Here is a 288,358-nt window from a genome sequence, read left to right on the forward strand (position 1 = left end):
TGGCAAGATGAAGCACTATGGGCACAAAGCCCCCTCCAGAACCAGTGGAGAAAGGCATCCACTTGAGAGACTGTGGTTTGGCACTCCCCCGGATAAAGCAGTGGGCAAACCACCCACTGGAGAGACTTGAGATACTGTTGCTTTGCACTCCCCAGGATAAAACAGTGGGCAAACCACCAACTGGAGAGACTTGAGAGACTGTGGCTTTGCACTCCCCAGGATAAAGCAGTGGGCAAACCACCCATGGAGAGACTTGAGAGACTGTGGCTTTGCACTCCCCAGGATACATCAATGGGCATGGAGCCCCCTCGTGGATCTGGCGTCGTGCACTCATCCGGCTGAGGTACCCCCCTTCCCTTCCCCCTGAGGTGCCTGTTTTATTTTGATCTGATGCCCCTGCAGTGTTCTCTCTGTTTTGGTTGGGTATCTTGTGTGGGCCTCACCCATGCATTTTGGGCCCAGTGGTCCACGGACTATGTATGTGCAGTACATGGACTTGAATTATTGGAGTATATATTTGTTAATAGTGTATATATATTTTATGAGTACTGGATTTTTATTGATTACAATTGTTCAACTCATTTGCTTTTGTCCTTGCATTCTTCCGGGGGGGGTTGGGAGGTGTAAATGTAATGTATCAACATGTACTTGTGTGTGTGTTGTAGTGGGTGAGGGTGGGGGTGGGTTTTGTGTGTTGCGTGTGTGTGTGTCACTCTCTTTTCCATCCCCCTCCCTGTGCAGTACTCACCATGGTCTTTGCCGCCGGCGTTCGTGCTCCTGGTAGAGGAGCAGGAAGACAATGGCAGGTAGAATATGGAGTTCCGGCTCCATGGCGTCCTGGTTCCTCGTGGGGTGTGTAGAGGTGAGCGCTTCCCTTTCCAAGTCCTGTTTCCGCCGTGTTTTTGTTCGCGGTGAATCCGCCCCGGAAAAGGTGGCAGATTGGCCTCTCATGATACTGTGGGCGGTACATTGTCGTCCGCCTGTCTGTTGGCAGTGACCGCCATGCTGTTTGTTTGTACTGCCGTGGGGGTCGGAGTGTTAAAGTGGCTGTCTATGTTGGCGGTTTCTGCCACGGTCATGATTCAAATTTTTTTACCGCCAACCTGTTGCCGGTTTTACCGCCACTTTAACACCGACCGCCAGGGTTGTAATGAGGGCCATAGTAAATATCCAAATAAAAAAACACAAGTTCTGAAGCGCTCTAAAATTCAGCAACAAGTGCAATATCTAAAGCTAAGATGTGCAAAAGTGCAAGAACATCGAATAGATATCCAGCTCCCTACCCTCAAGTACATAAATATCATAGTGTACAGTCTGTATAATCAAGTGGCTATAGCAGACAGAATGAATTCACATTTACGCCAAACATTTGGCAAATAACGGCTAACAGCAAAACCAATTGTGAGTGAATTATCACTTTTCAGTGTCCTGTGGACGACAAGGTAGTGACTCACCCCAAGATTCAAACATACAGGGTGAATCCATTTACGTTGGCAACCAAGATATTCCGGACAAAAAACAAACATAATATACAGTCTCAGGGGCCACCACACAGGCTAGACACAAACTGGAAACTGAGGCCTTCTTCCATCAGCTAGTAAAATATTTCAGTGGTAAACAACCGAATCAGAAGACACATATAGACTCTTAGCTAATGGTAGTGTAATACTGTCCAGAAAAGACTTGAAGGATGAGGTGGTCTTGAAATGAAAAAAAAAAATTGATTAGTTAAGTGCCCATTGATCCCACAGGCAAGAAGTTTTTCACTGACATAAACCCAGTAATGATATTTTAAGCCACTAGCATCGCCTTTGCCAATGGTAATGGCTTTGTCCCATGATCTATGTAGGCCAAGCTTTTGGAACTAGTTGTGATCAAATTTAAGCCATGGAACCTGCATGACATCGGTCATGTTTGCTACTTCCTTAGGAGAATCCCTGCATTCCCGTAGTTTTGGTGTGGCCCAAAGACAAATCCAATACCTCAAGGTTTTTAACTCTATCAGATTTAAAATTCAGTTAATGCTTAAATAAAAAATAGCAGAATTAAACGGGTACTAATCGGGCATGCAAGGAGCGATTCCACATTCTCTTTAGTGGCCAGTTGCTGAGTATCAACAAACCCCCAAACCTTTGCACAAAAAAACTCAGCACTCTTACTTTTCACACAGTATACGTCTAAAGCTGGAAACAACGAACAAGAAAAAAAATCCTTGGGTAGCAGAAGAATGGCTCTGGATCTATGCTGGGTAAGGAGTGAACATTTGTTGGGTTGAGAATCCCACCTAAGTTTGTCTGATATTCTAACACCTAAGTAGTCAAAGCAGCTGACTCTTTCTACATATTCATTACCGAATCTCACTACATAGTTTTAGAAGCCCCAGGTCCTAACATCTTGTATTTGGTTTTTGTTGCATTCAATTCAAGACCTCTAGATTTGCAAAACCCCACAAAATTATTAAGACCTGCAATACCATGTGTGTCTTGGAAATTAGAAGGGAATCTTCTGCAAAAAGAAGAATGGTATCTTTTTATTACCTAGAACAGGTGAATCATTCTAACAGTCCAAAAGTGTCTGCATAGAGTTGTTAACAGACAGGGTAATCAAGGTGGGAGCAGGGATGCACTCCTGGTGTACTCCATGCATGACTGAGATGCAATCCTTCAATCCCCCCTTGCTGCCCCAATGGACCTCAGCATACTTCTTTGTGTGAAACTTGTGGCCAGATGCATCCATTTCCCGGTTTGCATTTCTTGAGTAGTGGATTTTAAGAAATTGCTATTTAAGAAATGCAAAATGGGATGTATCAAAATAGCGAGTCAGTAATAGCGATTTCTTAAAATTCACAAACGCAATTTGCGAGTTGCAAATACCGAATCGCAAAAAAATAGCAAATCGGTACTTGAAAATTGCGAAAACGGCAAACCGGAACAGGCTGATGACATCACAACCAGGAAATGAGTCTGCCCATGCTGTTTCCAGGAGCCATATCAACAGGAGCAGGCAGAGAGACACAGTCCAGCACCCGGGAGGCAGCCATGTGAGCTAGCAAGGATCAAACAGCAACATAGCCACTAATGGGAATGTGAAGGAGAAAGTAGACAGGAAGCGCAAGCTCAAATTCAGTGAGCAGGAATTGGAGGTGCTCACGAAGGGTTGGTCAGGAGCCACAACAAACTTTCTGGGAAGAACTCACTCCAGGTACCTGAAAGTGAGAAGAAGAAACTGTGGTCAGACATCCAGACCAGAATATGCACAGTGGGTGTTGCGCAGCGCTCTGTTGAGGAGCTATGCAACCGATGGTACGACTTACGTTCCCATGCCAAAGAGAGGGAAGCCAGCAGGCTAAAGGAGTCAAGGAGCACCGGAGGAAGACCACCCACACAGACACCGTCTACACCAATGGAAGATATGGTGGAGTCCACACTGCTTCCTGAAGCTGTCAGTAGAGTCAAAGACATTGACACCTCAGGGACACCCAGCACCAGCAATGGTAAGGGCAGTAATGATGTGATGAGTATCCCCATATGTGCATGTACTAAGGCCCCCTAGAAAATAGCTATTAGCTCGATGCAGTGTGACAAGACGTCCATGGCACATTTTACATACAACGCAACAATGCCTTATGGGAGTGGTAGTTCACACCCCTAAAGTGCAAATACCACATAAATACCAAGATAGTGTTCAGCCACATAGAGAAACAACACAAACAACACCTAGTGATACAATGTTAGTTTACATTTAATACTGTTATGCAACATTTTGTGAAATATTCAGAAATGTCATGCTGGCCATTGTCGTTGTTTGTCCCAGGCCTTGCCGCAGCAGAAGGTGGAAATGTGGGGGATAGCGAAACACAGCCATAGTCTGACTCAAATACCAGTGAGTCCTTCATTTTTGCACCAACCAGACGCAGGGCAAGAGTGTTACCTCTCCCAGACTATAACCTGGAGTCAGATGAAATGCTGGATGAAGTACCCACACCATCCCCAGACGCTAGATTCACAGGAGAACAGCAGTCCCTGCCCCAGCGTCAGTCTACTCCCCTCAGGAAGCGTCACGATGCAGGCAGACAGTGCACTGATGAAGGAGAGGGCCCATCACTCTTTGGCGGCCTTGAAGCTTCCATGCTGAAAGTGCAGCACCTGCAATGCAAACACATGACGTCAATGCACAGACAGTTGGTGTCTCACAATGACAACATGGGAGTACTGCACAAGCAGTTGGAGTCTCTGAATGAAAACATGTGCACGCTGCATGATGGACAGCAAACAGCAGCAGAAAACACAAAGGAGATGACAAAGTCCATTAGGGAAATCTGTACTGTGATACAGCAGGAGCGTGTCAGCCACCGTAGGCGCCATCACCAATTTTTGGGCAGGTTGGATGAGTTCTGCAGATCGGTCAATTGGCTCGCTACCTCAACTCCCTTGACATCACGACGTCTTGTGGGCATACAGGTGGAGATGGCACATTGCAGTCGGGCCGTTGCACAGGGATAGTGAGGAGTTCTCTAGCCTCAGCAGTCTCACAGCCCCTGTGATGGATCCTAGGCGTCGCAGTACCAGACACAGTACTGTCTTTGAACCCACTACAAGAGGTGCCAGTGACGCCACTGAGCACTCAAGTGGAGTGCGTGGACATAGGAAGTGATGGTAAGGAGAACAGGGGACTAGCTTAACATTTAGCAATACAGTTATACTATGATGCTAATAGTGAGACAATGCTACTTGCACCTGTTTATTATAGTGAATAGCTATGTCCTATTCACACATATGTTACCTGAAGTCAAGGTAATAAAGATGCTACCTACAGCAATACATATAATAGACGTAGTATTGTCCTTACTTACATCAGAAATGGTTGCGCGTGATGTCAGCACGTCTTTGTCTGCCCTCTGCTGCACTGCTCCTGTCTACTGGGTGAAGCTGTGGCAAGGGATCTCCATCCTCATCTGAGTCCTGCTCGGTGGGTTCCACAGGTATGACCCTTGTTGTTGCAATGTTGTGCAACATAGCACATGCAGCCACGATTTTGCAGGTTGTTTCAGGGCCGTATTGTAGTACACCACCACTCTTGTGGATGCATCTGAAGCGCCTCTTCAGCAGTCCGAAGGTCCTCTCCACAACACTGCAGGTTGTCCTGTGAGCAGCATGTACCTCCTCTCAGCTTGCGTAGCAGGACTCAAGGAGGGCGTCAGTATGAAGGACCACACGGCATAAGCAGTGTCTCCTGGAATGAAAAGAGTGTAAAATGAGTACTTGTTATATGCTAGTAGTCTTGTGTAAATTCCACTGTGGCGAAAGATGTAGGAGTCACGTGTGCTACCGGAATATCTGGCCACGAGATCAGTTATAATGCTGGAGGCATTGTTAATTACTTGTATGTTCATGGAATGTGAATGTTTACGGTTCCGATAAATATACTCTGTGGCCGATGGTGGACATGTGTCCCATCAATGGTGCCTATGACATGTGGGAATCTGGCAATCTGGTAGAAATCAAATTTTGTCTGTAGTAATTCCTCTGGGTGTTGAAGAATCTTATGTACTGTTGAACTTTGCTCAGCATGGCATTGAGAAATGCATTGAAAAACCATGAGAGGGCACTCTGTGAGACCCCTCTGGTTGCTGCTATAACCCCTTGATAGCTCCCTGAGGCTAATAGGTGCAGGGAGCATAATACATGCACATGGGTGGGTCTACTATTGGTCCTGTGTGTGGTGTGCTGCAATATGGGTTGTAGATCAGCTATCAGGTCAAGTATCATGGCTGAGCTTAACCTGTACTTGTCATATATTTCCTCCTCTGTCTGGTCAAAAAGGGTTATATGCGCACTCTAAAAATGTGCTCCTGTCTCCTCCTCCCTCTCTTCAAACCTGCCAGGATCCTCATCCTCCTCGCCATGACGTAGAGTATGGCCATTGTGGAAAAGGGGCTGCGTCATTCTTGGCCTTTTTATATAGGTTGCACCTGGTTACCACCTGATTTCAATTTGTGGTAAATTGCATGTGAAAAAGGCCATTTTGCGAATATTCGCTATTTGTGATTTTTTGATGCATAGCATTGTGAGACGGAATTTGCGTGTTGCAATCTGTGTATCACAAATAGCGACATGAATTTGCGGATCGCTATCTGCGAATCACAAATCTAGGTCGCAATTTGCGTTACGCAGATAGCGATTCGCTGAATCATGTTGCTATTTGAGATACACAGATGCAACACGCAAATTCATGTTGCAGTCGCAAGGTTTCAATATTTTAGTGATTCCTTATATTTGCACTGGGAATGCCTTTCATACATCGTGAAAGGCATTTTTGCATTTGCAAACGGCCAAATTTTGCAATTTGCACCGTTTGCGAATGCAAAAAAGTTTGATACACCTGGCCCTTAGTTATTAAGTTGACCAAGTTCCCAGGAGCACCCACTGTGAGCAAAACTCTTCACAGATTCCCTCTGGGAACAATGTCAAATGACGCCCTAAGGTTTACAAAAGGCACATAAAACTTTTGTTTCAATAGCAGTGCATATTTCCAAAAAAGGAGAGCCAGTATAAAAACCTGGTCTGAAGTACTGGCTTTTGGTCAAAAACCAGCTTGGGGTGGGGACAGGGCTTTTCTTTCCGCAACCCATGATAATAGTTTTTGGAGATCTTGCCTGTCAAAGTTTTCTTGAAGATCGTCAATGAGGCTCATAGGCCTATAGTTAGAAGGCATAAAGGGATAACCTTTTTTATAAACAGGGATTGACTCAGCTCACCTCCAGGAATCAGGAATATCCCTCCCTGCTGAAATAGCACTGGAGACAAGGTTAACATAACATATCCAGATTGGGTGTTCTAATTTAAACAGGTCACCTAGTATTTTGTCGGGCCTGGCACTTTATAACTCGCACCCCCACCATGCACAGTTATCTGATCAATAATTGTACTGCAGCTGATACAGTGACATTATCAATGTTAAAGATTTCATGAGTGCTATAGTTTGTGGGGTAATTAGCAGGGCATGGCGAGGGCACAAGTTATAGTTACTTTAAGGCACACGTTATAGTTACTCGAGATAACTCTAAGTATAACTGGTGACTTTTTATGGTTTGATACGTTTAGAATGTGCACCTAACTATAACATCCCTGTAACCTTTGTTTTTTTAAGTGAATTTCAGTTTTTTTTTATTCTACTTCCTAACTATAAAGTCCCTATAAGCTTTGTTTTTATCAGTGAAATTCTATGTTTTTTTAACGTATAATAATTTTGATTACTATACATTAACACAACCACCGTCACGCACGGCCAAAGGTCGTGTAGCTTGGGTTGGCCTCAGGCCCTGGTCTGCAGCCAAGTCCTGCAGCCAACCCCCATAACCACCCAATTTTCAACCATGCACAGCCAAACAGTCTGTCTTTCTTCGTGTGAGAATAGGTGTGAGAAGGTGTCTCTGGGTGTTAGAGTGTCTGTCTCAGTGTGAAAGTGGGTGCATGAGGGTCTGAGTGGTTCTGTGAGTGGGTGCATGACGGTCTGAGTAGGTCTGTGAGAAGGTGTATAAGTGTCTGAGTGGGTCTGTGAGTGGGAGCATGAGGGTCTGAGTGGGTCTGCAAGTGGGTATGTAAATGTCTCAGTGGCTGCATCAGTGTTTAAGTGGGTCTGTGAATGACTGCATCAGTATCTCAGTGGGTCTGTGAGTGGGTGCTTAAGGGTCTTAGTGGGTTCATGAGTGGGTGCATGACTGCCTGAGTAGGTTTGAAAATGGGTGTGGGAGCCTATGAGTGGGTCTGAGCGGGTGCATTAGTGTCTGAGTGCGTGTGTGCATGGGTGCATGAGTCTCTGAGTACATGTATGAGAGAATGAATTAGTGTATGAATGAGTCTGTGAATTTGTAAAAATTCTTTTTGCTTAATCATGATTAATCTTGATTATTCACGAATATCGCACATGTGAAGAAAAATGATTTCAAACCCATAATTTAACTCTAAAATATCCCTATATCACACTCCGGGGGTCAGGGTACCTGCACCCTGAACTCTTATGCTACTTTTCATTTTGTTTTTCAGTCCCAGGGACCGTGTACCGGGACCTTAAAAAGGCAGCCACAACTGTCTGTTTAGGTTGTTGCCAGCCATCTACAGCATTTTTATTAATGCTTGCATTTGCGAAAATTTGCGAATATTCACAAATTATTTGCGATCTCAGATATACAAATTTGGATTTTCTTTAATTGCTCATAATTTACTGAGTAGATTTACACCAAATATGCAAAAGCATAATCTGTGTACCAAAACCTACCTTTGTGCCAAATTTTGAGTCATTCTGTCCAGCCGCTCGGGCTGTAGTCGAGTCCAAAGGCCCCATGGGAATTAACATGGGAAACGCAACTTCATTGACCAGCCTTTTTCTGGGCCCCCACTTTAGGGATAACTCCGAAACTTTGCATGTACAGCAGGAATCACCGGCACACTTTAAAAAAAAAACTTTTGTAAGAATTCGTCAAATGGTGCCAAAGATATAGGCAAGTCCAAAAATGCTTTTTCTATGGAAACATGATCTTAACTGGCTACCGCAAGCAGGTAACATATATATATATATATATATATATATTTATATATATATATATATATATATATATATCCAACCCAAATGGTCTAAAATAGCGAGGCACTCAACTGCTGGCGCACGTGGAGGGTTTTAGACCATAACCCTTATTAATCATCACACAAAAAAGGCACTGCACTCCTGGGGGCTCCATGAAAGCTTCATTTATTCAGACAGATTTTCAGACCCCATGACGCGTTTCGACAACCATGTCTTTCTCAAGTGGTATCGTCTGTTCCTTCCTGCCATCACACTATTTATATTGCATTCTGGGATTAATAGTCACATGTCTCTCACCAGTAAGATATTCAAACGTGATTGCTGTTAACACGATTCCTTAATTCAATAATTTGATTATAGTCATTGATAGTTCAATCCAATATTATTCGTACATCATGTTAAAAGGAATACCTGCATCAATTACATTCAGCATATTTTTTCAAACAGGTTTTTCTGTAATTTCCTTTTTACCAGTTCTTTCTCTCTGTGGCAAACTGTCTTAAATTTGAAATGCTTGTCACAGCACCCAGACCCCAAGCAACTGAGGTGTTCCTCAGCGGCAGGGCCACATCGGCATCCATATCAATTTAAAGACACCCTCATCGTTGTTCCTCGATGAGACTGTTGCTCAGAGTTGTGTTAAGCGTTGGTGAAAGTTCCTAATGATAAATACGTCTTCCAGTGCTTTGTGCACACGCCGGAGATCAGTATCTCCCCGCCCACTCAAAGTCTGTTCCAAATTGGATGCGGATGCCGGGTGCCATCCCCATTAATATAAATCCAACCCAAATGGTCTAAAATAGCGAGGCACTCAACTGCTGGTGCACGTGGAGGGTTTTAGACTATAACCCTTATTAATCATCACACAAAAAAGGTACTGCACTCCTGGGGTCTCCATGACAGCTTCATTTATTCAGACAGATTTTCAGACACCACGACGCATTTCGACACCCATGTCTTTCTCAAGTGGTATTGTCTGTTCCTTCCTGCCATTACAAAATTTATGTGGCATTCTGGGATCAATAGTCACAAGTCTCTCACCTGTAAGATATTCAAACGTGATTGCTGTTAACACGATTCCTTAATTCAATAATTTGATTATAGTCATTGAAAAACCTGTTTGAAAAAATATGCTGAATGTAATTGATGCACGTATTCCTTTTAAGATGATGTACGAATAATATTGGATTGAACTATCAATGACTATAATCAAATTATTGAATTAAGGAATCGTGTTAACAGCAATCACGCTTGAATATCTTACATGTGACTATTAATCTCAGAATGCAATATAAATAGTGTGATGGTAGGAAGGAACAGACGATACCACTTGAGAAAGACATGGTTGTCGAAATGCGTAGTGGGGTCTAAAAATCTGTTTGAATAAATGAAGCTGTCATGCTGTCATGGAGCCCCCAGGAGTGCAGTCCCTTTTTTGTGTGATGGTATATATATATATATCTTTGTATACACATACGCCAGAGTGGTGGTAGGGTGGCAAGTGATAGGGATGTTTATGGATTTTTGTTCCTTTGTACCTGTTTTCCAAAGGTCAATCAATCAATCAGGCATTGCTTATATAGCACAGCTATTCACCCAGAAGGGTTTCAAGGTACTGGGGGAGGGGGCTTTGTGTAGCTACCATCAGTGATGTGGTTGTCCAAAAAGTCATGTCTTCAGCTCCTTCGGTAATTTGAGAAAGGAGGTAGTTTGTCTGAGGTGAAGCGGGAGGGTGTTCCAGGCCGTGGCTGCTCTGTGGGAGAAAGAAGGTCCCCCTGTTCTTGATTTCCTGATGTGGGGCACTTCGGCGAGAGAGAGCTGGGCTGATCGAAGGGTCCTGTGGGGTACGTGGAAGTTTAGTCAGCTGTTCAAGTAGGTGGTCCGGTGTCATGGAGGGCTTTGTGGGTGTCAATGAGGATCTTGAAGGTGATTCTCTTTTCTATTGGAAGCCAGTGTAGTGTTTGCTGGTGCTGAGAGATGTGAGCGTGTCGTAGCAGGTTGAGGACCAGTCTGGCGGCGGCATTCTTGATGTTCTGTAGTCTGCGGGTGAGGTTCTTGTTGATCCCGGCGTAGAGCGCGTTGCCGTAGTCCAGTCTGCTGGTGATAAGGCTGTGTGTGATGGTCTTTCTGTGTTCCAGTGGGATCCATTTGAAGGTTTGCCGTAAGAGGCAGAGGGTGTGGAAGCAGGTGGATGTGACTGAGCTGATTTGGTGATCCATGTTGAGTTTGGCGTCCAGGTTGATCCAGAGGTTTCGGGCTCAGTTCGTAGGGGTGGGTGGGTTTCTGAGGGTGGGTGGCCTCCATGAGTCGTTCCATGCATCATGTTGTGGGCCCACGGTGAGAACTTTTGTCTTGTTTTGCAGTAAACTTTGCAAACCTTCAGCCCCTGTTATAGTCTTGGAGTTCTGAAAGTTTTGTGTCATTTTGTGCAGGATGTGCACAGAAACAAGGGTGTCCCAAAAAGGGCTTAGAATCCAAAGCATCTTCCCATTGACTTCTTTTATTCTGCATAGTGCAAAAACCTCCAGCTGAATTTTTGTACAATTTGGCAATATTGCATATAGTAGGTGGTGTAGATGATTCTTTCAGGTAGTGCCAGCAAAGAAAATAAGTAAATCTTCAGTTAGAAGGTATTTCTTTAGCTATATCTGTGACTGGGGTAGCAGCGCGGTCCACCCTTCGTTCATAGCATTGACAAGGGATAATCCAATTGGCTAAAGAGGACTTTTGGAAAACCTTATTGCAGCCATGTTGTTTTACACAGCACTTTCACTGAAATGGTATCTTAAAAATGCTTTAAGATTGTAATTGTAATGTGACTGAGCTTCCTCAGTTAAAAGCTAGGAGATTAATTGTTTTTTTTTTTTTTTTAAATTTACGGAGTGTGGTGAATCCGTATTAGTTTTTATTGGGACTCAGGAGATTAGCTTAGCCCTTTGGCTTGCAGGCATGTGCCCCCATGACCAAGAGACTTTTAACCTACTTACCTTGCTTTGTTTTGGTTCATTTATTTTATTATTTCCTTTAAGATGGCTGCCATTGTTTACAGTTATAGAAATATTTTGATTTGCATCATCATTGCCACTCTGTAAAAGTGTCAGTACGTAGGTATTCACATCATGTCCCTTTTTCACTTAGGTGTGACCGGAACATAATGTACACTTGTTGGGGATTGTTTAAATAATTGCTGCCACAATTCTGCCTCCTTATCAATTGTTTGGGAACATACCTGTATCAGAGTTCCTACAAGATCTGTATGAATACATCTCACACGGACAAGGTCATTAGAGGGAATCCTTCCAGATGCCATCTACACTGGACGTCACCTTGGTGCTGAAATCAGCCTTTGTGTCACCAAGGAGTCTGACCTAGAGGCCTCATTCCAAGGTAACGAGGGTTGGGGTGCTTCTCATGGACATGGTCCTGGCAGATCAGGTTTAGCATACCTAGCTCTTATTCGTTTGGAGATTAAGGGGGTAATTACGATCCCCGGTGGTTCAGCCCGCCATGCCGGCGGCGGCTGAAAAGCCCACCACCAGCATGGCAGGCTTTACCACCATATAATGAACAGCGTGAGGGCCACCTACCTACTGTCAGGCTGCCTCTGACAAGCAGCCTGACGGTGGACAGCATCATTATCCGACAGGGCAGCGCTGCTGCCCCTCAGATAATGATCCCATTTCCTCCTGCCATTCCCTAGTGGGTTTCCCTGCCAGGGAAAGGCTGGCAGAAGGGGTGCTCCGGGGCCTCCCTGGGGGTCCCTACACTGCCCAAGCACTTGGCATGGGCGGTGCAGGGGCCCCTGTGCAGTGCCCCATTGTGCAGGTCACTTCCCGATTTATGGGCAGCGATCTGCAATGTCCCTGCGAGGCATTCTGCTGGGCCGATGGGAGGAAACACGCCGGCCCAGCAGAATGTTTATTATGCGGCCGGAGGGGTCCCTGGGGGGCTGGCGGTCAGTAGAATGACCGCCGGCCTGAACACGACATGAAAACCGCCATGTTCATAATGAGGGTCTAGGTTCTCGATGCTAGGGATTTTACAAGTATTGTTTATTGCAAGTTGGTGGGGGTCTTTGTATTCACAACTCTCATCTTCACAATTATGCTTCTTTTATTGTCGGTTATCCTAATCTTTGCAGTTCATGCTTTTACTGTAGATTGTAGACTTTTCAGTAAACCAATTGAAAACTTTCCTGCATCTCCTTCATTGATATGCCAGATATCACCTTTTATTGTTTGGGCTTTCAGTGAGGTACTGATAGTGAGCTGGGAGGGTTGGGCCAACAGTGCGACTTGTTGTAGCAGTACTTAGTCATCTACAAACAAAAGTGGTGTCTCCCCTAAACAAGCAGTCTCACCTAGGAGCGAGAATCCAACTACTTCATGCCCCCACCAATGATGGGGTTTTGGCACTGATTTATGGATATCCTGAGTATCTCTGTCTCACACATAACAGGTACCCTAAGTAACATTATACGGAGGCGTCTGTACCCTTAGGGTATTAAGGTACCCTTAGGGACAATCCTCCTCTTCTGAAAAGTGTGCACTTCACTAGGCTGTAGGTTGTTCAAGCTTGAACTCTTAAAAGGACTTCTCCCCATTTGGTGTTCCTTCCCTGTATCCATTATTGAACACGGCTAACGCAACAGTTATCTCAGAATATATCAGACATGCATTAAAAACAACACTTAGAAGCTCATGGCTTAACAAATGAGGATGCTGATGTCATATTCACAGTGGCAGCCCATGATGCTTACCAAACAGAAACATTCCATACCTAAGTCACCTTTCCAGAGGAAGATGATGGGAAACATAAATTACATACATATAAAATAGCAAACATACTGCAGCGGAAGCAAGCTTACTAGAATCTAGAGATACCACTTTCCTATCAAGAAAACAAAATTGGTTAAATGGCGCCCTACCTCATGAAATACAACCCATGAGATTAGGTCCTTTAAGTAACAATGGGGCAATGTGGCCCATGTTTGCCACATACACACCACATCCTGGTGCACCGGCTATGCAAATAGCTGACATACACACACTTTATAATGAGTTAGTACTACTATACAGATGATTAGTACAATTTGCTATATAGACTCTGAATACCGCCCCAGCACGGGCTGCACCGGCTGGTCATCAATTGACAGTTACTGGGGTTAACACACAAACAGTAAATTCTATTGTGGGCAAAGCGCCCACAGAATCTGAGGAGATTCCGTCCTGGATAGCACAAAAAAACTAACCAGCTAGAATTCTCACAATGTGCTTGCCATTCAGAATGGTTCCCTCAATGGATGACTGCACCCCATGGAGTACAGTCTTTGCTGAAATTTACAATACCACGCATGGTACCCGGGCACTAGACAATTTACCAGAAATGTTAAAACAAATTCAAAATGTGCACTGGGCTGCTACAGCCCTAGATTTAGGGATGAAATTTATGCATAATTTCAACATATTCTCCTCAATAATACTCAGTTACATTACAGGGGAAGCAGTAGCTTTGGCTATACGCCAGAGTCTCTGGGAGATTCCACACTTGGAAGAGGAACGTTAACTACCGAAAATTATTTCCAACACCTATATTAGTATGGGAGTCGAACCAAAAAATCCTGAAATTGAGAGTAACACCCCTAAGGATGGTATTAAACAAGCACAAGATGGTTCTAAAAATGCAGGGATAAACAGAAACAAAAAAAAAGACAAAGGAGGTCAGAGAGCAGACTCTCTGCATCAGGAGATCTTGGAAAGGAGATATAATCTCAGAAATAGAGAAACTTTAAAGGCTCCTGACAGATATACTGATTCACGTCCCTCTTGTTTCTTTCAAGACACACCGGATAGATGTAGTGATAGAGATGGGCTGGTCAGAGCAACGTCCTTACTATGTGAACTGAAGAAAGACTTACAGCGGTCTTTAGACAATAAAGAAGACAAATACCCACAAGAAAAGCCACATTTTAAAAAGAAAAAGGTGTCAGCAATTTAAATTAAACATGCCAGCAAACTTGAGTACATTGTTGAAGAACAAGACGTGGGCAGTGACCCTGCTGGACAACGCAGCAGAAGTCACAAGATGTTGCCAGAGTCTCAAAGTTAAAACGGATACGACAGCAACTGGCAACTTTCTTACAATTGAGACTGAGGACAGGTGTGTTTTCCCACCCAACAGGATCTATGATTTAAATATCCAGATTGAGGGAGACATAGAGCGCCTATATATTAGCATATATTAGTGTAATATTTTGGTAAGAACTTAGGGCCAGATGTAGCAAAAATGCAATTTGCGACTTGCAAATTGCGAGTCCCTGCGACTCGCAATTTGCAAGTCGCAAATTGCTATGCAGTACGGTGTCTCAGACACCGACTGCAACTCGCAATGGGGTCGCAATGACCCACCTCATGAATATTCATGAGGTGGGTCGCAAATTGCGGCCCCATTGCGAGTATAGGCACTCGCTAACATGGAGGCCTGCTGACGTCAGCAGGCCTCCATGTTAGCGACCTGCTGTTCAATAAAGCAGGTTTTTTTTTTTTTAAGTGTAGCCCGTTTTCCCTAAGGGAAAACGAGCTGCACTACAAAAAAACCCGAAACCTTTAGTTTCGGATTTTTCAGGGCAGGGAGTGGTCCCTTGGACCACTCCCTGCCCTGAAAAAATAATATGGGGTCCAGTCACAAAGGGGAAGGGGTCCCATGGGGACCCCTTCCCGTTTGCGAGTGGGTTACCATCCACTTCAAGTGGATGGTAACTGCGACTCCATTTGCGACCGCGTACGCGGTCGCAAATGGAGTTGCATACCACTCCGACTCGCAAATGGGAAGGGAACACTCCTTCCTATTTGCGAGTTGCAAATGCATATTGCGAGTCGGTAACGACTCGCAATATGCATTTGTGAATTGCAAACCCACGTTTGCGAGTCGCAAACGGCGATTTTCGCCGTTTGCGACTCGCAAAAGGGTTGCTACATCTGGCCCTTAATTATGATATCCTATTGGCAGAAAGAGACTGGCCATATAAACAAGTCTGCAAGCTCCCACATGGGGAAGATGTCATTTTGCCTTCTTTCTCAGATCTTGTTCCGTAAGCAGTAAAAGTAGCCTACTCTGTTGGCTGGACTTTGGAGCAGGCACCTGTGCTATACCGCAACCACATAGGGTAGGATAGAGATTCCCCTTACCATGTAATACCTATTATGGCTACACCCCAGTCTCAGCCCAATACTCCGTTAAACATGAGGCTAAAGCTCCATTGAGATAGATCCTCACTCAGCTTCAGTGCCAGTGAGTGATAAGAGCCCTGTGTCTCTACAATGAATAACCCATTATTTCCCGTTGCAAAACCAAACCATTCATATACAATAGTCTTAGATTACAGACACTTAAACAACTAATCACACACATATGGAATACAAAATGCACACAGCACTGCACTAATTAACAACATAGTGCGTAATAAAACACAAAACCACATTGGATATTTCCAATGTTTTTTTCTGCCAATTCTTAGCACATGAAAGTCGGGACCTGAGTGCATTCTCATTTGGCTCACAGAAACATTTTTGTATTTGTCCTAGGGCTATAAGAACAGCCCAGGGTTGTTCTCAGCCCGTGTAACATCAATATTGCATGATCTTGACCCTGAGGCGGTGTCCTATGTGGATGACATCTATCTCACAGATGACAACCTCAACATTCATCTTGCCAGGGTCGATCGGATCATTATAGGATTCGCAGCCCTTGTCCATATATTTAATTTTAAGAAAACTAAAATAGCCTTTCACAGAGTATTGTTCCTGGGGTACACACTATCAAATGAGGGCAAGAACCTGGACCCACACTTTTTAGAAAAATTTGCTCAACTCCAACCACCAAACACTATCAAGAAACTGCAGTCTTTACTTGATTTCTTTAACTCTAGCAGATCTTACAGTCCAGATTATGCACAATGCATCAAACCAACTCTATGATGTGATTCCCCTCGATTTCTCAAGCAGACTCTGAATGGTTGAACACACATGTATCCTTAGAGGATTGCAGCAAGACTTGCTAGAAGCAAAACACTTACACACATGTGATAAAAAACAAACTTTTTCATCAGAATAATTGCTGGTACCATTGGGTACACTTGAATTTCTCCAGTATGAACAGGAGTACACCTCACCTCTTAACACTTTGCCACTTGACAGATACCACACTTTCATTTACACTAAGGTTCAGCACAATCAGCTGTAGGTACAAAACATCAATACTCAGCCGCTTGCGCATCTCTGAGTGGAGTAATGAAGGGTGGAGTATTCCACCCTCAGAATACCTACACGCAGACCATGGGGGACTGCACTGCTCAGTTGGCTGAGCTTAAAGCTCTTATCTTGCCACTAGAACATACGGATCCAAAACACCTCACATTGATTGCGTGTGATTTGTATTATTGTGTCCAGTCCTACAATGATTATCTTAATCACTGGTGGTTGAACAGGTTCAGAGACTCAAAGGGGAACACCATATAACACAGACCTCTGTGTGGGAGGGTGAGTAATCGTAAGGATAAGCTACCAGATGCTCATATAGTACATACATTGGGCCATCAACGTTTAGGAGTACACGTTATTGGAAATACTTTGGCTGATGAAGCAGCCAAATTTGCAGTAGCTATGGCTTCTGTTGCTGGAGTGACTCATTCTCACACGAAATTGGATAATGAAATTCAGGCTGCCATGAAAGGTGAGCGCAAGCCTCTTCCGAAAACATACCCTACTAAATATTCCTACCAGATTAGTGCTTTGAATGTTGCCTTTGCGACAATTCCTGGGGTTAGAGATCGTGTAATCCCCAACCAAGATCAGAGATTAGATCTTATCAAGGCAGCTCATGAGAGTGTCACATCTGCTCATGCTGGTGTCTAGGCCCCAATATCACTCTTACAGAAATGTTTCTGGTGGCCATGTCTATACAAACATACCAAGCAATATTTCCTTTGCTTTGACATTTGCCAGCAAATCAAGGGCCCAAACATCAAATGCCCAACACAGACATACCCCTCAGGGTCCAATAGGCCACTACAATGTGTGTACACCTGGACCATTTTGGTCTCTTACAACCTGATAGTGCATACAAATACATCTTAGTCACTGTTGATTCTTGTTCTAGATTTGTGTGGGTATGGCCACAGTGGTCGGCTGACACTCCAACTGTTATAAAAGACTTGCTGATCTTTGTCAGTACATATGCGGTTGCAGCATTCCACTTGGCCCAGGGCCCTGCTTTTGCCTCTAAGGCATTCAAGGACACCATGAGCACAATGGGTGTTGAACTCCATTACTCTTCTCCATATTACCCTGAGAGTAGTTTTGTTGTGGAGAGGAGGAATTGTGACCAAAGGCAGTCCTTAACAGTTATAGAGTATTAGGTTAAGGTCATAGTTGGCTACATCACCTATATGGGATCCAAAGAGCACTGAATAATTTGCCAAGACAATCCTTGGGAGAATGCACTCCTCATGAGATACCTATGTATGTACCTGATCTAGATGGTCGTGGTATGGTGGCAGCAGACACACCTATTGACATAAAAGAACGTCTGCCTGTCTTACAGAAGCTTCAACAATTTTTGTGATGATAATTCATCCACCAGTGCTGCCACATTAGGAATAAGGGATTTGCCAACAACTTCTACAGGCTGGATTCCTAAAGTAGGGGGTCTGGCTCATGAGAAGATTGCTCTGAAGAAGAAATTCGGCCCATCTTACAGAGCACCAGTCCCAGACCTGGGAATACAAGGCACCAGAACTGTCATTCTACCACCACTTTCAGGTTTCAAAGGGAACAGATATGTCTCCATCGACAGCATAAAAGTGCACCATGTGGGTGACAGTAGTCCTAGAGGTCCCATCGGGAATCCTCGGTTCCCCCTCACTACCTAGCAGGACATACCTCTTCAAAGAAGAAACAACAACACTTGTGAATATTCCAGCATGTACAACAATGCTACAAAAGCCTCCTGAAGCACGGGGAGGGCGCAGACTAAGCTTCTGCTGATTCCTGTTACCACTTCATCTACAAGAACTGTCCAATATGTAGCTGTCTTCCACTCCAAAGCAAAACAAACTGATGACACTGTCTAATATGAACCTCAATGCAAAGTTGATCCACCTACCAGTAATGCACCGGCTCCTGTGTTTGCAGAGACAGCTTCTGGTTACTTTATCGATCTTGATGACTTCATCTACATCTACAACTGAAACTGTTTCAAAGGCATGTAAGCTGTACATAAGGCTTATAAAATAACTATTTGGTTTATCCATGGTATTACCTATAGATATTTCTGACATTGCTTCCCTTTCTGTTATGGATTGGTTTTGTGACTGTTTTCTTGTTCTTGACTAATGGAAATTATCTTCCTGAATGTTCTTCTGTTGAGCCAGAGGATGAAGTTCTAACACCATATCTTTCCTCACATAAGGTCCAAAGAGACTTGTCTCTTGTAAACATTTCAGCAGTACCAATTGCAGATGGGAATGTTTGGGATAAAGTTCCTTTTAATATATACGGGCCTACTGAGGTCATTCAAATTCCTTATGCGTTCAAAATTTCAATGACTGATGTAATTACACCTGGTATTCTTTCTGATGACTGGGATGTTAAAACAGTATACTCTATGTTTGCTGAGCTACATGATTACACTGTATTTGAAAGTGATGATGTATATATGAAAACAGCGAATTATGGGGAAATGTTCTGTTATAATCATTGGGGATATTACTATCTGCACAGAGGAACCTGACATAGATCAGAATTTAATAACACACAGTGGGAACATTGTTCAACTCCAACTGTGGGGAGGCCCAAAACATATATAGACAAATTTGCATATTTTTCTGGGCATGACACTACCAATGCAGAGTCATATTATTTCAAATTATCACCTTCCAAAATGCGAAAGATTTAGCTAACTGACCCCAAATTAATCGATTCAGATTCCTTTTTTCCCACATTGCTGTTGAAGGTTATGAATACTGGAAGGGCACTATAGATGTGAAAAGTGAATGAGAAACACAAGATTGGCAAATTCAGGGTAGGGAAGCTTTGTTTAGAGCATGCCATATACCTGTTCAAATTATATTTTAAATGACACAGAACAACAAATATCTTGCCTCGGGTTAGAAAAAATTCAGGAAATGAATGCACCCAGTATCCCCACACCAGCCACATTCATCAATTGGCAAACTTTCTAAATGTCACAGAGGAAGAACTGAATGCTTGGCTTCAGGGTAGTACTTATAATTCCACACTTTCAAGTCCATTGGGTGGTTATTGTGGCCAATAGACAGACAAAGGTGTCAGGCACGTTTTGTGAATTCCTCAGGGGGTTTCAAGATTAGCTGGCTGGACCATCGCTATGTATCGGGCCACACATACAGTGTGTGTATACTGTGCCAAAAATGGTTATGCATCAACACCTTAGCAGTAGTTAAGGAATATCTTAGTCTCCTACCAGAGGAAATAGACTTGCAAGATTTCTTGCTAGGTCCAAGAAAACCACACTCTAAATAATTCCTATATGCCATATAAAATGAGATCTGGAAGCTATCACAAATGGAAGCTGATGCACGTCTGAGGCAGATAGATGAGGAAAATATGGAAACATCTTTAGCTGTTGTCGATAATGGCATGAATACTCTGTCCAACAGAATATACACACTTAGGCCCTCATTATGACATTGGTGGTAAGTACCGCTTATCGCCATGGCCCACACATAGCAATCCGTCACTATACAGACACACACACAAGTCCGCCAGATCAAAGGTCAGTGATAAACTGGCGGTACCAAAACCCACACCATTATGCCAACAGAACTACTCCCACAACATGATGACCCACGAATCACCCCGGCGGACTTTCAACGCGGTAAACCATTGGCGGTACATACCGCCACGCTCAAAATACACACACGCATACAAAACAACACCACATTGGATAATTTGAATAACACACACCTGACATACATACACACATCACACCCACACACCCACACCACTATAACACAGACGTATACATTACCCAAAACCCTTTACGACTCAAAACAATTGACAACTGAGAGAGAGAGACACCAAGAGCACCCACGGAACCAGAGCCACAGAACACCATCACCCATTCAACATCCACGCATATTACATCACACACCCTAAACCATCACCCCACACACCCTCATGCACACCACACACACTACACCCATGGCACCACAAAGACACCCCAGGTTCCCAGAGGAGGAGCTAAGGGTCATGGTGGAGGAAATTGTCAGGGTAGAGCCACTGCTATTTGGATCACAGGTGCAGCAGACATCCAGGACACGTCAATCAGCAGTGTGTCCACCACTACAGGGACCGCAGGCAACCCCACAAACACAGGATGATCAGGGACCTTGGGTCAGTGGCAGTGGGCACACAGTTCAGGGGACAAAAGCACAGGACAACAGGGAAGCTGGGAGGACTGCTGTGCGACAGGGAGGACAGGCCGAGGGAACCGATTCTCCAGGAGGCACTCACCAACATCCTGGGAGCATACCACCATTCCCAGGATACAATGGGCCAGATACTGGACAAGTTGCAGGAGACCCAGTCGCTGCAGGAGGGACAACACCTGGGGATCAGGGAGGACCTGAAGAACATCCATACCACCCTGGTCACCATTGCAGGGGTGCTGGCTGACATGGCCAACACCATGAGGGAGGCAGTGGCACACCACCGGGCTCCTGACACTAGCCAAACCAATGAACGGCCCTCCCCCTCTGCTGCCGCTAGTGGACAGGAGGCCCCACCACAGGAACAACAGGCCACCAGCACGCTTCCGCCTGCAGACCTGCCCCGCAAACGGTCCCTGCGATCCAGACAGAAGTCAGAGAACATTGCCAAGACTCACGCCAGGAAATAGGACTCTCCTGATTGTTACCCTTCTGTCCCACTCTGTCACCCTGTCTACCTTGAACTGCCATTGCTCCCCTTCCTACGCCCCCTTGGACAATGCACCTGTGATACAAATAGACTGGACTCTATCCTGGACTTTCCTCCATCATCACCCCGGTCCATTGCACATCCCCTTCTACCTCTTAGCACTTAGATAAACACCCTTTGAAAATATACAAGTATGTCAAATGATTTAGCGACGTATTTGTTTAACAAGGTTTAAACACTGCAACACAACTGAACAGTAATGTATTCATAGGAATGACCTGTAGTTGGCTGCAGTCATCACAGCGGGTGCCAGAGTGGGGCACAGATATCTGAAAATAGAGATGCCAAAGGGTACAGTAAGTGGCCATAGAAGTGGGAGAATCGACCTACCATGTACAATGTCAAATACAAAACTGTCAATGCAAAGTGAAGTTACAGTGTCTTACCTGTGTGTCACTGGAAGTACTGTCATGTAATAGCTGTTCTGTTGTCCTCATCCTCATCTTCACTGTCCACAGGGTCCACTACTGCCCCACACCCCTCTCCAGCCTCCTCCTCCTTCAGAAGAGGCACCTGGGCCCATATTTATACTTTTTGGCCAAAACTGCGCCGGCGCAGTTTTGCGTCAAAAATATTACCGCCGGCTAATGCCATTTTGGTGAGCCGTGCAGGCGTCATATTTATACTTTGACACACGGCGGTGCAAACCACAGGTGGGAGTCATTATTTTTGACGCACACCGCAGCGTCAAGTCATAAAGCAAAATGACGCTAACGCGGCAGAAATGACTGTGGGTCGATTTACGACCCCGCGAACCGGATATGCGCCGTTTTTTTACGCAATAGCGCAAAAAAAAACGCGAACACTGCCATTTCACCAGAGGAGAGCCAAAATGGATCCCAGATGCCACTACAGACCCCAGGAAGATGACAGCACACCAGGAACCATCCAGGAGGACCCACACAAGAATCAGGACACTTGTAAGAAGAAAAGAAAGTGTCGCTTTAGTGCAGACGGAACACCAGCACCAACTGTTTGTCACCTCAAAGTTGCCAATCAGTAGGAGAGAGGCTATATGGCAACAAATTGTCGACAAGATTAACAGTGTGGCTGAAGTACGCAGAACTGTGATCGAGTGCAAGAAACGCTGGCATGACTGCAAGCGCAGGACCAAGGAAAAAATGGCCAGGAACAGGAAGGCAGCAATGCAGACTGGAGGTGGGAGTCCAGCACACCAGGAGGCCCTGGACCACATGGAGGAGATGGTCGCAGCCGTCATCCCTGAGGAGATCGTCACAGGGATTCAAGGACAGGACAGGGCAGACTACCAGGAGACAACGCACATGCAGGGTAAGTCGCATGGAGAATTAAAATGCAATAATGTCATCTACAACCGGGGGGGATACCGAACACAAAATGCATGGAAGTCATCTTATACATGGAGTGGCATGGGTAAAGCGGCACGGCAGGGGGCATGGCCCGTTCTGAGAAGACCTGGGGCACACCATTACACAACACCAACAACAGTCACATCATCATGCCAACGATGGAGCAAAGGGAAAGCCACGCCAGGAGGGAAGGCCACAACGTCAAACTGACATCCCTGCACACGTCAGCCACCATACCCCCTACATCAACTAGGGCCCTCTTAACAACCTCTAGCCATACCGACAACTGGAATGTAACTTCGACAACAGTTGCCACTACCACCTCCGCTCTGTGTGCAGCTCAAGTAGCCAATGGCACTAACCTCCCCATGGATCATATACACCTAAATTAGGGGGTGAGGATGACAACTTCAACAATACCCAGAAACAAGACAAAGGCCCCAGTACTCTCAAATGTCAATGCCCATAGTTGTCTCAAACATCAGCCAATGAAAACAGCACTAAGGACACACCCATGCTGCATATGTCAGGGTCCATCCTGTGCCTGGGTAACAATGCAACATCCCAAATGTCATACTGCTCAGACAACAACATTGAGAGGGGGACACATGTAAATGGTCACTGAAATACACCTGCACAGTCAGAGGAGGAAATAGGACACTGATACGATTATCAGGGCAATCCAATGTAACACACATTCCCCAACATCAGCAGTACACATTACCAATGGCAACATCCATATTAGATCTTAACATTGCCATGCATAGGATATGCCACATGTCAAATACATTTAAGTGGATGTGAAAGATCAGAGATTGGGGCAGGTCCAGATTGTTAACTGTTCTGCAAGGGCCATCAGAACACCCACAGTCAGTGAAAGGTCTCACCATGAGAATGGATGTAGACGGAGGCTTGAGTAGGACAAGAAGGTGGCAATTCTCTATTTGGCCTAAACCAACACCTAGAAGAGATGATGCTGACAAGTCTAATAACTCAATAACATACATGTGACATGCAGGTGGGCCATAGGCTTGGAAGAATGCCCATCTGAAGGACTGGAGCAATTAACACGAAACAAGATCACAAAGTGAATTCATCAAAAGGCAGGCACGTCACATCAAAATTGCCACAACACAGACACACTAATTGTACCCCGTTTCATTGCAGAGGAAGATGAATCTCCTGCTGATATGCCTGTCCCAGATTTCCCTGATGACATGGATGACGAGCCGATAAACATTCCCCAGGAGACTATCCAAAAGGTCCTTGAAACCCTCCAGACCCCACCTTCAGTCACAAGGAGGAGCACAGAACAAGCAGCCATCGCAGAGGATCCACCCACCACCCCAATTGTAAGACCTGCCAGCTCCAATACAGCTGAGGACTCAGACGACACTGGCACCAGCTTTGAGAGAACTGTAGTTGGAGTACAGTGGGAGCTGGCCAAGGAGGTGCGGGTGGGGTTGCAAAATATGGCAGCCAGCCTTGAGGGGATGCGTTTGTGCATGATGTCATCTGCAGATCAGGCAGCAGCTATACAAGCCCTAACATCTAGCTTGCAGGAACTGCGGAAAACCCAGAAGGAAATCAGCCTAGCTGTAATATAGTTGACCCAACACCTACAACAGCAATCCTGTCAACGCGTGCACAAAGGCAACATAGAACCCCTCAGGGTCGACCTGGCTGCCTACCATTGTGATGTGGCTGCAATTCTCAAGAACCAGCAGATCTTCCTTGCTGCAGTACTGCCCTTAAGACCTTCACAGGGAGCAGCGACCGGGATGTCTGGCTCCACGTCTTCTAACACTGAGGTGTGTGTTGCCCCTTCACAACCAACAACAACAAGGACAGAGGAGGCAACACACACATCAGAAGAAGAAGACATGGAACAGATCACATTCACAAGGAAAATGACCCGGAAGCACTAGTCCCTGCCACATGGCCAACATTTACCAAGGTCCTGCGCTTTGTAACTTGCCAGTCTTGCAACAACTGTACTCAAGCATTGTTCTACAAACCACTGTATATCTTGTCACCCAGCTCAGTGATTGTCTCTCTCCTACTCATTGGCAAATTATGTCCGTCTGCACTGTCTGAAACAGCAACCCCAGCATGTCAAAAGCATTTTGGTAACCCCTTGTGTTGGACCACAATGTAAGATGTCACTATAATGGACTCACAATCATGGACAATGTACACTACAGCACTTTTCAATAAATAGCACTTACACAACAAATCTGTCTCAGGGTAATGTGACATATCAACTGGGCAGTAGATAACTGAAATGTGCCTACTGTCAAATTACGTAGCTTGTCAATACAACTGTCCTGATAATATGTAGTCAGAGAAATCTGCACAGTGCCCATGATTGCATCATACTCTGCCCATCCTGAGGGACAAATCGGATGAAGTGAGAAACCATACACCATCATGCTGTGTTGGACAGAAGAATGCTTCCTCAGGGGATAACTAAGTCATCAAATAGTGGCCGCAAAATGTTGTCAACATGCAAATATAACACAAATAACATGGCACACTAATCTAAGCAAACACTACAAAAACTGCATAAATGAAGGTGTCTGAGTTTACATACAAATAGGTAATCATGCTGAACTTTGTCACAATTGATGTATGAGAGTCATGAAGACAAGAATACAAGAGTGCCAATGAGAACTCATCTTATAAGGGTGTCCTTGATCATCACACTGCAGTCAGACCTAAAACTGTTTCTCCAATACCAAGTCTGGAAGCACTGTTTTTGACTTTCAAAAGACACTTATCAACAGAAACACATTGTCATCCATATTAACTGTGATTGGTGGTTGCATCGAAGGGTCGACACTTTGCAAGGTAGCTCTGGGGTAGCTGCCAATCGTACAGCTCAGTTGGGATTTGTTTGTAGCATAGGACACAAATGTAATAGTACAAAATGTATGTACACTGAATCCAAACCCATGATCAAGTACCATTCAACACATACTATTAACAGTTAACCAAATATTTATTAGATGCTAATCACAATAGAGGAAACTGAGGGAAAAATCTTACCTACCTTAATCTACCCTGACTACTCATTACCCACAACTATCCCTAACTAACCTAAGCTACACTTACTTATCACATGCAACAAAACGTTCTAAACATCTACCCTCCACCCCCCTTATGAGACAGGACACATGGAGGACAACACATACTAACCTAAACATATACTATACTATCCTAAACAAATATATATTTTTTTGTATCTTTTTATAATTTTTTTTGTTTTTTTGGTATTTTCTTTTTTTAAACACACAAGAACCCCAACATAGCGCCCCACCCACCCACACACTTAATAAGTAAAAATAGAAAGAATCCGGACCCCCCCACCCCCCAACCACTAACACTAGCTAAACTAACAGCCTATACTAACCTAACACTAAGCCCTCTAAGCCCACTAACTATAAGAACAAGGAAAGAGGAGTGAGGGGAGAGAATCATGTCCATTTAAAAAACAGTCTAGAGGTTGGCCCTGCGGAGGGTCCTCTTGATTGACTTAACACGCCGGTTAATGTGGCGCACATCCCGGCTCAGGTGGCTTAACTTGCGCAGCACACGGTCCATCTTCCGTTCCATGTTGTGGAAGGCTGCAGGGTCAACAGATGGAGCTGTGGCAGTCTGGGTACCGGTGGAGGAGGTCTGTGTGTGTGTGGAGCCAGGGCCAGTGGGCTGTCCTGCACCTGTAGCAATGCTGGGGCCTGGAAGTCCAGCAGATGTAGGCAGAACAGTCCCAGCTGTAGGTGGGGCCACCTGGCTTGAAGTGGTGGTTGTGCTGGTGGTGGCTGTGGTGGGCAAAGTAGGGCCACCCTGTGGGAAGGCTTTCCATGCCCCGGAGGCCCGCTCATGGCGATATCTCCGGGCCATCCTCCTGAACCCCGACTCCACCAGCAGGATGTGCTGGTACATCATGGCCCGGTGCTGGAAGTCACGGACCTGGTCTGGAGTCATGTTTGCAGCTGTGAAGACAAATGCAGATATTGTACATTAGTAACTGCATTGTGTGAAATGGCACAAGAAGTTAATCAGACAATACATCTACTGTACTTGTAACAGCTCATATCACAATACAGATCATTGAATGTCCCTGAGGAAGTACATGGCAGGCCAGCCTACAAAGATCACATCACAAATAGCTCATCCATAATCTACAAGATGGGTAACAACTGGCTTTGACTTGCATTCTGAGTCCTGCCAGTTATCAGCTAAGAATCATGCTGCATATCCTCCGCCAAGACCTGGGCTACAAATGTCAGTGTACGGAAAGGAAAACTAAAGCCACATGATCTGCAAGTTGTAACTGGACTTGCCAGTATAGTCCCAAGTGCCAAACCTGAGTGTGTATACTAGGTTTCAACCAAACAGTCACTTATTCACATGTATGTGTAACATACTGGTAGCATCAGTACTAGGTACCCCATTCACAAACCCATGCCCGTGTTTGAGGGTGGGATGGTGGATAAACAACTATCAATTTCCAACAACATGTACAACGAGGAGTGTATAGAAAACTCCACACGTGTTTGCTCTACACACACACCACAGGTAAGGTCTATCAACAGTTAGGAGCCAGCAAACCTTAGACCAATCATTGGGCCACACATGTCAGGAAATGCAGAACTTGGTACACAACATATACTTCCACTACGGCCTGACTTACATCAGACACATTGTTGCAAGAACACCCATGATCATGAATTGCATGCACACCTAGGCCATTGCACTTAAGTTCCACATACTTGTAGCACTACATGTGGAAGTACATGCTGCTAGGAGGTTCTACCTAATGTTTCAGAATTACGTTGGTAAATAGGGAAGCAGATGTCTATTGGAAAGCTATTTGCTGTAGCAAGCTTGGAGAATGTGGGTCTGACAGGCTGACTAAATCGGAGCTGACTTCCAGTGCGACTCTTGTTGATACAAGTGTCATCAACATGACTAACCCCTGTACTCACAGTGGGGCCTACAGGAATGGCCTACAAGCCCTACATAATACCATTGGATACGCATTGGCCAAATCAAAACATGTGAGAAACTGAATTCCCACTCATGGAACAAGAGAAATGATTGCCCAACGCATCACACCTTGCTACGCGTTCAACACACACAAGTCCATAACCAGCAAACACAACACATAACAGACATATCAACACTTACTGGAGTGGTCGGAGTCCTCAAATGTCGCCACCTCTCCCACAGTGTAGGGTGCCGGTCCACCTGTAAGGTATGGAAGGAAGAAATGTGCTCAAAATCTGTGCACAGCCCAACAATTTCAGAAACATATACAATGTGTAGGCTGAATAAGGAAATGGCAGACATTCAGGCATGATGGTACTGCATCTGATATATCACGGCCAACTTGTACATAGCATGGGTCTCCTGTGACAGTTACACACATATCTGCACACATACATTGGCCCTAACTATCATGTGGTTGCAAACATGCCCCGTAATTTGTGACCAGAAAAAAGTATGGAGTGTAATCGTCTCATCATGTGCATCCAAGAGAGACATCCAAAGCCTGGTTACTTGAGGACTGCATTACCAGTCAAACATGCCTTGTGGCCATGACACATTAATGACACATAGGTACAATGTACAGAGAGAGGGGCAGGGACTTTTGTAATGCCCCCTGTTGTTGCATTTGATTCAATTGATGTGGCCCAGCTATGGTGATTTGCACCAACCATGGAGATGTGAAGCCATGTGCATACACTTGGACTGCCATCCATATTTGGAATGTGGCACAACTAACTCCAACAAACATTCTAAGATGTTAGCTGAGGGCACCTTACACCTTTTCACGATGTTTTCAAATCCAGATCTGACATGTATCCACAAAGATCAAGGAACACAATAATCCCAAACATTCATTGTACTTCCGTGAACGCTTTCCTTCCACACTCACCAAACTCGCATGAGACATATGTCTGAGCCACTTTGCTATTATCAATTGACGTGAAGGCAAAACTCATTTTCAGCATCATGTAGTGATTTTAAAGTCAGTCTAGCTATTGCCTCAACAAAGTTAGCCAATATGTTGGTACATCTTTATTTCTCTGTCAATAGTACCCTATGTAGACATGATTGGCTCCTATTTTGTTTGGTTTTCTAACAAAAAGGCGGCACCAATTTACTTCATGGAAAAGTATCCTGTAAGTTTGCTGAGCACGTGCTACCTGACAGCTAGCAATTGTGATCCTTGCCATAGTGCATGAATTATCCCTTTATGTTTCCCCAGCATTACACACAGTCAGCAAGTTAGCTGGCAGACATTGTACAAATCCTCTTATGTCACTACAGAGCATTTAATCGTGCACATTTACATGATTAGTACTCACCAACAGTGCCACCAATCATGATTCCCAGGTGGTCCAAGATATCCTGCTCCCTGGTGATTAGGTCAGCCCACCGGTGCTTCAGCTGGTGGTCACTCCTCTGGCTGGCATACACACGCTGCAGGTGATGCAGCACCTTTCCCCACCGGATTCTGCGCGCCTCTGTTGGATACCACTGTATCACCCTGCCCCATGCCTGGATCAGGAGTGGCAAGAAATGGCACACAAGCCAGATGAACCCCCCAACTCCTCTTCACCCATCCTGCCAAGACGTGGCCTACCAGACATACTTGAAAAGTGAAAGGGAATAGGGGTAAAAGAAATAGAAAGGGGAAAAGGGGGAAAGTAGGGGTACAAATACAGATGAAAAGTAAACTTAACCACTAAAAGAGCCCAACTATCCCCAAACTAACACTACCCACAACAGACTCCCACAAACAGCAAAAACACAAGATAAATGGACAAATGTAGACAAAACACAGTAGTACAGTATACAGCAACAATATTTATTTCACAAATGGACTTTACAGATAGTACACAGGACAAAAATGCACAAAATCTCAGGACACCACTCTCTACACAGCCACACAGTCTAGAAGGATCATAGACTGCAAAGTGAAAGTGAAAGTACACCCACTGTACATGATCTGTAAACAGGATATCCTATTACATCACTTCCTGTATGAAAAGTCCCGCCTTTTTCGCATTATGCGTCATTTTTTGTGTACCAAAACTGTATTTGCGTCATTTTTTTTGACGCACAGGAGTAAAAATTAGCCCGCATCCACATAATAGTACATGGCCTGTACAAATATCTGGATGCGGGCTAATTTTGACTACTGTGCGTCAAAAGAAATGGTGCAAATACTGTTTTAGTAGACAAAAAATGACGCATAACGCTAGGAACGTCAAAATTTCAGTGCATTAACTGGTTTTGGGCAATTTTTCTTGTTTTTTTGTTATGTTACATTTGGGACACATCAGAGATAGGCTGATTGAAGACACTATGGTGTTGATGGTATATGTTCACGTGTGTGACATCATACTGCAGCGGACCATGATCCGCTACTCCCTTCACAGTATTTTTACGGTTGGCTGACGAAATAGTTGGTCATAAGTGTGGCCTACATATATGTGTTGCACAAATTGTGCATGTTTGGCATAAGGAGAGGATAGCAATGTGATGCACATATGTACAATACCTAAATGCCTTTGGCTCAAAGTGTGTGCTTTGGCAACTAATGTAATTGTTGACCAAGTGTATGTGTATCACATGAAGCATATTTGTACATATGCTTGCATGAATGTGACGTCCATGTGTCCAATCCTTAGATGCAAGTCATTGTGGAAATGAGAGAGGGCATGTGTTAGTCATACATGTAGCAACATCCGTAAAGTGGACTTCCAAGATTTAGGGTCACGTAGACACCACATGTGACATAGCATGCTCCAGATAGATGGCAGACGCTTGTTCATGTCAATGGTCCTCATTTTCTACATCCTATGTCCTAGAATATTGGTAACAGCTTCCTAGGCACTAGTTGGTGAATCCCACAGTGAGTCATACACATGCATTGAGGAAGTGGGTACCATGTTGTTTGCACAGACAGACAAGGGTGAATCTCAAATGTATGATGACACCACAGATGAGGCCATAGAAGTGAGCCCCAACTATCAAGTGGCTGTGGTGGACCAGCATACAAGACAACACCTGTGTCCACATATTTCCAGTGATCAATTGCACATAGGTGTCTTGTTCATGTGTGTGGTCCAATGATGATCCTGTATATTGTTTGGGGTGTAATTTGTCACAGTTCGGTCCAGGACTCATCATGAGTCAGTGGCAGCTATTCCTGTATCTACTGAGTATCCTTGGTTGATCAATGTGAGTAAAGTGGATGTGGACATGTGAACCTACATTGGGAGGGTCCCACCCTGTCACTAAAGACATGTAATGAGACAGTCAACAGGGCAACCTTGGTGTGCTGAGTGAGATAATGTCTCAGGTGTCATGTCCTAGCATGTGTCATTACAACATTTGTACACAGGTTAGCCTCTGCAATTCCCACTGCATCTGGGAACATCATAGCCTCTGTGCTGATTATTCTCGCAGCTATTCACCACACATGGCCCATCACTATGTTGTAAGCACTGTGATTCTGTGTGTGAACTGTCATGGTCCTGACATGTGTGTATTTTTCATGGACATTATCAGAGGTTGCTGGTTGTGCTGAAAGCCCCGTACCCAATCCCTGCCTACAGCCCTGGGACACTGTCACACTTTGTCATTCATGCATAAATGCGACCCAGACAAGGGATGGGCCATGAATTTTGCTTTTCCCAGAGGATTTAACTCAAATGGTACAGTTAAAAGGCAGATGATGTTATACAATGTATTTGTGTATGCATTGAAGAAGCCCATGCCCAATACCCCCTGATGATTGAGAGGTTTGCTAACGCAAGTGTGGTACTTATGTAGACACAGGGATACTTTAGTGTGACGCACAGACAGATGCCAGTCAGGCTGACAGAATGCAGGGTGATTCAGGATCCAGCAAATTTGACAAGTTACATAATCAGTGGTCTGACTTAGACTGTTTGGAGGACAAACTAGAGAGTTGACATGTCAAACTGTGTATGTCCTGTGTTTTTGAAGGTGACAAATGAACCCAAGGGCTGTGTTACACAGCTTAATTAGTATCAATGCTTAACGGTGTAATTGACTAAATGGCAACTCCTATGCTGTTCCAGGCATCAGTAGGGGCAGTGCTTTTTGAAATGGGTGGTGTGCATGGAGGTGGTCACAGGTGTGGGCTGCATCTGTTTCTCACCAGTCCTGAAGGTGAGATTTGCATTCTAAGGGCAAACAGACATTTTCACATGGGAAGCAATCTACAGGTGCTAACAGGGCTTTGAAACTAGAAGACAGTGTATAAATTAACCTGACGTCCATGCAGTCAGATGTTCTATGACAATGGCATACCATAGGAAAGGGTGTAGCACACTGGATTGCTAATGTTGGTCTGTGTGTGTAGAGGAGGGAATATCAGGGTATACATCTTAGTATTCCAGGGACCTCTTCTGACAGGTGGGTTGTGACCAGGTGCATGGGTGTGTCAGGAGTTAGGAAATGGGCTGACATGTACATGGATTGTCATGTGTGCAATGCTGCTCATATGTGTGGCACTTGCGCAGTCTATGTTCTGCTTGTATGGAACTCTGGTCACAGATAGTCCTTGCAAATATTGGATGCAGTTGGACTTACTGCTGTCAAGGGTCTGGCCAGACATTCCTGTTACTGATGCAAAAGCACATTGAATGTTCCTTTTGATGCAAATGTTGTGCAATATTGCAAATGTTAGGATGATCCTACAGACCATCTCGGGCGAATATAGGAGGCTACCACCAGTGATGTCGAGGCACCGGAACCTTGACTTGAGGATGCCAAAGGTCGTCTCGACAATGCTGCGTGTCCTCCTATGTGCGTCGTTGTAGGCACGCTCTGCAGCAGTACTCGGGTTGCCAAATGGTGTCATAATCCATGGCTGGATGCCATACCCCTGATCAGCTGCAAGAGAAAATTATTGGGATCATGTTGATGGCCCTATTGAAATGGTCTTTCAAGGCAGTAGTTGTCTTGTGTTGTGTGTGACTCTTTTGTGTTATAATGTAGCATCCTAGGCTTGTAGGATGTACCCTCTGCATTGTGTTGTTTCCTTGGCTGAACGAGTGTTTGTCTGCTAACCGGTTGTCAGCAGTATGTTTTGGGATTTGCAGTACAGTGTGCCCTCACTAGCATTGTGACTTGTGATACAGGTGTCCGTGTGTCTTCACTGGGGGTGAAATGATAGTTCCATACACATGTTAAAATTGACAGTGGTGGTAACACGTTCATATCAATGTATCTTGGACATCCCATATCTTTAGACTTATGCAATGGATTAATGTAAAGGTCATTGGGACACTTACATTTTGCAAGGTGACATTTGTGCAACCCACTCCACACATTGTGATCTTTGACGTCTTAACATTAGGCTGTACAGTAATTTCCGATGTGTGACAGGTTTAATGGTGACCTAAGAAACATGGCTAGCGATGTCACGACCTCAGTGTGTTCCTGTCCACATGTTGCTGTTGTGGTGTATGTGTTGTGTGTCCTAGAGGGTTGCTGTGCTGTGTGTATATAAGTAGGTTTTTGTACTTACCAACAAGTAGTCCATTGCCATACCGTCCATCCTGGAAGTGTTCATTGATGGTGCAGTGACGGAAGATGAATGAGTCATGTACACTCCCAGGATATTTAGCCACGATGTTGGTGATCAATCCCTGGTGATCGACTATGACCTGCACTTTGATGGAATGTGTGTGCTTCCTGTTGCAGTAGAGGTGTTCAGTTGCAGCAGGAGGCACAAGGCGTACATGTGTGCAGTCGATTGCACCAAGGACGTGTGGGAAGCCACTGATGAGGTAGAACCCCTGTTTTGTTTCCTGCTGCTTCTGCAGTGTGTTAGGGAAGCAGATGTGGCGGGGTGTCAGCCCAATGATGGCATCCAGTACTTTGGGTAAAAAGGCAGAGAATGATGGTTGTGATATTCCGGCAACCAGGGCACCAGTTGTTTGAAAAGTGCCACTTGCCAGCATATGAAGTACGGCAAGCAGCTCGGTTTCTGTTGGGATGGTGCGGGGTGTCAGCAAAGTGGGGACCAACTGCGGTTCAATGTTGTGCAGCAGGTGCTGAATGGCCTGCCAGTTCAACCGGTACCTCTGGATGATGTTGTGTTTCCTGTGGCCCTGAAGGGTGGTTCTGGGGTGGAATATCCTCTCTTGCCTTCTGCGCTGCCTTTGGGGTCCATGCTGGTGTTGTTGTAGCTGCTGTTGTTGCTGCTGGGCTCTGCATCTGCGTGCACACTGGATTAGAATCACCTCCATGGCTCCCTGTTGCTGCTCTGCTGTTTGTTCTGTGTGTTCTGATTAAATACAGGTGTGTTTGCCCCATGTTAACACCTGCCCTTACCCAGGCGTAAAATTTGGACGCAAATCAGGCTGTGCGTCATTTTCCGGGTCCGCCTCCCGGCCATGCGTCATTTTTGCTCGAAAGCATAAATACGACGCATGGCCATTTAAGCCATTTTTTGGACAGGAATGCCTACCTTGCATATGATTAACGCAAGGCAGGTTGCCGCATCCAAAAAATGACACACACAGCAGAATTTTGTCGTCCGCGGGCTCAGGCGTCAAAGTTTAAATACAGGGCAACGTTTGCGCTGAATGTGCGTCAAAAGTTTTGACGCATATTCGGCGCAGATGGAGTATAAATATGCCCCCTGGTGTCTCAAGGCAAGGTTATGCAACATGCAGCATGCCATGATTATCTGACACACCTTCTTGGGTGAGTAGCGCTGGGATCCACCTGTTAGATGCAAGCACCAAAACATGGCTTTCAAGAGGCCAAATGTCCTCTCAATTATTCTCCTTGTTCGCCCCTGTGCCTCATTGTAACATTCCTCTGCCCTTGTCCTGGGATTCCTCACAGGGGTCAGTAGCCATTAGAGTTTGGGGTAACCAGACTCACCAGCAATTATCGAGGGACACCTGTTAGACACACACTGACCCTTAGGGCCCACACCATACCCATACACCAACATCCACTGGGTGGGAACCAGGGATCACCTATTAGCCACACCCAGTGCCTCTGGAGTTGAGCCATCACATATGAGATGCTGCTATTCCTCAGGATATAGGCATTATGCACAGATCCAGGATACCTAGCATTGACATGGACGATGTACTGGTCCGCCAGGCACACTATCTGCACATTCATCGAGTGAAAGCTCTTTGGATTTCTGAACACCTGTTCATTTCTCTGGGGGGGGGGGGAGGGACAAATGCAATATGTGTACCATCAATTGCCCCAATAGTGTTGGGGATATGTCCCATAGCATAGAAGTCAGCTTTCACTGTGGCCAAATCCACCACCTAGGGAAAACGATGTAGCTGCGCATGTGTTTAATCAGGGCAGACAACACTCTGGTGAGCACTATGGAGAACATTGGCTGTGACATTCCCGCTGCCAAGCCCACTGTCACTTGGAAGGAGTCAGTTGGCAAGAAATAGAGCACAGATAGGACTTGCACAAGAGGGGGGATTCCCGGTGAGGTGACGGATAGCAGATATCAAGTCAGGCTCCAGTTGGGCACACAGCTCTGTGATTGTGGCCCTGTCAAGTCTAAAGGAGAGGATAATGTGCCTGTCCTCCATTGTTGACAAGTCCACCAGCGGTCTGTAGACAGGGGGAATGTCTCCATCTCCTATTTATCTGCAGCGGTTGTAATCTAGGGGGTAAAACGGGGAGCAGCTGGTCAGTATTCCACCTTTCCAAACACTACACTGCATTGCATGTTGTGACTATAATAGTATGTCGTTGGATAGGCCCAAATGGTGCCTATGTGTACTGTGACACATTTACATGCCATGGCCTACACCCCCCCTTAAATGGCGTCTGCCTGTCCTGTTTGGAGGGACAGGAGGAAACGAGGTAATTCCGCTGACGTTGTGTGCCGTTGTGGGAGGCGGTCGTGCAACACTTCATTGGTTGTCTATGGGCCCTATGGGTTACAGTGGCCAATGGTGATGTACGCCGGCGGTGACGGTATGCACTGCTGCAGACGTGACTGCCATTTTCTATCTGTTCACTCACTTGCTACCTGACCTTCAACAGGAGAGGACCTACACTTCAAGTGCTGCTGTGACCTGTGTCTGGAACCGACCATGGCTCGTGTCACTGGGGAAAGGGCCCCTGCCTTCACCGCTGTGGAGTTAGAGAGACCTACTCCAGTACAAAATGCTTTATGGTCCTCCAGACCAACAGATGAGTACACTGTGAGCACGATGCATGGGGCATGAATTATGGAGTGGTGTGTGTGAAGGCCTCATGTAGGGAGGGTTGGTGGAAGGGTTCTGGGCAGCGTGATGTATGTATGGTGGCCAATGTCTGTGCGTAAGAGGATGTGAGGGCCATGGTGGGCCATGAGTGTAACAGGCCGGACGGTATGACTGACACCTTTTTTAATGTATCTTTTTCTGCAGGTCAGCACCCATCAGAAAAAAGGTATATGGCGTGCCATCACCAAGGATGTGCGGACCCTGGGGGTCTACGACAGGTGGAGCACCCACTGTCACAAACGGTGGGAGGACCTGAGACGCTGCGCAAGGAAGATGGCAGAGGCCCAGCTGGGGATGGCCTCCCAATGAGGACGGGGCCGTTGAACCCTGACCCCCTGATGGCCTGCATACTGGCTTGGCCTATCCGGAGCTGGATGGGCGCTTGAGGGCATCACAGCAGCCATAAGGAGGTGAGTACAGTTTCCAAATATACTCCTTGCGTGTGGTGGGGTGGTATCTGGGTGGGGTATGTTTGGCCTGTGGGTGTCCCTAGGCCAGGCCAGACATTGCTGTGTAGGTTCCATGTTTGGCAGGGGCTGATGAACACCACTTCCAAAGAAGCTAGTTGGCATCCACTACTGGGCAGGGGTCTGTGGGTCTCAGGTATGCTGCTATTGGCGTTAGGCATTCCTGTCCATGGGCTGGTGACCAGCATTGTGACTGGTAGTGCATTGCCTAGTGTGTAGGGCTGTTCCCTGTGTGTGTGTGTGTGTGTGTCGGGTAGGCCAACGGTGGTATTGTTGCTGCCATTGACCAAGTGTATCCTTTGACTCTTCTCCCCCCTTTTTGTTTTGTCTCCCTGCTCTTATGTGCATTAGCATCATCTGGCGAGGAGCAGAGGCATCGGCGACGGAGGGAGCTGCATCCCACAGGGCCCATGAGGCCGAATCCACCGACGGTGAGGGCACCAGTGGGACGGAGGGCGAGGGGAGCACCGCGGCAGAGACAGGAGGGGACAGTTTGGACAGTGAACCCTCCTTCAATGGAAGCTCCCTGATGGTGTCGGACACCTCTGTGCCCATCTCAACTACAGGTACAGCTGCCATCCCCGTACCAGCACCGCCCTCCCACAGCCCCTCAATTAGTTTTCTGTGCCCGCACACCCAGGAGGGTGGGCATCTCCTTTGCCCCAGGCACCTCAGGCCCTGCCACAGTTAGCCCTGCTGCCCTGAGTGAGGAGGCCATTGACCTCCTGCAATCCATCTCTGTTGGGTAGTCAACCATAGTGAATGCCATCCAGGGGCTGGCAGGCCATTTGCAGCAAACAACTGCATTCCTGAAAGGCATTTACTCTGGCATGGCGGCCCAACAGAGATCAATCCAGGCTCTGGCCTCCTCCCTGATGGCAGCAATTGTTCCTGTCTCTAGCCTCCCCCCTCCAACTTCCTCTGCCCAGTCCCACTCCCCTCAACCTATCCCTAGTACACATTCAGACCAGCATGAACCCAAGACAACACAAAGAAGTGGCTCAGACAAACACAAGCACCACACATTATCCCACAGGCATTCACAAAAAACACCATTCAGATGCAGACATATCAACACCCACTGCCTCCACTGTGTCCCCCTCTTCCTCCTCATCCACCACTCTCCCAGTAGCGTCTCCACTCACACCTGCATGCACTACATCTTCATCCACTACCCCCATCACCATCATGCCTATCACTACACACCCCTCACTGGCAGTCACCACTCCACATCCATGCACACATCCCCTGTGTCCTCTCCCACTCTATCTGTGCCCCCGCTCCTAAGGTACACAAACGCAAGCACTCAGACACCCAACAGCCATCCACCTCACAACAGCATCCAGCCCATGCACCTGCATCCAAACACAGCAGACAGACACCTCCAACAAGCACTCCCAAACCTTCACCCTCTTCCCACCCCATTGTCCCTAAGAAGCTTTTCCTCTCCGCCGTTGACCTCTTCCCCACCCCTGAGGTGCATGTGGGTGTGTGTTTGCGTGTATGCAGGGGTAGGGGGTTTTGGTATAGGAGGTGGGAGGTGGTGCTGGTATGGAAGGTGGTGGGGGAGGGGGTTCTGGTATGAAAGTGTGGTGGGGGTGTTGGGATTGCAGGGGGCGGGGGGTCATTTACTGGTGACAGGAAAGAAATTCCCTGTCACCGGTAGCCTTTCTGACAGTCTTCATTGGACTGTCGGGTCGGAGATGCTAATCTCCGGCCCGGCTGTCCAACTGCCCTGGTGGTACAGGTGGGAATGTTGCAGGTTGGCAGAGGCCAGCCCCCCACACTCATAATGTGGCAGTCTTCACCACTGGCCCATCGACCGCATACATGGCCCTGGCGGTCTTTGGACCGCCAGGGTCATAATGAGGGCCATAGTGCCTTCTGCAATAGATATAATTCAGAAAGACATATCCCTCTAACAACATGGGCAAAGTCAGCTGCGTTCCATCATGCAGTTGGTTTGAACATTACAGATTCTGAAAAATGGCCGAGTCCCATGGAACTACATTAACAGTAGTGACTTGTTAGCTGCTTTTTATTTGCCCAGGGAGCAGCAGATAATTGTTAAAATGGAAGCGAGTTACATTCTGCTCAACATAGAAAAGTTAGAAAACCTGACTTTCACAGTAACAGAAAGTCCTTCAACAATATGGCTAATACATGGCATTATAAAGTGCCAATTTCCACCTTTTGTTTCACAAAATGTTTGAAACATTTTGCTGTGGCCCGATGCGAGCGGCTAGGAGAGAGATATATTAAAGAAGAGTGGGATTTGCCTTTCGAGTTCAAATGTCGGATTGGTGAAACAGAGGTCTTTCTGAGCAGGAGTGAATGTGAGACTACTGTTAGTCATTCAATGATCTGCAAATAGATGTCACTTCACGGTTTTTGCAATGCTGGGGTCGCAAATTTGGCATGCTTTCTGAAACATCCCTTTGATTTGTCCAGCACTTCATATTCTTTCTAATGAAAGTCATGTGGTCCTGAGCGATCAGAGCTGCTGTGGAATGAGACCAGGAATTGCCTACATAATTTCAGTCTCCCAAATTGTAACTTGTTGTGGACATGTTTTATTTCCCCCAACACAAGAGTAGCAGAAATGTGGCCTCACACTAATGTAAATTATGATTAGCTGAGCAGACTAAGGCCCTCATTATGACATCGGCTGTAAATTCCGAATACTGCTGCGGTGACGGCCACTAACATTCCATCGCTTAGGCGAATATCCGTCCATCAGTCTATGACATACACACACAAAACTGATAGAAACCAGCCACAACCACAAATCCGCCAGACCCAACGAACAAGATAAACTGTCAGAACTAGCACCCACACCGTTATGCCAGAAAAACAACGCCCTCCAAATAAAGTCCCACAAATCACCACAGCGGACATTCAACGGTGGTAAACCATTGGCGGTGCACATTGCTGCGGCTAAAATGGCTGCCCAAAAACAAACCAAGACAACATTGGGCAGAACAAAAAACCCACACCTGACACGAATACACACACCCCACACATCCACCAACAGCACTATAAAACACCCTCCACATCACCCACAAACCTTTGCAAAGTGAGAAGACCGCTACACCTTGCCACTCCAATCCCAGAGGCAACTGCACACACACACCACACCTACCCATTAATACGTCAAGCACAACACACACCACACACCCCACCACATTACTCAACACCCTCTGAACAACACAATCACCACACAACAGCCATGTGCCCACAAAGGCACCCCTGTTTCACTGATGAAGAGTTGCGGGTGATGGTGGGGGAAATAGTCAGGGTAGAGCCACAGGTGTTTGGAGCACAGGTACAGTAGATCTCCATTGCCAGGAAGATGGAGCTATGGCGGAGGTTCGTGGACAGGGTGAACGCCGTGAGACAACATCCACCCACAAGGGACCACATTCGGAAGAAGTAGAACGACCTACGAGGGAAGGTACCAGCTCACCATCAGGAGGACCGGCGGTGGACCCCCAACTCCACCCCCACAGCTGACAGCATAGGAGTAGCAAGTCTTGGCAATACTGCATTCTGAGGGCCTCACTAGAGTAGCAGGAGGACTGGACACTGGTGAGTCATCATTACCAACCTACCACCACCCCATACCTGCATACCATCCCACTCCCTCACCCTGACTCCCTTCACCCCACTCCATCCAACACAGTACACCATCCCAATTACCACACCTAAATGTCAACCCCTGCATGCCATACACACTGCAAGCACATCCCTCCCAGCTCAGCAGGCACACCCACCAGCAATGCATGGACAGCATGGAGAACTACCAGTCCTTCAATCCATCACCATATACTACCAGAGGTGAGAGAACAACACCAATATCATTGGGAAAGGTAGAAATGCGCATGTGACAGACATTTACCCTAACAAATCACTCACATCCCCACAGGTGCCCCAGCCAATGTGGTGCCACTGCAACCCAGTTCCCCATCAGAAGATCACCACAGTGATGACAGCAACTCTGGAGGTGCAGATCTAGGTGAACTCTCTGGCCCTTCTGGGACCACTGGTCAATCGGCTACTACATCCCACAGCCAGTCCACCACAGGGCCCCCCTCAGACTCAAACACCACAGCAGCCAGCCAATGCCACCAAACCTCTGCCCCCAGGACACATCAATCAGTAGTGTGCCCACCTGTAAAGGGTCCTGAGTCCACACCACACAGGCAAGACAATGAAGGCCCTGGTGTCAGTAGGAGTGGGCGCACCGTTCAGGGGACACAGGTCAGAGTGCCAGGGACAGTCGGAGGACAGCTGTTTGCCAGGGGAATGCCCTGGGAGCATACCAACAATACTAGGACAGGATGGGTCAGGTGTTAAACATCATGCAGAAGTGCCAGGAGATCATGCAACATTTGCAGTCCTTGAATACCACCATGGCCTCCATTGCAGGGGTGCTGAGTGACATGGTGAACATCATGCAGGAGTGCACAGCACACCAGAGGGCCCCTACCACTAGCCAGTGTACTGACCAGCCCTCCACGTCTGCTGCAGCTAATGGACAGGTGGCCCTGCCACAGGACTCACAGGCCACCAACACCCCTCCCCATGTGGGTAAACCACCCAGCAAACATTCCCTCTGATCGAGAAAGACACCAGAGACAGTTGCCAAGACCACCACCAAGAAATGAGCCACTCAAGAATGCCCCCCTTGTGTTCCACTGAGTCACCTTGTTCACTTTAGACTGCCATTGCACCTCTTCCTATGGCCCCTTGGACACTGGACCTGTGCCACAAATAGAATGACCCACTACACTGGACTGTTCCCAACCATCACCTCACTCAATTGCACTTCCCATTGTTTTTATTATTGAAATAAACACCCTTGAACACAACTTAAGCAATAGTGCTTTATCAGATAGAAATGTGCAATGTATTGAACTGATCTGCATTATCCTGTGCAAATGTCCTTTAATGTGTCAATCCATCCATCAAATGTGTCTCAGCAGTCTGTAGTTATGACATCAGTACACTGCTGTAACCATAACAACATCTGCCATAAAGGAAGGCATAGGTGATAGTCAATTGTGATGCAAAGGTAGTGACTAGCACAACACTACAGCCACACAGCACTTTACTAAAATGGAGACATGTAGAGATCAACAGTCTTACCTGAGTGTTATTAGAAGTAGTGCTGAATGATATGTTTCCTGTTGTCCACATCCTCCTCCTCTTCCTCCTTACTGTCCTCAGTGTCTACTGCTCCACAGGTGCATTGTCTCCCCCTCCTCCTGCAGATAGGGCACATGGCATCTGAGGGCCAAATTGTGCAGCATGCAGCAGACCACCATAATCTAGCAGACTTTCTCAGGGGAGTAGCACAGGGATCCACCTGTCAAATGGAGGTACCTGAACCTGGCTTTTAGGAGACTGAAAGTGCATTCTACAATCCTTTTGGTACGCCCATAAATCATAAATAAATCATTAACATTTATAAAGCGCGCTACTCACCCGTGCGGGTCTCAAGGCGCTAAGGGAAAGAGGGGGTTACTGCTGCTCGAAAAGCCAGGTCTTTAGGAGTCTTTGGAAAGCGAGTGGTCCTGGGTGGTCCTGAGGCTGGTGGGGAGGGAGTTCCAGGCCCTGGCCGCCAGGAAGGAGAAAGATCTCCCACCCGCCGTGGAGCGGCGGATGCGAGGGACGGAAGCGAGAGCGAGGTCAGAGGAACGGAGGAGGCAGGTGGGGACGTAGAAGTTGAGGCGTCGGTTGAGGTATTCCGGTCCCTTGTCGTGGAGGGCTTTGTGTGCGTGGGTGAGAAGTCGAAAGGTGATCCTTTTGCTGACTGGGAGCCAATGCAGGTGTCTCAGGTGTGCGGAGATGTGGCTGTTGCGGGGTACGTCGAGGATGAGGCGGGCCGAGGCGTTTTGAATGCGTTGCAGGCGATTTTGGAGTTTGGCTGTGGTCCCAGCGTAGAGGGTGTTGCCGTAGTCCAGGCGGCTCGTGATGAGGACGTGGGTCGCGGTTTTTCTAGTGTCGGCGGGGATCCAGCGGAAGATCTTGCGGAGCATGCGGAGGGTGAGGAAGCAGGCGGAGGACACGGCGTTGACTTGCTTGGTCATGGTGAGAAGAGGGTCCAAGATGAAGCCGAGGTTTCAGGCGTGGTCTGCGGGGGCCGGTGCGGTGCCGAGGGCCGTGGGCCACCAGGAGTCGTACCAGGCGGACGGGGTGTTGCCGAGGATGAGGACTTCCGTTTTTTCAGAGTTCAGCTTTAGGCGGCTGAGCCTCATCCAATCTGCGACGTCCTTCATACCCTCTTGTAGGTTGGTCTTGGCGCTGGCGGGGTCCTTAGTGAGGGAAAGTATAAGTTGGGTGTCGTCGGCGTAGGAGGTGATGATGATGTCGTGCTTGCGTACGATGTTGGCGAGGGGGCTCATGTAGACATTGAAGAGTGTCGGGCTGAGTGATGAGCCTTGGGGTACGCCACAGATGATCTTGGTGGGTACTGAGCGAAACGGAGGGAGGTAAACTCTTTGGGAACGGTTTGAGAGGAAGGAGGCGATCCAGTCCAGGGCCTGGCCTTGGATCCCGGTGGAGCGGAGGCGGGTGATTAGGGTGCGGTGACAGACGGTGTCGAAGGCAGCCGAAAGGTCGAGGAGAATGAGGGCGACTGTTTCACCGTTGTCCATCAGGTTTCTGATGTCATCTGTGACTGAGATGAGGGCGGTTTCCGTGCTGTGGTTGGTTCGGAATCCGGTTTGTGAAGGGTCGAGCAGGTTGTTGTTTTCCAGGAAGGTGGTCAGCTGTTTGTTGACGGTTGAGCATCATTGCGCCGATTTACAGCTCCTGTTCTCGGATTCCTAACAGGGATCAGGAGCCAGGAAAGGCTTGGGTAGCCGGACTCACCTGGAAGAAGTGAGGGACACACATTAGCCATGCACAATGGCATGGCGTATGACTCCAGTAGGCATACACAGACATACATTGGGTGGGGACTCAAGCTCACCTATAAGCCACACTCTGTACCTCTGTAGTTGTGCCATCACCTGTGGGACACTGCTATTCCTCAAGACATAGGCATCATGCAGAGATACAGAATACTTGGCAGTGACTTGGGAAATGTACTGGTCAGCAAGGCATACCATTTGGACATTGAGAGAGTGGCAACTCTTCCTATTCGTGTACACCTGTTCATTTGCCCTTGTAGGGACTAAGGCAATATGGGTCCCGTCATTGGCCCCAATCACACATGGTATGTGCCCCATTGCGTAGAATCCAGCCTTCACAGTTCCCCTCTTGGGGAATGAAATGTAGCTGCACATGTGTTTGAGCATGACAGCCAATACCCTTCCAAGCACAATCAAGAACATTGGCTGTGACATTCCTGCAGCCAAGCCTACAGTCACCTGCAAAGAACCAATTGCCAGGAAATGGAGCACTGACAATTCCTGCACAACATGGGGAATTACTGTGGTCCAACGGATAGCAAGTAGCAGAGCCGGCTCCAATTGTGCACACAGCTCTGTGATTGTGGCCCTGTCAAGAGGATAGGTGAGTATGATGTGCTGGTCCTCCAGTGTAGCCAAGTCCACAAGGTATCTGTACATGGGTGCTTGCCTCCTTCTCCTATTCCTCCGCAGTGGTTCGGTATCTAAGTGAGCCAAAAGTAAAACGAGTGTTATTACAGGACCTATGGACATACAACATCATAGTACACAGAGCATGTATGTATGTAGGACACTAGAATTATCTAGGTGTGTTCACTCAACACCAATGAAGCACATATAAATTCCAATCATGAGTACTAGCAGTGGGAAATGGCTACCACCTGTCCTGTATGCAGGGACAGGTGGAAGTGACCTCACTCCGCCGGTGTTTGGTGTCATGGCAGGTGGCGGTCTGCACTGCTGTGTAATTCTTCATAGGCTAACATGGGGCTCTATCGAGCACAGGAACCAAAGATGATCAATGCCAGAGGTGACGTTGTTCACTGCCGTGGACGTGATCGCCATTTTCTTTCTACCTCTTCACTTGATTCCTGACTTTCTACTGAATGACATCTCCACTGTGTGTGTTGCTGTGACCTGTGTCTGGAACCTGCCATGGCCCATTCTACATGGGAAAGGGCCCTACCCTGCACGTCGAAGAAGTTAGAGAAGCTTATGGATGTGGTCCTACCCCTAAATGGGCAGTTGCATGCGACATGGCTGCATGTAGATGTATGTGTGTGCTAGCAGTTTGTCATTTGGGGGGTATGGCTACAGGCAATGTGAATGCAGATGTATGGGTCCTGTGTGTGCTTGTGGGGCAAATGCAGCATGTGAGCCATTTGTCTGACAGGCTGAATTGTCTGGTTCATGGTGTCCCTCTGTCTGTGTTTTCTCTGCAGGTCAGCGCTCATCGGAAGAAGGGGTTGTGGCATGTTATCACCAAGGACTTGCGGACCCTGGGGGTCCATAGCCTGCAGAGCACCCACTGCAGGAACATGAGATGCTGGGCCCGGAAGACCTGGAGGCCCAGCTGGGGATGGCTTTCCAACGAGCGAGGGGTGCTTGTCAGAGCATTAACCCCTAATGACTCGCATACTGGCGGTGGCCAATCCTGAGTTGGATGTGCGCTTCAGGGCAGCGCAGCAGCCATATGGGGGTGAGTACAGTGTGTGTGCCATTCACTTTTCTGTTGCCGGCCATGGGATTTGGGTGCAAGGTTCTAGTCAGTGCATACCCTAATATGCCGGTTTGGCCACTTCTGCGTGGTCCTGCTTAGACACGTAGGGTGGCATCCATTTTTGTTATTGCTAGGTAGATAGCATGCCATGTCAGACAGGGCTGAGTTGGTCCCAATAGGTGTGCAGATGGTGTTTGGGTTCCTTCCTGCTGTTGTACTTAGGCAATGGTTTGTCACTGTGATCCATTCAGTGTACCTTAAGTCCCAGGGAGTGAATGTGATGTGTATGCCATCTGTGCTGTTGGTGCTGTGATTGACCCTGTGCTCCCTTTGTTTCTCCCCCCTCTCTTTTGTCACCCTGTCCATGTGTGCATTAGCATCATCTGGCGAAGGAGCAGGGTCACCAGTGAGTGAGGGAGCTGCAGCCTACAGGATCCTGGAGGCAGAGTTCACTGACGCCGAGGGGACCAATGGGTTGGAGGGCGAGGGGACCACCACGGGGAGACTAGTGCTGATACAACTGACTCTGATTCCTCCTCCAATGGTAGCTCCCTGGTGGTGGCAGACCCCTCTGGGATCAGCCCAGCTACAAGATCTTCTGCCACTCCCCTTACCAGGACTGCCCTACCAATAGCCCCCCACCCACTTTCCCGTGCCCATTCACCCAGGAGGGTGGTTGTCTCCTTCGGCCCAGGCACCTTAGGCTCTGCCCCTTTCAGCCCTGCTGCCCTCAGTGAGAAGCCTATTGACCTCCTGAGATCCATCTCTGGAGGGCATTCATGGTGGCTTGGTGGCCCTACATAGATCGTCTCAGGCTCTAGCCTCCTCTCCGATGGCAGCCAGTGTCCCTGTTTCTCCCACCCTCCCTCCAACTACCGCTTCCCAGTCCCTGTCTCCTCTCCCCTAACCCATTCAATGCACATATTTTGATAGCATGCACCCAAAACAAGAGACAGGACTCGCACTGACAAACACAGGCAGCACACGTCACTCCACAAGCACACACACAGCCACCACACAGATGCACACACAACAATAGCCACTGCCCCACTGTCTCCCCATCCTCTTCCTCCATCCAAGTCACATCAGCACTCACACCTGCATGCAGTGCATGAACAGTCCCAGATCCTGCCATCTGTACAGCCTTGCCCACAGTCACAACAGCAGACCAGCAGACATGCACCCCATACACCACATGCACAATCACCACTACCACCATCACTACCCCATGCAACACACCCACCTCACTTACAGACACCACCTCAACCTACATCCACACATCCTGTTTGTCCTCCCCCACCCTATCTGCACCCCTCCAAAGACACATAAATGCTCCCACTCAGACAGCCATCCACCTCACACACGCACACTGTCCATGCACTTGCACCCAAATCCAGCACACCTCCTCCTCCAACAACCACTCCCTTTCCCTCCACTCCAATTCCTACTCCCACACCCCTCCTCATTGGTCTTAAGAAGCTTTTCCTTTCCTGTCTTGACCTCTTCCCTCCACCACCCCCTGCCCTGCCCGTAAGAGAAAAGTCCCACTTCCCCAGCCCAGTACCTCTAGCTCCAAGTCAATTCCTGCTCCTCCCCCTAAGAGTACTCCTGCCACCAAGGGGCACTCCGGCCCCCATCCTAAGGCCACTCTTCTGCCCCAAAACAAAAGGGCAAGGATCACCCCCTCCCAAACCCAAGCCCAAGTACCTATTCCCAAGAAGAAACCCCCTTTTCCCCCTGAGGTACGTGCCTACCAGCTCGATGATGCCCCTGCCTCGTGGAGTGCCAATGTTGTCAGGAGTCAAGTTGGCCCTTGGGCGTTGCTCTGTGGCCATTTGCGTAGTTTGGACTGGCCAATGGCCCTGCCTGTATATATGTTATTAATTATTTGTAGTAATTTACGCTTGTTATCCAACATTATTACAATGGTTGGACCAGAGGTATGTGTCCTAGCTTTCTTTGCTCCTGGATTCTGTTTCTGTTGATTTACTCTGCTGATAGTTCTGGGTGTGTTGTGTGTGTGTATTGTGTGTGTTGTGCATGTGTGTCTCTTTCTTCCCTCCATCCCTTGTGAGCTAGCTGGCTGTATTCACCGTTGTTGTCTTTGCTGGTGTTGGCGCTCAAGGACTGCCACTGTGTGGTACACTGTACGCTACACAATTGTACACCACTCCAGTTTTTATAGACACTTACAAATCACTTACCTTTGTGTTTACTCTTTAATTGCATTCACATACTGCACGCACATGTAAGTAAAAAGTTACTAATACCACACAGCTGTTTATTTAAATGACTTAGAAAATAGTTCTAACAACTTTTTTTTCCTCTTCTTGTTTTGTTTTTTTACTTTTTTTTGGAACTGTAGGTCAAAGTTATCAGCAAAAATCAGAACTCAAAATGCACCCAACGTGAGTTTCAATGCATGTCCTGCAAAAAAAAAAAAAAGCCTTGGGTTTCTGTGAAGACAAAGGTGAGCAACAACCAGCTTGGGTGAATATTAAGATCGCTCTCCCCTGTAACAATCACTGTGTGTCACGAAAGACAATAAGTAGCTGTTCTAGCATATGGTTAAACAACATTCCATTCCTGCCTAAGATGTTTCATGGTAACCTGAGAGCCAGCTAGTGGACTAGTCGGTAGAGTACAGGAGGAAGGCTGGGGTGCTAGTTGCCTGTGAATGCCCAAAGTCGACACAACAGGACCAGATGTTGTGCTGCCAGAAGTACCAGATGTACCTTGGCCTAGTTCCAGCAATTACTGGTTAGTCTTCTTTCAGCATGTGCCTAGTGGGTGACATGCATGGCACAGTGGTGCTTGTGCATTCCCATGGTGATGAGGGAATACTGTGACGAAATGCCCTGATAAATCACGTTCTTGAACAGGCAGCAAGTTGCATGGCGCCATTCACTTTCTTCTCCCCAGGTGGAAGAGAGAGGAACTGCCACACAGCAGACTACTTTAACTAGTGGCATCACTCTAATCCTGCTCCTCCTGAGAAATCTCCTTTTCATACCCCTCCAAAAGGATCTGTAACAGCTGCAGCAGGTTGAAGTCTTTCAGCCAATTCTGAACAAACTCCTGAAAACCAACAATAAAAGATGCAGCAGCACTGAAAGACTTCTCTATAACTGTGCACCAGAAGACAACCAAGTAAAAAAAAGAACCATGCTTCTTTTTAGCTGGCAAGATCTTATTTCAGCCATTAGATTCAATATTACACCCACGGAGCACTGTGGAGGACTTCCATTGTCCTTGGTTTGATCTATTCCTATATTAGGCACTAGACCCAGTCACACAAGTGGGGCAGTGTTTTATCAGTACAGGTGTGGCAAAGCTGGGAGGTGGGAATTTTGTGGATTCCCTCAGATTCCAGAAGTTTCAATCACAGAAATGCACACGTTTGCTAAGTTTGCCTAGTTGACAGCTGAGCTAAGGCCCAAAATTCAAAGCTTCGCACTTTGCAAACAATGGGTCCGTTTTGAGTGAAAAATGTGACATATCCATGTTGTGTTTTGGGTTGTTTACTGTTACGGGCACTAGGACTACCCACACAAGTGAGGCACTGTTTTTATCAGAAGACATAGGGAAAAGCTGAGTGCAAGGACGATTGTGGCTCCCTGCAAATTCAAGAACTTTTGTTACAGAAATGTGAGGAAAAAGTGTTCTTTTAATAAATATTTGAGGTTTGCAAGGGATTCTTTGTAAAACAACCTGGTGAGTGCCACACAAGTCACCCCATCCTGGTTTCCCCTAGGTATCTAGTTTTCAAAAATGTACAGGTTTGCTAGGTTTCCCTAGGTGTTGGATGAGCTAGGGCCCAGAATCACAGCTATCCATTTTGCAAAAAGCAGATCAGTTTTCAGTTGAAACGTGTAATGCATTCATGTTGCGTTTTGGGCTAATTCCTGTCTCAGGCACTAAACCTACCCACTCAGGTAAGGTACCATTTTTGTCAGAAGACTTAGGGGAAAACTGGGTGGAAGGAAGTCTGTGACGTTCCCAGATTCTCAAAGTTTCCATCACAGACTTGTGAGAAAAATGTGTTTTTAAGTAAAAGTTTGAGGGTTGCAGGGGATTCTGGGTAAACCAACCTGGTGACAGCCATGCAAGTCAATCCATCTTGGATTTCTCCAGTTGTTGTGATCATAACACATATGGGGGGGGAGATAGATGATACCAGCTTGTGGCTGTACCACTTTTGCTGTGATCCAGTCTCTTCAGGAATGGCTGCGAAAGCCATTGATTTGGACCTATATTAGGGGTTCCTCCTTATGGAATAGGTGGTCTCACACACATAATAGTGTCATGCTTCATCATTTGGCTGGCAACCCTCCCTCCCAGGTAGGACAGCGCCACCTCGAAGACAACCTCATGGTTAAATGAACCCAGAGGGAGTTCTTAGATAATATTTTTCTGGATAATACAGGGATCCAGTCACTTAAGTAAAATTACCTAACAGATCAGCAGTGTGAAAACACCTTTAATAGTGGTGTCTGCCGGTAAAATAAAAAAAGAGATGGATGTTTTTCTTCATTTAATGACTCATTCCATTGCTATAATCCTAACGGCCGTTAGGAATACAGATTACAAACTTTCACAACAAGAAATGGTACCTTGTACCTGGGCCCTTGGTAGGGGTGCTGAATGTGCACAGATGGCCAATACCTAAAACTGAGGACTTCAAAAAATTTGGGCCAAAAAGTGATCTGAGTACCAGCAGAAGACAAGGACCATCATGCTCGCTTATCTGCCCAGTTGACGCAGTGGAATTGTCTTTGGCTATAGCCCTCTGCCTTCTCCCGCTGAGATTTTTGACTTCCATTTTAATGAACTAATCCAAACAAAGAAACCTTCACTGTGGCTTTGACTGAATGCCTTCCAATGCTCCCTTCTCTGATAACTCCTGCAGCCTTGTCCCACTCAATTTTACCTTCTCAGACAGTTTTTATCAAAATCTCTCCTAGGTCTAAAGGGAAGAGCTTATCAGGCCCAATCCAGTTTTTGTATCCTATCCGTGCTCCATGGCGGTTGGTCTTAACTTTTGAATTTTACCTGCTCTCATGGGACCAGATGTCCGCACTTTGTGCTTTGATCTTCTAGGCACTAGTTTTCACGTAAAACTTTAAGAATTCATAACTCTGGTTTTAATGATTGGATTCTTGTTATTTTGGGGTCAAATAATGCATGGAACTTTATTCTGTTTTTCTAAATTGGTTTGGGATTTATTCTTGTATTGTGCTTTTACTTTACTACTGTTTATGTGGTGTATAACACTTTACACATTGCCTCTATGTGACGCCTGACAGCTTTCTGTGTCAAGCTAATCAGGGTTAAGCACAGGTTAATTTAGTGACTTCTTATTTGTGGTGCATCCTTCAAAGGATTGTGGCTTAAACAAGACCCACACCCTAGTCAACCAACAATCCAATTTCTCAAAATTACTATCTAAAATGCAATAGTTTTACAGCTAATGGTCTGTTCATACACAATAATATTTCATAATTACAATCAAAGGCAGCATATTCAAGTCCATGTGGGCTTTTTACCTGTATCTGTCAGACAATTCGTTCCCACGTTAACATGTAATTCACCCTAGTATATTATATTCATCATTTCATCATATATGTTTCAAGTTTCCATTTTGTGTTGACTGCTTGCTTTTTAGAAGTGAACTCCCAGTTGTAAGGTCATGTAAAATTATATCACATTGTAGAGGTCATATGCAATAATATCACATTGTTGAAATCAAAGAGAAAGCATTCATGCCCAAATGGGCTTTTGTCTCTATCCATCACACAGTAGTTTTCACTGTGAACACAGTGGTCGCTGTGTCACCCGGAAAGTTCACAACAAGAATGTAGAAGTTAAGGAGTTAACATGAAATTGCTGTGAAGGCATTTTTTTGATAAAGAAGAATCTATAGCAGACAGCAGAATGGAAAGAGTGTGATGGACACTCCAAACCTAAGGATTAAGCAGAAGCATTATCTGGATGTGAACAGAATACTGTCAACCCCCCACATCTGGCCAACCACCATGCATGCATTTAACTACATGCTTTTCATGGCCTTCAGTAGTATGCAAATTGGGTTGGCCTGCAGCAAGGCACTGCAGCCAATGCCCTGCATGCATCCATCCCACGTTTTGAGTGGGTATGTGAGTGGCTGTATGCATGTGTGAGACTGGATGTGTGTGGTTGTGTGGGTGTATAAGTGGGTGCGTGAATGAGTGGCTGTGTAAGTGCATGAGTGAGTGGCTGTGTGGGTCTGTGAGTAGGTGTGTGAATGGTTGTGTGGGTGTGTGATTAGGTATATGGGTGACTCTGTGGGTCTGGGACTGGGTTTGATAGTGGCTTTGGGGGTATGTGAGTAGGTGTGTGAGGGGAGTATGAGTGGCTGTCTGGGTCTGTCAGCAGATGTGCGAGTGGTTTTGTGGGTCTGTGGGTGGGTGTGTGAGTGCTGTATGGGTGTTTGAGTGGTTGTGCCAGTGCGTACGTTGTTGTGTGAGTGGGTGTGTGAGTGTGTTTGTGGGTCTGTGACTAGGTGTGCTAGTGGTTTTGTAGACCTATGAGCTAGTGTGTGAGTATGTGAATGGGTGTGTGAGTAGGTGTAGTATATTTTTAAGTGGTTTCTGGATCTGCAGATCGATCATGGATTCACATGGGCAGTCACATTGAGCACCACAGAGGATCGGCGGATCCTTATGTGCTCCCAAAAACACTTTTTCTAGGCGATTTCATGCCCATGAGGGGTCCCTGCCTGACCCCTCCATCTGTCCAATGGAGTCAGGATACCTGTACCCTGACCCCTTAAATCCTATTTACTCTTTATTGCTCCTCCCACCTGGAATCATGTCCTGCTTGACAAAATGGAAGCAGCAACTTTTCTCCCAGGTGGAGGCCAACTAGTCACGGTATTGCTGTTGGCATGTGGATCTGTTGATCCACATCGCTAGATAAACATAAATCTTTTTTCTTTTTTATCACCAAAACTACTTAACAAATTTACATTGAACGGCGATCATTCTGGACCAAGATCTACATTTCTGCCAAATCTGGTGTAATTCCGTTCTGCGTTTCAGCATGTAGTTGTGTCTGAAACCCCTCTGGAAAATGTAATGGGGAAAGCACATTGTGGTACCCTGCCTTTGTCTCAAACCCCGCTTGATGAATCACCCCAAAAGTTTCCACACAGCAGCTGAATTGACTAGCACACTAATTTAGAAAATTTTGTGAAGATTCATCAAATGCCACCAACGTTATTAGCAAAACAAAATACACCTTTCCTACAGAAACTAGGTCCGAACTATAACTACTGACTGTCGACCACCAGTAATATATATATATATATTAATATATATATATATATATATATATATATATATATATATAAATATATGTGTGTATATATATATATATAAATATATATAGATATATAGAAATACATACACACAGATATATATAATATAATTATATATAACTATATATATATATATATATATATATATATATATATATATATATATATAATTATATATAATTAATTTCCTTCTATTGTTTTCTATACGAGTGTGTTGCAGTACGAGTAACTGGCTATGTGTGGTGCGTGTCTTCAAGGCTGGGCTCAATTTGAGCTACCATTTGGGCTGCAGTAACTTTAGAAACGTATTTTGTGAATTGCAGTTGTCTTACTCTTTTGTGACTATGGCCCTCATTATGACTTTGACGGTCTCAAAGCGAAACCGCCAAAGCCAGTGCTGTCAGTCTTCTGCCCACCATAATATGGTTTTTGCTGGATTTCTGCCACATTTAGGGCGGAAACCCGGCAGGAGCCATGCTGGCAGTCGAGGTACCTGTGCGGTGCTACCACCTGCACTGCTTGCCAGTAGGACGCCTCTAGATGTGTTTGGACCATACAGACGGCCTGGCAGTGTCTTGCTGGCGGACGCTGCTGCCGGTAGTCGCGACCCTTCCCATTCCCTGCCGGATGACCTCCTCGCGTGTGTGTATGAATGTGGGTGTGCATCTGTGTATGCTTCAGTGAGTATTGTGGTGTATGCGTGGTTGTATGCATGTAAGTTAATGTGTGTATGAATGTTATAGTGAGTGGTTGTGAATGGGTTTATGGGTTGTGCATGTAGGTGTGTGTTTGCATGATTGCAGGGGATGGGGGTGCTGTGACTCTAGGGGTTGGAGGGTTGGGGGGGCGCTGTGACTCTGGGAGGTAGGGGGTGCTGTGACTCTAGGGGGTTCGGCGGTAAGACGGTTGCAGGGGGTGGGGGAGCCTTGTACCAGTGACAGGGAAGGAATTCCCTGTCACCGGTAGTCATACCGCCTTGGTTTTCGTGGCGGTGCTGTCGCAGCGGAAACCATGGCAGTAGGCCAGTTCATTATACTGCTGGCGGTCATGTGTGAACCGCCAAGTCGGAGATACACATCTCCGGCCCGGCGGTTCATTCCGCCATGGCAGTATGATTGGAGATGTGGCGGTATACACCACCACCCTGTTGCCGGTGATACCGCCACATTCACCCTGGCAGTCAAAAGACCACCAGGGTCAAAATGAGGGCCTATGTGTTTTCTTTTAACATGTCTCTCCTAAGCATCATCCTTCAATATTTTTATGAATTGCGTTTTGTAGTATGTGAATGGTACTACTTTAGTAATGTTATGTTCTATAAAATATAAAATGCAGTTTGTGAACTGAGGCTCTGTTTTCTTATCTGACCCACTTCCTGTCAGAATCAGTGCAAAACTACGCAGTGCTTCAAGGAGATCTGTTACCCATGAAGATGGTGTTCACTCAATGGAGATATTTATTGGTGGGCTCAAGAGAACCAAAAACTATGTGCAGCTGGGTTGGCTGCCTGCTGTGGGTTGATTGCAGCACCTTGCCAGGCCTTCAGCCAGCCTCAGCTGCATGTGCTCAAAGACCATGCACAGCAGAGAATGGAATACTTTCCTGGAATTAAGAGGTAGTATATCAACAAAAAACAGAAAATCACAGACTAAACTACAGTTAAACTGAAATTATGGCTAGGTGTGGTTAGAGCACCTTAAGGTATGTTCACAAAAAATCCACAGTTAGACTACAGGTATAGATATGATTTAAAACTGACAGCCACTGAAATTCAAAAGATTAAGGGCCTGATTTAGATCTTGGTGGTCGCAGCGCCAAGCCGCATAGGGGGCAGATCCAAAAAGACTATCAAGTTGATGGCCTTCTGCCCGCTGCATTTAGATATATGGCGGCTGAGCCAAAGACCGTCATGACTGAGTCCACTCTGTCACACAAGCTGCATCCCAGAGCGGATGCGGGGGACTCCAATTCTGACAAGCAGGCCGTCAAATGCCGTCTTGACTGCAGGATCCTGCAGAACCTATATAGATCACACAGTTGTGCTGGTGGTGTTCCAGCTGTTTGCCCCATATTGTGGGAGTCCATCACAGGACCCTTTCATTATAGTACTATGGCTGTGGCCATTGGTTGGATGCTAGCAGACCACACCTATTGTAAATTGGACAATTGTGATCCCATGCAAAACACACTATATAATATGCTCCACTCCAAACCATGATCCTTTGTCAAAACACTGCAGCAGGCTATTTGGATGCAAGAATTTACACACATGAGCCAGGCAGTTGGAAATGGCCCTGTTTGCAGGGTTATCCCCAAACCTTTTGCCTCTGATCTCCTATTCTTGAGTGTGTGCTGCATTTTGTTTTAGTTGGCTTTAGGGCTCTGGGCACTTTAGGACAGCTGGCCAGTGCTAAAGTACAAGGGCTCTCTTTGTAAATTGTATTGGTAATTGATGTATCCATGACTGGTATATTTAATTTACTAGTAAGTCCGTAGTACAAGGTGCCATTGGTGTCCAGAGCTTGTAAATCAAATGCTACTAGTGGCCTTGCAGGACTGATTGTGCCACCCACACGAGAAGCCCTGTAACCATGTCTCAGACCTGCCCTTACAGTGTTTGTGTGGGCAGTTTCAATCTGCCATTTCGACCTGGCAAGTGCACCCACTTGCCAGCTCCAAACCTTCCCTTTTACTACATGTAAGCCATCCCTAAGGTAGGTCCAAGGTAGCCCCATGGGCAGGGGGTAGTATATTTAACATGTAGGACATGTACTAGTGTGTTTTACATGCCCTGATAGTGAAATACTGATAAATTAGTTTTTCTTTATTGCAAGGAATATCTCTCCCATGGGGTTTCATGGGAATTGCCTTGAAATATCTTTAAAGTGTAATTTCCCATTGGGAGCAGATAGAGACTTGGAGTTAGGGGTCTCTGAATTCACAATCTAAAAATTCATTTTTTGGTGAAGCTGTTTCATAAATTGTAAGTTTGAAAATGGCACTTTTAGAAAGTGGGCATTGTCTTGCTTAACCATTCTGTGCCTCTACCTGGCTATGGAATACATGTCTGGGTCAGGATGGTAGTTGGGGGTGGTTTGTGAATTCAGTCTAGGCAGTCACATAGAGGGAGCTGAGGTGTCCCCTGGATATCCTGATGGGTCTTTCTGAGTTAGAGAGGTGGGAGGAGCTGACACTTGCACCTGAACAGGGCAGTGCCTGTCCTTACATAAAGCAGTCTCCAACCCCCTGGTGTGTGTCTGTGGCAAGGACAGGAACGTCAGGGTCTTGTGCACTACAAATACTTTTCTCTGAAGTTTACCTACTTTAAATGCAGAAATGGGTATAAGTACTTGACCTCTGACCCCACAAAGTTAGAATCCTTCTGGGCTCAGGGCATTCTGCCAGGAAGAAGAGGTAGATGCTGTAGGAGTGACTGCCTCTCTAGCTGTTGCTTTGCTGTGCTGACCTGCTACCTTTATCCTGGGAGTGAAAGGACTGGACTTTGCTTTCTACATCTTGCATCCAAAAGTTCTCCAAGGGCTTGGACTTAGCTTGCCTTCTGTTAAGAAGTCTCAGGGACATCAAAGACATCAACTGCCAGAACCTGGTTTCTCTTGCTAAGAGGCTTGCCTTACCAAATGGTGCCAAATTCAGTTCCTGGCTCCTGGAATGAGTTCTGGTGTAACAAAGAAGAAACAAACGCATTGTCTCCAGAGCAATTTTCAAAGTGGTGCCACTGCCCGTCCCCATGCTGCTTGCACCAGAGCTATGGTCCCTACTGAGTGCAACAATCGTGACCAATGCTGCAGGCCAGCTGCTGCTGCAGTGTCTCAGAAGTCCCGTCACAGTGTGAGTCCCGAGTGCTGTGTCACTGCCATCCATGACACCTGACTCCGCTGCAGCACCTGTGGCCCGGTGGTGTGATCGAGACACCGCAAGGTTTTCGTCTCACATCTTGACCCTGGTGGATTCATCGACCCCACCTTGTTGAAAGGAACCCACTCCTCGACCCTGTCTCCGCATTACCTCCCTTGCAATCGTAAGGAGCCAACGCCTCACCTCTCTGTTAACAGTAAGGAACCGACGCCAGACCAGCTCCAGCAATGCTTCACCTCCCCTCCCCAACTCCATGCAATGTCTTTATTCCCTTAATTTCCAAGGTACTGCACCTAGGGTCAATGCAACTCTGGGATAGGACCACACTCCCTCGAGAGTGACGTCAGGCTGCTGGGAATGACTCTGTCAAGATGTCGTGATAGCCCCAGTTGGAGCTATTGTGTTTCTAAGCACTATACAAAGATTTAATCTTTGAAAATGTGTATCTTTGCTTGTGTATGGTGGATTTCTGTCTGTCATTTCAGTCTTAGTTTACTCAGATAAATATTGGCTACTTATTCTAAACTGGTGTGTACTCATGTGGTGTTTTCACTGTGATAATGTGTGTGTGTCTGTACAAACACTTTACACATTGCCTCTGAGATAAGTCTGACTGCTTGTGCCAAGCTACCAAGGAGGTGAGCAAGGGTTATTTAAGCTGTGTGTCTCCATCACCCTGCCTGCCATCTAGAGACCCCATTTCTAACAGAGTTTTTTTCTCTGTGTTTCTCTGCCCCTGTGTCTTTTGTAAATATTTTTTGTGGTTAATCCTTTATTGTTTGGGTCACTAGGTTTTTCACAACTCTTCACTATGGCAGGGAGGAGAAATGTATGTTTCAAAAGGCAGAATTGTCTGTCAGGTGAATGAAATCATTAGAGTTGAGCCATAAATGTTTGGAGCACAAGTACAAAATACAGCCACAGCCCAGAAGAGGGAAATGTGGTCCAGAATAGTCGGCAGAGTGAATTCTGTATCTAACAATCTATGCACACAGGAGAAGATTAGGAACAGGTGAAATAGCCTGCTGGGGAGAGTCTGCTCCCTGGCTTCAAGTATCATCTGGAGTCACTGGTGGTGGTTCTCTTAGCCACCTTATACCTCTTTCCTTTGGAGAGAAGGTCTTGCAGATCCTACATCTTGTACGTTTGACTAGAACTCCTAAAGGAGTGGAGTCTCAAATCATAAATGGAGTCCTGCACTTAAGTGTGACATTTAGAATGCTTCAACACCCTTAGCAAAACGGATATATTTAAACTTGACTCCACAAAATATCATCTTATATACCAATTACAAGCCTCATGGTGGTATCTCCCTTTTTAACAATGTGCAATATGTTTAATCAGATTACGTGGTGTTCCCCATGGATCACCCCTTGTGTTTGCTCAGGCCCTTGCTTTCTATCAATGTGTGTTGTTGTTCTACCAAAACCAGGTCCAAAACTCCATCCATTTGCAGATAACGGTATAGTGTTAATTTTAGAAATCGGATCTCAAGTTGGCAGAGATATACACCCTTGTCCATGTAGGGATTTTCTTCTCTTTGGTGACGTTTTTGTGGCCCTGAGACTTCAGAACAGGAGGCAAGCTCAATCCAAGCCCTTGTAGATTACTTGTGCGGAAGGCAGAGTCCTCCCAGCAGAGTGAGGGGCCAGCAGGCAGCAGGACAACAAGCAGGGCAGCAGTCCTTCCAGCAAAGCAGTCCAGATTAGTCCTTTGGGCAGCCAGGCTCTTCCTCTGGCAGAGTCCATTTGTAGATCAGGAAGTGTCTGATTTGGTGGGGTCAGAGACCCAGTAGATATACACCCAAAAGTGCCTTTGAAGTGGGAGAAACTTTAAAGACTGGTTTTGAAGTACACAAGTTAGTTGCCCTTCAACCCAGCCCTGTCTGTCAGGAGCCCTGTGGGGGTTATGCGTCCTTTGTGTGAGTTGAGTGTCCTGTGTTTATGGCTGTCTGGGTGGAATGCACAAGGGGAGCTGTCAATCAGTACAGACCAGACGTGGATTGGAGACAGGCTGTAAAGCACAATTGGCAGTAAGTACAGAGAAATGCCTACTTTCTAAAAGTGGCATTTCTGAAATAGTAATGTAATATTCAACTTAATCACTAAGTAGGATTTCTTCCTACCATTCCAACCGCACCAAATATGACAAGTCTATCCCTCTCAGAGCAGGGAAAATCATAAAAGGGAATTTCAAATGCTGGCCTATGATATGAACAGACTTGGCAGTGGTGAAAAATGACTGTGGGAGATTTACACTACCAGGACATGTAAAACGTATATGTACATGTCCTCCCTTTTAGTTACATAGCACCCTGCCCTATGGGGAACCAAGGACCTACCTGATGGGTTACATATGTAAGAAAAGCGGAATGTAAGGCTTAGCAAGTACTTTTAAATGCCACATCGAAGTGACAGTGTAACTGCACACACAGGTCTGGCAGACATGGTTAAGGGGCTGCCTATGAGGGTGGTACAATCAGTGCTGCAGGACTACTAGTAGCATTTAATTTACAGACATCTTGGCACATCTAGTGCATTTTACTATGAACTTATAAGTAAATTAAATATGTCAATTGGGTATGAGCCAAAGTTACCATGTTTTTGTGAGAGAGCACATGCACTTTAGCACTGGCTAGCAATGGTAAAGTGCACAGAGTCCTAAAGCCAACAAAAACAAGGTCAGAAAAAGAAGAGGAGAAGGGCACAAAATCTTTTCAGGTGACCCTTCAGAAAAGGCTATTATCCAACATTTTATAAGTGGTATGTTTACCTATTCACAGCATACCCATATGTGCCTACATGTTGCAAATGTGTGTTCATCTCCACTATAGTCATTTAAATAGATATGTGTAACTCACTTTTCAAACACGTTTTGTCTATGGTGTCAACAGATTACTACAGCTACCATGGTTCCCTGTTTCTGTATCCCCAAAACAGTACTGCAATGTAATGTTGCTCCACCTTCCTTTACTTCCATATGTTCACAAGTCTCAACAACTTGTTCATCTGACAGTCACTATGTCATGCTACAGATTAAATTGCCACTTCTTGTGTATCGCAAGCATGTTGACATCTCCTCATAGCTGCATTGAAGCAATGGAAACGCTTACATAGTTCATAGTTTTTGAGTCCAGAATTTCTAACAATGTGTTATGGCATGATGACTAGAAGTAGTGGCCTACACAATGCACTTTGCAGTGTCCATATGTTGGCCAATGATAGTTTTAATTTTAAGCTGAACCACATTGATTCCAATGTATTGTAGCCTGCTAGACTTTGGAGTGGTCCAGTATTCCAATCTACTCACCACTGTGCTGGGTTGAATGTCTGCTATATGTAACATACAATTCAGAAATAACACTTTTGCATTCCAGGACATCTCTACGGCGTCAGCATTGGAGTTGGCATCTGTGTAAATCAGGCTGCATGCGTAACATAATGAAAATCCTACGAAGGCCTAATCAGTCTATCACTTGTTTTCTACTTTTTTAGGTTGGCCCATTTGTAGAGAAAGACACATAGAATCACAAACTAAATATCAATAACATATTCTCTGCATCCTTCACAGGTTGAATCCCCAGGGCCAGTGCACCGCCAGCTGCCAGGGACACGCCTTCAGTGAGGACTCCACTCCTTCAAATCTGGATGATAGGGAGCAGCCTGGTCCATCTGGTCTGTCTGGCCAGACAGCTCCAGTGAGTCACACTCGGCCCACACCTATGCCTCTCACCTGAGCTGCAACAGCACCTCAGCATGACGGCACCTCCACTTCCTTTGTACCAAGGAGATACACACCAGTCCTGGCTACTTTTGAGACACCACCAACCCCAACTCTAGTAATTCCAGGACCCAGTGGGATGGGGCCCACTTCCTCAAGGGCACGGGGTAGCGGGGGTCTGAGTCACGGGTAGAAATCTGAGAGCCAGCAAAGTGAGGCCTCTGGTGTCTTTGTCAGCCAGACCACCATTGACCAAGTCTTGAGAACAAAACAACAGTATTACAACATGATGGACCAGGTCATAACTGAACTCAGGGAGATCAAGGATTTGCATAGTGAGCCCATCTCTGACATATGCAATCACAATGAAAATATGAGCTGCCTGACTGGGCTGTTGTTCGACATATACCACCATGCAAGCAGGGCTTTTCCCATTCTATCTGCCCCTGTCAGTGGTCCCTCTACACCTGGGCCACGTACACCACTGTCTGCCACAGACAGGGAGGCCCTGGCACATGAGGAGCCTGCCCCTCCCACCCCAATCACTATACCTATGCCTCCCTCCACCCGGTGGGGAAGGTTATCTGGACCATCAGGAGAGGATGGCAGGACCACCACCACCACTTCCAAGAGATACAGATCCTATTTTCCTCCAGTGTGTGCCTACCATTCACTCTGTGTACTATTTCAGGGGCACATCTACCTTGTTCTGAGGACAGGTGTATTTTGTACATTTGCCTCCAAACTGTTTTTGTCTCTACTACCAAACAATCATCCACCATGACAGTCTTTTTTTGTTCATTTCCTCATTTTTTTATCCAACTTTGAGTTTGTTTCATTTGAATAAATGATATGGACACAAGCTACAATACTTATGTTGGAATTATAATGGCATTTCTTCTGTCATGTCCATCCTTCACCATCATGTTGTCAGATATTTTTAACATTTATTTGCTAGGCAAAATTAGAAATGATAAAGAGGTAATGTGTTACCTATTTCATTAAAAAAAAAAAACAATCCATACTGTATTGTGAACATAGTTAACAAGTCCTTGAAGAAATCTGAGCTGATTTTCACAAACAATGCATAACTCCAATAGTATGTGCCCTTCAGGTGTGGACGATCCACGACCTTGACACTGGAAGAAACAGAATATTGCATGGGATCAACTTAAATTGGCAAACTATCATTGATGCATGACCTCAGTTGGAGCCACATCCTGCCCTAACAATAGGAATCCTACATCAATAACACCAATCGTCAACAGCAAGGCTGTAACAAAATGTGAGGCCAAATGCCCATTGCAGGACACTGTAGCAGTGTCCAGTGCAATTACACAAGCAATATTCAGTGTAGGAGGCATCAACAGCTACCTCCACAGAATGGAAATTGAAGATTTAGCCAATGAGAAGGAAGAACAGTATGCCAGGGTTTGGCATACACATGTGGTTTGAGGAAGTTGAGTGGCACATGTTGCCTTGATGGCACCATCACACAGAAAACAGGTTTGATACAATTTCCTGAACTTCCATTCTATCTGAGTACAAGTTGTCTCTGCACAGATCTGTCTATTCCAAGTGGGTGTTTATCCCAGGATCAACAAATGTTCACTTTGTACATTCCAACAGCAGCATATCACTGCAAATGTCACAACTTTGAAATGTCCATATGAAGATGAGATGGTGAAGGAAACTGAAACAGAATAACAAGGGACAACTAATAATTTCACATATTAAAGGTCACTCAAATGACAGGTTGGAAGTGCACACATACTTAGCACAAAAAAAGTTAATCTATGGCAACAAACACAGTAGTCAGTGTAGGGAAACACTGATCCACTAACATCTTTGCCTTGGACTTTTTTTAACTGACCATTCCTATCAAATTAACATTTCAGACTGATATCTTCCATATGTCACAGGTTGTACTGACATTGGGGATTACAATACGTAAAGGCCCAACATTCAGGTGGAGAAGTAGTCAGTGGCATCTTGAGGTAAGTCAACTCCTTCTTCTTCACCGCTGTCATCATCATTGGGCATTTCATCACCATCCTCTGCCGGTGGCTCTTCATGGTCTCCTTCCTCTGTGATTATATGGATGTTCCATCTCAGGGCAATGTGTGTGGCAGGCAACTAGGATTTAGCACAACTTTTCGGGTAAGTAGAGGAAGGCTCCACGGGTCTTGTTAACGCACCAAAACCTGGCCTTCCGGGGCCAGAACGCCTGCTCCACTGGCTCCTGTGTTCTTCCATGGGCCTCATGGAAGCAGACTTCCTCTGGCGTGTTGGGTTCCTCAGAGGTGTCAATAAACATGGTAAGTTAGGATATGCTGAGTCTCCTAAATAAGAGCAACACATCAACAGAATAAAACAAATCAAGCCATTGTCCCTTCCTAAATTAGGATCCAGGCAAAAGATCCTCATGTCACATTGTACTTACCAACAAACCAGGCCCTCCCTGGTTCAAGTTGTGACATCTGCAGAGGTATGGGGGTATGGTGCTGTTCCGTAGTACAAATGAATCATGTTTTGACCCAGGAAAGCGAACACACACACTTGAGAGGTATAAATCCAGTAAGCAGACAACTTGCATGTTGAAGAAATAGAAGTTCTTCTGATTGCGATAGACCTGTTCACTTGCGTGTCGGGGCACCAAGACAAAATGTGTGGCATCTAGTGCTCCAATCACATGTGGTAGTCCACCGAAAGCATAAAATTATCCCTTCACAGCGGCCAAATCCTGTTGACATGGGAATTGGATGAAGCCATTGATATGCCTTATTAAGAAAACAAGGACTTCTTGTAGCACAGCACTGAAAGTTGGTTGGGACATGCCACAGTGTATTGAAAAATTGCGAGTGGACACAAAATTAAGTACTGCCATGAGTTTTATTATTGGTTTTATTGCTGTTGTATTCTTATTCTGAGGCAAGAGATCAGGCTCCAACTGCTGAGACAAATCCATTAAAGCTTGCCTATTTAGCCATTTTTTTATGACATCCCTTTTATCCATGGTGACAAGGTCTGGAAAGGGGCAGAACACTTGAGGCCGTCGTCTCCTACCCATGCCTGGTTACTTAGGTCGTCATGTATGTAAAAGAAAATATCAGCTTCAACGGTAATACCATACTTTTAACTTCAGCACACATCTCAAGTCTTAGTAAGATTAGGAATGTCATTGTGTATTATGTGTACACACACAAGCTTGGAACTTCAAAACTCATTGTTTCATTTTGTATAAATGTTTTCAATTATGTACAATTAATACATTAGAAATTTATTATCTGCACGTATGTTTTTTAAAAACATTTTTTTAAATACTGTCAATTGAGGTATTACTTCCACCACGGCACTATGTCAAACACAGTTACGGTTTGTATTTTATTGTGTCATATCTCACCATGAAGAGTGTTGTTCATTTCTGACATTTAGAAATACCCAGCCTCCATTTGGAGTGCTGGTGATGCATTAACGGCTGAAAAATGCACAGCTTCCCACCTTAAAATGATGAATGTCTGAACTTGCCATCAGGACATTGGCTACCCGAGGGCGATCGGTGAAAGTTGACGGCATAGAAGGTGGTACCTTTCATGATGCTCCTTTCCATAGGCTAACGTGTGTTATGGCTATGCATGAAAACCAATGGCTGTGTCTGTCCCCATCAAGAATCGTGTCTTCCATGTACTCATTTGCAGCATATTGGAAAAAAGCACACTTACCTCCTAACACTGCAGCCAACAAGGTCTTTTCATTTTTTTGCTTTTGGTACTGACTTGCAGGAGCCAGGATGATGGGCAATGCAGGTGACAGGGCCCCTGCCTTCAGTACAGTGGAGCTGGCGCTCCTTGCCAGGGATGTCCTGTCACTGTCCAGCCAGCTCTATTGGGCCCCTGAGGAACAGGTACGTGTCTGATTGGGAAATGTTTGACGAACTTACTTGTTTTTAATTTTTTGTCCTCAGCCTAATTTATCCCTTTTTGTTCATAGGTAAAATGCTCTGATTGGAGTGGAATTAACTGAACGATTTTACTGGGGACAGAATGTTATTGGCCACTGACAGAAATGTGTGTGCGTGGAAATGTAAAGTCACCTGAAATGAGAAGCTGTAATATCTGTCTATGTAACCCACAATTCCAGTTTCATCAGACAAACTGCAGGCCCCTTACTACTAGTGACCAGTAGACAGTGTACAACATACAGCCATTATCAAAATGATAGTTATGTTATGTAGCAGAACATGTTTTAAAGTAGTGGAGTTTTAATGCCTGCACTTAGCAGGTGTTATGAAATGCCAATTAAAATGGCACAAAGGAATCTCATGGATTCCTTTGTGCCATTTATTTATGCCCCCCTCCCTAGCTCCAAAACGCTCCCCCTTGCATAAATTATGCCTGGCGCAGACATAATGTGGTGCAAAGGGTTACAAAGTGGCGCAATGCAAGCATTGCGTCACTTAGCAAATATGGCACAGCATTTTTGCCCTTCCAACGCCACATTAGTGTAAAAAAATGACACTAATGTGGAGTTGGAGTGGTGCTACACCACAATAAATCTGGGCCTAAATGTTCTAAGAAAAGATGGAGTTACTGTTCGGTGAATGCATGTGAATGATGCTACAAAACTATGTCACAGCACTACAGACAAAGCAAATCACTCAAAACTTTTCTTCTTGTTCTTTTCTACCATCCGTACAGGTCAATGCTTAACAAAAGTTGGAAATTTGGAAGGCCGTTGCTAAGAAGCTGTGGGCCGTGGGGGGAGCACAAGCGGCGCAGCCTGCATTTTCAGAAGACGCTCAACGCGCAAGTCTGCAGGATGCCAGCTTGGGCAGTCCTCCTAACCTAAGTGTATGCGCCACACCTTGCCTGCATCCTAGCAGTGGCCTATTCAGACCTTGATGGGCAGCTGAGGGCCCAGCAGCAGCATCAAGGGGGTAAGTTTTTGTCTGAAGATATTTTTGTTGTGTAGCCTTTTTAATTTCCAGCAATGTTGTATGGCATCAACATGACGGTTGACTCACATCCAACGCACATAAGGATTTCTAGCGGTGTAAGTTAATCAGACAGTATCTGATGCTGCATCTAGTATTTTGCTTTGTGCTGAAGGTTGCCACTAGATTCCTCATCACATGCCAAGTCGTGTTTTGGGCAAACACATGGCTGCATGCAAACAAAGGATCACCTGCGTTTTCTCTATGTAAAGAAGGACGGTTTGAACAAATATGCCCCATTTATTAATTGGGTCAGGTCGAATGCTCCCTCGCCAAATTGAGAAGGTCATGTTGGGCCTGTTACTGGTGACATGGCAAACTGCAGTTGATGTATCAGACTTGACATTCGTAAGTTGGTGCTATGACACAATGATAATGGGCATCTGCTCCAAAAGGACTGGAAACGTGTACAGTGGCATAATTCCTAATGTGAATACCTATTTGAAACCTGTTTGTACAGCCAATTTCTAGTCCATTCATGCAGACAGTAGCAGGATGGCATGATACCTTAGTCCTTCACAAATGTGCATGTAAGGCAGTGTGTGTGACACAAAGTGAAATTGTATGCCAATCTCTATTGTTGGTAAAGGACAGGAATGTATCCACATTGGTGAGAGAGTTACACGTCCCCCAAAAAACATTTTGGTGTCCTTAAATCTGTCCACATGAGAAATCAATGATGTTGAGAAATGTGATACTTGAAGGGACATTTACAGATGGCAGGTTCCATAACATAGATGCTGTGGGATCCCATCTTGAGAAGTCAACTTCAAGCCCAACACATGGCTCTTTTGGAAATGTGAATATATATTAGCTTTGTACTGCAGTGGGTTAGAAATGTCTCATGGCCTATGTTTTTACTCATGCTGTAAAAACCCTTTGTCATGGACAAGTATATACGAGACACAGGCATACATGATATATGAGTTGGCATAGGGAATTTCTAGACATTGAGCAAATGTTATGTGATCAAAGTTCATGTCCAATTGTATTTTCACAGATACCCTCAAACTGTTGTATCTGTCTTTTCAGCATCATCTGGGCAAGGCGAAGGTGACATTGGCAGGGAGGAAACTGCCCACTGTGTCTCTGGTGTGGACACCACAGACACCGAGGGAGACAGTAGCACGAAGGGTGAGGGGACTGGCACGGAACCCACCAGTGATTTAACCTCTTTTTTGGAGGCCTCCAATGAAGACCATTTCCTAGTGGTGGTGGACCCTGGATCACCTGTTATACCTGTGTCATCGTCCACCATCTATGTTTCTTTCTCCACCCTCTCTCTTCCTCCCTCCAGTTGCCATAGCTGCCCCTCTAAAGGGTTGGCGTCACCTATGCAGCAGGCACCCGCCTCCCCCGCCCCAGTGTCCCAGGCTGCGCTCAATCAGGAGGCTGTTGATCTTTTCAGCATGTTAGCTGTAGGCCAGATCGGACTACTGAATGTCACCCAGGGGCTGGCTGGCCAGAATACCCAGATGTTGGCCTACCTTGATGGCATTCATGGTGCCCTGTCTGGCTTACAGTGGTTATTCAAAGGTCTGGCCTTCTCTTTGAGTGCAGCCTCCCACCCACTGCATTCTCATTCCCCTACTCCCAACCCTTTCCAATCCCAAATCTCTCCACCCAACCCTATCCCAAGTATACGCAAACATTTGCACACATCCACTACAATGACCACAAAAAGCACATCCTCACACCAACATAGCAAAAAACACAGACACACATGTAGACACCACGCACCCTACCACCACACCCACCACAAGCATACCCAAAGTCAGCACATCCACCCCAATACAAACACACCCACCATCACCACACCTGCAGATAACACACCCACTACAACACAGACATCCACACTCATCACCAGCACACCCACCACTATACTAACACCCACACATACCACCTACACAGCCACAGTCAGCACACCCATGACTACATCATCACCCACACATACCAGCAGCACACCCACAGTCAGCACTCCTGCCACTACACCAATACCCACATACACCAGCAGCACACCCTCAGACACCACAACAGCTCACACACCCTCCACAACAAACTCATCCACACACACACATACTGAACGCAAATGCCCAAGCTCACCTACCCAACAGACAATCTGTAAAATACCACAACTCAAAAGAAATCCAGAACCACCCCTGCCAAATGTATTTCCAGCCCTACTGCCCCCCAAGCCACCTCTTCCACCTCCCAAACTGCCCCTTCCATTATCCAAACCACCCCTTCTACATCCCACTCCACCCCTCCCAAACATAAATCCACCCCTCCCAAATATCTTTCCACTACTTCTAAATCCCTATCCCTACCAAACCCACCTATCCCAAGCCAGAATCCACCACTCCCTAACCCATGGAACCCCTATGACATCATTGAGATGCCTGCTCTCTACCCCATAGATGCTCCTTCCAGAGGAGGTTCATTTCGGAAGTGACATTAGGAGGCAAGTTGTCTGAATGCATCCTCACTGTGAACTACGGACCTCCTGCCTTGTCTTTCTTCTGTACAGATTTTTAAGTTGTTAATGAGAGACTGTGCGGACACATTCCTCTCAGTAATTGCTGTGACTCTTTGCATAGGTGTCCATTGTCATGAAGGCAGTTCGTACCTGATTGGTGGGTGCTCCCTATATCTTGAGGTCTGTTCTGATACATTTTCTAAATGCATTATACACATGAGAACTGTGCATCATTATGGAGTTGTTTGCCAAAAATATTCACCCAGGCACGAGTCCAGTGCTACTGTGAAGCAATAATTCTGAGGCTAACAGGAATGACTGTGACTTACCTTTTTGTTCTGGTAGCGACAGGGTTGATTTCCATCTTGGACCTAGCCCCAAAGCAATGGCAGGACTGGTGTGATCAGGTTCATGGAGATAGGAAATAGAAAATGTATAAAACGCAAGAGTTTCCTTCCCAGTCTGCCAACTCAGGCATGGAGGTTTAGCCACCACAGTTGCATCAGTGGGAATGCATATTGTGATTTGCTCAACAGGAAAAGGGGCTGTCGTCCTGCCACCAGCCGCTTTAGCCTATGGTACCATCTACGCAGTTAGAGATTCTTGGCGGCGAAGGTGGACTGTCGGCAGTCTTTCGCCTGTGCTCCTGCTAACAACGTAATAGGGCGAGTGGACCATCATGGCAGCGGACAGCTTTTCAGATGGAAAAATTACTGTGGGACCATTACCACCAAGATCTAAATCAGGCCTTAAAGCTGGTAGCTGGAGAGTCAATCAGACCCAGGACGCGCAACCTTCAGGCCCACAGGCATCTAAATTAAACAAATTAAACAAAATCAGCACCATTAGTCCAAGCAAAGCAATACTGTCCAATGCTTCAATTGTTACCTTATTAAAGTCTTGATTGTGCCACTATTCAAAGTTCATACAAACAGCTGCTCAAGACTTGCATTTGCAACATGTGGCAATTCAGAATTCACAATAAGTAACGATTTAATCGTAGACCCAGTGCATTTCGGGATAATCCTTCATGAGGGATAACAGTAATGCAAAGTTTGAAAGGAACTATCAGAACATGTCAGGGAGGAATTATCGTACTTAGTAATTGACAATGAGTGGCTAACGTAAAGCAATATGTGCACTACATGCAAAAACCAAGCTATAAGAGTACAATTAGCAAACTATCAATGGTGATCTTAATATTATAGGGTGGGGGCAGTGAACCCTATATGTCACCTAAATTGGCTGTATATGCGGTGAACTGAAAGAGTAAACAACATTAACAAGCAAGAAAATCAGACCTATGATTAATTAGGAGTCGACAAAGTGAAAAAATGTGACAACATATACGTCACACTGATGTCTCATGGTGACACCATACTCCAACGCTCATGTTCCTGAGATTCAGAAAACAAATAAGCACCATGTTCACATTATCTATTGGTAAACGCTAGCTGCGTTGATCAGGCAGAAATAATTGCACAGCCAAACCATGCACGTACCAGGGCTGCACACCAAAAATAATTATTATTGTGAAGTTAGTTTATAATCCAACATTTTGTATAAATGTTGAAAAAATGGAGTACATTCTATCATTCATATCATTCACATCATTTGTATAACCACAGAAATCCCCAGACAGGGTTGGCTTTGCAAACCATAACTCACTAAAAGGCGGTGCAGACTATAAGTTGTGCACAAAATTCAATGCTTAGGACCTCACAATATTAATAAGAAGAAGCAACAACACGGAAAGGCACATTGTAATTGTCATGAAATATTCAAAACATACTCAAACTAATAAATTATACTATGGCCCTCATTATAACATTGGTGGTATTGACCGCCTACTGCCGTGGCGACGGCCGCCAAAACACCCCCGCCGCGGCTACCTACCGTCGGCCATATTATGACCGTAGCCGGAATTCCGCCAGAAGGATGGCGGAATTCCGGCTGAGGCAATGCCGGCGGATGGCAGTAAGGTGGTGCTGCTGCCAGCAGCAGCACCACGCCAGTAGACCACCACAGACCGTACCATGACAAATGATACGGCCTGGTGGTGTTCTACTGGTGGACCCCTCACAAAAGGTAAGTTGGGTGCTCTGACAGGGGAGGGGGTGGGGGTGTTGTGTGTGTGGGTGGGTGTGGGTACATGTTTGTGTGTGCATGAATGCAGGTGTGTGGCGTGTGGAATGCAGGTGTGCATGCATGGTTGTGAATGCGCGTGTATGTTGTGTTGTGTGAATGTGTGGGTGTATGTATATATGTCAGTGTGTGTGGATGTGTGTGTGAATGGATGTATGCATACATGGGTGAATGTGGGTTTGAGTGTGTTTATGCATGTGTATGGTGATGCATGAATGTGCGTGTATGTCGTGGAGGGTCTAGAGTGGAAGGGGAAAGGTGGAGGAGGACTCTGGGGAAGAGGGTGGGGGAGACCCCTATCAGTGACAGGGAAGGAATTACCTAGCACTGATAGTGCCTACCGCCATGGTTTTCTTGGCAGTAAGGAATCCACTAAAACCATGGCAGTAGGTGGGGTCCTAATCCCACGGGTGGGACAGTGACGGCCGTCTGGCTGAAGACTGAAGTCTCCAGCCCAGTGGCTGTTACTGCCCTGGTGGACGGAGTGGTACATTGGCGGTTTGGCTTGAGCCACACCGCCAATGTCATATTTTGGGGAAGAGTACCGCCAGCCTGTTGGCAGTACTCTTCTCCCAAATACCGCTGTTCGCCAGGGTCATAATGAGGGCCTATATTCCTAGTTGCCTCGCTAATAGTGTTAATGATAATGTCAAATGCACTCTGACCTCCACGCTCATTTAAGACATTTTTAATTGTGTCTTTTACATCAAGAACTAGGTCATGATTTGTTGTGCGAGCTATGGATGGCAGAGCTAACCAATGGCAAACATCCAATGATTTTGTGGTTTTATTTCTTTAATTAACACTTGAGAGAATGTGTATTTGACATCAGACATATTAACACAACCTTCGATGACAATGAAAATCATGTATTTTATTACATATTATTTAAGTGATATCAGCATCAAACAATTATTTTTTTCCAACAGTGTAAAGTATATTAGAATTTGACTGTAAAAACATTTGTTAATTGTACAGTTAGGCATCTAGGTCTAAGATAAAACAAGATTGTTTTGCTTTGTTTGTTGATGCTATTGTCAACAGGGTGAATCAGTTACGGGCCCTGAAGGGCATTTGAATGTTCAGCATTCATAAATAGGCTGTTGATGATATACTGACATTTTGGAAGATACTCCTGCAATGTTCGGTGGGCCCTAGCTGGATTTAAAACATTCTAGTTTTGTTTTCTACTACAGAGAGACTTAATTTATGAATTTATAAATTAACAATAACTATGCTCAGAGATGTTTGAAGCTTCTCCTGAAATCTTCAGCTAACAATGTCCGTCATTACAATTAGAATGTTTCATTTTTGCATTAGCACTCACAAAAAAAGACCTTAATTAACCTACAGACAAATACAAAGCACTATGGAGGCTGTCATAATGATGTAATTTCCATAAAGTGTAGACAATAATTTAGGAGAGAGAAATGTGGGCTTTTAGACCACTGCATTCGATGCAGTAAAAGCATGCAAGCATGTAAAGCTAGGGGCCCATTTACAAGCCCCTAGCTCCTCCTTGCTCCACATTAGCATAATTTTTTAGTGCTAATGTGGTGTTAGGAAGGCATTTTTGCTGCGCTAGATTTACAAAGTGGATCAATGCATTCATTGCGCCACTTTGCACCCCCTTGAGCCACATTATGGATGCAAGGGAGGGGTGTTCCTGCGTTAGGAGGCCCGCAAAAATGGCACAGTGAAATCTACAATATTTCACTGCACCATTTTTGGTGTAATTTGTCATGCCTGATCAGAGCAGGAGTTAAAATGACGCACCTATAATAACCTCTGGGTATCCTGGCACTTTGCTCCACTAGCGTCAAAAGTTTTGATGTTAGTGGAGCAAAGTGCCACCATAGCATCCAAAAAATTAACACTAGTGGCCTATTGTGCGCCATGGTGCGCTGCATTATAAATACACTCACCCATGGTGTCATTAGGTCTGGCAGGGGTGATGAAAGAAAACTGGTGCAACAATGCTGATGCACCAGTTTCTTGTAAATCTGGTCCATAGTGAGTGTGTGTGTGGAGTAGCGGGGTGCGTGTGGGGGTGTTTGAGTGTGTTTGTGTGTGTGTGTGCCTGTGTGTATATGGGTGGGTGAGTTCATTTTGAGGCAGCTAATAACTGTGGGACAGTTTGAGAAGTTATGTGGAAGTTTTAAGGGGGAAAAATGTTTCACGGAGGAGGCAAAAAGAAATTAGCTCTCTTGTAAATCAAAAACTATAAACGATTCACACAGACTTGGCATGGAAATGGAATATCATATAAAAAGTGTTACTTTTATGATACGTTATAACTTTGTTCAGTAGTTTTTGAGATATTTGTATTTGCAAAAAAAACTGTTGGACTGGCCTTGAAAAGAAACCATTTATGGATTTCCTAGGCTAAGCTGTTGATGTATTTGAAAGGGGTTTTCTGAGAACACATACATGTATATACAAATCAGGACAAATGATATGACAAACATGTGACATGCTAACCCTTTAGAATGTGTATGAGCAAGGTTTAGAGCTAGAGAACTCATACTTCGAATGATGACAATAGTTAACAGAGTGTGTTATACTGCCTTATTATTTTAGCAGCAGGTTGACATTAGCCGTGCTAACAAATGTAACAGAAACACAGTGGTGAGGAATATTCCATTCTGCAGCTCTGAGATCTACATGTAGTGATTAGCATTACAAAGCCGTCCAGATTCCCACAGAACAACTCTGAAAGAAAATAGAAAGCAAGACTGGATCCATTTACTTGCCTTGTGAATGTGTCTCTGACTAATACATTGTTCATTCTGTACAGTGAACATATGAAAGACTGCACAGCACATCCCCCTCCCCTCTCCATAGAGAATAATTAGGAAGAGAGACAATTCACTTTGTATAGTATGTGCTTTAAAACAATATCATAACAAAGCACATTAATACTATTATGGCTATGTCAGAAGGGGAAGGATTGTAATTTTGGGCTGATTAAAAGCAGTTAGCAAAAACAGTGTAAGCATCACATTAAGGAACATCATGTGTGAGTAGAAAGCTGGGATACTTTTACTCATCATTCAAAACGTGACAGTTGCCTTGCCCCCTTGGAAGTGACGTTACATCCATTATTGGGACTTCCGGTGACTCCTGGGAGCCCGCCCCCAAACTGACATAGATGTAGGTGAGTCACTGTGTTGTGACATGGAGTGATGACTTGTTATTTACTGATACTGTCCCTCATGTCTAGGTCTAAGTGTTGTGTAAAATGGCAGCCGTGCAGGTGTGCACCTTATTTCTGCACATAAGAGGACAAGTATGGGCATGTTCATGCCATCAGGGTGATTGGGCTGCAGTGTACCTCCTCAGAGGGGGAGGAGGTGAAACTACAGAGCCCCCACCCACCCTTCTTGAGCTTTGCATAACCTAGAGGGAATGTACGATGGTGACCTTTTTAAAAAACAAAATCTTCAAGCCAACAGGCACAGAAAGGGTCAAGCAGGGTGTATAAGGACATAGACCATGACCTTTAAAAACACAAGTCATAGTTACCTAAGGAGGGTAGCTGCTGCCCACCACGCCTATTATCTTATCAGGCCTAGTTGTTACCGCTTACATCAAGCAATGAACTTTTAACCTATGTTTTTGCAAGTCAGAGTGACCATACATGCTTAGCAGGTGTCAGCGTAGAAAGTAGTAGCTACCCCAGGTGACATGTTATGAAAATGTAACCATAAAACATATATTTCCGAGCACACCCCTCCACAATGCCTATGCATAATTAGCTTATTGTAGCAAGTATAAAAGCCCCCCAAAGGTATCATAACACAAGCATCACACAATAATCTTTTTGTAAGCAGCGTATTGAAGTTTAGCGGAGACCAGGGCTACCCCTGACCATCCAGGAGAAAAATATGAAGGGCAGAGCGCAAACTGGTAATACAGACCAGCTTCTACTTAAGGTAAATAACTATGACCTGTTTGTATATTTTTGTAATGTAATTTTCAACCTGCTGTTGTCTCTAGCCCTCTTCTCTAGAACACACAGAGCATAATATGTGCCATGTACTTAGAATAATATTAACTACGGCCTTGTTTTCCTTTTTAATGTATTTATTGGTACTATGCTCTATATATGTGGTATGCATAATTTGTTTTAATTATGATAAAATGGGCTCAGGGTGCTCATCGCAAAACCTTGCACCCCCCGGCACTCCAACTATGTGCTTACCGGTGTGGAATTGGGGAGTCTGTTTTTCTGAGTGCTTTGGGACACCTCCCAGAGCCTGCATCCCAAGGACTAGGGCCCTCATTACAACATTGGTGGTAAATCCCACTTACCGCCGTGCAGAAGACCGCCAACACACCGCGGCGGCTGCGGAATACCGCTACAGCTATTACGCCCCACAGCCCGGAATCCGCCAAAAACCAGACACCCACACAAGTCCGCCACGCCAAAGGTCAGTGATAAACTGCCGATAACAAAACCTCCACCGTCACGCCAACAGGAATATGCCCACATTATCACGGCCCACGAATCCACGCGGTGGTCCTTCAACTGCGGTATTCCATTGGGGGCACACACCGCCACGCTCAAAATACACACACACTTACAAAACACAACCACATTGGACAATTCCAAATACACACACCTGATACACATACACACACCACTCCCACACACTCAATACAATATAAAACACACACCCACATCACCCACAAACCCCTAAGACAAAAATTCAGAAAGAAGCCCAGAGAGAGAGACAGCACCATCAACAACACTGGCATCCACAGGCACACAACACCATCACTCACATAACATCCACGCACCTCAGATAACACACACAAACACATCCCCTCACACATCACAACACACACCACCTCACACATCACCACACCACACCATGGCACTGCAAAGACACCCCAGGTTCTCGGAGGAGGAGCTCAGGGTCATGGTGGAGGAAATCGCCCGCGTAGAGCCACAGCTATTCGGATCACATGTGCAGCACACCTCCATAGCTAGGAAGATGGAGCTATGGCGCAGAATTGTAGACAGGGTAAACGCAGTGGGACAGCATCCAAGAACTAGGGATGACATCAGGAAGCGGTGGAACGACCTACGGAGGAAGGTGCGTTCCTTGGTCTCAAGACACCAGATTGCAGTACAGAGGACTGGCAGCAGACCCCCACCTCCTCCCCCATAACTAACAACATGGGAGGAGCAGGTCTTGGCTATACTGCATCCTGAGGGCCTTGCAGGAGTAGCAGGAGGAATGGACCCTGGTAAGTCAAATCTTAACTATAACATCCCCCACCCTACCTGCATGCTATCACATACCCCACCCTCATCCCCATCACTCCAACACCTCACAAATGTCCCACTATTACAACCCACACATCCCAACACCAAGCCCTGCATGCAACACCAAAGCATAGACACCCATCACCAAAGCTTGTCCACTACAGATACCCACACAGACCCCAAACCAATTATCACACAAGGTCCTACACAAGAATGCAAGCACTGGAGTACAGGGTCACCCACCCATTGCACACAATGGCACACACATGCACATACACCCCTGCAGGACCCCTACCCAACGTCACCGGACAGGAGGTTCCAGACATGTCCACTCCTCCCACAGAAGAGGCCCACAGTGATGACAGCAGCTCTGTCCAACTGGATCAAGATGACCAGCCTGGCCCATCTGGGACCTCGGGACAGTCGGTTCCCCTGACAAAGGCACAAGCCACCACAGAGCCTCCCCCCTCAGGAAACACCAGCACAGCACCCACCCAGCGGGCCCATCCCTCTGTCCCCAGGACACGTCAAGCAGCAGTGTGTCCACCACTACAGGGCACCCAGGCAAACCCACCACCCCAAGAAAATCAGGGACCTAGGGGCAGTGGCAGTGGGCACACGGTTCAGGGGTCAGAGGCACAGGAAAACAGGGAAACTGGGAGGACTGCTGTGTGACAGGGGGAGGACAGGCCCAGGGAACCCACTCTCCACGAGGCCCTCTCCAACATCATGGGAGCGTACCATCATTCCCAGGAGACTATTTCAACGGTACTGGCCAAGTTTCAGGAGACCCAGCGGATTCAGGAGGAACAGTATCTGGGGATCAGGGAGGAACTCAAGTCCATCAACATCACCCTGGTCAACATTGTAGGGATGCTGAAGGACCTTGTGAACACCAGGAGGGACACTGTGGCACAACAAGGGGCCCCTGACACTAGCCTGGATGATGAACAGCCCACCACCTCCGCCAGCGCTAGTGGACAGGAGGCACTGCCACAGGACCATGACACCAGCACCCCACCCCCTGCAGAAGGAGAACCACCCGGCAAACGGTCCCTGAGATCCAGGACAAAGACAGAGAACAATGCCAGGACCCCCACCAGGAAATGAGACCCCCCTGAATGTTATCCTTCTGTCCCACTTCGTCACCCTGTCCATCCATCAACTGCCCTAGCTCCACTTCCTATTCCCCTTTGGACAATGCACTTGTGAGACAAATAGACTGGACTCTGCCATGGACAATCCTCCACCATCACCCCTGACCATTTTACAACCCCCTCCACTATTTTGCACTGAAATAAAACACCCTTGAATCACAAAACAAGCTGGAGTCAGTCTTTGCTTTCACAAATGTGTATTTGCAATAACTATGGAATATAGCAATATTGATTGTATTGTCAACATACCGATGTAACACAGCTCTAGTCCATGAGGTAATATAGCAGAGGTCACACAGTGGGACCCACATCTGTGAAATGGAAAAGCAAACTGACTAGTCAAGGTCCATACACTGGGTGAATGTCATAGACATATGATAGGTCTAACAATTGTATGAGAGGTGTGAGGCAGTGACATCTTCTTACCTGTGTCTCATTGGAAGTATTGCTGGATAACGTTGTTTCTGTTGTCGATATCCTCTTCTTCTGCCTCCTCTTCTTCACTGTCCACAAGCTCCACAGCTGCCACAAGACCTCCTTCTGGACCATCCTCCTGCAGAAAAGGAGTCAAGGCACCTGTCGTTGCAAATCCAGGTTGTGCAGCTTACAGCAGGCCACGATGATCTGGCACACCTTTTTTGGTGAGTAGTAGAGAGAACCACCTGTCAAATGGAGGCACCGGAACCTGGCCTTCAGGAGGCCGAAGATCCTTTCGATCACTCTCCTAGTTCGCCCATGTGCCTCATTGTAGCATTCCTCTGCTCTTGTCCTGGGATTTCTCACTGTGGATCAGTAGCCATGACAGGTTGGGGTAACCAGAGTCACCTGCAAATGTCGAGGGACAACTGTTAGACACACACTAACCTGTAGGGACAACCCCAGACAACTTTTCACAGGGTATAGGGTCCTTGTCCTCACCTATTAGCCACACACGGAGCCTCTAGAGTTGCCCCATCGCATAAGGGATGCTGCTACTCCTCAGAATGTAAGCGTCATGCACAGAGCCAGGAAACTTGGCATTCCCATGGGAGATGTACTGGTCGGCCAAACACACCATCTGCACATTCATTGAATGGTAGCTCTTCCAGTTTCTGTACACCTGTTCACTCCTGCGGTTGAGTACCAAGGCCACATGTGTCCCATCAATGGCACCTATGATGTTGGGGATAGAAGTCACCTTTCACTGTAGGCAAATCCTCCACCTGAGGGAAAACAATGTAGCTGCGCATGTGTTTAAGCAGGGCAGACAACACTCTGGACAACACGTTTGAGAACATAGGCTGGGACATCCCTGATGCAATGGCCACTGTTGTTTGAAAAGACCCACTTGCCAGGAAATGGAGTACTGACTGGAACTGCACTAGAGGGGGGATTCCTGTGGGATGGCAGATTGCTGACATCAGGTCTGGCTCCAACTGGGCACCCAGTTCATGGATTGTTGCACGATAAAGTCTGTAGGTGACTATTATGTGTCTCTCTTCCATTGTCAACAGGTCCACCAGCGGTCTGTACACTGGAGGATGAAGCCATCTCACCACCTGCCCCAGTGGATGTGCCCTATGGAGGAGAACAGCGAGCAGAGAGTCAGCCAACACAGAGGTATAACTAAATGTCATTAGCAAACATTTGTAAATACGCAATGTGCCTCTTACTGTGTGTATGCAAGGTCTAGATAGGTGTGACGCAGTTAATATTAATGCCATGTGGCCGCCTGAAATGGCGGCTGTCTGACCTGTAAGGTGGGACAAGGGGATATGAGGTAACTGTGCTGGCGTTCTACACCGTTGTGGTAGGCGGTCAAAGACCGCAGCGCAATCCTGCATTGGTTAATATCAGACCCTATGGTTCCCAGGAGCCAATGATGATGTACGCTGGTGGTGACGGTACGCACCGCCATGGACGTGACCGCCATTTTCTGTCTGTTCACTCACTTGATACCTGACCATCGACAGGAGAGGACCTACACTGCAAGTGCTGCTGTGACCTCAGTCTGGAAGAGATGATGGCTCATGTATCTGGGGAAAGGGCTCCTGCCTTCACTTCGGAGGAGTTGGAGAAGTTAGTGGATGCGGTCCTCCCCCAGTACACGCTACTCTACTGTCCTCCAGACTAACAGGTGAGTACACTGTGAGCATGCTGCATGGGCAATGCCTGTTTGGAGTGGTGTGGATGGACGATACATGGGGGGGGACTGAGGCCTGTATGTGGGCCAATGACTGTGGCGGTCCAGACGGTTAAAGTTTTTCCTTTTCCCCTGTACCATTCCTCTAGGTCAGCGCCCACTAGAAGAAGGATATTTGGCGTGCCATCACCAAGGACATCCGGACCCTGGGGGTCCACCACAGACAGAGCACCCACTGCCGGAAAAGATGGGAGGACATTCGCCGCTGGAGCAAGAAGATGGCGGAGGCCCAGCTGGGGATGGCCTCCCAACGTGGGAGGGGTGCCCGTTGCACCATGACCCCCCTGATGTTCCGGATCCTAGCGGTGGCGTATCTGGATTTGGATGGGTGCTTGAGGGCATCACAGCAGCCACAAGGGGGTGAGTACCATCACATCCATCTGACTCTGCGCGCATTACGAGATGCTGGGTGGGGGAGGTGGGCAGTGGGTTACCCTAGGCCAGGGTGAGCTTTGTAGGCAAGGACCCTTTGTGAGGCAGGCTATGTGGCATCCCAACCCCACCAGTGGTAAGAGCCATCTACACCTAGTCAGGCTCCTGTGACTTCCATGTGTGCAGCAATCAGGCATAGGCCTTGTACCTCATGCACATGTGATTAATCTAGGAACTCTAAGTGCATGGCATAGTGCAGAGGGCTGCTGTGTCTGAAGTGTCCGCCAACGGTAGTGGTATTGTATGCACTGAACATGTATTTCTTCTGTCTTTCCCCCACCCTTTTTGTGGTCTCCCTGTTCTTGTGTGGAATAGCATCATCTGGCGGAGGAGCAATGGCACTGGAGCAGGAGGGAGCTGCATCCCACTTGGCCCTGGAGGGTGAGACAATGGAGTCTGAAGCCACCAGTGGGACGGAGAGCGAGGGGAGGTCCACGGCGGGGACAGGAGGTGACATAAGCAACAGCGACTCCTTCTCTGATGGAAGCTCCCTTGCGGTGGCGGACCCCTCTGTGCCCCCTGCATCAAGAGGTACAGCCTCCACCCCTCCTACCAGCACCGCCCTCCCAGCAGCCCCTCAGCATGTGTCCCGTGGCGGCTCACCCAGGAGGGTGGGCATCTCCTTCACCCCAAGCACCTCAGGCCCTGCCCCAGTCAGCCCTGCTGCCCTCAGTGAGGAGGCTATTGACATCCTGAGATCCCTCACTGTTGGGCAATCTACCATTCTGAATGCCACCCAGGGTGTTGGGAGGCATTTGCAACAAACAAATGCATACCTGGAGGGCATTCATTCTGGGCAGGCAGCCCAACAGAGAGCATTTCAGGCTCTGGCCTCAGCACTGATGGCAGCCGTTGTCTCTGTGTCCAGCCTCCCCCCTCCAACTTCCTCCACCCAGACACAGTCCCCTGTACCTCAGCCTATCCCAAGCACACCATCAGACCAGCATGCACACATCTCATCACACAAGGGTGGTTCAGGCAAAAATAAGCACCACACATCCCACAGGCACTCACACAAGCATCATTGCCATGCAGACATTCCAACATCCACTGCCTCCACTGTGTCCCCCTCCTCCACGTCGCCGTCCTCCCTCCCTGTCTTGTCTCCACTCACACCTGCATGCACTATATCTTCTGCCACTACCTCCATCACCAGCACGACCATCACCACACACCACTCACGTGCACTCACCACCCCCACTACCATTCACACATCCCCTGTGTCCTCTACCAGTGTGTCTGTGAGCCCTCCTCCCAAAGTACACAAACGCAGGCACACACCCACCCAACAGCCATCCACCTCACAACACCCTCTAGCCCATGCACCTTCACCCAAATTCAGCAATCGTACACCTCCTACAACCACTACCTCTTCCTCCACTCCCAAACCCACTCTATCTACCCATCCGAGTGTGTGTAAAAAACAATTCCTGGCTAACATTGACCTCTTCCCTACACCTCCCCCCCATCCGTCCCCTAGGGCCAGGCTTTCCAGGTCCCAACCCAGCACCTCAGCCACCACATCACTGGGCACAGTGGTCCCAGCATCAGCGGGCTTTTGGAGTGCGTCAAGCATCTGGGCAACCAGTGTGCCACGGAGCGAGGGCAAGGACATTCCACCACCTGCAAAAGTTGCCCACAACCAGGAGGGAGAAGGCGAAAACACCTGCCACCAAGGACTCAGGGAAAACAAAAGGGGATAATGGCAAAACAGCTGCGCCACCATCCAAGGTGGAGAAGGGCCAGAAAATCAAGGGCAGGTCAGGAGAGGGCATGGTGGCACCGACAATGGGACCAGTGTCACACCTTCTGTCCATGTCGATGCCAACCGGTACGGTGGAGAAGACCGCCACCTGCACTGCCACATGCACTGCCACCAGCACCGCAGTCAGTGAGCCCTCCACCAGCACTGCAGTCACTGAGCCCGCCACCAGCACTGCTGCCACAGAGCCCGCCACCAGCACCGCCGCCACAGAGCCCGCAACCAGCACCGCCACCAGCACCGTCACCAGCACCGCCACCACAGACTCCACCACCAGCACTGCCACCACAGAGTCTGCCGCCAGCACCGCTGCCACAGAGTCCGCCGCCAGCACCAATGCCACAGAGGCCACCACCAGCACCACCGCTACTGACACCGCCGCAAGCACCGCTATTGGCCCGTGACATCCTGAGCCAGTGCCACCACCGCAAACATGGCTGCCATCCCCAGTGGTCAGTCGACCGAGCCTGGTGGTCAGTTCCAGGAGCCTGGGCAGCTTCCATGATGCAACACCTTCAGTGGAGAAAGGCATCCACTACCTCAGTTCTTGGCAGGATGAAGCACTCTGGGCACAAAGCCCCCTCCAGATCCAGTGGAGAAAGGCATCCACTACTTTAGTCCTTGGCAGGATGAAGCACTCTGGGAACAAAGCCCTCTCCAGAACCAGTGGAGTATCACATCCATTACCTTAGTCCTTGGCAGGATGAAGCACTCTGGGCACAATGCCCCCTCCAGAACCAGTGGAGAAAGGCATCCACTAACTCAGTCCTTGGCAGGATGAAGCACTCTGGGCACAAAGCCCCCTCCAGAACCAGTGGAGTATCACATCCACTACCTCAGTCCTTGGCAGGATGAAGCACTCTGGGCACAAAGCCCCCTCCAGAACAAGTGATGAAAGTCATCCACTTGAGGGACGGTGGCTTTGCACTCCCCAGGATAAAGCAGTGGGCAAACCAGCCACTGGAGAGACTTGCGAGACTGTGGCTTTGCACTTCCCAGGATGCAGCAGTGGGCAAACCACCCACTGGAGAGACTTGAGAGACTGTGGCTTTGCACTCCCCAGGATAAAGCAGTGGGCAAACCACCCACTAGAGAGACTTGAGAGACTGTGGCTTTGCACTCCCCATGATAAAGCAGTGGGCATGGGGCCCCCTCGTGGAGCAGTGGCGTTGTGCACTCATCCGACTGAGATGCCCCCCTTGCTTCCCCATGAGGTGCCTGTTTCATTTTGATCTGATGCCCCTGCAGTGTTCTCTCAGTTTGAAGTCTGGTATTGAGTGTGGGCCTCGCCCATGCATTTTGGGCCCAGTGGTCCATGGACAATTATTGGTGCCCTATCCGGACTTGTGTAGTTGGTGTACATAATTGTATATACTGTATTTCGAGTTTTGACTACTGTTTTTTTCATGATTACAATCGTTCAACTCATTTCCTTTTGTCCTTGCGTTCTTGAAAGGGGGGTGGGAGGGTGTAAATGTAATGTTGCAGCATGTATTTGTGTGTATGTTGTTGTGGGTGAGGGTGAGGGTGGGGGTGTTGCATGTTGCGTGTGTGTGTCACTCTCTTTTCCCTTCCCCCTCCCCTGTGTTGTAGGTGCAGTACTCACCGTGGTCGTCAACGCCGTCTTTGTTGCTCCTGCTAGAGGAGCAGGAATACCATTGCAGGGAGTATTTGGAGTTCTGGCTCCATGCCGTCCTGATTCCTCATGGGGTGTGGAGAGGTGAGTGTATTCCCTTCCAAGTCCTGTTTCTGCCGTGTTTTTGTTCGCGTTGGTTCCGCCCCGGAAAAGGTGGCGGATTGGCCTCTCATAATAGTGTGGGCAGTACATTGACTTCCACCTGTATGCTGGCGGTGTGCGCCGCTCTGTTTGTTTGTACCGCCATGGTGATCGGAGTGTTAAAGTAGCTGTCTATGTTGCCGGTTTCCGCCACGGTCGTGATTCCATTTTTTTTCCGCCGGCCTGTTGGCGGTATTTACTGCTGCTTTAACACAGACCACCAGGGTTGTAATGAGGGCCTAGGTCCTGGTTTAGTAGGTGCTAGTGGGGTGGCCACACAGTGTGCAACCCTGGATAGAGGTGCTACTGAGGAAGCTTGCAATTTAAAAGTACATGATGAAAACTTCCTTGTGCATGCAGCCTTTAAGAAACAATAAAATTGTCAAGATGTCTGTTGTAATTAATGTTCCTACTAGACAGCGGAAGTTTTGACTCTCCATAAAGTAGCACAGAGGTTTAATATGCCTGATACAAAGAACAAAACAATATTTTATCTGGCTAGCTGCTTGGACAGGTAAAGACTGCCTTTGCATGTGTTTTAAAGAAATTGAATGCTTGTGAAAGGATGGGCTATGGAGATGTGGGGGGGACATTTTGTTTTATCAGTAGGGTGGTGGGTACCCCAAACACACTTTAGCACAGGACCATAGGCTGATAGCTGAGCGCTTGTGGCTCAGCGGCCTCCGTTATTAGCTTAACATTGCCTGCTCTCAGGGACTTCAGGATCATAGCCTGCGGCCCCTGAGAGCCAGCCTGTTAAGTTAATGGCTGGGGGTCACCGAGCACATGTGGCTTGATGACCGCTGTTATTCTGTCTGGCTCTCAGGGGACCGCATGGTGTGAACCTGCGGCCTCTAAGAGCAAACCCTCTAAGTTAATGGCGGGGGTTGCAGAGCGCATGTGGCTCGGGGGCCTTTGTTATTAGCCAAACATTGCCTGCTTTCAGAGGCCATGTGGCAAGAGCCAGCAGGCCCCTGAGAGCAGGTCTGTTAAGTTAATGGTGGGGTTCGCTGAGCCGCATTATTAGTCTAACATTGCTGACTCTCAAAGGAAGCAGGCTCATGCCACGTGGCCTCTGAGAGCAGGACTGCTAAGTTAATGGTGGAGGTCACCGAGCATGTGTGGCTGGGCGACCTCCATTATTAACCTAACAGGCCTGCTTTTGGAGACCGCAGCCTCACGCCACGCGGACTCTGAAAGCAAGCCTGCTAAGTTAAAAGTGGGGGTCGCCGAGCACATGTGGCTCGGTGATCTCCATTATGACCCTGTTAGAAATGGGGTTTTTGGTTGGCAGTCAGGTTACCCCCTGTCCAAGCAAAAGCCCTCACTCTAGTCAGGGTAAGTCACACACAATCCAAGATTATCCTGTGCCCACCCTCTGGTAGCTTGGCACGAGCAGTCAGGCTTAACTTAGAAGGCAATGTGTAAAGTATTTGTGCAATAAATCATACAATACCACCATATAGCACCACAAAAATACACCACACAGTGTTTAGAAAAATATATAATATTTATCAGGATAATTGTAGGTCAAAAAGAATAAGGTTGCAATGGAAAATTGTAGAAATATCACGAAAAAGTGATATAAAGTGTCTTAAGTCTTTAGAATATAAACAAAGTCTCTTTCAAGCACAAGTACCTGGTTGGGAGTGGAAAAATCTCCTCAGAGGGCCACAAGAGAAGAGGTGCGTGGAAAAAGGGAGTGTGCGTCGATTTCTCCCCAGCACACACGGACTTGCGTCGTTATTTTCCACGCGTGGAAGTCGGCGTCGTTTTCCGGCGCGCGGACAGTCTCTTTCTGTGGATCGCGGGGATTTCCAGATGTCCCGGGTCTGTGCGTGGATTTTCCTGCTTGTTCTCCGGCTGCCCGTCGGTCTGCGGGGCTGCGCGTCGAAATTACGATCTCACGGCAGGCGTTGCGTCGATTTCTCCTCTAGACTTCGATCTGCGGGGCTGCGCGTTGAAATTACGATCTCACGGCAGGCGTCGCGTCGATTTCTCCTCTAGAGGTCGGGCGGCGTTGTCCTTGCGAGGCCGTGCGTCGGATCTTCGATGGTCCCAAGAGCGTCGCGTCGATCAGCGTCGGAGTGCGGCGTTTTTCTCGCCGCGAAACAAGCTGTGCGTCGAAATTTTCGGCGCATGGAGCGTCCAAGTAAAAGAGGGAAGTCTTTTTGGTCCTGAGACTTCAAGGAACAGGAGGCAAGCTCTATCCAAGCCCTTGGAGAGCACTTTCACAGCCAGACAAGGGTTCAGCAAGGCAGCAGGGCAACAGCAAGGCCGCAGTCCTTTGAGCAGCCAGGCAGTTCTTCTTGGCAGGATGTAGTTTCTGGTTCAGGTTTCTTCTCCAGCAAGTGTCTGATGAGGTAGGGCAGAGGCCCTGTTTTATACCCAAATGTGCCTTTGAAGTGGGGGAGACTTCAAAGAGTGGCTAAGAAGTTCACCAGGTCCCCTTTCAGTTCAATCCTGTCTGCCAGGGTCCCAGTAGGGGGTGTGGCAGTCCTTTGTGTGAGGGCAGGCCCTCCACCCTCCCAGCCCAGGAAGACCCATTCAAAATGCAGATGTATGCAAGTGAGGCTGAGTACCCTGTGTTTGGGGTGTGTCTAAGTGAATGCACAAGGGGCTGTCAACCAAGCCCAGCCAGATGTGGATTGTAAGGCACAGAAGGATTTAAGTGCAAAGAAATGCTCACTTTCTAAAAGTGGCATTTCTAGAATAGTAATATTAAATCCGACTTCACCAGTCAGTAGGATTTTGTATTACCATTCTGGCCATACTAAATATCACCTTCCTGCTCCTTTCAGATCAGCAGCTGCCACTTCACCAGTGTATGAGGGCAGCCCCAATGTTAGCCTATGAAGGGAGCAGGCCTCACAGTAGTGTTAAAACGAATTTAGGAGTTTTACACTACCAGGACATATAACTACACAGGTACATGTCCTGCCTTTTACCTACACAGCACCCTGCCTTAGGGGTTACCTAGGGCACACCTTAAGGGTGACTTATATGTAGAAAAAGGGTAGTTCTAGGCTTGGCAAGAACTTTTAAATGCCAAGTCGAGGTGGCAGTGAAACTGCACACACAGGCCTTGCAATGGCAGGCCTGAGACAAGGAAAAGGGGCTACTTAAGTGGGTGGCACAACCAGTGCTGCTGGCCCACTAGTAGCATTTAATTTACCAGCCCTATGCACATAAAGTGCACCTTACTAGGGACTTATAAGTAAATTAATAGTCCAATCAGGTATGATTCCAGGTTACCATGTTTTAGGGGAGAGAGCATATGCACTTTAGCCCTGGTTAGCAGGGGTAAAGTGCGCAGAGTCTATAAACCAGCAAAAACAGTGTCCAAAAAAGTGGAGGGAGGCAGGCAAAAAGTTAGGGGTGACTACCCTAAGGCTGTCAGGTCTAACATGTGTCCCCCCCAGCTGAGAGTGGGGAGAGCTACCCGACCTCCTGGGAGCTCTCATCGCTAAGGCGGAAGTACCTGGAAAGACCATCGGCATTGGCGTGGTCAACCCCTGGGCGATGTTCCACCGTAAAGTCCATCCCCTGTAGGGAAATGGACCACCTCAAGAGTTTTGGATTCTCACCCCTCATCTGCATGAGCCATCTGAGGGGCCTGTGGTCTGTCTGAACCCGGAAGTGAGTCCCAAACAGGTAGGGTCTTAGCTTCTTCAGTGCCCAGACCACAGCAAAAGCTTCTCTCTCAATAGCACTCCACCTCTGTTCCCGTGGTAATAGCCTTCTGCTAATAAAGACTACCGGTTGATCTCTGCCCTCCTCTTTCAGCTGTGCTAGGACTGCCCCTATGCCATGCTCTGAAGCGTCTGTCTGCACGATAAATTCCTGGGAGTAGTCCGGGGCCATGAGCACGGGGGCCGTGCACATGGCTTCCTTCAGGGCGTCAAAGGCTTTCTGACAAGCCTCTGTCCAATTCACCAACCTAGGTTGTTTCTTGGAAGTGAGTTCTGTCAAGGGTGTTACAATGGTACCATAGCCCTTGACAAATCTGCGGTAGTATCCTGTGAGGCCTAGAAAGGCTCTCACCTCAGTCTGCGTTCGTGGTGGTTGCCAGGCCTTGATAGTTTCAATCTTGGCCTGGAGTGGCTGCACCTTGCCACCACCCACTAGGTGTCCCAAGTACACCACGGAACCCTGCCGAATCTGGCACTTACTTGCCTTGATGGTCAGGCCTGCCTGTTGCAGGGCCTGAAGCACCTCCTTGAGGTGAAGCAGGTGTTCCTCCCAGCTGGAACTGTAGACAGCTATGTCATCCAGGTAGGCTGCACAGAAGGCATCCTTGCCAGCTAGGACCCCGTTAACCAACCGTTGGAAGGTAGCGGGGGCATTTTTCAACCCAAACGGCATCACCCGGAACTGGTAATGGCCATCAGGGGTTGAAAATGCGGATCTTTCCTTAGCCCCCTCAGTCAGGGCGATCTGCCAGTACCCTGAAGTAAGATCAAACGTACTCAGGAACTTGGCAGCGCCTAGCCTGTCCACGAGCTCATCAGCTCGGGGGATGGGCTGAGCATCAGTCCGTGTGACTGAGTTGAGACCCCGGTAGTCCACACAGAACCGGAGTTCTGGCTTCGCACCTGGGGCAGTAGCCTTAGGGACCAACACCACAGGGCTGGCCCAGGGACTACTGGATTTCTCGATAACCCCTAGAGTCAACATCTTGGAGACCTCCTCCTTGATGCTGGCCTTCACCTTATCCGACAACCTGTACATTTTGTTCTTCACAGGGAGACTGTCAACAGTGTCAATATCATGAACACAGAGGTGGGTCAGTCCAGGAGTAAGGGAGAACAGGGGGGAGAACTGCTCCAACAGCTCATAGCAGTCTCCTTTATGGTTTAGAGTCAGGGAGTCAGACAGAATGACCCCGCTTACTGACCCATCACCTTCTTGGGCAGAGAGGAGGTCGGGGAGAGGTTCACTCTCCTCTTCCATTCCTTCATCTGTGACCAGAAGCATGTTGATCTCCGACCTCTCAAAATGAGCTTTTAGTCGGTTCACATGGAGCACCCTTAGGGGATTCCTAGGGGTTTGGAGGTCCACTAGGTAAGTGGCCTCCCCTTTCCGCTCCTTTATTTCAAATGGGCCAGACCAGCGGTCCTGGAGAGCTCTGGGCTCTACTGGCTCCATTACCCACACTTTGTCTCCAGGTTGAAACTCTACCAGGGTGGCCTTCTGGTCATACCAGTGTTTCATTACCTCTTGACTGGCCTCAAGGTTACTTTGGGCCTCTTTCCAGAAGCGGGTCATCTGGTTGCGGACTGCCAACATATAGCTGACCACATCCTGAGGGGGTGTCTTTGGAGCTTTCTCCAATCCCTCCTGGACAATGCTTAAGGGTCCCCTGACAGGGTACCCGTAGAGAAGCTCAAAGGGACTGAACCCTACCCCCCTCTGGGGGACCTCTCTGTAAGCAAAGAGAAGGCATGGTAAGAGGACGTCCCACTTACGCCTCATGGCCTCAGGGAGGCCACCAATCATGCCTTTCAGGGTCTTGTTGAATCTCTCCACAAGACCATTAGACTGGGGGTGATAGGGGGTGGTGAACTTGTAAGTTACACCACACGCATCCCACAGAGACTTCATGTATGCAGACATGAAGTTAGTGCCTCTGTCAGACACTATTTCCTTGGGGAATCCCACACGGGTAAATATCCCCATCAGGGTTCTGGCCACCACCGGTGCAGTTACGACCCTCAGAGGGATTGCCTCTGGGTAACGGGTGGCATGGTCCCCCAAAACCAGGATGAACCTGTTGCCTAAGGCAGTTTTGGGGTCCAAGGGACCAACAATGTCGATGCCCACCCTTTCAAAGGGGGTGCCAACGACAGGAAGTGGAATCAGGGGGGGTTTAACCCTTTTTCCTGCTTTACCACTGGCCTGGCAGGTAGGACAAGATCTGCAGAACTTATCTGAGTGTGTCCTCATTTTGGGCCAATAAAAGTGGGTGACAAGCCTGTTAAAGGTCTTGCCCTGCCCCAAATGTCCTGCCAGGGGAATGTCGTGAGCCAGACCCAGTAGGAAGGTTCGGTAACATTGGGGGACCACCAGCATACGTGCTGCCCCAAAGGCCGGAACCTTAGGCTCACTGTAGAGGAGATCATTTTCCCAATATAGGTGGTGATCGCCAGAGGCGTCGCCTGCTGCCTGGTTTGAGGCTTGTTTCCTCAAACCTTCCAGAGTGGGACATTCTTTCTGCGCCTTGCAGAATTCCTCCCTGGTGGGTCCACCCTCAACTTGCCAGCCAGCAAGCTCAGGTAAGTCACCTAGGGCGGCAATGTCTTCCCCAGTTGGCTCAGGAGCCTCCTCCTCAGGAGCCCCGTCAGCCACTGTGGGAACTTATGGGGCCGGTTTCCCGCGCCCCTGGTCCCTCCTCCTGGCAGCTCTCTGGGCCATCGTTCCAGGCTCCAGATGCCCTTGACTTCCCTCTCGGTCAGCCATGGACCGTGTGGTCATGCAGACCCACTCAGGTAACCCTAACATCTCCAAGTGAGACCTGAGCTCCACTTCTTTCCAAGCAGTGTGCTCAAGATCATTGCCTAACAGACAATCTACAGGCATGGCAGGACTCACAGCTACTTTCAGAGTACCAGAGACCCCCCCCCACTCAAAGGGAACCAGAGCCACCGGTAGGTGACTCTCGCGATTGTCGGCGACTCTGACCTGGTGGAATATATTAGGTACTATCTGCTCTGTTGACACCAGCTGACTCTTGATAGTAGTCATACTGGCTCCTGTGTCACTCAGAGCCTCCACCTTCTGCCCATCAATGGTGACCCACTGCCGGTACTTGGAAGTATTTTTGGGCATGTGGGCCTGGGGCACCATTTCTCCTTCTCCCAGGGACACTAGGGAAATCTCTACCTGCTCCCCAAAGCTACTTGGGTCCATCTCCCCCCCGAGCGCTACACTAGTCAACCCAGGTGCCTGTCCGGTAGTGGACGGTGCCCTCTTAGGGCACTGTGGATTGCCTTTGTAGTGACCATACTGGTAACACTCCATGCATTTGGGGCTAGATTTCCCTGACTTGTCATATGTCCCTGGCTTTTTCCCAAATTTGGAAAAGGAAGGGTTGCCACCCCCTCCCTGGGAATTCTTTTGGGGGCCTTTGGAAAGTTCCTTATCCGCAAGTTTATCTCCCCCCTCTTTCTTCTGTTGGGATCCCTGACCACCCTTGTGGGAGTCCCCCCACGGTACCTTCTTGGACACTCTGGTGCTAACCCAGAGGTCCGCCTCCTCAGCAAGCTTCCTGGGATCAGTCAGCTTACTATCCACTAGGTGCTGGCGCAACTCTGTATAAGTAGTATTAAGCATATGCTCTCTCAGAATCAAGTCATATAAACCTTTATAATCTGCTACTTTGTTGCCCCGCACCCATCCATTCAGTGCCTTACTGGAGAAATCAAAGAAATCTACCCATGTTTGTGTGGTTTGTTTGGTGCTGTCCCTGAACCTCTGGCGGTATCCCTCAGGGGTCAGCCCAAACTTGGCAAGTAAAGTGGCTTTCTGAAGTGGGTATGTGTTTTGATCAGGTTGATCCAATGTGAGAAGTGTGTCCCTCCCCAATGGCGGCACATAACCCCACATAGCTACCCCCCATTGCCCTTCAGGAACCTCATGAGCCCTTAGTGCAACTTCATAAGCAGCTAACCATTTATCTATGTCATCTCCCACCACAAAACTGGGCACCACATTTTTGGGTATACGAACCTTCTTTTCTCCAGCAGGTCCTGTCTGTATGCTGCCACCATTATTGCTGGATTCAGACTGCCTCGCCTTGATCTCCAGCTCCTTGAGACTCAGTTCATGAGCCAACAATAGTTTCTTTTCAGCCAAAGCTCTTTCAGCTTCCACTTGTTTGGCTGCTCTTTCAGCTTCCGCTTGTTTGGCTGCCCTTTCAGCTTCTGCTTGAATCTGTTTGGCTGTTCTTTCAGCTTCACTTTGTTTGGCTTCTCTCTCTGCCCTCCTCTCCTCCTGTTGAGCCTCAATTTTCAGTTTTGCCATTTGCAATTGGAACTCCCTTTCCTCTCTCCTTTCCTCTGCGGTCAGGCTTTGCATAGAGACACTGCTCCCTGGTCTGGAAGGGGGCACAATTGCAGTGGTAACACCATCCACAGATAGTGAAAATTCCTCTGAGGGGCCATGTTCTGGCTCCTCTTCCTCATCATCCTCTAAATGGGCTTCTGCCCAGGCCCTCAGCGCCACTTGAAAGTCCTCCTTTCTGGAGGCCCCTTGGGTGGGTACCCTCAATGCCCTGCAGAATCCTCTTAGTTGTTTGACCGTATATGCATCCAACTGGACTAGGTCAAATTCCCCTGTCTGAGACCCAGTCAGAGACATGTTGAGTGAGGATTTAGTTTTTGAAAATTATCAGGAAAAAAATCAGGTTTTCAAAAAGAGATAAAAACCAAGTTGACCTTCAACTGTGGGTAGGTAGTGAAATACTTAGCTACTGTATGTCACTGCACAAATACAAGTCCTATCCTCACCGCTGATCACCAATGTTAGAAATGGGGTTTTTGGTTGGCAGTCAGGTTACCCCCTGTCCAAGCAAAAGCCCTCACTCTAGTCAGGGTAAGTCACACACAATCCAAGATTATCCTGTGCCCACCCTCTGGTAGCTTGGCACGAGCAGTCAGGCTTAACTTAGAAGGCAATGTGTAAAGTATTTGTGCAATAAACCATACAATACCACCATATAGCACCACAAAAATACACCACACAGTGTTTAGAAAAATATATAATATTTATCAGGATAATTGTAGGTCAAAAAGAATAAGGTTGCAATGGAAAATTGTAGAAATATCACGAAAAAGTGATATAAAGTGTCTTAAGTCTTTAGAATATAAACAAAGTCTCTTTCAAGCACAAGTACCTGGTTGGGAGTGGAAAAATCTCCTCAGAGGGCCACAAGAGAAGAGGTGCGTGGAAAAAGGGAGTGTGCGTCGATTTCTCCCCAGCACACATGGACTTGCGTCGTTATTTTCCACGCGAGGAAGTCGCGTCGTTTTCCGGCGCGCGGACAGTCTCTTTCTGTGGATCGCGGGGATTACCAGATGTCCCGGGTCTGTGCGTGGATTTTCCTGCTTGTTCTCCGGCTGCGCGTCGGTCTGCGAGGCTGCGCGTCGAAATTACGATCTCACGGCAGGCGTCGTGTCGATTTCTCCTCTAGACTTCGATCTGCGGGGCTGCGTGTTGAAATTACGATCTCACGGCAGGCGTCGCGTCGATTTCTCCTCTAGAGGTCGGGCGGCGTTGTCCTTGCGAGGCCGTGCGTCGGATCTTCGATCGTCCCAAAAGCGTCGCGTCGATCAGCGTCGGAGTGCGGCGTTTTTCTCGCCGCGAAACAAGCTGTGCGTCGAAATTTTCGCCGCATGGAGCGTCCAAGTAAAAGAGGGAAGTCTTTTTGGTCCTGAGACTTCAAGGAACAGGAGGCAAGCTCTATCCAAGCCCTTGGAGAGCACTTTCACAGCCAGACAAGAGTTCAGCAAGGCAGCAGGGCAACAGCAAGGCAGCAGTCCTTTGTAGAAAGCAGGCAGGTGAGTCCTTTGAGCAGCCAGGCAGTTCTTCTTGGCAGGATGTAGTTTCTGGTTCAGGTTTCTTCTCCAGCAAGTGTCTGATGAGGTAGGGCAGAGGCCCTGTTTTATACCCAAATGTGCCTTTGAAGTGGGGGAGACTTCAAAGAGTGGCTAAGAAGTGCACCAGGTCCCCTTTCAGTTCAATCCGGTCTGCCAGGGTCCCAGTAGGGGTTGTGGCAGTCCTTTGTGTGAGGGCAGGCCCTCCCAGCCCAGGAAGACCCATTCAAAATGCAGATGTATGCAAGTGAGGCTGAGTACCCTGTGTTTGGGGTGTGTCTGAGTGAATGCACAAGGGGCTGTCAACCAAGCCCAGCCAGACGTGGATTGTAAGGCACAGAAGGATTTAAGTGCAAAGAAATGCTCACTTTCTAAAAGTGGCATTTCTAGAATAGAAATATTAAATCCGACTTCACCAGTCAGTAGGATTTTGTATTACCATTCTGGCCATACTAAATATGACCTTCCTGCTCCTTTCAGATCAGCAGCTGCCACTTCACCAGTGTATGAGGGCAGCCCCAATGTTAGCCTATGAAGGGAGCAGGCCTCACAGTAGTGTGAAAACGAATTTAGGAGTTTTACACTACCAGGACATATAACTACACAGGTACATGTCCTGCCTTTTACCTACACAGCACCCTGCCTTAGGGGTTACCTAGGGCACACCTTAAGGGTGACTTATATGTAGAAAAAGGGGAGTTCTAGGCTTGGCAAGAACTTTTAAATGCCAAGTCGAGGTGGCAGTGAAACGGCACACACAGGCCTTGCAATGGCAGGCCTGAGGAAAAGGGGCTACTTAAGTGGGTGGCACAACCAGTGCTGCTGGCCCACTAGTAGCATTTAATTTACCAGCCCTATGCACATAAAGTGCACCTTACTAGGGACTTATAAGTAAATTAATAGTCCAATCAGGTATGATTCCAGGTTACCATGTTTTAGGGGAGAGAGCATATGCACTTTAGCCCTGGTTAGCAGGGGTAAAGTGCGCAGAGTCTATAAACCAGCAAAAACAGTGTCCAAAAAAGTGGAGGGAGGCAGGCAAAAAGTTAGGGGTGACTACCCTAAGGCTGTCAGGTCTAACAGACCCTAACAGGCATTCTCTCAGGAACTGCACGGCGGGACCCTGCGGCCACTGAGAACCAGCCGGTTAAGTCAGTGGCAGAGACCGCAGACCTCGTAACAGGCACCCCTCTAGCCCTCGGGGTTAGAGGGTGTCAAGCATTAGGTCCACAGCTCTTGCCACACACTCTAGAACATCGTAAGTGTGAGCCAGAGGCCTGAGGGTCCTAGCTTCACGTGCTTAGGCCTTCAGGCCTTTCAACACACCATTCGGCCCCACAACAGCGGGGGCCCTTGAGACCCAAGCGCAACACTTGTGTCCCCAGAGGCCCGCCTAACCACGTTTATAAAAAAAAATATATATATATATATATATAAATTAAAAAATAAATAAATAAACAAAATAAATGTAAAAAGCACTTCAAACGATGGATAGCATTCCACTCACCTCTGGTTGGGGGTCCTGCTGTCATGGGAAAATGTTAAGCACAACACATGGGACCTCCATGCTCCCTCCACAGCATGCAATTTTGCAAAGACTGTGTCTAGGGTGGTGGAGCTGGCGCTGTCTATCTGCTCCACCCTCTAGGTTGGAGCTTAGAGTGAACTCTGCCCTCACACATGGTTCATAGCCTGGAGTCAGTGTAAAACCTGGAATGGATTATAGGATCTGGCTTCCATTCTGTCATACATGTCCATATATACAATTAACAGTAATATTTAAAATTGTTTTGTGTTTTATATATATTCCTTATAATTACGGTAGTTATCTGACATTATAAGGACTATAAGCAACATTGTAATATGAGTAAAATAAGGCTGCTAAGGCATTGTAACCATATAAATAATGCAGTATAGAGAGATTCCTAGATCTTATGCTGTGCAGCACCGCCACCATGTGGGCTTTTAAATAAACAGTGTATGGTTTTTGAGAAAGGTGAACTAGAGGCTTTGTACCTTCAGAACACTGTGGCTGATAGTATACTTAGTAGCTAACATCCTGAGTAAGATTGTTTAATTGTGTATGTAAAAATTCATGATGAAATTTGACACTTGTCTTAGCATATACCTCAGAAAGTACGTGTACCCTGCTATTTCATAAAAATTACAGTCGATAGGTTGGGGGAAAGTTTGAACTATTAATTATTTGAGTAAGCGTTTCTACAGCCTTCTGGTGTATTTATGATTGTATTATGATGGTACCATAAAAATGAGTTACGGTCTAAAGTTAATTCTGTCTCTTTTTGTCCTTAGGACCCCAAAGAGCAAATGATGACCCATGAGGAAATAGATACCTTTCAGCAAGGTACAGATATCTATAATTTTATAGTTAGAGAACCTTTTCAATGACCTATTCCTATTTATTTTTTTATTTTGCTTTGTTTCTAATAATGTTTTTTCTACTCTCCTTTTCTGATGCAGGATGTGATGCTGAAGTGCAGATGGCTTTTAATGCTCTACAGTGGATCCTAGAGGCTCACGAAGCAAAGTCATCAGCATAACAGGATACAACTCTTACGGGTAAATACAATTATCCAATTCCCCATAAAACGCTCATCGTCAGTGTGTTATATTGTAAGTGTGACTTTTTTTTCTTCTATACAGAGCCACTGGGGGCACATACAAGCCACATGCCAATGGTGCAAAAGGTAGAAGGTGGCGTTAAAAAGGTTGGCCAGAAAAGGACATCTACAACGCCTAAACACGGACCCCCTATAAAGAAAGGACCCAACCATCAGAACACATTAGGTGTGTTTTAGAAAATGTAGAGCCAAAGGGATCCTAACCTCTTTCTCTCTCTCTAGCTATTTTTTTTTCTTTATATGTAGTGGTTCTAGCAATACCTAAAATGTATTTTTTTATCTTTTACATCGCAGAACCGTCACAAAAGATCTTAGAAGGTGGCCCTCATGAGGCCAGGCGTTCCGTGTCGCCTTTAAAGGGCGTCACAGAAGTCCTACAAAACACAAAGTTGTCAACAGCTGTGGAGATCGGTGCAGGGCTTCAGGACAAACCCCGACCCTGCTCTACGGATAGCCATCGTAGACCAGGTACAGCCCTTAACCACTGCACCACTTTACAATTAAGCACTGCAACTGGTACATCGAACACTTCTACAGAAACTACATTTCTGCAAGGGCTGGGACACACAGGCAACGGAGTAACTGTGCAAAACCTCTGAAGGGGATTCCAAACAGTGCAACAACCCTAAAATAAACCATCTTTCCTGAAAGAATCAAAAGAAGAAGAATCCGGTCCCTGAGCTACAAAAGGTTCCTGTAGATCTCTCATTTTAAAACATAGCTACGTCTCTGGCAGGGTCCCGTAATCCACAGGGTTCTAAGTGTTTTACGGCTGAGACCTGTAATGTAGAGGCGGTTCCCAGTGGATTGTTCCCAAAACATCCTATAAATATTTTGGACTATAGGTTTAAAAATTATCATCCCGTAGAGGACCCTTATGTCGGCTGTATCGGCTTCTCAGAGCACTGGAGGGTGGGGGAGCGAGTTTTGAAACAATAGCAGCCACCGAGCACAATGGGCCTTCTAACGTAGACCCAGAGACACAGCAATCACCCAGTCAACATTTACCCATTTCCTTCCCCTGCGCATCCCATGCATCTGTGGCCCTAAGCTATTACAAACACATTATCTGATGTCCCCAATCACACCTCTGGGAACGTACGATCCCACCAGTCCACCATCAAGTGTATACGTTTCTCAGTCTTCTCCCTCCTCAACATACCCTGATAGTAGTACGGGCGGTAGCGTGTCATAAAATCAAAGTTGTAGAATCCCGTCTAGTGAGGAACAGTCCTCTGAAGCACCCGAGTGTTGACATTGGGACCCTGTTTTGTTGACTCATCCTGGTACTGCCCTTCAGAAAGTGGGTATAACTGTTAACAACAAAACTGCAGCTGGGGTGGCATAGGGAAATATAAACCCCGGATCTAACACCTCAAGTAATGACCCAGAATATGGTGTTTTGGACTGCAATAGGGTCCTGGAGGCCATATGAAAGAAATACATCAACCTGCTAGAAAGCTAAAATTCAGACAGAACCTCAAGACTTTAAATCTGGTGAAGGTGGGGCGCAATACCGCGTACTGAAGAGAAGCCCTGAGGGCTTTAACCCAGAGGTTGGCATTGTGTAGGAGGGAGGTGGTCCAATCTTGTGAATCAGCGGCTGGAGACATAAGTAATATACTGGTGTGACTAGGTGTGCAGGGTAGCCTGAGGAGTGTAAGAACCACATTTATTAATACCAGTGTCAATAGGTCTAAATATAAAAAGAAGATTGTGGATATACTCACTAAAGCTCCTTGGCTCTTACGAGTGTTCCGAATCAAAAAGCCGCAAGTCACTACCTCCAGTGGTAGTTGCCTCCCTTGTGGTACTCCCCTCGCCCTCCAACCCACTGGTCCCCTTTGCGTCACTCGACTCTGCCTCCATGGAACCGTGGGACACTGCATCCCCACTTGCCTGTGCCACAGCTCTCTCTCCAGCTGATGCTGATGTACACACACAAAACAAGAGAACTGGGATGGGGAGACAAAACAGGAGAGACACTTGTAAATAGCTGAATGGAGGTACATAACTGGTTCACACATACACCCACCCTGCAAATATCCCACCATGCAGCACATACTGCTATACACATGGCTATGCCCCTGACTAGTGGCCCCAACCCTGCTCTACAGCCATTTCCTACAGCACAGAGGGACCTGAAGTACTGCAGACCTGTCCCTTACAACCTTACTTCCCATGAGGGCTATTATGTAAAATGACAAAGACCCTGCCAATAGACAGCATACATACTACAGCACACTCACACATCCATCAAGGAGGCATACAATGGTTTCTGTACTCACCCCCTTGGGTCTGCTGTGCAGCCTTCAAGTGCCCATCCAGGTCCAGATACACCACCGCCAGAATGTAGCTCATTAGGGGGGTCAGGCCCCGACGGGCACCCCTTCCTTGTCGGAAGGACTTCCCCAGCTGGGCCTCGCAGGTCTTCCTCGCCCAGAGCCGCAGGTCCTCTCACCGCTTCCTGTAGTGGGTGCTCCACTGGTTGTAGACCCCAGGGTCCGCAACTCCCTGGAGATGACATGCCAGAGTCCCCTCTTCTGATGGGCGCCGACCTATATGGAACCCACAGAAAAAGTAACACAGAGGTCAGACAATGCCCATTAGATACAGCTGGCTATACGTCCCCTATGGGCTGGACACTCACAACGGCAGAACAGGACCTCACACATGTAGCATGTCATTGTAGGAGGCTGGACTGGCTTGTAGTGAGTACCAAGGGGTACTTGCACCTTGCACCAGGCCCAGTTATCCCTTATTAGTGTATAGGGTGTCTAGCAGCTTAGGCTGATAGATAATGGTAGCTTAGCAGAGCAGCTTAGGCTGAACTAGGAGACGTGTGAAGCTACTACAGTACCACTTAGTGTCATATGCACAATATCATAAGAAAACACAATACACAGTTATACTAAAAATAAAGGTACTTTATTTTTATGACAATATGCCAAAGTATCTTAGAGTGTACCCTCAGTGAGAGGATAGCAAATATACACAAGATATATATACACAATAGCAAAAATATGCAGTATAGTCTTAGAAAACAGTGCAAACAATGTATAGTTACAATAGGATGCAATGGGGAAACATAGGGATAGGGGCAACACAAACCATATACTCAAAAAGTGGAATGCGAACCACGAATGGACCCCAAACCTATGTGACCTTGTAGAGGGTCGCTGGGACTATTAGAAAATAGTGAGAGTTAGAAAAATAACCCTCCCTAAGACCCTGAAAAGTGAGTGCAAAGTGCACTAAAGTTCCCCTAAGGACAAAGAAGTCGTGTTAGAGGAATAATGCAGGAAAGACACAAACCAACAATGCAACAACTGTGGATTTCCAATCTAGGGTACCTGTGGAACAAGGGGACCAAGTCCAAAAGTCACAAGCAAGTCGGAGATGGGCAAATGCCCAGGAAATGCCAGCTGCGGGTGCAAAGAAGCTTCTACTGGACAGAAGAAGCTGAGGTTTCTGCAAGAACGAAAAGGGCTAGAGACTTCTCCTTTGGTGGACAAATCCCTCTCGCCGTGGAGAGTCGTGCAGAAGTGTTTTCCCGCCGAAAGAACGCTAACAAGCCTTGCTAGCTGCAAATCGTGCAGTTAGCGTTTTTGGACGCTGCTGGGGTTCAGGAGGGACCAGGAGGTAGCAAATTGGACCAGCAGAGAGAGGGACGTCGAGCAAGATAAGGAGCTCTCTCTGAAGCAGGTAGCACCCGGAGAAATGCCAGAAACAGGCACTACGAGGATGCATGAAACGGTGCTCACCCGAAGTCGCACAAAGGAGTCCCACGTCGCCGGAGACCAACTTAGAAAGTCGTGCAATGCAGGTTAGAGTGCCGTGGACCCAGGCTTGGCTGTGCACAAAGGATTTCCGCCGGAAGTGCACAGGGGCCGGAGTAGCTGCAAAAGTCGCGGTTCCCAGCAATGCAGCCCAGCGAGGTGAGGCAAGGACTTACCTCCACCAAACTTGGACTGAAGAGTCACTGGACTGTGGGGGTCACTTTGACAGAGTCGCTGGATTCGAGGGACCTCGCTCGTCGTGCTGAGAGGAGACCCAAGGGACCGGTAATGCAGCTTTTTGGTGCCTGCGGTTGCAGGGGGAAGATTCCGTTGACCCACGGGAGATTTCTTCGGAGCTTCTGGTGCAGAGAGGAGGCAGACTACCCCCACAGCATGCACAAGCAGGAAAACAGTCGAGAAGGCGGCAGGATCAGCGTTACAGAGTTGCAGTAGTCGTCTTTGCTACTATGTTGCAGGTTTGCAGGCTTCCAGCGCGGGTTAGCAGTCGATTCCTTGGCAGAAGGTGAAGAGAGAGATGCAGAGGAACTCGGATGAGCTCTTGCATTCGTTATCTAAAGTTTCCCCAGAGACAGAGACCCTAAATAGCCAGAAAAGAGGGTTTGGCTACCTAGGAGAGAGGATAGGCTAGCAACACCTGAAGGAGCCTATCACAAGGAGTCTCTGACGTCACCTGGTGGCACTGGCCACTCAGAGCAGTCCAGTGTGCCAGCAGCACCTCTGTTTCCAAGATGGCAGAGGTCTGGAGCACACTGGAGGAGCTCTGGACACCTCCCAGGGGAGGTGCAGGTCAGGGGAGTGGTCACTCCCCTTTCCTTTGTCCAGTTTCGCGCCAGAGCAGGGCTAAGGGGTCCCCTGAACCGGTGTAGACTGGCTTATGCAGAATTGGGCACATCTGTGCCCAAGAAAGCATTTCCAGAGGCTGGTGGAGGCTACTCCTCCCCTGCCTTCACACCATTTTCCAAAGGGAGAGGGTGTCACACCCTCTCTCAGAGGAAGTCCTTTGTTCTGCCATCCTGGGCCAGGCCTGGCTGGACCCCAGGGGGGCAGATGCCTGTCTGAGGGGTTGGCAGCAGCAGCAGCTGCAGTGAAATCCCAGGAAGGGCAGTTTGGCAGTACCAGGGTCTGTGCTACAGACCACTGGGATCATGGGATTGTGCCAACTATGCCAGGATGGTATAGAGGGGGCAATTCCATGATCATAGACATGTTACATGGCCATATTCGGAGTTACCATTGTGAAGCTACATATAGGTAGTGACCTATATGTAGTGCACGCGTGTAATGGTGTCCCCGCACTCACAAAGTTCAGGGATTTGGCTCTGAACAATGTGGGGGCACCTTGGCTAGTGCCAGGGTGCCCTCACACTAAGTAACTTTGCACCTAACCTTTACCAGGTAAAGGTTAGACATATAGGTGACTTATAAGTTACTTAAGTGCAGTGTAAAATGGCTGTGAAATAACGTGGACGTTATTTCACTCAGGCTGCAGTGGCAGGCCTGTGTAAGAATTGTCAGAGCTCCCTATGGGTGGCAAAAGAAATGCTGCAGCCCATAGGGATCTCCTGGAACCCCAATACTCTGGGTACCTCAGTACCATATACTAGGGAATTATAAGGGTGTTCCAGTAAGCCAATGTAAATTGGTAAAATTGGTCACTAGCCTGTTACTGACAATTTGAAAGAAATGAGAGAGCATAACCACTGAGGTTCTGGTTAGCAGAGCCTCAGTGAGACAGTTAGGCACTACACAGGGAACACACACATATAGGCCACAAACTTATGAGCACTGGGGTCCTGACTAGCAGGGTCCCAGTGACACATAACAAACATACTGAAAACATGGGGTTTTCACTATGAGCACTGGGCCCTGGCTAGCAGGATCCCAGTGAGACAGTGAAAATACCCTGACATACACTCACAAACAGGCCAAAAGTGGGGGTAACAAATCTAGAAAGAGGCTACTTTCTCACACAACCCCCCCCCCCCAAACAAAGGACAATAAGGCTAACCTTGGCCAGTTGAGACTTTATTGTCTAAGTGGTGATAAGTAGAGAGTAGCTCTGCAATAGACTGGTTACTCCTTTTATCATCCACTATATGGTTACTTCCCTGTGGGGATGTAAACCACCCTGTTTGAAGTTTTTTAGCTAAGCAACAATGTGAAGATGTATTTTCAGAGTTTCTATCAGTAAGTTTTAGTTTAGAGCAGTGGGAATTGTCCACTGAACCAATCTGTAGTGATGGAAATGCCAGACAGGGATGCTGTCTCAGAAAAGCCATAGCTGGGCAAAAACTTTGTCCATATGGCTGGAAGAGAGAACAGGGATGCTGTTTCTCTTGAGTTGGAGCAGGGCAGGGATGCTGTCCTATGAGCTCCACACTAGGGCAGGGATGCTGTCCTAAGTGTTGTGAGGCAGTACAGGGTTTCTGCACTAAAGTTTCTCTGGGAGGGTTGGAGGGATGCTCCATGTTAACTAAAATGGTGCTCTTTTTCTCACCAATGTTAGTTATCCCACAGAGAGGTACTTCTACCTCAGGGAGTACAGTTTTGCCAACTGATGATTCCCTTGGAACAGGTGCCACCCCAGGAGAGGTTTCTCCCACCACAGGAATGGTATCCTGAATGGTAGGGTGGTTAGGGGATACTGTGATACCCTTTTTACCTGTTGATGGAGAGGGATCCTGAGTTTTCAGGCCTTCTCTCCTTTGCTTTTTCATTTCAGTAGAAATGAGAGGGAACAATTCCTCAGGGATGCCCAGCATGGCTGCATGGGCATAAAACTCTACATCAGCCCAACCTGAGGCCTCTAGGTCATTACCTAAGGGACAGTCTACAGGTAAGCTAGGTGATACCACCACCTGCTTAGGGCCAGTAACTCCACCCCAACTAAACTGAATTATAGCTAAGGGAAGAAACTTAGTGGAGTTATGGACATCAATAATCTAATACTGTTGTCCAATGATGTGTTGATCAGGGTGCACTAGGTTTTCAGTCACCAAAGTGATACTGCCACCTGTGTCCCTGTAGGCCAAGGCCTCAACACCATGTATTGAAACTGTCTGCCTGTACTTATCCATTGTAAGGGGACAAGCAGCCAGTGTGGCAAGGCCAATGCCACTAGGTGTGACAGAAACTGTCTTGGGACTGACTACACCAGTTTCTATGATGGACCCATAAGTTAACCCAACTACACCCTTAACTTGACTGTTGCCAGCAGTCCCACCACTAGTACCACTACTGCTAGGGGCACTAGAGCTTGATGTATTAGTGGTGGTAGGCTCAGGGGGTTTACCTGGACAGGACTTATCCCCTGGCCTATGGCCTCTGTTTTTACACACAAAGCACCAAGGCTTTTTAATGTGTGTGGGTTGAGAAGAATTAGTTTTATCCCGACCCTCTGAAGAGTGTTTAAGATTTGAAGTGGGATCTTTGGTTTTACCCTTATCCCCATGCTTATCTTGAGATTTTTCACCATCTTTCTTCTTATTGCCATCTTTGTCACCCCCTGTATGAACTTTTCTGTTCACCCTTGTTCTGACCCATTTGTCTGCCTTCTTTCCCAATTCTTGGGGAGAGGTCAGATCAGAGTCTACCAGGTACTGGTGCAACAAATCAGACACACAATTATTAAGTATATGCTCTCTCAGGATTGTGTTATACAGGCTTTCATAATCAGTAACTTTACTGCCATGTAACCACCCCTCCAAGGCCTTCACTGAATGGTCAATGAAATCAACCCAGTCTTGTGAAGACTCCTTTTTGGTCTCTCTGAACTTTATCCTGTATTGTTCAGTGGTTAAGCCATAACCATCCAGGAGTGCATTCTTAAGAACTGTAAAATTATTGGCATCACTTTCTTTCACAGTAAGGAGCCTATCCCTACCTTTTCCACTAAATGATAGCCATAGGATAGCAGCCCACTGCCTTTGAGGGACATCCTGTACAACACAGGCCCTCTCAAGTGCAGCAAACCACTTGTTAATGTCATCCCCCTCCTTATAAGGGGAACTATCTTGTGCAGATTCCTGGAATCATGCTCTTTTGCAGGATGACTATGGGGAATACTGCTGCTGCCACCATGGGTATCTAAACCCAACTTCTGTCTTTCCTTCTCTAGTTCAAAAGACTGTCTATCTAAATCCAGCTGTTGCTTTTTAAGCTTCAGTCTGGTTTGTTCCACCCTCAACTTATTGAGTTCCTTCTCTAACATTCTGTCATCCGGGTTGGTGGGAGGGACATTTCTAGATACAGAGGTATGATGGGAATGAACAGAAGGAGACCTGTCCCTTACAGAGGCCACCCTAACAGCTTGGCTAACAGAAACATCACTACCAGTATGGTGAGAATAAATGCTTTTGCTATGATGTGAGACAACACTATTTATATGGTGTGGCTCATCATCATTACCAACTATGCTAGACTGTCTAGTAATGGGCAGGCTAGGAAGTTTATTTCCTGAATCTTTTCCTGGGGGAGTCCCTGGATCAGATTGAGAACCATTAGCTACTTTTTCAACAGATGGGGCACTTCTAGCCTTATCCTGTTCTCTAAGCATGTTAAGTAACAGTTCCAAGGAAGGATTCTTCCCTACACTCAAACCTCTCTCTACACAGAGACTCCTTGCTCCTTTCCAGCTAAGGTGGTCATATGCAAGTTTGGACAGATCAACATTTTGGCCTGTGCCAGACATTTTTAGAGAGAGTTAAAGTGATAGTAAAAGATAAAAAGTTTGTCAGAGCTTTTAGAAAGACAGAGAAAAAAAACTTTTTAAACTTTTAAGAACTTTTTGTAAGTTTAGAAGTACTTTTCAGCACTTAGAAAAGAGTGAAAAGAGGAAATGCTAAACTTTTTGGCTATGTGTATATACACTGACCTTGTTTTGTATATTTTTCTCTTATGAAAAGTACAATGACAAGAGTGGTAAGTAGTCTCAAAGCACTTATCCCACCGCTGCACAACCAATGTACGAGGCTGGACTGGCTTGTAGTGAGTACCAAGGGGTACTTGCACCTTGCACCAGGCCCAGTTATCCCTTATTAGTGTATAGGGTGTCTAGCAGCTTAGGCTGATAGATAATGGTAGCTTAGCAGAGCAGCTTAGGCTGAACTAGGAGACGTGTGAAGCTACTACAGTACCACTTAGTGTCATATGCACAATATCATAAGAAAACACAATACACAGTTATATTAAAAATAAAGGTACTTTATTTTTATGACAATATGCCAAAGTATCTTAGAGTGTACCCTCAGTGAGAGGATAGCAAATATACACAAGATATATATACACAATAGCAAAAATATGCAGTATAGTCTTAGAAAACAGTGCAAACAATGTATAGTTACAATAGGATGCAATGGGGAAACATAGGGATAGGGGCAACACAAACCATATACTCCAAAAGTGGAATGCGAACCACGAATGGACCCCAAACCTATGTGACCTTGTAGAGGGTTGCTGGGACTATTAGAAAATAGTGAGAGTTAGAAAAATAACCCTCCCTAAGACCCTGAAAAGTGAGTGCAAAGTGCACTAAAGTTCCCTTAAGGACAAAGAAGTCGTGTTAGAGGAATAATACAGGAAAGACACAAACCAACAATGCAACAACTGTGGATTTCCAATCTAGGGTACCTGTGGAATAAGGGGACAAAGTCCAAAAGTCACAAGCAAGTCGGAGATGGGCAAATGCCCAGGAAATGCCAGCTGTGGGTGCAAAGAAGCTTCTACTGGACAGAAGAAGCTGAGGTTTCTGCAAGAACGAAAAGGGCTAGAGACTTCCCCTTTGGTGGACCGATTCCTCTCGCTGAGGAGAGTCGTGCAGAAGTGTTTTCCCGCCGAAAAAATGCCAACAAGCCTTGCTAGCTGCAAATCGTGTGGTTAGCGTTCTTGGACGCTGCTGGGGCCCAGGAGGGACCAGGAGGTCGCAAATTGGACCAGCAGAGAGAGGGGACGTCGAGCAAGACAAGGAGCCCTCTCTGAAGCAGGTAGCTCCTGGAGAAGTGCCAGAAACAGGCACTACGAGGATGCGTGAAACGGTGCTCACCCGAAGTCGCACAAAGGAGTCCCACGTCGCCGGAGACCAACTTAGAAAGTCGTGCAATGCAGGTTAGAGTGCCGTGGACCCAGGCTTGGCTGTGCACAAAGGATTTCTGCCGGAAGTGCACAGGGGCCGGAGTAGCTGCAAAAGTCGCGGTTCCCAGCAATGCAGCCCAGCGAGGTGAGGCAAGGACTTACCTCCACCAAACTTGGACTGAAGAGTCACTGGACTGTGGGGGTCACTTGGACAGAGTCGCTGGATTCGAGGGACCTCGCTCGTCGTGCTGAGAGGAGACCCAAGGGACCGGTAATGCAGCTTTTTGGTGCCTGAGGTTGCAGGGGGAAGATTCCGTCGACCCACGGGAGATTTCTTCGGAGCTTCTGGTGCAGAGAGGAGGCAGACTACCCCCACAGCATGCACAAGCAGGAAAACAGTCGAGAAGGCGGCAGGATCAGCGTTACAGAGTTGCAGTAGTCGTCTTTGCTACTATGTTGCAGGTTTGCAGGCTTCCAGCGCGGTCAGCAGTCGATTCCTTGGCAGAAGGTGAAGAGAGAGATGCAGAGGAACTCGGATGAGCTCTTGCATTCGTTATCTAAAGTTTCCCCAGAGACAGAGACCCTAAATAGCCAGAAAAGAGGGTTTGGCTACCTAGGAGAGAGGATAGGCTAGCAACACCTGAAGGAGCCTATCACAAGGAGTCTCTGACGTCACCTGGTGGCACTGGCCACTCAGAGCAGTCCAGTGTGCCAGCAGCACCTCTGTTTCCAAGATGGCAGAGGTCTGGAGCACACTGGAGGAGCTCTGGACACCTCCCAGGGGAGGTGCAGGTCAGGGGAGTGGTCACTCCCCTTTCCTTTGTCCAGTTTCGCACCAGAGCAGGGCTAAGGGGTCCCCTGAACCGGTGTAGACTGGCTTATGCAGAATTGGGCACATCTGTGCCCAAGAAAGCATTTCCAGAGGCTGGGGGAGGCTACTCCTCCCCTGCCTTCACACCATTTTCCAAAGGGAGAGGGTGTCACACCCTCTCTCAGAGGAAGTCCTTTGTTCTGCCATCCTGGGCCAGGCCTGGCTGGACCCCAGGGGGGCAGATGCCTGTCTGAGGGGTTGGCAGCAGCAGCAGCTGCAGTGAAACCCCAGGAAGGGCAGTTTGGCAGTACCAGGGTCTGTGCTACAGACCACTGGGATCATGGGATTGTGCCAACTATGCCAGGATGGTATAGAGGGGGCAATTCCATGATCATAGACATGTTACATGGCCATATTCGGAGTTACCATTGTGAAGCTACATATAGGTAGTGACCTATATGTAGTGCACGCGTGTAATGGTGTCCCCGCACTCACAAAGTTCAGGGAATTGGCTCTGAACAATGTGGGGGCACCTTGGCTAGTGCCAGGGTGCCCTCACACTAAGTAACTTTGCACCTAACCTTTACCAGGTAAAGGTTAGACATATAGGTGACTTATAAGTTACTTAAGTGCAGTGTAAAATGGGTGTGAAATAACGTGGACGTTATTTCACTCAGGCTGCAGTGGCAGGCCTGTGTAAGAATTGTCAGAGCTCCCTATGGGTGGCAAAAGAAATGCTGCAGCCCATAGGGATCTCCTGGAACCCCAATACCCTGGGTACCTCAGTACCATATACTAGGGAATTATAAGGGTGTTCCAGTAAGCCAATGTAAATTGGTAAAATTGGTCACTAGCCTGTTAGTGACAATTTGAAAGAAATGAGAGAGCATAACCACTGAGGTTCTGGTTAGCAGAGCCTCAGTGAGACAGTTAGGCACTACACAGGGAACAGACACATATAGGCCACAAACTTATGGGCACTGGGGTCCTGACTAGCAGGGTCCCAGTGACACATAACAAACATACTGAAAACATGGGGTTTTCACTATGAGCACTGGGCCCTGGCTAGCAGGATCCCAGTGAGACAGTGAAAATACCCTGACATACACTCACAAACAGGCCAAAAGTGGGGGTAACAAGGCTAGAAAGAGGCTACTTTCTCACAGTCATGAATCCCACGACTGTACAGTGTCAAACGTACACATATGTTTACAGCATCTGCCACCATTACACACATCCATGCCCCCAAATCCACCTACTCACCTGTACCTCTGGTCGACCATAGAGCTTGGTGTGCAGGGGTAGGACCCCATCCACAAGCTTGTCCAGTTCCTCGCTGGTGAAGGCTGGGGCCCTTTCCCCTGCCACTCGTGCCATTTCCAGGACCAGAGTCAGGACACAGCAGCACACTCAGTGGAGTACCTGCATGCACGTAATCCGGGAGTAAAGTGAAGTTGGGGTGATGAGATGGCGTACGGACCGGCGGCGATCATGATACGCTAATGATCCCCATTGACAACCATGTTAACCAATTAATGGTCACACGGCGGTGAACACCGCCTTACGCTATTACGACAACCGCTAGCAGTATGAGGTCACTTCCACTACAACATTTCTGTGTTACAGGGGGCAGACATTTTGACCATTACTATGCAGTTATTCATTTCTCATTTTCCCCATGCAGGCCCTATTGTCCCCAACCCCCATAGGCATGAACAAATATACATTTACTCACCACAACAGTCCTGATGTATTATTGAGGACATGTCACTACAGTTTAACATCCTACTATGCATATGTGTCATTGACTTGTATGCCAACAGTGCTGAATATTTTACATGTTGGGCAGATGTATGTGTGTTCCTCACATGTGTTCTCAACTTCTCCTAAGTACTGACCCATGTGGCGAGGGAGAGCCCCATCGGTGTACAGACCACTTGTTGATTTGGGGACCATGGTGGAGCGTCACATCATTATCAATTAAAGACTCAACCATGCTACCATTCATGAACTTTGTGCATTACTGGATTCAGCACAGAGACTGGCTAACCGGAATCAGCATGCCATCCCTACTGAAGTGCAAGTGCTCTCTGCACTCCATTTCCTGGCCACGGGCTAATTTCAAGTGACAGTGGGCATGGGTGCAGGTTTTTCACAGCCAATGTTTTTCATTATACTGTCGAGATTCCTGAGTGCATTTGTACGACACCTGCAGTCCTATGTGATGTTTCTCCAAAGTGCTGACCTCCCTGCCATCAAGTCAGACTTCTATGCCTTTGCCAACATTCCCCATGTGATAGGTGCCATCGATGGAACCCACATAGGTCTCATCCCCCCCAAGAATAAGTGAACAGGTGTACTGAACCAGGAAGAACTTTCACCCTATGAACATTCAATTGGTGTGTACTGCTGACCAGTACATCTCCCATGTGAATGACATGTTCCCTGGATCAGCCCATGATTGCTTTGTGCTGAGGAACAGCAGTGTGCCACACATGATGGAACAACTACAAGGGGACAAAGGATGGATCATAGGTAAGTGTGTCTGACACTTTTTGGCACATAGCAGACAGCCAGGCTGTCTGCAACTGAGGGTTGTCAGTGACAGTCTTGTTTTGCCCCCTTTTGCAGGTGTTTCTGGCTACCCTAACATGCGTTGGCACCTGCCACCAGTGAGGAATCCTAGCACAGATGCAGAGAGGAATTACAATGAGGCCCATGGACGTACTAGGAGGGTGATAGAGCACACAATAGATCTCCTGAAGGCTAGATTTAATTGCCTCCATATCTCTGGGGGATCCCTGATCTATGAGCCTGAAAAGGTGTGTAGAATAGTGGTGGCCCGCTGCATGCTGCACAACGTGGCTGTGAGGAAATCTATTCCACTCTTGGAGGAGGAGGGGCTGTATGTCCAGGCCAGCTTCCTCAGAGAGGGGATGAGAGTGATGGTGATGATAAGGAGGGAGAAGATGTACACTCCAGGAACCAACTGATCCAACTATACTCCCAGTAACTAAGTGGTACTATTTGATGCTGTTGCTGTCTGTGCAGCATACTGTCAGTATGCCTTATCCGCAATGGGGGTGTTGGGTCTATAGACATTGTCACTGTGACCAGGTTTGCATGGGACATGTGACATTATGGACAACTTGTTTGACATTTCTGTTGGCACAACCCCATGTTATGCGTGGGCTGCCATTCCTGCAATTAAGAAAAGAATAAATGATTTCAGTGACAATTGCATGCTCACTTCCATTTGATTCAACATAATGACAGGGGACATTTACATTGGTGAACAGCTGTTTTATTTGGTGTCAGGGATGCCATGTTGCTCTTTCCAGTGATGTCCATATTGGCTACATGGTCTCAGCGATTGTTGGCAGTGGTAATATGTCCATCTGTTATTTACAATTTTAGGGGTTGTTATTGCACGGTGTAGATAGTGATTCAGTGCCACACTTGGAGGACAGTTCTTGTCAGAGTCACTTCTCAGAGGGGGCCTTGGTCTTGGCAGGTGTTCCAGTGCCATATCTGGGCCTGAGGGACCATTTGGGTGCCTGGTGTTGGCCTGTACGGGTTGAGGTGCAGGTCTCCTGTGTGTCCTCAGATGGTGGCACATGTCCAGTTGCTGCTGCTGCTGTTGTTAGCTGGGCTGTATCTTGGCCTTTATGAGGGGCTTCCAGGTCTGTGGGGGTCTCAGGCTGGGTTGGGACAATGTGCAGCAGCACACCTGCTATGATGGCCATGGTGGTATTGTGCAGTTTCCACTGCTCCATGGTCTCTTGGTGTTGGGCTCTCTGCAGCCTTTGACACTGCTCCAGGGTGGCCGCAATCTGGGCCAATCTGTCCTGGGTATGGTGGTATGCTCGCAGGACCTCAGAGATCATGTCCTGGGCTGCAGCATTCATCCTGTGGCCTCCCCCCTGGGCCACTGATGCCCTCCCACTGGGCCTAGCCCCCTGTGCCTGTGTCCCCTGCACAGGTCTGGCGACACCACTTGTACTGGGGCCATCGTCTTCCTGCCTGTTGGTAGGTGGTGACTGTGGCCTCTGTCCTTGTGTTCCACCAGTCTGTGGTCTGGGTACCCAGGTGTGGGTCTAGTTGCCCTGGCCTGATGTTGGTGGGTCTGTGGTAGGCGAGTCAGTGGTGTCCTGGGTGGGGCTGCTGGATGGTGACAGTCCATGACTGTGTGAGGGGCCAGGGTATTCCTCACTGTCCAGAGTTCCCTCACCAGTGTCCTGGGGGGTGCCTCTGTCTCCATGTGAGGCACTGCCACTACTTGTCCTGTCTGTCAGGGTGGCATGGGTGGTGGTGCCTGCTGGGGGGAATGAACATGTCTGTTACAATTGCGTATTTGGATGGGGTGCACAGGGCTGGGCTGTTTTGGTTAGGTTTTCCACTTTTGGGCCATGCAGGGTGCCTTTGTGAGGTTGTCATTGCATTTTGCTTAGGATGTGGAGGTGCATTGTGGGTGGTGTAGTGCCTTTGTGATTCCTTTCAGAGGGAGGTGGATGTGCACAGGGGGAGGTATGTGGTCCTGTTGGTGGCATTCTGGGCATGCAGGGTGACTGGATGTTGTGAATGTGGCCTGGGTGGGGTAGTAGTCCTGGTGGATGTTGGAGGGGTGGGGTGGTGCATGCATTACATACATATGTGATGGATATGGGTTAATTGAAGATGACTTACCCAAGTCCATTCCCCCAGTGAGGCTCTCAGGGTGCAGGATGGCAGTACCTTTTCCTTCCAGTCAGTGTAGTTGGGTGGTGTCTTCTGGACTGCAATGTTGTGCAGGAATGCAATGGACCTCACCTTCACACCCAGGTCATTCCATCTCTTGCGAATTTTGTCCCTTGTGCGTGGATGGTGTCCCACTGCATTGACCTTGTTGACAATGGTCTGCCATAACTCCATCTTCCTGGCAATGGGTGTGTGCTGGACCTGTGCCCCGATTAATTGTGGCCTGACCTTCAGTATCTCATCCACCAGTGTCCTTAGCTCCCTTTCTGTGAAGCATAGGTGCTTGGGGAGTGCCATGGAATGTGTTGTGTGGATCTGAGTGAAGGTGCTGTTGTGTGGTTGGGTGTGTGATTCGTGTGTTGTGGCGTTCAGTGTCTGCTTGTGGAGTTCTCAATCTCAGTTGTCCTATTGGTGATGCAAAGGATTGTGGGGTATGTCTGCAAGCGTTTTATAGAGTTGTAGATGTGTGTCAAGTGTGTGGGTTTCAAACTTGCCAATGTGTGCAATTCTTACTGTTGGGTTCTATTGCTGGCTGTGATTTGTGCATCATTATTTGGAGGGCGGGGAGCTTATGTGCTCAGCGGTGGCAGGGTGGGATTTCCTGCATTTTCGCCGACAAGGTCGTGGCGGTGACTAGTGGCTGGGAAATTTTTGGCGGATTCTGATTTTTGCATCTTTATATGGCGGGTTTCTGTTCACCACCATTGACGGGTTTCTGTTCATCATTGCCACGGCAGGGAATGTGTTTACCGCCATGTTCATAATGACCCCCTTAGCGCGTAAATACATCAACTATTGTTCAAATAGGCTGCGGGGGGTTATCTTAAAATATCTTGGCTTGTAAGAAACAGAAGTGGGCTAGTAGCGCTAGAAACCGTAAGCTTTTAATAAGGAAATTAAAGAAAGCCAAACTTAGGCCCGCATTACAACCCTGGAGGTCGGTGTTAAAGCGGCGGTAATACCGCCAACAGGCCGGCGGGAAAAAAATTAAATCACGACCATGGCGGAAACCGCCAAAATAGACAGCCACTTTAACACTCCGACCGCCATGGTGGTAGAAACAAACACTGCGGCGGTCACCGCCAACAGACAGGTGGAAGATAAAGTACCGCCCACTGTATTTCAAGATGCCTATCCGCCACCTTTTCCGGGGCGGAACCAACGCTATCAAAAGCACGGAAACAGTACACAGAAGGGAAAACACTCACCTCTCAACACCCAGCGAGGAACCAGGACGCCATGGAGCCCGAACTACAGGTGTTACCTATGTCGGTGTATCTTCTCATCTACCAGGAGTATGAACGGCGGCGGCGGCTACCACGGTTAGTACTGCACCTACAACACGGAGGGAAAGAGAGTGACACACACACGCAACACGCAATACCTCCACCCCTACCCACAACAACATACACACAAATACATGCAGCAACATTACATATACACCCCCCACCCCCTGGAAGAACGCAAGGACAAAAGGAAATGATTGTAACCAGTGTTATCATGAAAAATCAGATAGTCAAAATTCAGTATATACAAATATGTACACCAACTACACAAGTCCGGATAGTGTACCAATCATTGCCCGTGGGCCACTGGGCCCAAAATGCATGGGCAAAGCCCACACTAGATACCTGACTGGAAACGGAGAGAACACTGCTGGGGCATCAGACCGAAAATATACAGCCACCTCAGGGGGAGGGGGGCACCTCAGCCAGATGAAATGATAACGTCACTCCTGCACGAGGGGGCTCCATGACCATTGCTTTATCCTGGGGAGTGCAAAGCCACAGTCTCTCAAGTCTCTCAAGTGGGTGGTTTGCCCACTGCTTTATCCTGGGGAGTGCAAAGCCACAGTCTCTCAAGTCTCTCAAGTGGGTGGTTTGCCCACTGCTTTATCCTGGGGAGTGCAAAGCCATAGTGTTTCATGTGGATAACAGTCTCCACTGGTTCTGGAGGGGGCATTGTGCCCAGAGTGCTTCATCCTGCCAAGGACTGAGGTAGTGGATGTATCTCTCCACTGGTTCTGGAGGGGGCCTTGTGCCCAGAGTGCTTCATCCTGCCAAGGACTGTGGTAGTGGATGTATCTCTCCACTGGTTCTGGAGGGGACCTTGTGCCCAGACTGCTTCAATCTGCCAAGAACTGAGGTAGTGGATGTATCTCTCCACTGGTTCTGGAGGGGGCATGGTGCCCAGAGTGCTCCACGTGCAGTGTGGCCGGTACAATTCCCTCACCTGGGTGTGTGTGCCACAAGATTGGTGAGGTACAGGTAGCATGATACGCCCTGGAGGCAGAGACATACCCCACAATGCTGCGGCTTCGCCTTCCACCTGCAGGTGCAAACAGTGATGGAAGTCATGTCTCATGGAAGCTGCCCAGGGTCCAGGAACTCTTCTCCAGCCTTGGACAACTGACCACTGGGGATGGTAGACATGTCAGTGGTGGTGCCACTGTCTGAGTAAGTCGCGGGGCCGGTGGCAGTGCTTGCGGCGGTGTCTATGGCGGTGGTGCTGGCACCGGTGCATGGGTCAGCAACTGCTGAGGGACACAGCAGGACGTCTCCTGCAGCCTCGGACGGCTGCCCACTGGGGAAGAGGCTGGGGACTGTCGCTGAGGCTGTAGACGTGCCGATGGGGTGCAGGTGGCGTGGCAGGTGACGGGGCAGGTGACGGGGCAGCTAGCGGTGTTCACCGCCCTACAGGTTGGTGTGGTCGTGGACAGAAGTTGTGACACTGGTCCCTCAGGCGGTGCCACCATGCCCTCTCCTGACCTGCTCTTCTGCTTTTGGCCCTTCCCCACCTTTGCTGGTGCTACAGTTATCTTGCCATTATCCCCTTTTATTTTTGCTGAGCCCTTGGTTGCTGGTAGTTTCGGCTTCTCCCTCTGGGATGTGGGCACCTTTTTCACCTTAGCAGGTGCCGTAATGTCCTTGCCCTCACTGCGTGGCACAATGGCAGCCCTGATGGGTGGTGCACTCGATGACCCCGCAGTTGCTGGCACCACTATGCCTGGGGATTTGGTGGCTGAGGTGCTGGGCTGGGACCTGGAAAGCATGGCCCTAGGGGAAGGACAGGGGGAGGTGAAGGGAAGAGGTCAAAGTTTGCCAGGAAGAGTTTTTTAGACACACTGGGATGGGAAGATGGAGGGGGTTTGGGAGTGGAGGAAGAGGTAGTTGTTGTAGGAGGTGTACGTCTGCTGAATTTGGGTGAAGGTGCATGGGCCAGAGGCTGTTGTGAGGTGGATGGCTGTTGGGTGGATGTGTGCCTGCTTTTGTGTAGTTTGGGAGGAGGGCTCACAGACACACTGGGAGAGGACACAGGGGATGTGTGAATGGTAGTGGTGGTGGTGATTGCAAGTGAGCGGTATGTGGTGATGGGCGTGCAGGTGATGGAGGTAGTGGCTGAGAATGTAGTGCATGCAGGTGCGAGTGGAGAAAAGACAGAGAGGGAGGAGGAGGACGTGGAGGGGGGACACAGTGGAGGCAGTGGATGTTGGTATGTCTGCATGGGGATTGTGCTTGTGTGAGTGCCTGTGGGATGTGTGGTGCTTATGTTTGCCATGTCCACTCGTGTGTTGATGTGTGTGCATGCTGGTCTGATGGTGTGCGTGGGATAGGCTGAGGTACAGGGGATTGGGTCTGGGTGGAGGAAGTTGGAGGGGGGAGGCTGGACACAGGGACAATGGCTGCCATCAGTGCTGAGGCCAGAGCCTGAAATGCTCTCTGTTGGGCCGCCTGCCCAGAATGAATGCCCTCCAGGTATGCATTTGTTTGTTGCAAATGCCTCTCAACACCCTGGATGGCATTGAAAATGGTAGATTGCCCAACAGTGACGGATCTCAGGGGGTCAATAGCCTCCTCACTGAGGGCAGCTGGGCTGACTGAGGCAGGACATTAGGTGCCTGGGGCAAAGGAGGTGCCCACCCTCCTGGGTGAGTGGGCACGGGACACACGCTGAGGGGCTGATGGGAGGGCAGTGCTGGAAGGGGGGGTGGCAGCTGTACCTCTTGATGCGGTGGGCACAGAGGTGCCGCCCACCACAAGGGAGCTCCCATCAGAGGAGGAGTCGCTGTCACTGGTGTCTGCTCCTGTCCCCGCCGTGGAGGTCCCCTCGCCCCCTGTCCCACTGGTGGCTTCAGACTCTGTTGCTTCACCCACCAGGTCCAAGTGGGTTGCAGCTCCCTCCTGCTCCGGTGCCAATGCTCCTCCGCCTGATGATGCTATTGCACACAAGAACAGGGAGACCAAAAAAAGGGGGGGAAGACAGAAGAAATACATGTTCAGTGCATGCAACACCACTACCATTGGCGACACAACACACAGGGAGCAGCCCTCTGCACTACGCCATGCACTAACAGTTCCTAGAAATTTCACCTGACCATGGGGTACGAGGCCTAAGCCCAATTGCTGCACACCTGGAAGTCAAAGGAGCCTGACTAGGTGTAGATGGCTCTTACCACTAGTGGGGTTGGAGTGCCACAAAGCCTGACTCACAAGGGGCCTTGCCTACCAAGTTCGCCTTGTCCTAGGGTAACCCACTGCCCACCTCCCTCACCCAGACACCTCATTATGCGTGCTGAGTCAGCTGAAGGAGAGTGTACTCACCCCCTTGTGGCTGCTGTGATGCCCTTAAGCGCCCATCCAACTCCGGATACACCACCGCCAGGATCCGGGACATCAGGGGGGTCATGGTGCGACAGGCACCCCTTCCACGTTGGAAGGCCATCCCCAGCTGGGCCTCTGCCGTCTTGTTGCTCCAGCGACGCAGGTCCTCCCATCTTTTACAGCAGTGGGTGCTCCGTCTGTGGTAGACCCAGAGGGTCCGGACGTCCTTGGTGATGACACGCCAAATACCCTTCTTCTGGTGGGCATGGACCTCATTGCCCACCAGTTCCTACCCATGCCCTGACGTGCATACACTCCCCATCTGCACATGCAGGCCTCAGCCACCCCATGTATCTTCCATCCACACCACTCAAAGAAGGCATTGCCCATGCAACATGCTCACAGTGTACTCACCTGTTTGTCTGGAGGACCGTACAGTTACGTGTACTGGGGGAGGACCCCATCCACTAGTTTCTCCAACTCCTCCGAAGTGAAGGCAGGGGCCCTTTCCCCAGACACTGTAGCCATCGTCGCTTCTAGACACAGGTCACAGCAGTACTTGCAGTGTAGGTCCTCACCTCTTGAAGGTCAGGTATCAAGTGAGTGAACAGACAGAAAATGGCGGTCATGTCTGAGGCAGTGCGTACCGTCACTGCCGGCATACATAGTCATTGGCTCTTGGGACCCATAGGGCCCAATGTTAACCAATACTGAATTGCACAGCGGTCTTCGACCGCCCACTGCAACGGTGTACAACGCCAGCGCAGTTACCTCATATCCCCTTGTCCCACCTTACAGGTCAGGCAGCCGCCATTTCAGGGGGCCACATGGCATTGAAAAAAACTGTGTCACACCTATCTAGGCCGGGAATACAGACAGATACCGGCGCATAGCAGATTACTAACGTTTCTGCAAATAACACATTGTGATACCTCAGTGTTGGATGACTCTATGCTCGCTGTTCTCCTCCGTAGGGCACGTCTGCTGGGGCAGGTGATGAGATGGCGGCATCCTCCGGTGTACAGACCCCTGGTGGACCTGTTGACAATGGAAGAGAGACACATCATAATCACATACAGACTTGATTGTGCAACAATCCTGGAACTGTGTGCCCAGTTGGAGCCAGACCTGATGCCAGCTATCCCCCAACCTACAGGGATACCCCCTCTAGTGCAGATCCTGTCTGTACTCCATTTCCTGGCCAGTGGGTCTTTTCAAACAACAGTGGCCATGGCATCAGGGATGTTCCAGCCAATGTTCTCTAACGTGTTGTCCAGAGTGTTGTCTGCCCTGCTAAAACACATGCGCACCTACATTGTTTTGCCTCAGGTGGAGGATTTGCCCACAGTGAAAGGTGACTTCTATGCCCTGGGACATATCCCCAACATCATTGGTGCCATTGATGGTACACATGAGGCATTTGTCCCCCCCCCCCGCAGGAAAGAACAGGTGTACAGAAACCGGAAGAGCTACCATTCGATGAATGTGCAGATAGTGTGTTTGGCAGACCAGTACATCTCCCATGTCAATGCCAAGTATCCTGGCTCTGTGCATGACGCTTACATTTTGAGAAATAGCAGCATCCCTTATGTGATGGGGCAACTCCAGAGGCACCGTGTGTGGCTAATAGGTGAGCCCAAGGTCCCAATACATTTGACATAGGTGTCTGGGTATGGGGTTGTCCCTAAGGGTTAATGTATGTCTAACAGTTGTCCCTCAACATTTGCAGGTGACTCTGGTTACCCAAACCTGTCATGGCTGTTGACCCCAGTGAGGAATCCCAGGACAAGGGAAGAGGAACACTACAATGAGGCACATGGGCGAACTAGGAGGATAATCGAACGCACCTTCGGCCTCCTGAAGGCCCATTTCCGGTGCCTCCATCTGACAGGTGGTTCCCTGTACTACTCACCAAAGAAGGTGTGCCAGATAATCGTGGCCTGTTGTATGCTGCACAAACTGGCTTTGCGACACCAGGTGCCTTTTCTGCAGGAGGATGGGCCAGATGGTGGTCTTGTGGCAGCTGTGGAGCCTGTGCACAGTGAAAAAGAGGAGGCAGAAGAAGAGGATATCGACAACCGAAACAACATCATCATGCAATACTTCCAGTGAGACACAGGTAAGAAGATGTATCTGCTTCCCACATCTCATACTATTGTTGGAGCTAACATAAGTCTGTCATTTTCACTGAGTGTATGGACACTGACTTGTCATTTTGACTTTCAATTTCACAGATCTGGGTCCCACTTTGTGCCCTCTGCTATGTTTACTCCTGGCCTACAGCTTTGTTACATTGGTATGTGAACAAGTAAATTGACATTGCTATATTCCATAGATATTGCAATTACACATTTGTGAAAGCACAGACTGACTCCAAATTATTTTGTGATTGAAGTGTGTTTATGCCTCTGCAAATAAGTGGAGGGGGTTGTAAAATGGGCCAGGGTGATGGTGGAGGTATGTCCATGGCAGAGTCCAGTCTATTTGTTTCACAGGTGCATTGTCCAAAGGGGCATAGGAAGTGGAGCAATGGCAGTTTAAGGATGGACAGGGTGACATAGTGGGACAGAAGGGTGACATTCAGGGGGTTCTTATTTCCTGGCGGGGGTCTTGGCAATGTTCTCTGTCTTGTTCCTAGATCTCAGGGACCATTTGCGGGGTGGTTCTCCATCTGCAGGGGGTGGGTGCTGGTGTCCTGTTGGTCCTGTGGTAGTTCCTCCTGTCCACTAGAGCCGGCGGCGGTGGAGGGCTGTTCATCGTCCAGGCTAGTGTCAGGAGCCCGTTGGTGTGCAACTGTGTCCCTCCTGGTGTTGAGAAGGTCTGCCAGCACCCTTACAATGGTGACCAGGGTGGTGTTGATGGACTTCAAGTCCTCTCTGAACCCCAGGTAGTGTTCCTCCTGCAGCCACTGGGTCTCCTGAAACTTGGCCAGTACCGTGCCCATGGTCTCCTGGGAATGGTGGTATGCTCCCATGATGTTGGAAAGTGCCTTGTGGAGAGTGGGTTCCCTGAGCCTGTCCTCCTCCTGTCACACAGCAGTCCTCCCAGCTTCCCTGTTATCCTGTGCCTCTGTCCTCTGAACCATGTGCCCACTGCCACTGCGCCCAGGTCCCTGATCGTCCTGTGTTAGTGGGGTTGCCTGGGTTACCTGTAGTGGTGGACACATTGCTGATTGACGTATGCTTGGGACAGAGGTATGGGCCTGCTGGGTGGGTGCTGTGCTGGTGTTTCCTGAGGGGGGAGGCTCTGTGGTGGTTTGGGACTGTGTCAGGGGAACCGACTGTCCCGAGGTCCCTGATGGGCTGGGCTGGTAATCTTGATCCAGGCGTGCAGAGCTGCTGTCATCACTGTGGGTCTCTTCTGTGGTGGGACTGGATATGTCTGGCACCTCATGTACGGGGACGTTGGGTATGGGTCCTGTTGGGGTGTAAATGCATAGTTATTGTATGTGTGTGTGCCATTTTGTGCAATGGGTGAGTGACCCTGTACTCCTGTGCTTGCATTATTGGCTGATCCTTGTGCGATTGGTGATTTTGGGGCATGAGTGAGTCTCTGTACTGGACATGCTTAGATGATGGGTGTCCATGCACTGGTGTTACATGCAGGGCTTGTTTTTGGGATGTGTGGGTTGTGTTAGTGGGGTATCTGTGGGTTGTTGGGGTGATGGGTGTGACGGTAAGGGTGGGGGTATGTGATGGAATGCAGGTGGGGTGTGGGGGATAAAGTAGTAAAGATATGTCTTACCAGAGTCCAGTCCTCCTGCTACGCCTGCTACGCCTGCGAGGCCCTCAGGATGCATAATTGCCAAGACTTGCTCCTCCCATGTTGTTAGTTGTGGGGGCATAGGTGGGGGTCCACCGGCAGTCCTCTGTACAGCAATCTGGTGTCTGGATACCACGGAACATACCTTCCCCCGTAGGTCGTTCCACCTCTTCCTGATGTCATCCCGTGCTCTTGGATACTGTCCCACTGCGTTGACCCTGTCGACAATTCTGCACCATAGCTCCATGTTCCCTGCAATGGATGTCTGCTGCACCTGTGATCCGAATAGCTGTGGCTCTACCAGGACGATTTCCTCCACCATGACCCTGAGCTCCTCCTCAGAGAACCTGGGGTGTCTTTGAGGTGCCATGATGTGGTGTGGGTGATGTGTGGTGTAAGGTGGTGTCTGTTGTGATGTGTGAGGGGATGTCCTGGTGTGTGTTGTTTGAGGTGCGCGGATGTTGTGTAAGTGATGGTGTTGTGTGTCTGTGGATGCTGGTGTTGTTTTAGGTAGTCTCTCTCTCTGGCCTTCTTTCAAAATTTTGGTAGTAAGGGTTTGTGGGTGATGTGGGTGTGTGCTTCATATTGGATTGGGTGTGTGGGAGTGGTGGGTGTATGTGTATCAGATGTGTGTATTTCGAATTGGCCAATGTGGTTGTGTTTTGTAAATGTGTGTGTATTTTGAGCGTGGCGGTGTGTACCCCCAATGGATTACCGCGGTTGAAAGACCGCCTCATTCATTCGTGGGCCGTGATAGTGTGGGCGTATTCCTGTTGGCGTGACGGTGTTGGTTTTGGTATCGCTAGTTTATCACGACCTTTGGTGTGGCGGACTTGTGTGGGTGTCTGTATTGTGACAGATTCCGAGCTGTGGGTCGTAATACCTGTAGCGGAATTCCGCGGCCGCAGTGGTATGTTGGTGGTCTTCTACATGGCGGGAAGCGGCATTTACTGTCAGGGTTGTAATAAGGGCCTTAGTGTTACAAGGATGCATAAAAATACGGCAACACTGAGCCATAGTCTACTACCAGTGAATGATACCCCAGGGAGCCCTCCATCCTGCGGCGATTTTCAAGCCGAGGATTCAGAACCGGTGTTTTTAGAAAGTGTTAGAAGGTACAGTCGTACTGTAGAGAGGTTTAACGCTACAGAGCATTATGAGGAATTCTGTTTTGTTAACCTGGATCATATAAATTCCTGTGATCACAGCGTTATATCTATCCATCAGCCTTATAAACTCTCATAGAAAGATTGTTATATGATGTGGGTCCTAACGATTCCTTCCAACTGCGCTTCCAGGGTCAGGGCATTTACAGTCCCTTGTTCACCCGTGGAACACCCCGCAACATGCTTGATGCTGTAGAATTTCTAGAAAACCTCTCTAGCCTGCTACAGAGTAAAGCTGAAATAGTACCATTCTGCACCTTCAAAGTTATTGCCCTCGTTGTCCGGGGTTGGGAGGGTGGTGTTTCCAGACCTTTAAAGAGTATCTTGTATAGTAAGATCATTGGTAAGAAACAAAGATGGTTGCTCAACTTTAACACAGGGGCATCCAACACGTGTCTGGCTGCTAGCATAGCGGTGTAGTCGTTAAAGGTACATTAGAATTGCAAATCCCCATGACTATGGACAAAGGATTGCAACACCCGTTCTCCTGCATTTTGCAGGCCCCTCAAATTGTGGTAAAAGTTATTTTATAAAGAAGTTGTTAGAAAATCCTCTGGGGGTTTTATCCCAGACCCTGAACAACATTGTATGGCTTTATCCATGCTGGCAAGATCTTCTAACGGAACTATCCCTAAGGTTTCCCCCCACATAAAATGTACAGAGGTCATACCTAACAATCTCACCGATGATGCATTGTTACCTAAACACCTTATAAACATGGTGATTGTAGATGATCTTATGCTCAAAAGCGGGGATCATCCCGAAATAGAAAAAGCTTTTACCCAATATTCACACCATCGCAATCTAAGCATATGCTACATTATGCAGAACTTGTTTTTACAAGGGTAAGAGCAGTCGCTCTATAGCTCTATATACCTCATAGTTCATCCTATTTAAAAACCCCATGACAAACAGCAGATATCTATCATCGCTAAACAAATGTTCCACGGAAATACCCTGTTTTTTTGGAAGCCTTTAACGGCGCCATCACTAAACCTCATGGCTACCTGCTGGTATACTTGAAACTCAGCGTTCAACAAGACTACAGACTCTGGCCCTCATTATGACATTGACGCTGACTGCCGCTAACATACCGCGACTGCAGCAGTATACCGCTATGCGTATTATGACCCACACATAGAAATCTGCCACTATACAGACACACACACAAGTCTGCCAGCCCAAAGGTCAGTTGTAAAACGGCAGTACCAAAACCCACACCGTTACGCCAACAGAAATACGCCCACAGCATCATGATCCACGAATCACTGCGGTGGACATTCAACCACGGTAAACCATTGGCGGTACATACCGCTGCACTCAAAATATACACACACTAACAAAACAACACCACATTGGACAATTCAAACTACACACACATGACACACATACACACACCACACCCACAACACTATAAAACACACATACACATTACCCACAACCCTTTACGACTGAAAACAATTGACAACTGAGAGAGAGACAAGCCAGGAGCACCCACTTAATCAGAGCCACAAAACACCATCAGCCATATACCATCCAGGCACCTCACAGCACACACCCCAACACATCACCCCACACACCCTCACACACACCACTCACACTACACCCATGGCACCACAAAGACACCCCAGGTTCTCAGAGGAGGAGCTAAGGGTCATGGTGGAGGAAATCATCCGGGTAGAGCCACAGCTTTACGGATCACAGGTGCAGCAGACGTCCATTGCTAGGTAGATGGAGCTATGGCAGAGAGTCGTGGACAGGGTCAATGCCATGGGACAGCACCCCAGAACAAGGGATGACATTAGGAAGAGGTGGAATGACCTACGGGGGAAGGTGCGTTCCGTGGTTGCAAGACACCAGATAGCTGTACAGAGGACTGGCGGTGGACCTCCATCTCCTCACCCACAACTAACAACATGGGAGGAGCAAGCCATGGCAATCATGCATCCTGAGGACCTGGCAGGAGTAGCAGGAGGACTGGACTCTGGTAAATCAAATCTTTAACACTTTATCCCCCCTACCTGTATGCCATCACAAACTCCTACCCCTACCCTCACCCCCATCACTCCACCAACCCACATACACCCCACCATCACAAGCCACCCATCCCAATACCAAGCCCTGAATGCTACACCAATGCATGGACCCCCATCATCACAGACCTGCATGGACACCCATCACCACAGCATGCATACTAGTGGCAATCACTTCGCCAACCAAATCACAACTCACACAAGCCAAAGCTTCCTTGGTAATAACAACCATAGAGGGGAACATACCCATGCACAAGATGTCACACGATGAAACAATAACACTGCATTTACATCCCCACAGGACCCCCACACAACGTCACAGGAGAGAAGGTGCCAGCAACATCCAGTCCCCCCCAGAAGAGGCCCACAGTGATGACAGCAGCTCTGCACACCTGGATCAGGATGACCAACCTGGCCCATCAGGGACCTCCGGACAATCGGTGGCCCAGCCACAGTCCCAAACCACCACAAAGCCTCCCCCCTCAGGAACCACCAGCAGAGCACCCACCCAGCGGGCCCATACCTCTGCCCCCAGGACACGCCAGTCAGCAGTGTGTCCACCACTACAGAGACCCCAGGCAACCCCACAAACACAGGATGATCAGGGACCTGGGGTCAGTGGCAGTGGGCACACAGTTCAGGGTACAGAGGCACAGGACAAGAGGGAAGCTGGGAGGAGTGCTCTGTGACGGGAGAGGACAGGCCAAGGGAACCGACTCTCCACAAGGCACTCACCAACATCCTGGGAGCATACCACCATTCCCAGGAGACGATGGGCCAGATACTGGCCAAGCTGCAGGAAACCCAACGGCTGCAGAAGGGACAGTACCTGGGGATCAGGGAGGACCTGAGAGATATCCACACCACCCTGGTCACCATTGTAGGGGTGCTGGAAGACATGGCCAACACCATGAGGGAGGCAGTGGCACACCAACGGGCCCCTGACATGAGCCACACTGAAGAACAGACCTCCATCTCCGCCGACACGAGTGTACAGGAGGCCCGCCACAGGAACAACAGGCCACCAGCACCCCTCCCCCTGCAGAAGGAGAACCACCACGCAAAAGGACCCTGCAATCCAGGCAGAAGCCAGAGAACATTGCCAAGACACCCGCCAGGAACTAAGACTCCCCTGAATGTCACCCTTGTGTCCCACTCTGTCATTCTCTCCACCTTGAACTGCCATTGCCCCACTACTTATGCCCCCTTGGACAATGCATCTGTGATACCAATAGACTGGACTCTATCCTGGACATTCCTCCAACATCAACCCAGCCCATTAGAATACCCTCTACACTTATTATCACAGAAATAAATACCCTTGGAACTACTACAAGTATGGAGTCTGTCAATTGATTGAAATATGTATTAGTTTAACAAGCTGTAAACATTGCAATTCAAATGCACAGTTATATTTACATAGGTGCCAGAGTGGGGCTCTGATATCTGAAAATAGAGATGCCAAAGGGTACAGTAAGTGCCCACAGAAATAGGAAAATCAGGGTGCCATGTACATTGTCCAACACAAAACTGCAATGGAAGGTGAAGTTACAGTGTCTTACCTGTGTTTCACTGGAAGTACTGTTGAATTACAGTAGTTCCGTTGTCTACATCCTCTTCCTCTGCCTCCTCTTTGTCACTGTCCACAGGCTCCACAGCTGCCACATGACCATCTCCAGGCTCATCCTCCTGCAGAAAAGGCATCTGGCGTCTCAGGGCCAGGTTGTGCAACACGCAACGTGTAACATGCAATGATGATCTGGCAGATCATCTTCGGTGAGTAGTACAGGGATCCACCTGTTAGATTGAGGCACCGGAATCTGGCCTTCAGGAGGCCAAAGGTGAGCTCAATGATCCTCCTTGTTCGCCCATGTGCATCATTGTAACGTTCATCTGCCCTTGTCATGGCATTCCACACTGGGGTCAGTAGCCATGAGAGGTTGGGGTAACCAGAGTCACCTGTAAATATCGAGGGATACCTGTTAGCCACACACTCACACTTAGGGCCAACCCCACACCCATATACCTACATCAACTGGGTGGGTACCATGGGCTCACCTATTAGCCACACCCTGTGTCTCTGGAGTTGAGACATCACATGTGGGATGCTGCTATTCCTCAAGATAAAGGCATCATGCACAGAGCCAGGATACTTTGCATTGACATGGGAGATGTGCTGGTCCGCCAGTCACACCATCTGCACATTCAAAGAGTGAAAGCTCTTTCGATTTCTGAACACCTGTTCACTTCTCTGTGGTGGGACAAAGGCAATATGTGTACCATCAATGGAACCAATGATGTTGGGGATATGTCCCATTGCATAGAAGTCAGCCTTTACTATGGCCAAATCATCCACCTGGGGGAATACAATGTAGTTGCACATGTGTTTCATCAGGGCAGACAACACTCTCGTCAGCACGTTTGAGAACATAGGCTGTGACATCTCTGATGCCATGGCCACTGTTGCTTGGAAGGAACCACTTGCTGAGAAATGGAGCACTGACAGGACCTGCACTAGAGGGGGGATACCTGTGGGGTGACGTGTAGCTGAAATCAGGTGTGGCTCCAATTGGGCACACAGCTCTTGGACTGTGGCCCTATCAAGTCTGTACGTTAGGATAATGTGCCTGTCCTCCATTGTCGCCAGGTCCACCAGGGGTCTGTACACGAGGGTATGTCTCCATCTCCTATTCATCCTCAGCGGTTGAACTCTAGGGTGAAAAACGGTGAGCAGAAGGTTATTTTCAAACATATACTTAGATTAATATGCTATTTTTGTTTTACAGAAACAGTATGTGAACTTCTATGTCAGTTGATGTGCCTATGTCTGCTGTGATGCAGTTAGGTGCCATGGCCTGTGCCACCCTGAAATGGCGGCCGCCTGACCTGTGAGGAGGGACAAGTGGAAATGAGGTAATTCCGTTGACGTTGTGCACCATTGCGGGCGGCGGTCGATGACACGGCATTCGTTCCCAATGGGGCCTACGGGTTCCAGGAGCCAATGGTGATGTACGCCGGCAGTGACGGTATGCACCGCTGCGGAGTGACCGCCATTTTCTATCTGTTCACTCACTTGTTACCTCACCTTCAACAGGAGAGGACCTACACTGCAAGTGCCGCTGCGACCAGTGTCTGGAAGCGACCATGGCTCGAGAGTCTGGGGAAAGGGCCCCTGCCTTCACTTCGGAGGACTTCGAGACACTGGTGGATGGGGTCCTACCCCAGTACACTTCACTTTATGGTCCTCCAGGCCAACAGGTGAGTACACTGTGAGCATGATGCGTGGGGCATGAATGTATGGAGTGCTGTGTGTGTAAGCCTCGTGTAGGGGGGGCTGAGGGGTCCTGATCAGAGGGCTGCATGTATGGTGGTCAATGTATGTGCATAAGGGGAAGGGAGGGATGTATTGGGCCATGAGTATGACAGTCTGGAAGGTATGAATAATGCCTTTTCTGCTGTATTTTTTTCTGCACGTCAGCGCCCATCAGAAAAAGGGTATTTGGCGTGCCATCGCCAAGGAGGTGCAGACCCTATGTGTCTTTGACAGGCAGAGTACCCACTGCCGCAAACGGTGGGAGGACCTGCGCTGCTGGGCAAGGAAGACGGGGGAGGCCCATCTAGGGCTGGCCTCCCAACGAGGAAGGGATACCCGTCGTACCCTGATCCCCCTGATGTTCCGCAATCTGATGGTGGTCTATTCGGAGTTGGATGGGCGCTTGAGGGCATCACAACAGCAAAAGGGGGTGAGTACAGATTCAGAATCATGACTTTGCGTGTGTTAAGGTGTTACCTGGGTGGGGGATGTGGGCTGTGGGTGCCCCTAGGCCAGGGCGAACATGGCAGGGTAGGTTCCATGATGGGCAAGCTCAGCTGCACTCCAACCCCACTTATGTTAGTGGGCAGCTACTACTGGGCAGGGTCCTGTGGGTTTCAGGTGTGCAGCTAATGGTGTTAGGCTTTGTACCCCATGGCTTGATGACTAGCATTGTAACTGGTAGTGCATGGCCCAGTGCATAGGGCTGTTCCCTGTGAGTTGTGTACGCCAACGGTAGTGTTGTAGCTGGCACTGACCAAGTGTATCCTCTGACTCTCCCTCTCCTTTTTGTTTTGTCATCCTGTCCTTGTGTGCATTAGCATCATCTGGCGGAGGAGCAGAGGCACCGGCAAAGGAGGGAGCTACATCCCACATGGACCTGGAGGCCGAATCCACCAAAGGTGAGGGCCCCAGTGGGACGGAGGGCGAGGGGAGCACCACGACGGAGACAGGAGTGGACAGTACCGACAGCGACTCCTCCTCCGATGGAAGCTCCCTGGTGGTGGCGAACACCTCTGTGGCCACCCCAACTACATGTACAGCCGCCAACCCCTGTACCAGCACCGCCCTTCCACCAGCCCCTCTGGGTGTTTCCCGTGCCCGCTCACCCAGGAGGGTGGGCATCTCCTTCTCCCCAGGCACCTCAGGGCCTGCCACAGTCAGCCCTGCTGCCTTCAGCAAGGAGGCTATTGACCTCCTGAGATCTCTCTCTGTTGGGCAGTCAACCATACTGAATGCCATCCAGGGTCTAGCAGGGCATTTGAAACAAACAAATGCATACCTGGAGGGCATTCACTCTGGTGTGGCGGCCCAACAGAGAGCATTCCAGGCTCTAGCCAACTTACTGATGGCAGCCATTGTCCCTGTCTCCAGCCTCCCCCCTGTAACTTCCTCTACCCAATCCCAATCCCCTCAACCCCAGCCTATCCCAAGAACACCTTCAGACTTGCATTCACCCGAATCAACACACAGGAGTGGCTCAGGCAAACACAAGCACCACACTTCATCCCACTGGCACTCACACAAGCACCATCCAGATGCATACACACAAACATCCACTGCCTCCACTGCATCCCCCTCTTCCTCCTCATCCACCCCCCTCCCAGTAGCACTCACACCTGCATGCACTACATCCTCATCCACTACCTCCATCGCCAGCACACCTATCACTACCCGCCCCTCACTGGCAGTCACTATCCCCACATCCATGCACACGTCCCCTGTGTCCTCTCCCACTGTGTCTGTGCCCCTTCTCCCAAAGTACACAAACACAAGCACTCAGACACTCAACAGCCATCCACCTCACAATAGCATCTAGCCCATGCACCTGCACCCAAACACAGCAGACGGACACCTCCTACAACCACTCCCTCTTCCTCCACTCCCAAACCTTCACCCTTTTCCCGCCCCAGTTTCCCTAAGAAGTTTTTCCTCGCCGCCCTTGACCTATTCCCTGCCCCCCGTCCTTCCCTTCGGGCCAGGGTGGCCAGAACCCAGCCCAGCACCTCAGCCACCCAGTCCACTGCCACTGTAGTTTCTGCAGCTACTGCAGTTGTGGGAGGCTCCAAGGAGGCACCTGTCAGCACAGCCAGTGTGCCTGCACCACCTGCCAAGGGCAAGAAAGGGCCACCACCTAGCAAAGGCAAGAAGGGGACACCAGCCATCAAGGGGAAGGAGGAACCACCAGCCAGGAAGAGAAGGAAGGGAACACCAGCTGGCAGAAGCAAGGAGGCACTACCATCTGCCAGGGGCAGGGAGGGGCAAACAACACCAGCCATGGCACTTCAGCCGTCCAAGGCTGCAAGGGAAGGGCTGGAGCCTCCCCCCACCACTGACAGCACTGCCACCTGCATCACCACCAGCACCATAACCAGCACCACTGTCAGCAGAAGCAGCCCTGTGGGCAGTCGCCCAAGGTGCAGGGGAAGGGCTGGAGCCTCCCCCACCACTGACAGCACCGCCACCAGCACCACTGACAGCCGCAGCAGCCCCAGTAGCCATCAGAGGCTGCAGGGGAAGGGCTGGAGCCTCCCCCACCACTGACAGCACCGCCACCTGCACCATGGCCAGTACCGCCACCTGCACAGCGGCCAGCACCGCCACCTGCACCGCAGCTAGCACCGCCACATGCACTGCCACCAGCACCACTACCAGCAGCAGCAGCCCCTGTGGTCAGCCATCCGAGGCTGCAGGGAAAGGGCTGGAGCCTCCACCCACCACAGACAGCATTGCCACCTGCACCGCAACTACCACCCCTTGAGCAGCCGTCACCGCCGGCAAGCAGTGTGTAGTCATGACTAAATGGGCTGCAGTGCATCCTGGCCCCTACAACACCTGTAGGTGTGACACCCAGGTGAGATACTGTGACCTTGCACCATCCAAGATGAACCACACTGGGCACAAAGCCCCCTCCAGAACCAGTGGAAGAAGGCATCCACTCACACCCTCCATGCCAGGATGAAGCACACTGGGCACAAAGCAGTCTCCAGAACCAGCGGAAGAAGGCATCCACTCACCCCCTCCTTGCCAAGATGAAGCACACTGGGCAAAAAGCCCCCTCCAGAACCAGTGGAAGAAGGCATCCACTCACCCCCTCCTTGCCAGGATGAAGTCGCCTGGGCACAGAGCCCCATCCAGAACCATTGGAGGAAGGTATCCACTTAGGAGACTGTGGCTTTGCACTCCCCAGGACCAAGCAGTGGGCAAACCACCCACTAGAGAGACTGTGGCTTTGCACTCCCTAGGACTAAGCAGTGGGCAAACCACCCACTTGAGAGACTGTGGCTTTGCACTGCCCAGGACCAAGCAGTGGACAAACCACCCACTTGAGAGACTGTGGCTTTGCACTCCCCAGGACCAAGCAGTGGGCAGACCACCCACTAGCAAGACTGTGGCTTTGCACTCCCCAGGACCAAGCAGTGGGCAAACCACCCACTTGAGAGACTGTGGCTTTGCACTCCCCAGGACCAAGCAGTGGTCAAACCACCCACTAGAGAGACTGTGGTTTTGCATTCCCCAGGACCAAGCAGTGGGCATGTAGCCCGCTCCAGGAGCAGTGGCGTTGTACTATCTTCCTGTTGAGGTGCCCCCCAATTCCCTGTCCCCCTGAGGTGCCTGTGTGTTTTTGACCTGATGCCCCTGCAGTGTTCTCTCCACATTGAGGCAGGAGTCAAGTGTGGCCTTGGCCTATGTGTTATGGCCCCGTGGTCCACAGACATTTTGGAGTGGGCATTGTCTCTCCATTTCTATATATTGTACATACTGTTTACTTCTTTAAGGACGTATTTATCTAATTTTGTACTCTCACACTCAATTTAATCAATTCCTTTTGTCCTTGCGTTATTCCTGAGGGTTACAGGGTGTATATGTAATGTTGTTTCATCTGTTTTTGTGTATGGTGTTAAGGGTGGGGTTGTTACGTGTGTGTGTGACTCTCTTTTTCCTCCCCCCTCCCTTCTGTGCTAGGTGTGGTACTCACCATGGTCACCTTCACTGACGTTCGTGTTCCTGGTGTATGAGGAGGTAGACCAGCATTGGAAAAATGTGCAGCTCGGGCTCCATGGCGTCGTGGTTCTTCCCTGAGTGTTGAGAAGTGAGTCGTTTCCCTTCTGTGTACTGTTTCCGCCGTGCTTTTGATGGCAATGGTACCACCCCGGAGAAGGTGGCGGATTGGCCTCTCATGTTACTGTGGGCGGTACATTGTCTTCCGCGGTGTTTGTTGCTACCACTGTGGTGGTCGGAGTGTTAAAGTGGCTGTCTGTGTTGGTGGTTTCCGCCATGGTCATAATTCAATTTTTTTTACCGCCGGCCTGTTGGCGGTATTACCGCTGCTTTATCACCGACCGCCAGGGTTGTAATGAGGGCCTATGTGCTGATATTTTCCCTCCTGACCTACCCGTCATTTACCTAAAAAAACACTCTAAACGTATAAAAAGAATCATTAAAAAGACTTTTGTAACATTTACACTTTAAGCCTTATAATATAAGGTGCTGACCATGTCCACACGTCTACGCCATAATTTAGCCCTCCTAAAAATGCTGGTCACAGCTAACCCCCAACAAAGAAAGACCATCCTTTGCTCGACTTCGGAAGACTTAGTGGCAGCTCTTTCAGAAATCTCCCTAAACACCCTAAAAGGCAATGTCCCTCTATCAGAGAGTCAGTTCCGCGTGTTGAAGAAGAAGCGTAAGCTTATCAAAAAGCTTAGTAATAAAAGGACATCTCTCGTTTCTAAGAAAAACATGTAAAACAGTTGGTCGGCTTTATAGGAGCGCTTCTGGGCATAGTCATTTAAAACCTCCAAACCGGGAACTAATGTATTATGCACAAAAGATGTACTTGGTACTGCGCCAACAGCTGGAGCAGTTGGGCCCATCTATGGGCAACGCTTGGGATACACGAAAAATCGAAACACTACACCTAGATGCCAAAATTAAAAACATTTTGAACTGGACTGATTTAAAACCTTGAGACAAAGCTGATCTTTACTCCAGAGTTCTTCAAAACTTTCTACATTATTACAAGCAATGGCAGTCAGAAAAAAACACGCCAACTCTATATACCCCTGAATCTGATCCGCCACTACCATCTCTCGCAGCGCCTCAGGCTCAACAGCCCTCACAACCGATGCTCCCAACACCACCGACCACAGACATCTTTGTTGAACAACTTAAAAAAACTATAAGTCAGAGGTACAGAGGTGTGGCGCAAATGTTACTAAGTAAAATGGGGGCTTCTAAAGATCAATCTGGGTGAATTCCTCTACAAAGAACAGCCGATTGTTGGGTCTCATATGTACAACCTCGTCAAAGGTTTCATACACCCCAAAACCCTATTGCTCTAGAAAGTGGTTGGGACCCGTTTTTTACAGGCCGCTGCAGAACTCAGCGTTCCTTCTACGATCGTCGGTAATGCTGAACACAGACAGCTGTTTAAAAGTATGAAAGACCCTACTTACAGCCCAAAGCAAAAGGAGGGGAGGGACCGGGAGGTTAATGGTCCAGTGTACAGTCTCCCAACTAAGTAATAACAAAACGAAGGTACACTGTTCCAAATACAAACAGAAAAAGGTCTAGGGATCCTGATAATTCAGGAGCAAAAGCCCTCATGCATCACAATGGATGACTGGCACCATTATTGGGAAATGCTCCACGCCAGGCCGGCACTGCAATACCTGACGGGCTCCCCAAATGTGGGCTCTAAGCCGTATTGTTTATGTGGTGACTAATAGATGCGGACTATACCGACCGCCAATACAAATGGGAGAGCCAGAATTTTTTTTTTTTTAATTGGTTATTCATCTCTCAATCACATAATCAATTTAATCAGTATAGAAGAAATGAAGACCAAGGTTGAAAACAAAAACGAAAGTAAGAGATGAGTATAATGCTCAACAACTTTCAATGCACAACAAGAGGGCCACAAAATTTGCCCTTTTAACCTTGGTTAAACGTCATACCCTCTGACATTTTACTAATAATATATATATACAGTGTTCCCTACATCTGACGGCTAAAGAATCCTGTATCCTCATCTTGTAATACTCGACCCTAGCAGCAGCTTTTTTTATCTTCTTGAATATGGGTTTTAATAGATGCTGTGTTCGGGAACGCTGCTGAGCTGTCAAACACCGTAATCTTGTTGATACCCAAAAACATTCCCACCCAGTGTGTCCCTCCCTGTCGCATAGGCTCTCATTATTTTAATAAGACTACTGGATTTGGAGCAGCAAGATCATCCACGGTGTGGGAGACTGAGTCTGACCCACAGTGGGTGACACCTGTCGCTCCAAATCCGTGTTTTCCTCCGGATAACTAGCAGTGCCTCATCTCTCCCAAAACGTAGAGATGATTGGGCAGCGAAGCGCATGACATATCATACTTCTCAGGGAAGTCGTGGTCACTCAGGTCGTATCCAGTTCTCTCATTCGCAATTCAGTCTCATATATAAATGACAATAAAAGCAGTATGAGTTTTAAAGACTGGTTTAATGAAATGACTACATTTTAGATAGCAAAGCGTGAGCTGCAATAACCAGATTGACACAACATGACAATATTAAAATGGTGACGATGAGAGTGAAGCAAAGGAATATTGCTATCATATTGCCACTAGAATCGATGGACTATATTCTATCTGAGTTATAATTTGAGCACAACATGTTAAGCTCTAATTCTGCCTTTCAGGATCCCTCGGGAGGACATCGACCCTCATACCTGAGCAAAGGCCTGTAGTCTGCGTTAGCATCAGCAGCGAAGCATTCAGCAATCGGCATAGAGTTGTGGTTCCCTGGCTGGAATCTCCCTCTTGACGTGTAATGGGACTAGGAAGTGTTTTTATAATAACACAGCTAATGTTCTAAGAAAATGTCCCTACGAAAGGATGTGCATTTTCTACGAATGTTGGAGACTAAACTTCTACCACGTTCACCGGCAATGTACCCAACTGTAGCATTGACTGAAGCACAGGAATGTCTTGTTTGAGAACACAGTGCTGGGCTAAGCAAAACAGTTAGATAGATGAAATTAAAACAAGACCGTAACACTGGTTATTGTAAAAATAACAATGCAAAGCCAAATGAAATATATAAAATATATCTAGGTCATAGTGCACAGCGTCCTAGTGTATTAAACTAACATGCATGGATCTATAGCTAAAATGGCTACACAACACTCTCCCCTTTGTCGGTTAAAGTGGTTGAAAGCCAAAACTAAAATGTTATTGCTTAAAAAAATTCAACCTAAGATATATATATAAAAACCAGAAACATTTTGACAAGTTAAAGGGACACAGAAGCATACTACTTGGCAATTTAAAACATGAGCATGTTGCTCATAACCAAATTTAATGGTAATGTCAATCTAGAATAGTTCCAAATTAAGTACAAGCCATGGAGAAAGGGAGATCTTCCACTTTGGCAGGTGACAGAACCGGAAAGTCTGCGCCAAAAATGTTCAAGGAGCAAGTGTGTTCCATAGCCCCAGTGTCAACCAAGGCGGCATCCTGTGGAGTGCCCATTGATAAGTTGTTGGCAACTTCCTCCAGGAAGGGTAACTCATAATTAGCTTAACGTAGCAAACGCAGCCTCAGTGCGCATGTCTGGTAATGAACCCTCAGCAAGAACATCAACAGATCAGCATCTATTGCTGGGAGATGCTGCTGTGAAAGACTAACTTACAGTGCATGTTCGAAAGATCACCAGAGGCACTGGAACACAGGCTGCACACAATACAGAACCGGTCTGAATGACAAAGACCAGTCACACTCCAAACGCTCCAGGAGTGTTGCTCCAAAATGCTGCATCATACGTTCATGACACAGCTGCGCTGTTGGGAGCGCCATCATTTGTCCTCCTGGCGGCGGGACAGCCATTGCGCATAAACAACAGCAACAGTAGGATGCCAGCTAATAAAGCCAAAGTTATCGGAAATCCCCCAAAAATACTACTGAAAATTGAGTGGATAGCTGAAGGTATCAAACCGAATATGGAGCAAAAGGTGTGAATAAAAACAGAACCAACAGCTTTGAAAAAAAATTATATTCCAGTCGTGCTGGACGCATTAAATATTCGTCCCACGAGTTCACCAAAGTGTCTCGAAAAGTTTGTATTTAACAGGGACTGTATTTCTGCTGATGACCTTGCCACTTGAAGTGCGTAGGTCTCGCGTGCAGATGTAAGGGCCACATGCTTTTGAAACAATACAGCTTTGAGTCTGCTTAACTTGACAAAATTCATGTTTGAAGTAGCAATGTAAGCCAGATATCAGCTACCTCCTTAAATTTAGTGGGGGGAAACAATACGTTCCTGCAGCATGTAACGACCTTAGAGACCGAAACAACGTAAACTATTCCGGCCCGCATGCCACAACAGTCTTCACTATTGAGAAGGACGTAGCTGCCGTTTGAAAGCACCTGGAACGTAGGCCTAATCAAGGGGACTGGAACTCCCTTAAGATAACAAGCCAAGTTTGCAGCCGAGGCATTACACACCCCATGCACGGACAGCTGTTTACAAATCATCGAATGGCTGACTGAAGTCTCGCATTCACTGCTGCTAAGAAAGACCTCTTTCATGCCATTGAAACATTTGTACGAGAAGGGAAGCTCCCACACCTCATGGATGTAACTATCTCCCAGCTTTTCATTTCTGCCTACTGCAATGTGTTTTAAACAGGAGGTGAATTGTAGTGTTGAAATCGGCAGAATAATAACCCAATGTATTAACCACTCAGCCGATGGTTTTTCGGCCACGGTAAAAGGCAACGTTTCTAATTTCTCAATGTTAAGCATGACATAAGTTGCTTCTTTCTTAGCCATTAGTTGTTGTTGTCACGTTAGATTAAAAGAAGAAAATATCTCCCTTGCACTGACGTGCTGCCATGGAACCCGACCCACCTTCAATGTTTGAAGCATCCAACCCAACTGCATAATGGACCTGATCTAACTCATCCTAAAACCCCCCGAGGAGTTAATAAAACGTTGAAGACACCCATTGGTATCTATTGGCCACAATAACCACCCGCCTGGACTTGTCAGTCAAGCATTAAACGTACCATTCTGGACCCACTCATCGAGCTCACCCTTAGTTGCATTCGTGTATTTTTGCCATTTGTAAAATTTTGCAGGAGCAGGTATACTGGGCATGTTTAATTCCCTGATTGTTGCTAAGCCGAAACAACTCGTTTTTTCCACTGTTTCATTTAAGAAGATCATTTGAACAGGAATAAGACATGCTCTAAACAATGTTTAGTTTCCCTTAATTTGCCAATTTTTTGTTCCCCAGACATTTTTTTCAGATCAATTGATTTGGACCAATATTCATAGCTTTCTATCAATCGCCGGGAAACAAAGGATTCCGAATATATAAATTTCGTATTGGTCAATAACATGTGTATATCCTTAGTAGGTGGTACCTTAAAGTAATATGACTCAGCATTCTTTTGGTTGTGCCCAGAAAAATATGCAAACTTTTCAGAATATGTTTTAAAACTCCCTTGCGGTGGAGTTGGACAAGGTTCCCATTGCGTGTAATTAAATACCGTTTTGGGACTACTCGCTCTATGTATGAAGTGGTACCCATAATAATTATAGCAAAACATATCACCATAATTTTCTTTGAATTGGTAAACATCTTTGTTTTCAAAGACAGTATAATATTGCAAATCTGTCATCATAGGATCAACTGTTTTCACATCCCAATCATCAGATACAATGCCTGGTATCACTATATCATACATTGAGAATTTGAACACATACAGCATTTGAATAATTTCCGTGGGACCATATATATCAAACATTACTTTGTCCCAAACAATCCCATCAGGAATTGGCACTGTGGAAATGTTCACAAAGGATAAATCTCTTCGGACCTTGTGTGACAAAAAATGTGGTTCAAACCCTCCTCCACCTGTTCAACTGTTGATCTTTCAGGAAGAAAATGACCATGTATTAGTAAGAAAAAGGTTAATAACAAAACCAATCCACAGTATAAAGGCTAGGACAGTCAGAAAAAGCCATAGATAGTTCCATGAAAAATTAAATACGTTTCTTTAAGCCAGTTTGTTAGCTTACGTGCACTTGACAAATCAGCTGTGGAAGAGGCAAATGAGTCTGAGAAATCATTGTTGAAGTCGGCAAAATAACCAGAGGCAGTTTGTGCAAATGGCGGAGCCGTTGTCAGCGTGGAGTTGGTTTTTCCTGCGGTGGCACACTATAGAAAGCACCATCCGTTTGGCTTGAAGTCGAATTGACTTGGTCAAATGTTTCTAAGTTATTTGATGTTAGTGGAACTAATGCAAGATCATCTTCAACCCTCCCCAAGCTCAGAGAAGTGTTGGTGTAAAAAACTTGTAGTGGAACTTCTTCGCCAGTAGTGAGAGGGATTCGGGAACTACTGGGTGTTCCTCTTGATCGGCTGTGCAGGATCGGCCACATCGTGTAATTTGACATTGTCAATAGAGACAAAACGATTTTCTTTGGCACCTGCCAACGGTGGTAGAAGAACAGTTCTGGTACTGTGTATCCCTAGTACAGGGATTGGTGCTCGATAACAAGGGCCAAATTCCTTTTTCACTGCGACTTTTTCACGTGCAAGATCCCCAACTCTGGGAATCCAGCTGATAGATGTTACTGGCACATCCTTAATTCCCGTTGAGGCGGCAGTTTTGGAAGAATTATCATCACGGAACTGTTGCAATTCCTGTAAGACAGTGACACATTCATTTATGTCAAAAGATGTTTCTGCTGCCTCCACGCCAGCCATCAAGATCCGGAACATACATTGAGTTCCGAACAGGCACTCATATGAAGTAAGATCCCCCAGGGACCTTCTAGGCAGGTTATTTAGTGCTCTCTGGACTCCATAAAGGTGATTAAGCCAACTACGACCCGTACCTAAGACTCTGGCTGTTATTGCTTTAAATTGCGGTTTAATCGCTCCATGACACTATTTCCCTCGGGATGAAATGGAGACGAATACTGGAGTTGGACCCCCAATGAAGCCATGGTGTCCCTGAATGCCCTTGAGGCAAAAGCAGGGCCCTGATCCGAATGGAAGGCTGCAACTGCAAATGTACAAATAAAGACTCGCAAATCTTTAATAACAGTCCGAGCGTCAGCCGAGCGTTGTGGCCACACCCATACAAATCTGGAGCATGAATCAACAGCGACTAATATATATTTGTATGCACTATCAGGTGTTAGGGGACCACAGTGGTCCAAGTACACACATTGTAATGTTTTGTTTGAAATTAAGAGGGGTGTCTGCGGCGGGCGTTTGGCAGTAGAGACTCTGATTTGTTGACAGATGTCACAACAAAGGACATACTGCTTAGTCTCTTTGTAGAGACCTGGCCACCAATAACGAGCCTGTAAGATCGAAATTGTAGCCGCCACACCAGCATGTCCAAATGCTACCCCCTCATGCGCTGCTTTAATCAATTGTGGTCTTACATCTTTGTTAGGGATGTCTCGTACACCTAAGTCTGGTATCTTAACTTCAGCGTTCAGCATACTTCCCATATGATAATGATATTTGTTAAGAAATCCTTTAGGATGAGGCGTACCATCAGCCGTAGCTTTCACGGCAGCCCAAATGTCTGCGCCTGGTTTTGAACTCGAACGAGTCACTGCAGCTACAGTGGCAACTGCCACTTCTGACTTTGCGGCTTCATCAGCCAATGTGCTTCCAGCAACATCTATTCCAATGTGCTGGTGACCAAGTGTATGTACAACATGGACATTGGGTAGCGTCTCTCTCAGGTCAGCTACTTCCCCAACAGTAGTCTGTGTTTAATGGTGTTGCCTTTGGAATCTCTGAACCCATTCTGGAGCCAATAATGCAGGTATTCATTAAAGGACTGGACTCAGTAATATGAATCACAAACAATCAGCGTAGGCTGTGCCGGATCCATGTGTTCCAGTGCCATCAGCAGAGCTTTTAGCTCAGTAATTTGTGCTGTACAATCCCCTAGGGTCTGTGCAAAGGTATGTAGAGGACAACATTTCTCCCCTTCCATATAGCCACTTATGACTGCACAAGCAGCAGAATATTGATGTTTAGTTCCAATTGCTGGTTGTGCAGAACCATCGGTGTACATGACTCTATGATACTGATCAATACGCAAAGTATTTGCTGGAACTGGATATTCTACTTCATATTGTACGAATTCCTGAGTTTGTAGCTTTGGGTCGAAAATGTAGTCTACATCAGTGGCTGTCAGAGACGTAGCCCATTGTATCCAACGTGGATGTAGTGCTTTTGCGTTTGGAATGCTAGCTTTTGTAACAGCCTCTAGGGCTGGGATTGGAGAAACAACAATAATGCATTTTCCTTGGGCAAGAGGTCTTTCTTTAATGACAGCCATCTGTACAGCAGTGAGAATTTTCTCTGTGGGAGCAAAACGTTGTTCAGCTGCTGAATACAAATGTGATTTGTATGCAATCGGGACTGTCTCACCTTCATTAAATGTCACATAGGTGAAACCAATGGCCCCAGCTATTACTCTGATGACCAAATGTGTTTTGTTGTCCCTTATGTGTAAATGTTGTGCTGCAAGCGTGTCTGTCTGCAATTCTGTAAGAATACGTGTATGTTCAATTGTCCAGAATTTACTTGAAAAATCAGGAGGTATTAGGTCATATAAAGGTTTTATGCATGTAGCATAATCTGGAATGTAGGTTCTGCCAAAATTTAAGAAACCCAATAATGATTGGAGTTTTTTAATCGTATTCGGTGGTTGTAACTGTGCGCACTTTTCTAAGAATTGTGGCGCTAGACTCTTCCCTTCACTTGCCAGCTCATATCCTAGACAGAATTTTTTCTAAGAGCCTAGTGCGCTAAAGCTTGTTAAGTCTACTTTCAGGCTCTATATTTTGGCAGAAAAACCCATTGGAAATGTCTAGTGTTGTTTTGTATTTTTTACGCACTATGTTGCTCATTAGTGCAGTGCTATGTGAGCTTTGTATAGCATAGGCACTTGAACGACTATTTAGATGTCTGTAGTCTAAGACTATTCTGTATGAATGGTCTGGTTTTGCTATGGGGAATAAAGTGTTATTCATTGGCGAGACACAGGGTTCAATTGCACCCTGGTACTCTAATTGCGTGAGTATTTCTCTCACAGGTGTTTTTGCTTCATGTTTTATAGGATACTGCGGTTGTGGCTGAGGTTCACTTTTAATTGGAATTACATGGTAGAGGGATTCCTTATCCCATCCTACGTGATTTCTGTATAATGCAGGTGCTTGTGCTTGAGCCCATTCAATGGAATAGGATTCAGTTAGTTCCTCTGGAACAAGGGTGCGAGAAGGAAGGCTTAATGACACTTTCTCCATATGGGCAGGTACGGACAAAGTCAGGCGGCCAATCTTGTTCGGCCAACAAGACATGATACACTTTTACTATGCGATCCCAAAAGATTGCGTCTACTGTGCTTTCAATGTCTCCTTCTAACTGTAACGTTACTTTGTACACCCTATCAGGCTTGGAGACACGCATGCCCGCTGTTTCTACTTGTATAAAGTCATCAGTTTTCTTTCACCTCCAGATAATCTAGAAGATTCCGGTGAACTATTGTGACCTCTGCCATGCTGTCTAGCAAGGCTATAGCCCAATTCTTGTTCTTCAAGAGGACCCTCTTCCTGTGTGGCATGTCGGACTGCGACTGCTGCCCCTTTTTTCTTTTTAAATTGTTGTTTTTGTTAAGCGGGTTTCTCTTCCTTTTTAACCGAAACCTCCGAAGAGCATTGTGATTCCTGTCTTGGTTTCACGTACTCTGTTCTTCGCTCTGATTGCCCAGCTCTCTCATTTCTCTTTTCCGATGAGTCCTGAAGGGAACAAGATTGGCGTGTATCAGTATATTAATATCTATCAGGCGTTTTGATATTATCTCTATTTCTGAGATTATACCTATTCTGTGGGGTCTCCGTACGCGGAGATTCTCCCCTTTCTTTTTTAGGCGTTTGTTGCTTTTTATCCCAGTGTTTCTTATTACCCTCAGCAGTTTGTTTGGGGGTATCTTTATTTGATTTACCCTGAAATGTAGGTTTTTGTGGTCTGGCCCCTAGGCTATCTCGACCGATACTTGAATAGGTCTCTACTATTATTGTAGGCAGCTCTCGTTCTTGATCTTGTTGCGAAACGTCATGAAGTCGCATGCGCACTGCAAGTGCGACTGCTTCCCCTTTAAGGTTACTTAAGATGATTGAGGACACTGTGGCAAAATTGCCCATCAATTGCATCCTCAAATCTAGGGCTGGGGCAGCCCCATATTCATCTTGAATTTGTTTCAGCACTGCCGGTAAATTGGCAAGTGTCGGTGTACTGTGTGCGGTTGTGTAGAGCACGGCAAATACCGTGCCCCAGGTATTACAGTTTTCTACTGTGTGGACCATTCCGAATGGCAAGCACATCATTAAAATTATTATGTTTATCCTGAGGTCCTGTATGGGGAAATACTGCCTCCAGCGTATTAATTTTCTGTGCTAACCAAAACCGAGTTTCCTCTCGTTTGGCGGGTACTTTACCCATAATCGAATGTACAGTCGCAGGATTTATACCTGGCGTTATTGTATGTGGATGTGCTGGAGCAGCACATGCTGGGTTTGTACTTAATGTCTGCATCACAAATTGTATTAATCGTCTGTATATTGCTGTTAATTCAATGTATAAGCGATGAACCTCAGCTACAGCTAAATTTCCAACCGCAGGATGTGATGTATAGGTGGCCAATAAAGGCCAGGTAGGACCGTCATTACTTAGTGGACCTAACCTTTTGTATGGGGTAGGGCGCCATCAAGCCAAATATTATGTTCTTTGTAAGATAGAGGTATCTCTAAATATGCGTGCGCTCTGTATTGTCCAAGTGCGTATTGATGAAATGTATTAGTGTTCCCATCAACTGCTGGAAAAGTGACTCAAGAGTAAAAAAGTTCTGTTTTATGAGCTACATGGGCGTCCAGCACAAATGTGACCGTTAGGCCATTTGCTAGTAAGTGTGCTGTGAGAGGTTGTCTCATGTTAACAGCTATTTGTACATGTTGGGGATTTGCCATGATAGTAACATTATTAGTTCAGAGAAGGCACACCAAAATGGGGTTGTGGCCTAGTCTTTCCAGGCCTCATGCAGGAGCCGAATTAATAAACACACAATGTAAAAACTGCTGGTGCATTGAACTCACCGTGAACTGTTTGCTGCCTAATAAAATCTGCTTTGCTAGAGTTTTCTGCAATGTACCAATGGACAGGAGATGATGGAACTAAAATTGTTACAATTTGGTGTAAGGCAGACTCAATGTACTTTCCCAGGATCAAACAACAGAAGCACTGACTAGAGAAGAAGTTGCAACATTTTTGATACCTGATGAGCCGCATGATGAGGACATCGTACAGTGATCCAATCAATGAACGGAGAACATTGAAATATTAGAAATTCATAGATTTGTAAAAATAATATTATTGGTTAGGGTAGTAACTGGTGCTTGACTGACCAATTAGGAATTAGGGGGATGGACTGAAAAACTCTAATAAAAAGTCATGACAAGGGTCTAAAACTTCAGATGCAAGGAGAGAATTGATGATGTCAGAAGACGTGATTCGAGATTCCATCATTGGGCTCTTGCTCTTAAGAGCCTGATGCGTTGCTGATCAATTGAGGACCAGAAGACTAAGGCTGACTTTGTTGCTGATCCGTTCCGTGGATAGGTAGCTATGACAATGTGACTGATTAACTTTGTGCCTTTTCTGTCTAGGTACCAACTGCGCTGTTCGAATATGTTTTTCTTCTAGCTAGATGTTTTCCAAAGGCAGGTTCTAAATTGTTTTCGCATCAAGTCCCACATGCTAAATGCTAATCTGGGTTAGGTAGGATTCTTTGGGTGACATTGACTGTGACAAATGTTTGACGAACTGCTTGCTGAACTCTGCTATTGATGTTGACATATTCATCTTTGTTGGCTTATGCTAAAGCATTAGAGTATATGTTTTCTCGAGTTCCAATTAGATTGTGTTATTGGTGATCGCTAATAAATGAATTCTGAGCTGATTGAATAAAGTTTGAGTTAACCTTATGCACAAGAATTGTAACTAATAGAGAAATAAAAATTGTTGAAATGCATATTGAGTTGTGGTTATTCATGAAATGCTGATATAATTGTCTAATAATTAATGATTCTCCTAGTGGTTATTGATGGGTCATATTGAATATTGATAACATCCAAAAGGTTTGTCAGCCGATACGCATCCCCTTGTAAGTTTACTTACTAAGGACCAGGCGCGCTAGCACAATTAGACCCATATTTATACTTTTTTAACACTGCATTTGCGCCGCTTTTGCATCAAACCATGACGCAAATGAGCCACTAAAAAAGTATAAATATGGGCCTCAGTGCACACAATTCCTAATCCCACCTCCTGTGGCCCATCCCTGCCTCTCCCTGCACCTGCTGGCTGAGCCAGCAGCAGAAAAATACAACGATATTCAAATACCATTTTTAATTTTCTGCTGCTGGCTCTTAGCCAGTGGGGTGAGACTTCTACACCATTGGGGAGGAGCTGCATCTGTGCCTGCCACTCCCTCTGTGAAGAATGAGAAAGCAACCTAGTGGATTATGAAGGTCGCTGAACTTGCCCCATTTGCTCCCCCACTTTACTACTTGCCACTATTCCAACTGCTTCCCTGCCTGCATCAGCTGCCCTGACCTTTCATTTGGGAGGTAAGCACCTTAATAAAGCAGCCGCCACCATAACCGCAGCCCACACAAGGCTGGTGACCCAAGCCTGACCGAACAACATAGCCTCCTGGAGGTCAGTCCAACCTCTCTTCTTTATGGCTGCCAGTGCCTCCAAAACTTTCTGCTTCATTTGTTAAACACCTCAGCCTGATCTGGTCAAAAATTCATCCCCTAACACCGACTATTGTCTCTTGGCGGTGAGGTAGGTGTGCACTCTACAAAAGAGGACCTCATCTTGATTCCCTGATTACTTAAACCCCTCGGCCCTGTCCCATAACCTAACCCAAGCAATCCTTGCTCAGCAGATACTGACCTCCATCACCGGTGCCCTGCCCCACAAAACTCCATTTAGGGAAGGCCGTAGCAGAGTCAGATTTGCAACACTAGTTGTTACATGCCATCCATACACCTCGTTATACCTTGAGAATGCAAAGAATAATTTATAAAAACTCTTCAGTTACATGTTTGCTTGAAACCTTCTCGTGGTAAAATAAATATTTAGCCCGAGTTGCCATCTCACTAATCTCCGTTTAGGGTGAGAGGTGGGAAATGATAATGGAAGCAGATTTTCATGCGCATCAAAGGCAAATTTTTTGCTTGCTGTAAGGAAGCTCGTCGAGATTTGCAGACGCAATGACGATTTTCAAAACCTGTACTGATCATTTTAAGCTTTTGTCAGAAATATATTTTTAACATAGGGACAGTGTAAGCAATTAGTTGTGTACAGAGAGAGCGAGAGAGAGATTTTCAATGAACCCAGGAGGGGTATTCATAATTATTTTAATATAACATGCGTCCTTTGAAAATGAATATCTGTAGGTAACGCTAATAAACAGAGCAATTACCAGACTTCTAATTGTATTTCGAAGTTGGAGCCCACAATGTTTTTGTTACGCGTGCAGGACCTACACAGGCCATTAAACACACACTGGGTTGTCGCTGAAGGGGACACGACCCTGGCAGGAGTTTATAGTTCAGTAGGAGGAAAGCAACGGCTACATGGGGGCTGGGTCCCTGCTGCAAGAGGCGCAGGCCGGGGCCTCATTTCCACCCGTCTTGTCCGGCCCGGAGGATGTTATTGATGGGGATCCACACACTTGATCTGCTGAAGGGAGCCAGTACTGTGGCTTCCCCTCCTCCGCTGCCAGGTTTCCACAGCTGCTGGCAAGCAGTCTCCGGGTGTCAGTAATATCGGTGCCAAAGGAACACCACCATCTGGCGGCTGGCTAGGGAACCGAACCTGTAAACTTGTGTTTGAGTCTGGCACATTGTAGTACATTTTCCTGACCTAGGAACCGTCTCTCTCACTTTTGACTATCGGAATTAGTCCCTGAAAATAAACATACCGAAATCAACAGGCCGAAGCATTTGGGCCCATATTTATACTTTTTTTGCGCCGCATTTGCGTCATTTTTTTACGCAAAAGCAGCGTAAACTTACAAAATACAATTGCATTTTGTAAGTTTGCGCCGATTTTGCATCAAAAAACGACACACATGCGGTGCTAAAAAAGTATAAATATGTAATCTGTTAATGTTGAACTACAGCACAGCACCGTCATTGAATGATGTGCTTCTGGAGACACATTTGAAAGAGTTTAACAGACTCCATGAACTTGCAAAAGCATCACTGTTTGGCATCTTTTAAAGTTTATGCTTATTTGCAAATAACGTTAAGAAAGATCTCAGGCAAGTTACTACAGAAACTGCACTGCTCAAACGGCAGAGCCAAACCTTGACACGAATGTTTTTGCTTTTAGGGAATAGGGAAAGGCGTGTGCAAAAGGCAAACGTAATTTTAAAATTCAATATTTTTTTGTTGTATTTGCGTGATGAGAAGTGGGACAAATACGATATGTTTAATTTCATATGTGAAAGTAGGACTGCTTTTGAGGCAGAACATGCTGATTTTTACAAGTAGCATAAAAAGTGAAAAATTATTTGTCCTATATTTTAAATGATTCTTCATAGAGTAGTACTTACTTTTTAAATAAATCTATTACTCTGTAGGAGGTGTTTTCTGAACAGGATTTATGGTGCTCATGGCTTCACTGCCTGTTTTCTCAAATTATGACTTACAGGGCACATGTACGTACCATTTTTCCTGTCGCAAACGGCCCGATTCGCAGAATCGGACCGTTTGCGACAGGAAAAAAAAAAATTGGTATGTACAGAGCCTATTTTACGATTAGGTCATCTATTTACCAAATCGCAAAATAGGTTTGCGAGTCACACTTATGAAGGGGCGTTCCCTGCCTAATTACAAGTCGCAGTGCGATGTAGGATTGTTTTGTGACCATGAATGCGGTCACAAAATAATCCCAGTTAGCACCAGTTTCAAACTGGTGCTAACCCATTCGCAAAGGGGAAGGGGTCCCCATGGGACCCCTTCCCCTTTGTGAATGTCAGCGATAATATTTTTTCAGAGCAGTCAGTGGTCCCACGGATAACTGCCTGCTCTGAAAAAATGAAAAGAAAACTTTTCTTTTTTGATTTTGAAATACATCACGTTTTCCTTTAAGGAAAACGGGCTGCATTTCCAAAAATAAAAAACTGCTTTATTTAAAAGCAGTCACAGACATGGAGGTCTGCTGTCTCCAGCAGGCCACCATCCCTGTGAGGGGGGCAATTCCCAATTGGGTCGCAAATTGCGACCTACCTCATGAATATTCGTGAGGTAGGTCATTTGCGACCCTATTGGGAATCGCAAACAGTGTAAAGTACACTTTTGTACATCCAGTTTTGTGACTCGCAAATTGCGAGTCGCAAAGACTCACAGTTTGCGAGTCGCTAAGACTCACAGTTTGCGAGTCGCAAAACCGGATTTTTGTACTTGTTACCCTACATTTGTGGGTCATATCATGATGTGCTCTGCGACTGAACACTGAGCCAAGCACATTTTGTGTGTCTCAGGTATCAAAAGTACATACATATAACTCGGAATTTCTTCAAGTTAATGCATGAACCTTAGACAGAGCATGTCGGAAACAAAACAGATTCATTCTCTGCTCACAATTTCTAACCAATTACCCTGGCCTCACATAGGTTCAGCACAAGGGAGAAAAGGTTTCTTCATCTTGAAGTTAAAAGGGCACTGTGGGAATATTTGCAGTACAGCAAACAGGAACTGCTGCAAACTGGTTTGAGTTATCCATGCAACCTTTCCCCCAGCTGGTTAATGAGTAACAAAGAGTCATCCCCACCAATTAGCTAGTATCAACCATAAACATGACACTCCAAGGCACTACTCCCCGGGCACTTTCTGGATCTGTAGAAGATCATAAAAGGACTGGAACTGCTGTCTGTGACCTGAGAGGCAAAGTGAGGGACAGGACCTGCTCTCTTTTTGAACCCAGGATAGGACAGGTAGGATGACCTCTTGTGTTGTTATAGGGACACAAGAAGCTGGAAGAGACCCTTTTTGTGAAGTGACTAGCTGACAAGTGCCAACTGGACCTTGCTTCCATTGTGGTGTTTACAATTTTCGAAGCATCCTTCACTTATAGGATATTTCTTTTAAAAAAGTAAGAGTCCTATTCTGCATTGAAACTATGAAGAAATGTCAACACTTTTCTTTAAAAAAGTGACAGATTCTCTTTCTGAAATGGGACATAAAAATGTTTTGAACCTTTTAACTTCCACATGGTGTACCTGACCGGGATCAATTGTGGTCAGCCTGAAATGTCACCTTGGTCCCTGGTAGAAATGATGTCTTAAATTGGCAGAGGTATGCATCCTGTACAAGCAGGGATCACAATTCTAGCCACGGTAAGATAGCAACACTCCCTAAATTAACCTGTGCTCACCCTCTGGTAGCTTTGCACAGAGCAGTCAGGCTTAAAATAGGAGGCAATGTAAAAAGTATTTGTGCAATACCTAAGATAGTAACACAGTGAGGACACCACAAAAAGGCTCCACATCATGTAAGAACAATAGATTATGGCCATCATTTTAACACTGGCAGTACAAACCGGCTACCGCTGCGGTGACGGCCTCAACCATACCACCGGCGCGGCAACCATCTGTCCGCCAGATCATGAGTACTGCCTGACTTCTGCCACAATAAGGGCGGCAATGCGGCAGTGTTCATACTGGCGGATGATGGTGACCTTGCCCTTCTACCACCAGCACTGCCCCGCCAGTAGAATGCCATCATCTGTATATTGAGCTGCAATACAGCCTGGCGGTGTTCTGCTGGTGGGGCCCTGCCGACGGGAGCAGTGCCCGTTCATTGCCGGACCACCTCCTCGCCCAAGGTAAGTCAGGCATCCGACAGGGCAGTGGGGTAGGAGGTTGGGGTTTGTTGTGAGTGTGTGTGTGTATGTGTGTCTGAGTGCGTGTGTGACTGCGTCTGTGTGTTGTGTTGTATGCGTGTGAGTGAATGCATGTAAGAATGGTGAAGTGAGTGCATGTTTGCATGTCAGTGTGTCTGTGCGTAAGAATGTGTGTGAGTATGTCTGGACGAATGCGTATGTGAATGAGTGTATGCCAGTGAATGAGTGAATGCATGCATGCCAGTGAATGAGTGAATGCCTGTATGCCAGTGTACATGAATGGGTGTATGCATGGTGCATGTGGGTGTATGTGTGTGCATGTATGCAGGGGGGCTGTGGGGTGAGGGGTGCTGTGACTGCTGAGGGGGTGGGGTAGGGTGTGATGTGTGCATATGGTTGCATATATGGGGTTGGGGGGTGAATGCGTGTAAGGGGTGTTTGGATGTCTGGGGGTGTTTGGATGGAGGGGGTGGGGAGGTGTTTGAATGAAGGGGGTGTGGGGGATGTTGGGTGAGTGTTGGGGGGGTGGGGGAGCTGCCTAACGGTGACAGGAAAATAATTCCCTGTCAACGGTAGGGCCTACCACTATGATTTTCGTGGCGTTGCTAACGCCATAGAAACCATGGCGATAGGCCGGCACATAGGCCCTCATTTTAACATTGGTGGTAAAAACCGCCTACCACCATGGTGACAGCCTTCACCATACCACCGCAGAAGTGACCATCCGTTCGCCAGATTATGAGCAGTGCCTGACTTCTGCCACAATAAGCGAGGAAATCTGGCAGTGTTCATACTGGTGGACGGGGGTGACCTGCCGTTGCTACCACCAGCACCGCCCTGCCAGTAGAACACCACCAACAATATTTTGAGCTGCAATACGGATTGGCGGTGTTCTGCTGTTCAGGCAAACCTCAATGGAGCGGGCTGGCTACAGGGGCCAACATTGAGGATCTGATGTGAGGAGCAGAGGAGACGAATTCGAAGATGATGCATTGGTTCCTATCCACGCACTCAAGGGATGCATTGTTGAGCTATCCAGTCATTGATCATAGAGCAGTGATAAAGCGGCAAATTCCCTTTGTGAAGGTGATGTGTCATCATCGAGCCATGCAGCCAGGTGATGTGAAAGTGAGACATCAAAGTTCACTGCAATGCTCTGGTTCTGAGCAGCGCAGCAGCAATACGTTGGTGTCAAGGGAAGATGCAGTGGTTCTGGCGGTGAACGGCCAATGTTGACGGTTGCATCACCAAAAAAAAACACTTCTAAGAGCTGAGGACTGGATTGGCACTAATTGGCAGGGCAGGACTCACAGGTGTCAGAGCCCCAGTGATGTAGGAGTGATGCAGGCAGTCTTTGATGTCCCTGAGACTGCCGAACAGGAGGCAAGCCAGCAAGATCTTGGAGCCACTTGGTTCTGGGGATATAGACTGACTCCCAGGCAAGGAGAAAGCAGGCAGAATGGCAGGCACAGTGTTAGACCTGGCATCCTTAGGGTAGTCTTCCCCTAGACTATTTGCCATTCACCTCCTGTTTCTTGCTGTATCTTTTTGTTGGCCTTAGAACTCTGAGCACGTTGTCACTACTAACCAGTGCTAAAGTGCATGAGTATCTCCCCTAAACATGGTAACTTTGGTGTATCCACAATTGACATATTTATTTTACTAGTAAGTCCCTTGTGAAGTGGTATACCATATACCCAGGGCCTGTAAATAAATGGTCCCAGTGGGCCCACAGCACTGATTGTGCCACCCACTTTAGTAGCCCTTAAACATGTCTCAGGCCTGCCATTGCAGGGCAGGTGTGTGTACAGTTTTACTGCCATTTGAATTTGTATTTTAAACCTCTTGCCAAGCCCTATAACTTCCCTTTCCTTGCATATAGGTCACCACTAAGGTAGGCCCTACGTAGCCCAAAGGGCAGGATGCAATGTAAGTAAAAAGGAGGACATATACTCCTTATGGTTTACATGTCCTGCTAATAAATAACTCCCAAAGTCATATTTCAGTACAGTGAGGCCTGTTCCTCTCATAGGCCAGTATAGGGTATTTCTTAATACACCTTCAAGCTATAATTCCTGATAAGAAGGGAGTAGATGCACAATGTTTCATGTAACTTGAATGGCAATAATAAATCCTCTTAATTAGTAAAGTCAGATTTAATATTACCATGTTAAAAATGCCACTTTTAGAAAGTGGGCATTTCTTTGCTCTCACTGATATGGGTACCCGACAACCTCTCTCCAATGCATGTCTGGTCTGGGCTTGTTCACAGCTGCATTTGTGCATTCTCTCCAGACACCCACAGCACAGGACACCCAACTGTATCTACATTCATCTGCATACTGATGGGTCTTCCTGGACTAGGAGGGTGGAGTGGAGCTCATACCCACACTTCAAGAGGGAAGTGCCTGTCCCCCTACTCATAGTCTGGAGCCAGGTTTGGGTTGAATGGGGACCTGCACACTTCAGAAGGATTCTTTGAAGTCATCCCCACATAAAAGGCAATTTTTAGTGTAAGTACTGGGTCTGTGACCCCCATAAAATGTCTCACCTAGACCAAGAAGAAACCCTCCTGGAGTAAAGCCTGCTATGCTGAAGGATTGGCTCTCTTTTGTGACTGAGGAGCTTCTTTCCACACTTTGCTTAGCTGCCCTGCTGCCTGCTGATCTTTCTCCAGTGATGCTAAGGACCATAACCAGAGTGTCCCTGAGGGTGTATTGACTGGCCCTCTGGTTTTCCTTACATCGGGGCATCATAACAGTCCAGCACCTTGCTGCTAGTCCTGCAACACCTTAGAACTGCCCACATTTCACTGTGAACCTACATGACAATCGGTGTGCTGCGCAGACCGAGCTCCCCTTGTGCAGTTCTCTTCAGACAATGCCGAGCCAAAGGAGAACCTTTCCACAATGCTGGACAGTTGCCGTAGCAACCAAGGATCATCAATTTGCCGACACGACCGCCCCACTCATATGAACAGGATCAACGCAGTGTGCCAGCATCCCTCAGTTTATCTCTGTCCGGAAGGAGAAGGTACTTTGACTCTAATGTGCTGCATGTGTTCACCTTGTGTGTGTGCTGTTCTCCAGGGTTAACCCATAACTTCTCAATCGTGAATGTTACTTAATACAAAGGCTGTCTTTAAATCCTGATCAGTATCTAATGACTAAGTAACCGCCAGACAGCAGTAACATATTCTACCTGCAGCAGAATTAATTAAAAATTGAACCAGGTCAACACTGTTTGTTAAAATACTCTCTTGATGTCTTTAAAAGTGCATAACTCATAAATTATTAATTGGATTATTGTTGGTTTGGCCCTACTTGACTCAGATAAATGGTCTCTGTTTTTCTAAACCTGTGTGGAGACGTTTTGTAGTGTTTTCATTCGTGTTGCTGTGTGTGTGTATGTGGTGCACAAATATTTTACACATTGCCTCTTAAGTTAAGGCTGACTGCTCTGCGCCAAGCTACCAGATGGTGAGCACAGTTTAATTTAAAGTGTGCATCTGACTTACCCTGAGTAGGATTGTGGCCCCTGCTTGAACAGGGTGCATACCTCAGCCAACTAGACCAATTTCTAACTTTGGTGATAAGCGGTGAGGAAATGATGTGTGTTTGTGCAATACCATTTAGTAGTTCACTGTACATTACTACCCACACACTGACCAATTTGCCCAAAAATGTCTTTGATCCCCTTTGGTAATTTATTCCCTACTCTCTTCAATTGGAATTTTTAACTTTTAAATTCTCCCGGTTGGCATTTTAGTTTTTCTCTAAATCATGTCTCTGTTTGCAGGTTCTACATCAGCATCTGCAAGAATGGACTTTGAGATGGTGAGACTTGGGGGTTACACTGTAGCCCAGCTCAAGAATTTTTGCAAGGATTTTGGGATTCCTCTAAAGAGTAGCACCAAGAAGATGGAGCTGCAAAAGGCACTGAGAGCCTATTCAGAAACCTATGATCCATTGGATGTGATCTCAGAGGAGAATGAGATTGAGGATGAACTGTATTTGGAAGATGATGTAGATCAGTCCCTATGAGGAGGCCTTGGACTGCTGTCTGTGTTGGAGGAGAACAACATACTCCCAGGATGAAGGCCCTATTCCAGGGCAGAGAGAAGTGTATCATCCAAAGACCTGTCCCCGGAGGAACTGGAAGATAAGATGTAAAAGATGGAAATTAAAATTGGAACTAGCTAAGATCAAATTGGAAAAGGAGATGGAGGCACAGTCCTGAGCCTGGTGGGACACCAAGTCCCAGGCTCCTCTTCTTTGCTGCCTGCTGCCCCACACCTGGGGCCACTTGGATTCAATCGTGGGCGCTCTTAAGCGCACCGCGCAACACCGCTGCTTCTTGCCACTGACCTGAGCCTGGTGGGACTCCAAGTCCCAGGCTCCTCTTCTTTGCTGCCTGCTGCCCCATACCTGGGGCCACTTGGATTCAATCGCGGGCGCTCTTAGGCGCACCGCGCAACACCGCTGCGCGGGACGCGCACGGGCAAAGCCCGGGCCAAGGGCGGGCCTGTCTGTGCCTGTCAGAGACCGAAGGAGACCGGGCTGGGCCCCCCCTCTGGGCTCTAAGGTACGGCACCAGACCACCTAGTGCAGGGCAGTATTTCTTAATCCCTTTTTACATTGTGTTACTCTCCAATGGGGAAGCGCAAGGCAAAAGATAGCCCAGTACAGGGCTCTGTTAAATCTAAAATACCTAAAACCAACAAGGCTACGCTACCCCACACTAACTGTATTGCTAAGGAAATAGATGATCTGATAGAAGAGGTAGAACAGATCTTAAATAACAAGGAGAGGGTTCAATGAAAGGAGCTAAAATCTGGCACTCTTATCCCATTTCTAACATCTAGATCGCATATTGCCCCCAATTCACAACCTGATGTTTCATCTCATCAGCTGCTAGCCTGTCAAGGCCCCACTAGCACCATTAGTCCTCCCGCTCTCTCTACACTTCACTCTGACTCGGAAGCACCAAGAGCCTATGCAACACATTCTATAATTCCTTGTTTTAATTGTTTTTCTCCTCTGGCCCCCCATGATCTGGATAACCATCAACCATCCCTCATGACCTTGCCACGCAAGGAGAGTGCTCCCCTGCAAAACGACTTGTTAGCACTGGTGTCTAGCCTTAAGAGCGAAGTAGGTGAGCTGAGATCTTTACTGCTTGAAATCACCACTCTCCTCAAAAATAAACATTCTCTCCCTACTTGTGAGCCTGAGCCAAACCCTATGACAACTAAACATCTACTCGCAAAAGGCGTCCTGTCAACTGGGCCCCTGCCATTGTCAGCAAGTGCAGCAAGCCTTATAGAAGATCAGCGTCCTGATAACCAGCGCATGTCCTCTCTCGGAAGTAATATTCCCCTTCTTTCTAATGTTCCTTTTAAATGGGACACCACCAAAGCTTCCCGTCAAAATTCTAATTGAACTAATAACAACTACATATATATGTGTAATGTCCCACTTTTGCCTCCAAACATGCGAGAAGATAAAGCTTCATTAGTCAACAAGGTCTGGCACTGGCTGAGACATGTTAGAGGTTGTGGTTCAATCATTCATGATGACATTTTATCTGCTGAACGAGCCAATGGTTCCCCTGGTTCTCCTGTCCGCAGTGATTTTATAAAACTCAATCTAAAAAATCCCCATTTGGTAGCAGGTCTCCTAGATATGGAAGCACGGACCACAAGCAGGAAGCCCTCTGCTATTTTTCTCACCGTTAGCTGCCCTAACGATGGTCACATGCGGCTGAATTCTTCTATCAGATCAGCTAACTTGGTCTTGAACCGCTCGGCAAACATCCAAGATATGAGACCACCAGGCCACCAGGTTCGAAGAGATCCATTATCTGATCTGGCTCCTATGACTAGCTCTGGACTTGCTCCAAGGGGCCAAACAGTACGTGATCTCGATTTTCAGGGGGCTACTTCGGACATTGACTGACTATGTTTTACTAACTCTTGCACTTCTACTTTTAGTCCAGATCCAGTGGCTATTGATTCTCCACCTAATTCATCCAGTCCGGGCATCGTTCTTCCACCGGATCTACAACCTGAAACCATTAACAAATTCACAAACTCATTCATGGCGAAACCTATTGACAGCTATTCTCCAGATGACACTACTATGAAACTGAGCTGTCCCACCCCTCAGGAAACAGCAAAACTCCTGTCCTGGAATGTGGCTGGCATTAATGGCAAACTCTCTGATACTGAGTGGGGGACATTTGTTGAACATTTTAATGTCTGCATGATTCAGGAAACTTGGGCAACACATTGTACATACAGACAGGGGTTCAGTTCCTTTTTTAAACCTGCCAAGCCATCTTCAGCAGGTAGGGCGGCAGGGGGTCTAACTACTTGGGTAAAATCTACAGAGGTGGGAGGAATAAAGGAGATATATGTGGATTCTTATGACATTTTGGCTGTTGCCGTCCATCCAGTCTCAGGCTCTTTGTATAAATATCTACAGTAGGCCGGGACCTTCTAACCATCACTCAACTACTATCGAGCTATTGAATGCCTTAATCCCGGACCTCCATCTTAAATACCACATTATAATAGCAGGAGATTTTAATGTCCAACTTGAACTTAACGCAGACCACATAGAGGTTATGCAGCTTGAAGATCGTGTATGGAACATTCCTTCCTTTCTTATTCCTCATTCCATCCAGCAAAATCCATATAAATTGTGTGTCAGGGCTACACAGATAATAGATTGTATGATATCCCATGGCCTACGTTTTGGTCATGGCCGCTTCCCAGCTGACACTCCTGCCAGACCAACTTTCTTCAGGGGCCCATATAGTAATAAACTGGACTACATTTTCTTTGATTTAAGAGCTTGGCATTATATACTAGACGTGGAAGTGGGCAATCCCCACACTAGTGATCATGCCCCCCTCCAGATCACGTACAAGAGATCTCTTTTAGCAGGAGCTGTATTTCCTCCCGCTTCCTCCACTGCTATGGAGTTGTCTAGCAATAGGCGTACGGTAAGATGGGTCTCCTTTGAGCAATCAAATAAGCTTAGAGAAAAATTGTGTGTTTTAACCTCTTTCCACCAGCTATTTGATGATAGCCTTATTTTTGCTCCAACCGAAGTATTGTCTCTCCATCTGGACCTCTTTGTTACTCTGAAAGAGTTATTCACTAAATGTCCTAGGCCACCGACTAACTCCCGTACCAAACCTCACTCTAAGTGGTTTAACAAGAGGTGTAGGGAGGCTAAAACACCTTGGTCAATGTGTTAAGGACAAAGGATAGACTAGGTATTATTACTGCTAGATGTCATTATGTCTCTACATGCAACAAAAGCAAACTTGAGTATGAAGAGGGGCTTTGGAGCAATTTACTTGAGGCAGCTACGGCCCACGACTCCAAACGGTTCTGGTTTCTGGTCTCTTGCAGCGACCAGAACCGAGTACCCTATCTGGAGTCTCATATTACTCCTGATGCCTGGCTCTCTCATTTCAAGGAACTGTATGGCCCTCCACCGGCCAGTGATGTATCAAGTCTGGGAGAGTTGACAACTTTGGGCGAGCCTACACCCTCCTTGCCTCCCTTCACATTGAATGAAACTGTGCTGGCCATCACTGTCCAGAAAGCAGCGAAGGCCCCAGGGTCGGATGGGATTCCCTCTGACATGTTTAAAGTGGACCAGAACATCTGGAGTCCATACATTAACAGGCTCTCTAACGCCATTTTGATTACCAGATCTTACCCTGAATCGTGGAAAGAGGCAATTATCGTGCCCATACATAAGAAAGGAGAGAGGAATTCCCTGGGAAATTATAGACCCATCAGCCTTCTCGACAATCTTCAAAAAATATTTTGTCACAAATTGTTGAGCAGGCTGAGCAAATGGATAGTAGCAAACCAAATCCTAAATCACCTCCAAGCGGGTTTTAGAGAACAAATCAGTACAATAGACCAGATATTCCGTTTTATTTCCATCAAATGGAAAGTTGTTGACATAGACTTAGGTCATCTATATGTAGCATTTGTTGACCTAAATTCAGCCTTTGATTTAGTACCCCGCTACAAACTGTGGGAGGTCTTGTCTAAAACAGGAGTTCCTTGCTCTATTCTAAATATTATCAGAGATCTCTATACTGGCAATTATGGAAGAATCAGATGGGGCCGTCAAGGTGAACTAACTGAAAAATTTCCTACCGCTCATGGCGTAAGACAAGGCTGTGTGCTTGCACCCACCTTATTTCTCCTTTTCATAAACGCATGTATTCCTTATCTTATGGAGTGCTCCAACGATGCCCCCAAACTAGGAGGGCAGAAGATCCCCTGCCTCCTATTTGCTGATGACACCTTGCTGATATCCCAAACAGCTACAGGTCTTTCAACCCTGCTCTCGAGGTTCATGGATTTCTGTAATGACCATGGCCTTGAAATTAATCAACTAAAAACCAAGGGGCATATTTATACTCTGTTTGCACTCAATTAGTGTCATTTTTTTTAACTCTAATTCGGTGCAAAACTAACTCCATATTTATACTTTGGTGCTAGACCCCTCTAGCACCAAATTTATGGAGTTAAAGTCATTTTTTGAAAGTGGAGACCTACTTTGCCTTAATGAGATGTAAGGTAGGCGTTCCCGTGCAAAAAATGACTCTATGCCTTAACGCCATATTTAGGGGCATATTTATACTCTGCGGCATATTTATACTCTGTTTGCACCGAATTAGCGCCATTTTTTTTTACTCTAATTCGGTGCAAATCTAACTCCATATTTATACTTTGGTGCTAGACCCATCTAGCACCAAGGCCCTGATTTAAACTTTTTTTGCACCGCATTAACGTCATTTTATGACGCAAAAGTGGCGCAAACTTACAAAATATTGCCCCTTATTTATACTTTTTGCTGCAAAACTGCACTAACTCAGTTTTGCACCAAAATGTTTAGCACCGGCTTGCACCATTTCTGTGCACCAGCCGGGCACCATATTTATGGAATGGTGCAAGTCGGTGCAAAGGGTAGGCTAGAGTAAAAAAAAATGACTTTAGTCGGGTGGGGCTGGCAGTATAGAAGAAGAGGGTTTAGCACCAAAAAATGACTTTAGGCAGGTTAGAGTAAAAAAAAATGACTCTAACCAGATTAGCGTCATTTTATGGTGCTAAACCTACCATGCCCATTTCAGGGCCCCCTATGGCACTTAAACAAAAAAAAAAAAATTCAATACAATCTTACCTGTACTTACCTGGGATAGGGTCCCCCATCCTCCGCAGTCCCTATGGTGTGGGTGGGGGTGCACCTGGGGCCTGGGGAGGGCACTTCTGGGCTTATTCCATGGTGTTCCACCATGGAAATAGGCCCACAGGTCCGCTAACCCCTGCCCTGACCCAGGTCTTAAAAAATGGGGCAAAGCTTGCTTTGCCCCATTTTTTTACCCCTCCTCCCTCCCTTGCACCATTTTTACATGGGAGTATAAATATGGTGTTAAGGCCATAGAGTCATTTTTTTGCACGGGAACGCCTACCTTGCATCTTATTAAGGCAAAGTAGGTTTCCACTTCCAAAAAATGACTTTAACTCCATAAATTTGGCGCTAGACGGGTCTAGCACCAAAGTATAAATGTGGAGTTAGTTTTGCACTGAATTAGAGTTTAAAAAAACGGACGCTAATTCAGTGCAAACAGAGTATAAATATGCCCCTTAGCATCAAAAAATGATGCTAATCTGGTCAGATTCATTTATTTTGACTCAAAACTGCCTAATGTCATTTTTTTTAAAGCTAGCCTACCCTTTGCACCGGTTTGCACCATTCCATAAATATGGTGCCCAGCTGGTGCTAAAAAATGGTGCAAGCTGGTGCAAAACGTTTTGGGGCAGAACTGCCTTAGTGCAGTTTTGCACCAAAAAGTATAAATAAGGCCCCAAGTGTATGGTGTTTGGGGATAAAAAAGGCAGGATGCGACGACCCATCTATTTAGAGGGTGCCACGCTGGAAAGAGTTAGCGATTTTGACTACCTAGGCCTGAAATTAGAAGACTCGCATAAATGGCACTGTCATATCCAGAAGGCCACCCTCCGACTGAAACAACGGGCGAGTGGCATTGTAAGATTCGCAGCTAGATCTCCTAGCTTTGCCATGACGCCCACTGTCGAAATCTACAAATCACAAGCAAGAGGGGGGGCCATTTATGGAGCCGAACTGTGGGGCCACTGTAATTTAGAGGATCTGACAAAGGTGGAAAACTCCTTCTTAAGGTCGTTGCTAAGAGTTCCTTCCAGCACCCCAATGCTCCCAATTCGAATGGATTTAAACCTGCCCCCCATCAGCTAGATCGCCGCACTTAGGCCTTTGTTGTATTGGATTCGCCTATGGTCACTAGACTCCCTTGCTCCCTATAGATGTGGGCTAGTCAATTTGATGGCCAACAACACCAGTCCAAAAATCAAGTGGTGTGTATACATAGAACGAACCTTCTCACTACTTGGTTTGGGGTCTTACTGGAAGGACCCGCTATCTATCTAAAAAAATGCAACACAGACATTGAAGGATGCATTCTGGCTCTATGTCCAACTTTCACAATTGTCTGCTGTTTTGCCATCTTCCATGACGGGCAACTTCCTACAATTCAAATGCCACTATGAATCTGTGCAATATATGGACATAGTTTCTTCTCCACATGCACGTGCATTGTATATTAGATTCAGGATAGGCTGTCTTCCTCTGCGTACCCTTACATATAAATGGTCTAACACTAGTTGCACTTCTAAGATGTGCCCGATGGGCTGTGCCAGAGAAGAATCTATAACCCACATCCTTTTCCAATGCCCCGCATACCACAAACAGAGAGTCCGTTGGATTATTCCTTTATGTAGGAAAATGGGTTTTAAAAACTGTTCACTGGCTTTGAGAATTTTTAAATCTGACTCATCTGTTTTAGTGGCTTGCTGCCTGGCAAAATATCTAGATTCAATTTGGCATAACAGACTGAATACGCTTAAAAAAATAGAGGAAAAGTTAACAATGGATGTGGGGAGTGGTCATTGATGAACCCATTTTTGTATGCACTTATCACTTTACATTGCCTAGATGTATTTTTTCCTTCTTTTTTATGCTTAGATATTTTTATGTTTTTAAACAGAAATGTCTTATTTTATGTGATATGTTTGACTAGGTTTGTATTTGACTTTTAATACCCATTATGCATTTTTATACGACTCTATAATATGGTATGAATTTCCAGTAGGAAAAATGCTTATGCCTAACATTTTTTATGTAGCTCAATCTCTTATGTTCGAAAATCTCTTTTATATAGCTTGTAGTCTTGCTAAACCACGAAACTGTTAACTGTGATGTGCTTTTATGGTATCTACTTTTACCGAAATAAAGCTAATGAATGAATGAATGAGATGGAGGCACAGAGATTGGCTTTGGAGGAGAAGAAGATGATGTATGCTAAGGAGTTAAGTATGAGAGAGATGGACATAAGAGGCCTACGTGAAGGGTCCAGTAACAACAGTAATGATGATAGCATACCTGCAGTGTCTACTCGTAAGTCCACCTGCCATATCCTAAGTGATATGGTGGGCAGTTATACTGCGGGGGATGATGTAGACAAATGGTTGGCAGTCTATGAAGTGGCTTTAAAAAGGCACAGGGTCCCAGAGAAGATCTGGGGGGGGGGGTAGTGTTTGGTGGTACATGCCCACAGTGGTAAGGGATATGTTCCTTACACTTGAGGTGGAGGACCAGACCAACTACACTGCCATGAAGACCATTTTAATCAGTAAGTTTGCATTGACATCTGAGGAGAAGTATAGGCAACAGTCAGGGCTAGTCACACACTCTCTAGACAAACACAGGTGGATTTCATGGACTAGACTGGTAAGACTCTAAAGGGTTAGATGAGTGGCAGCAAGGCTGATAATTTTGAAGGGTTGTAAAACTTATTTTTGAAGGAGCACATTTTGGATGATTGTTTTCCAGAACTGCACAAACACCTGGTGGATAGCAAGCTGACTGAATCTAGAACGCTTGCTGAGGAGGTGTATATCTGGGTCAGCACCACTGTGTCCAAGAAGGTACTGGGGGTGGGGATCCCTCAATAGGGTGGTCAGGATTCTCACTAGATGTTAAATGGGGGGAAGAAAAAGAAGGAGTTCAATTAAGACCCCCAAAACAACTCACAAGGGAAAGGGTCTGTTTCTCATTCCCAATGTGGCCACCAGAAGCACAGCTACCCTGACAAAAGTCAGCAGCCCAAGATGCCCAAGTGCTATGAGTGTTGCGAGTATAGACATTACAAGATGAATGTTAAATATCCAAAAGAGCACAACCTCCCACTGGTGGTAAGAACTCAGGGGTGGCTAGTACCGTACTGGGGGAGGAGTTTGTCCTAGTTAATGTGGAGTATTTAGCGGGTTTACCCTAACGTTCCTGAGTGACAGTGAGATGGTTCCTAAGATCCATGTGCCATTAAATGCTACCAAGTATAGGCAATGGGTCACCATCAAAGGACAAGTTGTTGAGTGTAGGAAAATGGCTCCCTGTTGCAGTTCCCCCCATTGTTTGCCTGATATTGATGCTGACTTGACTTAGAAGTGTGCTGGGACCCTGCTAACCAGGCCCCAGCACCAGTGTTCTTTCATAAAAAATGTACCATTGCTTCCACAATTGACACACCCCTGGCACACAGATCAGTCCCTTGTGAAAGGTACCAGTGGTACCAAGGGCCTTGCAACCAGGGAAGATCCCTAAGGGCTGCAGCATGTGTTGTGCCACCCTAAGGGACCCCTCACCTCACACATTCACACTGCCATTGCAGATTGTGTGTGTTGATGGCGAGAAAAAGGCAAAGTTGACATGGCATCCCCCTCAGGATGCCATGCCCACAAAATACTGCCTGTGGCATAGGTAAGTCACCCCTCTAGCAGGCCTTACTGCCCTAAGGCAGGGTGCACTATACCACAGGTGAGGGCATAGCTGTATGAGCAATATGCCCCTACAGTGTCTAAGTCTATTCTTAGACCTTGTAAGTACAGTGTGGCCATATCAAGTATATGGTCTGGGAGTTTGTCAAAACAAACTCCACAGCTCCATAATGGGTACACTGAAAACTGGGAAGTTTGGTATCAAACTTCTCAGAATAATAAACCCACACTGATGCCAATGTTAGATTTATTACACAAAGCACACAGAGGGCATCTTAGAAGATGCCCCCTGTAATTTGCCCAATCCTTCAGTGCAGGACTGACTGGTCAGTGCCAGCCTGCCACTGAGACAAGTTTCTGCCTCCCTGGGTTGAGAGCCTTTGTGCTCTCTGAGGACAGAAACAAAGCCTGCACTGGGTGGAGGTGCTTCTCACCTCCCCCTGCAGGAACTGTAACACCTGGCGGTGAGCCTCTAAGGCTCATGCCTTGTGTTAAAGCACCCCAGGGCATCCCAGCTAGGGGAGATGCCTGTCCCTCCGGCCACTGCCCCCACTTTTGGTGGCAAGGCTGGAGAGGATAATGTGAAAAACAAGGAGGAGTGACCCACTAGTCAGGACAGCCCCTAAGGTGTCCTGAGCTGGGGTGACCCCTGCCTTTAGAAATCCTCCATCTTGAGATTGGAGGATTCCCCCAATAGGATTAGGGATGTGCCCCCCTCCCCTCAGGGAGTAGGCACAAAGAGGGTGTAGCCACCCTCCAGGACAGTAGCCATTGGCTACTGCCCTCCTGACCTAAACACACCACTAAATTCAGTATTTAGGGGTGACCCAGAACCCAGGAAATCAGATTACTGCAACCTACACCAAAAAGAAGGACTGCTGACCTGAAAGCCCTGCAGAGACGACAGGAGACGACAACTGCTTTGGTCCCAGCCCTACTGGCCTGTCTCTAGACTCAAAGAACCTGCACAGCAACGCATCCGATAGGGACCAGGGACCTCAGAAGCCTCAGAGGACTGCCCTGAACCCAAAGGACCAAGAAACTCCTGAGAGCAGCGGCACTGTTCAAAAACAGCAACAACTTTGCAACTTTTTAACAACCTTTAAAGAACTCACTCTTCCCGCCGGAAGCGTGAGACTTCACACTCTGCACCTGACGCACCCGTCTCGAGTTCCAGAGAACCAACACCGCAGAGAGGACTCCCAGGCGACTGCAACTCTGTGAGTAAACTGAGATGACCCCCTTGCACCCCAACAGCGATGCATGCAGAGAGGATCCAGAGGCTCCCCCTGACCGCGACTGCCTGGAACAAAGAACCTGATGCCTGGACCAAGCACTGCACCCGCAGCCCCCGGGATCAAAAGGAACCAAACTCCAGTGCAGGAGTGACCATCAGGTGACCCTCTGCCTAGCCCAGTTGGTGGCTGGCCCAAGAATCCCCCCTGTGCCCTGCCTGCACCACTAGAGTGACCCCCGGGTCCCTCTATTGACTTCTATTGAAAACCCGATGCCTGCTAAGCCCACTACACCCAGCCGCCCCTATGCCGCTGAGGGTGTGTTTTGTGTGAATACTTGTGTCCCCCCAGTGCTCTACAAAACCCCCCTGGTCTGCCCTCCAAAAACACAGGTACTTACCTGTTGGCAGACTGGAACCGGAGCACCCCTGTTCCTAATCAGAAAGGAGTAGATGTATCGAGTTTCATATAAGTTGAATGGTAATAATAAATCCTCTTTACTGGTAAAGTCTGAATTCTTATTACCATGTTAGAAATGCCACTTTTAGAAAGTGGGCATTTCTCCTCTCTCACTGACAACCTCTCTCCAATACATGTCTTGTCTGGGATGGGTGACAGCTACATTTTTGCATTCTCTCCAGACACCCACAGCACAGGACACTGAACTGTATCTGCATTCATCTGCATTCTGATGGATCTTCCTGGATTAGAAGGGTGGAAGGGAGCTCAAACCTACACTTCAAGAGGGAAATGTCTGTCCCCCTACAAAGGGCTGATTTCCCCCCTGCTGATAGACTGGAATTTGTGCTGGGTTGAAAGGGGGACCTGCGCACTTCAGAAGTATCCCCTGAAGTCTTAAAAGCACTGTCTTGATGTCTTTAAAAGTACATAACTCATACCTTATTCATTGGATTTCTGGATATACCCTAGACCCACCTCAAAATGGCGGACAAAGGAGCTGGTACTTTTGGGCAGAGCAAGCAGCCACTTGACAAAACCAATCTTGATTCTTTCAAATCCTTCTATATCACTAATGCCCACACCCCAGCTCCAATGGAGGCAATGTCACAGTATTTGGCTATAAATGTAGTCATGAGTTCCTTCATAGGCTTAAAGCCTATCCTGTTGGCAAAATTAAAAACTGCCTCCACAGCCTTGGAGAAGGCAGTGGTTCTGCAAGTTTTTAAATGACCCCACATGAGGCATTTGTCAGAGAGAATACCTAGATAGGAAAATGTGGCGACATAGCTGACTTTATTACCATTGACTGTAATGGAAACATTATCAGTTTTCCTGACACCAAAAACCACAAGATGCGCCTTGGCCTGATTCACTTTCAGATCCAGACCCTCCATGAACCTACAGAAATGATCCAGTAGATGATTCAGCCCAATGGCAGTCCTGGCAAAGAGAATGGTGCCATCAACATAAACTAGAGTTGGCACACTGTGGTCCCCAACATGGGGACAGTTTGCCCTAGGTTCCAAAAGATATGCATGCAAACCATTCACGTACAAAGAAAAAAGGAACGGGGCAGGCACCGCCCTGGTGTGCACCACTTGCCAAATTAAGATCAGTTGTCGTTTCATCGCTGGACCATATTTTACCCTGGAAGTAACTTCATTGTGATGCTCCCTGAGGAAGTTGAGGACATACTAGTCAACCCCAATCTCAGACAGGATACTCCCCAACTTGGCCCTGTTGACGGAATCAAAAGCAGAGCTCAAGTCCACAAAGTCCATGTAGAGCTTGTCATTTTTGGCCACAGTGTACTAGCTAATTTTAAAAGGAACACATTAGGAGACTGTTCACCTGTTCCAAGTCCAGGTTGGAAGCCAAACTGGGGTTTCAAGAGGACATTATGTTTACTTGCCCAAGCTTGTAGATGTTCCAGAAGAATATGCCCCATCATTTTAGACACTGAATTATTTAAGGAGATTGGACGGTAACACTAAGGGTCACTTCTGTAACCCTTCTAGTAGAATTGACAAATGCCCTTGCAGTAGAGGACCATTGTTCATGTTCTATCGCCTGGGGAGGAAAGTCTATCAAGGTATTGATTAGTCTACCGTGGCTTTAGGCTGGAGGGGGGCATGTTAGAAAATGAAGGGTCACCCTATTTTGCCTTTTTCCATCCACTTTTTGCTGAACTTGTTTTTGTTGGCCTTAGGACTCTGAATACTTTACCATTGTAATCCAATGCTAAAGTGCATATGCACTATGGTTTTATTGGTATATACCTAACTGACATATTTAATTTACTTATAAGTCCTTAGTAAAGTGCACTACACGTTCCCAGGGCCTTTAAATTAAATGCTACTAGTGGGCCTGCAGCCCTTATTGTACTACCCACATATGTAGCCCCTTAACCATGTCTCAGGCCTGTCATTCCAAGGCCTGTGTGTGCAGTTTACCGCCACATCAACTTGGCATTTAAAACCTCTGGCCAAGCTGTAAACTCCCTTTTTATTACATACAAGCCACCCCCTAGGTATATCATATGTGACCTACAGTGCATCATGCAATGTAGTTGAAAAACAGTACATGTACTATTAAGTTGTACATGCCCTGGTAGTGAAAAACTCCCAAAGTCATTTTTCACTATTGTGAGGTCTACTGCTCTCATAGGTAAGCATTGGGAATTCCTTAATATATCTTTATGCTGTAATTCCTGATCAGAAAGGAGTAGCTACATCAAGTTTCATATCTTTGGAATGGTAGTGTTAAAGCTGCTTTACTGGTAAAGTCAGATTTAACATTACTGTTTTAGAAATACCACTTTTAGAAAGTGGACATTTCTCTTCTCTTACTGTTCTGTGAGCCTTACAGCCTGTCTCCAATACATATCTGTGCTAGGTGAAGTTACACTTTGTCCAATCCCTTTGGACAACCACAAGCACAGGACACTAAACTGCATCTGCATTCATCAGCATACTGATTATTCTTCCTAAGCAGGAAAGATGGGAGGGACTCACACTTACACTTCAAAGGGTGGTGGCCAGAACCCACACAAGGGACTGATTACCCTGCACAGATAGCCTGGAAGACAGGACTGAGTTGAAAGGGATACAAGTGCACTTCAAAACCGCACTTTGAATTCTCCTCTACTTTAAAGGCACATTTAGGTATAAGTACTGGGTCCCTGACCCCACCACATCAGACAGTTATGAATCTGGAACTGAACCTCAGTGAGAATGACCGCTTTCCTGGAAGGACTACTTTCCTGCTTGTTGCCCTGCTGCCTGCTGCTCTCTGACTCTGTTGGAAGGACTCTGCCTTCCCTCCAAAGTGATTTCCAAGGGCTTGCTGGCTTGCCGGCTTGCCCCTTGTTCTCCCACAGTCTTGGAGACATTAAAGACTACCTGCAACTCTTGTGATGCTGCAGAAACCAACACATCGTCTTGAGTGAGTAAGAAATTCTGCCACATCGCACCTTCATCGTCAATGCAGAGGCTGTTTCACAGCAGCGAATTCACAGTCTGCGTGGCCTGATGACAATGCTCTGCACAGCTTGATGTCAATGCATCCTATTAACCTCAACGGAGTTCGACATTGATGCAGTGACCCGACTGCGTGGAAAATAACAATGCATGGTGCCCTCAACATTCATGCTTTGCTCCATCCAAGGTACTGTTTCAGTGGACCCTACATGAGGCCTGTAGCTGGCCTATCCTCCATCAAGTAGGCCAGAGATTTGATTTGCACTGATCCCTTATGACCTGAAGTAACCTTTTGACCGCTAGTGACTTCTATGCATTATTTTGGATTTAATCTTTAAATATTTGGATCTCAAATTTTACTGGTTGAAGTTTTTTCATTTTGGTCTTGTGTTGCTCAGATAAATATTCTCTATTTTTCTAACCTGAGGTGAAGTCTTTCTGTGGTGCTTTCACAATGTTACTGTAAGCGGTATTGCACAAATATTTTACACATTGCCTTCTAAGTTAAGCCTGCCTGCTATGTGCCAAGCTACGAGAGGGTGAGCACAAAATAATTTAGGTTATGTTGTGACTTACCCTGACTAAGATTGTGGTCCCTACTTGGACAGAGTGCAGTCTTCTGCCAACTAGAGACCCAATTTCTAAATTGTTGAACAACTGTGAGGATAGGACTTGTGTTTGTGCAGTACCATACAATAGCTAAGTATACACTAACTTCTGCAATTTTCCCTTCTTGAATTTTTGATACCTGTTATACGTCACGTGTAAGGAAATGCCTTCCTTGGCATGGTTACCCCCTGACATTTTGCCTTTTGTTGATGCCAGTTATGATTGAAGTGCGCTGGGACCCTGCTAACCAGGTCCCAGCACCAGTGTTCTTTCCCTAAACTATACATTTATTCCCACAATTGGCACAACCCTGACACACATATAAGTCCCTTGTAAATGGTACCCCTGGTACCAAGGGCCCTGGTGCCAGGGACGGTCTTTAAGGGCTGCTGCATGTCTTATATCACCCTGGGGACCCCTCACTCAGCACAAGCACCTGCCTCACAACTTGTGTGTGCTGGTGGGGATAAAATGGCTAAGTCGACATGGCACTCCCCTCAGAGTGCCATGCCAACCTCACACTGCCTGTGGCATAGGTAAGTCACCCCTCTAGCAGGCATCACTGCCCTAAGGCAGGGTGTACTATACCACAGGTGAGGGCATAGGTGTATGAGCACCATGCCCCTACAGTGTCTAAGCAAAACTTTAGACATTGTAAGTGCAGGGTATCCATCCACTTTTGGCGGCAAGGCTGGAGGAGATGATGAGAAACACAAGGAGGAGTCACCCACCAGTCATTACAGCCCCTAAGGTGCCCTGAGCTGAGGTGACCCCTGCCTTTTGAAATCCTCCATCTTAGTTTTAGAAGATTCCCTAATAGGATTAGTGATGTGCCCCCCTCCCCTCAGGGAGGAGGCACAAAGAGGGTGTAGCCACCCTCCAGGACAGTAGCCATTGGCTCCTGCCCCCAGACCTAAAACACACCCCTAAATTTAGACCCAGAACCCAGGAAATCAGATTCCTGGACCTGAAACAAGTAGAAGGACTGCTGACCTGAAAACCCTGCAGAGACGACAGAAGACGACAACTGCTTTGGCCCCAGCCCTACCGACCTGTCTCCTGACTCAAAAAACTGCAACAACGATGCATCCCACAAGGACCAGTGACCTCTGAAGCCTCAGAGGACTGCCCTGAACCTAAGGACCAAGAAAGTCCCATGAGCAGCGGCTCTGCTCAACAAGCAGCAACAATATTGCAACTTCTTTAAACTTTTTAAAGGACTTCACTGTTCTGGCCGGAAGTGTGAGACTTCTCCCTCTGTACCGGACGCCCCTGGCTCAAGATCCAGAGAACCAACACTACAAGGAGGACTCCCAGGCGACTGCGATCTCATGAGTAGCCTGAGACGACCCCCCTGGACCCTCACAGCGGCGCAAGCAGAGAGAATCCAGTGGCTCCCCCTGACCGCGACTGCCTATAACAAGGAACCCGACACCTGGATCTAGCACTGCACCCGCAGCCCCCAGGACCAGAAGGAACTGAACCTCAGTGCACGAGTGACCCCCAGGCGACCCTCTACCTAGCCCAGTTGGGGGCTGGCCTGAGAAGCCCCCCTGTGCCCTGCCTGCACCACTAGAGTGACCCCCGGGTCCCTCCATTGAATCTTATACAAAACCCGACGCCTGCTTTGCACACTGCACCCGGCCGCCCCTGTGCCTTTGAGGGTGTGTTTTGTGTGCCTACTTGTGTCCCCCCCAATGCTCTACAAAACCTCCCTGGTCTGCCCTCCGAAATCGAAGGTACATACCTGAAGGCAGACTGGAACTGGAGCACCCCTGTTCTTCATAGGCACCTATGTGTTTTGGGCACCTCTTTGACCTCTGCACCTGACGGGCCCTGAGCTGCTGATGTGGTAACTTTGGGGTTGCCTTGAACACCCAACGGTGGGCTGCCTATGCCCAGGAACTTAGACTTGTAAGTGTCTTACTTACCTGACAAACTAACCATTACTTACCTCCCCCAGGAACTGTTGATTTTTGCAGTGTCCACTTTTCAAATAGCTTATTGCCATTTTAACAAAATCTGTATATGTTATTGCTCTAATTCAAAGTTCCTAACTTATCTCTGTAGAGTACTTTGCATTTTATGTATTTACTTCAAATCTGGAACTTGTGGTTCTAAAAATAAACTAAGAAAATATATTTTTCTACATTAAAACTATTGGCCTGGAAGTTAAGTCTTTGAGTGTGTGTTCCCCGTTTATTGCCTGTGTGTGTACAACAGATGCTTAACACTACCCTCTGATAAGCCTACTGTTTGACAACACTACTACAAAATAAACCATAAGAATTATCTAATTGTGCCACTATCTTACTTCTAAGGGGAACCCTCGGACTCTGTGCACACTATCTCTCACTTTGAGATAGTATATACAGAGCCAACTTCCTACAATGTGCCTATATGAGTGTATTGCTGGGTGTTTGAGTAGCTGTATAGGTGTGTGGCTGGGTGTGTGAGTGGCTCTATCAGTGACTGGTTGTATGATTGTGTGTCTGTGTGCATGAGTTGCTTCATCAGTGTCTGAGTGGGTGTGTGAGTAGCTGTATACGAATGTAAGTTGGCATCTGGCTTTGTAAGTGAGTGTATGTTTTTTAATTGTATTCTGGAACACCCTGACAATGTAATGTTATGGAAGAACAATAAAAGAACAAATTAGTAAACAACATGCATTACTCCAACAGATGGTGCCATTGAATTGTATGAAATTAAAAAACAAATATGAATTAGTATTACAATTTCGAAAATTACAAATTGAACTTAAAATTTAAACAATGCAGAATACCATAATATAAACATTCACTACACTTTTCTCATGCTGTAATGCTATGTTGTATTGAAAATAAGTAAATCATTTCCCCTTTTTTTTACTGATCTCAGGTTTTATATTTGTACACATAAATGACGTACTATATAAAGAATCATCCTTGAACAGAGGGAAAACGCAATCATATAGATTGTGAAAAAACAGAACTGCACACTATGGGGGTTATTCCAACTTTGGAGGAGGTGTTAATCCGTCCTAAAAGTGACGGATATACCACCAGCTGTATTACGAGTTCCATAGGATATAATGGACTCGTAATACGGCTGGTGGTATATCCATCACTTTACTGTCACTTTTAGGACGGATTAACACCTCCTCCAAAGTTGGAATAACCCCCTATGTCACTGTAATTAAGCAACACTGTGCATTGCACTCACTACAACTTTTTAAACTATTGTTTTACCTATACTTGTTCTACTAATTAAAAAAAAAATATGCTGAAAATGAGACCTTCATCATTAGAACTGCTAATAGATATATAAAGCACACAAGCATAGGGAAAACTTTATAATGACATCACTCCTGGTAGGCTGTATGATGCCATAAATACTGGTAATGCATCTACTAAATTTAGACTATTTCACTTTTACAATTGTAATCCTCCTTAGAACTTTGGTTCCAGAAACAAAAGAAAAGAATATGGTAATTTATAAGGCAATCTTTGCTTGAATATTAGGGTGGTATCATTACATTCTGTCCATCCACTTTTACTTTTTGAATAGACACCTTCATGAAATATGATACCAATTATACTATATGCCTTTCCTGAAATAAATATTTGTCCTGCTTTAAAGTTTGCAACCTCAGTTTCCATTTTACTGCCATCTACTCTGCATAATTGTTGCATTAAAATAACATTCACCTCTTCTTCCTATACGTGATGTTGACAAAACCTGTTTGACAATTTGGGCATGTATTGTTTTGCATAGCTTGCTTAAAAAAATCCCACTTTTGCAAGCTGGTAATGTTAAATAAATAAAACACTCCAACTATATTTCTGTACTTGATATGTATGAGCAATCTTAATACTCATGGTTCCATGAGTAAATACGTCCAAATAACTCATCAATAGGTATTTCTTCTTCTTCTAAAACAGAAAACATAATCATTAAAAACTCCTGTGCATCTTCTTGAGTGTTTTGTGTAAACTATACAGATTCACTACATATATACATACAAGGTCTTGAATGTGTGACACACAATGTGATTTAGTCCTATCACTCTGCAAATGTTGCAACAAAACACAAGGTGCAGAAGATAATGACTTCTGTTGTTTATGTTAAATTTTGTCAACACCATGAGATTCTCCATTTATACTAATACCGTGAGATTTATTAATTGTAACAACATATGCTAGAGAAATTTAAAACTGTTTCCATTGAACATATATATCTTTCACAAGCAAAAGATTTACAATAGACCTTCCAATCTGGTTTATGCTATCAATCTGATCAAATTTAATTACTAGGTATTCTATATCATTCCTATTAGGGAAGCTAATGAAATCAATAACTGTACCCATGTTACCATGAACTAATCGACATTTACAACATTTATATTTTAAGGCAAAATTACTCTGTAGTTCTTGCAAACATAAACATTGTTTCAATCCAGCAGTTTGTGAAACAGATTTTTGCAATCAATCCAGTTTTGCCTGAAAAATGTTTGATTAGTAACACTATGTCACCCTGCTATTTCATTTTTTGTCTATTGCCATCAGTTCCAGCATGTCTTCTTTAATCAAGTCCAGAAATTCTTTGTTGAAAGAGGCCCACTCATCCGGTGTAGGCTTTAGGCACACAATAAGTTTTCCTTCTTGTATGTTAGTGAACATTAGCTCTGCTGCTGTCTTCTTCATTGGAAACAGTTTTTTAAGAAGACAACCTTCTAGCAGACAACTTCCATTTTTTAAACAACTCCCACTCTAATGTCCTTGAGAATATTTCCATATTCAATACCAGATGCGTGTTACATATTTCTAAGTAATTCTTTGAATTGGAAGACTAACTAAATGTTCGCATTTCCAATGCTTTCCAAAGATTTTCAAGTTTCACCATAAAGCAGTGTTTTGAACCCAGGTTTTCCTTTGACCAGTGTAAGTTGTAGTAGATCTCTGGAGAAAATCAAATGTTTTACTTCAAATAGGACATCGTAGTCTGTTCTTAGAATCTGTTTTATTTTCAAATGTACAAAGTCAATCGTTAAGTTTGAGGCCATGCTCTCCTCATCAATGATTAAAAGCTTTAACTTTTTTGGCACTCTTGACATATCATGGCAAGCTTCATCAGATAACTTTTGGAATTCCAGTTTGTTGTCATGTTCCATAGGCAGCATCAAATGTCGATGTTTTGCAATTCCTTTGATATTGTGTGCAGCTATTCAGCTGGTGCTTTAACTACACATTACAAATTATGGTCTATAGTCTCCTATAGGAAAGCCGTGAGAACTTGTATTAAGAAGCATTTATCAGTACCAGCTTGAACGCTGACATACAAAAGTACAGGCTTAAGTGATGTGCATACAAACTTTTTCTTGGCATGGAGCGATCAATGCTCAGCTGTGGAGTTCACCTCCATATATATTTTCTTTTGCTCATCACTTAGTTGTCCAACTATGTCTACCAAATTAAATGTTCCTATCTTGCTTGTTCTATTGCATTCAACCTCATTCATTGCAATCATAGCTTCGTTTTCAGTTAGTGTGTATCCAAGTGGATCTTGACTTTGAGGACAAGTACTTTGGCTACTTTGAGAACTCTCCTTAGCTACCTCAGTTTCAATAGTTTTTCCTGCTCAATTTCATCATTTAGCATTTTCAAATAGTTAGGAAATATTGAACACTCAGGGCCTGATTACCAGTTAGGCGGTCACAGGACGCCATGTTGGCCGTGGCAGTCGCACCGCCAACAGGCTGGTGGAGAAGACTGCCACATTATGACTATGGAGGTTTGCTCAACAGAACACAGCCAAAGCACCCCCGGTACTGTCAGGGCGGTCCAGCCGCCACAGACAATGGTAGACATCTGTAAGATAGATTACAAGGTTGCATACCGCCAAGGTTTCCAACGCGGTCGCACCACCACGGAAAACCAGACGGAAACCAACCGTATAAAAGGAGACACTCATCTTCAGGAAGACGGACTCATCTGGAGTCGCCATGGAATCAGGACTACACGTCTTCCCGCTGTTCCTGCTCACCCAGAGGCACTATAATCAATGTCGAAGATGACAACAGCAACCATGAGTACACATACTTACCTGTCACTGTTCTAAATTGTCAAAGTATGTACGCACACAAAACATACCAATTGGGAACAGGTGGTGAGGGCAACACCCACACGTAACCTGACACTGACAAGCACACTCACATACAGCCACATACATATACACACCAGCACGTACACAGTGCACACATTATGGCCATCACACACCTACTCCCAGAAACACAGCACCGGCAGTCACACACAACAATACACAACACCAACAAACAACACTACAACACCACAACCACAAAACCATCAAAGCATTTGCAAGCACCCACAATAGACACTACCCATTGACAAATCACACATACAACACAACGTACAACCAACAGGGAAGGAATACACACTATCACACAACCATACAATGCAGCATTCGACAAACCCAGCAAACACACATCACAGCATATCTGGCATACCATTCACCACATACGCACATGCACACACACACACACACACACAGTCAAAGCACACAAAGACACACAACACTGCAATAAGCACATGTCAACATAAATATCACTCAATACCATTACTACAACATGTCCCAAAATGCACATGGCCATCACACAACACACACCCATCACTGGGGGACAAACGTACTGTACACAACCGCACATGCTCCCCAGATAAAACAGGTATTGCAACCACCACTTACATATAACTAGTCACACACAATGTCAGCCATTTTCAAATATACCCTAAGAAAAGAAATCCAGGACAACCATCTAACATTGAAACCAACAACTGGTTGGTCCTTTGATATATTAAAAATAAGAATAAATATTAAAATGTTCAAGGCCATAGACAAGTCCAAATAGAAATTGTGCAACATGCACGTGATGCACATCTTGGTGCCCTGAACTTGACTCCTGACTGCCATGTAAACCCCACAGGTAGGGGCATCAAGGGGACAGGAAGCCACCTCCGGAATTATGGGGGGGAGGGTGGAGGGGAGTTTGGGCTTAGGCTTTGGAGGGGGACCTTTGCGATTGGGCTTGGGAGGGGGTTTAGGTCTAGGCCTAGGGGAGGGTTGCATTCTCTTAGGAGGGGTAGACTTCTTAGCAGGGGGAGGTGCATGGGTACTTCTAGGGGGTAGGAGAGGCCTTGGAGGTGGAACGGACAGGACTGAGGAGGCAAACAAAGCATTTAGGGGTCTCACGGGTCAAAACATGAAAGGAACACTTTTTTAGACCCACAGGGATGGTCATTAGGAGGGCTTTTGGGAGTGGAGGGCGAGGGAGTGGTTGTCTGATGTGTCAGTGTGTTCTTCGTGGGTGCGTGTGTGTGGAAGGTATACTTGTGGGTTGTGGCTGTCTGTTGGATGGGTGAGTGAGGGCATTTAAGTGTATGCGACTGAGGGAGTGGAGGTGCTGGGGATGCTGTGGTGGGTGGGTGACTATCTGTTGTGGTAGTGACTACAGGTATGGTGGATGTGCTGCATGTACGAGTGTCAGTGGTTATGATGCCTGCAGGCCTGGGGATTGGTATGGATGTCTGACGGTCTGCTGTGGGCTGTCTGTTGGCCAGATAGGTGTAGTGGCTGGATGTGTGAATGCTGGTCTGGTGTTTGCAGGTGTGTCAGGTGTTGTGTCCATGATGCTGATGGTGGTGAGGGTGTCAGGGCAGGTAGTGACTGTTGATGTGTGTACAGGTGAATGTTGCTTGTGTGCATGTTGGTGGTGTGTCTTGTGGTGCTTGTGTTAGTCTGAGCTACCCTTGGATGTTAAGGTAGATGCATTCTTGTCTGTCTGTGTGCTTTGGCTGGGTGGGGAAAAGGGGTTTGGGATTGGGAAGAGAGAGGTGGTGGGGGGATGAAAGACAAAGGGTGCCTGGCTGCCATCAGTTGGAGGTCAGAACATGAAAGGATCTCTGTAGGCCAGCCAGTGCACTGTGAATGCCCTCCAGGAATGCATTACTCTGTTGGACTTGAGTTGCCAGTCCCTGGATGGTATTCACAATGGCCGACTGACCCACAGAGATCAACCTCAGAAGGTCAGTAGCCTCCTCACTCAGGGCAGCAGGGCTGACAGGGACAGGGGCACAGGTGCCGGTGGCAAAGGAGATGCCAACCCTCTTGGGTGAGTGGGCACGGCCAACTGGGGGGAGCTACAGGGCGTGCAGTGATAGTAAGAGGGGTGGCAGACAGAGATGGTGCTGGTGTGGTCCCAGATTAATCCACCACAGCCAGGGAGTGTCCACTGGAGGAGGATTCCGATGAAGAAGACATAGATCCTGTTTCCCCCGTGGCACTCCCCTCACCCTCTGGGCCACTGGGTCCCTTGGTGTCAGGGGTCTCAGCACTCCAGGTACCGTAGAAGCTAGCTTTCCCACTCAGCTGTGCCCCACAGCCTTTACCTGCCAATGCTGATGCACGGAAATAGAGAGAAAGGGTCATCACATTCTTCACACACACATACATTATGAGATGCACATCAGTAACCAAACATCTCTTGCTAATAAAGTCCCAGTTAGAAAACATTCAGAGCCTACATCACAACAAGATACTTCCAACATTCCCATATGACAATAGTCTCACCCACAACATAAGCCAACTATCTGACCACTACTTGACCATCCCATCAAATCACTATCCCAATTCAAATCATCACTGTCCATCATAAAATCAATCTAAGGAAATGCAGTTGACTGATAGCACAATGTCATGCCTACTCTGACTCCACACCTGCCCAGTCCATCACTAAAACTCATGTTCCATGAAAGTAAACTCATCTCAGTTCACATACGACACAGCATGTTGCCTTCCAATCTCATGTCTAACTGATCATTCTGTACACAACTCACACAATGAAAAAAATCTCACATGAATACACTACATGTGGCGTTCCCATACAGTGTACATCACAAAATGACATAGCATGTCAGTGAAACATCTATCTAAATACTAGGAAAAGAATCATTAGGAGTTTCTACACTCACTAATCTGATACATTGTCACATAGACAACAATTCTATGTACTGCCATAGGGGCCTAACTAGCACAGAGAATACATCCACAGACAACCACAGGGAGCATAGTAACACCAACAAAACAATAAACACCAAACAATGTGCATGAAGGGCTCATAGCATTCAACCATGCATGCTGAATAGAAACATCTACATGACAACATCTGAACACCTACATCACTAACAACATTCAGACATGTAATTCCCACTACCTAAGTCCGGAAATAGCACTTACACACTGATTACTAATGAGCCCATGAATTATACATACACCTAAATCAAGCTAATTTAATGACGACATATCACACAACACTAACAGGTGTATGTGAAATAGAACACCTGCTACACCATTTAGTCAGGCAGAAATGAGCAGAGCCAAAACCATAACTGTCAAAACAGCCTCAGATTTGCAAAGTTAAGTCGGAGGAAAAAAAGGCTACAATATCAAATCAGCCACAATGTATCAATTGACACATAATGTAGGCAGCAAATAGCATATGTTGCACTCATATTGGTATGGTATATGGCCTATGAAGCATGGACAATACTCATGGGCTAAGGGTTAAGCAGCCTAGTCACTTACCTTCTCTACGACAAATGCATTAGTTTAAAAGGTATTTGTACACATATCAATGTAATACCATGAAATGTGAATGTCTTGTTGTCACCATGATGCCAACCTTTATCAAACTTCACATTTACCAATGTATGAATTTGACATTACAATGCAACGCCTCCTCAGACCTCATAGGGAGTGTACTAAGTTGACCATACCAAAAGACTGATTTGACCAAAGAGCTATACAACTCACCATTCGAGTAGTTGAACTTGGGGACACCAAGTGGGAAGGATGTCACAGCAGGGTTTAAATATGTAGGGCTGAGTAAAGTCCCACATATTACTCAGTCACATGTGCATCTCCATATGCAGTCATACTATTTGGTAGACAATGTGATTAACATGTTCCCATGCACAATAAAATGGCCGCGTCTGTGTTTGTATGTTGGCAACTGTAGTACAATGTATTCTGAGTAGTCATCATATCTGTATCACATACCACATTGTCACAACTGCAATACTTAGACATCATACACTAAACTATCGGAGGCAAGTACATGAGTTATGTCAGTACCTACCCTCTTGTAGTTGCTGTGCTGACCTCAAATGCCCATCCACCTCATGGTTGGCCACTGCCAAAATGCGGGCCATTGGGGGGGGTCAAGGTGTGACGGTAACCTCTCCTTTAGTGGGAGGACATCCCTAGCTGGGCCTCTGAGGTCTTCTGGGCACAGCGTCTCAGGTGCTCCCACCACTTCCTACAGTGGGCGCTCCGTCGGCTGTGGACACCCAGGGTTCGCACTTGCTTGGCGATGGCATGCCGAATTTCCTTCTTCTGAGGGGCACTGACCTGCATGGATGACACAAACAAAAGGAAAAAGTCATATCCACATGCACCATACCAAAAGTAGTGGACTGTACACATCTGTGACAGCCAGTAGGCAAACATTTTGATTCTCTCAACTCACACTCATTTACAGATTATCATCTGCATGCATCAACACCTTCATTACTTTACATTTCAGATACACCATAATTCACCACATCTATCACATATTGGTATTGCATTGGACTCACTTGCTCCTCTGATGCACCATATAGCTGTTCATACAGGGGTAGGACCTACTCCACAAGCTTCTCCAGCTCCACAGAGATGAAGGCTGGGGCCCTGTCACCTGCAGGACATGGCATGATAGCTCTCAGAGACAGTACACACAAGCTCAGGTAGTGGAGGTCTTGCTGGCAGCAGTGTCAGGAGTCAAGTGTGTAATACTGCAGAAGATGGCTGTCCTGTCCGCCACCTACAGGATCATCACTGCTGGCAGACATCACCATTGGCCTAAGTCCGCCAAAGGCAGCAATGGCAATTTCCACTGCGTTTTTGACCACCTACCGCCATGATGAATTCCGCCGGAGGACTCAGGTCACGTCTATGGGGGTCATTCTGACCTCAGCGGTAAAAGGCGCTTACCGCCGGTCAGAAGACCGCCATAACACCGCTGCGGTCGCGGTAAACCGCCACGGTCATTCTGACCCGCAACTGGCAAACCGCCAAAAACCCAACAACAACAAAAGTCCGCCATACCAACGGCCAGCGAAAAACTGGCGATGACCAAACCTCCACCGTCACGCCAACAGAACTATGCCCATGCTATTCCGACCCACAAATCCCCGCAGCGGTCTTTCAACAGCGGTATTCCATTGGCGGTACACACCGCTGCGCTCAAAATACACACACCTTTACAAAACACAGCCACATTGGTCAATTCAAAATACACACACCTGAGACACATACACACACCACTCCCACACACCCATTACAATATAAAACACACACCTACATCACCCACAAACCCTTACGACCATAATTGCGACTGAAGGCCAGAGAGAGACAGCACAGAATAGAGTACACCATCACACAGAGGCAAATCACAACATCACCCACACAATATCCACGCACAAAACACCATACACCACCACACTCACCACACTCTACAACACATAGACCACCCCACACCTCATCCACACCACCCCATGGCACCCCAAAGACACCCCAGGTTTTCTGACGCACAACTCAGGGTCATGGTGGCGGAAATAGTTCGGGTAGAGCCCCAGCTCTTTGGGACACAGGTGCAGCACATCACCATTGCCAGGAAGATGGAGCTATGGCAAAGAATAGTGGACAGGGTCAACGCTGTGGGACAGCATCCACGAAATCGGGATGATATCAGGAAGCGGTGGAATGACCTACGGGGGAAGGTGCGTTCCATGGTATCAAGGCACAACATTGTGGTGAAGAAGACTGGCGGCGGACCCCCACCTACTCCCCCAGAATTTACAGCATGGGAGGAGCAAGTCTTGCACATCCTGCATCCTGAGGGCCTCGCAGGAGTAGCTGGAGGAATGGACTCTGGTAAGTCAAATCTTCACTACTTCATTCCCCCCACCTGCATGCCAAATCATACCCCCACCCTCACCCCCACCCCCATCACACCAACTCCTTGCAAATGGCTCACCATCACAACCCACCCATCCCAACACCTAGCCCTGCATGCGTCCACAAAGCATGGACACCCATCACCAAAGCATGCCCACTGCACATACCTATCTCCCCCACAAGCCACCGTCACAACAGCCCCCACAAGGGAATGCCAGCACTGGGGTACACGGCCACCCACCCATTGCACACTATGGCACACACAGAAGCAATAACCATACTCTTATACCCCTGCAGGACCTGAACGCCACCACACCGCCCAGGAGGGTCCAGAAATGTCCATCCCACCCCCAGAAGAGGCCCCCAGTGATGACAGCAGCTCTGTCTCCCTGGACCCAGATGACCAGCACGGCCCATCGGGGACCTCGGGACAGTCGGTTCCCCTCACACAGCCACAGGCCACAGCAGACCTACCCCCCTCTGGGAACACCAGCACAGCTCCCACCCAGAGGGCCCATGCCTCTCTCTCCAGGACACGTCAATCAGCGGTGTGTCCACCACTACAGGGCACCCAGTTTGACCCACCACCCCAACAATAGCAGGGACCTGGGGGCAGTGGTAGTGGGCACACGGTCCAGGGGACAGAGGCCCAGGGAAACAGGGGAACTGGGAGGGCTGCTGTGCGACAGGGGGGGGACAGGCCCAGGGAACCCACTCTCCACGAGGCCCTCTCCTCCATCATGGGAGCATACCACCGCCGCAATGGGGACCATCGTCGTGGCTCTTACCCAGATTGTCACCACATTGTGGGACCATGTGGCACCACAAAGGGCCCCTGTCACTAGCATGGACCAGGAACAGCCTACCACCTCCGCCAGCGCTAGTGGACAGGAGGCCCCCACACAACAACAGGCCACCAGAACCCCACCTCCTGCAGAAGAAGAACCACCCCGCAAGCGGTACCTGAGATCTAGGAAGAAGACAGAGTAGGATGCCAAGACCCCCGCCAGCAAAGGATACCCCCTGATGTCATCCCACTGTCCCACATTGTCACCCTGTCCAACCTTGAACTGCCCCTGCTCCATCCTTCCACAGGCAAATGGACAATGCACCTGTGAGACTGAAAATCTGGACTCTGCCATGGACATTACTCCACCATCACCCATCACCGATTTTCAAGCATGTCCCTAAATTTAGCACTTAAATAAAATCACTTATTGCACTAAAATTATCTGGAGTCTGCTTGTATTTTGAAGAAATGTATTAGACATAACGGTGCCAAAATGTTCAGTTACATTGTGATGACAACATACCACTGTCACACAGCTGTAGTCCATGGGCAAACAAAGCAGAGGTCACGCAGTGGGGCCCACATCTCTGAAAACGGAAGGGAAAGTCACAACTCAGTTAACATAAACTGGGGGGAAACTCAGACAGTAGAGAGGCAGGAGACTGTAAGTACATGTAAAATGGCGGTGTTGATTCGTACCTGTGTGTTATTGAAAATACTGTTGTATCACTGTGTCCCTGTTGTCTGTGTCGTCCCCGTCGTCTTCCTCCTCTTCACTCTCCACAGGCTCCACAGCTGCCACAACACCACCCTCTGGACCATCCTCCTGCAGGAAAGGCACCTGGTGTCGCAAAGCCAGGTTGTGAAGCATACAGCAGGCCACGATGATCTGGCACACCTTCTTCGGTGAGTACATTAGGGATCCACCTGTCATATGCATGCACCTAAACCTGGCCTTCAGGAGGCCGAAGGTCCGCTCAATCACCCTCCAAGTCTGCCCATGGGCCTCATTGTACCGTTCCTCTGCCCTGGTCCGGGGATTCCTCACTGGGGTCAGTAGCCACGACAGGTTGGGGTAACCAGAGTCACCAATTAGCCACACACGGTGTCTCTGAAGCTGTTCCATCACATAAGGGATGCTGCTATTTCGCATGATGTACGCGTCATGCACTGACCCAGGGAACTTGGCATTTACTTGGGAGATGTACTGGTCAGCCAAACAGACCACCTGGACATTCATAGAATGATAACTTTTTCTGTTCCTGTACACCTGTTCACTTTCACTGGGGGGAACCAAAGCCACATGGGTCCCATCAATGGCACCAATGATGTTGGGAATATGTCCAAGGGCATAGAAATCACCCTTCACTGTAGCCAAATCGCCCACCTCAGGGAAAACAATGTAGCTCTGCATGTATTTCATCAGGGCAGACAACACTCTGGACAAAACCTTAGAAAACATAGGCTGAGACATCCCTGATGAAATGGCCACTGTTGTTTGAAATGACCCACTTGCTAAAAAATGGAGTACTGACAGAACCTGCACCAGAGGGGGAATCCCTGTGGGTTGGCGAATGGGTGACATCAGGTCTGGCTCCAGCTGGGCACACAGTTCCTGTATAGTGGCTCGGTCAAGTCTGTATGTCAGTATGACATGTCTTTCTTCCATTGTCGACAGGTCCACCAGCGGTCTGTACACGGGAACATTCCTCCATCTCCTCGCAAGTCCCAGCGGACGGTGCCTAGGAAGGACAACATGAAGCACAGAGTCAAGCAAACCCCAGGTACGTTCCCACAGCTTGCACAGTACACGATTCGCTATGCATTGAATGGCTTGTATGAGTGGCAATGCAAGGCCTAGGCCTGTGTGACGCAGTAGAAATTAAGCCATGTGGGCCCTTGAAATGGCGGTTGCCAGACCTGTGAAATGTGACAATGGGATGTGAGGTCAATGCGCTGGCGTGGCACACCGTGGCGGTAGGCGGTCGAAGACCGCGGTTCAAAGCCGCATTGGTTAACCTAGAACCCTATGGGTTTCAGGAGCCAATGACGAAGTGCGCCGGCGGGCACGGTACGCACCGCCGCGGTACGCACCGCCCCGGACGTGACCGCCATTTTCTATCAACTTAATCACTCGAGACCTGATCATCCACAGGAGAGGACCTATACTGCAAGTGCTGCTGTGACATCGGTCTGGAAGAGACAATGGCTGCTGCGACTGGGGAAAGGGCCCTTGCCTTCACATCTGAAGAATTGGAGAATCTCGTGGATGCGGTCCTCCCCCAGTATGCGCTACTCTACGGTCCTCCAGACCAACAGGTTAGTACACTGGGACCATGCTTTGTGGGCAATGCCTGGGTTGAGTGGGGTGAATGAACGAAGGTGCGGAGGGGAGCGTATGAGGCATGCATCAAACGACAGATGAGAGCATGTGCCACATGGCAAGGGTGGGGATGGGGGGACACTCACATCGAGCATGCAGAAAATGTTGATATTTTATTTTCTCTCCCTGTACGTGTCACATAGGTCAGCGCCCATCAGAAAGATGACATTTGGCGTGCCATCGCCAAAGACGTCCGGACCCTGGGGGTCCACAACAGACGGGGCACCCACTGCCGCAAGAGGTGGGAGGACATCTGCCGCAGGAGCAGAAAGACCGCGGAGGCTCTGCTGGGGATGGCCTCCCAACGTAGGAGGGGTGCCACTCGTCAATTGACCCCCCTGATGTCTCGGATCCTGGCGGTGGCCTACCCAGATTTGGATGGGCGCGTGAGGACATCACAGCAGACACAAGTGGGTGAGTACAAGCACATCCTGCTATCTTCACGCGCAGTGGAGGTGTCTGGGTGGGGGAGGAGGGATGTGGGTATCCTTAGGCCAGGGCGATTTCTGTAGGCTAGTCCCCTCCGTAAGGCATGGCCCTGTGCCCCCGCCCTCCACCTCTGTAGGGTGCCAAGTACAGCTATCCATGGCCTTGTGTCACCTATGTGTGCAGATGTCGTCCATTGGCTTGTAGGCCAAGTCTCACTGATTGAGTAGTGTACCCCAAGTGCGCGGCGTAGTGCAGGGGGCTTCTGTGTCTGTCCTTTCTGCCAACTGTGTTGCCAATGCATGCACTCAACATGTCTTTATTTCTCCCCCCCCCCCTTTTTTTGTCTGCTCTTCCTGTTCATGTGTGCATTAGCATCATCTGGCGGAGGAGAAGTGGCATTGGAGCACGAGGGAGCTGCATCTCACATGGCCCCGGAGGGCCATGCAACGGACTCTGATTTCACCAGTGAGACGGAGGGCGACGGGGGCTCCACAACGGGGACACGTGGAGACATCAGCGACACCGACACGTCCTCGGAAGGGAGCTCCCTTGTGGTGGCGGCAACATCCGTGCCCACCGCAACAACAGGTACATCCGCCACCCAGCGCACCAGCTACGCCCTCCAAGCAGCCCCTCAGCGTTCGCCCCGTGCCCGCTCGCACACCAAGGCGGGCATCTCCTTCGCCCCAGGCACCTCAGGCCCTGACCCAGTTACCCCTGCTGCCCTCAGTGAGGAGGTCATTGACCTCCTCCGGACGCTCATTGTTGGGCAGTCTACCCTTTTGAATGCCATCCAGGGGGTGGAAAGGGAGGTGCATCGGAGCAATGCATGCCTGGAGGGCATTCATTCGGGTCAGGCTGGCCATCAGCGATCGTTCAACTCTCTGGCCTCAGCACTGACGGCAGCCATTGTCCCTGTCTCATGCCTCCCTCCTCCAACTACCTCCACCCAGTCCCACTCCCCTGTTCCTCTGCCTATCCCAGACACACCTACAGACCTGCCTGCACACACCTCAACACCCAAGGTCAGCTCATCCAAACATAAGCACCACACATCCCACAAGCATTCAAACAAGCAACATCCACATGCAGACATGCCAACAGCCACTGCCTCCTCTGTGTCCCCCTCCTCCTCGTCTCCCTCCTCCCTCCCTGTGACGTCTCCACTCACACTTGCATGCACCACTTCATCAGCCACTACGTCCATCACCAGCACACCCACCAGAACACTCCGCACACGTGCAGTCACCACCCCCACTGCCATTTACACGTCCCCTGTGTCCTCTCCCAGTGTGTCTGTCACCCCCTCTTCCAAACCACACAAACGCAGGCAGCCACCCACCCAACAGCCATCCACCTCACGACAGCCTCCGTCACAAGCACCTGCACCCAACGACAGCACACTTGACTCTCCTACAACCACATCCTCTTCCTCCACTCCCATACCCACTGCACCTACCCTTCCCATTGCTCCTAAAAAGTTTTTCCTCTCCAAACTTAACCTCTTTCCATCACCTGACCCACCCCCTCCATCTCGTAAAAGTCCAATCAGCACCTCAGCCACCACAAGCCCTGGACCTACAAGGACCATAGTCCAGGGATATTGGAGTCCACCACCTTCGAGGGCAGCTACATCGGCCAGCAGCAAAGGGATAGCCAGCCCACCCCCTGGGAAAAAATCCAAAAAAGGCAAGGGCCGGCGCGAGAGGACAGAGACGGCAGCCTCCACAGGCACCACCCTGGCACCGTCAGGAAGTGGGGTGCCACCTGGCACATCTCCAAAGGGAGGCAAGGGACACAGAGGATCAGGCAAGGATGGCAAGGGCAGCACGGCCGACAAGTCTGGCAGCAGGCGAGCTGCCCAGGAGGGCCCCACCAGACCCATTCCGGGGGTGAAGGAGTACACCCACGGGCACGGGACACCAGCACAGGAGGGCCCCGCAAGCGAGAAGTCGGATGGCGAGTGAACACCAGATATTGGCCAGATCTGGTGCCCTGGAGACACATGTGAAGAACCGCTGAATAGGGCCCGCCGTCTCAAGAACCGCTGAACAGGGCTCTTCAAGACAAGCACCGCTGAACAGGGCCCCGCCGTCTCAAGAACCGCTGAACAGGGCCCTTCAAGATAAGCACCGCTGAACAGGGCCCCGCCGTCTCAAGAACCGCTGAACAGGGCCCTTCAAGACAAGCACCGCTGAACAGGGCCCTTCAAGACAAGCACCGCTGAACAGGGCCCTTCAAGACAAGCACCGCTGAACAGGGCCCTTCAAGACAAGCACTGCTGAACAGGGCCCCGCCGTCTCAAGAACCGCTGAACAGGGCCCTTCAAGACAAGCACCGCTGAACATTGCCCCGCCGTCTCAAGAACCGCTGAACAGGGCCCTTCAAGGCAAGCACCGCTGAACAGGGCACCGCCGTCTCTGCACCGCTCCGCTGGGCCCTTCAACTCAAGCGCCGCTCCGCTGGGCACTTCCTCTCAAGCACCGCTCCGCTGGTCCCTTCAACTCATGCACCGCTCCGCTGGGCACCGCCGTCTCTGCACCGCTCCGCTGGGCCCTTCAACTCAAGCACCGCTCCGCTGGGCCCTTATTCTCAAGCACCACTCCGCTGGGCCCTTCCTCTCAAGCACCGCTCCGCTGGGCCCTTCAACTCATGCACCGCTCCGCTGGGCACCACCGTCTCTGCACCGCTCCGCTGGGCCCTTCAACTCAAGCACCGCTCCGCTGGGCCCTTCCTCTCAAGCACCGCTCCGCTGGGCCCTTCCTGTCAAGCACCGCTCCGCTGGGCACCGCCGTCTCTGCACCGCTCCGCTGGGCCCTTCAACTCAAGCACCGCTCCACTGGGCCCTTCAACTCATGCACCGCTCCGCTGGGCACCGCCGTCTCTGCACCGCTCCGCTGGGCCCTTCAACTCAAGCACTGCTGAACAGGGCCCCGCCGTCTCAAGAACCGCTGAACAGGGCCCTTCAAGACAAGCACCGCTGAACATTGCCCCGCCGTCTCAAGAACCGCTGAACAGGGCCCTTCAAGGCAAGCACCGCTGAACAGGGCACCGCCGTCTCTGCACCGCTCCGCTGGGCCCTTCAACTCAAGCGCTGCTCCGCTGGGCACTTCCTCTCAAGCACCGCTCCGCTGGGCCCTTCAACTCATGCACCGCTCCGCTGGGCACCGCCGTCTCTGCACCGCTCCGCTGGGCCCTTCAACTCAAGCACCGCTCCGCTGGGCCCTTCCTCTCAAGCACCGCTCCGCTGGGCCCTTCCTCTCAAGCACCGCTCCGCTGGGCACCGCCGTCTCTGCACCGCTCCGCTGGGCCCTTCCTCTCAAGCACCGCTCCGCTGGGCCCTTCCTCTCAAGCACCGCTCCGCTGGGCCCTTCAACTCATGCACCGCTCCGCTGGGCACCGCCGTCTCTGCACCGCTCCGCTGGGCCCTTCAACTCAAGCACCGCTCTGCTGGGCCCTTCCTCTCAAGCACCGCTCCGCTGGGCCCTTCCTGTCAAGCACCGCTCCGCTGGGCACCGCCGTCTCTGCACCGCTCCGCTGGGCCCTTCAACTCAAGCACCGCTCCGCTGGGCCCTTCAACTCATGCACCGCTCCGCTGGGCACCGCCGTCTCTGCACCGCTCCGCTGGGCCCTTCAACTCAAGCACCGCTGACACATTGGCAGAAGGGGCAGGCCCAGATCAGTGTCGGACAGGGCTGCACGATACACTCTGGGCAGCAAGACTCCTCCAGTACCGCTGGAGTCTGTCATCCACTTGTGAGACTGTGGCTTTGCACTCCCCAGGATGGCACAGTGGGCAAGCCACCCACTGTAGGGACTTGTGAGACTGTGGCTTTGCACTCCCCAGGATGGCACAGTTGGCAAGCCACCCACTGTAGGGACTTGTGAGACTGTGGCTTTGCACTCCCCAGGATTGAACAGTGGGCAAGCCACCCACTGTCTGGACTTGAGAGACTGTGGCTTTGCACTCCCCAGGATTGAACAGTGGCCATGGAGGCCCCTCGTGGATCTGGCGTCGTGGACTCATGTGGCTGAGGTGCCTGTAGTTTTCCTATCTGATGCCCCTGCAGTGTTCTCTCCAATGGATTCGGGTCTCATGTGTGGGCTTTGCCCATGTGTTGAGGACCATTGGCCCACGTACAATGACAGAAAGCCAATTTTGACGGAACAATTTACATATGTGTATATAGTTATGGGATGTTCGACTTACTTATTTACTTAGCCTTACAATATATTTGAATTCCAATAACATATTGTTTTGTCTTTGCATTCTTCCGGGGGGTTTGGGGGGTGTCACTCTGAGTTGTTGCTCTGCATTGGTGTGTAGGTAGTTGGGTGGGGGGGGGTGTCGCGTATGTGTGTGCCCGTATTCTTTTCTCCTCCCCCCTCCCCTGTGTCGTAGGTGCAGTACTCACCGTTGTCTTCTGCGCCGGCGTTCGTGCTCCTGATAGAGGAGCAGGTAGACAATTGCTGGTAGGATGTGTAGTTCTGGTTCCATGCTGTCCAGATTCCTCGTGGAGTGTGTAGGGTGAGCGTTTTCCCGTTCGTAGTCTGTTTCCGCAGTGTTTTTATCGGCGGGGCTCCCGCCCCGGAAAAGGTGGCGGATTGGTGAGTTGTGATAGGGTGGGCGGTACATTGTCTGCCGCCTGTCTGTTGGCGGTGACCGCCGCGCTGTTTGTTTGTCCCGCCATGGCGGTCGGAGTGTTAAAGTGGCGGTCTGTGTTGGCGGTTCCCGCCAGGGTCAGAATTCCATTTTTTTTACCGCCTGCCTGTTGGCGGGTTGGCCGCCGCTTTAACACCGAACGCCAGGGTTGGAATGACCCCCTATGTGTCCAGTACAGTAGGTCAGGCAGCTGCCATTTTAAGTACATTACATGCGTGGAAGAGTTTTATCTTATGCGTCATTAACTATAGCCCATATTGTGCAGTACAACTGTAAGTACTGCATTCATGTTTAGTTGTCAATGTATGCATCAGCGGTAAATGCTGTGACAGGAGGACATGCGTGTTAGCAATGTACGCCTACTTGGATGTTCCCTGGGTTTCTTCAAAATGTAGATAATATGCAACAACATGTGTAAGACATGTCAAATCAGTTGGAGTGACAACTGTGTACAGTAACTGATTCATCAGTATGTGTAGTTCAATAGTTAAGTGGGGGAATGTGCCTCAAGGAGGGTGTCATCGGGTTCATACCTATGTGCTGTAATGCAGATATCTGAGTTTGTAATGACCTCGACAGCAGATATGAGTTAGTTGTGTATCTGACTTTACAAGATGACTGCATGCTGCATGTCATACTATTTTCAAATGTCTTCACATAGTTTTCCTGCCATGAGGAGAGGACGACAACCACCAGTGTACCGTACACTAGTAGACCTTCACACCATGGAGGAGACACTATATCCAGCTCTATCGGCTGAATCGTCATATTATCATGGATCTTTTTGATCAACTTGGAGCCAGATCTGATACCTGCCATTCGCAATCCTTATAGCATACCTCCCATTGTTCAAGTCTCTTCAGTGCTACACTTCCTGGCCACTGGGTCTTTTCAGGAACTGTCGGAATGTCTCAGCCCATGTTCAGTCAGGTTTTGAGGAATGTACTTTGTTCATTGTTGAAACACCTGGACAGCTACATCAGGTTAACCCACTGTGTGGATTTGGCCTATGTGAAGGCAGGGTTTTACACTATGGGACACATTTCACATGTGGTTGGGGCCATAGATAGCACTCATGTAGCCTTGGATCCCCCCAGTGCCAATGAACAGGTGTATAGGAACAGACAAAACTACCACTCAATCAACGTTCAGGTTGTGTGTCTAGCAGACCAGTACATTTCACAAGTCAGTGCCAAGTATCCTAGATCAGTCCATGATTCCTTCATCATATGGAACAGCAATGTCCAACTGCTGATGACACGACTCCACCCAAAGAAGGACTGGCTGGTTGGTAAGTTACAACTGAAATGTGCATTCTCAATGTATGTCTCCTGCCATCATAATGTAGCATGTCCCACACATATGTCTGTGTTGTTCTACAAATTTGTTCATAGGTGACTCTGGCTATCCAAACCATCCTTGGTTGTTGACACCAGTGAGGTACCCAACCATGCCAGGGGAAGTTTGCTTTAATGAGGCCCATGGGAGGACAAAGAGTGTCGTTGAGTGGACTTTTGGGCTCCTGAAGTCAAGATTTAGTTACTTGGACAGATCAGGAAAAGCCCTCCTCTGCTCACCCAATAGTTGCCTGCTACATGCTCTGCATTCTTGCCCTGAGACAGCACATACCATTTATACCAGATGAGGGAGGGGCAGCAAAATCTGTGGGTGGTAATGTAGATGTGCCAAGTGATGAAGAGCCAGAGGAAGATGAAGCAGGAGTCTCTAGGGCAGATCTCATCAATCAGTTTTTCAACTGACTAAAAGGTATGTGAATTAGACGTAAATTTGTGGTTAGAATTTGCAACCTGAAGTAGATGGGTAGCATGTCACCTCCTTCATTTCACCATCTGAGGGGTTGTAGGTAGCTCCAATGCCTATGGGTGAGTTGTGCTTGCAAACTGTATATTGTATTGTGAACAGAACAGAGTGGTCTTCATTATCATATATTGGTATAGCAGTTGCAAAGTTACACTTCTGGACATGAATTCTCTGAACTGAGGCGAGTATATTGCTATGTCCCATTTTTCTCCTCTTACAAACACATATTTCCCTAGATCCTGTTTGTCTGATCAACCTTGGCATATGACAGTCAATGTCAGAAGCAGATGGGAATTGCAGACAGACATGAGAAGTGGACATGGCTGATACCAGGTACTATGAGTCTTGATTATATGGAGTGTGACTGACATTGTTAGACTGTAAGGACACTGGGGTGGAAAAGTGTTTTCCTGTCAAGGACTCCTGTAGGGTTCATGAGGCTGTCTAATGCTGTAATTTATGTCTGAATATGTGTCTGGCTCATGTGTAAATGTGGGACCATAGCCTCTCCCCGCATATTGGTAACAGTTTTATATATCCTACCTTGAATCTAGCTGTCTGTGTGTTCCTACTTTTCAGACCAATGTGCATGTCACTGTGGACTGACATAGGTGAGTGTCAAGCATACAGGTGTGTGGCTAATGTAAGTGAAAGTTTCCAGGTATGAGTGGATCAGTACTGCTCTCTCTCTGTACCATGAGATACGTATATTTGGAAGCTTTTGTATGGATATGTGATAAGGCTTTGCCATGTGATACTAAATACCAATCTGTGTGTCTCCTGCCTTGTTGGTAGAGTGACATGACCCTAACTTCTGTATTGTATAGTGTAGCATTGTGTTACACCTTAGCAGACATCCTGATGCTACTCTCATTCGTGCTCTTTGTGCTGTTAGCATATATTTCCCTGATTGTGTGCAGTTGTATTTTACAGTGTAATAGGTATTTGTCCAGTTAAATCCTATTGTGAGTCCCCTGCTGATGGAGTCCACATGTGGGGTCCATACCCATGGGTGTGCAATAGAAAGGAACATAATCAGACTAGAGTTGGCATGCATAACTATTGCACATGGTTTATAAATGAAATATACACAGGGCCTGTGTTTAAGTGTGATTTATTGTGGAGAAACAAAACACATATGTGACTATGAACGTTAAATGCACACACAAAAAGGTGATAGGTTTTGTTATAGTAGATGATACCATCAGGGTAGCTGCTACACCATTTGGGAGCACAGGTGCAGTATCCTTGCACCATAGAAAAATGGAGATTGGTTACAGAACAGTGAACAGGGTGTATCTGTAGCAGGAGAGGTTTCGTTCTTGGCAGTGGGTTTGGTCTTGGCATCTGCTCCTGCTGGATAGCTGGGTGGACGTCCACATTTGCTGGGAGGGTCTTTAGCTACAGAGGGTGGGGTGTCTGAGGCATGTCCTTCCCCTGTCAGCAACTCCATTCCACTAGCAGCCGCAGTTGTAGGAGAGCCTGGTGTATTATTGCTAGTGGAAGGGGCCAGATGTTGGGTACAAGATCTACTCAGTATGGTATTCAAGTCTCTCAGCACCCCTGAAATGGAAGCCAAGTCCTGGTGGTTGTCCCTCTGAAGGTTTTGGATTTCCCCCAACATGGTGAATAACTTGGCCCATCATGCCTTGGGAACGTTGGCAGGCTCCCAAGACTTGGGAGATGATATCCTGGTCAGTAGTGTCCCTTTGAAACCCCATCCTCTGGCCCACAACATCCCACCACACACCCTGCCCCATATGGCTGTGCCCCTGGCACAGTGTGCCCTCTCCAGTGGTGGCAGGGCCATCATTGTCAGGGGTGGCAAGGTGAGACTCAGGTACCTGTACTGTGGGACTCACAATGGCTGACACAGTGTTTGGAACACAGGTTAGGGGGCAAATGGTTACCTGTGATATAAATGCAACAGGGCTGAGAATAGTTGATATGGGCAGGGTGAGACTGACAGTTGTTGACTGACCAGGTGCCCATGAAGGTTACCTGTGGAGGGCATGGAACACAGAGTTCAGGTTACAATGGGGGTATTGTAGCAGTTGTGTGAGATGCAGACAGTGCCTTGACATGATGCCCAGCAATGACATTGACAGCTCATGCACTGTGTAACTTGGATTCATCATGAAACTCTGTAACTTCAATTCCAAACACCATGTTTTAAACTGGTAAACCATGTTGGTATTGATTGTACAGCTGGTGGCATCTGATATTGTCAGATAAGTGACTTGTCTGTTCACCTCTGTTACATAGTGAACTGTCTGGCATCATAGGTGGCACAAATAAGAGCTATTCAATGCACATTGATGTCCTTGTTGGAAAACAGTATATGAGTTTACAATGCACATTGACCTGTATCTAGATGTACTGCATGTGCATTCACTCAGCCATCTGACTTTCCACACCAGGGTAGTTTGTTTCTAGCTTTGTATATTTGATCTGTGGCCATTATATATGGGCACTCAGCTATAGCTGAGTTTTGCTTGGGATGTTAGTGTGAGTGAGCCATTGCATTGCTGTCATTGCCATGTACTGTTCCACACTAGTACAATCAAGATGGGTTAGATTGGATATTGCTTTGACTTGCATTACAAGTAGTATTTGGTGCAGTGTACTGGTGTTTACTATGTTGGGATTTAGCATTCTGGGAGTTGTAGCGCTATGATTAGCCAGTGCTTCACATGCCATTTCCAAAGGCTGTGGGGCTAGATGTGTTTAGCGGGATTGCAGCATGCCAGGGAGGGGTATTAGGTGATTATGAGAGGGTTGTAGTTGGTGGAATGTAATCAGGGATGGGTATAGGTGGTGAGGGAGCATGCAGGACAAGACAATTGTGTAACATGAATGTTGTTGGTACTTACCAGACTCCAATCCCCCAGGTATTCCTGTCAGGCCCTCAGGATGCAGGATGTGAAAGTAGGGGGAAGAGGTGGGGGCCCAACACCAGTCTTCCGTACTGTGAGCTGTTTCCTGAATGCCATGGAATGGACCTTCCCCCTGAGATTTTTCCAACTCTTCCTGATGTTCTCCATTGTGCATGGATAACTGCTTACAGAATTGACCCTGTCAACGATTCTTTGCCACAGCTCAATTTTCCTGGTAGTAGATGTTTGTTAGACCTCTGCTCTGAACAGGTGTGGCTCTACCCTGACAATTTCATCCGCCATGACCCTGGACTCCTCATCAGGGAAACATGGGTGTTTTTTGTGGGGACATTGTAGTGGTTTTGAAGACGGTGTGATTGTGTTCAAAGTGAAAGGGTGCAGAGTTAGGTAAATGGTGAGGTGTAGGTGCTGTGATGTGAGTGGGTGACGGGTGTTGTTGATTGTGTGTGGTACTAATATGTGTTTTTTGTATGTTGAGCAGGTGTGTGTTGTGTGCATAAAGAAGTGTAAATGGGAGTCTATTCTTGCTAATTTAAATTCTCTGAGATGTTTGTTGTCTGTGGCTGTGGCTGTGTGTGGCATTTTGATTTGACAAGCAGGATTGTGGGTTGTGTTGTGTATGGGTGTGTTATATAGTGCAGTCAGTAGGTGTGTCAGGTGTGTTGATGTGTATCAGGTATGGACTATTCAAACTATCCAATGTGGTGTGGTATTCTGACACAAGTGAGTTGAGATTGCCGAGGTTCGCACTGCCAATGGTTTTCTGTTGTGATTTGTGGATCATAATATGTTGGGAGTATTTTGGTCGGGCTGGCGATGCTGGTGGTGGGACCACCTCTTTTCTGTCATCCACTGTCCTGGCGGTTTTGAGAATTTGGCTGTTTTTTGGCAGACTTGACAGTCTCACTCTTAATATGGCAGTCGAATTTCAGCAAACATGGCGGTCTTTTGGTGGCCACCACTGCGGCAGTCTTGCCAAAAGACCACCAAGCTCATAATGAGGCCCTCAGTGTTATCCTTTGCAACATTGAAAGAGTCTTCATAGCAGTCAAACTCGTCGATTAGTTCTGATTCAGAACGCTAAGTTTAAACATCTGAAAAAGAGCCAAATAGAAAAACTCTCTTTTTTCAGCAGTTTGGCAACTTCATGTTCTATGGTGAATTAGAATGATTATGCTTTGTTTTAACAAACAACTATTGTAACCAAACATCTCAATTTTACCTTCATCTACAATTTCTGTCATATTGTTTCTATATCTGTAGTTTTGAAGTATTTCATAAAGACAAACATTTTCAAGACGTACACTCCTATTTGGATGGTAAGTGTGAAACATTTTTGTTTTTACAATGCCTGTTCTTTCTGAATTCTGAAAGGTATCATATACATGCTAGGGCTAGACTCACTCAAACAATTCCTTTTGAATTAGAATATAAACTAGCTGAAGTCAACCGATCTCAGGATTCATAGGAACCCATTTCCATGTGTGAAAGTATCTTCAAACTGAAGCTGTACAATTTATTCCTTAGAGTTTTTTCAGCAGAAACCTCTTCCTCCATATCTTTCATCTCTGTCTTCTCAGATTTTGTTATGCCTGATATTGCATAATGAGCGACAGCTGTACAGTTGTCACCACAAACTGAATATCCATATTGGTTTTCCACATTTTCAAAAAGACAGGATTGTGGTCCAAAATGTATTTTGAAGTCTCTGTTTTCCTCAAATTGTACATGCTTTAAGGTAACTTATGAGCAAGTATATGCCTCACTGCAGACAAGAAACTGTTGACTCTTCCTTTTGAAATAATAGGTCTTGGAAATCCAAAACAACATTTTATGTAAAATGTTCCTTTTTCATTGTATTTCCACCAACAGAACTGCCCACAGCTATGTGATTGAAAATGCAGAATATGCTGTTTTAGGCCTTTTTCCTCACTGTCGCTTTGGTTGCTGCACTTAACATACTGTTCTGTGAAAGAAAGTATGGACTCTTCTGTGTCTGTTCCAAATTTTTGTGCATCTTTTATCCACAACAGCATATGAATATGAGGAGCATCTCTTGCTTGGTACTCTAAAAACCAAAAGAAAGTAGTAACATCGCTAAAAGGTGGATTTTTGTTATTGCAGATGAAGAAGAGCATGGCCTGAAATCTGTGGTTAAAATACCTACAAACATTTGCAGGATCCAAACAGCAAAGTTCTCCTAGGTGTCTGCAAATAGATGTACGTAATCTCTCAAAAAGTAATGTACGTCATCCCATACATACCCTGCACATCTAAGGGACACAAACCAAGTTGGTGCACCTAAAGTTTGCACCATATAGTTAATTTCATCATGACAATGATACTAGTACTCTTTGGTACCACTTTGGCATGCCATCAAATTTATCAAGTTATACTCCAACTTTTCATCTGTCCATGAATTTTGCCAGCGAAGTCTTTTGTGGACATGTGTTGTAGATTATCTCCTGTTTCAAGAATATGGTCAACAGCAGTTGAGAGTGCAGAAAAATAAATTTCAGATACGAGATGGGATATACATGCAATACTTTGTCAAAATCTAGGGTCCTCTTAGTATACGTTTTTTGACCTATACTCAGCTGCAGGTATTTGCACAGGGCACTCATCTTACCGTCTGCCTACAACAGTTGAAAATAGTTGTGGAAAACATCAAGGCTCTAAACGTTTCTCCCATATACTCATTGGAGCTCCTTTTGCTTGTTTCATCTGATGCAGATCAATGGCATCTCCCATAACCTCTTTTGGATACAGTGGTTGAATATTGTACTGCCCATATGTTTCTTCAGATCTATTTCTGTCCACTTAAAGGCAATATTTCTTCCTCCATGCAACTTTCCTGTGCAGCAGCATCTGCATTTTTTAAATACACCTTTGACTAAAATAATAAGAGGTTCATCTACATCTTTCTCTACACCCATAGTTCAATATTGCACTTACAATCTAAAGGTAAGTACACAACTCTAACTGTAAGGTCTTTTTGTAGCTCAGTCGGTGGTAGTTTCCCATTCTTTGCTCCCTTACAAACTATTGCTTGAAAATGGTGTATAGATTGTATCAATATTGTTACATAAACATTTAGATGTTGAAGTTCCTCTGGAATTTAAGCCAAGTCTATTATATAATGTACTGTTCTGCCAGGCATTTTGTTCTCCCCTAATTTATCATAGCAATACTTGGAGATGACCTAGAATGTTTACACACAAAAATGTTCTTCAACAAATAAGTGCACTGCTAATTCTAACCACTTGTCTCTGTTTTCTTGTTCAGTTTTCAATAAAACATCAACATTTCAAATTTAGCCTTTGTAGTGAGCGCGCCAACAACAATAGTTTGGTTTCTCAGTAGACACTGCATCAAAATGTACTATTTCTCATGCAAAGTTATCATTACTAATATCTGTGTTCTGTTCCTCTACACCTGAACATACCAACTGCTGAGTTTGCCAGATTCCACTTCAGTACCAAAGAAATGTAACTGAATATCTTCACAAACACACTCGACCTCTGATACTGAACCATACAAAAGTGTTTTTTTTATTTGTCCTAAACACAATATAGGATTTTTTTACCAAGTAGTCTTATGACTAAATTTCTCATTTTGGAATGATGAACAGCCAACATTTAAAAATGATGAAATTTGCAGGTGACACTTTTTTGGATGGACACCCCAATTAATTTTCTTGTAAAATAGTATATTTCCTCACTTTGCAGGCAATTTTCTACTTCACAAGTTTACTTGGAAATGTATACAGAAAATGTCTTAATATATCAATTGATTCCTGGCAAACACTACATATACTACTGCAGTCCTATTTATACACAGGCACATTTATATGCCTTCCTTGTATCTCTTCAGCTATCTATTCCTCTACATTTCTCTTTATCAACAGGAGTATCATCTTTTAATTCATAGCATCGGCCAGTTGTTTCAACTGCATGCAGTAATGTTTTTTCTTGTAAGTAGCTTTCTTCAGTAAATAACGCCGCAGTACTAGATGTATGCTTCCATTCTTCATTCTTTTTATTAAGTCTTTTTTTTGTTTTTTTCTTCATAGACAACACTGTTTTATACAATCCACCCACACTCTCAATTGGTTCTTTTTGCTTCAATGCTGCCACTCTCCTCTTATACTGCTTCATGTTTCATACCAAATTCTGCATTGCCCTACTTTTAAACATTCTTATTCGTATTTCTTTAAATTGTTTGTGTCTTCTCGTAAGATTCCTTTTTTTTATTACATTTTCCACTTTCATTATGACTTTCTCCTTTTCCTTTATGAGTTGATTTTAAAGCCTGCTTTTTAATTCACAAAATTTTCCATATTTTTTATTTGTCCATATACTGTTTCAAGAAACCCCTAAGTTCTCTTACCACCATTTCCTTTTTTTCTACTTCGTTTTCCCCAACATGTCCTGTTTTCATCTCATTTTTATGCAGATAGTATTGTTTCTTTTAATTGGTTATCCTCTCTTCATTTCTTGCCATCAGAAATCATCCTCTTTCAACACACGTAGATTTCTAAAACCAAGTACAGATTACATTTATTGTTACCTTACATACTATTAGATTACATATTGTAAGCAATTGAATACCTACATAAGTGGTTCTATCAGTGTGTCATTCCATTTCAGAGGTATTGTTCATTCTTCTAGCCATCATAAATCCTCCTCTTTCAACAAAAGTTGATATCTAAAAAACAAGTACAGATTACATGTATTATTACCTTGCATACTATTAGATTACATACATACAGAAGTAAGTGAATATGTACATAAGTGGTTACATTAGTGTGTCATTCCATTTCAGAAGGGCCATTTATTAAGGGCTATTTGGGTTGGTGGTACAATTAGTGTTGCAGGCCCACTAGTAGCATTTAATTTACAGGCCCTGGGCACAGGTATTGCATTTTACTAGGGACTTACAGACAAATTAAATATCCCAATTGTGGATCAACCTAAATGCACCTTAGCACTATCTAACAGCCCTAAGGCCAACTAGGTGTCTAGGTATTTGAATGGGTGTGTTAGTGACTGTAAAGCTGTCCACATGGGTATTTGAGTGGTTGTATGGATTGGTAAGCGGCTAAGTCAGTCAGGGTTTGGATGTGTAACTGTCTGTGCACGTATCTCTTTTACTGGTGGATACATAATTGCTGTGTGGATATGTGAACATATGTGTACGTGCCTCTATTGCTGTCTAACTTGATGTGTGAGTGGCTGTAGGTTCTCTACATAGGTATGTGAGTGGCTTTATAGATGTTTGACTGGGTGTATAACTGGGTATATGGGTCTGTAAATGTTTGTGTAAGTGTCTGAAACCTACAGGTACACATCCTACCTTTTAACAACACAGCAGCCTGCCCTTTGGGATACCTAGGGCATACCTTAGGGGTAACTTCTATCTAATAAAGGGGAAGTTTAAGGCTTAGGAAGGGGTTTTAAGTGCCAAGTCAACATGACAGTAAACCTGTGCATGAAGGCTCTGCAGTGGCAGGCCTTAGACATGTTTATAGCCGGGTGCAACAATGCTGCAGGCCCACTAGTATCATTTAATTTACAAGCCCTGGGAATCTGCAGTGCATTCTACTAGGGACCTTCAGATAAATTAAATATCCCAATTGTGGATCAACCAATGTAACCTTGTTTAGGAGAGAAGCACATTCACTTTACCACTATCTAGTCTAGTGCTGGATACATAAGTTCTGTGTGGGTGTGTGAGTGGATGTGTAAGTTCCTCTGTTGCTGTCTGACTGGGTGTATGATTATCTCTATGGTTTCTAAGTAGGTTTGTGATAGTCTGTATGGGTGGGCAGCTGGATGTATTACTGGGTGTTTTTTCCTGTGTATTTCTGTCTCTAACTGATTGAGTGCTGGGTACATGAGTGGCTGCATATGTACCTGAGTGGGTGTGACCGTGCCTGCATGGGTGTGTGAATGACTATATAAGTGGTTGTATAGGTGAGTAAATGGGTTTGTGAATGCTTTTATTGGTGTCTTTAGTAGTGTGTCAGTTACTATCAGGCTAAATCAGTGTTGGGTACATAACCACTTTTCTGATACTGTAATTGGGTAGATGAGTGCCTGCCTATCTGTGTGAGTGGGTACAAATTACATACTAAAACATTATATAGTGTTATCAGTCACCCACATCTACTTTCAGCCACACTCATTCATGGTAGCTTAATAAAATAACTATAATTTCCCTAGAGACATTTTTCTTCCTCATCTTCTGCTCACTGAGTTTCCACTTAAAATCGTCATCTACCCTCCCTTTAATTTTCCCTTGTACTATTGTGTAGAACCTGCACATTTTTCAGCTGATACACACTCATAACTTTTTTATACATAACTATTTAAAAGTACACCCTACTTGACATCCCTGTGAAATCTCTTTGCTGTTCTCTAAATTTTATCTCAGTATGACCTAGAATCTCTTGTCAATGCAAATCTCAAGTCAGAAATATAGAAATGGGGTTCCACTGTCAGCACTACAAAAGTGCAAATAATGGCTACCCTTCCCATTGCGCTTTCATTGACAGTCCTGAGCAAATCACAACCTTTCTTTCATCTTTTAGTTTTGTTTCACCACTTCTGAATGGTCAGTATTTTTAAACCTTTCTGAGACTCCTGTAAAGAAGCCCAATTTAGTAGTGTTTTTGGGTAGAACTGTGGCTCCATTTTGGCGCTCAGCATAGCCACCAGTATAAATTTGGGAGGAATCCACTGATCCACATGGAAGTCTGCAAAATCATTTAACATTGTTTTGTTAATCTTTTGCATCTACATTTCACTTTGTAAAAACTACTGAAATAGAAGAAAACACTCCCTAATAAGCAATGTGTCTACACCACTGTCCTTTTAGCTTTTATAGTACAATCTCTTGGGTTCCCTTCACCCACACTCTTTTAGCTCAGTTTCCATAGTAACCATATTTAGAACAATGTCTGCTAGCATTAGATCATGGGTTCACAAGTCCTTCCGTGACCAGCACACTAGCTTCAAATTAAACTGTATCAGGTGTGGCTGACAGTTTTTAATTCCAAGCACATCAAAATCACCATACTATGTTTTATATTTTTCAAAAGCCAGTCAGAGAATTGCTTACTTTTTTCTTGAAGTCATTACCTAATTTACTTCCCTGCAAATCTCTGCCAACTATGCTATTTATATGTTAGGTGCTGTTCTTCTTTTTAACTGCCTTTCATGTTCAAAACTACCTTGTTTAGCTGCAGCCTTCTCCTGTGTGCTACTCTTGTTTGCCTCCAAAATGGTTAGAGTGTGGATTGTGGGCATATGTTTTATGTTTTGGCCTGAGAGAATGCTAGAAAGAATGGCATTGACAGGGACCTAGGTTTACCTACTGTAGACACCGGGGTAGTCAGGAGGGTTTAAGTGGAAACGATTCCTGCCTTTAGTTGAAGGCTTTGTGGATTACCAACATTCAGACATTATGATTGTGCACTGCACAGACAAAGACCTAGGCACAATTACTTGAGTAGGACTGGAAAACCTAATGAAGGATGCTTTGGTAAAGGAATGACAATTTTCTCACATACTGCCTTGGTGTTCTCTAACATTTGCCAAAGACAGAAAAGGAATTAGTCAACCAAACTTTGCTCACAGATAGAGAAATGCAGGAAACATGTCAATAAAACTGTTTTTGTATTCCCCAAAGAACACATAATATGGGCCTATGTACCATAGTAACTTTGGATCAATATGGATGGAATATATAAAAAAGAAGGAGTCCATATTCACAGACGGAGGCAAGAGGGTGCCTCAGCAACTTGAAAGACTGCATCCTGTAACACAAAGGCTCTTTTGAGAGCCAACTCTTTTCCCAAACACTGGTTCTTTTGATTTTCAAATCCCTTTTTAAAAATTCTCATTAGGATCTGCAGATCTGATGCAGATCCACAAATCAAAAGCACACATTAAATACAGATCACTTTTGGCACCGCAATGGAAACATGGGTCTGTTTTCAACCAAAGCACTCATTTAAAACAACAACACATTTAATACAGTAGGCTTGTAGGTGGTCTAAGGATCCGTGAGTGGCTGTATTAATGGTTTTATGGGCCTTTGACTAGGTGTTTGAGTATGCAAATAGGTGTGTGAGCGGGTCTGTCACTGATTATGTGTATCTGCAAATGGGTGTGTGAGTGGTTGAGTGGGGATATGATAGCATGCATGAGTGGGTGTATAAGTGAGTATATGAGTCACTGCATGAGTCTGTGAGTGTGTGTGTGACGGTGATGTGGCTGTGTAATTGGATGTTTAAGTGGCTGTATGTGTCGATGAGTGGGTAAGTGGGTGGCTGTATGGGCCTGTGAGTGGGCATGTAAGTAGTTATGTTGGTGTATATGTGAAAGTGTGACTGGTTGTATGGGTGTATCTCTGAATCTGTGACTGGCTGTGTGGGTCTATGAGTATTGTACTCCTCTACTTACCTATATACTTACTGTGCTTATATTTTGAGCTTTCACATTTTTGCAGTACCATATTTAATACTTGATACTTCAGATTTGAAAATTTGAAATGGTCACATATTTTTAAAATTAAAAAGCACAAGAACATTTCAGTGGCATCAATGACAGGTGGTCCTTTACTTCCTCTAAATTTCCAATTATATATATCTCATTTTAGGCATTGGATATTTTCTGATTCTTCTTTCCAAGTTTCATCCATATGGAGTGGGTGTTTTAGTCACTTTTAAACCCATATTCTTCATCATAATTGCATTGCAACAACATGACAAATTCGATTTTATTGCAGTGTGAGTAACCAGTATTATCATATACATTTTCTGAAGCACTCTGCCAAGTCCAATGTGATGCAATTATGGGTGTTTTTTTATTTTGAAAAAACTCAACAAGCAGGAATTAGATGGTTCCTTTAAAGCTTGTCCCCAAAACTAACACAGAATTTCTGATGTGAATTTGAAGAAAAGAGATGTGTTCAATGCAGAAGTCTTTGCTAGTCACTGTTGCCTTCAGTCTAAGAAGAGTTGTCAATATGAAAAAGCCTTAGCAGCCACTTGTGGGCTCTGTCAACACACACCATGCAATTTCTACTGTGTTAATGAATTAGTGCATATGGCTCTTCTACAGTTCAATTGGCCTAACAATGCCCTACATCAGTACGAGTTTTAGATGTTTGCAGTTTTTTTCCATAATGGCAAATAATGCATTTCTATGATTTAGGTTTTTCGAAATTGGGATCAGGTTTAACTCCAGTCAGGTTAGTATACTGCTTCCCAGTCACAAAGAGACTCAACCTGATAAAAAAAACAAGTGCAATCTCTTGATGAAATACAGGGGCAACTGAGGAACAACCAATCAAGACCACAGTTATCAATTTACCCATACAGTCCTTGTTAGACATGGGGTCATTGGTTGACTGTCAGGTTACCCCCTGTTCAAGCAAGGACCCTCACTCTAGTCAGGGTAAAAGAGAATCACCCTCAGCTAACCCCTTCATACCCCCTTGGTAGCTTGGCAGAGCAGTAGGCTTAACTTCAGAGTGCTAGGTGTAAAGTATTTGTACCAACATACACAGTAACTCAATGAAAACACTGCAAAATGACACAATACCAGTTTAGAAAAATAGGAAATATTTATCTAAACAAAACAAGACCAAAACGACAAAAAACTGACATACACAAGTCCATTTATGAATTTTTAAAGATTAAACTCAAAAGTAGCACTTAGAAACACAAAATGCTTTGATGAGGTGTTAACACGGCGTTGTGACGGAGTCGTTCCCAACAATCTGACACCAGCAGCACCAGACACAAAGTCGCGTAGACTCCCAGGTACAGTACCTTTGGTGAAGAGTGAAAACAAGCTGATGTGTGAAGTTGAGGATCGTAGCGCCTGTGCGAAACTTTTAATCCGTGCACTTCGAGCAGCATCGGTCAAGTCGCGGTGTGGCGATTTCCACGGAGTCGCAGACTTCGGCTGGGCTGCAGCGGTGTCGGGCCTGCGAAGGTCATCACGTTCCATCGAAGATCACGGAGTCGGTTGCAGGCGGCGTCACCGGATTCAGCAGCTGCGTCAGTCTGGAATCCTCCGAATTCTATTTCCTTGGATTTTCACCAGCTTTTCCTTTGAAGGGCCCAGGGACTGGGTAGGGCACCACTTGTCAGAGCAGGAGACTCTCCAGAGACTCCAGGTGCTGGTAGAGAGAAGTCTTTGCTGTCCCTGAGGCTTCAAACAACAGGTGGCAAGCTCTAAATCAAGCCCTTGGAGATTTCTTCACAAGATGGAAGGCACACAAAGTCCAGTCTTTGCCCTCTAACTCTGGCAGAAGCAGCAACTGCAGGATAGCTACACAAAGCACAGTCTCAGGCAGGGCAGCTCTTCTTCCTCAGCTCTTCAGCTCTTCTCCAGGCAGAGGTTCCTCATGTTTACAGAAGCACTCTAAAGTCTGTAGTTTTGGGTGCCCTTTTTATACCCAATTTCTCCTTTGAAGTAAGCCTACTTCAAAGCAAAGTCTCTTGTGAATGTGAAATCCTGCCTTGCCCAGGCCAGGCCCCAGACACTCACCAGGGGTTTGGAGACTACATTGTGTGAGTGCAGGCACAGCTCTTTCAGGTGTAAGTGACCACTCTTCCCCTCCCTCCTAGCACAGATGGCTCATCAGGATATGCAGGCTACACCGCAGCTCCCTTTGTGTCACTGTCTAGTGTGGGGTGTAACCGGCCCAACTGTCAAACTGACCCAGACAGGGAATCCACAAACAGAAGAGTCACAGAAATGGTATAAGCAAGAAAAGGCTCACTTCCTAAAAGTGGTATTTTCAAACACACAATCTTAAAATCAACTTTACTGAAAGATGTATTTTTAAATTGTGAACTCAGAGACCCCAAACTCCACATGTCCATCCGCTTCCAAAGGGAATCTACACTTTAGACAGATTTAAAGGTAGCCCCCATGTTAACCTATGCGAGGGAGAGGCCTTGCAACAGTGAAAAACAAATTTAGCAATATTTCACTGTCAGGACATATAAAACACATTACTATATGTCATATCTTAACCATACACTGCCCCTGCCCTTGGGGCTACCTAGGGCCTACCTTAGGAGTGTCTTACATGTAAGAAAAGGGAAAGTTTAGACCCGGCAAGTGAGTACACTTGCCAAGTCGAATTTACAGTTAAAACTGCACACAGAGACACTGCAGTGGCAGGTCTGAGACATGATTACAGAGCTACTTATGTGGGTGGCATAACCATTGCTGCAGGCCCACTAGTAGCATTTGATTTACAGACTCTGGCACCTCTAGTGCACTTTACTAAGGACTTACTAGTAAATCAAATATGCTAATCATGGAAAAACCAATTACATACACATTTTGTAAAGGAGCACTTGCACTTTAGCACTGGTTAGCAGTGGTAAAGTGCCCAGAGTAACATAAACAGCAAAATCAGAGTCCAGCACACATCAACAACCTGGGGAATAGAGGCAAAAAGTTAAGGTAGACTACGCCAAGGATGAAAAGTCTAACAGTCCTCATTTCTTGGGGACCCTCAGGACCCCACACATAATATCAATACCTCCACCAACACCCAAGATACTGATGCATCTTATATCATTAACTCCAGGGGGTAGTGGTGGCGTTACAGGGTATAGCTAAGAGGCACCCCTAATGATGCCGCAGTGAGAAATTTCACACCCATGTTAACAATATAGGTGGCATATTTGTAATCTGCACCTTCTACAATCCTGGCCTGTAATGAATTCAACAAAATTGGATAGTCAAACTACTTAGACTGATGTACTTCTGCAAGGTTTCTTGTCTCCATGCATTAAATTACAAATCTTTCCTTTTGTATTTTATGTCAAAATGAAGAGCACTATTTACCATTTTATACCTGATGAGCCTTATTGCTGTGAGAAGCATTCTCTTCAGCTTAAGCATTTGAGCTAAATTATAATATTGTCAGGTTTGTTCATGGTCTCTCGAAACAAAGCTAGTGTGCCTTTCATTTGTGTATAGCTAAGGGGGGCAGATATTTATCTATCTATCTATCTATCTATCTATCTATCTATCTATCTATCTATATATATATGTACATTTATATCTACACACACACATATATATATATATATATGTATATATATATATAGAGAGAGAGAGATATATATATATATATATGTATATATATATATATATATATATATATATATATATATATATATACATGTATATAGATATATGTATAAATATATATTTTACCTACTGGCGGACACCAATAGGTAGTTGTAGTTAGGACCATGTTTCCATAGAAAAGCATTTTTTGACTTGCCTATATAGTTGTCACCGTTAGAGGAATCTTCACGAAATGTTCCCAAAAATTGGCTTGGTGATTCTTGTTGTGCATGGGAATTTTTGGGGTGGTCTGTCAAGCAGACAGTGAGAAAAATGGGGGTAAAAAAACATTGCGTTTCTCATGTTAATTCCTATTGGACCTTTAGACATGACTACAGCCCGATCCGCTGGACAGAATTACACCAAATTTGGCAAAAAGGTCGCTCATCTGGTGTAAATCAGTTTGTTTTTGAGAAATTAAAGGAAAAATAAATATGCATATTTAGGGACGTGGATCCTTCACGAATATATCACAAAAATTAATGAATTTTCACGTACACTTGTGTGAAAAGAAGCGCTGTAATTGGCTGACTGTAACCTAACAAGAAAGTTGCAGCTACCATTTTATTTCATAAGGACACCGTTGTGAGGGATGAAAATCCTAATTGAAAGTGGCATAAGAGGTCAGGTTGAAGGTTTTCTGACCCCAGAAGTGTGCTATAAGTGTATCTGAGGGGTAAATTTTGGGTATTAAATAATTCAGTGTCACCACACTCGATATTTGCAAAATTCACAAATTTCCACAAATTGTGCATAAAACATTTGTGAATTAGATTTTGTTTTAAACTAAAACCACTGACTCATTCATACACTAATTTATTCACTCCTATGAGCACTCAGAGACCCATGCTCCCACTCACACACAGTCACTCAGACACTCATGCATCCACTCAGACCTACTCATAGATTTACACATCCATTTTCATACCCATTCACGCACCCACTCAGATCCACTGAGAGAGACAGGCCTTGTGGCCAACATGCACTGCACACAGCCAAAGGTTGTGTGTGGCACGGGGTTGGGTTGTTATAGGGCTGCAAGACCTGGCTGCAGGCCTGACCTTGCGACCAACACCTACCACACAGCGGGGGTTGGAATAATGCTTTACGGTTAAAAATACTTTACCTTAAAATAAACATAGAAATTCACTGAAAAATCCAAAGGTTACAGGGACGTTATAGTTAGGTTCTGAATTTATTCGCACAAAACCATGGAAATTCAGCAGTTATAGAGTTCTTTCAAGTAACTATAACTCCCGCCCTTAGGTAACTATAACTCGCACCTTCACCATGCACAGCTAATTATTCCACATATTATATCATTGATAAGATCTTTTATGTCATCTTTGATGTTAGCACTGTAGCATTTGCAATACAATTATTGATAAGAAAACTGTGCATGGCAAAGGCACGAGTTATAGTTATCTTAGGGCGCAAGTTATTGTTACTTGTAAGAACTCTATAAATGCTGAATTTCTATGGTTTTGTACGAGTAAATTCAGAACCTATATATAACGTCCCTGTAACCTTTGTGTTTTTCAGTGAAAAAAAAAAAAAATATATATATATATATATATATATAAAAAGAGGAGAATTGTCCTGACAAGCGTGTTGTGGCGCACTTATTTCACCAGTGGTGCTGATTGAAGGCAGGACGTCCGTATTTCAAAAGAAGGGGATTTCTCTTTCACTTTGTCAAGAGAAAAGAACCGCACTCCGTAGTTGTGCAATTAATAATTAAACTTTTATTCCATTCGTGGGATTACAAACAAACAAGACAGGAATCCCCTGACGTGTTTCGGTCACACCGGACCTTGTTCACAGGACGGAGTGCGGTTCTTTTCTCTTGACAAAGTGAAAGAGAAATCCCCTTCTTTTGAAAAAAAAAATATATATATATATATATATATATATATATATATATATCTTTATATATTTTATATATTTTATATATTTTCACTGTTCACTGATAAAAGCAAAGGTTGAAATGACATTATAGTTAGGTGTCGAAATGAGGTAAAAAACAATTACATTCACAAGCTATAGTTTATTGGGCGAACTGTAACTTGGTCCCCTATCACACACTGCTTGACCTCACACATTACATCATGGCATGATGTCATCCATGATGACATTTAAATTGACATCATCCATGCCATCACTGATGTCATTACTGATAGCAGTGTAGTATTATACACCACATACTTAATGAGTGTATGCATGTTGGTCCAAAGCATGGAAATAGCATGAACCTTGGAGGCAAGAGAAATTGTGCATGTTGAAACTTTATGATGCGCTTTTTACAAATCACTTAAGTTTGCGGTGGAAGTAGTGCTCCATAAACAGGGTAAATGCTGAACACACCTGATATTGGTTGTAGAGTTATGATTGAAAGTAGTTTGTGCCTTAAGATCAGAGTCTGTTAAAAAACAACTGAGTGAAAGGCCAAAGCTGCTGTTGACAACAGATTATTCAACAGATATCTGGGTATGTGCTAATGTTAAATAGTTGCAATACAGTGACGTACACACATTCTATGTAACAAGGAGATTTATAAAGTTCATGTGTTTCTTTCCAGAACTTTGCTGAAAATGTTGAGGCATTGTAGATGTTAGAATTTGTAGTGGTGTCCCACTTAGACATGGTTTATCTTAAACGTGTGCCGTAAGCAGGGCTCTAAGCTTTTACGCCATTGTGCTCATTTCAGGAACATGTGTAGTTTATTTTAGTAAACTATCAAAGGTTGTCCAGTGGGAGTCAGAGAAAGGACATTTTCAGTGAAAAATGTATACCTGTCAAACTCTTGACTTAAAATTTCAGGTCATGTAAAGTCTTTAGTAGTATGATATTGTAATTCCATTAGAGTGATTAGAAAATTGCCCAATTGTAGCGTGTTGAATTAGCTGAAGCCCACAAACCCTAAAGGAGGGTTTCACAATGATTGTATGATGTCATCAGTGATGCCATCTATAATTTAATTTGAGATTTAATCAATTATGTAATTTAACATATCATGACAAATGTAATATGCAAAGTTATAAGAAATGCATGCCAAGGATGCAATTATTGTTAGCTAAATAAACTATAGCTGGTGAGTTTCAGTGGCTATATTAGGTCTTTAAAAGTTAGTTTTTACCTAATTCCAAGACCTAATTATAATGTCACTTTACTATTTGCTTATATCAGTGAATGTGTAGGTTTTTTAATATAAGCTATGATTACCTTCCTAACTATAATGTCACTTTAAACTTTGTTTCTACAGTGACTTTTTTAACATAAGGGAAGGTCTTACTTACATACCTAACTGTATATTCTCTTTAACCTTTGTTTTTTTCTGTGATTTTTTTTTTATTGTAACAGAAGGTATTATTACCATGACAAACTATAATGTATCTTCACTCTCTGTTTTTCTCAGTGAATCTGATGTTTTTATGATTAGCTATATATCTCTGGATGAAAATCCCAAGCACTCCTAAATAATAAGTTTGAAGATTCTTTGTGTTCAATCTTCTGATATCCTTTATTTGCATAAAGTGATCTGAAGTCTTGACGTCACGACTTCAGATCACTTTCTGAAAATAAAGGATTTCAGAAGATTGACCATAAAGGAAATTTGCAATGAAGATCACTTTATGCAAATCGAGGATATCAGAAGAATGAACATAAAGGAACTTTGTAATGATCACATAGGAGTGCTTGGTATTTTCCTCCAAGTTTTGGACTTAGTTCCTACAGAAGAAGATTTGGTGGCTCTATTAAACCTCTGAGCACAGAGGTTATAGTGCAACTAACTAATTGTTTTGCCTTGTTTAAATTTGTCCACTGAGTGTGCAAGTGCCTTATAACCCAACTTTCTTTATCTTTATAAAATCTATACATGTCTGGTGGAAAATGTTGGTAAGAGCAACAAAATTGAAAGTGACATGGAACTGATAGACATCATAGGCACTAACAACCAGTTCTGTGATGCTGCTGAAATTCCTTCCTTAGCAGTTCAGTGGATGTCCAAAAACACAAATGTTGTCAACTATATCCAATATTAACTGGTCAACAGGTACTTCTACTTTGGAAATGTGCAGTGTCTGCTTTTCATGAGGACAGAATGAAAAGCAGGCACCACTCCACACATACACACATTCACACATTCTCCTCACCCCCCCACACACAGGAGGTGAATAATGAATGTGTCCTTTGTGCTTATTATTTTTACTTTCGAGTATTTCAAGTCCTCCTAAAGAAATTGGGTTGTTGTTTGACCAGGCTGTGAACCCTGGTCAATCAGCAACTGCAAGATATAAGCAAACCCCAAATTAACCAGTGCTCAACTCGCTGGTAACTTGACACAGAGCAGTGAGGTTTAACTTAGTGGCAATGTGTAAAGTATTTGTGCAACACTTCAAACAGTAATTCAATGAAAACACACCACAAAAGTAGCCCACAACAGAGTAAGAAAAATATAGTTGCTTTTAATAAATAAATCAAGACCAAAATGACAAAAATCCAATTTGTAGAATCAGAGTTGTTGAATTTTAAGGATTTTAAGTGAAACCAGTGCCAAAAAGCAAAAAGTGCTTCTGGGCACATCTGGTCATGCTTTACAGGGAAAAAGTCACAAGTTCAGGCCAACAATGATGGAGCACAGGCTGGCTACAGGAACGCAGTCTCGTCTGCTGAACAGAGTACCTTAAATCCTGCTTGCAGACATTGAGTGGAACCACATCAGAGAGGTCCCACCCAGAGGGAGTGATACGTTGGTTCCAAGATGCAGTGAGGCTGTGTCTTGATGTTTCATCTTCATCGAGGATCCCATCAACAGGGCTTGGCATGCAAAGTCCATTATCGAGGATGGAGTGCACAGCTGGCGATGCGGGTCTTTGCGATGAGCCCAATCCACGCAGCAGCGGCCATGCATCAGTTTTGCTTGGGGATACATTGCTCAGCTGAGGAGATGCATTGGTTCTGCACAGGGATGCGTAGTTCAGCAAAGAAGATGTGCCGGTTCTGCTGGCAAGCAACTTAGGCCTAATTCCTAGGTTCCAAGACTAGGTTGTCACCACTTGGCAGGGTAGACTCACAGATGGCAGAGTAGACTCACAGATGGCACCACTTGGCAGGGTAGACTCACAGATGCAAGGAGGTTGGAAGCCTATAATTTCCCTGAGGCTGCAGATCAGTAGGCCAGCCAGCTAGCCCTCGGATTCACTCTGGGTTCTGGGTTAAAGAGATTCAGGTTGAGTCCTTCCCGCCCAGGCAAGAGGGCAGAAGATGAGTACAGAAGAGCAGGAGTACAGCAAAGTGAATTCCAGCAGAGTGGCAGTCCTCCCACAGCACTGCAGTCCTTCTACCTGGCAGAGTATCCACAGGTCCAGAAGTATATTGAAATGGTTGTGTCTGAGATGCAGTACTTATACCTTGGTTCCCTGGTTCTGGAAAGTGGGAGAAACTTCTGAACAGTTGCTTTGAAGTGCAAGGAATCCCCTGCTTCCCCTGCCCTGGCTCCAAGCTGGCTAGAGTGACAATACAGGGTTGTTAGGCCCTTTGTGTGTGGACAGGACACAGCCTATTCAGGTGTAAGTGAGACTTTGTCAGCTCCTCCCTCCCATCCTTCCCGAGATGGCCCATCACGTCACACCTAAGCTCCCATTGTGTGTGGCTGTCTAAGAGGAATACACAAAGCCCAACTGCCAACTACACCCAACCATGTGACCAGAGACAGACAGAAGGCACCAAATGGCTAAGGCATGAAAATGTCAACTTTGTTAAATTGGCATTTTCATAATTGCAATTTAAAATCTGACTTTGTCATGAGTTAGGATTTTAAATTGTGATTTTAGAGTCACCAACCCTGAAGGAGTTCTCAACAACAGGCCTGATACATGTTTAAAAGGACTACTTAAGTGGGTGGCACAGTCAGTGCTACAGACTCACTAGTAGCATTTAATTTACAGGTCCTGTGTACATGTAGTACACTTTACTAGGGACTTATAAGTAAATTAAATTAAATTCATTGAATATGAGCCAAGTCCACTGTGTTTTAAGGAGAGGGCACAAGTGCTTCAGCACTGGTTAGCAATGTTAAAGTGCACAGAGTCCTAAAGCCAACAAAAAGGAATTCCTAAAACATGATGAGGAAGTAAAAATAAATTGTGATGACCTTACAGAACGGGTCAGGCTCAAAATCCTTCATTTTTAGTCTGGCAGTCACCTATCTCCCTGTAACTGCAACATAAATACTACAGCATAATATTGAGAAAGAGCATAATAATGAAGCACAGCACAGACCTCACGTGTAAAATAGAAGAGGTCGATTATTGATTATATTTACGAGGATGTAGTCTCTCAAACTGAGAAAGTCTTGCAGAGTGTGGGAGAATAGATTCATATATCTATCTATAAATATATCCAAGGCTCTTACTCTCATGCTGTAATGATATGCAGGCCACAAAGCAGAACTCTAGCACATTCAGCCTTTGAACTACACATAAAAAACACGTTTCCATCCATGTCAGCTGAGTTGCGCTAAACCAATAAATGAGACATGCAAAATGCCCCAGAAAGGAAAGTAACCTGTTTCTTTCATTTGACCGCCAAACACATGCCAAATGCTTGTAAAAACATATCTACTAACGTTGGGGTTAGATTTCTGTACCAACAGACTATCGTGCAATTTCAGGGTTTGTTTTTGGAGCTTCTGAAGTTATTCGAACGGGTACAGAACATTTCCAACAAATGTAATCATCAATCCCAAATATGTGGTGCATAACCCGCAACATGTGTTTTTTTCAATACGTAGGGTCGCTTCAAAAGAAGGTGGTATTGAGTATTATTCGAAATACATTTTGGTTTAGAATAAGCATGAAAGAGTTTGGAAAAAATATTGAACAAAAAAAGAGAAGCGAATTAATTCTTCTGGTTAACCTGCCAATCGCCTCATTAGTTGCCTGTGTAATGCATTTAGGTATTGTTTAAAAAATGGCCAAGGAAAAAAATGAGAAAAAGTGAAATTGTGAAAGTGAAATGTTAAATAAATAAGCAGCTACGCAGAAAATGCAGGCAACCTGCCCGAAAGTTGGTTTATTTAGAAGGCACAGAGAAGTGTCCACGTCTAAACGGACAAGTAGTTAAAATGACAGATAACACAAATTGCATAATCTGAAATGCAGCACTCAAGTTCAGGCATGAAAACAAAGGTCACGACGGAGTTATCTCGATACTCCAAAAATATGGTGGTAATTAAAAATGAATAGAAAAGTCACGGTCGTGACTTTCGCCTCTTACACCCTAGCCGAGCTTAAATGTCAGGGCCTCATTTTAAGGCCTTGCTCCGAACTCCGCATCTCGCAGACATGCTTAGACCGAGGCACTGACGGGGATGCCGTGAATAGCGAAGTGTCATAAACAGATTTAGTGTTTGGAAGATGGAATTTTACACTGTCCAGAATTAATTAGCAGAGAGGTCACATTACAGCTGTTAATATTTCACAGTCTTACTCCCTCAAACCTGTTGCCTTCCATGCCAGAGAATATTAACTACCCTTTCACCAGCAACTACATGCATCTGGTCAGCCTAATACAGGATGATTGATTGCAAGAGTGGTATGTTTCTACAAAACCCTTCCAATCATCCCGGCCGTTCTTGTATGGCCCACTTAAACACAGAATTCACTTTATATTAGGTGCTCATATAGTAACTACTATTTAAGTATTACATATCCATGTTATAAACTCATATTACTAAATAATTCTAGATAGCTGTTGTCAATTTGGCAGCGCTAATCCCTCTCAGGCAGGGAGGCATTGAAGTCAGGGCCCACTTTAGCGCTGGTGGTGCCCTTGCCCTACATGGCCTTCTCCTCGGATTCCCTCACTATCAACCAGACAGAGTTCTTCATCTCTCCTTGCCCCTTTCTAAAATACATTTAATTTGTTTTAAAGCGCTGGTCAAGGCTGTCCTTACCAATCTACTCTGCTATCCACATAAATACAGATCTGTTCTTTGCAGCAGGCATATTAACCGTTTGCACTACTTTATGGCAAGTCAAAACAGCTACTAGGCAAAACTACGAACTTTCTCTCTAGCAGGAACATTAATCATAATAGTTATCGTGACATTTTTATTGCTGCCTGAAAGCTGGGCGCACAAGGAATTCTGCAGCAGGTTCTTTTAAATCGTACATCACTGCTAACGTTAACCAAATTATTTCTAAGATTATTGTCAGTGCCTCCCCTCCAAGTCAGCACCCGGTGAGGCCGCACTAGCCAAACCTCCCTAAAGCAGGCCCCCATTGAAGTCCACCTGTTCACAGGCAAGTATATCAAGCAGAGGGTGGGCAGTTCCAGGGATGGACCTCGGTTTAATCACAGCACAGGTAGGATAAGGCCACAGGTGTATTTTTGAAACTCATGCCACATCTCTCTCCCCAAATGCCACTATGAACAACAACATCCACAGCATTGGCTGTCATAGAAAATAGGAGCAAAGACCTATATCCCTTTGTTTTTATTCAGTTCCCATTTGAGTGTTCTTAGTTTGACCCTTGGATAGCTCTCGATCCTGGAAATTTTTCATGCAGGTAGCCCGGTGCACTGTGGACCCTGTGCCCACCCAAAAGCTGACATGTGCACATAAAGCCTTGAATAAAGAGCGTTTATACCAGATTTCGACGTTCTAAACAATACTTATTCTGGGTTGACTTGAAGAGACACTTTCCAGTTATCTCATAAATTATTTTTGCCAGTTATTAATTAGGTTTGTTTGTGATTGTACAATCATTAAAATTCATCTGGTCTTACCGCTCCATACTCATATTGCATACAGGTGTAAAATAAGAAATACACGTTGCGAACATAAAACAGAAATACATCTTCTGCCAATCCCTAGAACACAGAAATACTTATTGCCAGAAATATTAGCCTATACAAATGTATATGCTACTTAACATTGAATGATATGCTGATGAGGCTGTTTCAGTTCACAAATCTAATTTAAACATGCCTTCATCAGGGCCATGTCTCCATGACCGTTGAATAGTATAGGATCAGAGTAATGCATGTGCTGCTCTATGCCAGAAAAATGGCCAAGTTCCTTAATGTTTTGGCACTGAATATTTAAATAAGAAAAACAACTGTTAATAACCCAAAGAAGTTGAGCACATGCCAACTGACCCATTTTCTCATCTTTTTGACAGCTTTCATCCACAGTTTAAAACCACGTTTTCTCTCATGTTCCTTCCTGTAAAAACATATTTAACTTCAAACAAGACTCAGGATACTTTGATATTAATCGTATTCGATGTGCAAAAATGTTCCCATTCCCATCACCTCTCAGGAAACCAACTACAGTTTTATGCTCAGCACATAGGAGGAACTCATTCTCAACAAAAACATGTCAATGTGCACTGCTGCACATGAGTATATCAATGCCAGTTTCTTTACTGTAGATTTGTATTTTTGGAATGCTTTAAAAGTACTAAAGAAAATGCCACCCTGCTTCTGTGCCATCCACAGGATGCAAGAGACCCATTTCTATGCCATAGGGGACCCCCTCAACCATAAAAATAAACTCATAAAAAGCCAGAGATATGCAGGAGCTTTCTCTTGCTCCGATACAAGTATTTTGTGTTTGAATAAGGAATCCTTCAGAGAAAATCTAAATAAAACTTAGATTGGCATGGCTGAAGTGTCAGAACACTGCTTCATACAAATTACACACAGGGCAATTAATACATTGGCAGAGATTCTGTGGCTCATCCAGGATGACAGAGGACCATACATCATAGTTAGATATACCTGGGTGCCAATTGGGACCTCTTTGCTGGGAGGGAAGCCATAGTGGCAGTGTATCATTTCCAAGCAGTAGGGACAATGCACATCCGGGGATTGCTGAAAAAAATTGTTTTAAGATCTTTTGGCAAGCCCAACTTCAGCTTAGACAATAGTTCAGAAAGACAGTCTTCAGTAATAGGGGGAAAGGCAGCTAAGGTAGGGAGATTACTGACTCAGTGGAGTGCACAGGACATAAATCAACTTGGCAAAGCCCTAAGAATTTTGACTCCTAAAAGTGGTAATATAGGCACTGTGCTACATGAATATTTTATTAGCATACATAAATCCAATACCCTGCAGGGCACGGACTTTGGCTGTGCATGGTGGGGATTCACTGCAGGGCCTGGCCAGAGGCCAGGCCCTGTGGCTAACCCCCCAAATGCAACCAAACCCCCCTAAAGGCATCCAATCCAATGCTGCACAGGGCTTTCGGTTGTGCACAGTGGAGGGTTGGTAGCAGGGTCTTGTCATGTTGCACACAGCCTTTGGCCGTGTACGGCTGGGGGTAGGCCAGAGGGCGTTCAGACAACCCCTCGCAGGCAGCCAAACCCAACCCTCAGGTCCATTTTGTATTTTAAAATGGAGGGGAGCCACGTGACTCCCCTGCCCTAGGCCTTATTAGGCCCTGGGGGCCCCAACTGCCAGTGTCTTTTCCTTATAAAGGGGAGGTGGCCATGTGCCACCCCTGTCCGAGATTCCTTAGTCCCTGGAGACCCCATCCCCCAGGGTCCTATACATTTTAAAGGGGAGGCTACTTGCCCCCCAAGCCTTATTAGGCCCTGGAGACACCTCTTCATATGGCTGTTTTTTTTAAAGGGGAGTGGTCCACATTGCCCTCCTCTCTGAGAATCATTAGGCCCTGTGGACTCCATTCTCAAGGGCTGTGTATCTCTGAAATGGGGAGGGGGTCGTGAGGGACCCCATCCCCAATGGCCTGCATTATTTAAAAGTAGGTGCCGTGACAGCCACCCAGGGCACCCACCATACACACATTAGGGGCTGCGGGGGGAGCCCAGAGCTGCTGTGGCTACAGCTGATCCCCACACGTTGCGGGAGTCAGCATTGCACTTGCCCAGTAGGAGCAGCTATTTATGCTGCTTCCTCCGAGCGAAGCAATTTCTTGATCTGTTTCCCTGCCTGCATCAGTGCAGATAGCAAAACAGATCTCAAATCTTCTCTCAGCTACAGGAGTATTTTAAAGCTCCTGCCCACTGGGAGCAGACCTCTTGTTTGGCAGGAGTTTTTAAAAAGCTCCTACCAGGCGAGAGCAAACACAAGTTCCAGTGCGGGCAAAGAAACCACTGAGTCTAGGACATGGGCTCCTTGAGACACAGTATCTGAGCCGGTCCCAGGAGACCATTAATAGCTCAGGAAGGAGGGCTGTGTGTTTCTTTTCCCTTTCAGTGGAGTAACTGCCCTGGGGGATAGGGTCACCAGGGCCTATTAAGGCAAAGGGAGTGGGGGCTGTGAGGCCACCTCACCTTAAAATGTACTTTGGGCCCTTGGGGATGGGGTCCCCAAGGCCAAATATAGACCTGGAAATGGGGCCAAATGTCTTCCTACCCGAAAAAATCATGTGTTCCCCCCTGGGCCCAGTTCCGCCCTGCTGGCTTCAACAAGAAGCTCAAAAAAAGCGCTTCTTTTAAAAAAATAATTTGCTGCGGATTCTCAACAAATTTGCTGCAAAATCTTTTTGAAAAAAAATAATAATATGTTTGTGGCCCCAGGTGGTGTCCTTTTAGGCCAGGCCTAGGGGATCTCTTTTTTTACATTGTTTTTAATACTCAGGACCTAGTCCCAGGTCTTAAGATGACTGCCACCACTCTCTGGTTGAGGTGGTGGCAGCAATCAGATCTCAGTTTGAGATCTGTCAGCTCCACAGATCCTCCATGGCATGATACATACAATGTTTTCAACCTTAATTTATCCAAAACTATTGAATGTGTCAAAACACAATAAAACACTCTTTTAAGGCCAAGATCTAGATTTATGGCAATTAAGGTGTAAAGATGTTTAGTGGTTTGGACTGCAGCATTGTCTACAGTTTCCATGGACAAATGAATGGGGAAAATGCTTTTTGGGACCCGTTTGTTTGCCCTCTGCTTGAAGGTTCACCCCAAAACATTTCATGTACAAACAAATGGAGAAGTAGCACTTTTTTGGAAAGTTTTGTGGATATTCGTCAAACAGGGTGAAAGTTATTAGCAATACAAAAAATATATCTCCTATGAAAACACTATCCTGACTATAATCAATCAATCAATCAATCATAACATTTGTAAAGCGCACTATGTACCCGTCAGGGTTTCGAGGCGCTGGTGGGGGGGGGGGCGTGGGTGAGCTGTTAGCGGTCGAAGAGCCAGGTCTTGAGGAGTCTCCTGAAGGCGAGGAGGTCCTGGGTCTGGCGCAGTGAGGTGGGGAGAGAGTTCCAGGTCTTGGCGGCGAGGAAGGAGAAGGATCTGCCGCCGGCGGTCTTGCGCTGGATCCTGGGGACGATGGCGAGGGCGAGATTGGCAGAGCGGAGTTGACGAGTGGGGGCGTAAAAGTTGAGTCTGGAGTTGAGGTAGGTAGGTCCGGTGTTGTGTAGAGCCTTGTGAGCGTGGGTGAGGAGTTTAAAGGTGATCCTCTTGTCCACGGGGAGCCAGTGGAGGTCCTTCAGGTGAGGGGAGATGTGACATCGGCGGGGTATGTCAAGGATCAGGCGGGTGGATGCATTTTGGATACGCTGGAGTCGTTTGATGTCTTTTGTTGGGATGCCTGTGTAGAGTGCGTTGCCGTAGTCAAGTCTGCTACTGACGAGGGCTTGGGTCACCGTCTTTCTGGTTCCTGTTGGGATCCACTTGAAAATTCTGCGGAGCATTCGAAGGGTGTTGAAGCAGGAAGAGGAGGCGGCGCTGACCTGTTTGGGCATGGTGAGGGCTGAGTCCAGGATGAAGCCGAGGTTTCTTGCGTGGCTGGCTGGGGTGGGTGGGGGTCCGAAACCGGTGGGCCACCAGGAGTCGTTCCAGGCCGAAGGGGTGCGCCCGAGGATGAGGACTTCCGTCTTGTCGGAGTTGAGCTTCAGGCGGCTGTCGTTCATCCACTCGGCGATGGCTTTTAGTCCCTCGTGGAGGTTGGTTTTGGCGGTGAGTGGGTCTTTGGTCAGGGAGAGGACGAGCTGGGTGTCGTCGGCGTAGGAGATGATGCTGAGGTGATGTTGGCGAGCCAGTTTGGCGAGGGGGGTCATGTAGACGTTGAACAACGTAGGGCTGAGGGAGGATCCTTGGGGGACGCCGCAGATGAGGTTGGTGGCTTTGGAGCGGAAAGAGGAGAGTCAGACTCTCTGGGTTCTGTCGGTGAGGAAGGATGAGATCCAGTTGAGGGCTTTATCCTGGATGCCGGCTCCATGGAGGCGGGTCAGTAGGGTGCGGTGGCAGACTGTGTCAAAAGCGGCTGATAGGTCGAGGAGGATGAGGGCCGAGGTTTCGCCGTTGTCCATTTGGGTTCTGATGTCATCTGTGGCGGCGAGGAGAGCAGTCTCGGTGCTGTGGTTTCGTCTGAAACCGGATTGAGAGGGGTCTAGGATGGAGTTGTCTTCGAGGAAGTGGGCGAGCTGTGTGTTGACGATCTTCTCGATGACTTTTGCTGGAAAAGGGAGGAGAGAGATCGGTCGGAAGTTTTTGAGGTCGTTGGGGTCAGCCTTGGGTTTCTTGAGGAGGGGTTGGATTTCTGCGTGTTTCCAGCTGTCTGGGAAGGTGGCGGAGTCGAAGGAGAGGTTGATGATCTCGCGGAGTTTGGGGGCGATGATGGCGTTGGCTTTGTGGAACATGTGATGAGGGCATGGGTCCGTGGGGGAGCCTGAGTGGATGGTGTTCATGGTTGTTATTGTTTCGGTGTCGTCCACGTGGGTCCAGGCGGTGAGGCGGCAGGCGTCGGTGGAGATGTCAGGGGTGGGGTCTGGCGGCGGAGTGGCGTTGAAGCTGTCGTGGATGGTTGTGATTTTCTGGTGGAAGAAGGTGGAGAGGTCGTCGCAGAGTTTCTGGGAGGGCGGGATGTCGTTGGAGTTGGCGTTGGGGTTTGAGAGTTCCTTCACGATGCCGAAGAGTTCTTTGCAGACGTGGGCGTTGTTGTTGATGCGTTCAGTGAAGTGGGCGCGCTTGGCGACTCGGATCCGTTGGTGGTGTTCACGGTTGGCGTTTTTGAGGGAGGCGAGGTTGTCGGGTGTGCGCTCTAAGATCCACTTCTTCTTGAGCTTCTCGCAGAGGCTTTTGGAGGCGGTCAGTTCGTCTGTGAACCAGGCTGTTTTTTTCTTTCCTTGGTTGGCGGTGGGTTTCTTGAGTGGGGCTAAGGTGTTGGCGCAGTCAAGGATCCATTGATGGAGGTTGATGGCGGCAGTGCTTGGGTCGTTTGAGCCGGGTGGAGGGTCTTTGACGAGGGTGCTGGTTAGTTGGTCTTGGGTGATTTTTCCCCAGCGGCGGTGAGGAGGTCGAGGGATGCGGTGGTGTTCGGTGATTTTCGTATAAGAGAAGTGGACGCAGTGATGGTCGGTCCAGTGGAGTTCGGAGGTGTGGCTGAAAGAGATGTGGTTGCTTGAGGTGAAGAGGGGGTCAAGAGTGTGTCCGGCGATGTGGGTGGGAGTGTTGACCAGTTGACGGAGTCCGAGGTTGAGGAGGTTGGAGGTCAGAGATGCGGTGTTGAAGTCGTTGTTATTTTCCAGGTGGTAGTTTAGATCTCCCAGGAGGATGTAGTCTGGGGACGCGAGGGCGTGGGTGCTCGCGAGGTCGGCGACGGTGTCGCTGAAGGGGGCTCTTGGTCCTGGAGGGCGGTATATGAGGGTTCCTCTGAGGGTCGTGTTGGGGTCTGTGTGGATCTGGAAGTGGAGGTGTTCGGCTGTCTTGAGGGTGTCGTCCGTGTGGGTGTGGATTTTGAGGGTAGATTTGTGGGCGATGGCTATTCCGCCGCCGATTCCGTTGGTTCGATCTCTTCTGGTGATTTTGTATCCCTCCGGTATGGCGATTGCGATGTCCGGGGCCGAGGAGTCGTTCCACCAGGTTTCGGTCAGGAAGGCCACGTCAGGGGCGGTGGTGTCGAGTAAGTCCCAGAGTTCGATGGCGTGTTTTCGTGCGGAGCGTGTGTTGATGAGGATGCAGTTCAGGTGGTTGGTGTTGGGAGTTCTTGTTGTTGGCTTCGCCGTTCTGTCGCAGGAGAAGTTGAAGGTGCGGCAGGAGAAAGGTCCTTTTGTGTGCTTCGGGGTTGCAAGGAAGCACTCTGCGGAGGGGCCGGGGTTGAGTGCGCGGAGTTCGTTGGTTGAGTAGCGGACGCGGGTGATGCGGGTGGCGTGAGGACCAGGGGGGGGTGGCGCTGGGCGCGGTCCGGGCGCGGTCCAGGCGCAGACGGGCGCAGATGGGCTTGCCTCTGGCGCGCCAGCGGCGCGCCCGCTGCGCGGACGCGCAGCGCCAGCCATTAAGAAGGGAGGGGGGAGGGAGGAGCAGCTGGGAGGCGGGAGGCGGGAGGCGGGAGGCGGGAGGGAGCGGCGAATGGGGGCGCGAGGGGGGCAGGGCCGCAGGGAGGCAGCGGCAGGGATCGGAACGCTTGGGGGAGCGCACAAGGGGCAAAAAGCACAAAAAACAAGCAAAATTAAAGGCAATCACAATAGAAAAACACACAGTATGAAATACAGTAATGGCACAGTACACGATCGGGGAGACAGCAATATAACTATCCAGCAATAGACTATAACTATCCAGTAGCAACCTGCACTGGGTAAAAAAGGCATAGACCTGACTTTGCTAATTCCTGGCACACCTCTAATGAAGTATTTGTCAAAGTAAGGGGTAGTAATGGGCCCAACACACAAATTCATCCTAAATTGCAATGCTGTGTACTCTTTTGATTTTCTGTAATAAGTTAGGTCTAGTGTCATGAGATTGTTAGGAGACAAAATTACTATAGTTCTGTAATTGTGAAGAATTAATTCTGATTCTCCATTGACAACAGGGATCAGCCAAACAATAAATCTAGTTTTAAATATGTTTTAATAGAACACATTTCCATTACTAACTTGTGTTTAATTGCTAATTAAAGGACTACTTTTTCCTTCTCTACTGGTAGTGTCGGTTTATCCACTATGAAACAGATGTAGTTACTGTGTTGTTGCTATATGGGTAAATGGAAGTAAGTGTCCTTTGGATCCACTAAATGCTGTTACGGTTAAGGACAGCAGCTAGCTTTAGAACTGGAGTCAGTACTGTGGATCTCTACAGAAGAAGGTACGAGTATGGTAGCAGATATAGGATGGAATGGGGCCCTCACCCTTTATCCTTTTAAGAAATTCATGAGCGTAATATCTTAATCCCTTTTCTGTTGGGATGTCAACAAGAGCATTTGTGACTTGGATGGAAGCTGCTGAGGAATCGGTATAGCTTGGGTGTCATTTACCACTGAGGCTATACATTCATTGATGGCCGTCTAGGTTCATTTATGTACCAGTCTTTCTTTACATTGGGCAAAAAAAAAATGGGAAAGTTAATTGAGGCTTTTTATTGAGGCCTGGTGAACAGATTTGTGTTTTCTATCCTGAAGCCCCTCCTCCGCAACTAACCACTATGTGTACTGGCAGGAAAAGAGAACTGGTTAAGATGCAAAACAAGCAGGGGAGGGACACACGAGCATGTAAAATCCAGGTACATAAGCATGAAATCAGTGACACAAATCTATTTAAATACCCATAAATCAATTCTCTTCTTCAAGGCAAAAATGGAAGTGTGTAGGGACATAGGGGTACTTGATTTACCTCATCAGATAACTTTGCCAGGTTGAGTGCAAAGTTCTTTTGTTGCAGCATCAGCACTATGAGTTCCCCTTTCCCGTCTCCTCCAGGAACAAATTAGCCGCCCATGGGAAGAGCTTATGTTTGAAAGATGGAGCCACACTTTGAAACTGCAGCTTTGCCCTTCACTACCTAAAGACTCGGCCTCATTTTCCAGGGTTGGGAGTGCAGTAACATAATCCACCTGCCTGCAGGAAGTGCCCTACCCTCTACTGAAAATGAGGTCCAGGAATTCCACATCCCTCTTTTAATGGGTGTTATTGGTGGGCGAACTGACTGTGCCACTTTATATGTGGTGCACTATGAGTACAGCTCCCAATGACCTCTTTGCCCCGCACCCACTTTTGTAATTTGATGTTGTGGGCACCGAAGTAAAGGTCCGTCCTATGATGCATGTTGCCACAAGTAAGTAAGGGAGAGCCATTTTGGGATTGTCAACCTCCAATATGTTCTCCATTGTAATCCACAGTACAGTAAAGGACACAAAGGCATCTGCTCCCACTTCTTTAATTCTGAACTGTCAGAGGTGCTACATGTGAATGCCTGTTTTGGCCATATGACCCTTATGTATTATGAGCAAGGATGGATTATTTGTAGCTAGTCCTAAATGAAGCATGTATTTTCTTCCTTTTAAGGATCTGTGGCTGTTCACATCTCAACAAATCAGAGGTTCATTGTAATAAGGTGACTTATTTTCCATTATAAACCAATGAAATTGTCTTTAGGTCCAGGCAGGTAATGTTATATTATAACTTGAGTATCCTTACATGGAAGTTACCTCAAGTCTGGCTAAGCATTTCAGATTATCAATAAATCATAGCCCCAAATCCTAAGAGATGGGTCGCTAATTATAGTGAAATGGATTTTACATTGAATATTTTGATCTGATGTTTTGTGGGACAATTCACCAAATGATGCCTTTCACAATTTCCACATACTAAGGACATCCCCGATATATCCTCTACCATACTAGAGGTGTAGATTACCTCCGGTGCTAGGTCTACACTCTGGAAATATCTGCAGTGAATGAAGTGAAACAATAAGGTGAAATTGGATTAATGTTTTAGTGACAAGTACAGTAATATTTTTTTTAAAGTCATGTGATTATAATCAAACAGATACGCATAATGTACATTTAAACTGTGGCTGGGGAACTATGGGGAGCAGCTGAGTTGAGGCAACATTTGCCCAGCCAATGCCCCTTAAAAAAGGAACTCTCATTTGTATATACAAAAAATCCCTCCTTCAACCTGCCAGATTACAAAAATATGTATAGACTGCCGTCCAATTAAAAATGATAAATAGCGTTAAAAAAATACTGGTAAAGGATGGACTAAGGAAGTTCCTTTCAGTCTATGAATCAGTGAAGTGGTGTAATTACCAGTTCACAATAGTAGGTCAGGTAGGCCATTGAGAATGCATCAGTGATGTTGCATGCGGTTAAGAAACACATTATTTGGCCAGGTTTTAATACGTATAAACTATGTTATACAGAGTAAGGACATGCAGAGAAAAGCACACAAACATGTAGAGAGAGAAAAAACTGATTAAAACAGAGCCAGACTGGAAAGCCATGGCAGCCTTGGCAAATTTTCTCAGACCAGCCCTCATTTTTTTTTTTTTTAACATATTTTTATTGATTTTTCAATTGTGACATACATTTCAATGCGCTCAGTTAACAGCAATACAAAGATATTGTCAGTTACAGTAATTTGTTGGGCGCTTGTTATTAAACTTAACAAACAACTAATAACTTCCGTGCACCGCTAGATCCGCGCATTTATGTCTAGACTTTCAGGCAATGCCGGCACGCGCATTTAAAGCTTTCTTTCGTGTGAGGTTTTAATTGCCGGTTAGGGTTCTAGATGAGGGCGCCCCCTATGGAAGGAGGGGGGGGGGGAGAGGGGAACGGGGGGGGTGGCTTGGCTTGGCTTCTGTAGAGCCTGTATCCACTAATTGGGCATGATGGTCTGTGCGTGCTATTTGTCTTGTATGCGCTTAAGGGTGTGGTGTATTGATATCAGTGCCGAGGTGCTGTTGGTAGGCGTGTGTGCTTCCCCTGATTTACTGCCGCTTTACAGCCAGGGCGAAGCCCATGATTAACTGTATAGTCGCGGCTATCTACGGTTCAAGGGGGTTTTTCGTCGTTCTTTGCTTCTAATTTGGAGACCAGTGTACCCCAGGATTCACAGCCCGAGTGTCGCAGTCCGCCCCGCGCCAGTTTCGTTAGTACTTGATATTCAGCTCGTGCCCAGCGAAGCGTGAGAGTGAGCCAGGCACCATGGTCGGGGGCCTTGGGGGCCTTCCAGTTCATGGCTATTAGTCTTTTGTACATTGCATAAGCCAGGTCTACGAATCTATGTATGTGTTTGCTTCTTTTGGTTCTTGTCCTAAGGCCAAGGAGACAGGATTTGGGATTCGCGTCTAGGCCCAGGCCAGTCATTTCCGACAGTACAGTGGTCAGCACGGCCCACTCCCCCTGCACCCGCGGGCACTCCCAGACCATATGATAAAACTGTGCTGCTGGGGTTTTGCATCTGGGGCAAGTTGGGTCCGATCCAGGGAACATGCGTTTTATGCTGGCTGGCGCTAAATATGTCTGATGTAAGTAATTCAACTGTGTGTATCGGAATCTGGGGTTCCTTGAGACCTCGCGTGTGTGACTCAGGGCTTTCGGCCATTCTGTCTCTGAAATCGGGGCAGGCAGTGCGGCATTCCACCTCTCCCGAGCTTTTTGCAGGCTAGCCTCCGGGGGCTTATTCAGAAGTTTATATGTGTTTGATACTACTTTTTCACGAGCGTCGTAGCTCAGCATATGGTGCAGGTTAGCCGAGATGCTTGGCTCAGCGTTCCCAGACTCCCATGTGCTTCTAATGGCGTGGCATATAGCGTGGTATGTCAGAAATTGCCCCGAGCTGATCTCTGTGAGGGCCTGTATGGCTTTGAAGGACATTAGTTTTCCTTCCTCGAAGCATTCTCCCACCGTGCTTATGCCCGCATCTATCCAGGTTGCGGACGAGTGAGATCCAGTTGTCACTCATCCGGGGATTCGTTCTAGTGGTAGGAGAGGTGAGTAGGGAAGTTTTTTGGCTTCTTTTTGAATGTACTTCTTCCAGTATGCATGAGCTGCTGTCATCAGTGGATTTACGCGTGTGGTTTTGGTTTGCCTGTTCATGAGCCACTCAAGCAGAGGGACTCCCCGGAGTCGGGTTGTCAGCCAGGTGGCCTCCGCTGCACCAGGATTATGGATCCAATTTAATATCCACTGCAGCTGTGCTGCTGCAGAATAGAGCTCAAAGTTAGGGGCTCCCAGCCCACCCGCCGTCACCGGGTGGTGTAGTGTGTTGAGTGCGACCCGCCTTCTGCCATCACCCCACACAAGCTGCACCAGTGCAGAATTTAAACTGTTGAAAAAGCTTTTAGGGATTGTGATCGGCAGGGCAGCGAAGTAATACAGCAGCCTGGGCAGTACTAGCATGTTGGCAATGGCTACCTTTCCCAGTGGTGAAAGCGGTAGTTTATTCCAGAAACGCAATGAGCTCTTCATAGATGTCACCGCTCTCCCCAGGTTGCCATCCCTGAGGTCTTCCGCACTGTGGTAGACGTTGACCCCTAAATATTTAAATGTGTCAAAGCACCATTTTAATTGGCCTGATGGGGTATTCTCACGTCGCGCTGGGGACCAGCCGACCAACGGGAATATGCAGGATTTCCCCCAATTCACTATCAATCCCGAGATCTCTCCAAACTCGCACAGCAATGACATCACTGGTGGGAGCACCTCCTCTGCGCTGCGTATATATATCAAGGTATTGTCTGCGTACAATGATATGACGTGGGAGGTGCCGTTCCTTACCACCCCCCAGTCTTCCGTTTTTGCTCGGACACGCGCGGCCAGTGGTTCCATCACCAGGGCGAACAACAGGGGGGATAGGGGGCACCCCTGCCTTGTTCCCCTGCTAATCTGGAAGCTCTCTGATATTACACCCCCTGTCTTCACCCTGGCCTGTGGGTTCGTGTACAGAATGCGTACCCATCTTATAAATTTTGGGCCTATGCCCATTCGCTGCATGGTGGTAAACAGGAAGTCCCATTCCAGTGTGTCGAATGCTTTTTCGATGTCTAGCGAAATCACTGCTTCCTCAAATGCACTCGGGGGGGGTGTCGCCCATTACGCTCAGTAACCTGCGAATGTTGAGGAAGGTGTTACGTTTTGGAATTAATCCATTCTGGTCTTCGTGTATCAAAGTGTGCATGTGTGGAGCTAGCCTGTTGGCTAGTATTTTGCCAAGTAGTTTGCAATCTAGATTTAGCAGGGACAGAGGTCTGTAGGACCTAACGTCAGTGGGGTCTCGTCCCTGTTTCGGGAGGACCACTATCATTGCCTCTTTCATTGTGGGGGGGAGAGTTCCGTTAACCTCCGCTTCTTCAATAACTTTTAGGAGACGTGCAGTAAGGTGTGACGCAAAGGTAGAGTAATATTCTGATGGCAGGCCATCTGTCCCTGGAGATTTGTTTCTAGGTAGTTGTTCTAGAGCCTTGTTAAGTTTGCCTAGTGTAAAAGGGGCCTCTAGTGACTCCTTGTCAGCGTGTGTGAGTTGGGGCAGGGAGGAGTCCGCCAAAAAAGACTCGAGTTGTTGGGGGGTGCATGATGTGCGTGAAGTGTATAGTTGTGTGTAGTATTCCCTGAACGCATCATTTATTTCTTCCTGTGTGGTTGCTAGTGCGCTTGCGCCTAACCCTATTGCCCCAATTGGAGGGCATTGCCGTTCCTCCCGCAGGAGCCATGCGAGCAGCCTGCCCGATCTGTCGCCTTCCGCTTGTAATCTGGTCAAGTGATATTTGTAGTCATGAAGGCGTAGTGTGGCGTCGGCGGCTGCGTATTCTGCGCGCGCATCTTTTAATGACGTGTATGGTGTTTCGCTGCGGGCCACTGCATTTTCTAGTGCTCTTAATTTCTTCTCCAGCTTGCTAACTTCTGCATGGAGCGTGCGTCTTACCCCCCATGTAGTGGAAATACAATGCCCACGAGTCACTACTTTGTGTGCGTCCCACTCCGTTGCTCTTAAGTTTGTGGTGTCAGCGTTCAATTCCCAATACTGTTTGAGCGCTGTTTTCAGGGCGTCTGTGAATGCAGGGTCCTGCAGTGCTTCCACTTGTACTCTCCAGGTTGGGATCGCTTGACGCCTCCTGCCCCAGTCTAGAGTTATTTTGAGTGGCGAGTGGTCTGATAGTGTTTTAGCTAAGTATTCAATCCTGTTAGTTACTGTGCAATTGTCCTGGGTGCCCCATAGTAGATCTATCCTGGTGTGCACCTTGTGTGGTACAGAATAAAATGAATATTCTCTGTGGTGTGGATGCTTCATACGCCACAAATCATAGAGGCCCATGTTGTTGGCCCATGTTGCCAGTGGGTGCCTGGGGTGTCTATTAGCCGCTAGGTGTGTGGGGGGGCTAGACCTATCTAATGTCGGGTCCGGCGTATTGTTAAAATCTCCCCCCCATATTGCGCATGTTGCGGGGTTCGCCAATAATGCTGGGGTAAGCATGTTCAGGAACTCAGGTAGCGCAGTGTTAGGGGCGTATATTCCTATAAGTGATAGTTGTTTGCCGTCTAATTTACCCTCCACTATTACGTACCTACCCCCCTGATCTATCCTGTATGATGTTTGAAGAAATGGGACACTCCCTGCTATCCATATGAGGACCCCCCTCGCGAAGGTTGAATAAGATGTACCTACAATCTGTCCTCCCCATTTGTTCCGCAGTTCTTGTAGGTCTGGATCCCGCAGGTGGGTTTCTTGTAGGATTGCAATGTGTATGCCCTGGCGTTTGAGTCTTGCGTGCACCCTGGTCCTTTTGCTATGATTCCCGAGGCAGCTGACATTCCAGGTGACTATGTCATATTTGCGTGCGTTATAGGCTGTATGTAGGGCCATGTTTATTTTGTAGTGATGCAACTAACATTCTGCTCCCTGGTAGGATCCTAGCAGTTTCCTCCCTCCCCTTCACCTCGTCGACCCTGTTTCCCGCCCCCAACCATGTGTCCTGTGTTATGCGCAGATCCGCGGTGCACGAACTAGTAATTACCCTCCCACCCTCCCCAACTGGATCCCATCCCCAACTGTGAACCAACAAAAAACTGCGCACCCCGTTGGGGTGCGAACTAGGCCGTGTCCATGTGGATGTCTGCAGGGGAGCAATAATACTACGAAAAAAGAGGGGGGTAAGAGAGGAGGATTGGGCGGTCCAGTGTACACCCTCCCAACAACGTACTAATATGATGTGGTACACTGTTCCGAAATTGAAAGAGAAGGAAAGAGAAAGGGTCCTGATAATCAGGGGCAATAGTCCTCACACACCATATTTGGTGTCATGCTTCATCATCGGACAGCTCCTCGTCAGACTGGCGCTGCAATGTCTGACGGGCACCCCCCGAGGGGGGGCTCTTTGCCGGAGATCTTTTTGAATATACTCGATGATGCCGCGGAGCCAAATATGGGTCTGAGAGAGGAAAAAATGTACAGAGAAAGAATAGTAAAATTGGCTCAGATCCCTCACTTAATAGTTTATTATTCGCTGTTGGGAAATGGTCAAGATTAAAAAGAAATCAAGGGAGTGAAACTGGAGACAATGCCCGGACACTCACACAAGAACAATCAGAATAATTAGGGAGGATGGAAGTGATCCAACGCTCCTTAATATGCGGTCGACATGTTTCACGTCGTTGTTGGTCCAACAGGATCCCGTGACGCTTCTTCAGGACCTACTAAATCATGAATTTTCTCAAAAAGAAAAAACAAAATACCTACACTCCTGTTGACTAACACTCACAGTCTGGGTGTCATCAGTCGCTTGCTAGGACTAAACCGGACTGGTTTTCCTTTCCTATCAGTCGCCCATATCCATAGCCCTACCCGTCGGGAACGCGACCCCCGGGTAGGTGCTGCATCTAACACCGGTAACCAAGAAAATTTTCTGTATACCGGGCGATGGGCCAGCGATATCCCATGGAGCCTATTGTCTAATGGATATGGGCGACTGATAGGAAAGGAAAACCAGTCCGGTTTAGTCCTAGCAAGCGACTGATGACACCCAGACTGTGAGTGTTAGTCAACAGGAGTGTAGGTATTTTGTTTTTTCTTTTTGAGAAAATTCATGATTTAGTAGGTCCTGAAGAAGCGTCACGGGATCCTGTTGGACCAACAACGACGCGAAACATGTCGACCGCATATTAAGGAGCGTTGGATCACTTCCATCCTCCCTAATTATTCTGATTGTTCTTGTGTGAGTGTCCGGGCATTGTCTCCAGTTTCACTCCCTTGATTTCTTTTTAATCTTGACCATTTCCCAACAGCGAATAATAAACTATTAAGTGAGGGATCTGAGCCAATTTTACTATTCTTTCTCTGTACATTTTTTCCTCTCTCGGACCCATATTTGGCTCCGCGGCATCATCGAGTATATTCAAAAAGATCTCCGGCAAAGAGCCCCCCCTCGGGGGGTGCCCGTCAGACATTGCAGCGCCAGTCTGACGAGGAGCTGTCCGATGATGAAGCATGACACCAAATATGGTGTGTGAGGACTATTGCTCCTGATTATCAGGACCCTTTCTCTTTCCTTCTCTTTCAATTTCGGAACAGTGTACCACATCATATTAGAGCAATAATACTATCCAGGTGCGGCTCATAATAGGGGCTCGCATCCTTCTGCAGACACAGTCTGCAAGTATTGTAGGGCGTCCCCAAGTCGCAGCTAACCATCCCTCCCCCCGCCGCGCGCCGCCACCAATTACGCGCAAGTTGAGTACAGGAGTTGGCTCTAAGAGCAGCAAAACAAGGATACATAATGTCAAGCGATATGTCCAACCGCAGCCAACAAAGCACACAATGTACAGTCCTGCTCTCCTTCTATGGCGGCGGATCTCGCCCCGGTGGCTGGTCAGCGGCGCTCGTTTAGAGTATGTCTGCAGACCGGGGGGTAATCTCCGGGCCCTTCAGCGACCCGGTTAGTGTGGAATCCGAACTTATTGACTCCGATTCCAAGCCCTCCTCCTGTTGGGTTCTGAGGGCCTCGAAAGTGTTTTGTGTCAGAAGGGGAGTTTCCTTCAGGACCCTGGCTCTCTCTTCCGCAGCCTGTTTCACCGTGGGTTGACCCCCGGGTCGCCTCTGGGAGCGTTTCCGTGGGGACGCTGTGGACCAGCTTTCGTTGATTCCGGTTGCTTCTCGGGGTTGGGCAAAACCCTTGGCATGCAGCCATGTCCAAGCGTCCTCCGGAGATGTGAACACGTGGGTGCGCTCATCTGTTAGTACTCTTAGTTTGGCGGGGAATAGCAGAGCATACTTTATGCCATGTTCACGGAGACGTTGTTTTATTTGAGCAAAGGAGTTGCGTTGTCTTTGCACTTCCTGAGTGAAGTCTGGATAGGCGTGAACAGTTGAGTCCTCATACTGAAATGGGCCTTTACTGCGAAATTGTTGCAATATCGCATCCCGGTCTCTAACGTTCAGGAACCTGGTTATCAGCAGTCTTGGGGGCTGGCCCGGTACTGGGGGGCGCCCGGGAGTCCTGTATGCTCTTTCAACTGAGAAGAATTTCGATGGGGCTCCATTCAAGACCACTTCGGCTAACCATTGTTCCAATAAAATCTCTGAATTTTGATCTAATGATTTTTCCGGAAATCCAAGAAACCGAATGTTGTTGCGTCGTGATCTTCCCTCCGCCTCTTCTGCTCTTCTCTGCAGTGTTTTTACTTCTAGATCCAGGCGGAGAATTTGTTTTTGGTTGTCCGTTACTTTGGGGCTCATTTCGTTTAGCACCACCTCCGTTGACTTCACTTTGTCGGATAGTTTGCGGTGGTCCGCTCTAAGGATATTTAGGTCTTGTGATACCGTGTCTATTCTATTTTCCAATGAAATTTTAGTTTCCATGATTGCTTGAAGTACTTTCTCAAATTGTGTGGAGTGGGCCAAAAGTGTAGATTCCAGTGACTGTAAAGTGGGTATGGGTTGCTGGTCCCCAGGCGCTGGTCCATGCGTGCCCCGGTCTTGACTCCTCGCTGATTTTGATCTCCCGGCCATTTTGTCACAGTTTGTGAGGCCCTGTTCCTTCTGCGCCCACGCGAACTCCCACGGTCCCCGGGTTGGACAGGTATGGAGGGCCGTATATCCGCTCGGATCCACACCGGAATACGCTTTTGGTTCTTTAGGTTGCCGACCGCCCTAAGTTCTTTGATGTGAGTTCCAGGCCCCTCCACCGGCACTGGCGGGAGGGCGACGAATGGTGGGGCGGGGGAGGCGGCGAAGCCCGCGCGCCCCTAGTGTTACTGCAGTCGACCTGGGCAATTCAGGGCCTGGGTGTGGGCCCCTCATTCTCACGACGTCGATCGCCATGTGCGCGCTCCTTCATTTGAGCTTCCATGCAGGGTTCTAATCCCCGTGCCAGGGGAATGATGGTGTACATAATTTACTGCAATGAGCGCTTCCCACGTGGCCCACGAGCGTTCAAAAAAGTTGCCGGAGCCACCAGTAAAGTTCAGGGGGCGTAGAGAACAAGCCCCCCCGCCGATCCCGATCCGCCGGCGCTCCAGACGGCCAAGGGGAGGGGGGCACGCCTCGTAGCCGGTCCACGGGCTAGGGGGGGGGGGAACCACCAAGAGTCCCCGTCCGCAACTTCACAGCCGCTCCGCCCCGGGCCAGCAATGGAAAAAGTTATCAAGCGGTAGGGGGGGGAAGGGGGAACAGCCCAAAGCGGTGCAGGGCCCAGCGGCAGGCCTGCTGCCCTCCCGCCAAGGGATCCCCTCGCCGCTGCACCCCCACCTCACCTTCGGGGCTCAGGGACGGAGCTCCGGGCCTCGCTACGAGGCAAGATGGCGGCCGCAGTTCCCGAGGCGGCGGCGTCGTCAGGAACCTCCTTTCTCGGCCGCACAAACGCCTCCGTAACCGTCGACGGGGGGAGAGAGGTTCTCAGAGCGGGTCCCACTCCTGTGCGAGGATGTTGGCGTCCCCGGGGCGCCCTGCAGTTATTTTGGTGGCGAGCCCGAGACAGAGCGCTTTCTTAAGCGTCCTTCCCGGTCGCCATCTTGGCTCCTCCCCAGACCAGCCCTCATATACGGCACAGTGAGCAAGCTTAGCGAGCGAGCATTACCACTACAAGATGGGCTTTGGGGAGAACCTTTCCAGAATATTTGGGAAAATTGTGCATTCTACAACACATTTGTCATAAATTCAAGGTTTTAAAGCATGGTAAATGATGACCTCACAGTGCACCGGGATACAAGAATCTCTGTTGGGACTTGTCAATGATTCCTTGACTATCACCCTACAACAGTGCTTCTCATCTCTCTTTAGCCCTTCTCTCACATTTATATCATTTGTTTTAAAGCACCTCTCATATCAGTGTAGGGTGTTGCAGCACTTTATATCACACACACATACAGAGACAATGGGGCAAATGTATACTCTGTTTGCGCCTTTTTAGCGTCATTTTGTTTGACACTAAAATGGCACAAACTTAACTCCTTATTTATATTTTGACGCTAGGCACGTCTAGTAACAAAATACTGGAATTAGCGCCATTTTTGGATGTGTGAACCCAGCTTGCATCAATAAGACTCTAAGCTGTAGAGCTGTATTTATCCCCATGTGCAAAAATGGCGCACGGGTTGGAGGTGGACCTAAATAATGTCACTAAGCCTGCTTAGCGCCATTATTTAAAACCTGGGTCAGACCAGGCATTAAGGTAGCTGTGAACCCATTTCCATGGCTAAACACCATGCCCCAGGAACACTCCCACTCACACCAAGGGGACACCATAGGACGGGGGACCCCATCCTGGATAATTATGGGTAAGTATAAGCAAGTATAACTTGTTTTTTCGCTGTGCTTTTGGGGGCTCCTTACATGGGTCCCCCTGCATGGCACTCAGTCCAATGGCCATGTCCCCTGGGCATGGCCATTAGGGTGGTGGGCATGACTCCTGTCTTTGCTAAGACAGGAGTAATTTTTAGGTGCTATTGCATCAAGAAATGACACTAGGCTGGTTCACGCAATATGTATTGGCGTTAAACAGCCTAGATTAATTTCTGGCACCCTAATGCCATTTCCCCTTCCCTTCCCCCCAGCTAGCATCTTTTCTTTTGATGCTAGCCGTTCCCTACCACCGGCTTGCGCCATTCCATAAATATGGCACCCAGTTTGCGCTCAGGAATGATGCACACCAGTGGTAAACTTTTTAGTGCAAAACTGCGTTTGTGCAATTTTATGTCAAAAGGTATAAATATGGGCCAACATATATGTGTGTAAATCAATGAGTAGAGAATGTTACAGAAAACAAGGTGTAGGATTCACATGTCATCCAACTGGTAGGCATTTATAAGAGTGCATGGTCGGGAGAAGCACAGACTCAGGATTCAGAACATAACACAGTGGTTAGAGTTGGCTTTAACAATAAGAATTTGCTTCTAATAAAAATAACTTTTTAGCAAAAAGATATTGAAAGACTGGGGAAAACATGAGTTTCTAACCTGTATCGTGCAATTTGCATGCAGCTCTTTAATGGCAGTTCATAACTCACTGTGCTAAATTATGATTGTTACTAATGAACTTCACAAAATATTTTCTGTGACAAATGCAGTAACCCACTGTGCTAGGCACACTAATACATGTCCTGCGATCTGAATGGTACACATTCTTTGCAGAAACCATACTAACCATCTGTGCAACATCAGATGAGTCAGAACTGCCACTGAACAAAACTCAAATCTCTCTCTAGCAGGTACATTAATCACCAGAGATGTAGTGACAGTTTTATTGTTGCCTCAGACCTGCTAGATATTCAAGGAAATTTGCAGTGTCTGCTTTTAAATATGCAGCACAGCTACAAAACTGGCCCCAGTAACCACACAGGACACCACCCATCCAGCCTCCTGGGAAAATGCCCGATGCCCGGTCTGGTCATTCCCACCTTGGATTAAAATATATGTATTGATAGTTTAAGAGCAGCAAATGTACAAAATGTGTTTTGTAGCAATAGTAAGACTTTGCCAAATTAATATTTTGTATCCCTTTTATTGAATTGCACTTCTGATGCAAATAAGGACAGCTTTTAACATTTCTTAAAGCAACGATTACCACAACAGAACCAGATGTAAAGCTGTTTTGTTTAGAATAATACTAAACTATGTCTGAAAAATCCCAAGGATTATATCAATCATGAGTATCTCAAAGCAAACATATTAACATGAATGTGTAAAAACCAGGGTAGTTTCTGGAACAGGCATAGTACACCTTCATTCATCCTGTGCTATAAAATGAACAAATGCTAGGTGTGAGAAATGGGGTCTCTAGTTGGCAGAGGCATACACCCTTGTCCAGGTACGGACCATAATCCTAGTCAGGGTGAATCACAACACAATCCAAATTATCCTGTGCTCACCCTCTGGTAGCTTGGCACAGAGCAGGCAGGCTTAACTTACAAGGCAATGTATAAAGTATTTGTGCATTACCTCATACATTAACACAGTGAAAACATCCCAAAAATACACCACATAGGCTTAGACAAATAGATAATATTTATCTGAATAAAATAAGATAAAAATGACAAAAATCCAATATGTCCAAGTTGAGATATCACTTTTTGAAGGTTTAAAAGAGTCTCAATCCTTAAGGTTCACTGGATATATCCCTGTAATACACATGACCTGTGATGTGTCAAAAATAACAACATACTGGGACCATAGAGGAGGAGATGCATTGCAAAATAAGGCACTGCCCTCGATTTTCTGGCGCAGCACAGATGATGCATTGTTTCTTTCCACGTTGCAAGGTGATGCCTTGATTTCCAGGAGCACAGCTTTGGTTCCTCACTGCGATGCAGGGTATTTTGACGACCAGGTATGATGTGTTGAAAATACTTGAGGCGCTGGTACAAACAAGCAGCTGCTGTGTCGAACCAGTAGGCCCTGCGGTGATTTCTCAGCCATGAGGCAGGCACTGCATCAGATTTCCAGTTGCGACTCCAGCGTTGCATCATTCCAGTCAGCGGTGCAATGATTTTCCAGCCGCAATGCAGGTGCTGAGTAAATTTCTGCAGGCATTGCATCAATTTTCAGACACAAGTGGATTTCCTGAAGTAGTGAAGCCTTTCTTGCCCCTTGGACTTCAGAAACAGGAGGTAAGCTCAATTCAAGCCCTTGGAGAGCACTTTTGGAGGAAGGCAGAGTCCTTCTAGCAGAGTCAGGAGCACCAGGCAGCAGGGCAACAAGTAGGAAAGCAGTCCTTCAGCAAAGCAGTCCAGATGTTTCCTTTAGGCAGCCAGGTAGTCTCTCTGACAGAGTTCAGGTGTAGGTCCTGAGGTGTCTGATTTGGTGGGGTCAGGGACCCAGTATATATATTCACAAGTGCCTATGAAGTGAGGGAAACTTCAAAGAGTGGTTTTGAAGTGCATACATTCCCCTTTCAGCCTAGTGCTGTCTGCGAGGATCCCTGTGGGGGTTATCAGTCCTTTGTGTGAGGGCAGGCCACTAGCGTTTGAAGTGTAAGAGAGAGCCCCCTGCCTTCCTGCCCAGGGAAAACCCATTCAGTATGCAGATGAGTACAGATGTGACTGAGTGTCCTGTGTTTATGGCTGTCTGGGAGTAATGCACAAGGGGAGTTGTCAATCAGCACACACCAGACATGGATTGAAAGCAGGGTGTGAGGCACATATGGCAGTAAGTGCAGAGGAATGCCCATTTTCTAAAAGTGGCATTTCTAAAATAGTAATGTTAAACCCAACTCCACCAGTGAGTAGGATTTTCTATTACCATTCTGGATATACTAAACATGACAGGACTACTCCTTCCAGATCAGAATTTACTCCTTAACTACTTAAAAGTATATGAGAGCAGTTATAATGCTAGTCTATGTGAGGAGCAGGCCTTACAGTAGTGGAAAACAAATTTGTGAGTTTTTCACTGCCAGGACATTTAAAACACATATGTTCAATCCCTGCCTTTTACTTACATGGCACCCTGCCCTATAGGTTACCTAGGGTCTACCTTAGGGGTGACATATGGGTAGCAAAAGGAGAGTTTAAGGCTTGGCAAGTAGTTTTAAATGCCCAGTCGAAGTGACAGTGAAACTGCACACACAGGCCTTGTAATGGCAGGCCTGAGACATGGATAAGGAGCTACTTATTTGGGTGATGCAATCAGTGCCACCAGGCCCACTAGTAGCATTTAATTTACAGGCCCTGGGCACATGTATTGCACTCTACTAGGGACTTACAGGTAAATTAAATATGCCAGTTGGGTAGGAACCAATGATACCATGTTTAGGGGAGAGAGCACATGCACATTAGCACTGGACAGCAGCGGTAAAGTGCCAGAGTCCCAAAAACCGGCAGAAATGAGATCAGAAAAAGAGGAGGAGGAAGGCAAAAAGTATATGGTGACCCTTCAAAGAGGGCCATTTTCAAACACAAGGTTAGACGGAAGATTTAAAAAACTGAAAAGTGATTGGGATTTCAGACAGTGCTACTTACAGTGCTACACACTCTGCAAATTAACTGTGCTGTTCGCATTCTGCACTGTAACACTTACTATTGCCCTGCAGAGAAGCATACTCACCTTGCAGGACCACTGAGCATTGAAAAAACACGGTAGGAGGAATGGAAACGTACTAGTGGATCTGTGCTATAATGGATAGAGGCTAATTTAAAAATAGCAAACCAAAGTAGAGCAACCTTAGCAGCTCATGCATGGGGGAAGCACACCAAGTGCAGTGCTCCTGCTCTGTGTGGCTGAATGTTGGAATGGACAGTTGTCAGGACTCACCTGAGCGCAAGCTTTAAAGTTCACACCTCAGACCTGATGGGGTTATGTGAGCACAGTAGAACAGTAGAATCAGGGGAACATCACAGGGCAGAAAATCAGCATGGTCTTAATGGCCACTGAGGTGTTGGAGGTGGTTGGGGAATCATGCATACACGTAATGGTGTCTTAACCAATCTAAGATGGTGAATGCCATACCTTTCCAAGATGGCGACTGGGTTTGTCTATTGGGTGCCAGAATGCATAACAATAAATAAGTGTTTTAATTTCAGTTGTATTTCACCTATCAGATGTGCATGTATGAGGACTTTCCAGTTCCTCGTTCTAGATTGCACCTGGCTTCCCTTCCATTTGCCCCTTTGTTTTCTTGCATTCCTAAAGGTAGTTGCCTTTAGGAAGGAATTGTTGATTCTGTTGCTACTTACGTCTTGCTCAACCTCATTCACTGCCATTCATTATGGAATTCCCAAATACACACAGTAGGCAAAGCTGTCAAATAGCATCAAAGTACTGAATTGCTCATGAATACTGTTAGAAATTCGGTCTCTGGTTGGCAGAAGAATTCACCCTGTCAAAGCAGGAACCACAATCCTAGTAAGGTTAAGTCAGATACACACCATAAATTAATGGTTGCTCACCCTCTGGTAGCTTTGCACAGAGCAGTCAGGCTTAACTTAGGAGGCAATGTGTACATGTATTGGCGTCTTACCTAACCTAATATGGTGGATACTCACTGTGTAGGGAAAAAGAGCCATACCTTTACAAGATGGCAACTGGGTTTGTCTATCGGGTGCTAGTAGGCAGAACAATAAATAAGTGTTTTATTTTCAGTTGTATTTCACCTAGCAGCTGTACCTGTATGAGGACTTTCTAGTTCCTTGCTCTAGATTGCACCTGGCTTCCCTTCCATTTGCCCCTTTGTTTTCTTAAATTGCTAGAGGTAGTTGCCCTTAGGCAGGAATTGTTGATTCTCTTGCTACTTACGTCTTTCTCATCTTCATTCACCGCCATTCATTATGGAATCCCCAAATACACACTGTAGGCAAAGCTGTCAAATAGCCTCAAAGTACTGAATTGTTCATGAAAACTGTTAGAAATGGGATCTCTGGTTGGCAGATGAATGCACCCTCTCAAAGCAGGAACCACAATCCTAGTCAGGTTAAGTCAGATACACACCATAAATTAACCTTTGCTCACCCTCTGGTAGCTTTGCACAGAGCAGTCAGGCTTAACTTAGGAGGCAATGTGTGAAGTATTTGTGCAACACTTAAAAAGTAAAACAGTGAAAATACCATATGAAAATATGTCACACCGAGTTACAAAAATAGAGCTTACTATAGTGAACAACCCCTGACCAAAATGACAAAAATCCAATAAGCAAAAATTGAGATATGAGTTTTTATAAAGAATATCTCAAGATATAGGCCCTCATTACAACATTGGCGATAAATCCCGCTTACCGCCGTGCAGAAGTCCGCCAACACACCGCCGCGGAAATCCGCCACAGCTATTATGACCCACATCTCGGAATCCGCCGAAATTCCGACACCCACACAAGTCCGCCCCACCAAAGGTCAGTGCTAAACTGGCGATAACAAAACCTCCACCGTCACGCCAACAGGAATACGCCCACACTATCACGACCCACGAATCCACTCGGCGGTCTTTCAACCACGGTATTCCATTGACGGTACACACCGCTGCGCTCAAAATACACACACATTTACAAAACACAACCACATTGGACAATCCCAAATACACACACCTGATACACATACACACACCACCCCCACACACCCAATACAATATAAAACACACACCCACATCACACACAAACCCTTACAACCAGAGTTTTAGACGAAGGCCAGAGAGGCAGCACAGCAAAGACAACACCAACACACAGAGGCACACAACACCATCACACATACACATCCACACACGAAACACCACACACCCCTAAACATCACCCCACACATCACAACACACACCACCTCACACATCACCCACACCACCCCATGGCCCGCAAAGACACCCCAGGTTTTCTGAGGAGGAGCACAGGGTCATGGTGAAGGAAATCATCCGGGTAGAGTCACAGCTATTCGGATCACAGGTGCAGCACATCACCATAGCTAGGAAGATGGAGCTATGGCCCAGAATCGTGGACAGGGTCAACGCAGTGGGACAGCACCCAAGAACACGGGGTGGAATGACCTACGGGGGAAGGTGCGTTCCGTGGTCTCAAGACACCACATCGTGGTTCAGAAGACTGGCGGCGGACACCCACCTCCTCCCCACAACTAACAAAATGGGAGGAGCAGGTCTTGGCTATACTGCATCCTGAGGGCCTCGCAGGAGTAGCAGTAGGAATGGACTCTGGTAAGTCAAATCTTAACTACCATATCCCCCACCCTACCTGCATGCCATCACATACCCCCACCCTCGCCCTCACCCCATCACTCCAACTCCTCACATATGTCCCACTATCACAAATCACACATCCCAACACCAAGCCCTGCATGCAACAACAAAGCATGGACACCCATCACCAATGCATGGCCACTACACATACCTACTCAGACCCCTAAACAATTAGCACACAAGGTCCTAGACAAGAATGCAAGCACTGGGGTACAGGGTCACCCACCCATTGCACACGATGGCACACACAGATGCAATAATCATGCCTTTATACCCCTGCAGGACCCCTACCCAACGTCACCGGACATGAGGTTCCAGACGTGTCCACTCCCCCCACAGAAGAGGCCCACAGTGATGACAGCAGCTCTGTCCAAATGGATCTAGATAACCAGCCCGGCCCATCTGGGACCGCGGGACAGTCGGTTCCCCTCACACTGGCACAAGCCACATCAAAGCCTCCCCCCCTCTGGAAACACCAGCACGGCACCCACCCAGCAGACCCATACCTCTGTCCCCAGGACACATCAAGCAGTAGTGTGTCCACCACTACAAGGAACCCAGGCTAATCCACCACCCCAAAAACAGTAGGGACCTGGGGGCAGTGGCAGTGGGCACACAGTTCAGGGGACAGAGGCCCAGGAACAGAGGGGAACTGGGAGGGCTGCTGTGCGACAGGGGGAGGACAGGCCCAGGGAACCCACTCTCCATGAGGCCCTCTCCAAAATCATGGGAGCCTACCACCATTCCCAAGAGACGATGGCAATGGTACTGGCCAAGTGTCAGGAGACCCAGCGGCTGCAGGAGGAACAGTATTTTGGGTTCAGGGAGGAACTCAAATCCATCAATATCACCCTGGGCACCATTGTAGGGGTGCTGAATGAACTCGTCAACACCAGGAGGGACACTGTGGCACAACAAGGGGCCCCTGACACTAGCCTGGATGATGAACTGCCCACCACCTCCACCAGCGCTAGTGGACAGGAGGCACCACAACAGGACCACAACACCAGCACCCCACCCCCTGCAAATGGAGAACCACCCCGCAAGCGGTCCCTGAGATCCAGGACAAAGACAGAGAACAAAGCCAAGACCCCGCGAAGAAATAAGACCACCCTGAATGTCATCCTTTTGTCCCACTTTGTCACCCTGTCCATCCTTAAACTTCCCTAGCTCCACTTCCTATGCTCCTTTGGACAATGCACCTGTGAGACTAATAGACTGGACTCTGCCGTGGACATTCCTCCACCATCACCCCCGACCATTTTACAATCCCCTCCACTATTTAGCACTTAAATAAACACACTTAAATCACAAAACTATCTGGAGTCAGTCTCTGCTTTCACAAATGTGTATTTGCAATAACTGAGGAAAGATGCAATATCCATTATATTGTCAACATACCTATGTCACACAGCTCTAGTCCATGAGGAAACAAAGCAGATGTCACACAGTGGGACCCACATCTATGAAATCGAAAGGGAAAGTGACAACTCAGGGTCCATACACTGGATGAAAGTGACAGACAGATGAGAGGTAGAACAAGTGTATCAGATGTAGCAGGCAGTGATGTCTTCTTACCTGTGTCTCACTGGAAGTATTGATGAATCACCGTGTTTCTGTTGTCGATATCCTCTTCTTCTGCTTCCTCGTCTTCACTGCCCACGGGCTCCACAGCTGCCACAAGACCTCTTTCAGGACCATCCTCCTGCAGAAAAGGCACCTGTCGTCACAAAGCCAAGTTGTGCAGCATACAGCAGGCCACGATGATCTGGCACACCTTCTTTGGTGAGTAGAATAGGGAACCACCTGTCATATGGAGGCACCTGAACCTGGCCTTCAGGAGGCCGAAGGTCCCCTCTATAACCCTCCTAGTACGCCCATATGCCTCATTGTAGTGTTCCTCTGCCCTTGACCTGGGATTTCGCACTGGAGTCAGTAGCCATGACAGGTTGGGGTACCCAGAGTCACCTGCAAATGTCGAGGGACAACTGTTAGACACACACTAACCCTTAGGGACAACCCCAGACACCTAGCCACACTGTATAGGGTCCATGTCCTCACCTAATAGCCACACACAGTGCCTCTGGAGTTGCCCCATCACATAAGGGATGCTGCTATTCCTCAGAATGTAAGCGTCATGCACTGAGCCAGGAAACTTGGCATTCACATGGGAGATGTACTGGTCGGCCAAACACACCATCTGCACATTCATTAAATGGTAACTCTTCCGGTTCCTGTACACCTGTTCACTCCTGCGGGGGGATGGGGACCAATGCCACATGTGTCCCATCAATGGCACCAATGATGTTGGGGATATGTCCCAGGGTATAGAAGTCACCTTTCACTGTAGGCAAATCCTCCACCTGAGGGAAAACAATGTAGCTGCGCATGTGTTTCAGCAGGGCAGACAACACTCTGGACAACACGTTGGAGAACATAGGCTGCGACATCCCTGATGCTATGGCCACCATCGTCTGAAAAGACCCACTTGCCAGGAAATGGAGTACTGATAGGACCTGCACTAGAGGGGGGATATCTGTGAGATGGCTGACATCAGGTCAGGCTCCAACTGGGCACACAGTTCATGGATTGTGGCACGGTCCAGTATGTAGGTGACAATTACATGTCGATCTTCCATTGTCGACAGGTCCACCAGCGGTCTGTACACCGGAGGAGGGCGCCATCTCCTCACCTGCCCTAGCGGACGTGCTCTATGGAGGAGAACAGCGAGCAGAGGGTCAACCAACACTGAGGTACGAAAGCACACCTTTATTGCATACATTGTAAAATCCATTTTGTGCCTGTCTTAGTGTGTATGCAAGGCCTAGATATGTGTGATACATTTAAAAATAATTCCATGTGGCCCCTGAAATGGCGGCTGCCTGACCTGTAATGTAGGACAAGGGGATATGAGGTAACTGTGCTGGTGTTGTACACCATCGCGGTAGGCGGTCGAAGACCGCGGCGCAATCCTGCATTGGTTAACATTGGACCCAAAGGGTCCCAGGAGCCAATGACGATTTACGTTGGTGGTGACGGTACACACCACTGCGGACATGACCTCCATTTTCTCTCTGTTCACTCACTTGATACCTGATCTTCGACAGGAGAGGGCCTACACTGCAAGTACTGCTGTTACCTCAGTCTGGAGGAGACAATGGCTCATGTGTCTGGGGAAAAGGCCCCTGCCTTCACCACGGAGGAGTTGGAGAAACTAATGGATGGGGTCCTCCCCCAGTACACGCTACTCTACGGTCATCCAGACAAACAGGTAAGTACACTGTGAGCATGCTGTATGGGCAATGCCTGTGTGGAGTGGTGTGGATGGAAGATAGGGGGGGAGAATGAGGCGTGCACGAAACGACTGTGAGTGCATGTGCGTCATGGCAAGGGCAGGAACGTGGGCCAATGACTGTGACGGTCCGGGCGGTTATATCTTCTCCTTTTCCCCTGTACTATTCCTGTAGGTCAGCACCCACCAGAAGAAGGATATTTGGCGTGCCATCGCCAAGGAAGTCCGGACCCTGGGGGTCCATCACAGACGAAGCACCCACTGCCAGAAAAGATGGGAGGACATTCGCCGCTGGAGCAAGAAGACGGCAGAGGCCCAGCTGGGGATGGCCTCCCAACGTGGGAGGGGTGCCCGTCGCACCATGACCCCCCTGATGTTCCGGATCCTGTCGGTGGCGTAACCGGGGTTAGATGGGCACTTGAGAGCATCACAGCAGCCACAAGTGGGTGAGTACACTCTCATTCAGCTGAATCAGCGTGCATTGCAGATGTCTGGGTGGGGGAGGTGGGCTGTGGGTTCCCATAGGCCAGGGCGAGTTTAGTAGGCAAAGTCCCTTTGTAAGGCAGGCAGTGTGGCACCCCACCCCACCAGTGTTCAGAGCCAAATACACCTAGTCAGGCTCGTGTGACTTCCATGTGTGCAGCAATCAGGCATAGGCCTTGTACCCCATGTCCCTGGGATTAATTAGGGAACTCTAAGTGCACGGCGTAGTGCAGAGGGCTTCTGTGTCTGTAGTGTCCGCCAATGGTAGCGGTATTGCATGCACTGAACATGTCTTTCTTCTGTCTTCCCCCCCCACTTTTTGTGGTCTCCCTGTTCTGGTGTGCAATAGCCTCATCAGGCAGAGGAGCAGTGGTACTAGAGCAGGAGAGAGCTGCATCCCACAGGGCTCTGGAGGGCGAGACAACAGAGTCTGAAGGCACCAGTCGGACGGAGGGCGAGGGGAGCTCCACGGCGGGGACAGGAGCTGAGACCAGCGACACAGAATCCTCCTCTGATGGGAGCTCCCATGCGGTGGCGGACCCCTCTGTGCCCACCGCATCTACAGGTACAGCCGCCACCCCCCTACCAGCACCGCCCTCCCAGCAGCCCCTCAGCGTGTGCCCCGTGGCCGCTCACCCAGGAGGGTGGGCATCTCCTTCGCCCCAGGCACCTCAGCCCCTGTCAGCCCTGCTGCCCACAGTGAGGAGGCCATTGACCTCATCAGATCCCTCACTGTTGGGCAGTCTACCATTCTGAATGCCATCCCGGCTGTAGAGAGGCAGTTGCAACAAACGAATGCATACCTGGAGGGCATTCATTCTGGTCAGGCAGCCCAACAGCGAGCTTTTCAGACTCTGGCCTCAGCACTGATGGCAGCCATTGTCCCTGTGTCCAGCCTCCCCCCTCCAACTTCCTCCACCCAGACCCAAACCCCTGTACCTTAGCCTATCCCAAGCACACCATCAGACCAGCATGCACACACCTCAACACACAAGGGAAGCTGTGGCAAACATAAGCACCACACATCCCACAGGCACTCACACAGGCATCATACCCATGCAGACATACCAACATCCACTGCCTCCACTGTGTCCCCCTCCTCCTCGTCTCCCTCCTCCCTCCCTGTCACGTCTCCACTCACACCTGCATGCACTACATCTTCAGCCAATACGTCCATCACCAGCACACCCATCACCACACATCGCTCACGTGCACTCACCAACCCACTACCCTTCACACATCCCCTGTGTCCTCTCCCAGTGTGTCTGTGAGCCCACCTCCCAAGGTACACAAATGCAGTCACACACCCACCCAACAGCCATCCACCTCACGACAGCCTCCAGCCCATGCACCTTCACCCAAAGTCAGCAAACGTACACCTCCTATAACCACTACCTCTTCCTCCACTCCTAAACCCCCTCCATCTACCCGTCCCAGTGTGTCTAAAAAACTTTTCCTGTCCAACATTGAGCTCTTTCCCTCACCTCCCCCACCCCTTCAGTCCCCTAGGGCACGCCTTTCCAGGTCCCAACCCAGCACCTCAGCCACCACATCAGTGGGAACATTGATGCTAGCAGTAACCGGCTTCTGGAGTGCGCCAAGCAGCAGGGCAGCCAGTGTGCCAAGGAGCCAGACCACGGACAGTCCCCCACCTCAGAAGCATAAGAAGTTGGCCACTTCCCAGAGGGAGAAGGGGAAAACACCTGCCACCAAGGGCTCTCCCAGGACTACAGTTGGGAGTGGAAGACAGCTGTGCCACAATCCAAGGTGGGGAAGGGGCAGAGAAAGAAAGGGAAGTCGCCGCCAACCTGCACGGCGGACAAGACCGCCACCAGCACCGCTTCCCAGGACACCGTCGCCACCAACACCGTTGCCAAGGACACCCCCGCCACCAGCACTGCTGCCAAGGACGCCACCAGCACTGCTTCCCAGGACACCGCCGCCACCAGCACTGCTGCCAAGGCCACCGCCGCACCAGCACGCTCACTGAGCCACCCACCAGCACCGCAGGCCAATGAGCGCCGCAAGCACCGCCGCTACTGAGGCCGCCATGAGCAGGATGAAGCACTCTGGGCACCAAGCCCCCTCCTGAACCAGTGGAGATTCACATCCACTACCTCAGTCCTTGGCAGGATGAAACACTCAGGGCACCATGCCCCCTCCAGAACCAGTGGAGATTCACATCCACTACCTCAGTCCTTGGCAGGAAGAAGCACTCTGGTCAAAAAGCCCCCTCCAGAACTATTGGTTATTCACATCCACTACTTCAGTCCTTGGCAGGATGAAGCACTCTGGGCACAAAGCCCCCTCCAGAACCAGTGGAGAAAGGCATCCACTACCTCTGTCCTTGGCAGGATGAAGCACTGCCGGCACCAAGCCCCCTCCAGAACCAGTGGAGATTCACATCCACTACCTCAGTCCTTGGCAGGATGTAGCACTCTGGGCACAAAGCCCCCTCCAGAACCAGTGGAGAAAGGCATCCACTAAGTCAGTCCTTGGCAGGATGAAGCACTCTGGGCACAAAGCCCCCTCCAGAACCAGTGGAGATTCACATCCATTACCTCAGTCCTTGGCAGGATGAAGCACTCTGGGCACAAAGCCCCCTCCAGAACCAGTGGAGATTCACATCCACTGCCTCAGTCCTTGGTAGGATGAAGCACTCTGGGTAAAAAGCACCTCCAGAACCAGTGGAGATTCACATCCACTACCTCAGTCCTTGGCAGGATGAAGCACTCTGGGCACAAAGCCTCCTCCAGAACCAGTGGAGAAAGGCATCCACTACCTCTGTCCTTGGCAGGATGAAGTTCTCTGTGCACCAAGCCCCCTCCAGAACCAGTGAAGACTGTTATCCACTTGAGAGACTGTGGCTTTGCACTCCCCAGGATAAAGCAGTGGGCAAACCACCCACTGGAGAGACTTGAGAGACTGTGGCTTTGCACTCCCCAGGATAAAGCAGTGGGCAAACCACCCACTAGAGAGACTTGAGAGACTGTGGCATTGCACTCCCCAGGATAAAGCAGTGGGCAAATCACCCGCTGGAGAGACTTGAGAGACTGTGGCTGTGCACTCACCAGGATGCAGCAGTGGGTAAACCACCCACTGGAGAGACTTGTGAGACTGTGGCATTGCACTCCCCAGGATAAAGAAGTGGGCAAACCACCCACTGGAGAGACTTGAGAGACTGTGGCTGTGCACTCACCAGGATAAAGCAGTGGGCAAACCACCCACTGGAGAGACTTGTGAGACTGTGGCTTTGCACTCCCCAGGATAAAGCAGTGGGCATGGAGCCCCCTCGTGGTTCTGGCGTCATGCACTCATCCGGCTGATGTGCCCCCACTTCCCTTCCCCCTGAGGTGCCTGTTGTATTTCTATCTGATGCCCCTGCAGTGTTCTTTCCGTTTTGATCGGGTATCTTGTGTGGACTTCGCCCATGCATTTTGGGCCCAGTGGTCCATGGACTATGTATGTGCAGTAAATGGACTTGAATTCTTGGTGTATATATTTGTTAAAAGTGTATATATATATTTTTGAGTACTGGATTTTAATTGATTACAATTGTTACAATCATTTCCTTCTGTCTTTGCATTCTTCCGGGGCGGTTGAGGGGTGTAACTGTAATGTATCATCATGTATTTGTGTGTGTGTGTTGTAGTGGGTGAGGGCGGGGGTGGGGGTGTTGCGTGTTGCTTATGTGTGTCACTCTCTTTTCCCTTCCCCCTCCCCTATGTCGCAGGTGCAGTACTCACCGTGGTCTTTGCCGCTGGCGTTCATGCTCCTGGTAGAGGAGCAGGAAGACAAAGGCAGGTAGAATATGGAGTTCTAGCGCCATGGCGTCCTGGTTCCTCGTGAGGTGTGTAGAGGTGAGCGTTTTCCCTTCCAAGTCCTGTTTACGCAGTGTTTTTGTTCGCGGTGAATCCGCCCCGTAAAAGGTGGCGGATTGGCCAGTTGTAATAGTGTGGGTGGTACATTGTCTTCCGCCTGTCTGTTGGTGGTTACTGTCGCGGTGTTTGTTTGTACCGCCGTGGCGGTCGGTGTGTTAAAGTGGCTGTCTATGCTGGTGGTTGCCACCATGGGCGTGATTCCATTTTTTTACCGCCGGCCTGTTAGCGGTTTTACCGCTGCTTTAACACCGACCGCCAGGGTTCTAATGACCCCCATAGTGCTTAAGAGCATAAAGTACCCAACGGGGCTATCTGGCTGCGCTGGACAGGGTGAAATTTGAAAAGTTAGGCTGAATGGGTCAGATATGGGGACCAACCTTGTCCCTCTGAAAAAGTACCTTGGTTCGGGGTTGTGTCGATATGCTATGGGAGGAGCAGAGGTGTTGATGCGTTGCCCATCCTGGCAGTGTAGATGATGCATTGATTCCGAGCTGCACAATGGAAGATGTGTTGATGTTGAGCCTCTTAGGTGCAAGTGATGCATCACCTTCGAGCTGCACAGCCGGTGATGAGATGTCTTCTGTGGCGATGATGCATTGTTGTTGAAGGGGATGCATGGCTTCTGACCGGTAGAACAGTGGCAATGCATGGATTATAGTAGAAAACAGCTAACAAACCCACTTCCCAGAGCACAATACTGTATTGGCACCACCTGGCAGGGTAGGACTCACAGAGGACAGAGTCAAGAAGCTACAGCAGGGTTGTTGGAAGTCTTTGATGTCCCTGAGACATGAGAACAGAAGGCAAACCAGCATGCCCTTGGAATCACTCTGGTTCTGGGGATGCAGAGATGCAGAGATGCAGGTCCAGTCCTTCTCACTCCCAGGCAGGGAGGGCCACTGGCAGCAGGGGAGGCACAGCAAAGTAGGTCCAGAAAAGTCCAGCAGAGTTCTGACAGTCCCTTCAGCAGCACATCAGTCCTTCTTCCTGGCAGAATGTCCTTAGGTCCAGAAGCTCAATGTTTTGGTAGGTTCATAAGTGCAGTTCTTATGCCCAGTGGTGTCTTGGAAGTGGGGAAGACTTCAAAGAGAGGCCTTTGAACTGCACAAAGTCCCTGCCCTTTCTGCCTTGGCTCCAGAAACACTACAGGGTGGTAATGCAGCCCTCTGTGAGGGTTCAGGACACAGCCCATTCAGATGTAAGTGTCATCTCCTCCCTCCCATCCTGCCCAGGATGGGCCATCAACGTGCAGATGGCCTCTCGGTCACACCTAAGCTCCCTTTGTGTGTGGCTGTCTGGAGGAAATGCACAAGACCCCAGCTGTCACATATCCAGACATGTATTCAGAGAGTCCATAGATGATTTAAAATAAGAAAACACCAAGTTTTGAAAAGAGGCATCTTCAGAATTACAATTTAAATTCCGACTTCCCCATAAACTGTGATTTGAAATTGTAATTTCAGAGACACCAAACCTGGGGGTCCCATCTCTTCCCAATTGAAAATTACACTTATAAAATATAACAATGCTATACCAATGTTAACCTATGAGAGAGATAGGCCTTGCAGTAGTGAAAAACGAATTTAAGAGTTTCTCACTACCTGGACATGTAAAGCATAAACGTACATGTCCAATATTTAAAATACATTGCACCATGTCCTTGGGGCTGTCCAGGGCTTACATTAGGGGTGACACATGTATTAAAAAGAACGGTTTGGGCTTCACAAGAGAGTTAACTTGCCAGGTCAACATGGCAGTTTAAAGATGCACACACAGGCTCTGCAATGGCAGGCCTGAGCCATGTTTGCAGTGCTATCACTGTGGCTGACACAATCAGTGCTGCAAGCCCACTAGCAACATACAATTTACATGCCTTGGGCACAGGTATTGAACTTTACTAGGGACTTATAAGTAAATTAAATATTCCAATTGCTGCAAAGCCAATGTTTTCATGTTTTAGGGAAATAGCACATGCCCTTTAGCATTGGGCAGCAGTGCTAAAGTGGCCAGAGTCCTAAAGCCAGCAAAAACAAGGTTAGCAAAACAAGAGTTCAGAAGGCAAAATGTTAAGGGTAGCCACACCAAGGTCTCCAAGTCTAACAAATACAGTATGTCATTGTTTCCTGAACTGTGGGTTGAGACCCCCTGGTGGGTTGTGAGCCGATTTTAGGTGGGTTATGAAAATCCAAGCAATAAATAAGATGCGTTTAAAGTCTGCTTAATGTCACCTATTCTGCTTTTTAAAGATAGAGGTCAAACGTCAGGCTATGTGTTCTGACAAATTACTGCTAATGTTTATTTAACATGGGTACTGGTGTTAACAAACTCATCTCACTTTTCAAGAAAGTCAATTATGTGGCAATCTCCATGGAGTACAAAAGGCAAAAAGGAAAGGGCAGAGAACATAATTTTTTCATAACCTACAACAAATTGTAAATACCTGTAAATCAACTGTACACATTCATCAGTTAGGAAATAAAAAATGAAGTACTTTTTTGTGTAGTAACCTGATTTTCAATGGGAAGGGGTAACAATGGACTTATTGAGAAAGTTAAAAAAAACATTTTAAGAGGAGCCGGTGGTCCCACAAACCACTGCCTACTCTTAAAAAATGAAAGTGAAACATTTAATTTTTTTTTTTAAACATCCCGTTTTCCATTAAGGAAAACAGGCTGCATTGAAAAAAACTGCTTTATTTAAAATCAGTCAGAGAAATGGTGGTCTGCTGACCCCAGCAGGCCACCACCCCTGTGATGGCTATCATTCCTAATGGATAGCAAACTGCAACCTACCTCACTGATATTCATGAGGTAGGTGGATTTGCGATCCATTACAAATCACTAATTCAAAACAAACAAATGTCATACATTAGGAATAGCGATACCCTAATTGCGATTCACAGAAAATCTCAATTTTGAATTTGTTAATACCCCTGGTGCAGTGTTCTTGATCTTGCCCTATAGTGGGATTACTGCATATCCAGTTGCCTGAGTATGCTGATGGAACACTGATATTCAATAGCAGATGCATTAGCCTACTAAGCACCCTGAAGGAATGAAACACCTGTGATGAATCCAACAAACTGCTACTAAATATAATCAGGAGGTCCAAAAAAAGTACAAGGTGCCTCCTTGGCGATAAAAGGTGGTGGAGGGGTTGCAATACAGCTTAATTTACTTAAGTCACTTGATTCAGCAGCATCTTTAGTCAAGCTTCCTCGTTGACTTTTCTTGAACAAAATTAAGCTTTAAAAGCCAGCTATTAGTGATTGATGCCTCTTTCATAAAGCAGGGTTACATCTTTTTTTATGGTGTATACGTGAGAAGCGAGATGGAGTCACTCCTAATCCATGGGCCCATATGTTAGGCAAGGCACTCAGGGGTCTACTCTGAGGAAATGCATTGGGGTTGGTCTACCGTATTCTTAATTTAGGGGAACTGTGGGTGTGCAGTGTACCGCCGAATCTTTTAAAAAAGAACATTTGGTATTAATTCATAAATGTCCTTTGGCAGTGTAGAAAATTAACTGATATTATGGCCAAAACAGAAATGAAAAGCACAAAACCATAGACTAGTGCTTTACAATGTGTTTACATGTTATACAAGAATAAAGTTTAGCTCATGAACTGCAGAATCGGTAGTGGATTCGCTTGACATATACATTTCGGATTTGTGAAGATGGGCTGTTGTGAATGAATATCTTCATTTTATGAAATGATAGTCCATTTTTTGCTAGTGACTGAAATAGAGAAAGGCTTAGCTGTCAGCAACTGAAAGGAGCAATCTGCCAGGCACTGGTTTTGATAGCGTGATTAAAGGATCCGAGAGAGTGATAATGGCAATAGACGAGAGAGGCTGGGATTGCTATCAATAAAACAGGCAATGGCAACTATCCAGGCCGTGAGCAAACCTAGTGATGGAGCAGAGCTGCACAGATCAGAACGAAATTTAGAAATACGCAATTGTACAGTATATCTAGCAGTGCCATAAGCACAGCAACATACTCGTAAAAAGCATCCAACTTTTTGAGGAACCACGGTCATGGAAGCTTGTTTACATGCTGGGCTTACTGTTATAGGAGCTGAATTAAGGCCTTGAGGGTATACGTCGTTTGGTTGTTGGTGTATGTCAGACTTCATCCTCTCTGGGACGAGCTCATGTATTACTGTTTCCTATTGTCATTCATAGAATGGACACAGGCATTTTCGGAAATCAGACATATGTGAGCGCTTTCTTGCACTTCCAGGCACTAGATGAGTACGAACTGCACATCACATTGAACCACAGTTCAAACCCAACTCAGGAGGAGGTAGATCACACAAAGACACATTTTTAAAGTTACAAAGGTGCTCGGTTTCTTGTGGCATGTTTAGCATAAGTTTGGCTCTTAGAAGAAATCAGGATCTGTTCTCCAAGCAAGAACTATTTCAGAGTTGGGGGTGAAATAAGCTGTTTTACACAGTAGTCACCCCAATTTAAAGTTTTAGAAGATTCAGATGTTCCTATTGGATGTAATGCTAAGCCCCGGAAAGTATTCTGCAACCAAATAATGTTTTAAAATTAGTATCTGTGCAGCACAATACGTGATTGCTTCCGGACATAACCACAAAATAAACATAAATATATGGGGGTCACCAGCATTTGCTTAAAAACGGAACATGTGGAGCTAGGTGGGTGTACAAGGAAAGTTTTACTTATACATTAATTCAAAACAGGGTGTATTGAATCAGCTTTTGACATTAACCAATAACATAATTTAATTCGAATTGTAGATGTTTATGTACGTTTATAATGTTCAAAAGCGGTTTAGTATATTTTTTTCAAGCCTATATCATATTTGAGAACAAGAGACAGATGTGTTTTTCAAATGCAGGTAATAAAAGCAATGGGATAGAAAATTAATAAACCTTCTTAAAATGAGAAAATTTCAAAATGGAGGTAAAGAAGCCATCAATGGCCTTGTCTTGGAGGACGCAAATCTCATGTATTTCATGTAATAAAATACGAACAGCCACCATCCAAAGTTAGGCCCATCAAATTGCAGGACAATTAGCGTGATATTGTCACACAGGTCTACCTCATCCACACATCTTACATAGGAAAGTTTCTGCCTTTATCATATGTACCTTGCATTGGACGGTGTCTGACACATTTTATTCAAATGACACAGTATGGCACACCTAATGTAGCTATGACATGTGGTTACATGAGATACCGGAAATGAATTTTCTCAAAGTTATGCCATTAATGACTTCATTGCCACCATTTCATTTGTTGTGTACTTGCAGGAGAACTAACAATTCCTTGTCCCGTTACCTTAATTTGAAACCACCACATCTATTTCCAATTCTCAAATAACATAGGCTTGAAAATGGAGGGGGAAAAACAGATGTTGACTGCTGAAAAACACCTTCTGAATCATGTGATTATATATAACCATCTATTCTAAATGCACTACATCTAATAGAGGAAAGCAAATCCAATAATGGAAATCAGAAGAATATATATTTGAAAACACAAGACTATATATATTCACTACAATATCTGCTAGTGCTGTAATTGTCTATTGCCTGCATGGAGAGGTGGCATTCAAGATGGAAATTTCTCCACCATGCTATCCTTGTAGTGGATTCTTCCCAGTTTTTAGCTTTTCATCAAGGAATTGCAGATGCTTAATTTCCATGCAACTCAAAATCAGGCATTCTGGTGGTCATTCTGACCCCGGCGGTAAAATGCACTTACCGCCGGTCAGAAGACCGCCATAACACCGCCGCGGCCGCGGAAACCCGCCACGGTCATTCTGACCTGCAGAAGGCAAACCTCCGAAAATCCGACAGCCACAACCGACCGCCAGACCAGCGGTCGGCGGAAAGGTGGAGGTGACAAAACCTCCACCGCCATGCCAACAGAAATACGCCCATGCCATTACGACCCACGAATCCACGCGGCGGTCATTCAAACGCGGTATTCCATTGGCGGGACACACCGCCGCGGTCAGAATACACACAAACGAACAAAACTCAGCCACATTGGACGATTTGAATCCCACACACCTGATACACATACACACACCACTCCCACACACACAATACAATATAAAACACCCACCCACATCACCCACAAACCCCTACGCAAACAAATTCTGAAAGAAGGCCAGAGCGAGACACCAGCATCCACAAACTAACAGCCACAGCCACTCAACACCATCACCCACACACTATCCACACACAAAACAACACACACCACCACACTCAACACACTTAACTACACATACTCCACCCCACACATCATACACACCACCCCATGGCACCCCAAAGACAACCCCGCTTCACAGACGAAGAACTCAGGGTCATGGTGGAGGAAATTGTTCGGGTAGAGCCCCAGCTGTTTGGCACACAGATACAATACACCAGCATTGCCCGGAGGACGGAGCTATGGCAGAGGATTGTCGACAGGGTCAACGCTGTGGGACAGCACCCCAGAAATCGGGAAGACATCAGGAAGCGATGGAACGACCTACGGGGGAAGGTGCGTTCCATGGTATCCAGGCACAACATCGCCGTGCAGAAGACTGGCGGAGGACCCCCACCTCAACCCCCACAATTCACATCATGGGAGGAGGAAGTCTTGAACATCCTGCATCCTGACGGCCTCGCAGGAGTCGGCGGAGGAATGGATACTGGTAAGTTGAAGCTTCACTACTGCTTCCCCCCCACCTGCATGCCAAATCATACCCCAACCCTCACCCCCATCCTCGAACCCCACCCTCACCCCCACCCCCACCACCATCCTCACCCCCACCACCATCCTCACCCCCACCCCCAGCACACCTATTCCCCGCCAATGTCTCACCATCACAACCCACACATCCCAAAACCTAGGCCTGCATGCGTCCACTAAGCATGGACACCCATCACCAAAGCATGCCCAATGCATATACACATCCCCCCCACAAGCCACCCTCACCAAAGCCCCCACACACGAATGCCAGCACTTGGGGACACGAGAACCCATAGATACACCCATATGCCACACATTGAAACTATAACCATACCTCTATACCCCTGCAGGACCCGACCGTCAACACACCGCGGCGGAGGGGCCAGAATTCTCCACACCCCCCACCCAAGAGGCCGTCAGCGATGACAGCAGCTCTGTCGACCTGGACACCGATGACCAGCCCGGACCATCAGGGACCTCTGGACAGTCGGTTCCCCTCACACAGGCCCAGGCCACTACAGACCCAAACCCCTCTGGGAACACCAGCACAGCTCCCACCCAGCGGGCCCATGCCTCTGTCTCCAGGGCGCGTCAATCTGCGGTGTGTCTACCACTACAGGGCACCCAGGATAACCCACCACCCCAACAACAACAGGGACCTGGGGGCAGTGGTAGTGGGCACACCGGCCAGGGGGCAGAGGCCCAGGGAAACAGGGCAACTCGGAGGGCAGCTGTGCGACAGGGGGGGGACGGGCCCAGGGAACCCACTCTCCACGAGGTCCTCACCACCATCATGGGAGCATACAACCGCTCCCAGGAGACGATGGCGACGGTACTGGCCCGGTTCCAGGAGATCCAGGTACTGCAGGAGGAACACTATCGGGGGTACAGGGAGGACATCAGAGCCCTCAACACCACCCTGGTTACCATGGTAGGGCTGCTGCAGGACCTCGTCAACACCAGGGCGGACACTCAACAACACCCAAGGGCCCCTGCCACTAGCCTGGACCAAGAACAGCCAACCACCTCCGCCGGCGCTAGTGGACAGGAGGCCCCCGCACAGCAGCAGCCCACCAGACCCCCACCTCCTGCAGGAGAAGAACCACCCCGCAAGAGGGCCCTGAGATCTCGCAAGAAGACAGAGTAGGATGTCAAGACCCCCGCCAGCAATGGATACCACCTGATGTCATCCCACTGTCCCACATTGTCACCCTGTCCATCCTTGAACTGCCCATGCTCCATCTCTCCACAGGCCTCTGGACAATGCACCTGTGTGACTGTTACTCTGGACTCTGCCATGAACATTCCTTCACCATAGCCCCCACCCACTTGAAACCACCCATCCCATTTTGAGCACTTAAATAAACACCTATTTTGCACAAAACTATCTGGAGTCTGGCTGTGATTTCAATATATTGTAATTGACATGACAGTGCAAATATGTCCTTGTACATGGTGAAGTCAACAAACAGCTGCCACAAAGCTGTAGTCCATGGGGAAACGAAGCACAGGACTCGTAGTGGGGACCCCAGATCTGAAATAGGGAGGGAAAAGCCACAACTCAGTCATCATACACTGGGGCAAATAGACAGGCAGCAGAGATGCAGGAGAGTAGTTCACATTTACTAAATTATCTTTGAAATGTTACCTGTGTCCTATTGGAAGTACTGTTCAATGATTCTGTCCCTGTTGTCTGTTTCAGCCCCGTCGTCTTCCTCCTCGTCACTCTCCTCAGGTTCCACAGCTGCCACAACACCACCGTCTCGACCATCCTCCTGCAGGAAAGGCACCTGGCGGCGCAAAGCCAGGTTGTGAAGCATGCAGCAGGCCACGATGATGTGACACACCTTCTTAGGTGAGTACATTAGGGATCCACCTGTCATATGCAGGCACCTAAACCTGGCCTTTAGGAGGCCAAAGGTGCGTTCGATCACCCTCCTAGTACGCCCATGGGCCTCATTGTACCGTTCCTCTGCCCTGGTCCGGGGATTCCTTACTGGGGTCAGTAGCCACGACAGGTTGGGGTACCCAGAGTCCCCCACTAGCCATACACGGTGTCTCTGTAGCTGTTCCATCACGTAAGGGATGCTGCTATTCCTTAGGATGTAGGCGTCATGCACTGACCCTGGGAATTTGGCATTTACATGCGAGATGTACTGGTCAGCCAAACACACCACCTGGATGTTCATTGAATGGTAATTTTTTCTGTTCCTGTACACCTGCTCCCTGTCTCTTGGGGGAACCAAAGCCACATGGGTCCTATCAATGGCACCAATGACGTTGGGAATATGTCCAAGGGCGTAGAAATCACCCTTCACTGTAGCCAATTCGCCCACCTCAGGGAAAATGATGTAGCTCCTCACGGATTTCATCAGGGCAGACAACACTCTGGATAACACCTTCGAAAACATGGGCTGAGACATCCCAGAAGCAATTCCCACTGTTGTCTGAAATGACCCACTTGCCAAGAAATGGAGTACTGACATGACCTGCACCAGAGGGGGAATCCCTGTGGGTTGGCGGATGGGGGACATCAGGTCGGGCTCCAGCTGGGTACACAGTTCATGGATAGTGGCACGGTTAAGACGGTAGGTCAGGATAATGTGGCGTTCTTCCATTGTCGACAGGTCCACCAGCGGTCGGTACACGGGAGGATTCATCCGTCTCCTCGCCCAACCCAGCGGACGGTGCCTAGGAAGGACAACATGGAGCACACAGTCAAGCAACCCACAGGTACGTACTCACAGCTAGCACAGTAAACGATTCTCTATGCAGTGAATGGCGTGTCTGAGTGGCTATGCAAGGCCTAGGCCTGTGTGACGCAGTTGAAATTGAGCCATGTGGGCCCTGGAAATGGCGGCTGCCTGACCTGTGAAGTGTGACAATGGGATGTGAGGTCAATGCGCTGGCGTGGCACACCGCGGCGGGCGGCGGGCGAAGACCGCGGCGCGAAGCCGCATTGGTTAACATTGAAGCCTATGGGTTTCAGGAGCCAATGGCGAAGGGCGCCGGCGGTGGCGGGACGCACCGCCGCGGTACGCACCGCCGCGGACGTGACCGCCATTTTCTATCTACTTATCCACTTGCGACCTGAACTTTCACAGGAGAGGACCTATACTGCAAGTGTTGCTGTGACCTCGGTCTGGAAGGGACAATGGCTGCTGCGCCTGGGGAAAGGGCCCCTGCCTTCACTGGAGAGGAGTTGGAGAAACTTGTGGATGGGGTCCTCCCCCAGTATGCGCTACTCTACGGTCCTCCAGACCAACAAGTGAGTTTAATTCAATCTGGATTTGGGGCCACTGGCTGGCTTGGGGGCCTGGCGGGGGGCCTGGTGGGGATGGGGGGCATGTTGGGCCTGGCGGGGGCATGGCGGGGGGCATGGCGGGGATGGGGGGCATGTTGGGCCTGGCGGGGGCATGGCGGGGGGCAAGGCGGGGATGGGGGGCATGTTGGGCCTGGCGGGGGGCATGGCGGGGATGGGGGGCATGTTGGGCCTGGCGGGGGGCATGGCGGGGGGCCTGGCGGGGATGGGGGGCATGTTGGGCCTGGCGGGGGGCATGGCGGGGGGCCTGGCGGGGATGGGGGGCATGTTGGGCCTGGCGGGGGGCATGGCGGGGGGCCTGGCGGGGATGGGGGGCATGTTGGGCCTGGCGGGGGCATGGCGGGGGGCATGGCGGGGATGGGGGACATGTTGGGCCTGGCGGGGGGCATGGCGGGGGGCCTGGCGGGGATGGGGGGCATGTTGGGCCTGGCGGGGGGCATGGCGGGGGGCCTGGCGGGGATGGGGGGCATGTTGGGCCTGGCGGGGGGCATGGCGGGGGGCCTGGCGGGGATGGGGGGCGTTGGGCCACTGGCAAGGAAAATGCTGACAAACTTGAACGTGGTATTTCTCCCTCCCTGTACGTGTCACATAGGTCCGCGCCCATGAGAAGATCGGGATTTGGCGTGCCATCGCCAAGGAAGTCCGGACCCTGGGGGTCCACCATCGACGGGGCACCCACTGCCGCAAGAGGTGGGAGGACATCCGCCGCGGGACCAAGAAGACCGCCGAGTCTCTGCTGGGGATGGCCTCCCAACGTAGGCGGGGTGCCTGCCGTCAACTGAGCCTCCTGATGTTCCGGATCCTGGCGTTGGCCTACCCTGATTTGGATGGGCGCGTGAGGGCAGCACAGCAGACACAAGGGGGTGAGTACAAGCATTATCTACTCTGTTGTCGCGCAGTGGAGGTGTCTGGGTGGGGGAGGAGGGCTGGGGGTCCCCCTAGGCCAGGGCGATATCTGTAGGCTGGGCACCCCCGTAAGCCCCTGTGTCCCCAGCCACCACCCTCAGTAGTTTGTCAGTACAGCCATCCCTGGGCCGTGTCATCCATGGGTGCAGTTGTCAACTCTAGGCGTGTAGGGCATGTTCCACGGAATGCATAGCGGACCCCAAGTGCGCAACTTAGTGCAGGGGGCATCTGTGTCTGTCATGTCCGCTAACTGTACCGGAGATCCATGTACTCAATATCCCTTTATTTCTCTCTCCCCCCCCCTTTTTGTTTGTCTTTCTGTGCTTGTGTGCATCAGCATCATCAGACGGAGGAGAAGTGGCATCGGGGCAGGAGGGAGCTGCATCTCACATGGCCCAGGAGGGCCATGCCACAGAGTCAGACTGGACCAGTGAGACGGAGGGCGAGGGGAGCTCCACGACGGGGACGACTGGACCCTGCAGCGACACGGACACGTCCTCGGAAGGGGGCTCCCTTGCGGGGGTGGCACCATCCGTGCCCCCCGCCATTACAGGTACAGCCGCCACCCAGCGCACCATCTCCGCCCTCCCAGCAGCCCCTCAGCGTTCGCCCCGTGCCCGCTCTGCCAGGAAGCCGGGCATCTCCTTCGCCCCAGGCACCTCAGGCCCTGCCCCTGTTACCCCCGCTGCCCTCAGTGAGGAGGTCATTGACCTCCTCCGAACGCTCATTGTTGGGCAGACTACCCTTTTGAATGCCATCCAGGGGGTGGAGAGGGAGGTTCATCGCAGCAATGCGTACCTGGAGGGCATTCATTCGGGTCAGGCTGCCCATCAGCGATCGTTCCAGGCTCTGGCCTCAGCACTGACGGCAGCCATTGTCCCTGTCTCCTGCCTCCCTCTACTAACTCCCTCCTCCCAGTCTCCTGTTCCTCTGCCTGTCCCACCCACACCATCAGACCAGCCTGCACACACCTCAACACCCAAGAGAAGCTCATCCAAACATAAGCACCACAGATCACGCAGACATTCACACACGCAACATTCCGATGCAGACATGCCAACAGTCACTACCACCTCTGTGACCCCCACCTCCTCGTCTCCCTCCTCCCTCCCTGTGACGTCTACACTCACACCTCCATTCACCTCACCATCAGCCAGTGTTTCCATCACCAGCACACCCTCCACTCCAGTCCGCACACGTGCAGTCACCACCCCCACTGCCATTTACACGTCCCCTGTGTCCTCTCCCACTGTGTCTGTCACCCCCTCTTCCACACCACACAAACGCAGCCACCCACCCACCCAACAGCCATCCACCTCACGACAGCCTATCCCTCCTGCACCTGCACCCAAAGACAGCAAACGTGACTCACCTACAACCACATCCTCTCCCTCCACTCCCATTCCCACTGTACCTACCACTCTCCATTGTCCCAAGAAACTCTTCCTCGCCACTACTAACTTCTTTCCTGACCCTGAGCCCCCCCCTCCTTCTCGTCGGGGTAAGAAGAGCACCTCAGCCACCACCAGCCCTGCAGCCCCCTTGACAAGGGTGCAGGGGTATTGGAGCCCGCCAGCCCGCATGTCTGGATCTTCGCCCAGCAGCAAGGGGACAGCCAGCCCACCCCCTGGGAAGAGGAGCAGAAGGCGGAAGGGGCGCCGCAGGAGCCCGCCTTCTACATCCCCCCCGGACACCACCCAGAGACAGTCACCAGCCACAGCTCCAAAGGGAGGAAAGGGCCACAGGCCCACGACTAAGGAGGGCAAGGGCAGCAAGTCGGAGAGGTCAGGCAGCAGGCCTGCTGCCCAGGAGGAGCCCACAACCCCCATAGCCGCTGCCCCGGGAGGAACCGGCACAGCTGCCCCGGGAGAGCCCACCACCCCCATAGCCGCTGCCCAGGGAGGACCCAGCCCAGCTGGCCAGGAGGGCCCCACCACCCACAGCCCAGGTGGGCATTGAAGGAGCACCATCCCCGCTGCCCAGGAGGGCACCACCAGGCAATGAGCAGTTGGCCATAGACCGGCCGCCGTCTCCAGAACCGCTGAACTGGGCCCCGCCGTCTCAAGCACTGCTCCGCTGGGCCCCGCCGTCTCAAGAACCGCTGAACTGGGCCCTTCAAGGCAAGGAGCGCTGAACTGGGCCCCGCCGTCTCAAGAACCGCTGAACTGGGCCCCGCCGTCTCAAGCACCGCACCGCTGGGCCCCGCCGTCTCAAGAACCGCTGAACTGGGCCCGCCGTCTCAAGAACCGCTGAACTGGGCCCGCCGTCTCAAGCACCGCTCCGCTGGGCCCCGCCGTCTCAAGAACCGCTGAACTGGGCCCTTCAAGGCAAGGAGCGCTGAACTGGGCCCCGCCGTCTCAAGAACCGCTCCGCTGGGCCCCGCCGTCTCAAGAACCGCTGAACTGGGCCCTTCAAGGCAAGGAGCGCTGAACTGGGCCCCGCCGTCTCAAGAACCGCTGAACTGGGCCCCGCCGTCTCAAGAACCACTGAACTGGGCCCCGCCGTCTCAAGCACCGCTCCGCTGGGCCCCGCCGTCTCAAGAACCGCTGAACTGGGCCCTTCAAGGCAAGGAGCGCTGAACTGGGCCCCGCCGTCTCAAGAACCGCTGAACTGGGCCCCGCCGTCTCAAGCACCGCACCGCTGGGCCCCGCCGTCTCAAGAACCGCTGAACTGGGCCCGCCGTCTCAAGAACCGCTGAACTGGGCCCGCCATCTCAAGCACCGCTCCGCTGGGCCCCGCCGTCTCAAGAACCGCTGAACTGGGCCCTTCAAGGCAAGGAGCGCTGAACTGGGCCCCGCCGTCTCAAGAACCGCTCCGCTGGGCCCCGCCGTCTCAAGAACCGCTGAACTGGGCCCTTCAAGGCAAGGAGCGCTGAACTGGGCCCCGCCGTCTCAAGAACCGCTGAACTGGGCCCCGCCGTCTCAAGAACCACTGAACTGGGCCCCGCCGTCTCAAGCACCGCTCCGCTGGGCCCCGCCGTCTCAAGAACCGCTGAACTGGGCCCCGCCGTCTCAAGCACCGCTGAACTGGGCCCTTCAAGGCAAGGAGCGCTGAACTGGGCCCCGCCGTCTCAAGAACCGCTCCGCTGGGCCCCGCCGTCTCAAGAACCGCTGAACTGGGCCCTTCAAGGCAAGGAGCGCTGAACTGGGCCCCGCCGTCTCAAGAACCGCTGAACTGGGCCCTTCAAGGCAAGGAGCGCTGAACTGGGCCCCGCCGTCTCAAGAACCGCTCCGCTGGGCCCCGCCGTCTCAAGCACCGCTCCGCTGGGCCCCGCCGTCTCAAGAACCGCTGAACTGGGCCCTTCAAGGCAAGGAGCGCTGAACTGGGCCCGCCGTCTCAAGAACCGCTGAACTGGGCCCCGCCGTCTCAAGCACCGCTCCGCTGGGCCCCGCCGTCTCAAGAACCGCTGAACTGGGCCCTTCAAGGCAAGGAGCGCTGAACTGGGCCCCGCCGTCTCAAGAACCGCTCCGCTGGGCCCCGCCGTCTCAAGCACCGCTCCGCTGGGCCCCGCCGTCTCAAGAACCGCTGAACTGGGCCCTTCAAGGCAAGAACCGCTGGCCCTTTGGCAGACGTGGCAGGGCAGGATCTATCTCGGGCAGGGCTGCAGGATGTCCTCTGGCCAACTTGCCTCCTCCAGTGGCAGTGGGGTCTGTTATGGACTGTATGGACCGTGGCTTTGCACTCCCCAGGATGGCCCAGTTGGCAGGCCACCCACTGTATGGACTGTATGGACTGTGGCTTTGCTCTCCCCAGGATGGCCCAGTGGGCAGGCCACCCACTGTATGGACTGTTTGGACTGTGGCTTTGCTCTCCCCAGGATGGCCCAGTGGGCAGGCCACCCACTGTATGGACTGTATGGACAGTGGCTTTGCACTCCCCAGGATGGCCCAGTGGGCAGGCCACCCACTGTATGGACTGTATGGACTGTGGCTTTGCACTCCCCAGAATGGCCCAGTGGGCAGGCCACCCACTGTATGGACTGTTTGGACTGTGGCTTTGCTCTCCCCAGGATGGCCCAGTGGGCAGGCCACCCACTGTATGGACTGTATGGACAGTGGCTTTGCACTCCCCAGGATGGCCCAGTGGGCAGGCCACCCACTGTATGGACTGTATGGACAGTGGCTTTGCACTCTCCAGGATGGCCCAGTGGGCAGGCCACCCACTGTATGGACTGTATGGACTGTGGCTTTGCACTCCCCAGGATGGCCCAGTGGGCAGGCCACCCACTGTATGGACTGTATGGACTGTGGCTTTGCACTCCCCAGGATGGCCCAGTGGGCAGGCCACCCACTGTATGGACTGTATGGACTGTGGCTTTGCACTCCCCAGGATGGCCCAGTGGGCAGGCCACCCACTGTATGGACTGTTTGGACTGTGGCTTAGCACTCCCCAGGATGGCCCAGTGGTCATGGAGTCCCCTCGTGGATCTGGCGTCGTGTACTCAAGTGGCTGAGGTGCCCCCCCTTCCCTTCCCCCTGAGGTGCCTGTCCTATTTTCTTTCTGATGCCCCTGCAGTGTTCTCTCCGTGGAGTTCTTGTCGTGGGACTGGGCCTTGCCCCTTTGCACAGGATCCCTGTGATCCACGGACAGTGGTTGGACTACATTTAGTAGCTGTGTATATTTTGTACATAGTTAATTTATTTATTGGGATTACTGGTGTACATATTTCAATATATCTGCCCGTTTATGATCTCTTATTTTGGTCTTTGCATTATTTCGGAGGGGGGTGGTTTGTGGGTTGTGACAGTGATCTGTGGGAATGCATTGATGTGTGTGTTGTAGTGGGTGTGGGTGGGTGGGTGTGTGCCGGTAATCTTTTCCCTCCCCTGTGTCGTAGGTGCAGTACTCACCAATGTCTTCCGCGCCGCCGGGCGTGCTCCTGGTATATGAGCAGGTATAGGAGTGCGGGGATGACCTGCAACTCTGGTTCCATACTGCCGGAATCTCGCGTGGAGTGCGTAGAGGTGAGCGTTTTCCCGTTCGTAGTCTGTTTCTGCCGTGTTCTTATCGGCGGTGCTCCCGCCCCGGAAAAGGTGGCGGATTGGTGGGTCGTGATAGGGTGGGCGGTACATTGTCTGCCGCCTGGCTGTTGGCGGGGACCGCCGCGCTGTTTGTTTGTACCGCCGTGGCGGGCGGAGTGTTAATACGGCGGGCTGTGTTGGCGGTTCCCGCCAGGGTCAGAATTGCATATTTTAGACCGCCGGCCTGTTGGCGGCTTGGCCGCCGCTTTATCACCGACCGCCAGGGTCAGAATGAGGCCCTCTGTGTCTTAATTTCCTGTTGATGTATCAGCAAATCTATTGTAGCTGGATGTTGAGGTGATGATATACAGCCTCATGGAACCCTGTTCAACTACAGCTTGCAGCCTTGCCCACCTGCAGGAATCTAAGGTCCAAATAAATGACTACGTCCAAACACAGAAATCTTCACCAGGCGAAGTACCAAAAGTACTCAACGAGCATGGGACCTTCTTTGGGTGTGATCTTTGAAATTTCTCCTTCTTGGAGTTTTCTTGCTAATAGTCAACCGTTCCACTGTGACCTCGTTCAATGTCTATCCAGCCTCGTGGAGCCAGTCAGAAGATAAAGCTTCAGACCAGTATGAACGTTGTTTCTTTTTTCGACCTGTGTACCACTCTAGTTTTGAACTTGGTTTCCTCCATGCCATTCTATAATTTTGTTGAGTGGTTCCACCCTGTTGTTCATATCCTATTGGTAGCATGAGTGCGACCTGATATAGCACCCATTTACAGATGGACTCTACCATTACATCTTGTGTCCATTCTGTACTGCCTATATTCGATTAGATGTGCGGTTAATCTAACTTACTACTACCAAAATGTAAAACAGTTAATTGATATTTAGGTCCCTGGTCAAGCGCAATCATTTGACCATGGTTGGCACTTAATGCTTTTTGGCACTATTTTTATTTAACATTTAAAAATTCACATTTCCAGTTCCCCTTATTGTGTTTTTTTTGTTTGGTATTAATTTGTTCATTAAATTAGTCTCTATTCCTATAAATTGGAGTGGGATTGTTATCATGTTTTGTTTTTAACTTTGAACTGTTAAATGACTTCTAAACGCTTTGCACATTTTCCTAAGTTAAGCCTCTCCGCTCTGTGCCATAGCTTCCAGGGAAAAAGCTCTGGTTTCATTCATTGAAACCTTCACTGGACCTAACAAGAATAGTGAACATATTACTTAATATGGGCTACCATCCATCCCAACTGATAATACACTTTCTCACAAATGTAAACAAAGTAAATACAATAGTGCACAAGGTATGCATATGGAACAGGTAAGTGTATAAAGCTAATGGTCAGAAGAGGTAATACTGTAGAGATAATTGTATGCCCCCTGTGATGGTGGCAGATGAATAAAAATTAGATATAGCTGAGTTGATTATTTAATAGCAATATTTACTATTGTTACCAAAATGTCTCTTATTCTCAGATAAATGATAAAAAGGAAATGAAACCTAATAACTTGGTTTTACTTTTTTCAGTCTTTCTACGTTACAGAGGGTGCTTATTGCAGAGGGTTTCAGACTAGAAGAAATTCTATGTACTGAATCTCATGGAAAAGCTTTTAGCAAGTCAAACCAGGGTTACCTTTCACTGTTGGTTCAACTTTTTCTATGGTTGTTATTGCTCTTGTAACCTTCTCTTTGCTAGAGTTTGTAGTTCAGAATTATGAATATGATTACATGGACATGAGTTCTTCTCAGACCCCTCTATTGGTCTCACTCTCTTACCCAGTTTTTTTCCTCATAAACCTTTATCATTAGTTTCCCTGAGTCCTTTATGGTAAGTGATTGAAGAATGTGTTGGTTACCTTGACACAAAACCCTTTCCCTGGGTAGAGGTGTTAGGAGATTATAGCATGGGTCCAGAGTCAGTGTCTCCTTCTGACTGGCCTCTTCTGACCATTATTATCATTTTCAGCCACAAGTGACCTCCAACACGCGGTGGTTCGTTTTTTACCATTATTGGTGTCAATCTTTATGCTGCTAGCATCCACCTCCAGTGGAAGGCAACGTCTGTGGGTTCGTTCTGTGTTGTTTCTTTCGGCACAACCACTTTCTTCTTGGTGAGCTCAGGGGTTGGCTCTTCGGAGCTCCAATGGCAGGTCTTTTCTCCCTCTATGTGGTACTCTCCCACCACACACTCTCTCATAAAGTACATTTTAAAATGCTGTTTTTCCTTTTTCTGGTCAAAGTGTTGCAGTTTCTCTGTCAACTCCTGATACTGTGAATACCCCCCTTTCTAGGTTAATACATATTTCTATTGTCATGCTCCATCAGTAAAAACAGGAGCCCACTGTACCTATGACACAACTAATTGTGTAATAGTTCTGCATATTTGACAGGTGATTACCTACACCTACTATGTCCCCGAAAGAGTCACCTTATGAATCAGGGACCTTATCAGCAAAGCCCCATGGAGCCCTCACAACAAAAGTGGACTAAATGTGTAAACTGAATATATAATTATGAAGGTAAATGCAAATTCACTTTCTATAATTCATGGCTCTCTCTGTGAGCAGATAAAGTCCTGTACAGCACTGATGAAGTTAAGTCTTGTAGAGTACTGGCTAAGTTAGTAGGTTGGTGACACAAATTCAAAAATGGCAAATCAATGTTTTATTGTTTAATGTTTTTTTCAATTGAAGTACGTTCTGTGTTTAATAGAATTATGAGTGGGAAAATAGAACATGTGAATATGATTACAATGCTGCATGTGTTGGCTAGGTATCTGCCTGGTGTTTAGCCATAGGTGTTGGTAGCTGCCAGTCTGATAATAGCTGTACTACATATGGTATTCCACTTGCTTTGATGTCTTATAAAAAAAACATGATTGAAGCCAATAGGTCCCAACTTTTAGATTTGCCAATGGAAATGTATTAGCTCTGCAATTGCATCCTTGCCAATGCAGCTTATAGCATCAGTAAAAAAATAGTAATCACTGAAGTTGAACAGCATCAGCAAAAAAAGTTAAAAAGTGTGATGATGCATGCTCACGTGTGGATATTTTGTTGTTAGCAGCTGATCCGAACTGGCAGATGTCCATCTAGGAATGATACATTTTAAAAATTACATAAGAAGTTTGCTGATGCACATTTTTTGCAGAGAGTAGCAGCCTGCCACCAAATTGCAGCTGTTAAGGCTGCCAAAAATATTTTTAAACAAGGTGGTGTGGAGGGTGGGAGGTAGGGGGAGCAGTCATGGATTTTAAAATTAAAAAGTGTCAGCATCAGCAAGGGGCAACGAAGGTCCATTGTGGGTTGGAGGGGTTTAAAATTAAAAAATATATTAAATATAAAAGAGACAGTCGAATGGAAAGGGGAGGCACACATGGGTCAAGATTTTGCATCAGTTTTGCATAACTTTTGTAATACAAACCCAGCGCAAAACCTTAAGTGGGATTTCAGGACCAACGCAAATTGAAATTTGCATTGGTTTGTAAGAAAAAGTAACACACACCAGCGCAAAGGGCTGCTTTGCATTACTTAAATTCAAGGGGATGTTACATGGGAGGTACATGTGCATTACCCTGCTACCACTAATGGTTTTTGATGCAAATTAGTAGACAGGATTCTGCACCAAAAAATAATGCTGTTGAAAAAGCAGGCAATTAAAGAAGAAATGTTTTCATTTCTCTTTTGTTTTCCAGCTTTGCATGTGTGCTGCACTGTACAGCACACGCACAAAGTAGGAAAAGTTTTAAATGAAGTCTAAGCATCACATTTTTCACTGGAACGGAAACCTTCCAGTAAAAAACTTAGGCAGGACTCACACACACACACCCTTGCACCATGGTGCAAAGGTGTGTGTGTGTCACTGGGCAAAAGAGTGTAGAGGACATGGCAGGGCATCAGAAACAAAAAAGAAATGTGACTAAACAGTAGAACAATAGACATCATCTTATCAAAAGGATGACAAAGAAGCTGTGCTTCAGGGAAGGGACAAATACAAGGAGAGGAAGGAAAGCTATTGAACAAGAAGCAAGCAAATGGGATAGAGAAGGAATCCAACCAGTAGTAAGTAATGGGCTTACCCAATACCCACTGTAATGCTTTCTATTGTCACATTTGGAATTTTCAGTTAAACTCTGCATACAGGTGAGATCGAAACGGTTATTGTAAGGAAATGAACTATTATTTGGGCTGAATAGGATTCCATCACAATGAATAAGCCATAACACAGTTGAATCATCCTCTTTCAACACCCAGTAGATGCTGAGGAAGATCTTGAAGTGGCTATCGAACAACACTAGGAAAATGGTCACCCAAACCTAATAACTAGCAGACTGGACTATAGTAACACCCTACATGCAGGAATAACAACCAACCACAAAAAGAATCATGACTGTCCAGAATGAAGCAGTCGGACTAGTCTTCTATCTCCCACACTGGGCTCACATCACACCGCACCTAAGAGAACCCTACTGGCTCCCAATAAAAAAGCATACACACTTCATGCTTCTCCACCACATGTAAAAACACTTCACAACACATGCCCTACTTACTTGAACAGCCACGCACAATTCCACCATTCCTCCAGGCACCTCCGCTCTTCCGGACTCTCACTAGCAAAGACCTAATGCATACACAGAAACAGATCAAGAGGTCGTATCTTCTCATACGTTCTTCTAAATCCCACAACAGATCAGAGCCTCCTCCTCCCTTGTTGAATTCCACAAGAAGCTGAAGACCTGACTCTTTAAGTATGCTCCCTCAAGTCTAACCTCACACACCTGCTACATTACCAGGATACCCTCACGGGTGATAACGCGATATAAAAATACAGGTACCAAAACATAGCATACCATAACATATAACCTGTAACAAAACACTTAAAGCATCAAAAGATGACACAATATAAATCCCTCAACCAATCGAGAAAAACAGAGAAACGTGTATAAGTAAAATGACACCTAAAAGACAAAACTCCAATATGGGGAACCAGTGATATACATTTTTTAAACTTTAAAGTAAAAAGCACTAAGAAAAAGATTAAGCACCAATCATAGTTACTATGTGCAGTTGACCATGACCTAGGTATGATTTTAGGTCTACCGCAATGGAACATTGGTTGGATACACCAAGCAGGTTCACTACAGACAAAGATTTTATCTTGTGACTAAGTCTCTGAAATGGATGTCAAAATCCTCCAGTAGGGCAAAGTTACAGCCTGTAACTACTGAAGTCCTTTCAAAGTTGGAGTGCCACTGGTTGAGGCGCCACTAAAGCTATTGATTTTGGCAGGAAACCCCCAGGGTGGAGGAAATTACAATTTTGTGGCCACCAAAGCCCTCAACATTTCTCAGATACCTTTAGTGTCTTTGCCCAGTGAAGATTTCAATCTTTGAACGTAGTCATTTTTATTACACTAATAATTCTTCATTGGAGCAAACCCAGCAGATGAAATCCCTTCAAAATCAGACACCTTTGTTGTGATATCGTGCTGACATTCTGGAGGCGTTGGAAGTGTTGTATAGCCATTTTAGTAATGTTTCTAGGCACGGTATTTTAGCAACTAGGCCTGCCGCTTGTGCCTTTTAGCCCAGTTACATTTTATTCTGCTGCATTTTTATTATTTTGGAATTAGTCACATTCGTGGTGTTGTTTTATTTTCTTTATCTAGTTGCTCTTTTGCCTAGGAAAGCATTGTGCTTCTTAATAAGACATTCTTTTCACTCTGTGCTTTCCATAAGGCTGGCAAAGTGGTACACTGTGTTTCCAACATTCAGAGAAAGAGACACATCCTTATGTAGGGATATTTTCTCACATCATCAGCTGTTTTATTATAAAAACACTTTTTTTTGTCAAATGCATGTTAGAGGGAGATTTCATCCAGATGACCATGACCACATGCTGATTGACTTTGCTACAGCTGCTTGCTGAGACCACCGGTTCCCTGACCTACATGGTGATGGTGTCTCTCTAGACAAGAGGCTTCCTTGCTCAGTATGGGGGATAATGTCTTCCCAGGGGGGAATCTTGTAGGACCGATTAGGAATTATCATGCTGTGCTCTAACATAGCTTAGGTAGAAACCACATATATTATGCATAGTGACAGTATGGTAGGACTTTTCCTGTGTTTTACTTTTCTTGTCACCATTTTGTTTCTAGCATGTTTCATTATTCTAATGATTGCAATTCATACCATTTTACCTAAGACGCAGCAGTTTCAATAAATATTATTGAGCCATTTTCTGCCTCTGTTTGTCTTTACATATGTGAGAGTTGTGTAACTGAGAGAAAAGGATGAGATCTGATACACCACGATTTCCCTGAGAAGTCATTCTTGTCATGTGCCTGGTTGCCAAAATTCATCCCTGCTCTTGGGCAGAGATGAGGCTCTGCTAGTTGTCCGGAAATGGATTAGGCCGACAATTGTCACGTGGTATTGGATTGGACTCATTTTCCCACAATTCAGGTGATACTGCCACCCGAATCCAGCAGCCTCATTAGAATAATGAGAGCCAATGCAATAGAAGGACCCAACTTTTCAGAGTTTTTGGTCACTTATAGGACTCTGTGGACCTCAAAAACACCATTTAGGCACTAGGACTTAAACTGGCAGAAGGCACCAGCAGGGTCCAGTACAGATCCAGTTGTCACTGCTCACCGGAGCACTTCAGAAAAAAGGCCTCTTGAGCTTGTTGTGTCCATGCAGTCACACAGGAGGCCAATCAACTAACTGCTAGAGTCCTCCTCTTGATCTTGGGCACAAACTGGAGTAGGTTCAGCCCCTCAGGTCTCAACAAAGGTTACAGACAGCAGGTTGTTTAGTCCTCAACTGTCCTTCCACAGGTTCAGAAAGTGTCCCAATGAGCTGTGGGTGACCTGCCACTTTTCTAGAATTGACTAGCCAGTGGTGGAACTTACTCCTGGGTAACGGAAAATATGTTCCCAGAGGCACATCTGATTCACCTTACTGCATACACCATGGGCCCCCAAAGGGATACTTACTGCAAACTATCCCATGATGCACCATTCTGGGAAGAATCAATCATAGCAGCAGATTTCTGCACTTGGAAGTGTACAGTATCCCAAGCAGGCAGAGATAGAAGATGTGTGATTTTATTCTGAATTTTAGTTTTTCTTATAGGGCAGCTATAGTTCTTCATAGTGAACATAGCTTTTGTGGGATAGTGACTATAGGTACATACTATCTTTAAATGTGTACATTTTACCACTTTCACATACTAGGCACCATACCTTGTGTGTTTCTTAGTGGTGACGTATGCAATGCTTAAAAGCAGAGTTTGTTCCTGTCAAAAAGGGTTATTTTGAATTGTTTGTCTACAGGTTTACAGCTACAGTGGTCAGACTACACAGGTAGCCTTAAGCTATGTTTCCTTCCTCCGCCGAGGGGATGGCACATTTGCTGCAGTCCACAGGTGACATTGGTGTATTTTCCTTCACCATGTATTATGTTCTTACTAGAAAGTTAAGTCAGACAATTAGAACCAAATTGACCAGGTTCCAGGAGTCTGAACACATACACAAGGTCATGGACAACACTGCTCCAATGTGCAGAGTTCAAAACAGCACAAAAATAAGATTGAATACATAAAAAGAGGCACTTCTGCATTGGAATTATCACTGTTATGACATTCATAGGTACAAGGTTAAGTGCCAAGTCATTGACCAAAAACAAGAATTCCAGTCAGACACAGAAAGCTATTGACTTTCTTAGCTAACTAATACCATACTAGTCCCTGATCCACAGAAGGTTTGAAGGAAATTAAGAACCAGGGTCCTGTTTTTAAATGCAGGACTTATAGGGCCTCATTCCGACTCTGTCCGGCGGCGGTAGCCGCCGGCCTGGCGGGGCCCGCCAGAATACCGCTGCGCGGTCAAAAGACCGCCGTGGTTATTCTGGGTTTCCCGCTGGGCTGGTGGGCGACCGCCAGAAGGCCGCCCGCCAGCCCAGCGGGAAACACCCTTCCATGAGGATGCCGGCTCCGAATGGAGCCGGCGGAGTGGAAGGGGTGCGACGGGTGCAGTTGCACCCGTCGCGATTTTCAGTGTCTGCATGGCAGACACTGAAAATCTTGGTGGGGCCCTGTTACGGGGGCCCCTGCAGTGCCCATGCCATTGGCATGGGCACTGCAGGGGCCCCCAGGGGCCCCACAACACCCCATACCGCCATTCTCTTCCTGGCGGCCAAAACCGCCAGGAACAGGATGGCGGTATGGGGCTCGGAATCCCAGGATTCCCCAGGGCAGCGGGAAACCGGCGGTGCACTGCCGGTTTTCAGTTTCTGACCGCGGCTGTACCGCCGCGGTCAGAATGCCCATGGGAGCACCGCCAGCCTGTTGGCGGTGCTCCCGCGGTCGTTGGCCCTGGCGGTTTTTACCGCCAGGGTCAGAATGACCCCCATAGTGTCCTAGAAAGTTGATCAAATTGACATCAGACATTTCAGCAAGGAAGAAGGGTCAGTATTTTGGAATATTTGGCACTCCATTAACAACATCAAAGCTTGTGGCTTCCATAAAGTACTGCCAATGAAGACATAGCTGCCTATCTGTCAACTTCCTACCTTAATTCTTGAATTTGAATTATGGAATTGACAGAGGGAATCAGAGTGCTCATCACCTATATCATAGGCCTTTGCGACATCACCATCAGTCCAATAATGAGACAAATGGTTACTGCATATTTATTGAGCAACACACAAATAATTAAGTTAATAAGATTAAGCAGAGAAAATGTAGTTATGCGGTTAATAAGAAAAATACCCTTTATCTGACAAGGCTTTCGTCAAAGGAAGAACGGTGAGACTAAAGACCTGAACTTAACGAACTTAACTTCAAATATGTAATTTTTCCCTATTGCTCCTCTAGAAGATCTGATGACAGTATGAGACGGTCTTCTGAAGACTATAATGATCAGAAGGTTGACTTGTTCAGCTGAAGTATGAAAACTATGGAAGCCACATAAGCAACACCACCTGATGGACAGCTTTTTTGAACCTCTGTTTAAATTGGATAATTATAACTTGAATTCCACATTGCAAATTATGAAAATATTGCATATTAAGAAATTCATGATTTATGATTTGTTAGAATGATTCTTAAAAGTGAAAAATGTAACTTACTTGCAATGACAACACTTTCTGAGAATTGTTTTGTATGCTGTGGTTGATTTTGCATAGTTGTTAACATGTGTGGCATACAGTATGTTATGAAAATCAGAAGTGGTGCATTTGTTAGGAGAGAATCAGTCAAGTTGTACTAGGACATATTGAGAGCAGCAGAATAAAAGCTTTTGGCTATAATCAGTATATTTTCTCTCTCAACCATGTTTCTTACAGGAGTTATCCAATGGCGTGGCATATTTGGTCTAGTCTTCAGAGCTCATAAGGCAATGGCAGGTCTGCAGAACTCAATAATGCCAGGTTTCATCTCATAAAGTTTCCTTAACTAAACTACTGCAAACATACCCAGAAACAAGACAGCAAATAAAGCTACAGTCAAGCACACACAACAGAGGAAGAAATAAATAAACAAAAAGCGCAATAAACAGACATCTGCATTGCATGGTCAGTGTGTGTTTGCATTCCAATAAACAGAAGTGTCCAGGTGTCTCTAGACTTTTAGCCTGATTTATTTTTTGGAGGACGGTCCATCCTTCACCAGTGCAACAGAGTAAATCACTCTGTCACCCTCATGGAGGTTCAATTTTGAAATGTCCACTGCCCTGAAGATATTTCAAGCTTTGACAGGGACTATTATCAAGGTGGTACCTGCCAATAAATTGTAACTTTGATGAAGGGCTATGTCAAACATGACGGAGCTGCATGTCAAAGTTACAGTTTTTTTCAGTTTTCAAAAAGAAAATCTCAAAGCAGATTTTCTTTTTTAAAATACAAAAACAGTGCCCCATCACCATTGGTGATTCCTCCCATGCAGAGGGAGCGTTGAGCACTTTTGAATGGCCCATACTATCATGTTTTTCCTAGCGGTGATGGTATTGAGAAATGGCTATATGTCTACTCATCTAAATTAGGCAGGCAGATGTACATCAAAACCGCTGGCTGTGCTTACTCCATTTGCCCATTGGAGAAGCTTGACCACACTGGAGATAGAGTAGTCTGCGCCTTCTTGAAACTATGATCTGCCCACATTTAAGTTGGACAAGTGGCCTATAGTCGTGGCAGTGAGAGGACTCCATCACTGTTCCAACAGAGTTCTCTCTCTGCCAATATGTACATTAGGCCCTTCATGATTCAGGTAGACGATGAAATGACTAAAAAATAAAGTACAACCTGAATGGTTTTATATTGGAAAGATACAACTACTTTCACAACAAGAGCTAGGGCTCAGATTTAGTTATGTAGTGCACTAAGATAAAATCACAAAAGTGTGCAAACCAACACAAATTTGAATTGGGATTTACTTTCCAGAGCAAAACTTATATTGCACTGGAAAATAGCACTAAAGTAATGAAAATAGGGCTATTCCCTCCTTTAAGCTACTTTGCATCCAGGGGCTGTACCATGGATGAAACATTGCCATTCTCATACTATCACCCATGGTATCCACAGAATGGTAGGCAGGGCTATGAAGCAATAATTAACACATTCTTGAGGCAGTGTAATGTTGGAGAAAAGGAACAACTGCCTAAGCCTCAATTCCCAGGAATGGCAATAATATGAGCAGACCCAAATGCCCAACTGGAGTCTCAAATTATAATGCACATTCCCATTAAAGAGTTACTATATCACTGGGCAGTGTCCCATGTTCGTGGGTACAACTACTTTATAAAATTGCACACCTACATTAGTTAGTAAAGTTGTAGATCTTTTGGTAATACTTCATATTAATGGATACAGAACTATATGCACATTTATAGCCCAATATTGATGGAGATAGCCTATATGATAAATGCAGCCCCATATGTGCAGATATAGCTCTATATGATATTGTAGCATCACATCCAAAGTTATAATCCCACACATTGACAAGGCTAAATATGCATTTGTATGGCTGTTTAATTATCTCCCTCTCTCACTGGCTTTTGCTCACACTAAACCTATTGTTACCAAGTCTGGTTCATGTCTCAACTTGAAAGTAAATAAACTGCATCTTTCTTCCACTTCCCTCCATCATTTTGTCACAGGGGCCAGGAAGGCACCAAAATAAAAGTATACAAACCGGCCCTTTCAAGCTGACCAACTTGACTGTGCCTATGTGTAAGACTGCCTGACATGCCAGTCCAACACTGTCACCAACTTATGTAATTATTCCATATCCACGGCCACTCTTCTTTTTAACTGGAAGGATGCTGTATTTATTACATCACTCTGCTATTCCCTCTTTCCAACATCATTGAGACACTCTTCACATTATGGAATCTGTGAGGGGGGCCAAGCTGCATGATTCACCCAACCTTGGATGTGGCTGCCCCTATCCTTCTGGATAATCTTTGAAGTATTCAGCACTGTCTATAGCCCTATCCTGCAGCAGTGTTTGCCATGTTTGGAAGAGAGATGTAGAGTCCAGGTCTCGTATGAGTCCTTTTTAAAAAAACACACTCCGGCTCTCTCTATTTCCTCCCCCTCAATGTTCATGTCCCCTCCGTATGGATTCCCATAAGGCTCCTCATTGACTCCTCCCCTCTTAAATTTTTTTTCACACTTCTCTAATGATATTGATCCAGTCTGTTGGGTTTCTCTTCTAGGATTACATGGTTGACGCCCAGCTTGTTGTCTGGCTAAATAAGATAGTATGTACATCTGAAACACGTTTCCAAGGATCCCTTATGGCTGTTAAGTGTACTGACCTTTTAACTCCCTTATACAGAACAGCAATAAAATAGAAATCCTGATATTTGCTAAGTTCATGATAGTCTGATGTGAGATCTGGTAGTCCAACACCATTGGTTCAGCTCCCATTCCTTCACCATTGCTAGGTAATCTAGAGATGGTGTTTAACAAAGCACTCTCTTCTACTTCATGCCTCAGATGAACAAATTGACATTGTCTGTGTTCTTATGTCTGAAAGTCCAGAAGAATATATTGCCCATGTGTAACTAATGGTACAAGTCAAAGCTTCCTCCATGTAATCAGTGACAACTCTTTGTACTTGAATATTGCAAAATATGTGTTGGACAAACATGTTGTGACCTAGCCTTGCAGGATTGCACTAGTTCCTGGTGTCTGTCAACATCATTTTCAAATACCATTTTTATCGAGCAGCTGGTCATCCATTGGATTAGCTCCTTTTCTGCAATGTTCTATTTAAATGTACTTCTTGCCCTCCTTGATTGACATCAGCTCACTTGTTCTTTGACCCTTTAGTTCATCAAGCTTTGTGCAGCAGATAACCATTTCACTATATAACTGTCTAAATCTGGAATATCCTTCCTCCTATCCTCTATTACCAGTACAGCCCTAAACTTTTCCATAAACATCTGAAGACCTGGCCTCTGGCTGCATGTCTTTCTATCAATTTCATGTGCTATTGATCCCCTCTGTTGTCATATTCTAGCACTGGGCTAACTTTGAAGTTGCTGCCATTCTGATAAAACATAGTCCTATATGCTTGTCCCAGCTTCTTCATACCACTAGTTGCAGAAGTAGTAATGCATTTCTGGCATTAGAGGGGGTCATGAATATGTCCTAATTCTTTTATCCTGATTAACAAAAACATGTGCTTCTGTCGAGTGACCTTAAGAGCCTCCAGAATCTTGTTAGTTGCTTGGCCATAGTACGTATCAGAATTCATGCTAGTGTAATTTTTAGGCCTTATAATATGTCATACGTTGTGTTTGGTAAACAGGTTTATGGAAAATATTACTGATGTAAATTCACCACTCTTTTATCTGATGGGAAATCAGATAAGGCAAAAAAAAGGGTGACACTTAGCTGCTCTGAAGGCAGGAGAAAAAATGGGAATGGAACATGAAAGTTAAAAAGATTGTTGATGGCCCCTCCATCTCAGTTTTAACTCTTCATCCAGAAACTCCTCTGCAAAGGCTTGTTTTATATATCAGCATCTTACCTCTGTTTCTCTTCAGAAAAATGAAAGACATAATGAAATGAAAGCCAATCGAATCCTTGTATGGAACCACACTTCTTGCTTGCCTAATACTCCAGGGAACTTGTGCAGGACAGCAAAAGAATATGATGTCTTGAAAGGAAGTACAATTCCTCAGGCACTGGGTTGCAAATGGGAAAGGAAAAGAAACCAGGAGGAAAGGTAGGAAAACAAAGGGGATTTGCAAGAGAATACCAAATGGTGAATGAACTGTAGGTAATGGGAAGCCATAAAACAGTAGAAGTTGCAAAGCATTTTTTTTCTGCTTTGCTGCCTACTTAACCCAGAAAGGCTGATCCATCTCCTCCAGTTCTCTTAACGATCTTCCATCTGTTTAGGACCTGAGTGAACCACCTCCTTTTTGGCCTTTCAGCCTTTACATGCCCTGCTTCCATTTCTTCATTCAACCAATGCTGGTTTTCCTATTAATCTCACAAGACATTGTCTTGAGTTCCTAACACAACAAATGTGAACCTTCTGCCCTACAGGAAGAAACTGAAGATGAATCTCGTCTGTGCAGTGTTCTGTTGCTTTCAAGGTTGCTCTGTGCAAGTACCCTCATATGAATACAGACACTATTACAACAGGTGATCATTCCAAAGAGGAAGATAATTGCATGGATATAAAGACTGGAGTGTTCCATTGTTGGGAAGTGGTTTATTAGTAAGGCCAGGTAGAGACCTACACTTAGCAATATAGTGACAATCACAAATAATGTCCAATCAAGGTCTCTATAAATGAATCCTTGCTCAAACCTTGGTAGCTTGACTCACAAGCAGTTAGGATTAATTTAGGAGACAGGTGTGTAAAGAATTTAACATCAACAAAACAGTAAATAAGCATAAGCATAAGCACAACATACAATAAAAATGCAACACCAATCTATACAAATAGTAAATACATTAACTTTCAAATGACTCCAAAATATCAAGTATCCAATGTGGGGGAACCAGAGATATGAACTTTTAAAGAATATATTTAAAAAATGTGCTTTCTAGTGCTTTGAAAAAGCGAAAAGCACCAATAGCCGCTATCTGGTCATTCTGGACTGAGTGATAGTCAAAGTTTGAGGCCAACCATGATGCAGTTCAAGTCGGATACACTAAGCGGTAGGCCCCAGCCAAAATGTTACCTTCGAACTTGAGGCCTGATTTAGATCTTGATGGGAGGTCCGTTGTCCCTTTGTCGAGGCAGATTTAAGTACTCCATCAAGCTGATGAAATTCGGACTACCGTATTTAGATGTATAACGACTGAAACTCTGACTGCATTGACAGACTGCAGTCCGTTGCATAAGCGGTTTTCAGCTGCCGATGAGGTAGTCTCCTATGCTAGCTAACATTGCTCCATCGCCATCAGAGTGGCAGGATTGAGCTGAGCATATTTATATTTCACCTTTGTGTTGGCATTGTTCTGATGGCGGGAATCTGTTGCAGTACCCAGTTAACTTTGTACTATGTCTGTGGCTACTGGATGGATGCTAGTAGCACACACCTGATGTCTTTTGGCTAATAAATTACACCTGCATACCACATGATAAAAAACACTCCATTTCTAACCATGGTCCTTTTCCATTCCACTGCAGAACACCATTTTGCTATTGAATTTGCCACACAGAAGTCAGGTTATTTCTTTGTATCTCCCTCTCTTTCTTTTTCTTTTTTTTTCCTTTACTTGTGGGTTCTCCTTTTCATTCAATTTTATCTACTCATAATGGCAGTGAGGAAAAATCCCCCTTTTACAGAGGGAGAATTGTTAGTCATGGTGGATGAAATCATTAGAGTGACAATTGATTGAAGCCCAAGTACAAAATACAACCATAGTTCAAAAAAGGCAAATGTGGCCCAGAATAGTTGACAACATGAATGTTGTAGCAAACAACCTGTGCACACAAGAGTTATTTAGGAAGAGATGGAACAACTTGTGGGGGAGAGTGTGTTCCCTAGCCTCCAGGCTTCACCTGGAGCCCCCCTTCTAAGCCCCCTGATAACTTTTTCCCTGTGGGCAGAAGGTCTTGCAGATCCTACAGCCAGAAGTCTTGACAGGAATTCCTGATGGAGTGGAGGGAGTGGAGACTGGTAAGTTATACTTTTGAGTGTCTCACTACACATACATGTAGGTTTTGCTCTTACGTTAGCTGTTCCTAATGTGTTTTGCAACTTTATAAAATGTATAAACTCAATTCAAAGTGTTTCAAATCTATTGTTATCATCAAATTAGTAGCATTATGGTACTGTCTCTTGTTTTACTAGTGGGCAATATGTGGGTTGTGCTTCATTGATCATTTCTTACATTTGCTTGTTTGTCTGTTTGTTTGAATGTATTCTGTTGCAGTTAAGGTAACAGGTTCAATCCTCCATCTATTATACATGAAGGTATAGTATTTGTGAGTGTTTTCTCACCTATTAGCATATTTCACATATGTAATTATTTGATAAATGTATGTACATCTTCACTGCATATATTATACTAGGAATGTTCAACTTACAATTTTGCAAGTGTTGTTAATGTCAAATTGAAATGTCTACAACTACCATGATGCCTTGTTATTGTATCTGAAAAATAATTTTGCAATGTGATGTTGACCATTCTTTCTTTTCTTCCATATATGCACATATGTTAAATTGTTATTCTTTTGTCAATCTACATTTTATGGTATATATTAAAATGTAATTATTGTATTTTGCATGTTTTTACTTTCTTGTTATCTCATTGAATTGAGGTGATTGTTTTCACATATCAAAGTATCTTGGCAAATAATTTCTTCTATGCTTTGTTGTATATTGAATATAAGTTGTAATGATAACAAATGTACTTTGCAATGTTTGTATGATGACTAATGTTATAAATCCTACTAAGTTGTATAATTATCTGAATTTTAGCCTGCTAGGTCATAGAATGGTTTACTGCTCATTTCTCCTCTATACTGTGTTCGGTTTCATGTATGGTATATTTTATGTACAAACACTGTGTGGGGTTTAATGTGTGGTAAATGTTATGCACAATTCCCAAGTAATTGTTTCAGGATATCTACTCACCTGCTTTTTTGAAGTTTGCAAGTATGTAATTTAAACCGTGTGTAATTACCAAAAAAAAAACACTGAGAGTTCTAATCATACTATTAATTATATTTTTACACTTAAGTTGCTTCATTTGTAGCTGAAACTCATATGATGTACAGTCTAAACCTTAACATTTCGGTTTTCATGTAATCCATATTAGATCCAACACCCAGAGTACGTGGACAACCATCTGCCACTGAGGATACCTCCACTCAAGACCAGGATCAAGCCTTCACTCAGACTCCACTTTGGGCTAGCAAAGTGAGGCCACTGGGTTCACTGTCACCCAGGCCACCACTGACCAAGTCCTGTGATCCCTACAACACTCCAAGTCATGATGAGCCATGTCCTTAAAGAGCTCCAGGACTTGAAGCGGGTACAGGGGGAATGCAATATAGAAAAGCAGAATCTAAACTCTGATTTGAGCTCCCTGACGTGGGTGCTGTTTGACTTTTACCACTAATGTGCAGGGCTTTCCGAGATACATTTTCCCCTTTCTGTGGCCCTACAACATCTGGGCCCACTACACCTGCCTCAGCCACAGAAAGGGAGGCCCTGCTACAAGAAGATACACCGGCAACGACCTCAGTCCCTGTAACTGTGGATCCCCCCCACCTCAGGTAGGGACATTCATCCAGACCACCAGGAGAGGATGGCAAGATCTCCACCACCATCAACACGAACCTAATTTCCCCCAGTGTGTAACTACCATTCACACTGTGGACTATTTTCTGCACACATGCACCTTTTTTAATGCTAGTAGTATTTTGTGGCTTAGATCTTGAACAATTGTGCCTTTACAAAGTAGCTTCATTCACCATGATTGACTGCTTTATTTGTTTTTTCTTTTGACTTTTTGTTATCATCCTGTTTCAGTTTATTTGTGTCTGTAAAAATAAATTCAAAGCCATCAAAGTCAAAGACTGGTGGTGTATTTTTTTGCACTCATATTTTATTGTTTTTGCCTTCCATCATTAATTCTTCAATGCAGATAATAAAAAAGGTGGTTTCATAAAAATATTCCATGTATTTAATGTTTCTCACATGTGCAGAAATGTGAAAATTTAACAAATTTAACAAAGTGTTTGTTATATTTGACAACTAAAAGTCATATTTTCATACAAATGTACTAAAGAATTGTTTCTCAAACTTTCCAAAGAAATAGTCCAAATACTTGGTGTCATTTTTATATTTACATAATCCAAAAAATCTGATTCAATAGGCAAACTATTATTGATTCATGTCATCAGCTGGAGCTAGACCACCTGCCTTACATTAGGAATCCCATATCAATAACATCAATAGTCAAAACCCATGGCAGCACTGAAAGTTGGTTATGATGTGCTACCAGATACTGCCACAGTGTATTGGAATGATCCTATGACCACAAAATGGAATACTGCCATGGTTTTCACTATTGGTGTTATTGATGTGGGATTCCTATTGGGAGGCTGATGATCTCGCTCCAGCTGAGGACATAAACGAAGAATAATTTGCCTATTCTATCTGAATTTTTTGATAACTTTTCGTTCTTTCATGGTGGCAAGGTATGGAAATGGTTGAAAAACTTGAGGCTGTGTTTTTACTATCTTTCCATGTGTTCATATGTTTGAATTTAAGAAAAACATAAAATAATGATTTCAATGTGCAAACATTTCTTTGATATTCAACACAAATCACATGTCTTATTAAAAATATATTTATTTTTGTAACATATTTGAATAACATTCACATTTTGAATATGTAAACAAACTAGTCACAATTTTGAGTGGTGGTTATCTATTAAACATTCCCAAATACACTGTTTCACAATCTAAAATTGGCAGGCACCTGATCTTTCCATCAGGCCATTTAAAATCAGAAGGCAGTCAGTGAAAGTTGACCACATAGTGGGTGTAACACTCCAGGATGGACACATTCATAGGCTAACGAATTTGACAGCAACATATGAAAGCCAATGGATGTGTCTGTCTCTATTGACGATTGTGTACATAGTGTACATGTATGTGATATAGCAAAAAAAACTCACTTGCCTCCTAATACTGTAGCCAACAACACCTCCTCTTTAATTGCTGCTGCTTCCACCCTCTGGGAAACACAAGCCCAGAAAGCTAGCTGATAGCGCTCCTAACTTTTCAGCAGAGGAGCTTATTTTGCTGACCATAGAGGTCCAGTCCCTGCACAGCCAGCTGTATGGCTCACCAGAAGAACAGGTACATGTTTAAAAAGAAAATGTATTTCTTACTAACTTTTTTTTTTAAACACGGGCTAAAATGTCCCTTTGAGTTCCTGGGTGTAGTGTAGTGATTGGAGTGAAGTCAATTCAGTATTACTGCACTAAAATATGTTTCTGAATGTTTAGATATGTCACAAAATTCAAATGAAAAGTTACCTTGATGATTGAGGTAACTCTTCATTTCAAGGTACTCACAGGCAAAAAAAATGGACATGTGTTTAAATGAGAGAATTGTAAAGTGCAGAAAAATTATTCATGTTATGCAGTCCTGCCACATTTCCCAAATTCATGTGTGGTGTGCTGCTCCAGTCCAGTTTTCATATGAGAATTATGGAACTTGTAGTCTTCTTTATTCCATTTTATAACAAGGCTACAAGTCCCAGATTTCAAAGGAAAAAATCTGGACAGGAGAGGCACATCACACATGGACCTGGGAAAGTTGACAGGTATGGTCATGAACTTTTCTGCTGAATAATTTAAATTAATCAAATTTTCCAAATAATTAGTGTATGGTTGTGTTATACATGTAACAGAGCCAAATATGGTGAAAGGTATGCCCTATGCTGCAAGTAGATATGACACAGGCTCTCAGTTACCCATACAAATATATCTCATTTTTAGTTACACCAAAAACCGCACTCTCACTGACACATGTGGCAGCCCTCTCATAATGTCCTGAGTCATAGTTATTGGTTCAAACCATAGTATCTTGCTGTAAAAACATTTGGCATGAAGCCAATAAAGCTGGGCATGTAGTGTGGTGTAGCAATGCACAAGTTGTTTAGCCTTCAGTAGCTCACAATGTTTTTCACTAATCGGAACTAACTCTTACTACAGAAAATGTTTCAGTCCCTTGCCCTAGATGTTGGGGGGCCTGATTTGTCAAATAAGGGCAGAAAACAGTTCAGTAACAAATTTAGGTTTCATGTAAGAAATACATCTCAATACATATGCTGTACTAACTTTTTTAAAATGCTTGAATAGGTTTATCAAAACTATGTTACATCAAAGCAAACAAACAAACGCTCACATTTTTTTTCCTTTCATTTTTTATCTCTATAAAGGTCAAGGCTTATCAGAAAAAAAACATGTGGAATGGCATCGCAAACAAGGTGCGGACCCTAGGGATCTATAAACGGTGCTGCATTTACTGTTGCAAGAGGTGGGAGGTACTACGATGCTAGATCAAGAAGTCAGCAGAAGTCCATTTCTGCCAGTCCTCCTAGCATGGGAAGCATGTGCACCGCACCCTGACACACCCAATGGCCTGTATGCTTGTGGTGGCCTATCCTCAGCTTGATGGACTGTTGAGAGCTCAACAGCTGCATCAAAGGGGTAAGTTATTTGTTTAGTTATTATTGATGGATAGCTATTTTTTGTTATAACAACAAATAATGGCATCAATATAAAGGGTGCCACATGTCCAATGCACAAGAAGAGTTCTGGAAGGTGTAAGTTTTGAACAAGGTGTATGATGACGTGTTTTGTACATTTTTTTGCAACATGATACTACTGTGCTTCTAATCAATACCAAAGAAATGTTTGAGCAGACACATGCCTGCCTAAGAAACAAAAGGTACATCCATGTGTTTGATGGTTGTGTCAGGTGTGATGTCACAGTTGTGAAGGAGGTTCCTTTGAACCAAATACAGGTAACATAGCATAAGATTGATTTGAGATACAGTGAATGTTCCAAACGTAACATTAGTGAGTTGGTATCATGGACATGCAATAGTGAGCATGTGAGCCAAAATGACTGGAAAGATGAGAACACTGTCAACATTTGTGTAGTAAAAACATGTAACAAATATATTTTCACTAAAACACACAAGTCAATTTACATTAACAATTGCAGATTGACCTAATGTCTTACTCCTTCACAAATGTGCATGTCATCCAATCTGTTTTTTCAAATATGATTTTGATAGGCATACATTTCTGAATGAAAAAGACAGGAATGTGTACACATTGGTGGTAGAGTAACACATACCCAAAAACATGATTTATGTCCTTTTTTATGTCCAGATGATAAATCAATTTTGAAGAGAAGGATTTCAGTAATATTGACTTTTGCAGATGTACAATGTGCAATGTTTTTTTTATGGTAGATATAGATTCTTATAGCATTAGTTCAATATTCATGTCAAACTATCTGTATCATTCAGAGGTGTTAAACAATTGCTGAAGAAAGTTCCAAATAATTAAGAGAAATGACTAAAAATTAAATGGGAGTAATGATGGGAAATTACTTAACTGTGAACAAATGTGTCCTGAAGATGGTCCCTACATGAATGAGGTAATGTTAAAGTACACCTAAGTTTAAAAGCCTTGAAGCAGGTGAAATAAGAACATTTTGATTTTTTTTTAAACAAACCTCATGATCAGTTTTATTTACACAGATACAATAAAAATGTTGTATGTGACTTTTCAACATCTTATGGAGCGGGCAAAGGGGACGTTGGCCACAAAGGCAAGGAAGCAGCTAGCCACTGTGTGTCAGGTGATGAAACATCATCAACAGATGGACACAGTGGCATGGAGGGTGAGCAGACTGGAGCCGAGGCCACCAGCTTGTCATCTTCTTCATAAGCCTCCACAAGTGACCAGTCCCTAGTGGTGGACCCTACAGGACCTGTTCCATCTGCATCCTTGTCCACCACCCAGATTCCCATCACCACCCTCCCTCTTGCTTCCCCCAATTGGTCAAACCTGCCCCTTTAAAAGGACTGAGATCTCATTTGCCAAAGGCACCACCTCAGTCTCTCTAGCTCCACTCAGTAAAGATGCTATTGACCTGTTACACAGTATCTCTGTGAGCTAGACAGTGATCTTGAATGGTAACCAGGGCCTCAGACCACCCTTTCTTTAGGGCCCAGCACTAGCAGCAGCAAACCGGCTCACCACCAGCAGCCTAGTATTTTCACAAAGTGTCTAGCCTTCCTTGCCACTGGGCTCTAACGCACTCTCTCAGGCCACTCACATCTCTATCTCGGGGATGCCAGACTACCACTCAGTAGCTGATATTCTGCCGGTCTCCAGCACTCCCTGCTAGCCTCAGCACCGTACCGCATAACACCACTTCTTTTCCCAGACACTCTGGGGAAACAGGTTCTTTTCAAGTGGAGCTCTAACTGCAAGTTTCCTTTTTCCCAAGCTCAGACACCTCTTATTTGCAACTACTTTCCATGCCCAGTGCCAGACCCTTTGTGCACATAAAAGAGAAAGCAAAATGAGGGTCTTACCTGAATGCTGGGTCCGATGTGGCAGCGGCCTCGCTCTCTGCCCCCTACTCCTGGGCTTCTGAAGACAGTGAAAGGAGAGAGGCCTTGTTCCGAAGCTAGCTCCGGTGCAGTCCCTCAAGACAGCTTGCAGCAGCTCCACGCCACCGACCAGCAGAAATCAATGCCTTAGCTAGGAGTCTCCATGCCTGTCGTACGGCAAACGTTGTCTTTATTTTGGGCCGAGTGTAAAGTGCACCCCAGTTAAGGGGCCACAAAGCACAAGCGCAGACTACGCTTGCGCTCTGTGGCCCATAACTGGACTGCAGTGCACACGCACGCTGGAGAGCTCCACTCTGCTGCCGGTCTAGAAGAGTTTTTGGACAAACTCTGTGCTCCAAGCAAGGCATGTTGTGCCAAAAACTCTGTTAACTCTGAAAGTGGAGCAAAGCTCACCGCCCACCCCTACCTTTTTGAACATTTATTGTTTATTTTAAAAAAAAAGGTGTTGAGAGAAACATCTCATTTTAAAATAAAATATTTTACTTTTCGCAAAGTTTGTCCTGACATTGTTTCTTTACAACTCATTAATTAATAACAATGTTAGTTATGAAAATGTGAGTAACATTAAATTATTTTTTGTTAATAACATATATGTACAGTGCATACATTAGTGATGAACATTTTTAATGGTCACTGTAACTTTGGTGCAAACATTCATCATGATAATGGACACTAACACCAAAATTAAACATGTGTGCATGTCTTTTAACTTGTTAATACAGGTGTGTTATTTAAAAATGATGTGTTAAAAATAAACACATATGCATTACAGATTTGAAAAACGATTAGAGTTAAATAAAATGTAATAATATTCAGTAAATGTGGGAAACGTGACAAAACATATGTGATTTTTTAGTTTAGAAGTAACATTTGATTTTACATTTCGTGTAACTAGCTTCCTCCTTGTCTAGTGCAATTTTTACATGTTATTACATTTATGTTGTTCAAATCCTGTGTAATACACACTTAAATGATTTGACAGTTAAGGGAAACTGATTAAATATACCTGTAAGAAAACATTTTGAATTTGGGATTAATTTTACCTTTTGTGTAGTTGGCCATTAGCATGAACGTAGCTTGGACCAAATCTGTACATGTAAATTAAATATACAGGTGTGTTTCTTTAAATTTCTTAAACTACCACATTACACATGTGCATTGCACATTATAAAACTATTGCTTGAAGTATGAATTAAAAATGCAAGAGTCCAGAGGTACGGTAAAAAGACAATTCCAACAGTGACAGTTAAACAAAGTCACTTACTTTTGATTCCTGTGACAATGGGTTTGATTTGCATCATGGTCATGTAGTAGCAGCAAAGGAAGGACTGGTATGATCTGGTTCATGGTAGAAAGGGAAGTGAAAAAAGAGGAAAAGGTAAATTTCAACCTTATATGGCTTGCAATTTGCCACAGATGTTGTGTTTCCCTGCCACAGTCACATCGGCAGGAAGGCACATTGTGACTAGCCTGGCAGTAAAACTGGCTGTGGTACTGTCCCCAGCTCCTTTTGCCTATGGCAACGTCGATGCAGGTGTAAATGTTTGGTGGTGACGCCGGGACGACGACGGACTATCGTCTATGTGACCATCAGCATCTAACTAAAGTGCGCAGACCGCCTAGTTGGCGGACAAATTATCTGATGGAAAAATGATGGCAGGACCATTTCTACCAAGATCTAAATCAGGCCCTTAATCTCTTTTTATGTTCTTTTTTCTCAATGTAGCGTGAGGCTCCTCCACAGGCTGGCTGGAGGTTTGATGACTGCAACTTGTTTCAGTGCAAGGCCTTGTGGAATCTTGGAGGTCTTGGTTCTTGTTGACAACAAGCAGCTCTGGAGCTTCAGCAAGGCAAACCTGAAATTCAGGCCAAGTCACGTTTCACCATCGCCAGCTTGACTTGCACTGATGGGTCGGTCACCTTATGGAGCTTTTCTCCAAAACTGTTCCAAATGTATCCAAACTTGTGGATCTTCTTCCAGGCTGTTATTTTGGGGTCTTCAAGGGTCCACAATACAAGCCAAGGTTCCAGAAGCTCTGAGTTGCTCCTTGAGGAATTGGGGCTACAGTTCACACAATGCACCTTGTCAAATCCTTAAAAGTCCACTGGACACTGGTCAGCTGTACTCTTCTTGCAGAAGTTGATGCAGGGGACTCTTGCTAGCTCCTTTGTACCTGTTGCTCATAGGGAGTCAACTACTGGATCTTTAGAAGCAAGGCCTTTTTGTGATGAAGTCCAGAGTATGTAGCAGGTGGAGTCCCTCAGAGTACAGTGCTTCTTGTGGCAGATCAGGCGTTCAGTAGGGCAGTCTTCTTTTGATTACCTCCAACAGGAATCTGAGTTCCAGGGCAGCTCTCTTACTTTTATCAATTTTCTGGGCTGGCAAGCAGGGAGGCACCTCAGGCCAATGGGGAACACAGTGCCACCCTTTGTGATGACCACTTCCTGTGAAGTGTGGCAGATTTCTATATCAGAATGCACTGTATGTGCAAAAATTCATGATGCAGAAAATCTCTCCTGGAGGTTCAGGCCAGGCTAAACCCACCCACAGGTGCGGCTAATTTTTCCCTACACTCCACTTCCAGTCCCTCTCGTAATCTAATTACAGGGGGTCCATCTGGCTGGGGGTGCTGGAAATGGGGGAGGTCAGGTTTCTGTCATAAATAGCTTTCTCCCTTTGAAGACGAGTTTGGCCTCCCAGCTTCCTTCTTGCTCTGGCATCTGATGCTGCAGCTCTTCTCCCACCAGATGGTTCTTTTGTCTCATCCAAGGCCGCTTCGTGCCTCATCAACGCAGCCTGACCAGCCTGCCAAAGGCTGACCAATCAGGAGAGGCTGCTACCGGGCTAACTTTAGGTAACTTTAGAGAAAAAGTTATACAACGTTTTTCCTGTAATAGTTATGATAAATCTAACATTGGCAAGTTGTTGGATTTATCTTAAATATTAATTTGACACTTTGAAGCAAATTTTTAGCTCTATCCTATCAAAAGATAGACATTATTAGTTTAAATAGAGCCTTCCCATGTTCGCCTATGGAGCTAATGTACTACAATGGGGAAGACAAAATTGGCAATGCTTCCCTCATTAAGGCTTACAAAGCATCCTTTATAATGTCCCTGATTATAATTACAAGGCACCCTATCGCTGGGCACCTAGGGCAGAATTTACGGGTGACTATATGTAAAAACAAGGTAGTTTGAGACTTTCAAAGTGCTTTTAATTCTAAAGTCAAATTGTGGCTTAATTTTATTTTGAAAGTAGCTAGCCAGGCAGGGTTGCCTTTAAAATGACAGCAGAAACCCCCAGTGCACACCCATTAAGGCCCTTATTATAACATTGGTGGTAAATCCCACTTACCGCCATGCTAACTGTCGCCAACATACTGCCACCTCAGCAGATTACCGCCACCAATATTATTACCCACACATAGCAATCAGTCACTATACAGCCACACACACAAGTCCGCCAGCCCAAAGGTCAGTGATAAACTGGGGCTACCAAAACCCACACCGTTACGCCAACAGAACTACGCCCATAGAATTATGACCCATGAATCACCGCGGCGGACATTCACTGGTGCTAGACCATTGGCGGTCCATACCGCTGCGCTGAAAATACACACACATACAAATCAACACCACATTGGACAATTCAAACTACACACACCTGACACACATACACACACCACACCCACACACCATTATAAAACACACACATACACATTACCCACAACCCTTTACCATTACAAACAAGTGCGACAAGACAGATAGCAAAACCACAGATAAGACCACAGACACACACCACCAACACCTATACACCATTCAAGCACCGTACATCACACACCCCAACACAGCACCCTACACACCCTCACCCACACCACCCACAATACACCCATGGCACCGCAAAAACATCCCAGGTTCTCTGAGGAGGAGCTGAGGGTCATGGTGGAGGAAATCATCCGGGTAGAGCCACAGCTATTCGGATCACAGGTGCAGCAGACGTCCATTGCAAGGAAGATGGAGCTATGATGGAGAATCGTAGACAGGGTCAACGCCGTGGGACATCATCCCAGAACAAGGGATGACATCAGGAAGAGGTGGAACGACCTACAGGGGAGGTGCATTCCACAGCAGCAAGACACCAAATAGCTGTACAGAGGCCTGGCGGTGGACCCCCACCTCCTTCCCCACAACTAATAACATGGGAGGAGCAAATCTTGGCAATTATGCATCCTGAGGGCCTGGCAGGAGTTGGAGGAGGACTGGACTCTGGTAAGTCAAATATCTATTACTATTACCCCCTTGCTTGCATGCCATCACAAACCCCCACCTTTACCCTCACTCCCATCACTCCACCACCTCACACACACCCCACCATCACAACCCACTCATCCCAATACCAAGCCCTGCATGCAACATCACTGCATGGACACCCCTCACAGACCTGCATTGACACCCATCACTAAAGCATGCACATTAAAGAGAATCACCTAGCCCACAAAATCACTACTCACACAAGGCATAGCTGCCAGGGAAATAACAACCATACAGGGCAACATACCCATGCACAAGAAGACACACACAGAAACAAGAACACTGCATTTACATCCCTACAGGTCCCCCACTCAACGTCACTGGAGAGGAGGTGCCAGCAACTTCCAGTCCACCCCCAGAAGAGGACCACAGTGATGACAGCAGCTCTGGACGCCTGGATCTGGATAACCAACCTGGCCCATTAGTGATCTCCGGACAGTCGTTAACCCAGGCACAGTCCCATACCACAACAGAGCCTCCCCCCTCAGGAAACACCACCACAGTACCCACCCAGCAGGCCCATACCTCTGTCCCCAGGACACGTCAATCAACAGTGTGTCCGCCACTACAGGGACCCCAGGCCACCCCACAAACACAGGACGATCAGGGACCTGGGGTCGGTGGCAGTGGCCACACAGTTTAGGGGTCAGAGGTACAGGACAACAGAGAAGCTGGGAGGACTGCTGTGCGACAGGGGGAGGACAGGCCCAGGGAACCAAATCTCCAGGAGGCACTCACCAACATCCTGGGAGCTTACCACTATTCCCAGGAGATGATGGGCAAGATACTGGATAAGTTGCAGGAGACCCAGCGGCTGCAGGAGGGACAGTACCTGGGGATCAGGGAGGACTTAAAGAACATCATCACCACCCTGGTAACCATTGCAGGGGTGCTGGCAGACATGGACAACACCATGAGGGAGGCAGTGGCACACCACCGGGCCCCTGACACTAGTCAAACAGATGAACAGCCTTCCATCTCAGCTGCCGTTCGTGGACAGGAGGCCCCGCCACAGGAACAACAGCCCACCAGCACCCCAACCCCTGCAGAAGGAAAACCACCACGCAAACGGACCCTGCGATCCAGGTAGAAGCCATAGAACATTGCCAATACCCCGCCAGGAAATAAGACACTCCTGAATGTCCCCCTTGTGTCCCACTCTGTCACCCTGTCCACCTTGAACTGCCATTGCTCCCCTTCCTATGCCCACTTGGACAATGCACCTGTGATACAAATAGACTGGACTCTATTGTGGACTTTCCCCCATCATCACCCCAGCCCATTGCACATCCCCTCTAATCATTAGCACTTAATTAAACACCAGTTGAATAAATACCAGAATGGAGTCTGTCAAATCATTTAACCATGTATTTGTTGAACAAGCTTGCAACACTGCAATATAACTGTACAGTATTGTATACATAGGAATGACCTGTAGTTGGCTGCAGTCAACACACCAGGAGTGATAGTGGGACACAAATATCTGAAAATAGAGATGCCAAAGGGGACAGTAAGTGGCCATAGAAGTTGGAAAATCAGCCTGCCAGTGACAATGTCAAATGCAAAACTGTCAATGTAAAGTGTAATTACAGTGTCTTACCTGTGTTTCATTGGAAGTACTGTCTTATAATAGCACTTCTGTTGTCCTCATCCTCATCCGCTGCCTCCTCATCTTCACTGTCCACAGGGTCCACTGCTGCCACATGCCCCTCTCCAGCCTCATCCTCCTGCAGAAAAAGCACCTGGCAACGTAAGGCAAGGTTGTGCAACATACAGCACGCCACAATGACCTGGCACACCTCCTTGGGTGAGTAGTACAGGGATCCACCTGTTAGATGGAGGCAACGAAACCTGGCCTTCAGGAGGCCGAATGTCCATGTCCTTTCTATTATTTTTCTTTTTCGCCCATGTGCCTCATTGTAATGTTCCTCTGCCCTTGTCCTGGGATTCCTCACAGGGTTCAGTTGCCATGAGAGGTTGGGGTAACCAGAGTCACCTCAAATATCGAGGGACAACTGTTAGACACACACTAACCCTTAGGGCCCACACCATACCCATACACCAACAAACCCTGGGTGGGAACCAGGGCTCACCTATTAGCGACACCCAGTGCCTCTGGAGTTGAGTCATCACATATGGAATGCTGCTATTCCTCAGGATATTGCATCATGCACAGACCCAGGATACTTTGCATTGAGATGGGAGATGTACTGGTCCGCCAGGCACACTATCTGCACATTCATGGAGTGAAATCTCTTTCGATTTCTGAACACCTGTTCGTTTCTCCGGGGGGGGGGGGAACAAGTGCAATATGTGTACCATCAATCGCCCCAATAATGTGGGGGATATGTCCCATAGCATGGAAATCAGCTTTCACTGTGGCCAAATCCTCCATCTGGGGGAAAATGACGTAGCTGTGCAGGTGTTTAATCAGGGCAGACAATACTCTGGTCAGCACTATTGAGACCATTGGCTGAGACATTCCTGCTGCCAAGCCCACTGTCACTTGGAAGGAGCCACTTGCCAGGAAATGGAGCACAGATAGGACTTGCACAAAGGGGCAATCCCGATGGGCTGACGGATAGCAGATATCAGGTCAGGTTCCAATTGGGCACACTGCTCTGTGATTGTGGCCCTGTCCAGTCTATAGGTGAGGATAATGTGCCTGTCCTCCATTGTTGCCATGTCTACCTGGGGCCTGTACACGGGGGATGTCTCTATCTCCTATTCATCCACAGTGGTTGCAATCTAGGGGCAAACGGTGAGTAGCTGGTCAGTATTCTATATTTCCAAAAACTACACTGCATTGCATGTTGTGACTGTAACACAATATTGTTGTATAGGCCCAAATGGTGCCTATGTGTACTGTGATGCAGTTAGGTTCCATGGCCTGCTCCCCCGAAATGTCGTCCGCCTGTCCTGTATGGAGGGACATGTGGAAATGAGGTAATTCCGCTGACGTTGTGTGCCGTTGCCGGAGGTGGTTGAAAACCACTGTGCAACTCCTCATTGGATACCATTGGGCCCTATGGGTTACAATAGCCAATGGTGATGTACGCCGGCGGTGACGGTACGCACCTCCGTGGACGTGACCGCCATTTTCGATCAGTTCACCCACTTGCTACCTGGCCTTCAACAGGAGAGGACCTACACTACAAGTGTTGCGGTGACCTGTGTCTGGAACCGACCATGGTTCGTGTCACAGGGGAAAGGGCCCCTGCCTTCACTGCTGCAGAGCTGGAGAGACTGGTGGATGGGGTCCTACCCCAGTACCGAATGCTGTATGGGCCTCCAGACTAACAGGTGAGTACACTGTGAGCACGATGCATGAGGCATGAATGCATGGAGTGCTGTGTGTGAGGGCCTCATGTAGGGTGGGGCTTGGTGGAAGGGCCCTGGGCTGCTGCTGCATGTATGGTGGTCAATGTCTGTTCGTAAGGGGATGTGAGGGCTATGGTGGGATATGAGTGTAACAGGCCAGACGGTCTGACTGATACCTTTTTCTATGTATATATTTCTGCA

This window comes from Pleurodeles waltl, chromosome 12, assembly GCF_031143425.1.
Source record: "Pleurodeles waltl isolate 20211129_DDA chromosome 12, aPleWal1.hap1.20221129, whole genome shotgun sequence".
Lineage (NCBI taxonomy): Eukaryota > Metazoa > Chordata > Amphibia > Caudata > Salamandridae > Pleurodeles > Pleurodeles waltl.